The following is a 268,535-nucleotide window of genomic DNA, read 5'->3' as shown; positions in this document are numbered from 1 at the left end:
TCACCCTCTTGCCCTCAGGAGCAGGGACGAGCTGTCCAGCCTGAGCCTGCAAGAGTGAGGCCACACTTGGGTCCTGAGACTGCTGGGATGCGCTACCTGGATAAGGCACCCCGCAGAACAGCTGCCACCCCTGCCTGCAGCCCGCAGCCTGGGCTCGGGCTTCCACTCTCTAACCAGCCGGGACCAACTATTAGCACGTGACGCATGTGAGCCCAGGAAGGGCCAGCGCGCCCTGCTGGCCAGGCTGGGCTGTGTCTCACCGGGTACAGATGACCATGCAGGCGATGCCCAGCAGCTGCAGCCTGTGCCGGGGCACCAGCCTCCTGCGCAGGTACCGGTCCACACACTCCACAGTCAGGTGCAGGCACAGACTTGTGAAGTCCTTCATGGTGGCGACCTCTACCAGCCAGTCAATCAGAATGTACCTGTGGAAAGAGCGCCACCCCTGAACACCAGGGCACGAGCACTCCAGGCGCCCCATCTCCAGCTTCCACCTAGGCGTGTCTGGCTGAGCGAGTGAGCCGGTCACGTGTGGAACCACTGGTTTACCCAGGAACCCAGGCTGGAGACGCCGCTAGTGAGGCCCCAGGGGTCCCCGCTCCTGGCCCCCAGCGAGCCCTGTGTCTCCCCACTTCATTCCTGGGAGGGGGGTGGGCTGCCACACCTCTGCCCCCTCTCCCAGGCCCACACGTTCCTGGTGCTCACAAACAAAAGCACTTCAGGGCCTGGACCTAGTGCAAAGTGAAAGGGCAGCTCTCAGCTTCCAGAATCACCACGTGCAGGTGTGGGGCACAGTGGGTTGTGCCGTGGGGCTGGGCCCCGGGATGAGAAACAAGTCACCCAAAAGCAGCAAGAACTGCAATGGTTCTGCAAACCCAAATTCCCCCGCGGAACAGCTCGCTCACCCGGGTCATTTCTCACAGTCTCCGAGACGCAGAGAGGGGCCAGGAACACAGCTAAAGCAAGAGCCACCAAGGCCACGGGCTGGAGTTCTCAGCCCCACTCACCCAGCCACCCTGCCACACGCCCTAGGGTTGACAGACAAGGTCCCTCTCCACAGGGGCCCAAAGCCAGGGGTCAGGATCTCAAATGGTCACAAGGGAACGCGGAAGGATTCCCGAATATGGTAACCGCCTTTCTGAGCAGAGGAGATGAGACACTCATCCCAAAGCAGAGGGGAGGGACAGCGACAGAGCACGGTGATGACGCTGGAGGCAGACGGGCCGGCACAAGTGTCAGAAGCACCTCCGGTGGGGGAGAAGGGACGGGAAGGCAGGCCAGTCGAGGGGCAGAGGAGCAGCAGACAAGACAAGGCTCTATCTCCCCCAGGACAAAGAGCACAGGAGGGTCAGGCGTCTGAGGTTTAAGCTGGAGGCTCTTGTGAACACGCTGGGGAGCCACCGAGGCAGATGGACTTCACAAGCTTAATGATCCGACCTCTAGAAACAGACCACTGGCCTGTACACTTTAAAATGCTTAAATTTACTTTTAACCCCCAATACACTTAAAATGAATAGCATAAAAAAAAAAAAGCAGCCTAAGAGGGTCAGAAAGTGTTATCAGCACTTTCCTTCCAACAGAGAGAGGGAAGGGCAGGAGTGGGGGCTGCGAAAGCTCCACAGCTTGGAGCCCTTTGGGGGGCGGAGTTTGCTGCATCCCTGAGGCTGAGAGAGGGAGATCGAGCCTCGCTCCTCCAAGGAAGAGGAACTACTAACTGAGCACCTACTGTGTGCGGGAACTGTCTGCTGGAATGGCAGCGTCAGAGGCTACCAAAACCAAACTGTACCTGCGATCTCAGGCCTAGGCCTGAGCACTCATTTGTATTTTCCATTTTACCCTTTAACGTGTTCTGTGATTTACTGTAAAAGTGTTATCTGCAAACCTCAGAGGCACACGGACCCACAGGAAGATGCAGGTCCTGCTGGGGTGTCCTGGCAGCTGCACAAGGGCACAGTGCTTGCCGGCCACCAGGTCTCACACGACGCTGATGCCTGCACCGGGGGTCACAAGGAAAGGTCGTGCTTCTAATTCGGGAGCTGGGGACACGCATCTCGTTGTCTCAGAAAGACGTTTAAAATGGTTTAACATATTCCATGGCTTAAAAAGGAAAACTAGAGAGAGTAGAGTAGGATATTTTCTTCCTCAGAGTCCTGGATAACTTGGGCACCCCAGGTTTTAGAAAACACACATGTGCACGGGGCGCGAGGGTATCTGGCAGGTTGATGACGAAACACCTCGCTGCCGATGACAGTGACTTAGGTTAACAGAAGCAGCTCCAGGGGACGCCTCACCTCATGGTGTCATTGAGTCCCTTCTGCACGGAGAAGACCTGCTGCTTACTGACGGCGCGGGAAGCCTGGAACAGCTGGCAGACCAGCTCGCCGGATGCCTTCGCCTCCAGCCCGAGCTGGCTGCCGTTCGCACAGGCTTTGGCTAGAGACAGCTGAGGGAGGAAAGGCACCAACGTGAGCAGGAAGCAGCGACTGCCACAGGCTATTTCCAGAGCAAAGGGCAGCACAGGTAGAGAACATGGGTGTACACATTCGCCCCACTGAACCCAAACCTCCTCAACCTTCCATGACTGTGCGGCTAAGGTTTTAACTCTCCTTCTGTTTTGAATAAGTAGTATACCACAGGATAAAACTTTTTAAAAGGGACAAAAAGACTCAAGAGGCCAAGGTAGGAGGATCACTTGAGCCCAGGAGTCGAAGGCTGCAGGGAGCTGTGATCCTGCCACTGCACTCTAGCCCGGGAGACAGAGTGAGACCCCATCTTTAAAAATAAATAAATAAATATAAACCAAGAGAAGAGATATAAAGTTAATCAGATTAAAATAAAGAAAAGAAGAACAAAATGTACATAATGAAATGTCAGTTGCTTTCCTACCCTGGTAAAAGTCCTCAGCCAATTTAAATTTTCTATATTATAAAAAAATATATAATTTTGTTTCTGTTCACCCTCCAGGTGAGAACATTTGATGCTCTTGGGGGAGACCTCATAGCAAAGTGGCCAAGAGCTGGCTCGGCTCAGGTGGCTTTGAAACCTGGCCCACGTGTGACCACAGGCAAACTGCAGTACCTCCGTGCACCCCAGTTTCTTCCTCTTTCATGAACGGCGTAACAACAGCATCTGCTTTGGCAGGTGATGAGAGTTCACTAAGATGTGTCAGCACTTAGCATGTGACCCGCCAAGACCCCACCCAGATGGTTATTTTCCACCATTTTTATATATTTCCTTCTGGACTTTTCCATGCATTTGTAACATCACATGTATATGCATCTGTGACCGAAGTATGTACACATTTTTATCTTTTCTTTGCCCACCTAACAATAGTGTGTCTCCTCATGTTATTAAACATCTGCTCGAGTGTTTGACCTATTCTTCCACTTGGGTGATTCCGATTCATCACTTTGTGGAGCAGCATGGTGCAGCCCTGATGCCGTCTGCACCTGATCCCTTCCGTGCTCAGTCCCAGGGGCGGCCGTGTTAAGCCGCGTGTTCTCTGAAAGGCCCCTGCTGACTTTCACATCCATTAATAGGAGCACCTATTTTATCACACCTTTGCCAGCAAAAAATGCTATCATTAAAAAAAACATCTATTTTCAGAAGTCACCAGCTATCTCCTCAAAAACAGAGAGGAAATATATATATATATAATTTGCTAATGTGATTAGCCCAAAAACTCATTTAAAGCTACACTTTGTTTTTGATTTTGTTCTAAAGACACAGAGCCTCACTCTGTTGCCCAGGCTGGAGTGCAGTGGTGCCATCACAGCCCACTGTAACCTTGAACTTCTGGGCTCAAGTGATCCTCCTGCCTCAGCCTTCCGAGTGGCTGGGACTGCGGGCGTGCATGTGCCACCATGCTCAGCTAACTTTATTTTTTGTAGAGATGGGGTCTCGCTGTGTTGTTCAGGCTGGTCTCAAACTCCTAGGGGCTCAAATGATCCTCTCACCTTGGCCTCCCAGAGCACTGGGATCACAGGTATGAGCCACCGCATCCGGCGAAGGCACACTCTTCTGACTAGCAATGAGGCTGAATGTCATTCCACTTTTTAACTGCTTTAATTTATTTCCTCTGTTTTGAGACTCTGCTGAGGCCCTCTGAACTTCTATCAGGGTCTTAATATTCTTATTGATTACGCTGAGCTTCTAATAGAGCTATATTGTTATATTTCTCATAAACTTGTTGCCTGCCTTTCTGGACATGAACATCCCAACTTTCTGTGGCACATCAGGTTGGTCCCTGTATTGACTTGTGACCTCTTCTCCAGTGTTTGAGCACAGATGACTCACTAACACCCACGTGGCGGGGTGACAAGAACAAGCTTCTACCCACTTGCCTTGATTTCTCCTGAAACAAGGCCTTCTTCCTGGCTGCAGGCCGGGAGACCCTGGTGAGCGCCTGCCACACACCCTCGGTTTGCCGGCTCTGATGCCGGATGACCTGGCGAGCAGGTAGCGTGACCAGCGAGGTGCTAACAGGAATGGGAACACGTCCCACGTACCCCTGCACTCTCAAGCAGCCTCCAGTTTTGTGTCAAAAGATAAGCTTTACCTATAGGACATCTTTCAAGAGTGGTATGGATTTTGACAGCAGGTGCAGCCCAGAAGCATTTAAAAATTAAGAGGCTGGCTGGCTTAGAGGCAAGCGGGCAGATGGCGAAGACGGATGAAGCATTTCCGGGCTCTTCTCCCTGTGCACTCCAGAGCTAAATTCCTTTAGGACTCGACTCAGGTCCTGCACCAATTTTATTGCGCCCCCCGGTCCTGACCTCCTGTGTGGGACCCAGGCAACACCGCCCCAAGGCTGTACAGAGAAAGGCCAGCTCCCCACATCACCTGCGCTTCCCAGCAGCCCTTGGCAGCGTAGTCCCTGAGTTTCCGGAAGCTGTGGAGACATCGTCCAGGATCCGACATCTGTCAACAGGAGAAAGTCACTGCTCCTTTATGCGGTTATGTCTTGGGATGAACTAAGAACTGGCCCATGGGGTTCTTAAAATGTTCCCCCCACACCCCCAGAAGGTCCCCGGCTGTGCTGCTTCCCACGTGTCATCCCTCAAAGCACAGCAGTCGTTTCTGGGGTGCCAGCCGCAGCCACTGACCCGGGGCTGCGGGGCGGAGAGGGGCCAGAAGCTCTAAGAGGATCCCCCCTCCTGCTGACAGAATCTCGTCCAAGGCCAGTTTAGAGAATGTGCCTTTGGCCAACGTAATTCCTCCTCTCCCCAGACCTGGGTGCACTCACGTCTGTCTTTCTGTCACTTTCCCAGAGGAGGTACGAGCTGGTCAAACACCCCTGATTAGCAGACTCTTCAAACAGGTCGCGGGCCTGCTGCTGCTTCTCTTCATCCTGCGGGGAGACCCGGCACCGCCAGTCCTCACTCTCTGCCTGATGCCAAGTCGTCGTACTAACTGCCCTCTCCCCGCCCCACAGTCATCACATCGCTGCTCTTGCCTTTCATAAGACGAGCTCACTAAATCAGAGCAAAAATGACTTCTCTAAAGATACACCACTCGACAACCAGCAGGAGTGTGGACTGGGCACGCCGGCCTCAGGGTCTGCTGTCTTCCTGGATGAGGTCTGGGGACCTGGCTTAGCTCTGCCACGCAAGGGCCCTGCCCTTCCCTCGTGCGCCAAAGGAGCTGCCCTGAGCTGCCTGGACAGTGGCGCTGGTGGCTCTCGGGGCTTCTCCCCTCAGCAGCCCTCCCCGACGCTTTTGCCGTATCTGTCTCTACAAGCCACCACCATCCCTACGTTTGTCACAAAGGAGGTCAATGATGACAAAGCCCATGAGGACGTGAAGGACAGATGGGTCCGCCTGAGCAGGAGAGGCCCGCTAGCAGCAGAGCCACTAGGCAAGGAGCCAGCACCACAGGTTCAGGGCCCCCTGTGTCCTAATCTGCAATTCTCACCAGCACCCTGGGGCTAGGTCACGTCACTCGCTCAGGGCCACACAGGCAGTGAGGGTGGAGCCAGCATCCGAGCCTGTGGCCAGTCCACACATGCCACCAGCTCCACGAGCGCCTGTCCACTTGCACTTTGGGCCTTGGTCACCCCTTTGTGCTGCTTTTCAAATACTTCCTCGATCTTGCCAGGGACACATCAAACATGCAAAGCCCGAGTGCAGTGAGCAACTCGACTCACCTCAAAAAGACTTAGCACTCTGCCCAGGCAGTGCAGGATGGATGCTTTGTGAGTCTGGGGAAAAAGGGAGAAAGAAGCGTGACTGTGAGTAGAGAGAACTGCCAGCCCCTCCCGCAGCCTGTGTCCTTGCGGCCCCTGCCCCGCACAGAGGACTAGCCTGACTTCAGTCTCAGGCTGCGTGCAGCCCCTCCGCGTTTCCACCTGTCAACATGTACACCCAGAACCCCGTGGTCCACCCCTGGCTCTGAGGCCTCCTACTCTCCAATGGGCCCCATATCTGCACCCCCTACTTTCTGCACCCTCACTTCGCCGAGGTTCCTGACCTCACGTGGCCCACGGGGTCTGGGCTCACAGTTTTCCTGTGTCCCGGGACTCACTCTCTGCAGCTGGCACTCTGCCCTGAGGCTCTCGTGCACCACAGCCTTGCAGCAGCTTCCGGACACCGACCACGGCGGGCGGATGAAGAGCCAGATGAAGGGTGCTGCGCCCACACTCAGCCGCTCGGCCAGACTGAAGAAGTGAGAGGCCTTCAGGCCATTCACTTCCGCACGGGCCTCATCAGACACGGACACTGCTAGGACAGACAGGACAGAACCCAGGCATGTCTCGGGGAACGGAATGCAGAAAGTCTAAAACCTCAAGCCCAGCACAGTGAGAAGTTGCTGGTGTCTTGGGAGGGAAGAGCCCCCCAGGACGGGGCTCCTCCCTTTCTCCCACTAAGGCCTAGAGCGCTGGGCGTTTGTGACCACATGCCCTGCTGCAGCCCTCCCAGGGCCTGGACTCTGTAGCCCCGGGAGGGAGCCCCACGGAGGCTTTCCATGCCATCCTCCCTCTAGCTGGGAGCCGCTGCCTGAACCCTGCTAATGCGTGCAGGGTTGGGGTGGGGATTCTTCTGGGGACAAATGTTCTAAAATTAGACAGAGAACATGGCTGCACAACTCTGTGAACTGTATACTGTAGATGGGTGAGCTGTATGGTGTGCGCATTACGTGTTTTTTTTTTTTTTTTTTTTTTTTTATTCTTAAAAATAGAGACAGGGTCTCGCTCTTGCTCAGGCTGGTCTCGAACTCCTGAGCTCAAGCAATCCTCCCGCCTGGGCCTCCTAGAGTGCTAGGATTACAGGCATGAGCCACCGTGACCGGCCCGCATTATGTGTTGAACTGCTCTCTGATGGGAGGGCAAGGGCAGGAGCTTGGCCCTCTTCAACATGGAGGAAGGGGAGGTTGGTCAGGGTCTCTGCAGTCACAACAATTCTGGGCAGGGACAAGGGAAGGGACAATCTCTCAGCAAGACTGGATCTTTTAGAAGTAGGAACATGGTGGACTACATCCAAGTTTATTTTTTTTTCTTTTTTTTGAGACAGGGTCCTTACTCTGTCACCCAGGCTTGAGTGCAGTGGCACGATCATAGCTCACTGGAGCCTTGAATTCCTAGGCTCAAGCAATCCTCCTGCCTTAGCCTCCCAAGCAGCAGGACTACAGGTGCACACCACCATGCCTGGCTAATTTTCTTATATTTTGTAGAGATGGGGTCTTGCTATGTTGCCCAGGCTGGTCTCAAAAACGTGGCCTCGGCCTCCCAAATTGCTAGGATTATAGGCATGAGCCATTGCACCCAGCTTACCCCAGTCTTTATGTGTTTTGGAAGGTGGGACAGTACAGACTGTGGGCTCATTCCTTGGGGTGCTGAGCAGAAATTGGTAGAAAAAAAGGCTGTGGCTGGGCGCGGTGGCTCACACCTGTAATCTTAGCACTTTGGGAGGCTGAGGCAGGAGGATCGCTTGAGCCCAGCAGTTTGAGGTTGCAGTGAGCTATGATGACGCCACAGCACTCCAGCCCAGGTGACAGAGCAAGACCCTGTTTAAAAGAAGGGCAGCAAAAAGTTCTTTCAGTAGCACCTGGCCTCTGGGGATGCAGGAATCCAGGCACCAGGCCAGCCCTGACCTGCTTGTACCTGCTTCCGGCTTGGAACCGTGGCTACTGTACTATTGACACCCTGTGGGATTAAACACGCTGACCTCTGCCTCAGAGTCCCACAGAGGATGGCCAAAGAGAGGAGCTGGCATCTACATGTGGGCCTTGGTGTTAGCCAGACAAGGGGCAGGAGCCTAGGGAAAGGCTGGTTTGCTGGGGGAGCCCCTACTGTGGGTCCCTGGCTCAGAGTCATTCTTTGCCAACAAAATTAACAGGCTTGCTAAGACAGGACGTCTCATAACCTACAAAGTCACAGTATCATCTATGGGTCCCTTGGCAAGGTACATCTGGGCATAAGCTCCTGAGGAGGACAGTCAGGCAGACCATGAGACATAGCAAGACAGCAGCGTCAGCAGTCAGTACCCAGGCGGGGATGACTTACGGCCTTCGTTGTAGAGGTAGGCTATGCCCAGCTTCACAGCAGCTTCAAAATTTCCCTTCTCAGCAGCCCTAAAACATCAGGAACACAAACACCACACTGTTTTATGCCACAAAGGTTATGCAGCACCACACAGCACTGGAAGCTGGAATGCTTGTTTTCTGAATAGAATGTTTTTTTACATAATACAGTCAAATATGAATTATCTATCACATACTATGTCATATATGAACCTGGAAAACATCAGGCTCTGTGAAAGAAGCCAGTAGCAAAGTCCACATATTGTATGATTCCACTCACATGAAATGTTCAGAATAGGCAAAGCCACAGAGACAGAAAATTGACTAGAGATCACCTAGGGTTTCAGGGATTGTAAAATGGGGAGTGACTTAATGGGTACAGAGTTTCTTTTTGGGGTAATGAGAATATTCTAAAGTTTTATAGTGGTGACGTTTGCTTAATTGACTATAGCAAAAACTACTGAGTTGCACATTTTTTTTTTTGAGACAGAGTCTCGCTCTGTTGTCCGGGATAGAGTGCCGTGGCGTCAGCCTAGCTCACAGCAACCTCAAACTCCTGGGCTCAAGCAATCCTTCTGCCTCAGCCTCCCAAGTAGCTGGGACTACAGGCATGTGCCACCATACCCAGCTAATTTTTTGTATATATATTTTTAGTTGTCCAGGTAATTTCTTTCTATTTTTAGTAGAGACGGAGTCTTGCTCTTGCTCAGGCTGGTCTCGAACTCCTGACCTTGAGCAATCCTCCCGCCTCGGCCTCCCAGAGGAGGTTGCACACTTTAAATGGGTGAACTGTACGGCGTGTGGATTACATCTCACTAAGAAATATACACATTTTATCCAGAAGCAGCTCAAGTGTGGCCAAGGCAACACAGCCATCCTGCACTTGTTAACTGGATTTCTGGCAACTCAGGTAGATGAGGGCCAGTGTGCACCCTGGTTAGGAAAATCCCCTCCCAAGCTGTGGCTTCTCAGTTTGTTCAAGTTCAAGCTGAGCCTGGTACCACCAGTACACTTGTGCAGTGGGGCTCATTGCTGGCCCGTGGGTTGCAGGCAGTGGGATCAGCCTAGGAGTGAAATGCAATAAAACTGAAATCCCACGGCTTTGACCAAAGGAAAAGAAGGCTGAGTAAAGTGTCCATACGCAAGTGACTCGTGTTTGGGTCACGTGGGAACCCTCTGGAAGGACTGTGGGCCTATGGCAATGTCATGGAGGAGGACCGATGACATGGCGTGTGGCTCGATGGGTAAGGTCGACAGTCCTCAGCAAGTCCCCGAGGATGAGGCAGTGACATGGGAGACACCAACAGGAAAATCATTCCTGAATCAGGCTTTGGGACACCAGCTGGCACTGTGGGAAGCCCAAAGGCAAGGGGAACAGAGCTGTTCTCAGGGTGCAGGGTACCTTTCAAAGAGCTTCAGGTTCTTTGGAGAAGGCCACAGTTCCTGGAAGTTGGCACATGCCCACACACTGGCATGGCTGTCCACCAGGTCCTTGAGGTGGGAGTGTACCTGCAGAACAAGAGAGCCAGGGGTGGATTACTAAGGGGCCACCCAAAACTCACTCCTGGAGGCTCCTGAAGACATACTGTAGACAGACGGTCTCCAGTTGCCATCCCAATCCCAAGTAGTAAAGGACCCTAGTCTCTGTGTATACAAGCAACAGCTGCTCTGGACAGAGAAACAAGCCCAGAAACGAGTTTCTCAGAAATTTTAAAGCAGGGGGAGGGGACAATGGCCGTGAAAAGGGGAACGAGCACCCAGGTATATACCTGCAAGAACTGGGGAAACTGACTCTAAATGGAGGCAGGTAGGACAGAAACCTGTTTTGTGCTCCTCTACCCAAGGTCTTGCTGGTGGGTGTGTGGCCTGGAGCTCAAAGGCAATCCAGGAAAAGACTGACACCTGCAATGCTGGCCTCAGGCAGCACCTGGAGCCTCTGCCCTGGCAGACACAGGTAGCACCCGGCCAGGACTGTGAACACAGGGGACATCTTACGTGTTACAGTGTCCACCACTATTGGAAATTGAGCACCCCGTGAGTTCTATAAAGTGTATCACAGGTAATGGAGGTGCCTTTGGGAGTGAGAAAATGGGTTCTTGTTGGAGTTTTCCCACAAATTCACTGTATACCATCGGTTAAGTCGCTCACAGTGAGGCTATGGTTTCAGTATCTGTAAAAATAACTCCTAGAGTCTACTTCAGTGTTGGATGTTACGTGAGATTGGTCCAAAAAATATATTTTTATTCTGTGTAATATTATCTTATTTCTTAAGGGATGCAAATTTCACTACCATAAAAGGCAATTTTCTCTGTCCAAATAAACACTACAATGAATAGAGGCAAACCTTAGTGTCCTGCTCCTGTAACCAGAACATCTTCAAGCACCTACTAACAACGTCGTCCTTGTTTCCTTTGTCCCCCTTTGTAGCCAAGGTTTTGCTCTGACATTTAAGGACACGAGGCCTTGATGGTATAACCAACAGAGCTAGAGCTGACACTGTTTTCATCTAGCAACTTACAGCTCGGACAGCGAGGATGTCCCCAACAGAAAGCCATTTCAGGATGTGAAAGAGCACATCTTCAGGGAGACTCAAGATGGTTAGGCTTCGGGGCCTCCTTCTTATTCTTCGCTTTGTAGGATAACAGAAACACTTGGCACACCTACAGTGGACCACTTAGGAAACAAACAAACCCAGGAGACTCTCAATAAGATGAAAAGTTATATCTGAAGATGATCCAATAGTTACCATCCCCTGCCCCACAAGAGAAGGAACTAACTATATTTCTAGTCCCAAACAAAGATCAAATAAAGGAGCAGCACTGTACAAATTACAGAAGGCACCATCAGCCGTTCAAATATTCAACAAATATTTATGGAGAAAAGCAGGCATCACGCTACTTGGCTACTGGGAAAGTTTCTGACCCAGAGCCCACATGACAACCAGGAAGGGGAAAGCAGCCAACGCTGAGGACGGTTTTTCTCTCATTTCATTCTCGGGAAGGCCCCTTGGGCCCTTGCTGGGTAGCTCTCCTGCTTTTTGTACATATGACCAAAAGTATAATGTTCAATAAGGATCTACAGACTTGAAGAAGCTAGTTTTTGAGTCCAAATTAGGAGGGTGAGCCTTAGAGAGAAGCAAGAGACTTGGAGGCCAGGCCAGTCCGAGTCTGAGTCTCCGCTCTGCAGAGCTGTCCTCTGTAAAATGGGGAGTTGACACATCTCAACACAAACCTAGACCTACACATGTTCAGTTAGTAAAGGAGAAGTGGCCACCCACCCGGCCGTGCTTCCCTGAAGAGCTCTGTCCCCTGCTCCCCACCACGGTGCTGCCACTCCAGCCATCCCTTCCTCCGTCCAAGCAGATGACCTGCCCCCGTCTCGCAGGAGAGCAGAAGCTCCCAGACAGGAATCACAACAACCTGCCCCTCCCCTACAAACCTACCTTTCTACCCTGCTCTCCCGCCTGCACGGACCCCCCGCCAGGGCTTCTCCAGCGACTGCCCGCCCCCACCTGGGTCTTCCTGTCAGCACTTAGATAGATGTGCTGCAAATGCCAAACGTACTCCCGTGGCGGCTAATTCCTACAAATCATACGGGCTTTACCGTAGACGTTCCTCGTTCTCTTGCTCTAGGACAGACACTTGTAGAGTGTACTAATCACTGCCATAATAACTGACACCGCAGCTCAGGTACACCGGGCCCTCGGCACGTGCCAGGCCCGGTGCGAAGCTCTCACAGGGCGCAGGCCCCGCTGTCGCCCACTGACAGGGACCCGGCAGCGCGGGCGCCCGCGGCCCGTCCCCGAGGCACCCGGCTTGCGGCCCGCAGGTGCGCTGACTGGACGTTAGGCTGCCGAGCCGACTGGGCCGCCGCAGCCCGCCGCCCGCTCGGGAAGCCCTGACCCGAACCGCAGGAGCGGCTGGCCTGAGCCGCTGCCCTCCCCGGAACGGACAGGAGGCGCCTCAAGCGGGCGCGGGCGCCCCGGCCCTTCAAACCCGCACCCCGGACGCGGGCGGCTGTGGCTGGGGGCTCCCCGCGCGCAGGGCGTGCGCGGCGGCGGCGGCGGCTGCGACCCTCGCCCGGGGAAAGGGGCGCGAGCCCGCCGTGCCCGCCCGCCGCATCGGGGCCTCTCTTCCCTCAGGACCCGCCGTCCCCGCGCCGGGCAGGCAGCAGGCGCACGGGGCTGTTCCGCCTCCCGCCCGCCTAGCGCACTCACCGCCGCCGCTCCCCATCGCCGCCGGCTCCGCCGCCGCCCGCGCCTCCCGCAAGCGCGCCCGCGCCCGGCCGGTGCCCCGCCCGCCCCGCCCCAGTTTTCAAACGCGCCGGGCGCTTCCATTGGCCTGCGCGGGGGCCCCGCCCGCCCCGCCCGCCCCGCCGGCTGCGCGCGCCCGCGATTGGCCGCGCCGGGACGCGAATTCGAACACTGGCCGTTGATTGGCGGAGCCCGCGCGGCCTCCCGCCTCCCCGCTGACTGGAAGTTGCGGCGCGGTGGGCCGAGAAAGTCCGTGAGGTGGCGGGGGTGGGGGACGCGGGCCCCCCGACCCGAGCCCGCATGGCCGTTCTTTCTGCTGCGCGCTGCGGTGCAGTCCCCTGGTTTGGGGGCCGAGCCGTGCGGGAAGATGACCCGGCTCCAAGACTTCGTCGGCGCAACCCGCGCGTTTCACCCCTCCTTCCCGGACGGTGGCTGCCCCTGCCCCCTCCCCCACTTTGACCGTGTGCTGTCCCCTGTCCCTCCTCGCCGCCACCTGCGAGCTCTTTCTAAAAAGGAATGTTTTAGGAAGCCGCGGGGAATGTCAAATTCGCCCGCGCGCCCTGTTCATCCTGCGCTGGGCAGGGCCCGTCCGGCCTGTCCAGAAACGGGCGCGCCTCCTGAGACTGCGTCAAGGGAGCACCTGCGCTCTCCTGGAGCGTGTTTGGTGGGGACAGAGTGGCCGTTCCTGGAGGAGCCGGGCGTCTGGGCCAAGGCTTTCCCCTCTCCTCCCTCCCCACACACCCTTATGCTCCCGAAGCCCTTCAGGGTGCTTGGCCAGCACCAGCGCGTGGTGTCAAGGCCCCGTGCCAGTCCCAGTGGTCCCAGAGGCCCTCACGGAAGTTGGGACTGTTCCCTGCCCCAGCCTCGGGAAGGGGGTGGAGGAAGGGCAAGGAGTGGACAGAGCTGGGCACGTTGGGGGCCTGCTCCCCAGGTGCCCCCCACGCCCTCACAAAAGCAAGGGGAGGCTGCTCTCCATACTTGCCAGTAGAAAAACAAAGAACAATATAAGTCTAATAAGAATAAAGAATTATAAAAACACAAGATATAACAAAATAAAACACTAATAAAATAGGCATTTATGCAAATGAAAGAATAAAATTTTTTTAACAAAGCAAGGGGAGTAGTCTGGTGGGACCTCAGATTCCTCATCCCTTTGCCAGACCTTGTCCCCATAGGTTACTGTTTCCCAATTTGTTACTTTGTCCTCCTCCCCTGGGCTATATTACTTTGTTCCCTGTGTCCCCCAGGGCAGAGGTGCACTTTCAGTGTTAGCTTCTACTCGCACCTTGAAGGGATTGATAAACTAAATCCAACAATGAGCAAATCAGCCACATTCCCTGCTCCCACTCTGCTGTGATGCTGTTGTTGTAGAATCAGTGACAGCATCCCTGGTTCCTCAAAGTCCCCAGGTTCTCCCTTAAGTCTCTCTTGTTCTTTGTGTCCTAATCACTTTTACTTATTTAGAGGCACACTTTTCTCATTTTTTAGGAAAAGGTGTTCTCTTAGCTGCAGCTGTAGGTTATGCTGCAGACGTGCCTGCCCCCGCCCCCACCCCCTGCACTGGCAGTTGGAGTGTCTAGGGCCGCACTGGGGTAACCAGCCACTCCTCCAGAGTATGACACCAGCCCATTTCCCATTGGGCTGTAGGATAGTGAGAGAACTCATTGGAAAAGTCTAGATTGTTGGAAGTTCAGGGAAGCTCATGGTGGAAAAACATGTCAGTTGAAGGCCTGGGGTGAATGAGAAAAAAGCTCCAGGGAGGCAGGGTGCAGCATGGAATAAGGAAAAGTGAAGTTGTTGGGGAGCCTGAAGCATCCCACTGTTCAGACAGTGGAAGATGATGGGGGAATGAGATCAGATGTGGCGGGCAGAGGCCAGGGAGCAGGGACCTTGTGAAGTTCGATGTGTGGTGACCAGGGGTGTGTCCTTGCTGTGTTTTGAGTGAGGGGCCATAGGAAGTAAAGTCGGCAATTTCTTCTGTTTCTAATTTGCTAAGAATTTTAAAAATCATGACTGGGTACTGAGTTTTTGTCAAATGCTTTCCCAATATATATTGAGTAAATATTTTTTTCCTTTAGTCTATTGAGGTGATGATTTATATTGGTGGACTTTATACTGCTAGACCTTAATTACATCTCTGGGATAAATGACTTGATCTTACTTTTTATGCATTCAATATACTGGTCATTTGCACTATTAATATCTTATTTAGGATATTGTGTTCCTGTGTGAAGCTGGCCTGGGGCTCATTTGGGTGCTCTCCTTGTCTGCCTTTGCTGCCACTCATCAGTTGGGTGCATCTGCCTTCTCCATGCTTTGGAATGGGTTATACGAGAAGGAAGTGGCCTATTCTATGATGGTTGTGGGCCCACTTATCAGTCCCTTTCAGTCTAGAGCCTTTTAAGAAGTCGTCTTTAACCAACATTTCAATTTTACCTCCAGTTTTGATGTGTGTAACTTTTCTATTTCTTTTTTATTGTATTTATTTATTTTTTATAAACATTTAATTTTTTAAATTTTTATTAAAAAATTTTTTTGATACAGAGTTTTGCTCTTTTGCCCAGGCTAGAGTGCCATGGTGTCAGCCTAGCTCACGGCAACCTCCAACTCCTGGGCTCACACGATCCTCCTGCTTCAGCCTCCCAAAGTGGTGGGATTACAGGCATGAGCCACCATGCCCAGCTCTCTCTCTGATAATTTAAATCTTTTGAGTAGAGTCTTTATTCCATTTATATCTAATGTAATTACTGATATATGAGGGCTGTCTGGAAAGTATCCAGCCATGGATACAATGATACATGCATACAGTGGCTGGATACTTTCTGAACAGCCCTTATATTTGTATGTAAATCTACAATCTTATTCAGGGGTATCTATTTATCCCTTGTGTTCCTTACTCCCAAGTTTAAGGCATTATTTATCCTATATATTCTATGTTCTTTTTTTCCCCTCTCAATTCTCATCTTCTGTCACATTATTTTTTTCATTTTTCTATTTTTTCCTCTATTAGCTTAAAAGGTACATACTCCTTTCCTCGCATTATTTTGGTTGTTTCCTTAGAGACTAAGATGGGCATCCTTGACTCAGCAATGAATAATATTAACTCTTTACTTTATTCATTAACAAGGCAAGGACCTTAAAATATTTAACACTTTAACTTCATTCAGTTGTCTCCTGACTTAAATCCATTGTTTCCAGGTACTTTAATTGTCATGAGACATTATTAAAATATTATTATTACAGCTTTTAGTCAAAACTCACACATTTGCCTTTTTAAAAAAAAAATCACTCTTCATTCCTTTCTGTATCTTTCCATTCGGGATCATTCTCCTTCCTCCCGACACTGAGGCTTTATTATTTCCTTTTGTGTACATCTGCTGATGGTAAGTTCTCTCTGCTTTTGTTTCTCTGAAAAAATTTTTTTCATATCACCTAAGATTCAATATCTGAAAATGTCTTTTAAAAAACATCTTCTGGCTGGGCGTGGTGGCATATAACTCATGCCTATAATCCCAGCATTTTGGGAAGCCGAGCCAGGAGGGTCATTTGAAGGCAGGAGTTCTTGGGTGCAGTGAGCTATCATTGCACTCTAGCCAGGGTGACAGAGACCCTGTCTCTTAAAAAAAAAATTTTTTTTTTGGCTGGGGTAGGGTGTCGACTTTTATCCACATGTACCTGGTTATTTTTTATTGTGTACCAAGCATTGCATTTGCAAAATTATTTGCAGAAATCATTTGAGGCATAGGGTGATATGATATTCCTCCAGAGAAGATTGGCGTTTGTTTCTGCTAGGTGCCTGGGAACACTGGCAATTCAGGGTCACATAAATCTCATTTCGGACACTGGTTTGAGTCCAAGCTATCTTGCAATCATTGTATGAGCTTGTCTAAGTGTAGTTCACCCCTACGTCGACAGTGCAGGCCTTCAGCTTCCCAATTCCCAGAAAAAATGCATTCATCAGGCGTTTCTTTCCCCGTGGGAGCCCTCAACTCCAATCCCTGTCACTTTGGCATCAGGAACACCCAGCCTTGAACTGGTCACCAGGCTGTGCCCATGTTCTCCTTTACCTCCTGGCCCAGTAAGTTTTCACTATCTTGTTGGTTTTCTGAAGCCTTCAAACAGATGTTTGCAACATTTGGTCCAATGTTTCTAGTTATCATGAGCAGGAGGGGGCTGGAACTTCCTAGTTTGCAGACTACCATAAGACCTTGCCCGTGACTCTTTAAATGATAAAAAGCTAAAATTAATAGTAAATGTTTCATAGCCATGAGGGGCTTAGTTCAGCCAAGTCATGTATACCAAAAGACCATACAGATACTTAGGAGCATGGATTCTGGAACTAGACTGTGTACGTTCTCCTACTTTCTCTCTCAACATTACTTAGGTCATGGATATTGAGGCTGGTTTGATAAATGTCTTGGTAATCATATGATTCATACATGTTCTGCGGTGAAGGGTGCAGCTTTGATCATGCCTCTTGCTATCTCCGCGCTGTACCACCTCAGTCGTTACACTCACCTCACTGGGTGGCGAGGGCTTATTCACGGGATCATGTGTACCTGGCAAGTGAGAACCACAGGGCCCAGCAAAACTCATGGTGCATATGAGCATTCAAAAAGCATCTCATTGAATTGGAGCCAAAATTGAGATAGAAACTCCAACAAAGGGGTCAGGTTTGAGGGGTAGAATATAAGTTCAAGTTTCAAACACTTGTGAGACATCCGAGTGAGGCTGCCTAGAAGGCACCTACATGCCACACTGAAGCACAGAACTGGAGTTGGGCTGGGGTGTGGAATGTGGCTACTGGGGAGACTTCCACAAACAGATGGTGATGGGAATCAGAGTCGAATGAGATCTGGCAGCATAATGTGTATTGATGAGAAAGGCAGTGGGCTGGCCATGCACCCCTGAGGAGCACCCATCTAACGGGCCAGGTGAAGAAGGCTGCCAAAGAAGCATGAGAAAGAAGTGCTAGAGACAGAAGAGACAGAATAGCCAGAAGAGAGGGCAGCCACAGAAGTAAACAAAGGCAGGCTGGTGTTTGCAGGAGGAAAGGCCAGCATCAAGAAATGCCGTAGAGAAGTCAAGGGCTGGGCGCGGTGGCTCACGCCTATAATCCTAGCACTCTGGGAGGCCGAGGCAGGTGGATTGCTCGAGGTCAGGAGTTCGAGACCAGCCTCAGCAAGAGTGAGACCCCGTCTCTACTAAAAATAGAAAGAAATTATCTGGCCAACTAAAAAATATATATAGGAAAAAAAAAAATTAGCCGGGCATGGTGGCGCATGCCTGTGGTCCCAGCTACTGGAGAGGCTGAGGCAGTAGGATCGCTTAAGCCCAGGAGTTTGAGGTTGCTGTGAGCTAGGCTGATGCCACAGCACTCACTCTAGCCCAGGCAACACAGTGAGACTCTGTCTCAAAAAAAAAAAATAACAATAATAATAATTCTGATTTAAAGTATGCATTCCAATTATCCTTGTGATGAAAATGTCAACCATGTGACTCTGATCTAAAAAAATTAATGGTTGCCAGGGGTTGGGGGACAGAGGGATGAATGGGCAAAACACAGAGGATTTTTTTTTTAAAGACAGGCCCAGACTATATTATTTTCAATTGTTATATCTTTGCTTCTAACAATATATTGTCGGGAGCCAGGCACGGTGGCTCATGCCTATTATCTTAGCACTCTGAGAGGCCAAGGCAGGAGGATCGCTTGAGGTCAAGAGTTCCAGACCAGCCTGAGCAACATAGCAAGACCCTATCCCTACAAAAAGGAAAAAAAAGTCATCCAGGTGTGATGTCACCAGCCTCAGCAAAAGTGAGACCCTGTTGCTACTGAAAATAGAAAAAATTAGCTGGACAACTAAAAATAGAAAAAGAAATTGGTTTCTAATACTTCCACCCTCATCTTCCATCTAAGGGAAATTCTGAGTTAGCAAGCTCTGTTACTGGATTTTGTTTTGCAGAACCAGGATCAGGTTTAGAAAGGGCTGGAAAAAAATGCAAGGATTGTTGTTTTCGGGTTTTTCTTTTAGAGATAGGGTCTCACTGTCGCCCAGGCTGGAGTCCTGTGGCACAATCATAGTTCACTGCAGCCTCCAACTCCTGGGCTCAAATGATGCTCCCACCTCAGTCTCCTAAGTAGCTGGACTACTGGTTCGTGCCACCACCGCCAGCTGAGGATTTGTTTTCGAAAGAAGAAAGACTGAGTGAGGATGTGGCCAGATGACCAGTTCACATGGGTTTCTGGCAGGGAGTAGAGAATGGGTAGGCCTTTTAGGTTGAGGATGGGCGTGCAATGTGAGAAAAGACAGAGAGAAGGGTTTTTAAGATTTTTGCAGCACATTAATAATCTACTCCCCCACTCATCCTGGAAGTGTTCAATTGTTTTTTCCTGTATGCTCATTATAGAGACTAGGGCCTAGTAGTCTATGTAAATCTCCAGTCCTACTCACAATATAACACTATTCCTTTGACATTTCTGTGCCAGGCCTTGTGATAAGCACTTAAACATGCTTTTTCTCATTTGACCCTCAAAACAAACATAAAACAACAACAAAACAAAATTTTGAGTTTGCTATTACTATCATTTCAATTTCAAGGATAGGAAATTTAGGTTCGGAAAGGTAAAATGATATATCTATACTAGTTAAGCGGTGGGCCAAGATTTGAAGTCAGGCCTTTGAGGCTCCTTCATTGAACAAATAATTAACAAGGGACAAGGGCCTCCTCTGTGCCAGGCCCTCTAGGACCCTGGCTCTACAAAGGAAGCAAAGTCCCTACCCTCATGGAGCCCACCTCCTGGGCTAACAAGAACGCCACCTCAGAGAATTAAAGATGTTGTGAAGACAGTGGGGCAAGGAGCCGCTCCTTAAGGAGTCCTAGGGCCCGGGAGACCTCAGCCCTCCGCTGCGGCATTACGTTACCGTTCGGTTCGGTCTGGTCCGTCCGTCTCGGAGCGGGCGGCGGGCCGGGTCGCAGGTGGCTCCCCCGGTGAGGGCCGCGGGGCTCCAGGCCCAGCCACCACTGCCTGGGACGCCAGCAGAAGGGTGGGCGCTGGGACCACTGGCACTTCTCACCGTGGTCCTGCCGCTGGCGGCTCCGGGGACCCACGGGACCCACTGGACCGACTGGACGCGGCCCGCGGCGACTGCTGGGCCCGCCCCGCGCCGGCACCTCACGCTCCCCGCCGGGGAGACCCTCACTCTGCCTGACCCTGGGGACCCCCACAGGTCACTCAGGCCCGGTGACCCAACCTAGCCCCAACCTAGCCCCAGGAGCGTCCCCCCAGGTGACCCGACCTAGGCCTGGACCCCCTGCCTGAGGTGACCCCGACCCAGCCCCAAGACCCGGACGTCTCCCGCGCTCCCGAAATGAGGCCGTGACTCTGCCACACCCCGGGATACAGGGTCTTCTCCCATAAACTCGACGCCCACCCCATGGCCAAACTCCAGAAGGTCCCTGGCCCTCATCCCGCCTTCCCTTGGACTGGAGCGACGAGCCACCCGCGAGGGGCCCAAGAAAGGAGGGGCTCCGGGGACAGCGCGGAAGGGGAAGTGGGAAAAGGGCAACGAAAAGGGAATTTGCCGGTGTGATTGCTTCGACTGCTGTGACATGCACATGCACGAAGCGATTCTCCTCGGGGTTCGCCGCATCCGCGCTCGGCCGCCCGGGGCCCCGCGCTCTCGGCCTCGCGCCGGGAACCTCCGCCGCGCGCCCCCTGGCGGATGCGGGCGCGGGCGCCGCGCAGGCGCGGGTGGGCAGGCCACCCGGCACAGGCGCGAGCGCGAACCCGCAGCGACGCCGGCTTTGCGCGCGCCGACGTGGGCGGCACGCGCGGGGCACTGCGCAGGCGCGGGTCGGGCCGGCCGGGGAAGCCGAGGCGGCTGGGGGCGAGCCGGGTACCCGCAGGGGCGGCCGACTACGCACGCGCAACCCAGCGCGCCCCCTGCAGGAGCCTGCGCGGCTAAGTGCGTCTGCCAGTCGCCGGTCGCAGGCGCCCCCTCCCCGCGGGGCGGCGTCGCAGCTGTCAGCGCCGGCCGCCGCCGCCCCTGCGAGGCTGGAGCGCAGCCGCGGGGCGAGGGAGGGGACCCCGCGAGAGGCTGCGCGCCGCCGCCGCCCCGGCGCTGAGGGTCGGTGAGTGCCGCCGGGACCCAGGGCTCGATGCTCCGGGGCCGCCTCCGCGCCCCAGCCCGGCCTTCCCACCCCCGCCGGCCGGGGTCCCGGGCCGCCCCAGCCCGCCCTGCTTCCCGGGCGCCCGCCCGGCTCCCGCAGGTGCGGCTCCCGCGGCGCAGGGGGCCCTGCCTCGCATGCCTTGGGTGTGTCCGCGGCACTGCGGGCGGCTCCCGAAGCCGGCTCCACGCGGAGAAACTTCGCCTCACAGGAGCCGGCATCGCTGCGGAATCCTTTGTGCGGAGCCGGGGCGGCCGACCTTTCGCACCCCGCAGCCCTGGTGCGGGCAGATGCGCCGGCTCCGGCCGCGCACCCTCTGGGCGTGGCGACCCGGCGTCCCAGGCTGGCGACGGCGGCAGGGCCGCAGGGATGCTCGGCTGGGCTTCGCAGGTCCCGGCTTGGGTGGGAATGCGTTCCCTGCTCCCAACCCCTCATTCCGGTCGGCCCCTGAGCGGGGGTCCAGCGGTCCACCGTCAGTGGTGGCAGCTTATGACGCCCTCCCCCGTGGGGGGTCGGGGAGGGGACACCGGTCCAGGCGGAGGGGCCCGCAGCAGCCCAAGGGCCGCCCTCGCCCTCCCCAGTGCCCACGGTCGCTGCGTGCGTGCTATGAGTTGGTGCTCCGTAGGTTCTGGCTCCTTCCCAGGCAGGCTCCAAGCTCCACGAGGGCCGGGCCTGTCTTCTGAGCGAGGGCTCAGGGTAGGCAGATGCTTGGTGCCTATTTGTTGCGTGGACGGATGCCCCTCCACACTTCCTTGTACATGGCGGAATGAAAGCGTGTCATTTCTGTTTGTTTGCCTGTTGGCCTCCTGGACTGCAGCTCCTTGAAGGCTCGGGTGGGATCGTGTTGGTATTCGTATTCCTGGCACATAACGTGCTCAGGAAATGCTGGCTGAATGAGTGGCTAAGACCCTCTGACCGCGGAGGCCCCCGGCGAGGTGCAAGTGGAAGAGTTTGACAGTTTTCTCCTGAGCAGCCATGTCATTTTATTCAGAAAGTCTGGGTGCCGCCTTTTGTAAACTTGAAAACACTAAGACAGTTTTCTTTTAGTGTGTGGGTCTTGTGGGAAACGTAAAAGAAAGGAGAAAACAGGTAAAAATGGATGCCATGGGAATCTCCCTATGATTTATCTTAACTCCACAGGGAATGTTTTTAACTGAACCTTTGCTTACCATATCTGACAAACAGGATGACATCTTTCCCTCTCCACGGTGATCTGCCACCATTCTGACCAGACAGCCTTTTGGAACAAGAGGGTAGCTCGAGTTGTTTCTAAAAAGACATTAGCGTTCCACAGTGCATGTGCCAGGCAGTCTCATGGGAACCTATTTTGACTTAGTCTCAACTGGGAAGGCCCAGGTAAGATCCCTAGTGTACAGTTTTTTCTCTAGCCCTGCTTCTCAAAGTGGCACAGATGCCTCAGCTATTGAGCCTGTGCAGGGGAAGCCTTTAAAACTCTGGAGTCTGCCCTGGTGGGGAAGGCTCTGCGCCTGATTGAAAGATTATCTGGACACGGTCCCCACTCTTGGAGGCTTTAGGATGGCGCTAAAGAGGTGATATATTCACAAATAGCTGTGACATAAGATGGAACAAGATGAGTACCACGTGACATGTCCAGAAAAGGTGCCGCAGGTGCCTAGAGGTGGAGGAGGAGTGGCTGGGTCTCCACCGAGGCTGCATGTTACAGTCACCTAGGGAAATGTTCCCATTCCCAGAAGAGCCCAGAATCTCCAGGGGTGGGCCTCAGATATCAGTTTCTGTCTTAAAGTGCCCCAGAAAATTCCACTGTGCAGACAGCCAAGATGAAAAACCACTGAAACAGGCTCATCAGAGACTGCTTCACAGAGGGCATGGTGCTAGAAGCGGGCTGGGAAGTGACAGGTAGGGTTCAGCAGGTAGAGGCAGGTATGTTGGGTGATATCCTAAGCAGACAAAACGCTGAAGGCCCCCCAGTTTGTGGGAGAGAGTAAGGTACATCAGTCCCTGTGCTGGGAGAATCCTGCAGTGCCCGTTCCTTCGAATGGCTCAGAGGGGTTTGGAGGCAACAGACAGACAGGCGCCTTTGGAGGAGCCGAGTAATGAGGTCCTTACTACCTCACTTGTTACAGAGGATCCATGGTTACCTCTCTCTGGGGAGTCTCGATTGCCTCATTACCTCATTTCCTACCCTAGAGAGGCAGAACAGCCAGCCAGACAGGGAAATGAGACTGAGGCCCCAGCAATGGTGAGGGAAGATTTTGTGGCACTCTCTCCCAATAGTATCTTTTAAACCACATCTTTGGCTTAAAATATACCCTACCAACCCCTACCAGGAGCTTCAGAGTAAACTCAAGAGTTGTGTGATCCTAGACAGCCGCTTCCAGCCTTGGACAGAGCCGGGGGTGGGGAGTGTGAGAACCAGTGTGCTGAGACTCCACCTGGGTTGCTGTGCAGGTGACCACAGCCTCAAGCCCAGCCTCGGGGGCTCTTGGACAGTGGCTGTGGCTTGTGCATTTGGTCCTACCTTATACACAAAAAGGCTGCTGTGTAAACAAGTCATCTTCATACTCTTTTCTGTGCACTGCTTTGTGTGCAAGAATTTGAGCATCAACACAATATATATACATTATTTAATTAATTATAAATTAGAGCCATATACTATAGTCCTGACATATTGTGGATATAGAAATATACACAAATATAGGTCTTTTAAAGAGGTGAGGTGAAATAAACATGATTATGTTTCTCCAACATATAAATGGTACAAAAACTATTGCATAAATGTGCTTTCTTAAAATGAAAGCCATGTGATCATGTCCATACCCCATGTGTGCACTCCTGGTGAAACTTAAGTGCAGCATTTGAAGGTCTGGTTCTAAGTTCTGTTTATTTCAGATGCTGCTCCCTGGGGTGTTCACAAGTAAACATGATACACCTGGTGCAGGAGGTACTCATTTTTCCATCCCATTCACCAATCACATGAGGGCCCTAGATGAACTTGGGCTGGTGTATAATCAGGAGCTCTGAAGGAAGGTGGGAATTCTGGTTTTGAAGGCTTTTTAGTATGAAAGTATAAGTGTTTAAGTAGATGATATTCTTGTAGCATCATTGGCAACGCACCCACATCTTCAAATGTCTGTTTTCACAAATGCTCTGTTCTTGGTGCAGATTATTTTGAAAAGCTATAACTCATGGCGTTGTCACCTTTTCCTTGAAGGGACAGATTTAAGGGTGTTTGTTTAGAAGAAAAAAGTAGCCAAACATGGTGGCTTATGTGCGTAATCCCAGCACTTTGGGAAGCTGAGAGGGGAGGATTGCTTGAGACCAGGAGTTCAGGACCAGCCTGGGCAACATAGTGAGACCCACATCTCTACACAAAAAGTAGAAAATATTAACTGGGCATGGTGGCCTCTGCCTGTAGTCCCAGCTACTCAGGAGGGTGAGGCAGGAGGATTGCTTGAGCCCAGGAGTTTGAGGTTGTGGTAGGCTATAATGACACCACTGCACTCTAGTATGGACAACAAAGTGAAACCCCGTCTCAAAAAAAAAAAAAACAAAAAAAGCAAAAAAGGCTAAATGACACACTGCTGCAGTCATTGAGAAAAAAGGTCTCCAGATTTGGAACTTTTCATGAAGTCATGAGATGACTAGTGAACCTCCACATCACGCAAAAGATATTAATGGTCACTTCCCGAATCACTACAAAGTAGTATAAAGCTTTGGCTATTTAAGGGTCTCGTTGTTGCTTTTTAATTGAACACAACCATGATATCCTGAAGCGTGTAAACTCCAGCATGTCAGAGATGCCTAAAGTCAACTTGTGGATGCGGACCCACTGTCACCGCCCCCACCACGTCACAGGGCGTGTCCTCCTCCTCTGTCAGGATGCCGTGGCCCCTGACACACGGGCCCGTGCGAGCACCAGGGTCCATCCATGTATTAGATACCAGTAAAGCCAATTTTTTCCCACATTTTTAAAGAGAAATACTGATACGTAGATTTTCTCACCATTCCTCCACTGCCACGGACTGTCTTGCTCACCCCACTCGGAGACCACTGGCAGGGTTCATGGGCAGGGACCATACTCTGTAAGTGTACCTGCTGTTTTCAGCCTGTTGCTTTTACAATATTTAAGGGTGTTTGGGCATTTAATCCACAAGATCCATTGAATTGAAATTTTCATATTTACTGTGTTCACCTACCGCCCCCCCAAAGATAATATACTGGGTAAAAGATTAAACCAAACCCTACACCCTCAAGCAGTGTCACTGCACATTTGGACACACGCGAGTCCCCTTCTTGGTGCAGCACCCAAGGTCCCGGCAACGTGGAGCCCGTGTCTCCTTCCCTTTCCGGCTCATTCCTACTGCTGCTCCTCCTGTCGCTGTCCTAGCACCCAGCACGACCTTCTGTTCCCCACACATGCTCTTTCTTTCACCTTTCCAGGATCCTGTATTGCCCTCCCCACCCCAGCCAGTGAGCCCCTCCACACCAGTCTCCCTTGTCACCTCCTCCCCATCCCCCGCCTGGGCCATCTCTCTGTCCTACTCGCCCTCCCTCGTACATACGCAATTAATTCCAGTCTTCTCCAAAGTCCCGTGATGTTTTATTCAGCATCAGTTACAGCAAGTACAATGCACACAAGCATTCATAGACTGTGATTAAGAACATTGTCATTCTCATTCCCAAATCCTTATTACCTCATCCAAGTGCCCATCACATAGTAAAAACCTGGCAAATGTTTGTTGAATGAATAAATGCTTCTTGTCTTGTGTATCCTAAGAGGCCTCAGATTCTACCAGCAAACATTAATTAAGTACCTGTCATGCTTGCTTCACCACAGTTACTGGAAAGACCATTTTTAGAGGAATCCTGTGTGCTGTCAAGAGAGTTCTCAGAAGTTAGCAGCCCACAGTATGTGCTCACTGTGCTGCAATTCAGTTGCTCACCTAAAAAACAAACATTGAAACACTCAGTGATTGGTGTAACGTTGAATATCTTAACAGTAAGCACACAAACGTTTTAGTAGAGGGAGAAAAAGGTTTGCCCTCCCCTTCCCGGCTGTGTCCCCGGGTAAGTGAAGTGAGCCCTCCTCGGAGGGAAGTTCTCCACAAGCTCTTGTCGGGCGGAGGTGGCGGCTTTGCAAGTGGCTGCAGTCCTGAGTGTTTGCCTTGGAGTAGCTGAGGGGGCCCAGCCATCACTTCTGGGGACTCTCTGTGCAGCTGCAGGGTCGAGTGTTTTAAGGAACTTTAACTTCCTTCTCTCGGGTACATTTGCTTTCATAACCAGAAAGCTTTCCAGATTTTGTAATTCCGGGATCTCCTCCTTCAAATGCCTTTTACCCAAACAGAACGGATGCAAGTGTAGCATTCAGTGAGGCTTTAGCTAACGCCTCGCACGCACAGCAACAGGCTGGGTGCTGTGGGGCGCAGAAACGAGTACCTGTGAAGGTTGCGGGGCTTACGGGATACTTTTTCCTTTTGGTTTCCGATGTTCTAGGAGAAAGATATTAAAATGTTATAAAGAAGTTCACTGCTTTTAGGATCCACAAGACGTAGTGGTATAGTGGTAAGAACAGACTTGGAAGTTAAAAACAGGCTGAGGTTCCAGTCCTGGCTCTGCGGCTTTCTTGCTCTGTGATTTGGGGCTAGGTACTTCCTCCTGGCTTCTTCACCTAGAAAAGATAATGACACCGGAAGCCAGAGTGGGGTTAGGAGGCTACGGAAGTATAATCCTTCTAAGTATAAAAGTACAGAATATAAAGAGTGTGTTATATTTTGATGTATCAGGAGAGAGCCTTGGGGTAGGTGTTTTCTAAATCCATATTTCTTTGTGAGCAGATTTGCTCTGTTTTAAGTAACATTCTTGCCACCTATTTTGCTCTTTTATTTTGTAACTTGGTAAGAGGTGTTTTATGATTATTTTCCAAATTTTGCCCACACACCTTCCATCTCCCCAAAGGTGCCAGAGAGTCATGCCGGCGAGCCCTGGGTCCCTCCTGATGTCCCACAAGGCCTCAGCGCTCTCAAAACCCAGGGTCAACCTGCTCCGCCCGAGAGGCGCCCCAGCCCCACCCCGGAGCCCTGTGTGCAGGGCTGCGTCCTCCCGGCCAGTTCTCCTGTAGCCGGAGGGAAGACCCACTGCCTGGAGCCTCTCCCAGCGTTCAGGTCAGTTCTCTGCTGTGGCTTCTCTGGCCTGTGTAGGGAGGTGGATGGTCCATCTTTGTGCTTTTTCGCCCAGCCCTGGACCAGGAGAGGATGGGATTAAGCATGGGATGTTTTCTTTCTTGGCCAGACTTTTCCAGAAAAGGAAGTCATCTATTTCTCTGACCAGAAATGTTCTATGAACTGTGACCTTTTTATGTTCCTCTCTTGGTAGAGGGGGAAAGCTGATCTCAGCCAAACTGCTGCCCATCCAGATTGGCTTTCCTAGGACAAGTGGCCCCAACTGGAGGTGCTGGCCTCTCCGTTTTGCCTAAACTGCTTCTAGAAACCTCTCATAAACCACAGGCCTTAGTGTGTATCATTAAGTCACTGCTCTTTTATTAATCGTCTGCAACTGATTTTAAGACAGAATTTTCTACCTTATTAATTTTTAAAGAATTGGGATAATTTATTAAGGTGCCATTTAATAGTACTAAATAGTAATGCTGTTTTAAGCTTTAATTTCTTCACATTTTAACCATGTGGTTAATTGAAAGTCACATTTTAAATTAATTTGTAACTAATTTTTTTGCACTTGTGTTTTGTACAAATATTTGTTGACTACCCCTTTAAAGCATAACTTTTGAGTATTATCAGATAGCTGTTAACAGCCACATCTTTTTTAAAAACGGCAAGAATTTTAATAAAAAAGAGTCTTAATGGAAATAATTTTCAACTGACCGAAGTCAAAAGTAAAATGGGTCATTTTACAAAGCAAACAGCCCCTCACTCCAAGCACTGGCGTCTCCAGGGGGTCATCTTGGTGGTTGTGTTAGTTCATGTTAATTAATGAAAGATCCACTAATTGTGTCTCCATATTCTGCGCTGTCTTAAACCAACTGATGGGTGGTGTTTGATTAGTATTAGCTGCGTGGAGCTGATCAACTGAACTTGAAACTCTTGCACTGTGAGTCACGGAGGCTTTTCTGCACTTGAAGTTCGCTGAGCTAGGAAGGGCTTCTTTCCACTTTGCCTGCAGTTCTCAGCGCGTGGACAGGACCTGAAGCTCTCCGGGGCTCGCCCTGCCCCATCGCCTTCCCTGCCCTCTCCAGTGGAGCAGCGTGTCCGCACAGCTCGGCCCCCGGGCCCTCAGCCTTCAGAGCACGTTCCTTCTGCGTCCTGGGTGCCTCAGGGTCTCCCTGGGCTACTGCAGTCCACCGACTTCTCCGGCAGGTTAGCATCCAGTGAACTTGGGGTTCACTGTCTCTGTTTCGTACATTTGAAATTTAGTACAATAGGTTTACGTAACTTGAGCAATACCTTTATAGAGCTCTTGCTTCTGCTGTCACTTGTGTTTTTCCCAATTTTATGTGCCAGATTTAGATATTATATTTATACGTAATGCAGGATAGGTATTTTTTGGATGCATTTTCTTTGGACAAGTGGTAAAGATGAAAATGGCTAGTCTTATGCACTGGAGGTTTGACACCAATACCTATAGTAGCAACAGAAAAAAAACTGGTTCTTAGATTCAAGGCAGGAGAGCCCAACTGATCAATTCCACCTGTGCCCACCCCATCCTGCTCCTGGGCCCACGAGGCCAGTGAGGGCCCTAATTCCAGGTCTCTCCTTCCCCTTGTCCCTACAGCCCTCTGCAAGTCCTAGGAATCCCCCCAGCCAGGGCACGATGTTGAGTTTTCTTGTACTGGTTGTGTGTTCATTGAGAATAAAGCTGGTCAGGAGGGGAATTCCATAAGCCTGAACATTTTGCTAATACACAGCAAATTCGTATCAACTGCAGAGAACATCTGAGTAGTGTTTCTCTAATGGTAAACACCACTGCACGAGTCACAGCACACGCAAAAGCATGTCAGTCTCACATTCAGTAAGAAACAAGGCAGTCTCCAGAAAGAGTGTGTTCTTGGGACGTACGGGGTAGAGTGTCGGAGATGTCAGGATGGCCCACAGCCTGGTGCCTTTCATGAGTTAAGACGGCATAAAAGAAAGTGAGAAAGATGGAGGAAGAGGGCTTGCAGCTCTTCCCTAAATACCCATAATTTGTGTTTTCATCGCACACCCAAACTTTCTGTCTTTGGTTGGTAGCTGGTGCTGGGCGTGCCTTCCGGCGAGAAGATGGCTGTGCTCAGGCAGCTGGCGCTCCTCCTCTGGAAGAACTACACCCTGCAGGTGGGGCCAGACCCCCGGAGGGAGGCAGGGGCTCCCGGGACACCCTTGAGGCGGGGCCGTGTGTGTGCTCCACACTCCTGCTTCACGACTCCCTCCACGTGGGGTTGTTGTTACTCTTCTAGAAGCGGAAGGTTCTAGTGACAGTCCTGGAGCTCTTCCTGCCGTTACTGTTTTCTGGAATCCTTATCTGGCTCCGCTTGAAGATTCAGTCAGAAAACGTGCCCAACGCCACCATCTACCCTGGCCAGTCCATCCGGGAGCTGCCCCTGTTCTTCACCTTCCCCCCACGCGGGGACACCTGGGAGCTTGCCTTCGTCCCCTCCCACAGCGACGCCGCCAGAACCATCACGCAGACAGTGAGGAGGGAGCTAGTGATCAACATGAGAGGTGAGGCCCCGCAGGCTCTGGACAGCCACCGTCTCCGTGATGATGTCTCCACGGGCCTTGCACTGGGGAGGTTGAACCTGCATCGGGGCAGAGCCACAGCCTGTGTCCAGACCCAGCCTCACCTTGCCCTGGCTGTGTTGCCGGTGAATCCCTGGACTTCTCTGTGTCCACGTCTCATTATAAAATGGGAACTGGGCCTGGCCATCCCCCATCCGGAGCTGTGAGAACTCAAAGAAGTAACAGTCCCGGGTTCTAGAACCTTGTCTGATGATTGACAGTGGGCGTAGGAATTCACAGGGAAAACTGGGTGGACCCGGGCCAAGGGAAGCTCTTCAGTTACAAGAGCAACGCACGGTTTGAGTGTGTGGCACAGAGAACCCTTGGTTTGGGGAGGGCAGCTCAAAAAAGGCCATGAGAAAGCCTGCCGAGGGAAACTCCCAGTAAATGTGCACTGGACATCTCTCTAGTTGCTTTCAGGATAAAAAATATTGTTCCCTTTTTTCCTCTTCATTTTGGTATATCCTCCTGTGCCTTGTTTAAGTCAATGTAGCAAACACTTAGAGGATGTTCCTTGGTCCCTAAGTGATCATCGTAAAACCCTCTGTGTAAAATGGGGTCTAGGTAATAGAGAAATCATTTGAGAAACTATAAGTTAGTGTCCAGTCCGATTCTTAAAACACACCATTATGGTTACAAGACAGAGAAGCTGCCCTGGCCGTAGGCCAGGGTGGGCTGTGGGTCTGTGTGGCTCAGCCTAGGTGCCCGCCCGGCCCAGAACTTCCAGCTCCGGTCAGAAATTGTGGTGAGAGCGCCGGCCGCCCTGGGCCCGGCTCAGACTGAGCCGTTCTGCCCATCCTTCTGGCAGACTGTCTCTCTGGCAAAGACAAAAGCCACCTCGAGTCTTAGGGAAGGTTTACAGAGCCCTAGAGAACCTGGTGAGTCTGCCATCTGATCTTTCAAGTACAAGGGACAGTGGGTGACTCTCAGGCCCCGTGCTCTCTCCACAGTTCGTGGCTTTCCCTCCGAGAAGGACTTTGAGGACTACATTAGGTACGATAACCACTCTTCCAATGTGCTGGCCGCCGTGGTGTTCGAGCACACCTTCAACCACAGCAGGGACCCCCTGCCGCTGGCGGTGAGACTCGCTCTGGGCCCCTGTTGCTGTGCTGAGTGGTCACAGCCCGTCAGCAGGCTCGGCTCCCCCGCGGGACTAACTCAGCCTGTAAAAGCAACCACTTTTCCTTAAAGCTCTGCCTGCCTGGGAGTAAATACCAGGCTCTCCTCTGGGTCCGTTATCACCATCCTGATGCCCACGGGAGGGGCCCTGGTGATGTTTTAACCCATCCGTGCAGAGCAGTTTGGAAAACGCACCCGCCTGCGCACGGTGGCTCCAGGCCTTTTTGCTTACACAGTTTATAAACGGCGTTGCTGGTTTCTAGGCCTCTGTGGATAGTCACATAGCGTAGATAGGAAAGTAGCAGAGATGTGGAAATTAAATATTGTCTGACAGGGAAAAAAGGGGAGAAAAGGAGGAGGTTTTTGGTGGCCTGACAACATTAAGCCTGAGAAGCCATCAAGCCCATCCTGCACTGCGTTGGTGGATCCCGAGCAGCCGGCGCCTCCCACGTGGAGCTCCTGCTGGTGGTTGGCAAGAGAGGAGTAGCCAGGAACCCCCCAAAGCTGCCCCCAGGGAGCTCCCGGCTCCCACTGGGGCAGGACCCTCACTTGGACATCCCGAGGCCCCTTGGAGACTTCGGGGGTGGGGGTGGTGAGTTCTCCGCGGCCGTGGGAGTCCCGAGTGCTCATTCGGCTCCGCCACGGGCCTCCCCGTCTGGATCCCTCCAGACGGCTGGTTTTCTCTGTGTTTCCACAGGTGAAATATCACCTACGGTTCAGTTACACACGGAGAAACTACATGTGGACCCAGACGGGCTCCTTCTTCCTGAAGGAGACAGAAGGCTGGCACACCACGTCCCTTTTCCCACTTTTCCCAAACCCTGGACCGAGGGAACCAACGAACCCTGATGGCGGAGAGCCTGGTGAGAAGCACTTTCAGGCCACGTTGCCAGCCCTGGCTGCCAACTCACGACACGGGGGCACCCACCTTGCTTTTCTCTGCAGAAATAACTTTTTAGGAACATTTAATCTCCTTGTTTGTAGGAAATGGAAGAAAACAGCCGGTAAAACTAGCTTCTGAAAGTCTAAATTAATCCTTGAAAAATAGTAGTGGCCTCTCCCTGTGTCCCAGAAGACACGTGCTCTTGAATGAAGCACTCGTATTTCGGTGTTTAAGAGGCTTCCGTTTGAATCTTCTGGGCTTGGTTTACATTTTCTTCCTGTCCCTGACCTTCTTTATGCACAGTTTTATAAGTTTTTTAAGCTCTGTGGTCCTTACGTACTCCATCCACGGTTTGAATGAACCAGTGTGACTTTCCTGGGATCGGATCTTGGTTACTCTGCGGCCCCGGGCGTGGGCGGGACTTTGGCAGGCAGTTGGTGTCTGTGCCTCCTCTGAAGTGTGGACATGTCTGGGGATCAAGCGAGGGATAGCCCAGAAGTGACTGGGACCCAGGACTGGACTTACTCCTCAGGTCGAGACCCAGCAGCAGGTTCTGGGGGGAAGTCCAGGGTGTCCCGGAGAACACAGCTTTCCGCAGGTCTGGCAGGAGACAGGGCTCTTCAGAGGGTTCGATGAAAGTCACACAGGATCATCCCTCCCAGGAGCACGACTCTGAGACCACGAGGACCAGGCAGGCAGGAGGCCACGTGTGGGCAGCTGGCATTTAGAGATGTTTGTCTGTGGCCGCCAGGCTGCTCTGGAAGAACTGAGATGAGCAAGGCCCAGGGTGTGGTGTGAGAGCCCAGGGTGAGGCCCTGGACAGGTCGCCTGACCCGGGGCTCAGGAGAGGCTGAACCTGGCCGTGGCATGGGCTGCCTGTGGCCAGGGCACAGACCCAGGGCTGGGCTGGAGCCCTCAGCTCCTTCCTGTGTGTTGGTGACAATTTCCTAAGCTTGGAAGCAATAGGAAAAAAACCTCAAAGGAAAGACCAACAGATTTTAGCAGGTACAAACTCAGAATTTGCCAAGAAATGAAAAGGGCTGATACCGATTTTAAAGCAAATAGGAGACTGGAGAGAACCTCTGTGGCAGATGACAAAGGACAAATGTCTTCTGTTATAAAAGGACACATGGAAGTGGGCTAAAAAAACAGGAAAGAGAGACAGGTGGAAAGGGGGAGGGGCTGGCACAGAGCTGGCTCCAGTATGTTCTAGTCCCCTTTTTGTCCCCAGCCACCCCCAGCTGTCCATGCCTTAGACCCACTAACCCTCCGGTGAGAATGAAGCCCCAGAATAGCCTGGAAGAGAAGATCCACATGCGTAAAGACGTCCACCGTAGCTTTATTTATGATCATAAAACCTTCAGCACCTGGGAAATGTTTGATTACATATGATTGGGGGCTTCACGCCTCGGGATGTCGAACAGCCACAAGGTTACGAGGATGAGACTACACAGCAGCGTGGAATGTCTCCCAAGAGAACAGCTCGTGAGCAGTAGCAGAAGGGTCTCTGGGGGTGCCAGGGGGATGTTGTGTAAAGATGCTGACCCTGAAGCCAAAGCACCCGAGGTCCCCAGCTCAGTGCTCCAGCCCTCAGTGTCTTCACCAGGCCAGCAGGGTGTTGCCACCTGCTCTGCAGGCTCGTTGTGAAGCTGTCCTTGGCACACAACATATGGCACTAATTGAGCACCTACTTCTCTTGCAATCATAGGAATACCTAACCAGAGGGAGGTGGTAGAGACGTACGCACAGGAACCCCTGCGCGAGGATGTGGTCGGCATGTTGTGTTTCTCTTTTCTAGGGGCTGGAACCCAGGCAGGGGACGGTTGGGTGTTAGAGGACGTTGGATGTTCTCACTGTCAGTGTGCTTCGTAGGGGAGGGCACCCACGCCACCCACGCCCGCAGCGGTGCTCGCTCTCTGTCCCTGGGGCTCAGCCTCGGGGCCTTGGGCTGCCTTTTTCTCCCCAGAGCTAAGCCCACTCCTTCCCTGGGCTCAGTTTCTCCCAGGCCTCATGCTCCTGGGAACGCTGTGTCCCCTGCTGTCACTCCCCCCAGGGCCTTTTCCCTTTGAGAATTTTATTACAGAACACTTTGGGAGTCAAGAAGAGCAAACAGAGAAATTACAAAGCACACAAAAGTTCTTATCGTGACGGCCCGTGCTGCCAGCTTGCTTTTGAGATGGTGGCTAGTGGACGCAACTGGCTGAGGTTGATGGGATGGCAGCCCCCACCCAGAGTGGTCCACAGCCCAATCCTCGGGACCTGGGAGTGTGTCAGGGGCCGTGGCTGTCGGGAATTAGGGTTGCTAATCAGCTGACCTTAGGATAGCAAAGTGCTTACCCATTATCCCTGGGGGCCCAGTGGCATCACAGGAGTCCTTAAAAGTAGACAAGCGAAGCAGCAGACAGAGGCAGAGAAAGCTGAGACAAGGAGGGTCTGAAGGGTCTGTGTCGCTGGCTTTGAGGGTGGAGGGAGGGGCCGTGAGCCACAGGATGCCGATGGCCTCTACAAACCGAAAATGCCAGGAGGGAGCGTGGCCCTGCTGACACCTTGATTTTAGGTCCGGGAGACCTGTGCTGCCAGGACTGTGGGACAGTGATTTCCATTGTCTGAAGCCACTAAGTTTGTGGTGATTTGTGATTTGCTAAAGCAGCAACAGGAAACACACACGCTCACCAAACCCTTCTCTTCTAACTCCGTCTCTGGCAAAGCGCATCAGCCTTTCTGGTCTCAGCGGCCTCCTTCCTGAAGTCATGTGGGGTGCGTGGACCATTTGCTTCTTCCCCTCTGCGAGCCCAGACTGCGGGCGACTCTCAGACCAGGGCCCGCACGAGATGTGGGGAAACTGCGCTCTTACTCTCAGACCTTCGTTGCCGACCCTGCTTTCCTAACCTAACCCAACCCTTTTGAAATATTCTTCCCTAGCGCATTTTTGGCCTCACTTTTGTTTATTTGCTTAGAGCCCCATCAAACTCACTTGGGGCCTAGGGGGTCTTTCCAGCGAAGTCGACTTTTACAAGAGATTTGTGTGTGTGTGTGTTGTGTTAGTTACAAAGTGGAAGTGACAATAACGTCACTCTTCTCCTTTGCTATGGGCATGTGGTGTGTTTTCTCCCTCCTCCCAGGGGACGGACCACTGAGCAGTATGAGACACTTCGGCGGCTGCAGGGGCATTAGGTGCCGTCACGCCATTGCCCCCTGCGCCCCTCGCTCTGCAGACCTCGGGGACACCCTGGCACAGTCCAGTGCACGCGGCTCTCTGCTTTCAGCAAGCAGCGCCGTGACGTGGCTGGGCTGTCCTCTGCTTCCACACGCAGGGTACATCCGAGAAGGCTTCTTGGCCGTGCAGCACGCCGTGGACAAAGCCATCATGCAGTACCACGCAGACACCGCCACACACCAGCTGTTCCAGAAGCTCACAGTGATCGCGAAGAGGTTCCCGTACCCGCCGTTCATCTCAGACCCCTTCCTGGCCGCCATCCAGTACCAGCTCCCGCTGCTTCTCATGCTCAGCTTCACCTACACCTCGCTCACCATCACGCGGGCCGTCGTGCAGGAGAAAGAGAGGAAACTGAAGGTAACCCGGTTGGCTCTCAGTGATTGCTGGAGCTTTTAAATTGCTGCAGACGAGAGGCTTGGAAAACCAACAGGAGTGTCATGATCTGCTTGGGGGCCTTAACTACCTTTAATAACACAGTGCAACATTGAGGTAGTTAGCAGTGAGCCGTGAAATTGTCTACAGAAAGTGTGTGTGCACACATACTCGTTTACAGACACACAGGTAAAAGAAGTAGGGCAAAATGTGAGATGATTATTGGATCTAAGTGGCGGGAATGTGAGCGATTGTGGCACTTGCCTTTCCCTGTTCTGGACATTGGAACTGGCGCATGAGGAAGGGAATGGTACAAGACGGCAGGATTCCCTGCACCACGAGGCTGAGCGATGTCGAGCCAGGGCCTCTGCCGTCCAGCCTAGTGTGCGTTGTGCCGTCCCAGCCTCTGGTCTACAGCACAGTATCCATCGTGCCCCCTCAGTCCGCAGACGTACAGCACACGCACACACACGGATGTGCACATGCATGCAGACATGCACACAGACGTGCACACACGGACACACGCTGCACAAAGGCCCTGAGGAGAGGCGGGGGAGCACACACCCCCTCAGGCCTGACAGCCCCTCCTCCCCAGGAGTACATGCGCATGATGGGGCTCAGCAGCTGGCTGCACTGGAGCGCTTGGTTCCTCCTCTTCTTCCTCTTCCTCCTGGTCGCTGTCTCCTTCATGACTCTGCTCCTCTGCGTCAAGGTGAGCATGGCCTGACGAGAGGGGCGGGAGAGTCAGGCGGCGCTGGCACCGCCACGGATGCCCAAGACTCATGCTCGGGGGGTGCTTTGGAAAGAATGTCAGGGTCACCAACTGCGGGTGTGTCGGGGGAGGGGCTTCCCCTGGGGGAGGAAGAGCCCCCTCCGCCCTCAGCAGTGCCCCTCCCTCCCAGCCCGCACGCCCCCCGACTCCCGAGCGCGTCTTGTGCAGGTGAAGAAGGACGTGGCGGTGCTGGCGAGCAGCGACCCCTCGCTGGTGCTGGCCTTCCTGGTGTGCTTTGCCGTGGCCTCCATCTCCTTCAGCTTCATGGTCAGCACCTTCTTCAGTAAAGGTGAGTCGTCAGCTGCCCTGGGGCCGGAGGGCCGTGGGGGTGAGCTGCCCTGGGGAGGCCGGGCGGTTGCTGGGATGTGTGAAGTTAAGGCGTCAGTGGCTTCCTAGCTGGTCTCCCTGTATCCGCCCTCGGCCTCCTTTTGTTCTCAGTGTAGCCAAGTGCAGTCCTCTTAAGGTGTAAATCAGACCTTGTCACACTTCTGCTCAGAACCCTCCTGTGACAGTCTGTCTCACATGGAAGGAAAGACGATGCGCCTGCCGTGGCCCGCAAGACCCTACCCAGGCAGGGCTCCCCGCTGCCTGTGTCTGTGGCTGCTCTCCCCATTTGCACCGTCCCTGTCACTTTCCCTCCTGGGGCTTTTGTACCTGACTAAGTTAGAGGTCCCCAAGGCATAGTCTGCAGACTCCTGGGGATCCTCAAGGATTTAGGGGGTTCACAAAATGAAAACAGTTTTATAACAATGCCAAGATGATGTTTGCCTTTTCCACCTTGTTGACATTGGTGGTGTTGGTGTGAAAGCAACAGTGGGCAAAACTGCCAGGCCCCAAATGTCTGTACTGGCCGTTACAGTACCCAAGCGTGCCTCTGTGTGAAGCCCAGTTTTCTTCATATACTTCAACCACAACGACATAATACGACAGAGTAAGTCCAGGGGCAGATACGAGAATCCAGCTGCAACCTATCAAGTCAGGCATCATAGAAGTTTGCAGAAATGTAAAACGTTGCCCCTGATTTCAAGGACAGAGGGCAGATGGGGGATACTATATTTAGTATAAGTGGGAAAAAATGAAAAAAATAACACTGCCACTCTTCTCACTAAATTGTGGAAAATGTGATTTGTCATAAAAATATTTATGTTAACTTGTAGCAGGCTTATTGTTATTCTTAAATTTTTTCGCTACTAATTTCTCATAGAGTAAATAGGGACATACACAACCCACATAAGGAAAAGCCCGTAAGGGCGGAAAAGGGTCTTAAGACCAAAGCGTTTCTGCACCGCCGGCGAGGGCTGCAACCACGGTGTCCCCACTATACCTCCATGACTCGGCCGGTCGCCTCTTTTGGGTCTTCCTCCCCTGTCACCTTTTCCTCCAGGCGCCCCGGCCTCCAGGCGTCTTCCCTGCCCCGCGCGTGTCCCCATCGAGCGAGTGCACTCCACACTCCTTGCTCTGTGCTGTCTCCCCACTAGCCTCTGGGCTCCGGGGGTAGGGGCTTTCTGTTTTGGGCTTGGCAGTCTCCCTAGGGCCTGCAGCAGTACGCAGCTCAGAGTAGGTGTTCAATGAGTACTGAATGAATGAATGAACCAATGAGAGAGATTGGGCAGACCAGGTGAGTCCCAGGGCTTCGGTATTAGTCATGACAGGGAGGCGGCTGGATGGGCTGGAGATGTGGGGGGGGCGGTCCCAGGATGGGGGCAACATGTGTGGCCCCAGGCAGGGGACCATCTCCAGGGAGCCAGCACGCCAGAAAGAGAAGAGGCTACGGGCAAGCCTGGGGGCCTCCCAGTGCCTGTGTGGATAGCAGGTGCAAGAGTGGGATGACTTGGTCCCTGGAGAGGGTCCCTGGTAGGGTGGGCCCTTGACCCCGCTAGCACACCCACAGTGACAGCCCCCCTCTCCTCTCCCCTCAGCCAACATGGCGGCGGCCGTGGGGGGCTTCCTCTACTTCCTCACGTATATCCCCTACTTCTTCGTTGCTCCTCGATACAACTGGATGACTCTAAACCAGAAGCTCTGCTCCTGTCTCCTGTCCAACGTTGCCATGGCAATGGGAGCCCAGCTCATAGGAAAATTTGAAGCAAAAGGTGAGTGTTCTCCCTCTCACTAGCGGCCCTCCGTCTAACCCGGAACACCCTCACAGTTAGACCCCGACAAAGGACAGACCCCCGCGCCAGCTGAGCCAGCGGGTCATCAGCAGACAGGCCCTGGGTGTGCAGTGGGTGCCGGGCACAGCCTGGGGGACAGGAGACATGACAGGACTGACAGGGCACCTGCCACACCTGCATCGGTCCAATGACGAATTTAACTCAGTGACTTCGGAGTGTCATCCAGCTTTGTGGTAAGAATTGTTACCTGAGAGCTCTGCGAGTCCGTGGGGTCTGAGGACTTTTGATGAACCCCCAGCTCTTGGTAAAGGGCAGATTAGTGTCTCCCCTGTCACTCCCCCAATTCCTCCCACAGGGGTCACTGAGGCAGCAGGGAGGCCTGAGAGAGAAACATGATCAACCAGGGAGTTTTTTCCTGATTTCTGTGACTTCTTCGGATTTTTAAAACATCATGGGGGTCAAATAAAACACTTCTTTGGGCTGACTTTGGCCTCGTAGACCCTGAGCGGCTGACCTGAGCACTCCCGTCGGGCCCAGCTCCACCGCTGTCAAGTTGAGATTCAGTCCCCGCACACGCTGTGGGGACACGTTCATGTGACAGCACCGCGGGGCTTCTGGTGCTTGTAGTTTTTAGAGTTACGGGTCTGCGGAAGGGGGTCATGGAGCAGCCACAGGCGGGTTTGGGTTGCTTTACCATGATTGGAACTTCTTCCTTCAGTTGGCAGCTGTCTTCTCACACTTTAGCTTTTACATGCCTGGGTTTCTGTGTTTAGTAGCGTGTTGAAAAAAATGTAGGCTCTGTAAATGAGCATTCCCTTCCAGGGTTCAAAGGCTTTTTAAAAAGCCACGAGCAAGGAGGAATCTGACTGTGTGGCACCGCCATTTTCCCCCCAAAGTTCTATAGTGAATTTTCTTAAAAGAGACGAATCTCTAGTCATTGGAAGTGAAGATTCACCAGGACTGGACAGTGGTTGTTTCCATCAGGGGCCCGTGGGCCAACAGAGACCCCCAGGCATGGCAGGGACTGTGCCATTGACAAACCCAAGAGAAGACACAAAGCCTTGAGCTTCAGTAGAGCTTTCTGAGTGACTGAAACATTTCCCTTTTAAGGAAAGACTTAACATTAAGTGCACATTGGTCCTCATCAGCCTTACCCAAATCACGTGTGTGTGTGTGTGTGTGTGTGTGTGTGTGTATGTGTATGTGTAAGTATGTTGAAAATTCAATGCAAGCCCAGCCAGTCAGTGAGCTTTGCTGGTTCTGTAACTTACTGATTTTGGAGCTTGTTGTTGTCTTAAAGACCTGAAGAAAGTGATCAGATTGTTACAAATCCAGGAGGGCAGAGTCACACTGACCTAGCAGTGACCACGGGGAGTCGGGCTCCCTCGGCCCTCCCAGCCTGCCTGGTCTCAGGCCACTTTGCTGGTGTGTCCCCAGGCACGGGCATCCAGTGGCGAGACCTCCTGAGCCCTGTCAGCGTGGACGATGACTTCTGCTTCGGGCAGGTGCTGGGGATGCTGCTGCTGGACTCTGTGCTCTACGGCGTGGCCACCTGGTACGTGGAGGCCGTCTTCCCAGGGCAGTTCGGCATGCCCCAGCCCTGGTACTTCTGTGTCCTGGTGAGTTGTGACGCCCCTGCTCCTCAGGGTGGCCACTCCATGCTGCCCAGTTGCCCCCCCAGCCCTCACTTCCTCTCTCATAAAAAAATCTTACTGGGTTTTCTGCCTGCAAAATAAACACGGCTTCTTATAAGAATGATTGCAGTGCTGGAACATGCAGCGGGGTCCCACCGCCAGACGAGCACCGCCGACACTCTGGCATGTACTTCAGGTTCTTCTAGGCATTTGCTACCATACAGCACACACACGTGTGTATAGCATATCTACATTTGTTTCATAAACATGAGATCGTGTTGTAAAATATGCTTGAAACTTGCTTTTTTGGGTTGGGTTTTTTTTTTTTTTTTTTTTTTTGGTTTTTTGTTTGTTTATTTGTTTGGAGATGAGCCTCACTCTGTCACCTGGGCTAGAGTGCAGTGGCATGGTCATAGCTCACTGCAACCTCAAATTCCTAGTCTGAAGTGATCCTCCTGCCTCAGCCTCCTGAGCAGCTGGGACTACAGGTGCACACCACCATGCCCGGCTAATTTTTCTATTTTTTGTAGAGACAGGGGTCTCAGTCTTGCTTAGGCTGGTCTCGAACTCCTGAGCTCAAGCGATCCTCCTGCCTCAGCCTCCCAGAGTGCTAGGGTGATGGGTATGAGCCACTGTGCCCAGCTGAAACTTGGTTTTTTTAAAACCTAACAGTACATCTTAGATATCTTAAATACATAAAGGTGTATGTCTATTTATAAATGTAGTTTTAGATTTTTATCTAAACCTATTGACAAATTTTGTTTTATTTATTTATAAATGTATTTGTATCTAAATATTACCTTTTTAAGAATCAACTTCACTTACAATGACTACACAGTATTCTATCACATGGAGGCACCACCATGTACCTAACTAATTTCCTCTTGATGGTTAGTGACACTTTTTTGTTCTTAGATTCAACAAATATTTATTAAGTGTCCCCTGCTGTATTTCACTAAATCCAAGATGACGTTGATTATTAGAGGCAGTAGATTTTGTCTATCACTAAGAAAGAAAATGCCACAGCTACACTGTGGCATCTCATAATGTAAGATGCCTTCTGATTCTAAACCCACTTTAAATATAAGAAATATGTCCTTAAAACCAATGAAATATGGTACGTGCCGGACGCTGTTCCAGGCTCTGGAATACCCTGGGATAGATCTGTGGGCGGAACAAGTGCCCACACGGGGCTTCCCCTGGCGCCGATTCTTGCAGGGCTGTTGTTCCCACCTTCCTGCTGCTCTGCCGACACCACTGTGTTCCTTGTGTGGTCTCGGTGTGCGCCAGGCTGCGGGCTGCGCTGTGTTTTTGCCCCATGCACCCCACAGAGAGGGCGGGAAGAGACTTCCTCATGGAGGGAGGAGGCCCTGTCTTCTCTTGCCCCGTCATAAGCTCCAGTGTGGCTTGAGCAGGGAAACAGGTGACGTAGAGACCAGCCTCCTGTCCATCTTGGCCCCAGTGGCACTCTGGCCTGCAGCGTTCGGTGGCCTCTCTCTGGAAGGCAGCTGTACCACCACCGTACCACCAGTGCGGCAGCCTCTCTCTATTAAAATAATTCCATAATCGACAAACTCCTTTTCCTCGCTGTCATAGCTGAGTTGATGTTGACAGCAGGCCTGAGAGTTACCGTTATGCCCTTTCACCAGATTAGGAAACGGAGGCTTAGACCTTCCCCAGGGGTAAAAGGAGCTGGGAGCTGCGCCGGGGTTCACACTGAGTGGCGTCTTCCCGGCGGCAGCGTGCCTCGGAGCATGCGTGCATCTGGTGCGATGGCTGTTGCTTTGCTTCTCGCAGATAGAATGACTGACACCTGTCTGCCTTCCACCCCAGCCCTCGTATTGGTTCGGGACCCCAAGGACGGTCGTAGGGAAAGAGGAAGAAGACAGTGACCCTGAGAAAGTGCTTGGGACGGAGTACTTTGAAGCTGAGCCAGAGAACCTGGTGGCCGGGATCAAGATCAAACATCTGTCCAAGGTGCCACCTCCCTGTGGGGACGAGTGTCTGAGGTGCCACCTCCCTGCAAGGACAGGGTAGGGCCAGGGCTGGCCTTGCCGCCGGCAGGTGCTCCCTGGAGCCTCCTGAGCATCTGGTGAAGGAGGGCAGGGCACACTTGGCCGTGTGTGGCCAGGGCTCGGTGTCTGTGTCCCCGGTGCCCCGCACGGAGCCAGGGTCGTGTGGAGCTCAGCAGACGTGCTGTCCCGGCTTCGCCTCCTGTAGCTTCTTGAGAAATGTACGTGGCTGTGCTAAGGCCACGCCTCGGCCTCACGGGCCTTGTGATCCTCCAGAGACACTAAGGGTGTCATGGGACATGTCAGGGTGGGGGGAGACTGGAGGGGAGCAGCAGGGAGCTCCCTCTGCCCAAATGTCACTCCTCTCGCGTGTCCATAGGCAGCACTGGGCCGGGTCTCCTGCGATGGCCGGGCAGGCAATCAGGAAGCCCAAGGACATCCAGGGCAGCCCTCTGCCTTTCCTGCAGGTGTTCAGAGTGGGGAATAAGGACAAGGCGGCTGTCCGGGACCTGAACCTGAACCTGTACGAGGGGCAGATAACTGTCCTGCTGGGCCACAACGGTGCTGGGAAGACCACCACCCTGTCCATGCTCACAGGTGAGGGCAGGGCAGCTCCATGCCCACCTGCAGCTGGCAGCCCCCCAGCACCAGTTCAAGGAGTGAGATGCCCTTACCCCCGGCAGGGCCTCAGCCCCAGGGCCCCACGCAGGCAGCCCTTGAGCAACCCCTGCTCTCCTCACTGCCTCGTCCGTGAGTGCCCAAGCTTGGCGGGATCAGTAGAAACAAATGAGGCCGACTCTCCGGCCACACAGGGCAGGTGCGGCAGTGTTGAGTCTGTTGTCCCAACCCTGCACTCCTGGGGCATCACACCGACTCTGGTGTTGTACTTTGTCTCCCCTGAGCACAGGGACATCTGGCAGTAGCACAGGCTGGGACCTGGGGCGGGAGCTTTGGGAGTGCCAGTGACTCATATGTGCAAGCGTGTGCATGTGTTTCTCATCCCTGACGAGCTTGTGCATCCTGGCAGCAGGGCCATCCCGTCCCTCTTCTGTCTCCCGCTGGCCCAACTCAGGCCCAGCACGGCCCACTGTGGTGGGGAGCAGGGATCCTGGGACTTCCTCCCTCATGGGCAGGCTCCTGGGTGAAACAGGAACCGTGGTACTAAGGGGAGGGGGTCATTAACACTTCATGCTGATGAGTAAGATTTTCATCCTGAATTTGGGGGTCTCCTGCTCCGCCCCAGGTCTGTTTCCCCCTACCAGCGGACAGGCGTACATCAGTGGGTATGAAATTTCCCAAGACATGGTCCAGATCCGGAAGAGCTTGGGTCTGTGCCCCCAGCACGACGTCCTGTTTGACAACCTCACGGTCGCAGAACATCTTTACTTCTACGCTCAGGTGCGTCGGGGTGATGGGGACGTGCCAGTGGTGGCTGTTCCACTGACCCACTTGGGTTTCTGAGGCTGCCCAAGCCCCTGAATGCATTCTGAGGAGCCGTTCCTGGGAGCTGGGGGCAGAAACCAAAGCTCCGAGTCCAGCAGCACCATGGGAAGCTTCTCTGGGGCCGGGAGCTCACCGCTTGGGGTCGGCCTCCCGTCAGGAGCCCTGTCCCATCTCCCTGGTCCCCTGTTGTTCCAGCTGAAAGGCTTATCGCGCCAGAAGTGCCCTGAGGAAGTGAAGCAGATGCTGCACATCCTCAGTCTGGAGGACAAGTGGGACTCCCGGAGCCGGTTCCTGAGCGGGGGCATGAAGCGCAGGCTCTCCATCGGCATCGCCCTCATAGCAGGCTCCAAGGTACCCGGCTCAGCGGGGCCCAGAGGCAATGGGCTCTGGCTCCCGCTCGGCCTGGGCCGGCCGCTGGCCCTTTGACCACGGCCCGGGCACCTCAGCCCTGGACACCATGGACAGCCAGTCTGAGGTGGGCCTGGGACGTGGCTCTGCCGTCGTCACGAGGCTGTGCCTCTGCCCTCCAGGTGTTGATGCTGGACGAGCCCACCTCAGGCATGGATGCCGTCTCCAGGAGGGCCATCTGGGACCTTCTTCAGCAGCAGAAAAGTGACCGTACCATCCTGCTGACCACCCACTTCATGGACGAGGCCGACCTGCTGGGGGACCGCATCGCCATCATGGCCAAGGGGGAGCTGCAGTGCTGTGGGTCGTCACTGTTCCTCAAGCAGAAATATGGTGAGCGGAGGGGAGCGGGCGGCAGTCCAGCCTCCATCCCGCGATGGGGTCCGCGTCCCTGGCCCGCTGTGCTGAAGGAACTGCCCACCGTTGCCTTCACGAAGGACCCGAGCTCAGGCAGGGAGAGGCCTCCTCTGGACTCCTGCTCTGCTGCTGTGGGTGGGATGCAGCCCCCAGACGGAGAGGCCTGTGAGGGTGGAGAGGACAGTGTGGAGCAGAAAGTGCTGATTTGGTTAGGATTTGGTTTAGCCACGACCAAAAGAGCAGAGGCCGAGCCCCAGGGCTACCAGGAACGATGGTGCCTTTGCAGAGGCCAGGCACGCTGGCTGAGGTGGCTCCCAAGTGAGAGCAGCTCTGCTCTGTGAGTGCGCCTTCTCAGGGCCACCTGCTGGCCCCACCTGGTGCTGGCGTGCCTGCCCCGCCCACATTCCAGGGGAGGTGGAGCAAAGACACAGGAGTGCTCCTCCCCTTAGAACACCCTGGAGTGCAAGTCCCACTCTCCTGGTGTCCTGGGGCCAGCGTACACGGCCCCCGGGACTGGGTGGTGACCCAACATGGTCAGCAGCAGGCGAGGGAAGCCTGGAGGGGCAGCCTTCACCCTGGGTGGCCATGTGCCCAGCAAAAACACAGGGGCTCAGCACCAAGAAAGAGGGGAGAACAAGTCTTGGGGTGACAAGGTGTGGTCCCTGCCACGGCCTCTGGGTGTCTCACCTGCTGATTCCTGCCTGGCTGCCCAGGTGGCCAAGCCATGGCTCGTCCTGGGCCCAGTGTCCTTGTCTTACAAGTGGACATGGAAATGCCATTTCCCGCAAAGTGACATTGGGAAGGAGGTGAGGCAACGTGCCCGAAAGTGCTTTGCAGTGAAAGTGCTGTGCAGTGTGGCTGTGCCACTTGCACTCCAGTCCCGCAGATGGTCTCCCTCCCTGTGATCGTCACCTGATACCTGTCAGTATCGTCCCACAGTACAGAGACCCTCGAACACTGGGGTTATTATTGCGCTGCCCTCCTCCCCCGGCAGCTGCACAGCTAGGAGAAGACTCTGCCTTCGAGCAGGTGCCGCTGCCTGTGCTCAGCACCCCAAGGCCCCAACATCTCTCCCTAGCTAGGGAGTGACAGGCGAGGCCCTCGGGAGGGCGCTAAGGAGCTCTGAGATTCATCCATTCTGCTTCCCACCCTGGCCTTCCAGACCCTTTCCCGTGAGCCTGCCCAGCCTGAGCCCCAGAGACTCCAGTGTGGGCAGGAGGCGAAGTTGGGGAACAGCCCAAGGGGCTCACGCTCAGCCCCGTGTTCCAGGTGCAGGCTACCACATGACACTGGTGAAGGAGCCACACTGCAACCCCGAAGGCGTCTCCCAGCTGGTCTACCACCACGTGCCCAACGCCACGCTGGAAAGCAGTGCCGGGGCCGAGCTATCCTTTATTCTTCCCAAGGAGAGCACGCACAGGTACGCCTCCCACAGGGAGCACGCACAGGTGCAAATCCAAGAAGGTACCCCCATGGGCTCAATGCTCAGAGTCACCTTCCCTGCCCCTCCCTGGCTGGGTCAGTGGGTATCTCTCAGCCCTGGGCCCGGGGACAGCCACGGTGACTCTGTGTGGTTGGGTGCTGTGGGCCAGGCCTCCTGGCAAAGAAGAGCATAAGGGACCTGAATCAAAGGGGCACCCAGCACCCGCGTGCCATTCCCGCTCTCCCTCCTGACACCCAGTAGTCCTCGTGCAGCTGAGAATCTGTGGGTCTCGGTCAGAGAGCTCGAGTGTGGGCCCTGGCCTCCTCGCTGTCTCGTCCACGGGCAGAACCGTCTTTTGCTCGTTTATGGTTCAGTTTTGTATGTTAATATCAATCATTTTTGTTGTGACTTTCTCCAGTTTGATTCTGTGGGATTGTTTTTCTACACAGATTGTACATTTAATGCATCATATCCTCTCTCTTGTGATTTCTTCCATTACTGATATTCTAAGAAAGTGTTTTCCTATCCTGCAATCAAATAAATACTTGCCAGTTTCTTCCTTTTTTTTTTTTTTTTATTTTAGAGACAGGGTCTTCCTTTGTCACCCAGACTGGAATGCAGTAGCATCATCACAGCTCACTGCAGCCTCAAACTCCTGGGCTCAAGTGGTCCTCCTGCCTCAGCCTCCCGTGTACCTGGGACTACAGGTGCTACCACGCCTGGCTGATTTTCTAAAATTTTTTGTAGAGATGGAGTCTCACTATGTTCTCCAGGCTGGTCTCAAACTGCTGGGCTCAAGTGATCATTTCACCTCAGCCTCCCAAAATGCTGGGATTACAGGCATGAGCCACTGTGCCTGGCCGACTTGCCAGTTTCTTTTGTTTTTTGTTTTTTTTTTTGTAATTTCATGTATGTGTTTGCTCTCAAAGAACATCTAACAGGCCAAAGTGCTCACAAGATGTTCTGTGAGAAAGAAACCAGGTAGGGCAGGCGGTACATGGGAAATCTCAGTCCCCTCCTCTCAATTTTGCTGTGAACCTAAAAACTTCTCTACAAAACCAAAGTCTTTAAAAAAGAAAAGGAAAGGAAAAAACCAGGAAATGAAACCATATGAACCTAGCTTTTATTATTTTTTTAAGTGGCATTTCAAAGAGTTAACCTCCTGTGGCCCCTGTCCCATTCTACAGGGAGGTGATTATTTAGGAACAAATTATCTAGAAAGTCACTGAGAAGCAACTTGTCACTCTGGGTCATTTTTTTCAGGTTTGAAAGTCTTTTTGCGAAGCTGGAGAAGAAGCAGAAGGAGCTGGGCATTGCCAGCTTCGGGGCCTCTGTCACCACCATGGAGGAGGTCTTCCTTCGGTCAGTAGACCTGCGTCTCCGTCGGCCTAGGGCTCGGGCTGCGGAAGACTCTTTTAAAGTGCAGCGATAAAGCGGTCACCTTGGTTCTGAGCTGACGCGCCCGTGTGAAGGTGGAGGAGCAGCCTGGGTGGGCAGGGCAGTGGTGCTGGCAGAGCGCCCGTCAGATGTGACAGTTGCTAACGCTGGTGCACACAGGAAACTGCAGCCCGCACGGGAGCGTGGAACCGCCGCCCAGCACCAGGCGTCAGGGCAGCGTGGAGGCTTGCCCAGCTTTTCTTAGGTTTACGTCATCCTCGGGGGTACCTGTGTCTGTAACCAACATAGGAAATTTAGCAGCGTTTACAATCAGAGCATGACAGGGACGTGCCCCTGAAAGCGCCAACCCTGAGGGTCTCTGAAGCAGATCCGGTGGCTCATGGGCTCCAGCTCAACCCAGCACAGCCCAACACCAGGCACCTGCTGCGAGTCTTGCCAGCCCGCCCCTGCCGTCCCTCCACGCCTGTCCCTGGCCTGCGTATTCCAGGGTTATCCCCGCTGGTGCATGTCATCTGCCTTCCAGCCTCACCCTGCTAGCAAGCACCCCGACCTGCACCTTCCTGCCGTCGGGCTGGCTGTACCCTCCCCAGGGCCACCACTGTGCCCTGCCCACCTTCTGTCCCTCTCAAAAGCCCTGGTCATGAATGCTGACTGTCTGGACAGTTTCCCTGGGCAGGGGCCCCATCAGCTTGTCCCTCTGCCCTGGGCCTTGCTTGGCCGAGGACAGATGCTGCTCCGGAGATAACTGCTGATGAGTGAGTGAATGGATGAACAAGCAGAACAATTGCTGGGGTTGCTCTGCTTCAGCGCCTCTGGTAACAGCCCTCTCCCTGCCTCTCCCCGCGGCTGCTCGGGAGACAGCTTTGCCCCCAGCCCGGGAGCACAGTGTGTGAGTGGTGCCTGTGTCCGCACAGGGTTGGGAAGCTGGTGGACACCAGCATGGACATGCAGGCCATCCAGCTCCCTGCCCTGCAGTACCAGCACGAGAGGCGGGCGAGCGACTGGGCAGTGGACAGCAGCCTGTGCGGGGCCATGGACCCAACCGACGGCATCGGCGCCCTCATGGAGCAGGAGCGCGCCGCCGTCAAGCTCAACACGGGGGTGAGTGCTCCGGGCGGGCGGCATGGGAAGGTCGGTGGTGCCTGAGCCCCTCGTGTTAGCTGACGCAGAGAGCCCATGAGGACAGACACGGGCCTCGGGAGGGTCAGTGCATTGGGCACAGGGCAGGTTACAGCTCGTGGGTTGGCAGGGAGAAGGGAAACAGGAAGTGTTTTAATGGAGTGATAGAAATTTCTCAGCGTTCCAACTCAGGCACAGTACTTTATCAAGAGCTTGCCTTTTATCCAGCTCAGTGCTAACAAGGCTTAGCATACTAGTCCCATTTTACAGATGGGAAACTGAGGCCTGGGCCAAAGTGGAATGGCCAGCATATGACAGAGCGAGGGTCCAGTCCCTGGTCAGCCTGACCCCGAAGCCCAGGTGCTCCCTGCATTTAGCGGGCCGTGAGGGATGATGCTGGGAAATTGGGCCATCAGTCTGGGGAGCAGTGGGGAGGTTTGTCCGTCTGCTCACGCGTGAGCAGGGCCAGGGCCCTCCTGCACGGTGCGTCTCCACAGGGCAGGGGAAGGCAGGGGATCACGACTGGTCCCAAATGTCCTGCGACAGTCAAACAGTGTCTGCCCCACCTCCACGGCTGTGCAGAGCCCCCGTGGTTGGTGTGCAGACCCACGTTGGGACCTGCAGGGATGTGGACAGCCATGCTCTCTGTGTCAGTTACTGAGCTCCTCGCATGGCCCCTGCAAGAAGCCCCAGGAGGCTCTTAGTGTGGTCCCAAGCGATGCCAGCGTCACCTGAGTCCCCTCTGCCGCAGCTTGCCCTGCACTGCCAGCAGTTCTGGGCCATGTTCCTGAAGAAGGCCGCATACAGCTGGCGGGAGTGGAAGATGGTGGCGGCCCAGGTCCTGGTCCCAGTGACCTGTGTCACCCTGGCCCTCCTGGCCATCAACTACTCCTCTGAGATCTTCGACGACCCCATCCTGAAGCTGACCTTGGGCGCATATGGCAGAACCGTCGTGCCCTTCTCAATTTCTGGGACCTCCCGGCTGGATCAGCAGCTGTCGGAGCACTTGAAGGACATGCTGCAGGCGGAGGGGCAGGAGCCACGCGAGGTGCTGGGTAAGGGCGTCCCGGGTCAGGGCCCAGTGGGCAGCCAGAGTCGCCTCGTGCCTGTGGCACCGTTGGCTTCTGGGCTGGGTGGTTCCTGGCTGGGCACTGAAGGATGCTCACCAGCACCCCTGGCGCTGTCCATCGTGACAATCACACATGCACCCTGATGTTGCCAGATGCCCCCCGAGAGGCAGATCGTGCCACCGAGTCAGAGGACTTGCCCCAGGGAGGCTGCAGACTCGGGCACGTCACTAGGGCCACACCGTGTCCTGAAGCTGCCTCTGTCAGGACCATTCGTAAGCGAAGTGCAAGAGTTCAGTGGCCTTTCCTTTGTTTACTAGGCCGGTCACACTGTGCCTCCGTGTGACGTGGTGTTTTCCTCCAGCATCTTGACATGACTATCTCGAGCCTCTGACGGTCATAGCTGGATATTGCCCCAGGCTTAGAACAGGGACTGTGCTCTGGTTAGATGGAACGTGCTGGAAGGTTTTTTCACCTTACTTCTCCCTCCCACTCCCTGACCAGCAGCTTTGAGGCTTGGCACTCTGGACAAACTCTCAACAGAAACTGGGTTCTTCTTAGGAAGAGGCTGGCCGCACGGGCAGCTCGGGGCATGCGGCACGGTGCTGGGTGCCGCTGGACGGGCAGGCCCCCGTGCAGGCCAGAGTCCCTGCTGGGCCGTGCTGAGACAGCGGCGGCACCTCCATCTGCCATCTCCTGTGTCCCCTGACTCTGCCATTGCTCCCCAGGTGACCTGGAGGAGTTCCTGATTTTCAGGGCCTCGGTGGAAGGGGGCGGCTTTAACGAGCGGTGCCTTGTGGCGGTGTCCTTCAGAGATGTGGGAGAACGGACGGTCGTCACCGCCCTGTTCAACAACCAGGCATACCACTCCCCAGCCACCGCCCTGGCCATCGTGGACAACCTTCTCTTCAAGCTGCTGTGTGGCCCTCAGGCCTCCATCGTTGTCTCCAACTACCCACAGCCCCGGAGCGCCCTGCAGGCTGCCAAGGACCAGTTCAATGAGTATGTCGTTCACTGCCCGCCCTGCCCACCAGGCCCTCCCGAGGACCGGCCACCGTGGGCATTGCCGAGGGCTGTGGGCAGATAGAGCATCGTTCCCGCCCTCCCAAAGCTGCTGGGGACCCTGCCCCCTCCTCAGCCATCCCTACTTGCTCTTCCCTGTGACAGGTGCAGAGGCCTGTCCTGAGCCACATGGTCCTCACAGGGATGTCTGAGGGCTCGGAGGGCAGCTTTGCCTTCTCCTCCCAAACCCATGCCCACCCCTGCTGGTCACCATGCTCACCAGGACTGCCCTCTCTGGTGGGGCAGCCAGTGTGGCCGTGCCCCCCACAGCACCTGCTGTGTACGTAAGCCGGAAGAGGGAGGGGGAGGACAGCAGAACTCAGTGAGAATCAGTGTCCCTGTCCCTCAGTGGCCACACATTGGGAGCCTTATCATGCCATCGTGTGGGCAGGGCTGTCCCTCACCCCGGACACAGAGCTCTGGGACTCTGGGACCCACCCAGAGGAAGCCAAAGATTCCATTAATTTCGAAGCAGTCTCTACTGGAAAGCCATTTCATCTCCACCCCTTTCCAGGCTATGCCTGGGCCTTGTGACATCTGTGTCCCCTTCTGCTGGCTCCATCCCTGCCCCAGAGCAGAAAGTCAACGGCCTCATCTCTGGGCCTGTGGCAGACTGCAGGGCATCACATGGGGTGTGGGAGAGGCTTCCCCTTCGAGACCCTTGGGGGACTCACGAAGGAGCCAGAGCCCACAGGGGCCTCCAAACTGGGCAGGTGGTCAGCGGCCTGGTGGGCTCAGGACTGGGAGGTCGGGCTGAGAGGCTCAGGCTTTTTATGGTGACAGTGGACTGGGCAGAGGGATTTTTTGTTTTAACGGATACAATTCCCTCACCACACAATTTACCCGTTTATAGTCCACAATTTAACACCTGCTGATGTATTCACAGAGTTGTGGAACTATCGCCACAACATAATTGTACAGAATGCTTTCATCAGCCCAAAAAGACACCCACACCTGGTAGCAGCCACTCCCCCCATTCTCCCAACTCCCACCCCCAGCAGCTGCTGATCTGCTTTGCCTCTAAGGATCTGCCCGTCCGGGACATTTTACGTCAGTAACACGTGCCCTTCGCACCAGGCCTCTCCTCAAGGTCCACCCGTGTTGTAGTGTTATTCTTCCTTCTTTTTTTTTTTTGTCAGATAATACTCCATTGTCCCAGCACCATTTGTTGAAACTGTCAGGAGGTTTTAAAGCAAAAGAATAATGCTGCCAGAGCCTGTTTCTGGAAGGTGTTGCTGGCAACCAAATGTAGAGTCCAGTGCACTCGGAGGGAGAGTTTAGCTACTGCAGTGATCCAAGCATCTGACTGCGGGGTCTCATCTGGGGCAATGTGAAGAGAGCAAGGCAGAGTGTTCCCCAGGAGAAATGGGAAAGGCACAGGGGAAGTGGTACTGTCCCCCGAGTACATGTGGGGACAGTGGCTCGGAGCAGAGCCACGCTGCCACCAGTCGGGAGAGAAAGTCCTGAGGAGGAGCCGTTCTTGGGGCAGGGGTCTTCCTGGTGCCGAGGCCCCCTGGCTCTAGCCTTCCCCCACAACCCCCTTTAGAGGTCTGGCAGCCATGCCCCACGCTCTGGACAGCAGTGACGGAGGACCTGCTCTTTCCGCCTCCTGGACGTGCTGTGCTCTGCCCTGACCTGCCCTGTCCCCACAGGGGCCGGAAGGGCTTTGACATCGCCCTCAACTTGCTCTTTGCCATGGCCTTCTTGGCCAGCACGTTTTCCATCCTGGCGGTCAGCGAGAGGACCGTGCAGGCCAAGCACGTGCAGCTTGTGAGCGGAGTCCGTGTGGCTACTTTCTGGCTCTCCGCTCTGCTGTGGGACCTCATCTCCTTCCTCGTCCCCAGTCTGCTACTGCTGGTGAGTGCTGGTGTCACTGGGTCCTTCCTGCAGACCACAGTGGGCTTGCCTCAGGGGCCCTGCAGGATCAGAGCCAGCCTGGGTGCCAGGAGGGTAGCTGGAGATGCCCCCAGCCTCTGCCCCTCTTGGGTGTGCAGGGCCGAGCTAATGCCCGGGACGGCTGCAGCAGCACAGGGAGAAGGGGAGCTGCTGGTCAGAGGGATCCCAGGGCTGAAAGCCACCTCGGGGCCAGACATGGCCGTGGGGCCATCGGCCTGGGCTGGCTGATCTGTCAAAAGTGCTCCTGTCTGTCCCTGCCCTGCCCCGGGAAGTGCCTGCTGCTCTGCCTACTCACTGAGCCGCCTTGTCTGTGCTGCCACAGGTGGTGTTCAAAGCCTTTGACGTGCGCGCCTTCACGCGGGACGGCCACATGGCCGACACGCTGCTGCTGCTCCTGCTGTATGGCTGGGCCATCATCCCCCTCATGTACCTGATGAATTTCTTCTTCTCGGGGGCAGCCACTGCCTACACGAGGCTGACCATATTCAACATACTGTCGGGCATTGCCACCTTCCTCATGGTCACCATCATGCGCATCCCAGGTGGGGGCACAGAGTCCCCTACCCCAGTGGCCACCCTGGGGGCTGCACTGGCCACACAGGGGCGGCACTGACCCCGGGCAGAGGTGGGGCTCAGGCACCAGGTACCCAGCCGCTCTGCCCAAGGCAGCCTGCTCAGCCAGCCATGGTGGGTGGGTGTCTGCGGCATCCCTTCCTGGGCAGCTTCGGCAGAGCTGGCAGGGGCGGCCCTGGGAGGTGCCACCTCATTTGGCACAGCAGGGACAGGGCCCTGTCCATGGAGGTGCCTGATCTGTGGGGACACCTGGGGACCTGCCCTTCCCAGACTAGATCTGCCCTGGGGGCAGGTGTGGTGTGCCCTCCAGTGCTAACTGGTCTGTACCTCCTCACTACAGCAGTAAAATTAGAAGAACTTTCCAGAACCCTGGACCATGTGTTCCTGGTGCTGCCCAACCACTGTCTGGGGATGGCGGTCAGCAGCTTCTATGAGAACTATGAGACACGGAGGTACTGCACCTCCTCTGAGGTCGCTGCCCACTACTGCAAGAAGTACAGTGAGTGTCCTGCGTCCTTGGAGGGCCAGTCAGTTAACTGTCACTGCAGAGGGACTCCCACGCTCAGGGGCCTCCCCGTGTTCTGAGCGGCCTGGCGCTCACCCTCCATCCGCATCCACCTCACCACCCCATGCCAGCCGCCCGGCTCCTGCCCTAGACTCAGTCTCCTGCTGCCTTTCTCTTATAAGGACACTATCATTAGCTTTAGAGCCGCCCTAAATCCTGTACCTCACCTCGAGATCCTTACCTGATTACATCTCCAGAGACATTAGTCTCAGCAAGGTCACACTCTCAGGTTTGGGAGATAGCACTTGGACCTGTCCTTTGGGGCCACCCTCAGCCCACCACGCACCCCTTCTGTGCCTGGAACAGTCTCCCTCCCGCATCTGCAGGCAGCGTGGGGCCCCTCTGCAGGGCCCTGCACGCACCTCTTGGGCAGGCCCAGGCTCTCTGCCTGGCTCCTGCCGTGTCGTCACTTGTACGACAGCATTTGTGACTGCTTGTCATGTGCCTGTTGCCTCCCTAAACTGCCCTAAGTCAGTTTTTATATCTCAGCACAGTCCCCAGCTCAGTGAAGCGGGTGTGTGAGGACATGAGGGCGCATGGGGTCACCTTGCCCGGCAAAATCCCCAAGAGGAAGGGGAAGTACTTCAGGCTCCCACATGGGGTGACAGACACAGGGTGCACTTGGGGCAGGAGGAACGTGGCGCCTCACGGAGGGGCTGGGCACAGGCACCTCATGCTGCTGGGAACCGGGCCGGGGAGGCTGTCCCAGGCCGTAGGCTCAGCATGTCTCCTTGGCCTGCACAGACATCGAGTACCAGGAGAACTTCTACGCCTGGAGGGCCCCGGGGGTCGGCAGGTTCGTGGCCTCCATGGCTGCCTCAGGGTGTGCCTACCTCACCCTGCTCTTCCTCATCGAGACCAACCTGCTGTGGAGACTAAGGACCTTCCTCTGTGCCTTCCGGAGGAGGCAGACGCTGGTGAGTGGCTCCTGGGCAGCTCGATACTCCCCACGCCTCCACCTGGGCCCAGCACGAGGGGCTGCGTCCACCTTCCTCACTCCGTCCCCCACAGTGGTCAGGCTTCCTCATGGCCAGCACTTGCGGCCTCAGCGTGGCACGGCGGGGCCCAAGTGCACTGTCCACCCAGGCAGGGGGCATGGCCCTTACCCCTTGCAAGGGCTCTCGAGGCCTGAGCCCCGGTGCCCTCGGGTCAGCCTGGGGCCTGGGGCCATCCTCCTCGTTTTTTCAGATACACTTCAAGTCTCCATGCCCCCCATCCCCTGACAAACAAGTGAAACAAACCTGTTGAGATTGCATTGGATGGACAGCTCAACCTGGTGAATTAGCTTCTTTAAGATACTCAGACTTCTCAGCCTAGTGCAGTGGCTCACCCCTGTAATCCTAGCACTCTGGGAGGCCAAGGCGGGAAGATCGCTTGAGGTCAGGAGTTTGAGACCAGCCTGAGCAAGAGCAAAAAATAGGAACATTTCTTACAAAACTTAGGAAAATTAGCCAGGCATGTTGGTATGCACCTGTGAGTCCCAGCTACTCAGGAGGCTGAGGCAGGAAGATCGCCAGACCCCAGGAGTTCAAGGTTACAGGGAGCTATGATGATGCCACTGCACTCCAGCCTGGGCAACACAGTAAGACCTTGTCTCAAAAAAAAAAAAAAATAATAAGACTTCTCCAAAAAGGAGTTTCTTTCCACATGTGAAAATCTTTTCCTACATGCCCTCAGGAGTTTTGATTTTCTCCGTGAGTCGGTGCAATTCTTGTTCCTTGGGTAGCATATGTTCGCTGGGTGCTAATTTCAGTCTGTAAGGCCCCTCGGCCTTCTAGTGAAAGGTCTGAGTTGCACACGTGGGGCCTGACAGGGTGAAAAGCCTGGAGACCTTAGTCTCGCCAACCTACCTCACAATCTCTGCGCCCACCTCCTCCCTCGGAGGGACTCCTGCGGCTGGGCTTCCCTCACGTGGCCTTTGACTTGAACAATCAGGCAGAACTGTGCATCCGGACGTCGGTGCTTCCTGAGGACCAAGATGTGGCAGACGAGAGGAGCCGGGTCCTGGCCCCCAGCCTGGACTCCCTGCTCGACACGCCTCTGGTCATCAAGGAGCTATCTAAGGCAAGGCTGGGACGTGGGGCCCTTCCCGCCGGCTGTCCCTGGGGTCTGGCCCCGTCCCCGGAAGCTTGCAGGGGCTGAGGCCCAGGGTCACTCTGGTGGGTCTCCAGGCTTCCTCATTCTGGCATTTTCCGTCGGGCACCTGCAGGTGTATGAGCAGCGGGTGCCCCTCCTGGCTGTGGACAAGGTCTCCCTTGCAGTCCAGAAAGGGGAGTGCTTTGGCTTGCTGGGTTTCAACGGAGCTGGGAAAACCACGACTTTCAAAATGCTGACTGGGGAGGACAGCATCACTTCTGGGGATGCCTTCGTCGGGGGCCACAGCATCAGCTCTGACATCGGGAAGGTGGGCACAGCCAGGTGGCCCCATGGGGGGCGATGGGCAGGCATGACGGGGAACCCGGGAGGAAGGGCTGGAGCCGCCCTCTAGCTCCCAGTGGGCACAGCACACGCTTGTGGATGGCAGGACAAGGCAGTGACCGGGCCAGGCCAGGCAGGTGACGGGGAGGAGAGACATGTGCCAAACCTGTGAGCGCTGAGAGGCATGTCGCACACTGACGGAGGCCGTTTGTGTCCAGGCAACTGGGGTGTGGGCTTAGAGGCCTTGCTGAACGAGGTGTGGGCTTAGAGGCCTTGCAGAAGTGAAGGCCCGGGACCCGCCACAGTTTCCCCACATTGGGCTGAACCCCACAGGCTGCCTGCCAGGGTAGGGGTGGACCAGAGGCAGCCATCCTGCCCCTGCCCCTGCCCCTGGAGCCTGTGCAGAAGGTCCCCGTGTGCCAGGCAGAGCTGGGGACACAGGAAGGCAGAGAGCCCGAGAGGTGGCCTTGGGTTCTGCCATAGCTGGCAGCAGGGGCTCTGGACTGTGGCCCCGGGGCCAGAGCACACTAGGTCCTCTCTAGAGAAAGGCTCATCCTGGGACTCAAAGAGTCCCCCAAATAGTGTCCCAAGGCCTACGAGCACTGCACAAAAAACAGACAAAGGTGATGGCACCATGGCTGGAATCCAGACTCCAGGCCCCACCAGAGGGACAAACTCACAGGCCTCAGATCTGCAGGTGTCAGGCCCAGGTTATACAATAACTGCTCACTGTGTTTAAGGAAATACATTATGTGACTGGACATACATGCAAGAGAGAGGGCACTGCATGTGACCTAGACGTGCAGGGGAGGTGGGACGTCCTGAATGCATGTATCAGAGTCCCAGGAGGAAAGGAGAGGGAACGCGGAAGGTAGCAGCCAAAGACATACTGGCTACGAACCCACTAAAAACACACTCTGGAAGCCTGAGGACTCCAAGGAAGGTAAAGAAAGCCGGTCTCTGGAATTCACAGAACCCAGGCACACCTGTCCCCCACCAGCTGCCGAGGGTAGCTGAGCAGGTGGTAGCCGGCAGCCCTGAGAGGCCACATGGTGGTGTCCTGGCTCTGCTGGATGTGGCCACCACTCGGAGAACAGCTGCTGTGCCAGTGACCAAGCGACGCCCACCACGAAGGAGCTCCTTGCAAACATCTCCCGTTAGAGGGGCAGAAAGGCAGGCCTGGCACATGTGAGATGTTTGCTATCTGGGAACAAAGCAGCGGGTGACCAGCCACGAGCTGTACAGTCTTCTGTGTGAGGTTTGCACGGGGATCGTGTCACATGCTCAGTGAACCCACTCACACCACGCTGACCCTGTGGCTGCCCGTGGTGGACCAGGCTCCGGCTACCCCTGCTGGCCTGTGACTTCAGAGTGGGAACCAAGCGATGGGATGTCTTCAAGCAGGTCTGGGAGCCTGGGCCTGGCCAGCCAAGCCCTGCCTGTGTCCCTGCTAAGCACTGCTCAGTGAGGGTCAGCTGTGGGCAGCTGCCACGGCCCAGGCACAGCTCCACGGACCACCCTGGACAGACCCTGGAGGCCAGAGACAGGCTGAGGTGGGCATCAGGGCAGGGGCCCCTGCGAGGCTTCCCTCTGGCCTGCTTTCTCCCGGCCATTTCTAACCCCAGGTGCGGCAGCGCATCGGCTACTGCCCGCAGTTTGACGCCCTGCTGGACCACATGACCGGCCGCGAGATGCTGGTCATGTACGCCCGGCTCCGAGGCATCCCTGAGCGCCACATCGGGGCCTGTGTGGAGAACACTCTTCGGGGCCTGCTCCTGGAGCCACACGCCAACAAGCTGGTCAGGACATACAGGTGCGACCTGCACCCAGCCCGGGCCCTTCCCAGGCAGAGGGCGGGGTCTCCTGAGCATACTGAGCATAGGGCAGAAGCGACCGTGCAGGCCAGTGGCCGAAGCTCCTGCCCACGGGCCCAGGACTGAGCCGGGATTTGGGAGCATGAGTCAGGCAGTGCCGGGCAAGAGGGGCTGCCCTGGCGGTCCCTACAGCCTGGACACCAGGCCAGCTGCTGAGTGACATCAGGGACCTCTCAGGCCCCTCAGGTGCAGGCCAACGGTGCTCCTGCTCTATGTGGGAGCGTGGCCCGAGCCCCAGGCTCAGCTTTCTCTGGAGGCTCCGAATGTGCGGAGCGCTTTCCAGGCACATGCCACCCCCCTTCACCAGGGGTGCTCTGCAGTCACTGCACACGGGCCTCTGCTGGGACCCGGAGCCTGTTCTAACCTGGCACCCCTCTGCCCCCAGTGGTGGTAACAAGCGGAAGCTGAGCACCGGCATCGCCCTGATTGGAGAGCCTGCAGTCATCTTCCTGGACGAGCCGTCCACCGGCATGGACCCCGTGGCCCGGCGCCTGCTCTGGGACACTGTGGCCCGGGCTCGCGAGTCCGGCAAGGCCATCGTCATCACCTCCCACAGGTAGAGCCTGGGTCTCTGTGGGTCGGTGGCAGAATCAGAATCAGGTCCATGGGAGGGCTGGGCTGGCAGGGGCCGAGTCACAGAAGACCTGGCAGCAGCTGGCACAGAGTATGCGAGGAGATCCTCAGGCCCTACACGCGGGCCACAGTCCCAGCACGGGAACCAGGCACGGCCCGATCTGGGTGTGGACACCTTCCTGTCTGCACAAGCCTTTGGCACCCAGGGCAGGCGTCAACGTCCCCCAGCCCCGCCTCAGGCCTCTGCCCCTCTCCCCAGCATGGAGGAGTGTGAAGCCTTGTGCACCCGGCTGGCCATCATGGTGCAGGGCCAGTTCAAGTGCCTGGGCAGCCCCCAGCACCTCAAGAGCAAGTTCGGCAGTGGCTACTCCCTGCGGGCCAAGGTGCGGAGCGAAGGGCAGCAGGAGGCGCTGCAGGAGTTCAAGGCGTTCGTGGACGTGACCTTCCCAGGTGTGTGCCAGCCCTGGCAGCCCCCACCAGGTGGGCCCTGGGCCCCTCCATAGCCCTTTCCCAGCTACTGTGCAGAGGGTGTCTGTGCCTCACTCCTGCCAAGTCCCATCTCCCTGGGCCCATGCACCCAGGCCACCCTCCCCTGGCCCCCAGCCCAGTCCTCACAGGAACACGGTCTCCCTGTCACGCAGGCAGCGTCCTGGAAGATGAACACCAAGGCATGGTCCATTACCACCTGCCGGGCCGTGACCTCAGCTGGGCAAAGGTGAGCGCAGGCCCTGCAGCCCCACTGCTGGGGCTGGGCAGGGTCTCTCCAGGGGCTGCCAGGCTCTCTCCCTGCCCATTTCTCCTCCAATACCCACCCTAACATCTGCCAGATTTGGGGTTTTATACCCAGAAGTTGGGAGGAATTCAGCATAAAACAAGAAACCGGCCCACAGGGGCACAGCTGGCTCTAAGTCATCCTCTCCCTAGAGTGCAGTGGACCTCACATGCAGACTTCTTGCTGGGGCTCTGGGGCAGGGCTGGGCACAGAGGGACCTGGGGGCCCTGCCAGCTGCTCATTGCCAGAGGACTCCCAGGTCCAACTGAGGAGCCCGAACCTAGCCTCTCTTATCAGTGGCTGTTCTGCTTCCCAAAGGTGTTTGGCATTCTGGAGAAAGCCAAGGAGAAGTATGGCGTGGACGACTATTCCGTGAGCCAGATCTCCCTGGAGCAGGTCTTCCTGGGCTTCGCCCACCTGCAGCCGCCTGCCACGGAGGAGAGCCGATGAGGGGCCCGCTGCTGCCTCGCGGGCCCCGTGCAGGGACAGGACGAGCCAGTGCGCAGGGTGCCTCCTCTCCCTCTGGGTTTGTCTTGTCCTTTATTTTTAATCACTGTTTTCTATGATGGATATGAAAAAACCAAGGTGGTGTGCACAGAAGGGACCTCCTGTCGGGATCAGCATGCCGACATCCACTTCCGCAGGCAGACTGGATTCACGTCCCCAGACTACGAGCATGGGCAAGCCCTGGGGTCCTTGGGTGGACAGCTGTCCCAGGAAGGGACCGCGGCTGACCTGGGGGTGCACACACAGAGAGGACCCAGCGACATGTCCGTGTTTACACATGACACAGAACTTCTCCGGGGAGGAAGTGAGAAGTCAGCCGGGATGAGCTGTAGCACAGCTCCAGGCTGCCAAGGACAGACAGAAAAGTCGCAAGTCGCCATCCGTGAAGGGAAGATGTTGGCCATGACGACGTGCTGGGGCCTTCACATCCGGGGCAGCCCAGGAAGCGTCCTTGGCGCACCGTTCCTTAGGGTGTGGGGGCCAGGCACCATCCCAGGAGGATACTCCGGAAGCCTCCGGTGCAGGGAGGGAAGGGGCCAGACAGGAAGCACAGTCCTCTGTTCCCAACACTGCGCCCGTGAGAAATCACTGGCCCCAGGACAGTCAGGGACCACCACAAGCGCTGAACAGCTGTCTCTCAAGGCCACATTGTACACGCTGTGAGTCTATCCAGAAAATAAAGGCTGAGGGGACATGATCACAGTCTGCGTCACACACGAATGGGGGTCGGGGGCTCCATCATTCACCCAAGGTCCAGGCACGAGGCTCTGGTGTCGAGATTCCATCAAACAAAAGCGGGAATTGCTTTTCCCAGTAGGGAGACACCTCAGTGACCTGAGGCGAAGGAACAGGCTCAAAACACGAACAGAAAAGCAGGTCAGATAAACCCCAGGCAGATCCCCAGCCAGCAGCCAAGGAGAGCGTGTGGGCCGGCGGGAGGCACCTGGGTGGGCAGGAGGCCCCGGCTCTGGGATCACCGTGGGCCTCGTGCCCCTCCATCCACGCACTGTTACTTCTCGTGGTTTTCTGCAACCTTGCGATCGGATCCCTGTGCACTATGCATTCCCTTAGATTTCATAATTCTGGAAAAGATTTTTCATCACTTTGACTCATTAGGGACAATTTCAAATTTGTCTTCTTAGCAGTCCCTGGAAGTTTATGAAAGCTGCAAAGTTTCCAGGAGTTTTTTATTCCCTTTAAAATTCTTCAAACTATCACCATTTAGTTCCACATTGGAAAAAGTAAACTTAGGGAGGGGTGGCTGTGGCCTAAACACTGTCCAGGAGAAAAGAGCCAAGAGGCGGGCCCGGCCCAGTCCCTCATTAGCTGCCTCAGCAGCCATGGCCTGGGGTTGGGAGGGCACAGAGCCCAGGGCGTGTGGACAACTGATAGCCCTACTGCAGGGAGTCCTTCGACTTGTTTCTAAGTCCACGTTAGAGATTTAGGAATCTGTCATTTTCCTCCTTTGATACCACAAAGAAGGGTGTGAGGAAGGCGTCCAGGACTGAAGGCACAGCCCACGGGAGGCAGCGCACATGCCCCCAGCTTGTGTGGCCAGGACATGCAGAGGAGCCTGGCCACCCCTCTCCCGGGCGTGGGACACTGCCAACAGAGGTCTTTACGTGAGAAGTTTAAATTTCACAACCAGAAATCCTTCTCAGGGAGACGACCCGTAGCTATGCAGGGGATGACATGGGCACAGCCGAGGCCACTGTGTGGGGACCACGGGACAGGCGCATGCAGAGCTGGGGAAGAGTGGTATCTGTGGGGGAGCCCAAGGCACCCAAGGGGCAATCCCATCAGCGGGGACCCAGGAGCAGGAGGGGTCCACCCGGCGTCCCCAAGGCCACTACTCAGTGCTGGAGCCGAGTCCTCGAGGACGGAAGCCTGATGGTTTGGGCTGTGGCAGTTCCAAGCCATGGGGACGGAGGTTGGGAAAAGGCCATGGACTCAAACAACAGAAGTCTGGCCTGCTTCCCACCACCCTATTCGCAGGGCACCTCCTCTAGACTGCGTGGGCCCAGGGGCTCTCTGGGGACGCCTCTGTGGAGACTTAGCTCCTGCCCCGCGCCCACCCCGCGGCTCAGTGAGACATGGGAGGGAAGGTTTTCCCTCCACTGCTCTGCATGGCCTGGCCTCGAGCTCCCCCAGGGCAGACACCTGATGGGGCCGAGAACCAGACCCACGGAAGAGCTTGTGCTTTTTGTCCCCCAAGTCCTGCCCAGTCCATTGGCACAGCTCAGCTGAAACACTTGGACAGTGGTCATTGCACCAAGAACGAGGGTCAGGGAAGAATGTGCCATGGGCCCGCGCCAACGCTGAGCGCCTCCACTGCCCCCATGGGGCAGGCAGGCCACCAGGCAGCGCCAGTCACAGGTCAGGGAACCCACCCCCAGAAAACCCTGATCACAGAGGTTTAAACAAGTTTATTTCTCAGCTGTGTTCTAAGTCTGGAGAAGGCAGTCCAGGGCTTTGCCACCTCCAGGGTCTTGGGGAGCCAGGCTCCACCTGCCTGCTCCCCACCCTGGTAAGGGTCTCTCTCCTCGAGGTCACCTCTTGGTCTGGAATCAGCAGGAAGCGGGGGATGGGGTGACAGAAGGGTACCTTTGGCTGACCCAGAACCTTCAGAAAATTCCCAGGTGTCACTGGCTTCCACATGCCTAGTTCTGCCCAGAACGTAGGCAGCTACGTCAAGCACAGGGAACCCAGGCAGGACATGACCACAGAGCCACCACAGGCACAGAAGGCAGGATCTGTGTCCCTCTGGAGGTGGCCCCCAACCCCAGCAGTGTCCACCTGAGCTGGTGAGACCCCACTGCACCCAGGACACCCCTCTGGCAGAAGTGGCCATACCCCAGGGCCTCCCCCCATGTCCCCCGGAGTGTCCTGGCCCTTTGGTTGCAGGGACTCAGAAAAGCAAAGCCAACAGGACCACTTCCTGCTGGGCAAATTCCAGTCACAGATGTTTAGTCCAGGATTCCAGGGGGAGCCAAGGTCGCCTGAGTCCTAGGGACTCCCAGCCTGGTCTCCGAGAGCAGCCAAGAAGACGGAGGCCGGAGCCCAGCGAGGAGGAGTGAGCCAAGGCCAGAGACAGGTCCAAGCGCAGCAGCGAGCTGTCTGAGGATGACCACACACACCAGCCGGACACAGGAGCTGGCCTGGCCCCTCAGCCCACCCCAGAACCCCAGCCCAGCCTGTCACTTCCCTGAACACACAGAGGCAACGTCCCAAGGCTGCAGGGCAGTCAGACCTGACACCTGCAGGGCCAGGGCCTGGGGTGACAGAGAGGGGGTTCCGCTAGGCCAGCCCAGGGCTAGAACCCCAGCCAGGGCAGTGTTGCCTCTGCTCCACCTGAATAACATACCGCTCACCTGTGGGGGGCAGCACGATGCTCCCGGTGTCAGCCAGCTGGGCCCTCTGGGACCCCCCGACTCCCAGAGGGTCTATGTGAAGGCCAGTGCTGCGTGTGCTAAAGGCCACAGCCTGCCCTGCACACAGGTGTGAGGGGCTGTCCTGGGTAGGACAGCCTGGGCCCCACCTGAGCCCACTCCAGCATGGAGAAGATGACCCAGCACTGAAGTCAGAGTCAGGCTGCGCACCCCCCCGCCCGGCAGGTACGCCCCTCCCTCCAACATGAGGCCCCATGCCTGATCCCTGGCAAGCTCTTGCAGCCCCACACGAGGCCTCACCACCGTGCCCCCAGGACCCTGCAGCAACCCTGCACCCCCAGGAGGCAGGCGAGGGTCAGGCCGGTGCTGGGCGGGGCCCCCTTCTCACCTGATGGGCCCTCCTGGCCGGGCTTCGGGAAGGCAGGCGTAGGGTGAAGCAGTGGGGCTGGGCCCGGGGAGCGGGGGCCCTGCCTTCCTTCCTCAACACACGGGGCTGCCCAGGCCCCGCTCCTGGGGCCCGGCCCACACCCCACAGACGCCAACATCAGATGCCTCCAGGTCGGAGAAGCTCCACATCAACTGGCTGCAGATGGCACCAGGGCAGCTGGGCCTGGTCAGTACCCCAGCCTAGCCAGAGGCCCAGCCAGCTCCCAGCCTGCCCGAGACCACCTGGGTGGGCAGCTCAGGTGTCTTGACCCTTGACTTCCTCATGGCAGAGATGGACACATGGCTTTCGGTGTGGGAACGAGCACAGGCTCCCAAGTCTACCGCTCCGGAGGGGGCCTGTGGGAGGAGCCTCAGGCCCTGATGGCCCCCTACCCCTGAGGATGCACACCTGGGGCAGGGAGGCCTCTCGCAACTGCAGAGTCTCCCAGCTGGCCAAACTCGCCCCGAACCCACTGCCTGGCCACCCAGAAGGACCCAGCCCCACCCCCTCCTCAGACAGGTGCCAGGCCTTGGTGACTGCCCCCTTGGCAGCTCCTCTTCTACTGCCTCCCCCAAGGTCACCAGTCATAACCTTCTCTTCCACCTGGGTAGGCCACACCTGCCCTCAGCCTACAGCCCGGTTTTAGCAGTGGGTAGAAGTGTTTCCTTGACACGGTTTACGAGGGGATGCATTGCCTGGCCAAAGCTCCTGGCGACACACTGTGACCTTCACCACAGCCCAGGCTATCACTGACCCTCACAGTGTCCTGGGCCACCAGCTCCGACGATGGGCACTGCAGAAGCCATCGGGCACACAGAGGATGAAGGCAGGGAGAACATTCTGCCTTAACAAGCTCTCAAAGTCTGACCAGACTCAAATCGCCCACAGGTGACCCCTCAGCCCTGGGAAGGCAGCTCAGGACACTGGCCAGAGCCCACAGGATGCCTGTGACACAGCATTCCAGGGCTCTAGCCAGCTACCAAATGTCCCATCCAGAGGGCTGAAAACCCCCTGAGGTCCCAAAAGCCCCAGCTCCACAGCTCTCAGCCTCCCACACCCTAGCAGATTTAGGGCAGGGGGTGGGGGAAGCACCAGAACTCCTGGAAGGATGGTGGTGGAGCTAGTAGACTCCAGAATTTAATTTTAATTCTTTTTAGAGACAGGGTCTCACTCTGTCCACCCAGGCTGGGGTGCAGTGGCATCCTCATAGCTCACTGCAGCCTCGAACTCCAGGGCTCAAGTGATTCTCCCGCCACAGCCTCCCAAGCAGCTGGAACTAGAGGTATGCACCACCACAACTGGCTTAATTTGTAGAGACAACGGCCTCAATACATTGCCTAGGCTGGTCTCAAACACCTGGCCACAAGTGACCCTCCTGCCTCAGCCTCCCAAAATGTTGGGATAACAGGTGTCAGCCACTGCACCTGGCCAACTCCAGAATCTTATACTCTCATGTTTCTTCCAAACATGTTTCTGCCGATTCTCAAAGTGGCAAAAGTCAGGATGCTCAATTTTTAAAGCTTGACAGCTGATAGCACTTTTCATAACAAAAATCAGTAACATTTAGAAACAAACTTGATTAAATTCATAAGTGTCTGAATAAATCATGCTTTTGGATTTAATATAAAATGTGTTAAAGCTTATACGCAGCCCACATTAAATTACTTTAGAGCATTAAAAAAAGCAGAACATAATGAGTGCGATGCGCACTGTCTAGGGGATGGACACCTTTGAGCTCTGACTTGGGGGGGTGGCAAGGGCAATATACGTAACCTAAACTTTTGTACCTCCACAATATGCTGAAATAAAAAAAAAAAAAAAAAGCAGAAAGTGGGGCTGTCAGCCCAGCTGGTTCTGTCCCTGACCCTCCTCTCCTCATGGTGGTGTCTCCAGGCTGCCCCCCTAGGGTGTCAGTGCTGCCCTGGGCACAGGCTTTGGGTTAGGGGCCCTTCAAGAGCCTTTCTGAGCACCGGGCTCCACTGCCTCCAACTCCATCTGCTGCCTGCCTTGACCACCAAGGCCCCCCATGCCTCAATGCCAACCCTCCCAGGGCCCTTCCTTACAGCAGGGAGGGGCTGTTCCACTTACCCCTTCATGCTTGGCCACGGCAGATATGACAGTAATGCAGAGAATTAAACTTATTGTAAATGCTCTGCACATCAAACACGGCAGCGGGGATGCCTGGACCAGACTGGGCCTGCCAACCTCCACCCACAGGAATGAGCGGGGGCTCGGTGGAGTGGAGTCAGGCGGTGGCTCCTCCACTCAGCTGTCCTTTGTCCTCAACTCTGTGGACATCCCTCAGCCTAGGACAAAGGGCTAGAAGCACACTTGACACCCCTGGACAGGACCAGAGGGAGTGAGCTTGGGAAAGGAGTCACCACCACACACTGGCTGGAAAAAGCACTGTAGGGAAGAGAGCAGTGACTACAGACCCGGTCTCCTTTGTCCATCCCACGTCACCGAGCGGCACCCTGGACTCTTTCCTGTTTTCCGCATTGACATCTAACATCCCCGAGTCACGTTGGTTCCCTCCTCCAAAAGGTGGGTACGGATCTGTCCCCTTCTCTCTTCCTTGCTGCCACCAAGCTGTTCAGCCAACGTCTGGGGCTGAGTGCGTCTGCCTTCCTTGCACAAATGACCACAGAGCAACGACTGCTTGCCAGGCACAGAGGGGGACGCGGGAGACACAGCAGTGAACAAAGCCCGCCAGGTGCTCACCCTCTCAGTGCCGGGCATTGCTCCCTCAGCCCCTCCACTGTCCTTCCCAGAAAGCCCGACAGTCTCCCCGCCCGGGCCCTCCACCGGCCGCTGGGATGAAGCCTCGGCGCCGTACCCCCGACCTCCTCCACGTCCCCCCACCGCTGAACTAGCCCCGGCCCTCGAGCCAGCGCACTGGCCACCCTCCGCTTCCCCAGACGACCCTCGACGACGCCTCTGCACCTGCTGTTCTCGCCACCAGGCGCGCGCTTCCTCTCGGTCTCAGCCGCAACGTCGCCTCCTCGGAGACGCCTCTCCCTCAGCACCTCACCCACGGCTGCGCCCAAGCTCCTCGTTCCCCACGGCCGCACTGCCCGGCGACCGCGCCCACCCGCCGAATTCCACCTGCGCCGAGGCCGCGTCTACGCGGTCACCCCGCACACCACCCGCGAGTTTTGACCGCACGAATCCACGCCCCGCAGCGGCCCGTCTCTGAGCTGCCTCCGTCCTGAAGGCCCCCAAGGCTGGCCGCGCGAGGCCGCGCCCCCTGCGCGCGCCCCCTCCCGGGCCGCCTGGCCGCCTGAACGCGGAGACGCGGGACCAGCAGCCCGGCACCCGGAGCGTGCGTGGGGGCCGGAATCCGGCCGCGCGCGCCGGCCCACTGCGCACGCGCACGGAGAGGGGGGGGGCCGCGGCAGCGTTAACCCCCTCTGAACTGCAGACGAGCCGCCCACGCGGCGCGGTCCCGCAGCTCCTAGAGCTACCAGTTTGTCCACTCTGGTAGGCGCGCAACCAGCCCGGGACAGCTCCGGAGACTTGTCCAAATGGGAGACACACTAAGAGGCCCGACGCGATTCACCACAAACTGCCTTGGCCCTTTAACGCTCCCCCGCTGGCGCCCATTGGTTGAGACGTTCTGCGTCATCGCCGCGCGCCGGACAGCAGTGTCTTCCCGCTCCTTTGCTCTGACGGCAGAGCTGCGCCGGCCTCAGCGGCTGAGGAGATCAGGAGGTGGCGGTGGGAAGATGTAAGTTGGGGCCAGAATCCGACCGCATCCGAGCTTCAGGGTCCCCCCGCCAAGCTCGGCGGGGCGCATCGTGAATCCGGCCCGCTCCTCAGCACCGCGGTGCGGCAGCAGCCTGGCGGCGCGGCGCGGGATCCAAAAAGAAAGCGTGGCCCGGGGCGGGTGGAGTGGGAGGTGTCGGGGCCGCGGCCCGGAAGTGGTCGGGGCCGCAGCGGACGGAAGGGCGTCCGTGTTTCGTCCGCTCCGCGGCGACGGCCCAGCCAGGCCCCCGGGACTCGGGGCGTCAGGGAGGGCTGTTTCCCCCCTTGGGGCTTTCCCGCCGGGCCAGAGACCCAGGCCCGCAACGCCAGGCCCTGCCCTGGAAGGGGACGGGAAACGGCGAGCTCGGCGTGTCGGGCCGGTGCCGGCGGGCGCAGTTTCTTTGTGAGATGCCGCGGAAGGCCGGCTGATTCTCCCGTCGGAGTTAGTATTCAAACATTGACTCCGCGAACGTTCACTGGCCTCCTGTTGCCGCTCTTGGCGCTAGGCCTTGGGGATACAACCCAGTGTGGACCGAGTACGGTGGCCGAGCTCACTTCGACGGAGAACCCGAGAAGGGTGGATACGGGAAGGTTAAAGTCGATGGAGGAGAAACGTGGAGTAGGCTTTTCTGTCTTTATTTTGCATGAATTATGCCTGGAATGTACTTTTAAATGGGGAAGGTGCTCTGAAGATTTGTGCTGAAACGCCATCTGCTCGAGATTTAACTAATTGTTCTCTCTCTCTCTGTTGGACGCGCACCTTTCCGGAGGATGGGGGAGGTAACCAAGGTCCTGAGCTGTTACCTGAACTTGGGTGAACACAGAACCTCAACCTTTGCTTTCTAGCACTCGACCACACCCAGCAAGGCGTTCACTTTGCGGTTTTTAATTTTTAGAGTGCTTAAGAATAACTGGTGCTTGATACACAAAGTACATTCGGGCAGATCTTTAGGACGGGGGCAGGGGGGATGGTGTGTGTGTGTGGCTGGAATCTGCGTGTGTGACCTCCACTCTGGGTCTGCACTGTCCAGTAAAGTAGCCTTTGGCCACGTGTGGCTATTGGGTATTTGAAATATAGCTAACCCAAACTGAGATGATAAAATGATACATGCCAGATTTAAAAGACTTCATTTACTATGAAAAAAAGTAAACCTTTTTCGGATATAGTTTGTCAAATCTTAAAAACTAATTTCACCTACTTTTGTGATGTGGCTATTAGGAAATTTCAGGTTATGCTTGTGGCTCACACTCTATTTCTATTGGACGGTGCTGCTCTAGGTGATCCTAAGTGGGGGAGGGGAGCCTTGGTCCAGGAACCCCTGTTGAGCATTCAGAAATTGTGTGGCTTTGGAAACAGCACGTATAATATGGGGAAGGAGCCTCCAAATATGGAGAAACAACCCTTTCTTCTAACATTTATTGAGGCTTAACTGGGTGCCATGTCTCTTTTGTGACTTAATTAATGCCCTTGATGACTATAAGGTGGGAACTGTAATTGTCACCATATTGCCAGTGAGAAACCTCAAAAAGAATAAATGATTTGTCTACGATTACACAGCAAAACCTCAAATCAAACCCAGGCATGCTGACTCCAGACTCTTAACCTCTGAATTGTGTTCACTGATTGATTACTCTAGGACCCTGCCCTTGTCAGGTGCTGCCTGCTGGGTGTATCTAGTACCTTACTGTTTTAAGGTCAAACATTTTGAGTAGGTTTTACATCCCTGGAAAAGAGCAGCAAAGGTGATAGTCTGCCCTCTTCCACTCCCATTTGGCCAAAGCCAGGTGCTCTTCTTTCTTGGGTCAGAATGTGTATTCAGCAGCATTTTGAAGCACTCCTGGCAGGTGTACCCTGCTCATGTGAAACCAGGACTCGATTGTGTGCTGTGTCCGCCTTATTTACAGACTGTTGGAGAAGGTGAGACAGAAGTAGTTAAGACCAGCATCCTGAGACCTTTGCTTACAACTCATGAAGATTGTACAAAGCCTCTCTGGAAATACTGAAGGCAGCACTCCCTGGAAAATATGGCATATAATGAATTAGTTGTTTGTTTGTTTATGTTTTGGGTTTTTTTTTTCCTTTTGAGACAGGGTCCAGGCTGGAGTGCAGTGGCACAATCATAGCTCACTGTAACCTCAAGGAGTCCTCCCGCCTCTGCCTCCAAAGTACTGGGATTATAGGTGTGAGTCACCACACCTGGGCAGCATTTTGTTTTTGAGTAGTAATTTATTGCCATTATTTGAGCACATGCTACAATCCAGGCATTTTGCTAAACCCTTACATGACATGCAGTGTCTCACCCAATTTCAGTGTCTGCTTTTTTCCCTAACATCTTATTTCTAAGCACTAAAAGAGTTGTGCAATTAATACCCACATAACCACACCTAGATTCTGCAAGTCACATTTCTGCCATATTTGCTTTATCATGTATCATGTATTGCCACCCATCAATCTTTACTTTTTCTTGCATTTCAAGGTAAATTGCAGATTTGTGTGTACTTTCCCATATGCATTCCATATGCATATCATTAACCAAAGTTTAGTATTTGCTATAATTCTTGTACTTTTTAAATGTTCATATGCGACATTTCACCTATTCGCATTTGAGTGTTAAATGTTTTAGTGCTAGTACCAGTTGCTTTTGAAATGGAAAGCAGACTCCCAGTCATATTATCCAGTGTATCCTAAAAGGAAATTACCACAATAAAACAAGATCTAATCCTGTCTGCAGAGCCATACTCGAGGTAGCTTTTTCTCTGTTCTGCATGCGAATGGTGCTATAGTGTTTTGACAGAACCATAGAGGGCTTGTCCTCAAACTTACGAGTGAAAACTGGTATTGTACAATAACAACGAAATAACAATGATAGGTACCACTGCCACCTCCTTTTTTTTTTTTTTTTTAATATGCTCAGGTGTCAGTTCTACCTATGCCGGTGGGGGTAGACAACCCTCCATGAGGAGATGGTGACTGTTCCCGTGGGTTCCTGGATGTGTGGACACTAGTTGCTTACCGTGTTCCCTTGCTGCCTTCCTGTGTACTCGGCTTTTACTGCAAAGTAGATTTGTTGCCTTGCCAATTCGTTTACTCTTTAAATCCTTTTATCTTGTTATTAGGCTGCTCTTTGGCGTAAATTGCAATCGATTAGGGATCGTTTCTCAGAATCGAGTTAGAAGTGAGAGTTCAGATAAGTGAGGCCGCCATTGCTGCTTTGAACACCTCAGAAGGGGACAATGGATTTATCAGGAGTGAAAAAGAAGAGCTTGCTAGGAGTCAAAGAAAATAATAAAAAGTCCAGCACTAGGTAATCCTCTGTAAGATTTTTCTAGTGCTACTATGGGGGTGCTCACTGCTAGGGACCCTCAGAAAGGGGAAGATTGAAAATGTTTTGTATTCTACAGTGAGTGTCCTAAGCCACAGATCATTTTGCTCTGTGCTCACCTGGGATCTTTGTAGCCCTGCTGGATCCCCTCTTGTGGGTTGTGCTGTTGTTTTAGGGTTTGGTCACAGGGGCATGCAGTCTCACACTCTTCCTCACCATCCAGGGCTCCTTCTCCTACCAAACGCAAAGACCGCTCTGATGAGAAGTCGAAGGATCGCTCCAAAGATAAAGGGGCTGCCAAGGAGTCCAGTGAGAAGGATCGCGGCAGGGATAAAACTCGAAAAAGGCGCAGCGCTTCCAGTGGTAGCAGCAGCACCAGGTGGGGCTGGCTGGCCTGGAGCCTGGAGAGGACCCCGCTGCAGCAGCCACCTCCCTCCTTTCCACAGAGGGCTCAGTTTTCTTGATTATTTCCAAAGAAAACACTTGCTCAGATTGTTAATAGAGACCCTGTTTTATGGCAGAACGGTTTGGGGTTTGCTCTAGTTATATATAAAAGTTGTGTTTGGATTTTTTCCTTTTCTTTAGATATTAGGAGACATGACATTTTGGGGTATATTTTTCTCACATGTGTTTTATTAAGAATTGTGATTGGAGTGCCCTGTTCTAGAGTTTATTTTTCAGTAGTTGAAACCAGCCTGAGTCAGCCAGCAGACACCTTCCCAGCTTAAGTTGGTGGTTCTGGCTTTTGTCAGACTCCTTTTACTTCCCGGTAGGAAAGGCATCAGTGTAGCTAGCGAGCAGCCCATCCCCTTTCCTGTCACCCGCACAGTGTGAAGCCTAGGACCAGAGGGGGAAGTGGGAAGGTGTTCTCCCCACTGGGAGAGGCAATGGGGCTGGAAGGGACAGCAGTTTCCTCCTCTGAGGAGCACAAGACAGACATCTGCTGTACCACCCTGCCTATTGTTGTGACACCACCACCCCCAATCTTGCCCTCAGGTCTCGCTCCAGCTCAACCTCCAGCTCAGGCTCCAGCACCAGCACTGGCTCAAGTAGTGGCTCCAGCTCCTCCTCGGCGTCGAGCCGCTCAGGAAGTTCCAGCACATCGCGCAGCTCCAGCTCGAGCAGTTCCTCTGGCTCTCCAAGTCCTTCTCGACGCAGACACGACAACAGGCGGCGCTCCCGCTCCAAGTAATTGCCCCAAACTTGTGAACTATCTAGGAACTTTACTTTACAAACTGGGGGCTATAAATTTGCTGGAACTACTATAAACGTAGACCAAAAAGGAGTCTTCCAGAGTTAATAGGATTTCTAAGACAGGAATAACATACAGGAGCTGGTGGGAAAGTCTTCTCTATAAAAACTATCATACAAGCAGATGATATCCCATTAAAAAGAAATCAGGGGCTGGGCGCAGTGGCTCACACCTGTAATCCTAGCACTCTGGGAGGCTGAGGTGGGAGGATTCCTGAAGGTCAGGAGTTCGAGACTAGCCTGAGCAACAGCGAGACCCTGTCTCTACTAAAAATAGAAAGAAATTATCTGCACAACTAAAAATATACATAGAAAAAGTTAGCTGGGCATGGTGGCACATGCCTGTAGTCCCAGCTACTCAGGAGGCTGAGGCAGAAGAATCGCTTGAGCCCAGGAGTTTGAGGTTGCTGTGAGCTAGGCTGATGCCACGGCACTGTAGCCCGGGCAGAGCGAGACTGTCTCAAAAAAAAAAAAAAAAAGAAATCAGATACATTTTAACTTGACAGAAGTTGATTTTTTTCTGGTGTTTTGTTTTGATTTTTCAATCAGATCCAAACCACCTAAAAGGGATGAAAAGGAGAGGAAAAGGCGGAGCCCTTCCCCTAAACCCACCAAAGTGCACATCGGGAGGCTCACCAGGAATGTGACCAAGGTAAGGATCACAGATCCCATCTGGTAGCCGTGGGTATGGACTAGCAGGCCTTTGCCAGCAGGTGAACTTAAAATGAAGCCTTTCGATTTGAGTATAGCACTGATTAATTCCTTTTAGCGGACTATTACGTGCCTAGGAGACACTGGTTCTCATCAGAACTGGTTAGGTGGCATTAGAGTGACCATTCTTTCCCTTTTAGGATCACATCATGGAGATATTTTCCACCTATGGGAAAATTAAAATGATTGACATGCCCGTGGAAAGGATGCATCCCCATCTATCCAAAGGCTACGCATATGTGGAGTTTGAGAATCCAGATGAAGCTGAGAAGGCACTGAAGCACATGGACGGAGGTGAGTGACCTGCTGGCACCTCTGTCCTCTCAGAGACCCCTGCTCATAGGGACCTTTCCATCCCAGCTGCGCCTCTGAGTCTCTTTCGAGCTCTCTCAGGATTCTAGTTCTCACTCAGTGGGTGTGTGTGTACCAAAAACATATCTTAGGAACACTATTCTTGGGGGGGGCGGGGAATCAGCAGATATGAATATATTTGTACTTTTTAAAATTTTCAATCTGTTAAAACCATAAGGATCAAGTGAAGATTTCTTATAAAGGACACATTTGACTTTTTAGATGGAAATACTTCCTTTAATCCTTTCTGAGAGTCATCTTCTATTTTCCCAACATTTTAGTATTTTGCTAAATGACAGATTTGCTGAATTTACAAAATGTACTTATTTCCTAAACACTTATCTCTTAACTGTTCATAACATTTTTAGGCCGGGCGTGGTGGCTCACACCTGTAATCCTAGCACTCTGGGAGGCCGAGGCGGGTGGATCACTCGAGGTCAGGAGTTTGAGACCGGCCTGAGCAAGAGTGAAGACCCTGTCTCTACTAAAAATAGAAAAAATTAGCTGGGCATGGTGGCGCATGCCTGTAGTCCCAGCTACTTGGGTGGCTGAGGCAGTAGGATTGTTTAAGCCCAGGAGTTTGAGGTTGCTATGAGCTAGGCTGATGCCATGGCACTCGCTCTAGTCCAGGCAACAAAGCGAGACTCTGTCTTAAAAAAAAAAAAAAAAAAAAATTCTAGTAGGACTTGTTCCGTGCGTCCCCACACTGTGCTGTGTATCATTGATTGCAGCCAGTCTACACTGTCTCCAGGAGAAGATTGGAAGGGGTTGGCCTTTAGTGGCAGCTAGCCAGATAATGGATTTGTCTTCATTATTTGTATAGTCAGTGCCATAAAATTCTTAACTTAAGCTGGTTTTGGCAGTGGGCCAGGGGCCACCTTGGGTTGGGTTGTGTTGCTTAAGCCTCTTAAGTATGTTCTGAACACATGTCTATATGCCTGAGTTAGCCTCCAGGTACCTTTGAAGTTTCTTCGAAGGTGGAAGTAAAGGCAAAGAGATCTTTTTTTTTTTTTTTTTTTTTTTTTTTGAGACAGAGTATCACTCTGTTGCCCAGGCTAGAGTGCAGTGGCGTCAGTCTAGCTCACAGCAACCTCAGACTCCTGGGTTCAAGCAACCCTACTTCCTCAGCCTCCCGAGTAGCTGGGACTACAGGCATGCGCCACCATGTCTGGCTAATAATTTTTTCTATGTATATTTTTTTAGTTGGCCAGATAATTTCTTTCTATTTTTTTAGTAGAGACGAGGTCTTGCTCTTGCTCAGGCTGGTCTCAAACTCCTGAGCTCAAACGATCCACCCACCTCAGCCTCCCAAGTGCCAGGATTACAGGCATGAGCTACTGCGCCCGGCCAGACAAAGAGATCTTGTACCTTTTGGGGGCACAGAAGGGGCTGAGGTTGGACTCTAGGCCCCCCAGCTATGGAGATGATCTCTTGAGGTCAGGGGTACATGCTTCCCTGAGGTTCCTGAGTCTGCACTGGAGTTTCCTTTGCTCTTTCTCTCCCTGGGACCTCCATCCTGCACTGCCTCCCCTCACTCTTGCTGTGGTGCTGGCACGCACGCAGACGTTTAAATACTGTGCACACAGTCACCTCATTCAGGCTCTTGTTCAGACTCCTAAAACAAAGTACCCGACATCTCTTGAAACTTATTTCATGCTGCTATCCACAGAGCCCCACCTCTCGGTAGATGGAAGCCATCAAGGTAATCACTTGCCACCCCCTCCTATCCATTATTTAATTTTATTTTTAGAGACAGGGTCTTGTCGCTCAGGCTGGAGTGGAGTGGCTCCGTAATAGCTCACTGCAGCCTTGAACTTCTAGACTCAAGTGATCCTCCTGCCTCAGCCTCCTGAGTAACTGGACAGGTACAGCCACCATGTCTGGATAATTTTTAAAAATTTTTTTTAGAGACAGGGTCTCAGTAAGTTGCTCAGGCTGGTCTCAAACTCCTGGACTCAAGCGATCCTCACACCTCACCCTCCTGAGTGGCTGGGACTACAGGCACCACCATGTCCGGCTTCTCTCCATTTCATTTGCTGTCACAGAAGCCTCCTAACAGGCCCCCCCTCCTCTTGGTCCCAGTTTCCTGTCCTCCTTGAGAAACTCCAGTGCTGATACCACCTTCATGGCCCTGCCCAGAGGGACCGCCTTCTGCCCCTCAGGCCCCTTGTTCCCCTGTCACTCCCCTGGTTGCTTCCTTGCCTTACTAGTGTTCTGCGTCCTTCCCAGCTCAGGGCCAGGCACAACCCAACCCAACCCTCCCCTCCCCTCCCCTCCCCTCCCCTCCCCTCCCCTCCCCTCCCCTCCCCTCCCGCCTAGTGGAAGCACATTCTTTAGGTCTTGATTTGGTTGGCACTTCCTCAGGATGGCTGCCCCAGCACACCAATGTTTGAAACCCCTGTGAGGTTCCATGGTCCCTTATGGTTTTCCTGGTGAGCCTTCAGTCACGATGTTCTGTGATAATTTAGGTCTGTCATTGTATTCCCCAGGCCTGCCTTGTTCACCGTGGCATACTTTGCCTAGGGTAGGTACTTGGTAGATATTTTATGTCTTGGTCCTTTTTTCAACAGGACAAATCGATGGCCAGGAGATCACTGCCACTGCTGTGCTTGCCCCCTGGCCTAGGCCACCCCCCAGGCGATTCAGCCCTCCCAGGAGAATGCTGCCGCCACCTCCCATGTGGCGCCGGTCTCCCCCACGGATGAGGAGAAGGTAAATCAATTTGGAACCTCACAATGGACTGATGAGGCCACAAGCCTCAGTGACTGGAATGACTTTGGGACCCTTTATTCATTGCTGCCTGCCCTCCGCTGCTGTGTGGGTGCGAGGTGGCCCTTCCGAGTTGGGGAAAGCTGGTAGAAGGACTATTGCTGTGGTGAGTGACGGGCAGAAGAGGCCCAGAGTTGTGCCAGCACTCCTTTCTAAGTCTGAGCAGTGACATGGCATGGCCTTCCCACGAGACTTCTGGATCCTGAGACCAGGTGCAGGCCTGCTCCCCTTCCTAGCTAAGAAAACAGGAAGAGTCAGAGGAGTGGTGGGGGTGGGGGATAATCCCTTTGGCAAAGGCCTCAGTTTGGCCTTCCCTGGCCATGGGTGTTAAGCTGTACTTTATCCAGCCCTGAGAAAGAGGAGAGCCTGGGGCTGTGCCTTTGGTCTCAAGAACACCTCTTTCCCTTCCCAGAGCTCCAGGTCATTCCCATCCGATGGGAGCTGTCCCAGTTTCTTGTGTTGAAAAGTAGAACTATGGAGAACTGTTCCAGAAAGAAGCTAGCTTGCCTCTGTGGCCCATGCTGAGTCTGACATGGTTTCTCCTCTTCCCACAGGTCCCGCTCCCCGAGGCGCAGGTCCCCCGTGCGCCGGCGATCGCGTTCCCCTGGCCGCCGCCGCCACAGGAGCCGCTCCAGCTCCAACTCCTCCCGATAAGCAGGGCCACTGAAGCTCACGCCCCCTGTAACTTATACCCCATCCCGTCCCATCCGGATCAGTTTTGTCACTTTTCTAGCCAAAGGAGGATCAGTAGGAAAGGAAATTCCTCACTCAGGCAGGCTTGGAAGCCAGCTATTGACAGCTCTGCAGGCCGGTTTCTAGCTGCAGAAGTGCTGTTGGTTTGGGGTTGTGCCTGAACCTTAGAGTCAGTTCAGTGGCAAAGCCACCAGGGACAAGCAAGGCTCCAGGTGGCAATGTGGCCCAGCCTGGGAACACACTTTTCCTTTCCACATGTGGCCTGGTCACAGCCTTGCTGGTACTGCGCAGCATCCTTGGGGAAAGGGAGCTGCGCTTTTGCCCCAGCTGTGGCCTGGCCTTTTGCTTTCCTGCTTAGTTGTTTTCTGACCTTGTGGGTCTAACAGCCCAGAAGAGCCTCTCGCCCCAGGGCAGTTGCGGTAAATGGTTGTCTGTTCATGTACTCGTGCACATGTCACACCTCGAATCCCCCATCCTTTGAAATTGGTGAGCAGGTTGAGAGCCAGCATTGCAGGGCTGGCACAGAGTCCCCACTGGGCCTGCCTTTCGTGGTGGTTTTGCAGGTTACCTTGGCAACGTGTACATTGCTTCTTTTTGCTTGTATTGTACAGTCAGTACTATGAAATTTGCTTTGAGTTTTGTAACTTTGTAGCATTTTAGATAACATTGTGTTTGTACTTGTTGTGTAGAGTGAAGGAATTGTGTTAAATAAACCTAGGATTAGAGTGCAGAGTGCTGGTTTCACTGCCTCCTTCCTGTCCCTTGGTCCCCAGCACACTTTGTTATTTGTGACTTCTAGTGCCCCGCTAAGAACTGAATTTTGGTTTCATTTCCAAAGTGACCCCTCCAGAAGCTTTCAGGCAGGAGAGCGTAAGGCCAGTGTCCTGCAAGCTCGAAATGGTGGACAGACAGGAGAGAGGGCTGGTGTCTCAAAACCTTCATTTTTTCAGAAGCTTCAAATTCTGCCAGACCAGAAATATGAATCTTATTTGCTGCTACTATATTAAGTAGCTATAGGGAAAAAAAATTTTTTCCACCTGAAAAATTGGTTTGGGCCACAGGGAAAAATTGGAAATGCTCAGGTGATAGTTGACATCACCCAACACTGCTGAGCCCTTGCTGTGCCCAGTGCTCTGAACAGTCAGGGAAGACCCCACACCAGGGGGGACAGAGGCCCCCTACCTCAGTGCCCTGCCCAGACAGGTGGCCAATTCATGTTCTTTCCATGTTGGTGCAAATAAAAAGTTTGAGGTGCCACTGCTATCCCACAACAGGGAGGGTACCTGCTGGCCCCAGCCTTGCCTTCAAGGATACTGTGTAGCATCCTTGTCTGTACGCTTGGGGTTCTCATGTGCAAGGTGGGTGGTCTGTTCTTAACCGCCTGCAATGCTGCTTCTGTGGCTAACCTGCCAGCTCTGATTCCTGTTCCCCAAGGGGGCAAGAGGACTCACCCTAGGCAGCCCCTGGCCTCCCCCCCCAGGGCCCTTGAGTGGTTTTAGCACCCTGATTTGGTGGCCTTACCTGCTCAGATGCTGTAACAGCTGCCTCTGGCCAGGAGCTCGCCCAGTCCCTTATTGCCACTAGAGCTCACAACGGGCACCCACAGCCTCCTGCCTTAGTGGTTTTGGTCTTTGGTTGGTGGACGGCACCGGAAGCAGGAAGAGGGAACGCGTCTTCTCGGCCTGGCCCTGGGGCTCAGCGGTGGGCGGGGCAGCTGTCCTGCTGCCAGCTGCGGGAAGGGCCTGCCCCCGCCACCACCGTGTTGGTCACGATTGCGTTTTCGAAGGGCCTACGCCCTGGGGCCGGGGGGAGCCAGAGCATTGCCGGGGGCGCCGACTCGCCTTCCCCCGCTAGGTGGCCCTCCTGACCGCGGCCCCAGCGAGCCGAGCGGGCGGGGCGGGGCGGGGCCGCGGGAGAGGACGCCCCCGCGGGTCCTGCCCCCACATCTCGCCCCGGCCCGCCCTGCACGGCCAAGATGGCGCTGGCGGTGGGAGTGCGCGTCCGTGCGCGCGCGCTGCTCCGTGCGGGTGCGGGGCCCGGCGGGGGTCGGGGCTGCGGGCAGGGGGCGCGCCGGGGGTCGGGGTCCCGGGGGGGCCGGGGCGAGCTAACCGGCCTCCTGCGCTGCGTCCGCAGGGGCCCAGTTCCGGGGCCCGGTCCTCGGGCGGCCGGAGCCAGCAGCCGGCGGCGGGGACGGCACGCGGCGCTTCGCGAACCTCCGGGTGCTGGTGGAGCCGGACCCGGCCGCAGGTAAGCGGGCCGGGGGCGGCCTCCCGGTGGGCGAGGGCTGGCCGAGGAGCGCAGAAGTCTGTCGGGGTCCAGACTCTGAAGTGTTAGAAGGCGGTTGAATTTCTAAAGGCAAGGAGGTGAAGCCGGATTTTTAAAATTTTAGAAGTTCTCTTTAGAACTTAAGGGTTATCACACCAGGTGCCTTAAATGGGCTTTGTTCATTATGAAGATATAGATGATTCTGTTTTTAAAGTTTGGAGCCTATGATCTGCGGTCTAAGCTATTAATTGGACGTTGAAACTAATTGGAAGTATTTTGGAATGAAATAATATAATTGACCTTAACACTCCCAAGTGACACAGAACCCAGTGTCACTCTTACCTGCCCCTACCTGAAATCCTGCAGAGGGGATTAGAAGCATTTTTTGAGGGGCCTCTGGTTAACACCAACTATGAGCCCAACAAAAACTTGAGTTTTTGAAGGATCATTTCTGTGACAGATTTGAAAGTAATCTCAAAAAAGGTAAAAACACACATCTTAAAGTACTGGAATGGATAGTGGGGACTGCACAACACTGAATGTATGTAATGCCACTGGGCCTTACACTGCAAAATGGCTAGAATGGTAAATGTTATGTATGTCTTAGCACCATTTCTGTGTGTGTCTGTCTCCAGTAAAAAAAAAAGTACTGGTGAAATAATGTTTTTACCCAAGTGATTCACATTTTTACCATGTAAGAACTTGCTAACTTCTGTGGCTGGGTATGATAGAAGGTAGAGCCTGTGGTCAGAAAGCCAGGCCTGGCCCTGTCCCCGTTACCAGAGAAAGGGCAAATGTTATAAAATGGAAACACCGAGATCTGTTTATCCTTCAGGCCCTGAGGCTTGGATGAAGTAACAGCTCAAACTTGCCTTTTTTTTTTTTTTTGAAACAGAGTGTTGCTTTGTTGCCCTGGCTAGAGTGAGTGCCGTGGCGTCAGCCTAGCTCACAGCAACCTCAAACTCCTGGGCTTAAGCAATCCTACTGCCTCAGCCTCCCGAGTAGCAGGGACTACAGACATGCGCCACCATGCCCGGCTAATTTTTTCTATATATATTTTAGTTAGCCAGATAATTTCTTTCTATTTTTAGTAGAGACGGGGTCTCGCTCTTGCTCAGGCTGGTCTCGAACTCTTAAGCTCAAATGATCCTCCCACCTCGGCCTCCCAGAGTGCTAGGATTACAGGCATGAGAAACTTACCTTTTTAACGGTTTCGTTGGTGCCGGGGTGAAGCTGACCAGAGGGTCCGTTCACCGTTTCATTCTGGAGACATTTATCTAGTGCCGCCCTGTGCCAGGAGTGCGGTCGCTGCCCCATGGTGTCCGAGCTCTTCCAGATTCTGCTTGGTGAGCTCAGACTCACCTTTGGCCCCGTTACCTCCCCTGCCCCTCTCCCGCCCTGTGTCCTGCTCCATCTGCCCAGCTTCAGAGTCCACTTTAGAAACTTCCCTCTGAGCCAGGTTTGGGGAACTTGTTCTGGAAGTTCTGACAGCTCATTTCTCATATGTATGCCTTACACACGCCTGCAGCCAGGTAAGAATTGCCTCTTCCTTGTAAACCAATGGGCCCAAAGAGCCCACTTGCCCTCAAGACTTAGATCTCATTCCCAGAGAATGGCTTGTGTTGACAATCCAGACGCTTCCGAGGTCCTCACCAGGGAAATGCTCCTTACATAAAGGGTGGCGTTTCTGAAGCCCCTGGGATCTGCCCTTGGGGCAGAAGGCGAGAACAGGTGACTTGAGCCAGCCTGGCCAGCAGCTCCAGCGTCCACGAGGGCAGACCCTGTCCCTGCTGTTTTCTCTGCTGCTGGCAGAGTGAAGGGACAGACCACGGAAAGTTTAAGAACATCTGACCCCCAATATTTTCAGCCTTTATCCTGAAACAAGCGTGAGCCAGAGACTCCCCACTGGGGTTTCTCCGTGTATATCTGGTGCTTAGGTTTTTCTCACTCCTCAAGAAACTGAGGCCATTTCCTGCTCCCACGAGGACACAGGACTTGCCACTGCAGCAAGAGAACACGGGCACTGAACACACGGATGAAGCCGGAGATGAAATGGGCGTACGGACGAGCTGGCAGGGAGACGTGAAGGCAGAAGAGAGGTAACCGCTCCATCAGCTGCTCCTGCACAAGACGGAGAATCAATAGCCCAGATCCCAGATTGGCAGAAGCGACCTTTGTTGACTCTCCTAAGGTGTCCTCCAGGCTTGGGACAGAGGATGAAGAGGCAGAGTGGACGTGACAGAACTAGACGGTGTGAAGTCGGGTTACAGGATAGATTCTAATTTTGAAAGAAACTTTTACTTCAACTAAGATAAGGATCCTTGCCAGAGAACTGCACCGGAATGAGAGTAGGGCTGCCCCTAATGTCTGGTGGACATCTGGGAGGGGCTGGGCCTGCAGAGCCAGCGCGTCCAGGGGCAGGGCAGGCGCACGCGGCAGGCAGTGCCCTCAAAGAGGAGACTCGACTGAACTGTGGGGATCTTGGCCCCTGCTTGGTGGTGAAGAGTGGGCAGAAGATGGTAATTGCATTAGTATCCCAGGACTGCCATTACAAAGTAGCACAGGCTGAGGGGCTCAGACGACAGACGTGTGTTCTCCCAGTTCTGGAGTCAGGAAGTCCCATGGACGGTGCTCCCTCCCCAGGCTCTAGGAGAGGATCCCTCCTTGCCTCTTCCAACTTCTGCTGGCTGCCCGCGATCGCTGCGGCTTCCTGCCACGTAAGCGCACTCCTGCACCCCCTGAGGGGCCCCCCTACGTGACCTCATTGTAACTTATATCTTAATGACATCTGCAAAGACCCTATTTCCAAATAAGGTCACATGCATGAGTACCAGGGGACAGGACTTTTAACATCTTTTGGGGATACACAGTTCAGTCCACAGGGGCAGTGAGGCTGAACACCCAGGGCCCTGAAGGTTTCCTCCTTAATTTTCCGCAGTCCTGGGGGCAGGTTGCAAACCTCTGGGGTTCTGGTTGTTGTTCCTTTGTCCTTGGGGGCATTGCTTGCCTCTCCACTTCATAACATGGTTCTTGACATATTTGGGGGAGAAGTACCTTGAGCAGAGCGTACTGGGCAAATAATCTATCCCTTTCTATTCTAAGTTTATTTGTAACTCTCCCTGTCTGAACAAAAAGTTAATGAACTCTGCACACCACGGTGCTGTGTGAGCAGAAGAAAGAAAACCTGCTGGTCTCTTTGCTCTGCTGGAGGCTGCCAGGCCCTGTGTGGGAGATCAGAGTTCCAGCGTTTTCCTTCTCTCAGCACACTGGGTTCAGAGACGGTGCATCTGTGTGAATACGAGCAGTCCGTGTGTACCAACAGGAATCTGTCTCCTTGGAAAAAAGAAAAATTAAAAATGATGTTGTAGAAGACGGGGTCAGCAAATCCAGCCCATCATCCATTTTTATAAATAAAGTTTTATTGGCACACGGCTGAACCCGCTTGTTCTCACTGTCTGTGGCTGCTTTCGTGCTGACTTGTACAGTGGCCCTGTGGCCTCCGAAGCTGAAGACGTTTACTCCCTCACCCTTTACAGAAAGGCCCACCACGGGGCTGGAAGGTCAGCAGGTGTGGTGGGGCGTCCTGGGGAGGGTTTTGGCAATGTGGCTTCGCCTTCAGCCTGCTTAATAGATACTCTTGTGATTTAAGATGACACTTGTTTTATTTATTTGAGCTGGGGTCTTGCTATGTTGCAGACTGATCTTGAACTCCTAGCCTCAAGCGATCCTCCTGCCTCAGCCTCCCAAAGTCCTGGGATTACAGGTGTGAGCCGCCACACCTGGCCCTGAATTGTTCCCTTTAAAATGGTTGATTTATGTGAATCTCACCTCCATTTTAAAAATCCCAAAACCGTGCAGCTACCCATGGCTTGGCTGAGAGTGCAGGCTGGTCAGGGCAATGTCCCAGCACTGAATGTGAGCTTCGTCTTCCTCATTCTGTACTGTAGGGGTCGCTGTGATGAAACTGAAGAGCCCACCAGTGAACAGCCTCAGCCTGGAGTTCATGACGGAGTTCCTCATCAGCCTGGAGAAGCTGGAGAATGACAAGGCCTTCCGCGGCGTGGTCATCACTTCGGTGGGTGCCCGCGTGGCCCCCACGGCCCCAGTTCTTTCATCAAAGTGCAGACCTGTTGCCACACTGGAAAAAGGTTGGCGCCAGCCATCACGTGGTGTAGAATAACCAGATAGCCCCCAACACCCTGGATGCCAAACGCCACCATGAGAGGCTTCCAGGGAGTGTGGCCTGGGTGCGGCCCCTAGGGACCCCAGTTGTGCTGGGGGCCTCGGGCAGATCATTCTCCCGAAGCCAGACTGGTGTCCGAGACGGTCTTCCCAAGCCTGTGCAGTTGTCAGAGTGGACCCTGGGCAGAGCTGTGGTGCTCAGCAGCCTGGGCCAGAGTCGGTGAGGGAGAGTGGTGTGTCTGCAGGGGCAACCTTGAACCCGTGCCACTTCATGAAACTTGGCAGTGGGTTCCTGGGGCACTCCCCTCAGAGCCCCTTGGTGCATCGAGCCAGTCCCATTAACGATGTTTGTCGCAAAAGCCATGCTCTCAGTTTATCTTTGGGCTGGTCTTAAAGGTCAAATTCTGTTTCGGTTTCCTTTTTTTTATTTTTTTCGAGACAGTCTCACTCTGTCAGCCTGGGTAGAGTGCAGTGGTATCATCATAGCTCACTGCAACCTCCAACTCCTGGGCTTCAGTGATCCTCCTGCCTCAGCCTCCCGACTAGCTGGGACCACAGGCATGTGCCACCACGACACATGGCTAATTTTCTATTTCTAATTAGTAGAAATGGGGTCTCACTCTTGCTCAGGCTGGTCTGGAACTCCTGAGCTCAAGCAATCCATCCACCTTAGCCTCCCAGAGTGCTAGGATTACAGGCATGAGCCACCGTGCCCGCCCATAAGGTTAGATTCTCAGAGGGCAAACTTCTTTCACATGAATTTTTGAGAACTCAGCCTTGCCCTCAAGTGCTGGCAAATGCTAGGAGCAGCATCCCTGAACAGTGTCATTGTTAAGGTCAGGGAGGGGCAAAAAGCAGCATCTTTAAGGCCCAGAAGGGTGGGACTGGGTAGGACCCAAGTGGAGGGTGTGCCGTGGCCAAGGGGAAGGGGAGGGAGGTGCTAGGAGGTGGGCGGGAGCCACCGCAGCCGACCAGCCTGTCCTGCAGTCAGTCTTTGTTCCTGTCAACAGCATGGGGTAAACATCTCATGCAGAGTCAGGAGGGGCCAGGTTGAGCTGTGGTAACAGATCACCCCATAGCCTCGGAGCTCCAGCTATGGCAAGAAAACCTGCAGACATTCTGGAAGGTGCCTTTGTCATTTGCCCAGAGGTGCTGTGACTGTGCAGGAACCGGGGGTGGGTTTTTGCACATGGTGTCCCGGTTTGTGTTCCTGGCTGGCAGTCCTTGGGCTGAATGTCCGGAATTTTGTGCTGAGCCCTGATGAATGCCACTGTGCCGATTGACCCTTCACTCCTCTCCCCTCTGTGTTCACTCCTCCTCCTTCCCTGGTAGCTGCGTGGGGCCCGGGTCATCCACAGCGATCACTGTCCTGCCCGGCACTCCAGCCTGCGTGGTGCTCTGTGGCCTGTGTGGCCCTTTGGGGGTGGATCAGAACACGTACCACCTCCATACTCTGTCAGGAAGCTTCGCTGTGCCCCTGAAGTCCTCCGCCAGATAGCTGGGTGTGCAGAGCCGGGGGTGCAGAAGGCAACGCGTGCAGTTGTGCAGAGAGCTGGTGCATTCATGTCCCTGGGGCAGTGCTTGCCCTGCCTGTTCTCTCTTCCGGTTTGACTCTGGAAAGGGAAGAGTGTGCTGGGAAGTAGAGGGGAACGGGGTCTGGGGGAGGTCTGGGCTGAGTCTCTGGAGCCCCCAGTTCTGGGCTCCGCAGGGGCATCATCCTCACTTCGTGAGCATGACGCAGCCCTGGTGGTGTGATGCTGGCTGGGCAGTGGACTCTGATGGGCTCCTGGCCCCGGCTACTCCCCCAGGATTGCCCCGGTGTCTTCTCGGCTGGCCTGGACCTGACAGAGTTGTGCGGGCAGAACCCAGCCCACTACACCGAGTACTGGAAGGCAGTGCAGGAGCTGTGGCTGCGGCTCTTCCTCTCCAACATGGTGCTGGTGGCTGCCATCAATGTGAGTGTGCCCACTCCCACGGGGCCTCGCTGGCTCAGGGGGGGCCAGCCGGGGGGCAGAGGCAGACCCTGGTCCTGCCCTCAGAAGCTCTTAGGAGGAAGGGGGCAGTTGGGGAGACCTGAGACGTGCACAGGTAAGTGCCAGTGCAGACCACGTGACGTGTGGAGAAGGTGGGCTGGTGGGTGTGTGTGGAAATGGCCTGGGCCGGACACACAGAGGAGAGAGAGGTCCAGTGGGTGGGGACCGGGCCTGCGGTCCACACGGACCTGGTGAGAGGCTGTGCCAGGGCAAGTGGGTGGTCGGGTCCCATCTGGGAAACATCACTCAGACCTGGCTTCAGGGAGACCCTGGGAGCCAGTGTTCTCCAAGGGGGTGGCGGTGACAACCCAGGTGAGGTTCACAGAGGGCAGAGCTGGGCAGAGGGGAGGGCTGGTATGAGAGGCCGCGGCAGCAGCAGACCAGAGGTGGGGGTCTGTTTGGGGAAGGGGGTGCATCAGGAGAACACAGGGTGGGTTTGGAGTTCCCAGGACATCCTGGTGGGATTGGCTGCTGGGGTGGTACAGGGCCCCATGGGGCCATGATGTGAAATGACAGCTAGCTAAATGCTGTGCAGCATTTCAGCACTGGACAGAAGCTGTAAGAGGAAAGGCGGCTTCCTGCCCTCACCACACGGTGCAGAAAGGAGTGATTATTCTGGTCCCCAAGAGCGAGAGCTGACGACCCTGTCATCAGGGCCTTGGCTGATGAGCCTCAGACGCTTGCTGAGCCCTGAGGGGCCAGTTCCTTCCCTGTCCTTTTCCCCATCTCGGACACCCAGCCCAGACAGTGTCGGTGCAGAGCCCTGGAGTGCCTGGGGGTGCCCTTCCTCGGGCGTCCTCACACCCAGCCCTCTGGTTACGATTGGGACCGGCAGCACCTGCAGCATCCCCGTGGTCTGGCCTCTCCCTGCAGGGGGTCTGCCCCGCTGGAGGCTGCCTGATGGCCCTCACCTGCGATGTCCGTGTCCTAGCCGACAACCCCAAGTTTGTCATAGGACTGCAGGAAACCCAGCTGGGCATCGTCGCCCCCTTCTGGTAAGGCCAGGGGCTGCCCCCATATGCAGCGGTTGGCTCTGGGGGAACAGACCTACCTGCCTGGGAGCTCCAGAGCCACCAGGTGAGTGGGTGTCTACATCCCAGGTTGAAAGACAACCTCGTGAACACCATCGGGCACCGAGCCTCGGAGCATGCCCTGCAGCTGGGGCTGCTCTTCCCGCCAGCCGAGGCCCTCCAGGTGGGCATAGTGGACCAGGTGGTGCCCGAGGACCAGCTGCAGAGCACGGCGCTCTCAGTGATGGCCCGCTGGATGGCCATTCCAGGTGAGGGCCGCAGGGGCGGGCCTCGGCCTGTGAGCCCGGTGAGACCAGAGCGTTCCCACACCCAGAGGTTCTCCGCGTGCTCGCAGGCTGTGGGAGTCCTGGGCTGCATAGCAAAGCACGGCATGCTGGGTGGCTAAGACCACAGAAATTTGTTCTCAGTTCTGGAGACCAGGGATCCAAAATCAAGGTGTGGGCAGGGCCACATCCCTCCCAAGGCTCTAGGAGAGGATCCATCCTGCCTCTCCCAGCTTCTGGCGGCTCAGGCATTCCTTGGCTTGTGGCCACATCACTCCAGTGTGTGCCACCACCCTTTTGTGGCGTTCTCCCTGTGCGTGTCTGCGTCTCAGATCTCCCTCTCCCTTCCCTTATAAGGACACCTGCCATTGGACTTAGGGCCTACCCAAATCCAGTGATGATCTCAATTACATCTGCAGAGACTTTCCAAATAAGGTCATACTTCACAGGTTCTGGAGTGGTGGTTAGGACTTGGACCTGTCCCTTTGGGGTCCACTTCTCAACCTACTACGAAGACAACTGAAAACCTGCTTGTCTGTGTTGCGGAAGTAGGACTGGTCATATCAATCATGATATAGACCAGGGACCAGCAAACTCCATCTAAAAAGAGCCAGATAGCTCGTCAGCTGTGTAGGTAAGATCTCTGTGGCCAGGGGGCCACTGCAGCATGGATGCCACCACACAGAACACGGAATCAGTGGTGTTCCAGTGGAACACCATACCGTGTTCCAGTAAGACTTTGTAGACTGAAATGTGAGTTTCACATAATTTTCACATGTCACAAAATATTTTTGATATTTTTCAACTATTCAAAAATGTAAAAACCATTCGTAACTCAAGAGCCTTGGGGAGCCGGACTTGCCAACCCCACTACAAATGACTGAATACCCTGCAGCCATTAATTATGCAGTGAAAGCATATTTAGTGACATGGGAAATAGTCTCAATAATATAATTATGTGAAAATAACTTTAAAAAAGCAATTTTGGGCTAGGCATGGTGGCTCACGCCTGTAATACTAGCACTCTGGGAAGCCAGAGGATTACTTGGGGCCAGGAGTTAGAGACCAGCCTAAGCAAGAGCAAGACCCCATCTCTACAAAAGAAATAGAAAAATTAGCCAGGTGTGGTGGCTCACACCTGTAGTCCCAGCTATTCAGGAGGCTGAAGCAGGAGGATGGCTTGAGCCCAGGAGTTTGAGGTTGCTGTGAGCTATCATGACACCACTGCACTCTAGCCCAGGTGACAGTGAGACCCTGTCTCAAAACCAATTTTTATGGTATCATCTAGTATGATTTTCAAAGAAGTCAGTGGGCAGAAACACTGTTTCCTGCCAGAGTCTGAACTTGCATAGAAAGCTTGGGAATGATCCTACTATCTCTAAAACTGGGTTTTCACCAATGGACCCATTTTCTTTAGACCATGCTCGACAGCTGACCAAGGCCATGATGCGAAAGGCCACGGCAGACAGCCTGATCAAACATCGTGATGCCGACATCCAGAATTTTGTCAACTTTATCTCCAGAGACTCCATTCAGAAGACCCTGCAGGCGTACTTACAAAAGCTCAAACAAAAGAAAGGCTAGCGTCTGGCCTGCCACAGGGCTTTTAGCCACGTGTGCCCCTCTGGGGGCCTGTGGTCCCAACAGGGTCTTAAGGTATTTTTCAACTTTAAAGTACTTTTAGCTCTGTTCTGCTAATCTTCTTAGAAAGTCCTGTTCCTTGTAGCCCAGTGTCCCAGGGGCCCACCGCCGCCCACAAGTGCCTTCCCTGCCTGGCTCGCAGCAAGGGGTCAGGAGTGTCCTGACTTGGGAATCATGACCTGGCAGGTGGGGCCATTCTGGACCTCAGCAAGGTCATCACTGAGTGGCCCTTCTCCCAAAGCAGAAGTGTAAATAAATTCCTTGGGTTGTCCCAGCCCTCAGCTGCCTGCTTGCTGGAGGCATAAGGCCTGGTAGTCTCGGCCTGACCCACACAGGACCCCTGAAGAAAAGCCCGCTGAACGTGCTTGTTCATTTGGGTGACAGTGGACAGCGGTTCAGAGCAACCGGGGGAACTTGAGAGGGATGCTGGACGCATGGCTTGTTAAGAAGCATGCTACGCTCCTGGAATCCTAAGTTTTATTTTAGCACACTTGGCCAAACCCTTGAAGCGAAGGTGTTGCCTCCCATGACTCAAGCCAGTTCCCAAATTCTGCCAAAGATGAGATGTTTCAAAAACCAGAAACCCCATCAGTGACATGGTGTGCCCACAGGACTGCTTGGCCCTGACCGTAATGGCCTGGCCTCAGCACAGAGCCCCTCTGATGAGTCCTTGTCCAGCCCAGGGCTCCTGAGGAGGACACTACACAGGAAGGTACCCTTGAAGGGCTGTGCCATGGCATGGCGTGCAGTTCTCTGAGAAGGACACAGTCCCCAACCACCTGCCCCTCCACTGCTGAGGGGCTCCCCAAAAGTTCCAGGGGAGCTGACCAGCTGGGACATGGGGCCAGCCTCCCTGACCTCCATGCAGTGATGAGTGAGACAGGGCCCAAGGTATAGACAAGTACCCAAGGGTCCCTGCAGGACCCAGGAATAGGGGCTGCAGGGTGGGCATGGGGAGACTTGCTCTGAAATCCACCAAGGCCCAGGAAGCTGGCGGGAGCATTGGCACGGTAACTTTCCCAGCTGTACTCGTAGTACAGGTTCTTTGAGGCAGTTACAGTTCACACAAAGAACAGAAACTTCCCAGAGGTGGCCAATTCCCACCAGGCCATGAAAGGGCAGGTTAGGCTATCCCTGTCCCCTAACAGACCTTGGACCATGTACCAGGCCTCATGCCCCAGAAGGGCTGAGTCCTGAGAAAGACATGGAGGCCTTGGAGCCAAGCTGCGTGTGGTCCTGGCTCAGAGCAGCTCATTTATTGAGCACAGATGTGTGCCCAGCACTGTAGCCAGTGCCCTCCATGGGGACTCTTCCCAGCAACCCTGAGGTGGGTGGTGTAGCCTGCCTCACAGATGGGGAAACTGAGGCTCTGAGTGGTCCCATAATGTGTCCATGGCCACTTGTCCATGCCCAGCAGACCCTGCCCTGTGGCTTCACTGGGGGTAGCTGCCACCCTGACAGAGCCACTGTGGGGGCATTCCAGAGTGTGGGTGGCATGCCCTGACTGGGCCTCAGGGCTGTCAGTGGGACTTGAGGGTCACCTCCACAGGAAAGTGGTCGCTGATGGTGAGAGCCTGGAGGGAGAAGGGACAGAGCCTCAGGGGTCTTGCTGGGCAGCCGTCCTTCCTCTGGCTCCACCTTGGAAAGCTGCCTCCACCCCCGGTTGGGCCAGATGGGTGTCTACAACCACTGCCCTTGTGGGGAGGCGCCCAGTAATGTCCACCCCTGCTGCTGCCAGTGTGGGGGCAGAGGCCACGAGGGGCCCCTGTGGGAGAAGGCAAAGGGACACCGCCCTGCCTTCCCAGAATTGTTCCGCTGGTGGCGGGATGGAAGCCCCGGTGCAGGGAGGGGAGCACCAGGTGTAAACCGTGCAGGGGGAGCTGAGGTGGGGCCCGGCCCTCGGTAGCGGTTTGCTGGCCCCTCCCACCTGCGTGCACCGGGAAGGCCTGGGAACCCCAGAGCTGCGGGCCGCCCTGCACTCGCCTGCGTCTGGTCCAGGCCGAATTCCTCCTGGAAGTCGCGCACCGCGGCGGACTGGGGCTTCAGGCTCCTGCGCAGGTGGGCGCCGCACACCACGATGCGGTCGTAGGCGCAGTCCGAGTTGCCCACCGTGGTGTCAGCGCTGTCGGGGATCAGCCACTTGAAGACCTCGCTGCTGCGCAGGCGGATGGCGGCCCAGTCCTGCGCCCGCACGTAGCTGCAGTCGGCGTTGAAGTCGCCCAGGAACAGCATGTCCTGCGGGCGCCGCGGAGCCGGGTCAGAGCCCTCGCGGAGGGGCTGCCCCAGCCCCACCCTCGATGGCCCAGACCCCCAGGGCGCGCCTACGGGGACCCTGGGACCAAGGCGGACGCGGGGCTTACGTCGGTGCCCCACTTGTCGATCACGTCCAGGTACACGTCGTAGAGCGCGTCGATCTCCGCCACGGCGTGGCGCGGCGCCGCGTGCAGCGGGATCAACACCAGCTCCCCGGCGGCTGCGGGCGGGGGCGGGGCGTCAGGGCGGGGCCGGCGGGAGGGGTGGGGCGAACGGGAGGGGCGGGGCCGGCCTCACCTGAGCCCGGGGCTGAGAACTTGACCACGAAAGGTTCGCGGCTGAAGGCGTCCTCGGGGTCCGGGTACTGGTACGTATCCACGACCGACACTGTGTCTTTCCTGGGAGCAGAGAACAGGTGGTCGCGCTGAGCCGCCACCTCCGGCCCGGCGCGCCCCCTCTCTTCGGCCCGCCCCTCACCTGTAGACGAACAGGTACATTTCTTTGTACTGGTCCCGACCCAGGGGCTCGCTGCTCACAAAGCTGTACTGGTGCTCGGACACGCTGCGGAGATACGGGCCAGGCCCCGGGTCAAGGCGCTGCGCAGAGGCCTGGCATCCCGGCCGGGGATTACGACGCGGAGCCCGGCCCGCCACACCTGTTGATCTGCTCCATGAGCGCGGATACGGCGCTCAGGTCTGGGTCTCGCACCTCCTGCACCAGCGTGACATCATAGCCAGCCAGGATCTGGGGAGGAGCCGGCAGGTGCGGAGTGATGCGCGGCCGGTCACCCCGAGACAGCTGCGGCCCCGCCCCGAAGCTCCGTCCCCGCCCCCTGGCCTCACCTGTGCGATGACGCTGCCGCAGGCCGAGTCCGACACTTTGTTGTCGCCGAAGCTCTGAATGTTGAAGGCTCCGATGCGCAGCGCGGCGGCCCCGGCGGCCCCCAGCGCCCAGAGCGCGGCCAGCAGGACCCGTGTCCCACCCATGGCGCCGAGGGGGCGCGCTGGGAGGGACAGACGGCGGCCGGCGTGAGCGTGGACCTAGAGTCAGGCACACGGACCCTTCCCCCCGCCCGCCCCCCCCCCCCCGCCTGCCCAGTAGGGCTGGCGGGTGTCAAGGCGCATCCTCCTCCCGCCTGCGCTCTCCAGGTCTCCCCAGGGTAGCACGCCGGGCTCTCGGCCTCTAGGGTTCTGCCACTGCCTGGGGAAACTGAAGCCCCAACAGAGGAATCCCGGTCCCGTCCAGTCCCCAGCCCCCAGCTCAACCCAGCCCCGAGACTCACCTGGGATGTGGCTGAGGCAGTAGCACAGGCTCAGAGGGCCTGGTCCAGTGGGGATCCTCGGTCCAGGCTGGGGGTGCGTCCAGGCGCAGGACCAACTGCCCGGACTTGGTCGGGAAGCAGCTCTGGCGCCAGGGCACGGGTATTTGTGGCCCTGGTCCAGGGAGGGGCTGGCTGTGCTGGGTCCCGCCCCCTCCATGGAGCTGGATGCTGGGATTCCTGGCTCCCCTTCCCATGGAGACCCCGAGGGCAATGGGCAGGTGATCTGGGCAAGGCCTGGTCCCAGGACCACCCCAGAAGCCCCTGCCAGACCCCCAAGAGCAGCCTCAGGGCTGATAGAGGATCAGCCAGAAGCCAGGCAACCAGAATCTGCCTGCTTGAGTGGCATCACCCTAGGGAAACTAAGGCAGGGCACTCAGGAAAGACCAGCCCGGGTCCAGCCCAACATCACTGATGCTCCTACACATCCTCACCTTGGGGTAAAAAACCAAGGCTGTTCAGCCCATCCATCCCCATGGCAGCCCCAGGGCTGGAGGCTGGGCAGCAGCGCCCTCCGCCCACCGTCCGACAGGCCTGAGGAAACCGGGGTCATGAGTCCAGCTGGGCGGGGCAGCAGCAGGCTGCCTGTCGACATGCCAGCGACACCCACGCGCCACCAAGGCGCCGCCAGGGCTGGCAGGAGCCCCTGGGCGGGGTGGACAGGCACCGGAGTCTAGGGGTGGCCAGGCAGGCAGGTGCTGCTGCCAGAAGAAGCTGCAAAGGTGGTGGGCAGCCCCAGGCTGTCACTGCCGCAACATCACAAGCTGCAGGTTTTCATGTTTTATTGTAAAGCAACAAAAACTGTAATTACACTCCCCTTCTCCTCTGCACCTCTGAATTCTGTGCCATCTTCTCTACCAGGCCAGGCAGGCACAGGCAGGGCACTCAGAAACCTTGGCCCAGCTCCAGCCAGCAGGGACCTGCAGGCCTCCATGCTAGACAACAACGGTCCGCACCTCAAGCTGACCCTCCGGCGAGGCAATGACCAGCTCGCCCGCATGCTCCAGGATCTCAATGTCCTCTGATGACACCATGGTCACTGTGGCCTGTTCAGTGCCATTTGCACCTGCTCGGGCCGTGAGCACAGTGCCCTCACTGATGGCTGAGGCCAGTGTCATGGCCACCTGCTCCGTCAGGCTCTCAGGGGTGGCGATGGTGATGGTGTCGGCAGCAGCCGCTTCTGGGACCGGCCCCGCCTCCTGGTCCACGGTGACGTTCTGCACGATGATCTGATGCCCGGCGCTGGCCTGGTGCACGATCTGTTGCACCACCTTCATGATGTGGCTGTCCACCTGCGGGGGCCCACGGCTCAGCCCAAGGGGCTGCGAAAGGGAGCCAGGCCACCCCACCCCTCACGCCACCCCTCACCTCTGTCTGGGTGCCCTCGATGATCTCCGTGGCTTCGCTGGTCTCAGCATCGTCTGCAGTGGCCTGCGCGGACAGTCAGGGGTCAGCCTTGGCTGCCCCGGGCCCTGTCCCCGCCCACCGGCCCTACACACACCTCAATGATGTACTCCTGGGTGTCCGCCACCACGGACGAGAACTCCACTAACACCGTGTGGGGGTCCTCTGCGAGGACGGTGGTGGCCGCCGCGGGGCTCTCCTCAGACACCAGCAACTCCTCCACCTCCAGCAGGCAGCCCCCTGCCGGTTGGGGGAGCTCCGTCAAGACTTGGTGAGTCCCGGCCCCTCGCCCCCTCCCGCTGTCTGCCACCCGGTGTCCCAGACCTTTGGTGCGCAGGTGCCGGTTGAGCGTGCCGTGCTCGGCAAAGCCACGGCCGCACTTGTAGCACTTGAAGGGCTTCTCGCCCGTGTGGTGCCGCACGTGCCGCACCAGCGAGCCCTTCTCCCGGAAGCCGCGGCTACAGAACTGGCACACGTGAGGCTTCTCCTCCAGGTGTGTCCGGAAGTGCACCTGCTGGGCATTCTGTAGAGACCCCCTGTCAGTACCAGCCTGCCCTCAGCCACCAGACTGTGCTCTCCCCACCCACCTCCAGGTTCAAGTGAGGGCCTAAGCCCGAGACTGCGCAGGCTGGGGGTGACAGGGGACAAGGACGGACAGTGTAGGCAGGGAACAGGGCACATCTGGCCCCAAGGCTGGGGAGCTAGAGGATGGAGGGGGGCCGGCACCAGGGTCCTGGGGCCAGAGGCCCACCTTGGTCTTGTAGCGCTTGCCGCACTCCGGACAAGGGTAGGGTCGCTCATCTGAGTGGACGCGCCGGTGGCCACGCACGTGGGCGATGGTCTTGTAAAGCTTCCCACAGTCCCCACAGCGGAAGCGGCGCTCGTGCACATGCACCTCCTGGTGCTTCTTGAGCAGGTAGGCCTTGGGGAAAGCCTTGCCACACTGCATGCAGGTGAACGGCCTCGGCCCTGCAGCCACACGCTGCATCAGGCCCGGTCCACCACCCTCGGGCCCACTCGGCCACCTGCTGCCTGCCCACAGGCCACCCTGGACACCCACTGCCCACAGGCCATCCACTGCCCACGGGCACACACCCTCCTGCCACCCACCTGCATGGCCCCTCTTGTGGGCCTCCAGGGTGGCTGCTGTCGGGAAGGTCTCACTGCACTGAGGGCACGGGTGTGTCCTGGGCACAGCTGAGGGCTCGCTGGCCACCTGCTGGGGGACCACAGGCAGGCCTCCAGCACCCACTGCAGGCTGCGCCCCGGAAGTAACAAGGACATGACCACTGGCCCCACCCTGGTAGGCTCCCTCGTGGCCCCAGGGAAGACAGGCAACAGATCAGTGGACAAAGTCACAGCAGAAAGAGACACCACTCTCTGCCACAGAGTGTGAGGAGCATGGTGACCAAGCCCCCAGGGTGACCAGGCCTCCGGGGTCTGGCCCCTGAGGGAGTGAGCCGGCAGCGCAGGCACCTACTGTCTCCAGCGGCTGCACCTCCAGCAGCGGCAGTTGCGGGGCGCCATCTCCCAAGGGCTGGGGACTGGACCCGGCGGGAGGGGCTGGATCCAGGGCCCCCTCCTCCCCAGCAACCCGCTCGAGGACGATGCCAGAGTTCTGCATGGCCTGGTGCAGCAGGTTCTCACGGCTGCCCTCGCCGGAACAGGGAAGCTCTTCAGGGACTGGGGGCTGTGGGGCAAGTGGAGGGAGGGAGGCTGGCCAGGCAGCCAGGCACACTGTAGCCCACCTCACTCTCCTCCCTCACCCCTGCGCTGCGCTCTGGTGTGCTGTCTACTGACAAGCTTTCCCTGCCACCACCTCCTACCTGCCCTGCACCCAGACTGAGCACCAGGAGGCAGTCCAGAGGGCAGGGTAGGGGTTCCTGCTGGAGACACAGCCCAGAACAAAGCCTGGTACTGAGCGGGCAGAGGACAGAGCAGCCCTACGGGGGTCCCCCAGTCTGCTCGCACCTCTGGGGCCAGGGCTTTCATGCCCAGCGGCAGCTCCTGCATCTGGACATGGACTTCGTGGATGACAGTGCCCTTGGCATCTGTCACCAGATGAATCACGGGCGAAGTCTCCATAGGCTCACTTGTCACCGATGATGATGTAACTGTCCCCACAGCAGAGGCTCCAGACCCTTTAAGGCAGAGCCAAGAAAGTCCTTAAACAACCTTCACACACACACACCAGTGGGGTCTGGGCCAGCAGCCCTGACTGGGAACGGTAGCCCCGGCTCCCCGGGCCCACCCCGACCCTGCTGACCTGCAGGCATGTCCTCTTGGCCGACAACCACATCCTTGCTCATGCTGAAGCGAATTTTTTCCGTGCATGGGGTAAGAGACTTGAGATGCCGGGTCAGTGCACCTGACTCCCGGAAGCTCTTTCCACATTTGGCGCACTTGTAGGGGCGCTCATCTGCGGAGAGCACCGAGTCAGCCCCAGGCAGACACCCGGAGCCAGGGCACCCCAGCCAGCCAGCAGGGCGCTGTGTGGCTCTGGCCCTCAGGCCCCAGCCAGGCTCACCCGTGTGCCGCCGGTGGTGCCGGATGAGTGAGCCCTTGGTGCGGAAGGAGGCCCCGCAGAGCTTGCACTCGTGGTCCTTGCGGCTGCTGTGGGTGACCATGTGGGCCTTGAGGATGCTGCCCTGTGGGGGAGGGGCAGCGAGGCTCAGGCACCTCCCTGGGGGCGCAGGCAGGAGGCCTGGCCCGCCCGGCCCCCGCGACTCACCGTCTTGAAGGTCTTGCGGCACAGCATGCACACGTAGCGGCCGTCCTTGTTCACCAGCAGCTTGACCTGGGCCTGCTCACCCTCCCCAGCAAGCCCCAGCGCCTGCCGGTGGGGGCTGCCTGGGGCCTCCGCCATCTCACTGTCCCCTGGCTCTGCTTCAGCACCCACAATGACCTCTTTGATGTGCCCACCACCTGAGGAGAGGCAGGTCAGCCTAAGCTTTGGGACCCACCAGACTCTGCCATGGGATCCCTGCCCGGGGAGACTGCTGGGGCCCCAGCCCCAGGACATGGGCTGTGCTGCTCTGGGAGGCAGCCAGGGAACTGCTCAGCCGCTCCGCAGTCAGCCTGAAAGAGCAGGAGACAACCCCGTGCCCGACTCCCCTGAAACGTGTCCAGCAGGGAGACCCACCAGGAGCTCAGATGCCCCATCCCCTAAGCCAAGAAGACACACAAGTCCTGGTGACAAGGTGCCTGGTACACAGACAGTGGTCGGGCCAGCCTGGCTCACTGACATCTGTCCTGCTCCAGTGTAGAGGGAATGTGTCCGGGGGTTACACTGCTAGGCTGCTGGCAGGCCCAGCCAGAGCCCCGTCCCCCCGCAAACTAGACACACTCAGCCTGGGAGAGTGAACGCTCTCCAGACACCTGGGACAGTCTGAGGAAAGGAAGTGGGGCCTTCGCACTTCTCACAGGGTGCTGAGCAAGTCTGACAATGTGCAAAGCTGGGCTGTAAACACGCTTCATGTTTTCTGCCCATAAAAATGACAAGTGGGAAACAGCTGTGAAACCACTTCTTAGACACCGTCTGGGTCGGCTTGGCGTCTTGTTTTGACAAGCCATTCTCTTGAAACAGAGTGAAAGCGCCGTGACTCAGAAAGAATTAAGGGCCTCTCTTGCCCGTGCCTTGGCTGATGTGCTCAATGTCCCAGAAACAATCTTCCGAAAGGACAGAGACCTCTGGCCAGCGAGGACGCGAGGAGGATGCGGCTGCCCCAGATGCAGAGAGGAGACACGATCTGTCTCCAAGGGAGAGGCAGGAGGGCCGGGGCTGGGGGTATGTCCAGCCCTGGCCCCGCCCTGGCAGCTGGTCTCCACACAAGGCCAGCAGGAGTCCTGGCCAGCCCTTGGCCCTGCCCCTCTGAGCCCAAGCACTGAGGCCAAGGGGCACACTTAGGGCACCCAGGTGCCTGCCAAGGGAAATCCCAAGGGTGCAAGAGAGGCACAGGTGAGCAGTGCCCGGAGGGACTGCCATGCCGAGCCAAGACCTGGAACTGCTGGAGGTCGGGGTGGGAGGAAAGGGGCCTGGAGCAGCTGCCGGAGCCCAGGGAATGTGGGCTCCCAAATGATGCCACCCCAGAAACCAAATGCCCTGCCAGGGCTGGAGCACGCCTCACCTCCCACGTGCACGTTCCTATCCCTCCTATCCTAACCAAGACGAGTGTCCTTGTCCTAAGAATGCCAGGGGAAAAGCAGCACAGAGACCAAGACTGGTGTTCCTGCTGCCTCCCAGAGAGCAGCCTGTGCCCAGCCTCCCTTCCCAGCCCAAGGCTAGCCTCCACCGCAGCTCCTCCAGCCTCTTCCCGCCACAGCCGCTCCCCAGGGCTTCCCAAGGCCAAGTTCGACCTGTTGCCCAGACCTGGTTCCTGTCCAGCTGCCCACTCACCCGCCTCAGCCCCTGCCCAGCAGGCAGCCCCAGCAACAGCCATGCCCTTCCCAACTTCCCACCACATCAGGCCCAACCCAGCTTCCGTCCCCGGCACGTGCACACCCAGCCACTCATCCCCACCCCTGGGACAGCCCCTGGCTCCCATCTGCCCAGGCCCTGGGCTGCCCTTTGAATGTACCCCCTGCATGCTCATCTGTCCCCGATTAGGGAGAGCTTGACCCAATCCAGACCTCACAACACCCCCTCTCCCCTGCACATCAGTGAGGCACTTTAACTTAAAACACAGCCATCAAAGAGGCTTGGCTTGTATGCTCATAAAAGCTGTGCGAAAACCAGGGCACCAACCACCACCCCCGCACCAGAGTAAGGAGGTTCTGGGGAGGTGCAGGCTAAGGTCAGGCAATGAGTCACGGCCCTGCAAGAGCAGCAGGTGCTACCCGGTCTGCCCACGCCCACCCGCCAGAGCCACTGCTGGGGCAAGTGGGCCATCCTAGAGTGTCCCCGGTGGGTGCTTCCTGGAGGAAGGAGGGGAAGATTCTGGGAGGACCAGGGCAGGGACAGCTTGGGCAAACACACAGGAGAGAGCAACCAGCTCATGATTAAGCACAAATCCAAGATTCCCGATGCCAGGGTGTGCCCCAGAGCTGCCCAGACCACCGTGGACACACTGAGGAAGGCCCTGGTTCCCCGTTCCTGGCAAGGCCTCGTGCCCAGTGCTCCCTCCTGCAGGCTGTGCCCTGGGGAAGGCTCACAAGAGCCCTCAGCCCCCTCCTGGCCAGGCCTTGCTTTTGGTAGAGAGGAGGGTACAGGCAGCAGAGGGCCCCCATTCCCTGGCCCTGACCACAGCTGGCTATCAAGTCAGCGATGCGTGGACAGCTGACTCACCAACCGTGGCCATGCCTGGCTTACCAACGAGGTCCGGTGCGTGGCCAATGTCCGTTGCCAGAGAGGCTGCCTCCACCACGATGTGGGCCACGGTGATGGGCTCCTCTGGGCCGGCTGCCGCCGGCACCACCTACCAAGGGGAGCAGGGGACAGAGGGGACTTGTCTGTAGGCTCCAGAGTTCCTAGAGAAGCGGCCTGGGCTCCCTGGGCATGGAGCTGTGGAGGAGAGGGCCCACGGCACGCAGAACTGGGGACGGGGCTCTCTGCCCCCAGAGGACCACCGCTTGGAGCCTGACTCCCAGCCTGGTCCCTCCTACCCAGGGCAGGGGTCAACCCCATCACCCCAATGTCTCTGGCCACCAGGGGCTGACCCGGAACTCTGAACATCTGCGGGGAGGGACCAACAACTCTGGAATGGAGCCGGGCTAGTTTGCGGGAATGAAGGTGAAGCAGGCAACCCACCAGCCCCGGCCAAGGGGTCCCAGGCCCCTTGGGCCTTCCTGGGGGAGAGAGCCCCTCTAGGAGGGGCAAGTACAGGGTCAGAATGAGATGACCTGGGTTCCAATGTCATCTGGGCCACTCCTTGCTGGTAGCCTAAGATCCTGACTTCTCTCTGAGCCTCCTCTCCTATTCTCTACGATGAGGATACAAGAGCTCCCACCACGCAGGGTGCTGCGGAATTTATAAGACTGTGCAGCCCCAGGCATGTCAACGAGGTTGGCCATTTCTATCAAAAGTGGGGGGACCCACAGGGTCGTGCTTTGTTTGTGGGACTATGTGCCAAAAACACAAAAGCCACCATGATACCCCCAAGAGAGACCGCCACACTCCAAGAAAGAAGGGACACCAATCCCCTAACTGTACAGGCTTCAGCCAGAGGCTGCTGAGAAGGCTGGGCCACCCCAGGCAATCCAGGACACTCCAGAGCAACATCGGGCCCTTAGGGACACAGCCCAGACCTTCCATCACCTACAGCCAGATGCCTGCCCTCTGCCCGCCCACGTATCCCCAGGAACCAGCCTCACAGGTCTGTCCTGACACACTGCCTCCTCCTCCTCCTGTCAGGTGAGCCCAGGGAGGGGCTTGTGCATGTGGCGGCAGTGGGGTGGGGGCTCACCTCCTGGCCCAGCAGTGTGGTGGTGGCAGGGGTGGCGGGCAGGGCCTCCGGAGGGGCCCGCTGGCAGGCCTTCTGAATCTTGTGCTGAACGAAGTCTTCCAAAGCAGTGAACTCCGCCTGGCAGCGGCCACATCTGTGCACATCGTCCTCATCTGCAATGAGCCTGCTGTCAGCAGGGCCTGGGCTTCCCCTCCAGCCTCAGACCAAACTCACCCAAGTCTGGCATCAGAACCAGAGTTCCTTCCCCAGCCCTCCCAGAGGATAACACACGTGGGGGCCCAGGACCAGGGAACCCTAGGGTGGAGCCCCCATCCTCTGGAGTTCTGCAGGAGCAAGACCCACCCAGGGAGTGCAGCATCCAGCAGGGCTTGGCCCTGGCCACATGCTGAGTTGCCAGGATCCCCGGAGGCTGTCAGGCCCAAACCCTCTGTTTTAGCAGTGAGGGAGAGAGGACCTGGAGAGAGACTGGGAGGCAGAGGGATTCCCCGGGCAGGTTTGGGGACAGTAGAGGACTGGGATTTAAGACTGTTGGGGTGTGGATGTGCCCTTAGGCACCTCAGTGGCCTCTCTAGGTCCATTTCATCATCTGCAAAATGGGCTGACCCAGTGCGTGTAGAGGGTACAGTGGGGGCTCGGAGGCTGATGCCCACAGCAGGGCCCTGAGCTGTGACCATGCTTCTCACTGATTTGGGGCTTCACTGGTTCCCCAATGGGCAGCACCCCTGCTCAGACATAGACGCCAATGGTGGAGCTTTCCAGAGGGGTTCCATGCCCCAGGGCCACTGCACCTGAGCCCCTCATCATCACCGTGCTGGCTCCACGTCCTGCAGGAGAGACTTCATGCTGAGTCCCCACTGTGGGCCAAGCACTTCACTGGGGACATCACCAAATCCTGCCAGCACCCTAGGGAAATGGAGATGACTATTCCCATCCTAGAAAAATGATTTGAGTTTCAAGGTCACCCAACCGCTGAGTGCTGAGGCCGGCACCTGAACCTGAGGGTCTACTCCAGACGCCCTGCTGTTTGCACCAAGGGGTGGGGAGCTGTCCCTTCTGCTTCCACAAAAGTCTGCCAATTCCCACCACCTCACATTCAGTCCCACATCAAGGTCAAACCCAAGCCTGGTGCAGGGAAGCCTAGTCAATTTTTTTTTAAGTAATGAGCAAATAAAAGGCCAAACCACAGCTCTGACTTGCCCACAGGCCACCTGACAAAGCGTGCTCCCCTCCCGATGGCTCACAGTCACAAACCAAGCACTGAGGCGCCCAACACCCTCTTAACCTTCCCGCCCCGCTTGCCAAATCTGACTCGGCACCAGGGTATTGCCATCAAAGGAGCCCCTACCCCATTAGAAGACACACCCAGCCCACGTCACTGAAAACAAGGGTATGGGCAAGCCCAGCAACCTCCAGAGGGACCCCTCTCCGTGTTGGCACTGCCCCCCTCCAAGCTGGAATAGGAAGGGACAAGAAAAAAATGCACAGACTATGAATCCTGTGGGCACAAAGACAAGACCACCCTAACTCCAGTACCACTAGCCAACCTTTCCCTTCCTGTCTGACCCCTTCTACAGCCTCATGGGACAAGCTCAGAGAGTAGAGATCCAAGCTATCTTGATATCTCCAAGATATCAAGATATCTCCAAAAGCTATCAGTGCCCCCAAGAATGAGTCCTTAGTGTGTGTCCGACACCATTCTCGGGGCTTTACACGCACACTCTATTTTAATTCTCACGATCCTCCTACGAGATACAGAGCCCAGACAGCAGAGAGGCTGAGCTGTGGAGCTTCACAGTCCTGGGATCCAGTCCAGTCCTTGCTACTTACTAGCTGAGTGACTCGGTCACGTTCACATCTCTGAACCTCAATTTTCCTCATCCCCCCAAAGGGGAATAATGATAATAATAGCACCCACCTCTCAGGATTGATTTGAGAATGAAAAACGCTGATGCAGAGTAAGTGCTGGGCATATTATGGGCTGCAGCCGCCACCTCATTTTGTAAGGGGAAATGGAGGCTCAGAGAGATGTAGTCACCCTCCCAGGATCAAAGAGCTAGAAAGTGGCAGGTCTGCGACGGAGCCCACAGGCCGGCTGCAGTGGCACCAGCTCTCTTCCACTGGGCTCTGCTGCCTCCCCACGGACAGACTCGAGCCCCGCCTTCCCGGAGCCTCCAGCCCCACCCGGGCCAGAGCCCTAGCGGCCGGTCAGATGCAGTGGGAGGGGGCCCGAGGAGGGAAGGGCCCCGCACGGCACAGGAGGCAGAGGGGGGCCGGGCCGAGGGCCTGAAGGGGCAGCGCTGGCGGTGGTGGCGTCTGCGAAGGCCTACACGGAGAGCCCGGAGGCTTGGGCACCTGTGAGTACTCGTGAACACGCACCCGGGCGCGCGCGGGGGATGGGCGCCCCGCAGGCGAGGCCGTGAGGGTCAGAGAAAACCTGGGGGGCTCGTGGCGGGCTGTGCAGTGCCCCGTGCGGTCCGCGCGGAACCTGGGTCTGGGAGGGTCTGTCGCGCTCGCAGCTGGGGCCATTGAGGCCTCCGCCAGCCCAGGCTGAACCGCCCCCACCCCGGCCGCGCCCAGCCCGGTCTGGCCCCGTTACCTTCCTCGCTGAAGGGCGCTGGGAAGCCGAGGAAGCCGCCGGGGGCCAAGGCCGCCGCCGCCGCCGCTCCCGCCGCGACCCCGCCCTCGCCCGCTCCCCGCCCGGCTTCGGCCCGGGCTTCTGCCGTATGAGCGGCCGTCACCCGCACTGCCATCGCGCCCTCCATGTCGCAACGCGCCGCAGGAAGATGGCGGATTTACGACCGTGTCGTCATAACAACGGGCCGCGCCGAGGCCGGAGCTAGGGAACGACGGGAGGAGGGCGGGGCGGGGCCAGAGTGGAGTTGACAGACAGGCGGAGAGGCGGGGCCTGGGGAGGGGTGTGGCCTGGGACCCACTCAGAGAGCGGGGCAGGGGAGGGGCGTGGTTACGGCGGAGCCGATCGCGGGGCGGGGCGGGCGCGGCTCCCGGGCCCCGGAGCCAGCGCAGGTGCGGCGGGCCCCGGAGCGGACGGGGCGGGAGGTCGCCCCAAGGAGCCGGGGTACGGCCCCAGTGATGCGGTGCCCGCTGCTCCCCTCACCCCCTCTCCAGATGGTTACCGGGTCTCGGGAGGACCCGAGCCGCTCATGGGCGGCTTTGCGAAGCCTTTTATTCTTTTATGTATTTTTAAAATTGAGGTAAAAAATTTACCATTAGTGACGTTACCATTAGTGGCGTCCACAGTGTCGTGCAACCACCACCTCTGTGTAGTTCCAGAGTGTTTTCATCATCCCAAAATGAAACCTGTCCCTGTTAAGCAGTCGTTTCCCATTCTCCCCCTGCTCCCCGCGACCACCAGCCCGTCCGTATGAATTTACCTATTGCGAACGTGTCGTATAAATGGAATTATTGACATTTTGTGTCTGGTTTCTCTCACTCAGCCTAATGTTTTCGAGGTTCATCCATACAGTATGTGTCAGTACTTGGCTTGACTTCAGTATTATTATAACTGAATAATATTCCATTGTAGGGATAAACCACATTTTATTTATTCATTCATCACATTTGAGTCGTTTCCACCTTTCTGGCCATTGTGAATGGTGCTGCTGTGAACATTCATGTGCAAGTTCCATTTCTTTTCTATAAGGTAATACTTAATTAGCTGTTTGAAACTAAGTCCTTCACAGGGTAGCTCATTTAAGATAGTCATCCACATTTTGAAGATGAAAAAGCTGAGGCCCAGACTGATAGCACACTTCCCAGGGGCGAGACGGGCACAGGTCTGTCCAGAGCTGTGGGCTGGGAACCCACATGGCTTGCCCTCCCTCCACACTTATTCTCTGTGGGCCGGCCAGATGCTGGGTGCCAGGGACTCGGGGCCATCAGACCCACTCCCCTCCAGCAAGGCCAGTCTCTAGGGAAGATGGACCACAGACACAAGGAGGGCCCAGGAGAGAAGCGTGCCCCCCAGCAGGGAGAGGGAAGAGCACCTGGACAGAGGTGGCCTCCAGGCTGGAGCTGCCCAGCTGGGAAACGGGACCTCTGCCTTGGCAGGAGCTGGGATGTGCGAGAACAGGTACAGCCATGGGCAGTCAGGCCAGGGTCACGATGGGGCTGCTCTCTGCAGGTAGGTTCCGAGCCACTGCAGGGGATTAAGCAGAGGGAACCATGGTTGGTGTTTCAGGGGGATCCCTCTGACTGCTGAGCAGAAAAAAGACCTTGGGGCCCCAGCAGAGGCAGGAGAGGGGCTCAGGAAGCCACTGGATCCAGGGTGGATGGTCTCTGAGAGGGGCAAGCAGGAGGAAGAGCAGGTTGGGCTCGGAGCACAGGGATCTGGGGGGCTCCCAGTGGGAGGGGGACCGGAGACAGCTGGGTGAAGTGAAGCCAGCGAGGAGGTGAGCCCAGAGGCCAGGTCACTGCCCTTGAGCCTGTGCTGGAGGGTAAGAGTAGCCGGCATCCAGAGGAATAGAGGGTGCTACGGATGTTCCTCCCCTCCGAAACTCCTGAGGAAACTGAATCCCCAATGTAATGGTATTAAGAGGTGGGCCTCTTAAGAGGTGATTGGGTCATGAAGGTTCCACCCTCGTGAATGGATCAATCCATTAATGGGTGAAGGGTTATCTCAGGAATGGGTCAGTTATCTTCACAGTGGGTCTCTTATGAAGGCCAGGTTGCCCCTCTCTCATGCCCATGGGATGCCCTGCGTGCCTGGGGACTCTGCAGAGTCCTCACCAGCAAGAGTGTGGCCTCCCCAGATGCAGCCCCTCTACCTTGGACTTCCCAGCCTGAAGAACTGTAAGAAATAAATTTCTTGTTTTTTAGAAATTACCTAGTCTCACATATTCGATGACTACGATTGGGGGGAAGGATTCTGAAGGCAGAGGATGGCCTGGGTGTGGATGGACATGAGGAGAGGCTGGCCCAGGGTGGACCTGCAGGATAGAGGGTCAGGGCCGGGCCAGGGCTTCTGTTTGGTTACTCTCCAGGGGTCAGAAAAGGGCATCCTGCCAGGTGAGTTCTGGGCCCTGCCTTGGACAGGGCAGTGGAAGGCAGAGTGGCCAGGAGCAGGCAGCAGGACTGGAGTCTCCCTTCCCCCAAATGGCCCCTCTCCTACCCTGCCCTCAGCCTGGGCTCTAGCTGAACCATGTGTTGACTTTCTGTGGCCATACCTAGACAGGAACTCTAAAACCCTTTACAATATCTGCTCAATCTCCATTGGTTGGATGTACTTTGTTTAGCCAATCCCATGTGGAACATTTAGGCTGCATCCACTTTTTTTTACCAATTGAGTCCTTTTTCAATGACCCTCTTTTTCACTTAGTTCATTGTAACATCTGTGTAAACACGGATTAAATGGCTACTTGTATTTTCTAATACAATGTAAATCCATGCAACACTATTAAGATAAATACTATCTGTCCTTGTACCACTTAAAACCATCCCCCATTCCGCAGATGGTACGAGTTCCTCACTTGGGGAGATACTAGTGCCATCCAGTCACAGGTGTATGTGTGCCTCCTGTGTGTCAGGATCACATCGTGGCAGGTTCCTCTCCCATCCAGATGAAGGGCCACCTCATCCTGTTCCCACCCATGGTCAGACCTCCCCCATAAAGGGCACTGTCCCTTCCAGCCTCCTCCATGACCTTGTCCACAATCATCTTCTCTCTTACTCCTGGCCATCCCACCTCTCCCACTATGCCAGCTCAGGCCCTACCACCTACTGGCATGCAGCACACTCAGAGGATGTAAAACCAACCAGATGCAGCAGAGCTTGGCTTCCGGGTTGACAGAGTTTAATCCCAACTCAGCATTGTCCAGTTGGTGACTCTCTGTGGCTCAGTTTCCTCATCTATAAATGGGGATACTAATAATCCCTGCCTCTCAGGGCTATCCTGCGGTTCTGACACGCTAACGCAGGCGAGGGGCAGTGGTTGCTGTCCGGATGCTTCCTGAGTACCCAGCAAACCAAGGCAATCGGACAAGTATTGCAGGAGCTGAGTCACCCCCGGACCTCATCAGGGTTTCCTACTCTGGTCGTTGTATCTAATCAACTGGATGGTAAACGCAGGGTTTGTGATTCTTGTCAAATCCAGTTCTTCCCAGGGCCAGCCCGACCACCAAAACGAAGCATGAAGACTCGAGGAAGGTGCACTCCTGCAGTAACACTTTGTAGGCCCTGCCCTTGTAGCGAGTGATCCCTGTCCTCCCGGGGTTCCCAGGCCAGCAGAGACCAAAAGAAATGAGAGAACTTTCTGGGGTGTTGGAAATATTTCATATCTTGATCCGGGTTATGTTTACGCAGGGCTATACATATCCACATGTAAAAACTCCATCCGGCTCCACACTTAAGACTTTCGCCCTTCACTGTGTGTTATACCTCAATAAAAGTTAATACCTAATAATTGACGGTGACTCCAGGGACCAACTGAGTGCTACATGATAGGCAGTGTCCTTTTAGACCCTAATGCCACTGCCCAGTAATTATCGGCCCACGTGACAGGGAGAGCCTTATTGCAAGGGACTGGGGGCGAGACCGCGCGGCCCGCTACGGAGGGCGGCCTCGGCTGGCTCCAGAACTGGAGGGCAAACCGCCCCCGCGCCGACGTCGGGCCCTGACCGTGCCCAGGACGCAGGCACCGGCCCGGGTGCGGCCCAGCCGAGGTGCGGACGTGACTCCGACCCCCGCGGCCCCGCGGCCCCTCCCGCGCTCCTGCGGAGAGCCCCGCCCGCGAGAGGAGCCAGCCAATGAGCAGCCGGCCCGGCCCACGGTCACTTAATCAAGGGCCTCCGTCACCTAAGCTGACCACTCGCCTCCAATGGGCGCGCTGCCCTGCCGCCTCCGAGAGGCCGCGACCTTACGTCCCGCGCCGGCTCTCCAGCGCCCTGCAGCGTTTCCGCAGTGGGCGCTCCACTCCGAATGCCGGTTGGCGCCCCACCAACCAATCGCCGGCGCACCCCGAGCCCGGCAGCCAATGGCCGCCCGCATCCCCGCCCCGGGCCGCGACGGTTGGCGCTGAGTTCCAGCGGCCCGCAGGAGGCGGGGGCGGATTGGCGCAGGCAGCGGCCAATGGGAGACGCGCGCGAGGCGCGGGGCCAATGAGTGCGCCGGAGGCGGGGCGGGCGCCGCGGCGGGCGGCTGTGAGGAGCGGCCGGCGGCGGCGGCCGGTGGCGGCGGCGGGCGGCTGGCGGCCATGGCGGAGGCGGAGGCCGGCGGCGACGACGCCCGCTGCGTGCGGCTGAGCGCCGAGCGGGCCCAGGCGCTGCTGGCCGACGTGGACACGCTGCTGTTCGACTGCGACGGCGTGCTGTGGCGCGGCGAGACGGCCGTGCCCGGCGCGCCCGAAGTCCTGAGGGCGCTGCGGGCCCGCGGCAAGCGCCTCGGCTTCATCACCAACAACAGCAGCAAGACCCGCGAGGCCTACGCCGAGAAGCTGCGGCGCCTGGGCTTCGGCGGCCCGGCGGGGCCCGGCGCCGGCCTCGAGGTCTTCGGCACGGCCTACTGCACGGCGCTCTACCTGCGCCAGCGCCTGGCCGGCGCGCCGGCGCCCAAGGCCTACGTGCTGGGCAGCCCGGCCCTGGCCGCGGAGCTGGAGGCCGTGGGCGTCGCCAGCGTGGGCGTGGGGCCCGAGCCGCTGCAAGGCGACGGCCCGGGCGACTGGCTGCACGCGCCGCTCGAGCCGGACGTGCGCGCGGTGGTGGTGGGCTTCGACCCGCACTTCAGCTATATGAAGCTCACGAAGGCGCTGCGCTACCTGCAGCAGCCCGGCTGCCTGCTCGTGGGCACCAACATGGACAACCGGCTCCCGCTTGAGAATGGCCGCTTCATCGCGGGTCCGTGCGCCCTGGGGGCGGGCGGCTGGGGGCCACACGGCGGGCCCCCTGCCCCCTCTGACGCCGGGCGCTCCCTTCCCCTTCCTCTCTGCCCCGCAGGTACCGGCTGTCTGGTCCGAGCCGTGGAGATGGCGGCCCAGCGCCAGGCGGATATCATAGGGAAGCCCAGCCGCTTCATCTTCGACTGCGTGTCCCAGGAGTACGGGATCAACCCGGAGCGCACCGTCATGGTGGGAGACCGCCTGGACACAGACATCCTCTTGGGTGTCACCTGTGGCCTGAAGACCATCCTGACCCTCACTGGAGTCTCCACTCTAGGGGATGTGAAGAGTAATCAGGAAAGTGACTGCATGTCTAAGAAGAAAATGATCCCTGACTTCTATGTTGACAGCATAGCCGACCTTTTGCCCGCCCTTCAAGGTTAAAGATTCAGTGTCTTTAATCTCCAGAATAAAAAAAAAAATTGAAAATCAGTTACCCAAATTTATAGGTGGGGCTTGAGCGTCTGCTCAGCTAGGTGGCTTCACAGAGTGTAATTGGAGTTAAGCAAAGGGATTGGTTGTTAACCTTGTAAGTAAACGTTTTGGGGGCGATTTTGTTTAGAGATGCTTGTATTTTAAGATGCACTTTTAAGCTTGGAGGGCATTGAGGGAGCAGGTTCTGGGCCTTGAGTGTTGTTGGCAAGGGCAGCCTCAGCATCTGCCTAGGAGTTAGGTCACCTGGGGGCCTGCTAACGGGGCTGAGGCGGGTCTAGAATGGTTTGTTGTTTATTTTGCTGGAAAATTCACTCAGGGATCAACTGCCTTGAAGGGCAGAGAGGAGAGGCTGATTATTGTGACTGTTGTGAGAAGCTTGCAGAGACGGAACCAAGGCCCCATCAGTGTGACTGTCCAGTAGCAGAGCCTTCTGCATCCCCACCCCTCACTGCAGGGTGGGAATGGAGGAGGGGGCTGCTCCCAGGTGTTGTCTTCCTGCCCTTGGGGTGTGGGCTTCAGGGTGCTGCACTCGCGACCTTTCCCCTCCCCTACTTCTTTGAAAACCGCTCTGATGTCACACTTGAGTGTCTGTTCCGTTTTAGATATCCAGGGCTGCTGCTGCTCATGCACAGTTGCCCAGTTCTGTAAACTCAGCCAGCTAAACCTCAGCGCTCTCAAGTTTAAACCCAGGTGACTTGGACTGAGTGTGGTGTTGGCTAAGTGGCCAAGAGGGCATGGATGCCTTCAGTGAACTCTGGGCTGCTGTGCAGGGAGCTCCAAGCAGTGTTGGTACCAAAAATTGCTTTTTTAACTTTTGAACAATTTTGTCAAGTGGTGGAATTGAATTTTAAGTGTGTTGATTAATAGCTGTGCTCTGTCTCATAGGGAAAATCCCACTGAAGAAGCCTCCGTGGCCTGCAGCCAGCAGCAGGGCTAAAAGCACTTGTTGGCCAAGGAATGCCTGTTGCCCAGGGCTCTGGGTGGGGGAGGAATGAGATGTCCCAAGAACAGGAAGTCCTTTTATGAACCAGTCTCTTCCTGTCCTCCCGTACCCTGGGTTGGGGCAAGGCGAAGATTAGATGCCGGGGATTAGATGCCGAGTGGCCCTTGGGGCCACCCACCTTGGCCCTAAATTCCTGTGTAGGTGGCCCGCAGGAGTACTGGCCGGGGCCATCAGGTAGCCCAGGGTTCTTGGCAGGGGCTCTGCCCTTTTCTGCCTGTTCCCTGAGTCCGCAGACCTTTAACAGGCCTGACAGGCAGACTCAGCAGCACTTGCAGAGCAGAGCCTGGGAAGCTGTTCCTTTTGGCTGACTCCTTCCCGGCGCCTTGCCCTGCACCCAGTGGCTTCTCCCAGCCCCATGGTCACAGCACTCCTTCACTTGTTCACGGAGGGTTCCCAGAGCAATAAAGGGTGTCCTGAGCCTTCAGTTCCTCCCAGGCCTGGGGGACCGGCTGTTTGGACTGTGCCACAGGGCAACATGAGGGCAGCCGCGCCTGTGAGGTTGGTGGTGCTGACGTTGGCTCTGCGAGGTCGGCTCAAGGTAGGTCTGGATATTGAGCAGGCCTGTCAGGGCGTTGTCACCCACACCAGGAGCACGTGGCAGGTGCGGCAGGCAGCGACACTTCCCTCTTCAGCCCACCACCCAGGAGTTTGTGTGTCCCCTGTCTCCGGCCCACAAGGGCCATTGCACTATGTGACCCTGAATGCACATTAAACTCTTAAACCTACAATGACTCGGGCATTCCTTGCTCTTGTCTTGCACTAGCGCTGCACTGAAGTGGCAGCTGTCTAGCTGCAGGTGGGAGCAGGGAGGGATAAACGTGGAAGGCTGGACTGGGATTCCAGTTTCAGAGTTGGAATGCTGTCCACCCCATTTCACACCCATTACAGAGGAACAGGTTCCAAAGAATCAGGAAAAGCAAGATAAAACGGAAAGCGGAGAGGGAAAGGGCCCCAGGGTGAAGCTGGTGGAGGCAGGCATGCCCACGGTGGGCTGCCATGCAGCAGCTGGATGGCCAGAGGCGCAGGGCAGTGAGCGGAGCTGAATTAGAAACTGCCCTGGGGAGGACACCGAGGCTGTCCTAATGGTCCTGGTGCGTGGTCCAGCCTCTCGGAGCCTGCTGTCAGCACGAGCTCTGCATGGCGCCCGTCCTGTGTTGGTGAGGGCAGGGGAGTGGCTAGGGGTGCACAGACCCACACCGCTTGTTCACTGAACAGGCATTTATTGACAGCTTGCTGTGTGCCAGGGCCTGTGTGTGGCCCTGGTAGTCTAGAGGTAACCTGAGAGACTTAGACACCTCTTCAGGGAAAACTAAATCTGTCCCAACCAGACTTATCAAGTTGCCCTGCCCAGGCCTGGGCTGCCCTCCAGTCAGCAGGCTGGACTTGATTTCCACGTGGCTGTGCCCTATACCCTCCCAAACCCCGTGCTCTGCAGTCTGCACAGGCCAGGTGTCTGGAGAGCCAGGCCTGGTGACAGGCACCCCCAGGTGGGAGGAGGGGACTGTCCTGGCTCTGACCTGGACATCAGATCCGGAGCTGGGCAAGAGGTGGTGGGTCAGGAGGGGAGGGGTCCAGTTGTTTGGCTCATCAGAGGCGTCCTGAGGTTTCCTGGGCGAGGCGGCAGGCAAGGGGCTGCAGACAATCGGCGCATTGTCAGCAGGGGCTGCAGCATGGAGCACGGGAGCTGCCGCACCGAGAGCCCCGGGCCCAGGCCCGCAGCAGTGAGTGCCTCCCACGCTTCTGGGGCAAGGACCCAGGGGATGCCCCAGGCAGGGCAGGGGACAGAAATGCCCACCCTACCTCTGCCCCTTCCTTCCCTGAGCAAGCCTGCTCCCTGGTGTCTAACCCCAGTGACCCACTGACCCCAACGTGCCCCCAGGTGAAGATCAAGCCCTGCCACAGAGGCTGGAGAGCCGCTGGCCTGCTGCTGCTGCTGCTGGCACTGGCCACTGTGGGGGCCGTGGCTGGGGGGCTCCTTGGCTTCGCTCAGGGCACTCCTAAGGTGAGCCCCTCCTCGGGACTAGGGGAAGCGGCAAGGGAGGCCAGCACATCCCAGCCCTCCAGAGAGCCAGGGCTGGGGGCAGAGGGCCCGTTCGAGGGATGTCGGAAACCCCACAGCCCAGCGCTGAGGGGTATGTTGGGGCTGCCCAGCTGAACTCCAACTTCCCACTCCCAGCCATTGCTGCAGATGCTGCGACTGACCCTCGCAAGCCCCCAGGTACCCCGGTCCAACCAAACCATCCTGGTGGACATGGCCCTGAACGCAGCAACCATTACAGTGACTCCACCTCAGAGCAACCGCAGCTGGGTGGTGCTGTTCGACGGGCAGAGCGTGAGTGGGCAGGGAGGGGTCACCACCACAGGTGTCTGGGGTGGCCCTGCCTCACGCCCCTGCCTCCCCAGGGCTGCATCTGTTACCGCCCCGAGGAGCACCAGGCCTGCTTCCTCCGCCTGATGGAGGACCGGGATCGGGAGACCCTGCAGCTGCTGGTGAACACCTCGAGGGTGAGCAGCCCCCGCTGGGCTCAGCCCAGGGCCAGGGGCCAGACAAAGGGTCCTGTGTGCAGGCTGGGCCAGGGCAGGCTGGGGCTCTGGTTTCAGGGGAACAGAAAGCTCTATCTTCCCTTAGCTGGGGCTGTTGACAACAGCTGAGGGAGGGACCGTCAAGGTGGGGGCAGGGATGCATGGGCCCCATCAGCCAGAGGCAGGGGAGGTGCCCCCATCCCCAGCCCACCAGACCCTTCTCTGCAGGCCCAAGGGTCTCGCACCCCCAGCCAGGACACCCACTATGCCCAGGAGCTGCTGGCCGTGCAAGGGAGCCATGAGGTGGACCCTGCCCGGGTGGGGGCTTTGGTGCAGCACCTTTGTGCAAAGACCCCCATCTACTGGGCCCGTCGAGCAGAGGGTGAGTCAGGGCAGCTGTGTGGGGAGGCTCCTCCGGACAGTCTGGGGGGCTTGGGGGAGAAGCCCTTCGGGAATTCATGGAGCCCCCTCCCCCCAGGGCCCCAGAGGCAGCGGTTGATCTATCTCTGCATCGACATCTGCTTCCCAAGCAACATCTGCGTGTCAGTCTGCTTTTATTACCTCCCAGACTAAGCCCTCTGGCCTGGGCCAGCCCAGCCCCTGTCCCCAGTCTAGTGGGCCGGCTGGGTCACCAGCACCATGGAGGACGAGGACAGCTGCTGCAGGGACTAATAAACCCTTCCACCTGGCTGTGGTGGTGTTCTCTGTGGCCTCCGGACCTGACATGGGTGGGGAGGGGAAGGGAGGGGAAAGCACTGGCTTGGGGGGGCACCAGCCTCAGAACCCACTAGGCAGCTCCAGCCCGGGGGGTCCAGACTTTCTGAGAGGAGTGCAGGCCATCGCAGCCCAGTCTCGTGCAGCCTGGCTCAGGCCACCTCCTGGACCCTGTCACATCCAGATAAGCAACTGGGGGCTGAGAGAGCCCAGGGCAGAGCAGCCTGCAAGTCTGGGCTGGCCCAGGGGAGCCAGTCAGGCCTGGTTAGCCTGGGCGGGCCGAGGCTAGCCCATGGGGTTTCACTCTGACCTGGTGCTATACAGGTACATCCAGCCGGTGCCACCTGCACCAGGCAGTGCCAGCGGTCCGCTGCCTGCAGTCCTGAGGGGCACAGGCTAGCCCAGCACGCTGTCGTTGAAGGCCAAGCAGACGACAGCCTTCTGGTGGCCTCCATACTCCCTCTTGATCTCGCCAGTCTCCACGCACCAGAGCCGGGCCAGGTTGTCCGAGGAGGCTGAAGGGAGGGCCGGACAGCAGCTCAGGGCGCAGGCCAGGCTGGGCTGGGCCGCCTGAGGCGGAGGAGGAGCAGCAGCCGTGGCAGGCTGGCCCCGGAGGCCTGAGCAGGGTGGGCAGGGGTGGGGGAGGTAGGAGGGCTGGGCTTACCAGTGACGATATACTGGGAGTCCCCCGAGAAGGCACAGCCCCACATCCAGCCCCGGGACGACTCCCCAGGGTTACCGCTCCTGATGCTCAGCTCTGTCATCAGGGAGAAGTTGGATGTCCTCCAAATCTTGCACGTCTGGTCGGCTGAGCAGGTGGCAAGGAGCCTGGGGGCAAGTGTGGGGTGTCGAGCAATAGCCTCCCACCCTGCACCCCCATGCCATGCACCAGGTAGGCCCCGACCCATCAAGCCCCCAGCCCCAGGCAGGACCTCTCCTAGGCCACCAAGCCCTGACGCACGTGGAGTCGGGGCTGAAGCGGCACTGCAGAGCGTAGCGTGTGTGGGCAGGGATCTTGGTCTTGGGGATAAGCTGAGTCACCTCGTCACCAATGCCCCCAGTCAGATTCCAGACATAGCAGTTTCCCTACAGGGTAGGAGGCAGTCACAGGGAGCCTGGCCTTGGCCTGAGACTCAGGGAAGGATGCCCTGGGGACTCCAACACTGGGGGCTGGCTGTGCTCAGGGGCACACAGGCGGGCACCTCTGGTCCCACCTGTAGGAGGCACCTGGGAGGCCTGGCCCCAGGCTAGGGCCACATCAGCCAGCTAAGTGCAGGAGGCCACATCTGGCCAAGAACTTGCATATGTCCTCCTGGAGGATGTTGCTGGCCAACAAGAATGTGAAGAAGGATGGGGCAAAGGCACCCGACAGAGGGGACAGCACAGATGGAGACTGAAGGGGGGAAGTGTGGGGACATGGGGGGTGGTGATGCACTGGGATGGCAACAAAGTTAATGGGAGAAGATGAGGCTGGAGAGGGGAGCAGGGGCCGAGCCACAGCATCCCACAGCTGTGGTCAGGAGCCGGGCATCTCGGGTCCCCCAGGAGAAGCAGTCTAGCCAGTGTTGCTGAAGGACACTCCGGTGGCCAAGGGAGAATGGATCAGGGGCCAGGAGAGATCAAAGAGGAGGAAGGGAGGCCACAGAGAGAGTGTGTCTACTGTCAGGGGGAGATAAGGGTGACCTGGACCAGGAGGCAACAGGGAGAGAAGAGGGAAGTGGACAGACTTGAGAGGGGCTCTGGAGACTGAAGTGACCGCCGCCTGCTGTATGAGCTAAGGCAGGGTGCAGAGTGGCATCAGTAGCGACACCGAGGCTCTCTGGTGGCTGTGTGGGTGTTGGAGCCCAGGAGGGGGAAAAGCAAGCTTATGGGGGGAGGGAGGGGCCCAAGGGAATAAGCCCATCTGCAGGAGCTAAGGGGCTGCGTGCTGACCTGCACCCACCACAGGGACTCACGGTGCTATTGACCGCTGCCATGTAGCTGGCATCGGGGTCGATGTGGGCAGACGTGATGGAGACCTCAGGCTCAGGGATCAGCTGCTCATTGTGGTCTGTTTTCAAGTCCCAGATGTGGATAGCTCCACTTTGGTCACCCACGATGAGCTCTGCCTGGGGTGCAGGGGAGGTGAGGCAGGCAGGACCCCTGCCCTCCAGAGGCCCAGGGTGCTGGCCTCGAAAGTACCGCTCACCTGGTTGGGGTGCAGGCACACACAGTTAATGGGCGCGTTCACCTGGAAGATCCGCTGACACTGCAGGTTCCGGGACCTGCAGGGTGGGGGTGGGGGTGGGACCACACACCATCTGTGGCGGGTGCTGTTGCTGCCCCACCTGGATGACCTCTCCCTGGTGGATTATCCTTGTCCCTCTGCTGATGAGACATGCCTTGTAGGAAGCTCCTGGGAGCTTCCGCCCTCCCCTCCAGGGGCCAGCCTGAAGCCAGTGACTGACTGAAGGGGAGGAACAGGCTGGTCCCTGGCCTGGAGGCAGGACTAGCTCTTTGAAGCAAGTCACTCTGTCCTGCTTTCCTCACTTCCTGCAATAAATCAGCCACACAAAGCTTCCTGTCTCAGCCTCTGCTTGGAGACAACCTGACTAGACACAGTCTCCCGGCCTGGCCCACCCCCACCGCCAGGCAGCAGGCCCCTCCTGCCCAGCACCCCACACCTGAGGTCCCAGATCCTGGCCGTGCAGTCCTCCCCACCCGTGTACATCCAGCGGCCGTCCTCGTGGAAGCCCACAGACGCAATGTTCTTGTTGACGCCGTCGTAGCTGATGATAGGGTTGGGATTATTGGAGTTGAGATCATACATGCGGATATGCTGGTAACCTAGGGGGACAGGCTGAACTGAAGCTTGGCTGTGCCCAGCTCGGCCCACCAGAGGTCGGGGTCAGAGGTCAAGGGTCACGGGTACCTGCAGCAGCAATCATGCTGCGGTCTGGCGTGATTTCCAATGCATTCACCTGCTGGGTCTGTTAAGGAGGATGGCGGGGGAAAGGAGGCCCTCAGGGCCTCCGAGATCTGGCCCAAGCGGCTGCACCCTTCCCACGCTGTTTTACCTCCACCCGGCGTCCTGCCAGCACCACCCTGCCCGCCCGCTGGGTGGAGGATACGGAGTCCTGGTGCTGCACGGTGCGGGTGCAGATCCCGCTGTGAGCCTGCCAGAAACGCACGGTGTGGTCATAGCCCGCAGTGGCCAAAATGACCGGGTCACTGCCCACGGTGCCTGGCGAGGTGTTCATGGTGTGGCTGTTAGGGAGACTGAGGCTGCACAGGGCCCGTGATCGGACCGGCAGGGGTCACAGGTCAGAGCGACTAGAGAGGAGAGAGGGGAAGCAGAGGCACCTTCTAGGTACTAAGTGGATTACAGATCCACTAGGTGCTGACAGATGGCTATTATTGTGCATTTAGAGACGCGGAAACAGCGCTGATAGGTTCAGGGACACGCGTGACAACCCGTGAGGGGCAGCTCCGGGCTCCGGCGCGTGCTCGGTTCCCCGCCCCCCCCCACGGCCGGCAGGGGGCGGTCGCGCCCGGGCCCACTCTGCCGCAGGGGCGGGCCGCGCGTGCGCAGGGCGGCGGGCGGGCCCGGGGACGGCCGCGCGCTGCGGCTGCGCATGCGTAGCAGGCCGGCGGCGGGCCCTGGTTGGGGGCGCTGTCTGGCCGGACCCCCGAGCTCTCCTGTGCTCCGCCGACCGCCCTGGCTCCGTCCTGCCGGCCAGCCTGTCCCGGCCGCGCTCCCCCCGCCGCCCAGCAGCTGCTTCCCGACCCTCGCCCCGCGGCCTCCATACCTTACGGGCGGCTCCGCGCTGTGCCGTGGCCCAGGACGGCGAGGGGAGCCGGAGCGAGTCGATAGAAGCCGAGGCCGAGCATAGAGTTATCGATGGGCCTCTAGGGCGAGACCATGTGCGGGCGGGGGTGAGTGGGACGAGACCAAAGTTCTGGAACTGGGGGCTCCTGGACCTGGAGGCCGCTGCGGGGTGGGCGAAGGCAGCGGTTTTGTCCCCAGCCTTCTCCCCACTCGGCACCACCCCTTCTGACACGGCTGCCCATTTTCCAGGCTTGGACCCCCAGGCGGGGTGGCGCGGTCCTCACACCCTACCTACCTCCTACTCCACCGGCTAGGGTTGACAGGTCAAGCACAGGACTGGAATTTCAGATAAGCAATGAATAATTCTTTTAGTGTGAGTATCTCCCAAACATTGCGTGGGACATACTTATACTAAAAAAGTTACTTGCTTATCATGTAGTTTTATTTGCTGTATCTGTCACCCCAAGGCCAGGGCCTGTCTAGCCCCAGTCAGACCCTGGGGACACCCCCCTCAGCCCAGGAACCCCTCGGAACCACAGACACTCATCGTGCACTTCCATAGGCGGTCTTACCCCTGAGATGGGCTCTCCCACGGTGTCTTCCCACCGCGCTTATAATCAGGCCTGCACCCCCTCCTTTCCTCCCGCCACACCAAGTCCCTTGCCACCCACCCGGGCCCTGGGTCCCAGGAACCCTCCTTCCTCTTTCCTGCCTCGTAGCCTTTAAACACCACAAAACAATCCCAAACTCTCTCCTTGGAAGAGCCGTCCTCACTGCCTTGCTAGCTCCCTTCCTCACTGCCCACTCATTCCTCAACCCCTTCGATCTGCCTCTTACCCCGAGCTCTCCAATGAAAACCCTTCAAGGTCACTGGCAATCTCACTTTGCTAAACCCAGTGGATACTTCTCCTCCCACATCTTGACACGTCTGTGCAGTGGTTGACAGCACCACGCCTTAAAATCTCCCATCTCCTACCCTCTTGCCTGGCACTGGATCTCTTTTCCTGCCAGCCCTCCAGAGACCTCTCTCTGTACCCCATGCTAGACCTGGAGGCTGAGGGCCACCAGCTCCATGGCTTCCAATAGCCTCCCTGCTCTGGGGTCTTTCCACCCTGTCTCCAGCTCAGGTGGTTTCCAGAGCCTTCGCTTTTGAAGTACATCCAGCTCCTTATTACTGTTCCTTGAATGCCCCACCAACACCACCACCTTCCACGGCCAAGACATGTCATCACTGACTGCTTCCCCTTCTGTGTGCTGTGTCCCCTCTTGTGTTACAGCTGGGCCAGATGTGGACGCACCCTTCCCTCACCCTTCCTTTCCCATCAGCCAGGATTCTACCTCTGGCTTGCCTGCCTGCCTGTCCTTTTCTTTCCACCGCCCTGGCTCTGGGCTCCCACTCCCAAAACAGTCTCCTCACTTGCCCCACCCACTTACTTTTGCCCCCTCCAGGCTGTCCTCTGAATTACAGAATGGTCTTTTAGGAAAACCTAGGTCTGGGCTGCATGCAATGTCTCATGCCTATAATCCCAGCACTTTGGGTGGCCAAGGCGGGAGGATCACTTGAGCCCAGGAGTTCAAGGCTGCAGTGAGCTGCGATCACGCCACCACACTCTAGCGCAGGCAACAGAACAAAAACCTAAGTCTGATCTTACCACCCCATTAGAAGCCTTCAAGGGTCTCCATCACCCTCCAGACTCCTGGGTCTGGCCCCTGCTGGAGCTGTGGCTTCCTCTGTCTCTCCTTGAGTCATGTGTTCCAGCCAGAGGAGACACATCCTCCTCTTTGAGTCCTTGCCTGTTCCTGAGATGCTTTTCCCTCTACTCCTTTCCCTGCCAAACTCTTGGTTTTCAGCACCTTTAATAGCTTTTTTTTTCTTTCTTTCTTTTTTTTTTTTTTTTGGTAGAAACATCTTACTGTGTTGCTCAGGCTGGTCTCAAACTCCTGGGCTCAAGCAAACCTCCCACTTCAGCCTCCCAAGTAGCTGGAACTACAAGTAATAGCATTTTGAGGTCTTATTCTGTGTGGGATTTTGTGCTGGGTGTTTTTGTTTTCATTGAGATGAAATTCACATAACATAAAATTAACCGTTTAAAGTGAACAATTCAGGGGCACTTAGTAAACTCACAGTGTGTGCACCCATCTGTGCAACCAGACCTCTATCTGGTTCCAGAACATTTTCATCGACCCAAAAGGCACTCCCATCCTCCGTTCCCCAGCCCAGCCCCTGGCAACCACTAATCTGCTTTCTGTCTCTACACATTTGCCTATTCTGGGCAGTTTGTATAAATTAAATCATACAATATATGGTCTTTTTCATCTGGCTTGTTTCACTCAGCATAATGTTTTTGAGTGTTTCATTCCTTTTTGTAGCTAAATAATATTCTTCTGTGCGGGCAAACCACATTTGATTCATCCATTCATCCTTCCATGGATATTTCTTTTTTCTTCCTTTTTGGCTATTGTGACTAATGCTGCCAAGAACACTCAGTGCCAGCATCTGAGCGTGTGTTTTCATTTCTCTTGGGCATATACTAGGAGTGGAATTGCTGGGTCACATGGCAACTCCGTGTTCAACTTTCACAGGAACCGCCAAACTGGGATGAGCATTTTACCTGCATTATGCATCGAGGCCTTACAACGACTCTGCTGAGGAAGAACCACCCTATTTTAGAGACGAGGAAATGGAGGCTCAAAGACGTAGAACCATGTATCCAAGAGCATACGACTGGAAGATGGTAGGACCCAGGTTTCGCCCAGCTCTAGGCCAGGCCCCATCGTGTGGGCTCAACTCTCTCCTGATCTTTCCCCCTCTGGCCAGGGGGATTCCTCCCTGGGCAGCCCTGGAAACTCACATGTCCTCTTCATCTTCCTCTCAAAGTGGACAGGAGGTCCCTGAGGCTGGCCCCACGCCTGGCTCAGAGGCAGCTTGGGGAATAGCAGATGGATACATGGGGTTGCAAGGCTGGGAGAGGAGCCCCGAGAACACCAGCCTTTGCAGGCTGGAGACCACTAAACCCGTGAGGGAACCTAAGGGCAGGAGAGAAGGGTGGGCTGAGGCAGGCTTGGCCAGGTGTATAGGCTCCTGCCTGTCCCCAGCACCCTGAGCTGCTTGCCTTTTCTGTGGGGCCTCTGGATGGAGGCTGAGGGCAGGGGAACAGCTCTTGGGAGGCTGCAGGTGTCCCAGGCCTCAGGGTGCTGATGCACTGGGCAAGGCCCCCATCCTCCTAAGTAGCTCCAGCATCTCTGCTGGGCAGGAGTGTGTGGTTTCTGATCCTCTGCAATGTACCAGACACTAGCTAAGTGCTGTACAGAGGTGGCACCCACAGGAATGATAGAAACCATGGCAGCTAACATATGATTCGTGCTTCCAGCACCCCACGGGGAGGGCATGTTCATCATCTCCATTTTACACATAAAGGGCCAGGCACCAGGGCCTTAGGGGGGTTGGGAGGGACACCCAAGAGCACCTGAGCAGCCACACAGCTGGTGGGCAGAGGAAGGGGCTGCGGCTGGCCAGCCAACGCCGTGCATCTGGGAAGGAGGCCAGCCCGGGCTGCGGTGAAGCTGCCGCCAGCTCCACTCCAGGCTGAGCCTAGGCAATTCTGCTGGCTCAGCGGCACCCCCCACCCCCCACCCCCAGCCTGACTTCCTGGAGGGTTGCCCGAGTCCCACGCCTCTGCATCTTCATCCCCTAGCCAGAGCAGCTGCCTACTGGGCCGCCCTAGTCCCCAGCCTGGGGGGTCCTCCCCAGGCAGATGCACATCTCTGTTTTCATGCAGACTTTCCTATCAGCCCTGGGCTGCAGGCAGACCTGCTGGCCCATTTAACAGATAAGACAGTTGAGAGTTAGGAACTTGTCCAAGGTCACTGGTTGGCAGTATTGGATCTGGGGCTTCCTGACTTTTCCTGGGCATTAGTTTAACCTAGAAGGGGAAGGCTCTGGCCTCCTTATGCCACACTCCACCCCGAGGGCCAGGAACCTCTGGGGCCATGACCAGGAGCCCACTTGAAGCCTAGGTGCTTCTAGACCACACTCTGAGTACATGCCTGGGACCCCAGAATTCCCTGCCCAAAGGGCCCTAGGCCCACCCCCAGAATCTGTGCAGCCCTCTTCCCAGGTCTGTCCTCCTGAAGGTGGGCCACACAGTGGGGTGCACACCCCTAGGTCTGAGAACTAAGGGGGGCCGGTTGTGGGCTGTGGATGGTGCTGGAGCTAGGCAGAGAAGACGTGGGCAGCCGCAGGCAAGGGTCAGTTTTTTATCTAAAGGAATCCAAGAATTCTAAATTTGAACTTGGACTTTCAGGTCAAGATGGAGGTATATTTGTCATGGTAGGAGGATAGGACATGTTTTATTTTACAGGTTATTGGCATGATTTATAACATTTAAGTATTCAGGCTGGGTGCAGTGGTTCATGTCTGTAATGCCAGCACTTTAGGAGGCACAGGCAGGAGAATTGGATTTTCGGGACCAGCCTGGGCAACGTGGGAAGACCCATCCCAAAGAAAAAGGAAAACACCACCAAAGTAATTAGCCAGGTGTGGCGGTGCGCACCTGTAACCCAAACTACTCGGGAGGCTGAGGCAGGAGGATCGCTTGAGCCCAGGAGTTGGAGACTGCACTGAGCTGTGATCCCACCACTGTGCTCCAGCCTGGATGACAGAGAGGAAGAGACCCTGTCTCTTAAAAAAAAAAAAAAAAATTCAAACATTCAGTGTGGCCGGGCGCTGATTGCTCGCGCCTGTAATCCTAGCACTCTGGGAGGCCGAGGCGGGCGGATCATTCGAGCTCAAGAGTTCGAAACCAGCTTGAGCAAGAGCGAGACCCCATCTCTACTAAAAATAGAAGGAAATAATCTGGACAGCTAAAAATATATAGAAAAAAATTAGCGGGGCATGGTGGCACATGCCTGTAGTCCCAGCTACTCAGGAGGCTGAGGCAGGAGGATCGCTTGAGCCCAGGAGTTTGAGGTTGCTGTGAGCTAGGCTGACGCCACAGCACTCTAGCCTGGGCAACAGAGTGAGATTCTGTCTCAAAAAAAAAAAACAAACAAACATTCAGCGTGCGGGCCTCTGTATTCTTGCTCCAGGCCCTGCAAATGTTAGGCACAAGTCAGCATGGTTTACCTTGACAAGCCCAAAACGTAAATAAGAGTAATGATGGTAGCTGTCTTCTTATTTTTATTTTTTTGTAGTTCCTCCTGTATGCTAGTCACACTGCCAGACTCTGTGGATACAAAGATGCCAAGCACCCAGGCAGAGAAACCTGAGAATATCACAGTATCTACAGCAGCCATTTATTGAGCACGTACTAAATCCTGCTGCGAAGTGCTTTGGGGATACCATCACGGTGAATCCTCCAGGAACCTAATGCTTACTCTCATCTTCCTGTGGGGGACACAGACTTGGAAAGACAAAGTGACCAGCTCATGATCACAAAACTGATAAGAGGATGAACTGAGAGAAGCCCAGAGGCCAACATGGGTTCAAAGTCCAAACTCATGACCTCGAGACTCTGGGACATCAGATGATCCACTTCGCTTCTCTGAGCTTCAGTTTCATCTTTAAAATGAGGACAGTAAGTCCAACCTCATCTATAAAGTGACCAGCACAGTGCCTGGCCTGAGCAGGTGCCCAGGAATCAGTCACTGTAAGGGTTGGGAGGGCCCTTGCATTTAGGGACCCCCCCTGGGAGCCCAGCACATGCCAGAAGACCTAGGCTTGCTCCCTAACCTCATGGGAGACCCCACAAAGGGAATGGCCAGCTGCCCTTGTGATCCCAGGACCCCTGTGGCTACGCTTCCCCTTCCGCACCTCCTGGACCTGCTTGATGGTTGGTGCCACAGGGAGCAGGGGTCAGGCCACCCATCATCTGTGCCACCCTCACCAAATTCTCTCAACAGCCTTGACCCTCTCTGCAAATGAGGAAACAGAGCCTGGGCCAGGACTCAGACCCCAACTGGTCTGTCTCTAGAATGCTACAGGCCTGGAGTGTCCCAGTCCTTCTTTAGGCAGGAGGTCAGAGGGTGACACTTCTGTAGGGGGTGGGGCAGAGTCAGCATCTGTTAGCCAAAACTGTCCTGCCTGGGGCCCCAGAACCCCCCGGTGGAGGCTGGAGAGAACCAGGGTGGGCGCTGGCTTGGGGTGGGTAGTGCTGGGGTCGGGGGAGCTGAGGCCCCTCCGGTGGTGGATGTGGGAGCTGCCCTGGGGCTGGGTCCAGACAGGGTGGGGGAAGCTGTCCCCGCATTATTTGTGGAGAGGAGCCAGGGGCTGCAGGGAAGGAGGTGAAGTGGGGGGAGGGAGTGCGGGTTCCCTGACACCGAATTCATTACTGGGAGATTCCTCTTCACGGCCCCTCCACACCTCCCACGGGAACCACGGCCACTGGCGCCCGGGTCTCTCGGTGCCGGCCCCCGCCCGCCCCCTGCCCGGGCAATCCGTCCCCGCTCGGGTCCGCAGCCCCCGGAAGGCTCTTCCTCTCAGCCCCGCGCTGCCGCCGCGTCCGGGCCCCAGGCGGGCGCCGGGCCGCCGTGTCCGCAGAGGCCGAGCCGGGCCGCGCGGCCCGCACGTGGGGAGGGGGCGTCTCCGGGGAGGGCCGGCGCGGGGCGGAGCCACGGAGCCGGGCGCGCGGCCGGCGCGGGCCGACGGAGGTCAGCGGCCGCGGGGACCCAGGCGTCCGGGAGGCGGCGCCAGGTGCCGCGCCCCCGCCCCGCGCCCGCCGCCGCCGGCCCCCGCCCCCGGGCCGCCCCCCGCCCGTGACGCGCTCCCCGCCCCCTCCGCGCCGGGAGCCGGAGCCCGAGCCGGAGCCCGAGGAGGGCGAAGGGGCGGCAGGCGGCGGGACGGGGAGGGGATGCGGCCGGGGCCGCGGGGCCGCCGCGTCTGAGCCGCGCGAGCGAGCGCACGGAGCGCAGCCGCGTCGCTGCGGCCCGGCCGCGCCATGGGGAAGGAGCAGGAGCTGGTGCAGGCGGTGAAGGCGGAGGACGTGGGGACCGCGCAGAGGCTGCTGCAGAGGCCGCGGCCCGGGAAGGCCAGTGAGTCCGGGGGGCGCGCTCGGGGCCCACCTCTCGCGCCGAGCCCCCCACCCCTCCGGGCGCAGGGCAGGGAAGGATGCTGCCGGGTCCCCGGGGGCGGGGCGGGGCCAGCGGCGCCGAGACCCTCGGTCAGCGCCCCCCCTGCCCCCAGCACGGGAGGAGGGGCTGCCCCGAGCCCCCGGCCGTCACCCCAGCCCCCGGCGGGGTCCTGACTGCACCCGCCTCCCCGGCCGCGGGCGTTCGCATCCCTCCTTCCCTGCCTCCGTCCCCTCCCTTCCCAGGCTGCGGGCTGACAGCTGGAGGTCTCTGATGGGCCTTTAAAGGGCGAGGAGGATGCCCCCCACACGCACACCGTGGAGAGAGGGAGGGGGCCGTGGCGGCAAGCGGTGACCAGGGCCCTGACAGTGCCTGCTCCCCCCACCCCGCCCCATGTTTAATAACAGGCTTCGCAGGGAAGGGGGGACAGGACCACGCTGGGGGTGTGGCTGCGCCCCCACCCCCCGCATGGCTGATGGGGGGCCATTTACTCCTGGAGCAGAGGCCCAAGGTCGCCCAGGCAGGGGCAGCCCTGGGCAAGGCTGTGGGCCCACTTCTCTGGCAGGCTCCACCAGACCCTGGTCCCCTTGGGCTTTCCTGCTGGTAAAGGGGGCTGTGAGGGAGGGGCCCACTGGCCATCCCAAGCTTGCGCTGTGGGGGCCCCAGGGAAGGGCTAGGAGCTTGGAGCCCTGATCCCAGCACTCATCCCAGCTCAGCCAGAACCTCCCTGGGGGCCGCGGGAGATGGATGGATGGGCGTGTGGACCAGCCGTGTGTGCGGCTGCGCACGTATGACCGTGTCAGTGTGTCACGGCACCTGTGCGGGCATGGGCAGGGCTCTGCAGGTCAGCACGTGGGGTCTGGGCACCCTCACTCCCCACCCCACCCCCATAGACTGTAGCTGGAAGGCCCCTCCCCTTTCTCCACTACGCTGCTGGGCACTGGGACCAGCTCCTGGGGGAGGGCAGGAGGACCCCCACCCCTAGCACCCTGCCTAGCCAGCCCCTGTCCACTCTGTGCAGCAAGAGAGAGGGACACTGGTGCCTTGCAGGCGGGCAGGCTGGCCCTGGGCTGGCTCAGACCCTTAGGGTTCAGAAAGGGAGGGCTTCCAGGAAGAGGCGCCTCATCAGAGAGAGACAGAGGCATGGCAAAGGCTTCCACCTAGTGGTCCTGTGACCTTGGGTACAGACAGCTTGGCTCTCTGGGCCTCAGTCTCCCCATCTGTAGGATGGGACGTTTGCCTCGCAGCAGTGTTGTGAGGACAGCGAGAGGGTGCACGTGAGGCTCTGGTACTTAGTAAGTTCTCAGTAAGTGCCAACTACGACTGCTCCCCTAGATGGCCCAGGCCCGGAACTAGGCAAGTAGAGACCTCAGATTTGGGGGTCCCTCCTCCCTTCTATTCAGGCCATTTGAGGGGCATGGGGGCCTTTACCTCTGCTGGGGTCTCTGCCTCTGCCTGTCTGGCCTCTGGGGCAGGGGAGACACCTGCCCTGGCCCCAGTGTCTGTACTCTCTGACTCACAGGGGCGGGTGCAATAAATCAGATGGAGAAATCCCTCCATGAATTAGCTTCGTTGTCATGGCAACGCTGGCCTGCTTTGGAGTAAGATGTATTTTGATTCAGCAAAGTACAGCTGGAGTTTGGGCCACGAGGTGGGGGGTGTCCAGCAGTGTTCTCCAGGCCTCTGAGCCCAGAGGTGTTCCTGTGACCCTTGCTTTCATGGTCCCCTCCTGGTGCCTGGCCTCTTCCCTCCTCCCACCACTCTAGTGTCACCCCAGGCTCTGTCACCCCAGGCTCTGTCATCCCGCCTTGAAGGGAGCCTCCCCTGTGTGCACATGCACGCTTAGCAGTTGTCCTTGAGGGAAGAAGAGACTGTGCTCTGGAGGGAGAATGCTGGGGCAGGGGTGGCCTCCTGCTGGCGGGGAGGGCCCGGTGTCCCCTTCCAGGAAGCCTGAGGATGCCCTGGAGGAATTCCTTGCACACTGAGGGCTGGTGCCTGCCATCCTCTCACCTTAGCCCACTAAGTTCCTTGCAGCCTGGAGTTTGGACCTGACCCCAAAGGTGGGGCTGGTGTCAGGGAGCAGTGAAGGGCTGGGTAATAGGCAGGGGGCGCTCAGCTCTGTGTGCTCCGACTCACATGGCACCCCTGGGGCTTAGTGACCTCGCAGGGAGGGAAAGGTGGCTTCTGGGAGAGGCTCCTAGACCTCCAGCCCGGTCCCCATCTGCCCCCTCCAGCCGGCTCTGCCCTTGCTCATCCAGAGAACCTGCCTCAGAGGGGGCAGCCTCTCCAGCCCCAGGCCCGCTTCAGTTCCGGGACCTTCCTGGCCACCCAGTGTCCCTCACAGGAATTGGGGGAGGGTGTCCCAAGACTTCAAGCTGCCCCCATCCAATTTCAGCTACTTGGTTCTTTGACAAGAGACCCAGGGCAGAAAGAGGGATGAGGTGACTTGGTGAGGTGCTGCCCCTCCTCATGGGGGTGGTCCCCTTCCTGATGGAGACTCCCCATCCCCCACAGGTGTCACTTTCTGTTCCTTGACCCCTGCCCCCCTGAAATCTCAGCCCCTGTAGGTGTGGCTGAGTGAGCAGGTGGGCCTGGCTGTGGGGCCCACTGTGTGGGGAGGAGAGGGCCTGGGCTGGCCTGTCTTAGTGGAGATGCCAGGGTTGGCTGCACTGGAGCTGGGAAGGGTGGGGTGCAGTGTTCCTGGGGGAACATCCTGGGGGAGAGGCAGTGATGTCTGTGCTCCCTTTAGCCAATGGCAAGGGACAGGGACCGTGCAGGCCCAGCTACGTAATTCGTAGGGTTCCGTGCAGAATGAAAATGCTGGGCTACTTGTCCCAAAATTAAGAATTTCAAGATGGTGACAACACAGCAACCGAGCAGTTGTGGGGCCTTCTGGGCAGCTGCACAGTCGCACTCCCGTGAGGCCGGCCCTGGCAGGTGGACAGAGTGGGGGACGAAGCTGCCGGTTCAGTCTCTGGTTTACTGAGCGCCTCCCATGCACACCAGGCACTGCTTTAGCCAGCGAGGACTCCGCAACGAGCACTGTAGATTCGAGCCCGTGTCCTCTTGGCGCTTACAGTTTAGTGGTGGAGGCGGGTGAGGAACGAAATCAGTGAGGTGTGATGTGGTCGGTGGTCGTGAAGGACACAGCAACATGGCAGACATGGGATGGGGGGCCATCTTGGATGGGGAGGCCTTGCCGATGGGTAACAGCGGACGTGAGGGAGGGAGTTGTGGGGATCCGTAGGGGAAGAGCAGCCCCCCCCCAGCACATGCAAAGGCCCTGCGGCAGGGGCAGCCTGTATGTTGGAGAAGCGTCAAGGAGGCCTGTGTGGCTGGAGCAGGGGTGATGAGAGAGTGGGCAAAGAGGTCAGGGCGAGGGCAGGAGGGCCCCGTTGTGCAGTGTCATTGTCCTCCCTCGGCCTCCCCCCTGCCCCCTTCAGCGAGACTGGCTACTGGAGGGTCTTCGGGAGAGGAGTGGCAGGATCCGACACATGTTCTGATAGGGCCCCCCCTAAGACTGCTGGGCACCGAGGTTAGACCTAGGGGTGAGGGAGGACATAGGGATGCTGTGGGGAGGTGGTGGCAGTGATCTGGTGAGCGATGCTGGCCCGGCCCGGCCTGGTGGCGGTGGCAGTGGTGAGAGGCGGTGAAAAGGGTTCCGAGCGTGCTGAGAGCATCTCGAAGGCAGAGCCAGGGGGGATCACGGAGGGACGAGATACAGACGTGCAGGAGAGCATGCTGGATCCACAGCTTCGGCCTGGGCCGCAGAGGGGAAGGGTGGCATTGCCACACGTGGAAATGGACGTGTCTGAGCTGCTGGCGCGGTGGAGCCGCCTTGGCTCTGCGCAAGAGAAACCCCTCGCTGCAGGAGGTGGGGGTGGGATTCCGCATAGCTGATATGAGCAATCGCCGCTCACTGAGCCCTGGCGGTGCCCGGCCCCACGGGCTTCGTGTCTGGAAATGCTGTCTGCCTCTGCTGCCCGTTAGCACGGCCTTCTCAGCTTGGGAGGAGGCCAGTGGCCAAGGCCATGGGGCTGGTGAGTGGCAGAGCGGAGACTTGAACTCAGGCCCGTCTGACCTTGTGGGCCTCATGGGTCATTAGAGGACCCACACCCTGCGTCTGGAGGCTGAGACCAGGGTTGCTGTGGGTCACCAGGCAAGCCCTGCAGCCTCTGTGCCTTGACTCCCGCCCTCGGGCTCCCACCCCCACCCCCACCCCTGTCCTGGGCCTGGACAAAGGGGCTTCTGTCCTGTGCGCCCCCCCTCACCGAGTGACTGACCCACAAACGGGTTATGTAACCAGGGCCCAGACAGGCAGGGGGTTGGCCCAAGTCCACGTGGACTTGCGCCCACTGGGAGGGCATTGGTGGGCTTCTGTCCTCTGGCAGCCGGCCGGTGGGGGCCGGAAGGGGGATGGCCCGAGGGGAGATGGAGGCCCCTCTGGCAGGCTTGGGCCCCTTGAGCTCAGGTGGCCTGAGCCCTGTGGCCAAGATGGCTGTGTGCAGGAGGTCACACAGGGTCACTGGCTTCTCACCTACCTCCCCCCTGCCCTGGCTATATGGGTAGCCCACACTGGCTGTGGCCCAGAGCTGGCAGTGGGGTGGCCGTGTGGTGGAGATGCAGCTCTTCCCCCAGAGATACCCCCATTTCCGGGTGTTCCAGCCTCCCTGGCCACCCCCGGCCCCATCTGGGTCTTCTGAGAGACAGATTGGGCCGGCTCTCTCCCTCCCACCATTGGCAGGTGCTCAGTCAGCGTCCCCAGGGAGGGAGTGTGTGTGCACACGTGTGTGTGTGTGTGTGTGTGTGGGTGCACAGCCTCGTCTCCTGTCCCCAGGCGGGGACAGACCGGAGTCCTTGGTTGGTCCTGTGAATCGCCCCCATCTCAGTGCAGTGGGAAACCAAGGCCCAGGCAGTTGGCACTCGGGGCCGAGTGCAGGGCAGAGCTGAGTGAATGAGTCCCCTTCTCTCAGGCTGCCTGGAAAGGCTGGGCAGAGCCTCCCCTTACCGTGTTCCTCTCCACTCCCAGAGCTCCTGGGCTCCACCAAGAAGATCAATGTCAACTTCCAGGACCCAGATGGGTGAGTTCTCAGCCAGGGTGGTGCCAGCCTAGAAGGGGGTGGTGGCTCCTGGGGGGCCAGGGTGCTGGGTCCTCCCCAACATTTGCCCTCTGCCTGTGTCAGCTTCTCTGCCCTGCACCACGCGGCCCTGAATGGCAACACGGAGCTGATCACGCTGCTGTTGGAAGCCCAGGCCGCTGTGGACATCAAGGACAACAAAGGCAAGCCTGGCCCAGGCCTGGAGCCCAGGGTGGGGCAGTCAGGGGCTGCCCCTGCAGGCCCTGGTGGTCCCTCACCCGAGGGCTCAGCCCAGGGTCTGGGTCTGGGTGGAGGAGGGTCCTTGTGTAATCCGTGTTCTGGAGATCAGCATTGGGTTCAGGGTCAGGGGTTAGCTCCCAACAGCCCCCACCTGCCCCCAGGCATGCGGCCATTGCACTATGCGGCCTGGCAGGGCCGGAAGGAGCCCATGAAGCTGGTGCTGAAGGCAGGCTCTGCCGTGAACATCCCGTCTGACGAGGGCCACATTCCCCTGCATCTGGCGGCCCAGCACGGTCACTACGACGTGGTGAGACCCGCGTGGGGGTGGGGGTGGGGGGAAGCTCGGGCCTGGGGCTGCCTGTGGGCCTGACTGTGCCCTCGGCCCCCACAGTCGGAGATGCTGCTGCAGCACCAGTCCAACCCGTGCATGGTGGACAACTCGGGGAAGACGCCCTTGGACCTGGCCTGCGAGTTCGGCCGCGTTGGGGTGAGTCTCCCTGTGGAGCCGAGTGGGGCTCAGTCTGCCTGCCCCCTCGCCTGGGTGGGGGTGGCCCAGACCAAGGCTCCCCTACCCTGCCCCCTCCTTCAAGGTAGTCCAGCTGCTCCTAAGCAGCAACATGTGTGCGGCGCTGTTGGAGCCCCGGCCAGGGGACACCACTGACCCCAACGGCACCAGCCCCCTGCACCTGGCAGCCAAGAATGGTCACATCGACATTATCAGGTACAGCCCTGGTGGGGAGGGGACTCGGCCTCACGATTCCTAGGGTTTAGTGGCACCCTGGGCTCAGGGATAACATCCAGGGAGCCATAGGGACATGGTCAGCCCTCTGGTGTGGCCTCCAGACACCCGTGTATAGAATGAGCTGGAGGGGCTGGGCAGGGGGCTGCTACAGCCCACGAGCCTAGCTGTGTCCCGGCCCTGCCACTGCTGGGTGACCTCGCGGAGGCACCAAATTCTCTGAGCTTCAGTTTCTCCACCCATAAGGTGGGGGTCCCAGCAGTGCAAACACTAGGGTTACAGGAGATACCAGCTGTGAAGGGTTAGCACAGGGTAAGTCAGACACCGTGGCAGTCAGGGACACAGGGCAGGGTCGGCCGGCCCTCATCCCCAAGCAGGCAGTTGGGGTACCCAGGAATTGAGGCCTGGTATGGGGTGCGGGGGAACTCCTGTCGGAAGGCCTGCCATTCGCTCCACCTTCACCCCCACCAGGCTCCTCCTCCAAGCCGGCATTGACATTAACCGCCAGACCAAGTCGGGCACCGCCCTGCACGAGGCCGCGCTCTGCGGGAAGACAGAAGTGGTCCGGCTGCTGCTGGACGTGAGTCGGGGCTGCAGGAGCTGGGCCAGGTGGGCGGCGCAGGCTCCTGACAGCCTCGCCCTGTCGCACACACAGAGCGGGATCAACGCCCACGTGAGGAACACCTACAGCCAGACGGCCCTGGACATCGTGCACCAGTTTACCACGTCCCAGGCCAGCAAGGAGATCAAGCAGCTGTTGCGAGGTGGGCCCGGGTGGGGTGGGGGCTGGGCCCGGCCTGGAGAGGTCAGCTCTCGGGACAAGGGTCCACCTCCTCTGTCCCCAGAGGCCTCGGCAGCCCTGCAGGTCCGGGCGACCAAGGATTACTGCAACAATTACGACCTGACCAGCCTCAATGTGAAGGCCGGCGACATCATCACAGTAAGGGCGGCCCTGGGGCCACTGGAGCGGGGCCAGGCGAGGCCTGGGCAGGCTCACCCAGAACACCCTCTCGCAGCAGCTGGGGGCGCCGGGCGGGCAGGAGGCTCAGAAAGGTGGCCCAGACGGCTCCCGGTGGAGCAGCATCCCTGAGCACGGCCCCACCTTTCTGACCAGGTCCTTGAGCAGCATCCGGATGGCCGGTGGAAGGGCTGTATCCATGACAACCGGACGGGCAATGACCGGGTGGGCTACTTCCCGTCCTCACTGGGCGAGGCCATTGTTAAGCGAGCAGGCAAGTCCCACCGCAACCTGGGGGCCAGCAGGGAGGAGCCAGTCAGCCTCGGCTTGGGGGCCAGAAAGGGGTCCAGCATTGTGGCCCACTGGCCATCTCCTCGCCAGCGGCCAGGCACACCCATTCCTCCATTCATCCCACAAACACACGTGCCCTCCACGTTCTGGTTCTGAGCTGACCACTGGGGACAGACAGGGACCTAGACGCTGCTCCTGCTCTCAGGGAGCTTGCCCTGGGGTGGGAGGGAGTGGGGACAGTGACACAGAGGGAACTGTACCAACCAGTGACACAGGGCGAGTGGATAGAGGCCTGCTTTAGATACGGTGGTCAGAGGTCAGAGAGGGCCCTGGCGGGGGGCGGGGGAACTGGCCATGGGCAGAGCAGTCCAGGCTCCAGGCACTGAGGCCAGAGGGGGCTCGGCGCAGTGAGGAGGGGAGGCTGTGAGCTGGGGCAGAGTGAGTGCCAGGAACAGGGGCATGTGGCCAGCCCCCAGGGCCCAGGCTGTGGAGCCCACGCACGGGTGGTTTCCGGGGCCAAAAAACATGGCAGGTGACGGTGTGCAAGAGGGAAGAGGCGGCTGGTTAGGAGGCAGGGCCTGCACCCATGGCCATCCAGGTGGATGGGGCCTTCCAAGGGCCTCTCCGCTCCCTGCAGACAGCTGGGGCAGGAGGCGGCCACGGTGTGGCCCCCAGAGGTGCGGACGGGCTGGCCTCTCCTCTGCCCACCCCTCCCCTCTGCCCACGGCTCAGGAGACTCTGCTTGGCCTACAGGTTCTCGAGCAGGCACCGAACAAAGCCCACCCCAGGGAGGCGGCTCTTTGGGGCCCTCTGCGCCCCCAGAGGAGATCTGGGTGCTAAGGAAGCCTTTTGCAGGTGGGCTGGGGGCCCTGAGGGCTGGGGCGGCAGGACTCTGCAGGGCACCACTGCGGGGCCGGTGCCTCATCCTACTCCCTCCTGCTGGCAGGTGGGGACCGAAGCGGCAGTGTGAGCAGTGTGGCCAGCGGCCGGGGCAGCGGGGTCCATGCCCTGCATGCAGGCTCCGAGGGAGTCAAGGTGGGTGGGGTGGCGGCCAGTGTGGGTGGCCAGGGTGGCCAGGGCCTGGAGCAGGCCAGTGAGTGAGTGTTTCTGGGTTATAGCTCTTGGCAACGGTGCTTTCCCAGAAGTCCGTGTCCGAGTCCAGCCCCGGGGACAGCCCAGTCAAGCCTCCAGAGGGCTCCACAGGTAAGTGAAGGCTGCAGCTGCTTCTGCCCGGTGGGGAAGAGGCCCCTGAACAGCCCCTGCCCCCCACCCCTCTCGTCCCCAGGTGCAGCCCGGTCCCAGCCCCCAGTGGCCCACACGGGGCAGGTCCACGGAGATCAGCCAACAAAGAAGCTGGAGCCGGCGTCAGAGGGCAAGGTACAGGGCCGGGCTGGGTCCAGGGCCAGGCATCGGGGAGGGTGGCGGGGCTGACAGTCTGATGGGCACCCAGGCAGCCTGGCCTGGCCCCGGGCACAGCAGGGCCAGGGGCCTTGCCAGGCCAGAGCCCGTTCTTCTGTCTGTCAGTCTGTGTGTGTGTTGTGTGCACACTCCTGTGTGTACAGGTGACGTCTATCATGTAAGCAGTACGTGTGAGCTGGTGTGTGCCTAGGTGTGTGCACGCTGTGGAGGGCACGTGCAGTGAGTGGGGTGCGTGTGCAGCGGTGAGACTGTCAGCTGGGCACAGGTGTGAGACAGCACAGTGCGTGCGTGGGCAAGTGGGCCGCGTGTGCGTGCACCCGGGTGCTGGGGAGGCGTGAGCTGCTGGCTGAGTCCTCCTGCGGGGCGGAGGAAGCAAGGTGCCCACCTGTGGGCACAGAGGCCACCTTCCAGGCAGCTGGGGACAGCCCTGAGCAGCCCAGCCAGAGGCCCCTTTCCCCAGAGCCCCCTCACACGGGGCACACTGCCTGCCTCCCCGAGATGGTGTGGGGGGGTCTCTGGTGCAGGAACGGGGGGTAGGGGAAAGTCAGGGAGGCCGTGACATGACAGCACTGGACCCTCCTGGTGGAGATCCCAGAAGGCAGAAGGGCTGGAGGACACTCGAGGAAGGCCCACCCAGGACCGCGATGGAGGAGCACGGGGCCAGGCATGCCAGGCCTGGCTGCAGAAGGACCTGCGGACGGCGTGCCCGGTGGCTACATGGCCTGCCAGCCAAGCAGAGAAGGAGGCGTGAGGTGGCTGGGGTGCAGGCCTGGGGCGGGCGAGCCTGCAGTGGGTACCTCGTGTCTTCCAGAGCGCTGAGGCCGTCAGCCAGTGGCTTGCCACGTTCCAGCTGCAGCTCTACACCCCCAACTTCGTCAGCGCCGGCTACGACCTGCCCACCATCAGCCGCATGACCCCCGAGGTGAGCTTCCTGCACGCTGCCTGCCAGCTGCGTCCCACAGACAGGCCCGGCCTCCTGCTGATGGGCTCCCCTCTGCCTAGGACCTCACGGCCATCGGCGTCACCAAGCCGGGCCACCGGAAGAAGATCACGGCAGAGATCAGTGGCCTGAATGTGCCCGACTGGCTGCCTGAGCACAAGCCCGTAAGGCCCCCTGCACCCCAGAGGCTGGGCCCAGGACGGGCAGACAGACAGACAGACAGACTGGCTCCCCACCCCTCTGGGGCTCCAGGGACAGGACAGTGGAGGATGAGCCGCCAGCAGTGAGCCACCTGGACAGCCTCTGTTTGTCCGTCCTGGGCACTGGCGCCAGACTCCCTGGGGCAGGGGCAGGGGCCAGAGGAGCCTGCAGCCAAGAGAGTCCCCCTCTCCACCTCCCTGATGCCCAAAAAGACCCCCATTGCACACAGGCTGCCATACAGGGACCCCCAGCCATCTAGCCCCTGAGCACTGCCTCTCACACATGCATGCAGAGATGGCAGGGACCTGCGTCCACCGCATCCAGCACGTGTGTGCACTGAATGCCCTCCAGGTACCCGCTGACAACTGCATGAGCATGCACATGCTCCACCACACGTGTGGCCCGTGCTGACGGGTGACACTTCCATTTCCAGCCATACCTATACACGCTGGCCTGTGCTGTCACTACAGGCAGGTGGATAGGGTCTGGGCCTGGAAGAGGTGGGCCCAGGGCCTGGCCCAACCTGAACTCCGGGGTCCTGTCCACTGACGGGAAAGGTGCTCGGTGGCCACCAAAGGGTCCTCAGGGTCCTGGATCTGTTGCCGGGCAGGTCTGCACTCACAGTTGGTGCACACGCACCCCGCCCTGCCCCACTCAGTCAGCGGCTCGGGGGACCTCCTGGGAGCACGTCTGGGTCCTGTGGGCCTCGCCTTGCCCTGTGCACCTGGGGTGACTGAGTGTGCCAAGTGTGGGTGCATGAGTGACGTCCAGCTGGGAGTGTGGACACCTCGGTGCCGCTCAGGGAGCGATTGGTGGCTCTCGGTGGACTGCTGTGGATATTTGCACGAGTGTGTGGTGTGGCTGAGTGTCTGATGCAGGTGGGGAAACAGTGAGAAGGTGTGAGCGTGACGCGGGACAGGATGTCAGTGCCCGTGCGTGGCTGGGTGCGCAGTGTGCAGCGTGTGCATGTATACACGTAGTTGGTGTGGTGCCGTATGTCTGTGTCCACGACATGTGGGGTGAATCTCCTCAGGGTGCTGTGCCCACAGCCGCCTGGCCGGGCAAGGAAGCGCTTGCTTCCACCCTCTCAAAGGGCGTCCTGAGGAGGGGCCGTCCCCGTGTGTGTGTTTGAGTGTGGGGCCATGCTGAGGCGCTGGCCTTGGGCTCCTGCCGAGGCTTGCCTGTGAGGTTTCCAATGATGACAACTCAGCCTGTCCGTTTGTCCTTCTGTCTGTCTGTATCCTGCTGGCCCAGCACCCCTCCTCCAACAGCCCCAAGTGGGCGGGCAGGGTGTGGGCAGCCAGCTTGGGCTGCCCCTCTGTGTCCCCTGCTCCGTAGGCTAACCTGGCCGTGTGGCTGTCCATGATCGGCCTGGCCCAGTACTACAAAGTGCTGGTGGAAAACGGCTACGAGAACATCGACTTCATCACCGACATCACCTGGGAGGACCTGCAGGAGATCGGCATCACCAAGCTGGGTGAGGGCCCCGGCCCCCAGGCCACCCCCAGCCCCTGCGGCTCCTGGTCCACCTGACCTGCTCCTGTGCCCGCTCAGGACACCAGAAGAAGCTGATGCTGGCAGTGAGGAAACTGGCGGAGCTGCAGAAGGCAGAATATGCCAAGTATGAAGGGGGACCCCTGCGCCGGAAGGCACCCCAGTCACTGGAAGTGATGGCCATTGAGTCACCACCCCCGCCTGAGCCTGCACCGGCCGACTGCCAGTCCCCTAAGATGACCACCTTCCAGGACAGTGAGCTTAGCGGTGAGCTGCAGGCTGCCATGACTGGCCCAGCCGAGGGGGCCACTGCTGCTGCTGCCGAAAAACCCCCCAACCACCTGCCACCCACCCCCAGGGCCACTGTGCGGCAGGAGCCCAGCCTGGGTGGGCGGGCACGGCACATGAGTAGTTCCCAGGAGCTGCTGGGCGATGGGCCCCCTGGGCCGGGCAGCCCCATGTCTCGAAGCCAGGAGTACCTGCTGGATGAGGGGCCAGCCCCCGGCACCACCCCCAAGGAGGCCCGGCCCGGCCGCCATGGTCACAGTGTCAAGAGGGCCAGTGTGCCCCCAGTGCCTGGCAAGCCACGGCAGGTCCTCCTGCCGGGCGCCAGCCACTTTACACCCCCGCAGACGCCCACCAAAGCCCGGCCAGGCTCTCCCCAGGCCCTTGGGGGACCTCATGGTCCAGCCCCAGCCACGGCCAAGGTGAAGCCCACCCCACAGCTGCTGCCACCCACGGAGCGACCCATGTCACCTCGCTCCCTGCCACAGTCACCCACACACCGTGGCTTTGCCTATGTGCTGCCCCAGCCTGTGGAGGGCGAGGTGGGGCCAGCTGCCCCAGGGCTTGCACCTCCGCCTGTGCCGGCAGCTGTGCCAACACTATGCCTGCCCCCCGAGGCTGACACCGAGCCAGGGCGGCCCAAGAAGCGCGCCCACAGCCTGAATCGCTACGCGGCATCTGACAGTGAGCCCGAGCGGGACGAGCTGCTGGTGCCTGCTGCCGCAGGGCCATACGCCACAGTCCAGCGGCGTGTGGGCCGCAGCCACTCGGTGAGGGCACCTGCTGGCACCGACAAGAATGTCAACCGCAGCCAGTCGTTCGCTGTGCGGCCACGCAAGAAGGGGCCCCCACCGCCCCCACCCAAGCGCTCCAGCTCAGCCATGGCCAGTGCCAACCTGGCCGATGAACAGGTGCCGGACGCCGAGGCTGAAGATGGCCTGCTGGGGGTCCGGGCACAGCGCCGGCGGGCTAGCGACCTAGCTGGCAGCGTGGACACGGGCAGTGCCGGCAGCGTGAAGAGCATCGCGGCCATGCTTGAGCTGTCCTCCATTGGGGGTGGGGGCCGGGCTGCCCGCAGGCCTCCCGAGGGCCACCCCATGCCGCAGCCTGCCAGTCCAGAGCCAGGCCGGGTGGCCACGGTGCTGGCCTCCGTGAAGCATAAAGAGGCCATTGGGCCTGATGGGGAGGTGGTGAACCGGCGCCGCACGCTCAGTGGGCCGGTCACTGGACTTCTGGCCACTGCTCGTCGGGGGCCAGGGGAGTCGGCAGATCAAGGCCACTTTGTGGAGGATGGTGCTGGCCGGCAGCGGCCTCGAGGTCCAGTCAAGGGTGAGGCAAGTGTTGAGGGCCCACCCCTGACCAGGGTGGAGGCCAGTGCCACGCTCAAGAGGCGCATCCGGGCCAAGCAGAGCCAGCAGGAGAATGTCAAGTTCATCCTGACTGAGTCTGACACAGTCAAGCGCAGGCCCAAGGCCAAGGAGCGGGAGGCCGGGCCTGAGCCGCCCCCCCCACTGTCTGTGTACCAGAATGGCACGGGTACTGCACGTCGCCTGCCAGCCTCGGAGCAGGCTGGCCCCCCGGAGCTGCCCCCACCGCCCCCGCCTGCCGAGCCACCGCCCACGGACCTGGTGCACCTGCCCCCACTGCCCCAACCGGAGAGTGATGCCCGGAAGCCGGCCAAGCCGCCTGTGTCTCCCAAGCCTATCCTGGCTCAGCCGGTGCCCAAGATCCAGGGCTCGCCCACACCCACCTCCAAGAAGGTGCCACTGCCAGGCCCTGGCAGCCCAGGTAGGTCCATGGAGCCAGCAAGTGCAGGCCAAGAAGGGGAGGCAGGACCCCCGTCCAATCTCTCTACTCTGAGGGCTTTTCCTCTTTTTGGATTTGATGGAAGTCCAGGTGGGGTAGGGTGGGAAAGTGTCCCCAGACCCTCTCATCCACTCACTTTTGGACAACCCTGCCAGCCTAGGGCTAGAGCAAGGTGGATGGCCCTCCCCTGACCCAGGCGCATAAGGGAGAGGACAGGTTTCCAGACAGAAGGATCAGAGGTGCAAAGGCCCTGAGGCATGCAGGCAACCCAGCGGTGTGGCTGCAGCAGGCCACCTCTGGAGGGGGATTCCGAAGCAGCGAAGCGAGCTTTGCAGCTGGGGGCGCGGCCCCTGGCGGCCACGGGAGGCTGGGGCCGAGGGGCCGCGGGGCCTCGGCCGGGTGCGGGAGCTGGCGCGGTCCGTGCCCGCCGCGGTGCCAGCGCAGTCCTTCCCGCAGAGGTGAAGCGCGCCCACGGCACGCCGCCGCCTGTGTCTCCCAAACCGCCGCCACCGCCCACGGCGCCCAAGCCGGCCAAGGCAGTGGCGGGGCTGCCGGCAGGCAGCGCCAGCCCGTCGCCCGCGCCTTCTCCGGCACGCCAGCCGCCCGCCGCCGCCGCCAAGCCGGCCGGCACGCCGCCCTCGCTGAGCGCCAGCCCCGCCAAGCCCCCGTCCCCCAGCGCGCCCGCGCTGCACGTGCCCGCTAAGCCCCCGCGCGCCGCCGCCGCCGCTGCCGCCGCCGCCGCCGCCGGGGCCCCCGCCGCGCCCGACGGCACCTCGCCGGGGGACAGCGCCCGGCAGAAGCTGGAGGAGACGAGCGCGTGCCTGGCCGCGGCGCTGCAGGCGGTGGAGGAGAAGATCCGGCAGGAGGACGGACGGGGCTCGCGGTAGGCGCGGGGCGGGGCGCAGGGCGGGACCCAGTCGCGGTGGGCGGGGATGGGGCGGGGCCGCGTGCCAGCCGACTCCTCCCACGATCGGGGCGGGGCCTCGGCCGGTCAGGAACCCGGGAGTGGGGCGGGACGGCCTGGCACGTGGGGGGCGGGACTCGGTCTAGTGGGCGGGGGCCTGCATGTGGGGGGCGGAGTTGAGGGCGGGCCTCGGCCCTTTAGGATCCCGGGAGCGGGGCGTGGCCTGTACGTGGTGGGCGGGGTTGAGGTTGGGTGCCGCCCCGTTAGGATGGGGCGGGGCGGGGCGGGACTTGGCCGGTGGGCGGGGCCAGGCGTGGTCGCCGCCGCCCTTCCCGCTCACGCGGCGCCCGCCCGCAGCCCCTCCGCCGCGGAGAAGAGCACGGGCAGCATCCTGGATGACATTGGCAGCATGTTCGACGACCTGGCCGACCAGCTGGACGCCATGCTGGAGTGACGCGGCCACGTCGGGCCGCCTGCGCCGCCAGGGCCGCCGCCCCTCACACTGACCTTTACCTCAGGATGCCAGGTCTGGGCGCGGGCGGGCGGGCGGCCGGCGCCGGCACAAGCACAACTCCTGCCCCTGGGCCTGGGCCGGGGGCCCCAAGGGCTCTGGGCGGACGCCGCTGCCCCGTGCCCGCCCCGCCTGCCGCTCCTGTGCAATAACTGCTGGGCCCCCGCGCCAGGCTCTGCCCGCTGCGGGCGCCCTGGAGAGGAGGGAGGGGGCGCCGCGGCCGCTCCCCGGCCGGGCAGAGCACAGGCCTGTGCCCAGCACAGAACTGCCCGTTGGGGAGCCGCTGCCAGCTGCTCCGGCGCAGCACAAGGGACGGGGACCAAGGTCAGGACCCCCTGCCCCACTGCACCCCCCAGAATATAAGCTATCAAGAGTATTAATTTATTGGGAATGAGCTGACGCAGATTTCCCCAGAGAAACTAAAAGGTATAACTTTAACAAATATATATTTAAAGAAAGAAATATTATTGATTCTATAGAAAACCATTTACCAACAGAAAGGACACTGGAGTCTAGCTTGAGACAAAAGCTGTTAGAGGCCCAGGCCATCTGTCTGTCCGCGCTTCCCTCCCTGCGCCCGAGTGGCCAGGCCCCCGGCCCACTAGCACAAACAGGAGGCTGGGGTCCAGGGAGGGTGGGTCCTCCACCCAGGGTCTCTCCTCTGCTCTTCTCTCTCGTAATTTCTCCTCGTCCGAAGAACTCAAAGGATGTGCCTTGCTCGCTGATGGGCTGTGTCCTCCTGGGTGTGGCTGCGTCCTGGGGGTGCTGGTGCGAGGTGCGCTGTGCGTGCAATGTGGTGAACGTGGGCGTGTCGACCAAGTGACGGCAGCGTGGGTGCAGGGGCATGCGTGCCAGGCTCCATGTGGCTCGAGGCTCGTGTGCGAGGGTGTGCCCAACCCTCCCCCTGGGCCCCGCGCTGGACCCACATGGGCAGCGAGCCCACCCCACCCAAGTTGTAAGGACACTTCTACTCATGGTCCAAGGCTGTGTCGTGTGGTTGTTCCCGCCTTCTCTTCCCCTCCTGTCTCTTTTTCTCCCTCTCCAAGAAGTACTGACTGGTCTCCTCTCTCGTGTTTGCTGATCCACAAGTGTTGGGCACTACTTTGACATTTCTTTAAAAAAAGAATTAAAAAAAACGCCGAAAACCAGCGATTGTGGTGCGGGGCGGGTGGAGGGAGCTGGCTGAGGGGGCATCTGGGCGTGCGGGGCCCCTTCCAGGTGTCACACCCAGCACTTCCCTGACAGTGGATGTGCCCGGATGCCCAGCCGGCCTCTCTTCAGTGGGTGGCCCAGCTGGGGCTCCAGCAGGTGGGGAGGGGGGTCGGGGCAGGGAGCTGCTGTCGGCTGTCAATAAACAGCAGAAAACAGAGCTGCCTGGCTCACTTTTTGGGAGTGCGTGTGTTGGGGAAATGGGGAGCAGGGCTGGAAGCCAGGGCCACAGTGTGCAGAACCTCCTCCAGGCGTGGAGGTCCCCAGAGGGGCCGCAGTCCTGGGCTCAACCAAAGCAACTGCTCTGTGGTCTGTCCCCAGCGTCCCTCATCCTCACTGCTGGTGCCAGTGCACACCAATCTTCTCAAGGCCACACACAGCCCCCTTACCCCAAGGACCTGACCTCACTCACCGCCACAGTCTGTGCAGCTTTTATTTCAATCGGAAAGTAATCAAATCTATATACAGTCTAAAAACAGTAGAAAAGGTGAGTAAAAAGGCCCGCACAGTCCATCTGGGGTGGGGACAGACGGTGGGCCGGGCGAGCGTCGTACCTGGCACCCAGAGAGAGGGGCCTGGGCATTGTCCTGGCAGCAGCAAGGACAAGGCTGAGCACAGGGCAGGGAGGGCACTGGCTGGCTGCCTGAGCCTGTCCACCTGTCCCCACAGGGCAAGCAGAGACCCCCGAGACCAGCCCATGTGGCCAGCCTGGCTCAGACAGGTCCAGGGCAGGCCCAGAAGCAGCCAAGGCCTGGCCTGGATCCTGTTAGCAAGTCCAAACCTGCAAAGAAAGGGATGTTTCATTCAGGTGCCCTGTGGCCATCCTACCCCAACGACACCTGAGGTCCACACCTGCTCTCCACTGCCACTTGCCTGGGCCTGCTAGCTCCTCACCACCCTTCCCCCTCCCCTGCTGTTCTGTACGACCCCTTTGGGTGGCCCAAGCCACAGACACTGACCTTCACGGTGCTATCCACAGCCCCTGAGAAGAGCCGGCCCCTTGACACGGCCAGCGCGGTGACACTACCCTGGTGGCGCAGCAAGGTCTGCGTGCAGATCATGTTGTCCATACTCCAGACCTGGGGGGACACGAGTGATGTGAGGACCCACTTGAGCCTGGGCACCCACCCTCTGAGCCTCCCACCACCTGGGCCAGCGCGCACCCTGAGGGACCGGTCGTAGGATGCACTGAAGACTTTGGTCTGATCTGGTGTGGAGATGACTGCCAGGGCATACACCGTGCCCACGTGGCCAGTCAGGGTCCGAACCTGCTCCTTGGACTCAATGTCCCACACCTGGGAGGGTGGGCACAGGCAGGTCAGAGACACAACAGCGTGGGGGAGACGGGCCCAGAGTCTGGCCCTGCCCCCAGGTGGCCAACTCTTACATGGATGAGGTTCTCGTAGGTGCCACAGACAATGTGGTGATTTGTCACAGCGATAGAGTAGACGCTGCCGCCAGACGTTTGCAGGACGTGGATGCAGTCGAGGGTTCGGATGTCCCAGATCTATGGGTAAGTGGGGGCCACTTGGTCCCAGGCCAGGTGCCTCACCTCCAGGGCCTCTGGGGCTAAAATAGCACAGGGCAGCCCACCTGCCCACCCAGGGTGTGTACCAGGGAGGGCAGGGAGGGCAGAGCCCCAGCGGGCAGGGTGTGGTTCGGGCGCACCTTGATTGTCTGGTAGGAGCCACTATACAGGTAGCTCTGGGCGGCCACCAGGGCTCGCACCCAGTGGTTGAGGCCTGTGAGCTCCTTCTTCAGCTTCAGCTCAGTGCCCACGATGTCCCAGACCTGCACGATGGCCGTGAGTGTGGGCTGAGCGGGCATCGGACGCCTCGGCAGCTGCACCCACAGGCACCCCTCGCCATACCTTGATGGCCTTCAGGGAGCCACTGAAGAGCATGTTGTGGGAAGAGACCAGGGTGCACACTGGGTTGTCATGGGCCCGGATGGTGTTCACCTTCTGCAGGTTCTGGACGTCCCACACCTGGCAGGGGAGGACGGGAAGCCTCAGAGCCCAGAGCCCGGGGCAGGGAGAAGTGCGTGCCCGGGGTGCCCCCTCCGGCTCGCCTGCCCACGGCCCCACTCACAATGATGGTGCAGTCCGCAGAGCCGCTATAGAGTTTGCACCTGGGGAACAAGACCAACGTGTCAAGGCAGGAGAAGCTGCCGTCCTTGCTGACACTGCCCTAGCCAAGGACGAGGTCCTCCTGGGCATCAGGAACCCGCAGCTTGGCCCAGTGCAGTTTCCCGGAGCCCCAACCTGTTTTCCTGTCTCCACACTGGAACCTTGGAAGGGGCAGCCCAGCCTCTGGTCCCTGCCTGGAGAGCATTTGACAGGAGCTGGGAGGTAATTACCCGACTGTTAGCGCTGAATAAATCCCAAGGTCGGCTGCTGGCAGTCAAGCTGCTGCTTCCTGTAAGCAAGCATCTCTCTCCCTCCCTCCCACACACACGCACACGCATGTACACACACACTCTGACTCCCACATAGCCAGGGTGGCTACTCCATGGCTCCATGCCCAGAGCTGTGCCAGGGCTCTGGCTGCAGACAAGTGACAGCTGAGTACCTGCCTCTGCCCCTAATGTCGTACACCTCTGTTCTCTGGGCACCTGAGGGCCAGGGCCAGGGCCAGGCTCTGCTGGGAGGCTGGCTGCTCCAGGCTTTAGAGAAGACCCACACAGGAGCCCACCTCCTGCTACCTACCCAGCGAGCCAGTGCTGCTCAGGGTAGAGGGTGCCCCACAGGTTGGCCGGACACATGGCCATGCAGGCTTGAGCTCACAGCCCACGGGCTGCAGCAGCATGGTGGCTCCTGTCCCTGTGAGGAGTGGCCATACATGCACCTGGACTCACCCCTGGATGCAGAGAGCCAGCACGATGCCATCATGGCCCTCCAGTGTCTTCTGGCACTTGTAGGTGGTACATGTGTCCCACACCTGTAGAGACCAGGACCAAAACAGGCCCCAGCAGGGTCAGCCCAGTGCCAAGGGGCAGCATGGTAAGAAAGGAAGAAAGCCATTGGAGAGAAGGCTCGCCTGGGGGCAGGCTGCAGCTGGCAGAAGCTGGCATGCAGTGCCCACCCAGCACGGCCAGGCCGCAGGACTCCACCCACCTTGATGGTCTTGTCAGAGGAGCCGCTGAAAAGCAGGTCACCCATGGAGTAGACGCAGAGACACCAAACGGGGCCCTGGTGGCCCACGAAGGTTCCTTTGCACTTGAAGATCTGCTGAGGGTCGTAGGCTGCAGAGAGATAGGAGAAGCTGCTGAGGGACCCAGTGGGGGCCTCAGGGGTGGCCGGTGGAGCCGAGGGGCCCGTACTCACATCCTAGGATGCCCATGTTCAGCCGCGCATTGATGTGGGACAGCTCGTCCTGCAAAACCAAGAACAGAGTGAAGGGCAGGTGGGTGGAGCTGCCGCAGCTTCCAGTGCAGCCTCTTCAGGGCCCACTGCCCCTGGGCCTGGGGCAGGGCAGCGCAACCCTCCCCTAATCCTGACTAGGAGGGGCAAAGGACGGGGGAGGCTCCCTGCTGGGGCCCAAGCTGAGGGCCGTTCCCTGCCTGCAGACTGCCTCCTAGGTCTCCCCTCCCCAGCCCCACCCACAGCCCCTGCCCACTCACGTTCAACATGGACGCGTCCCTCCGGAACTCCATGAGGTCCTCGCTGAGCTTGCTCTGGTTTTCATCCAGGACATCTGAGTGGCAGAAGACAGGGTGTCACTGGGGCCGGGAGGAGGTGCCGTGTCCCCACACCTCTGGGCCAGCCCTCACCAAACTTGAGCTCGAGGCTCTTCTCCAGTTGATCGATCTTCTCCGAGAGCTTGCCCAGCATGGAGCGCAGGAAGGCGATCTCTTGGTCCTTCTGGGCCAGCGCCACATGCATCTCATGGAAGCGGTCGTCTGTCTGCTGCAGGAACTCCTTCAGACCCTCGAAGCGGCACGTCTCCAGGTGTGTCTCATAAGTGTCCTGGTTTCCGATGAACGTGCACCTGCAGTGACAGGACGGCTGCCCACCTGCCTGCCTGGCAGGACCCCTACCTGTGCCTCCCTGACCCCAGTGATTCCCCCCTAGAATGTTCCACTCTTGTGCCCACTGCACCCCAGGCCCAGCTTCCCTCACCCACACCTGCCTGTCTGTCTTTCCCACCTAGCAACCAGCGGGCCACTTAACAAGTGAAAGGCAACCATGTCACCCTGCGCAAACCTCTTCAAGGGCTACTTCCTCCCTGGGGGTAACAGCTGAAGGACCAGTTCCTGCCTCCTCTCCTCCCTCAACCTGCCCATTTGCTGGACTCCACCCCGGGCCCACCGTGGGAATGCCCTTGCTCTTGCCTTCCCTGACGCCCCCAGCTCCCCAATCTGCATTTCCTGGAGGCTCAGGGCTCTCTGGTGAGGATTACAGGTGTGGCTCCCAGCTAAGACCCAGCTCCCTGGGGACCAGCACCCAGGCGGCTCCAGGAGGGACTGGGCCACCCAGCCGCCCGCCCACTCACCCGTACTTGGAGTGGGGACACTTGATGTGCTCGCACTCCTTGAGGTGAGCCTCCAGGTTCATCTTGAGTAGGGGGGGACAGCTGGGGTTGTTGGGGCACCGCACGGGCCTGTAGTCACAGCTGCCCTCGTGGTCCCTGTGAGAGGGCGAGACACGGCAGGGACTGAGCTGGGGCCCCACAATGGGGCTCCCAGAGAGGCAAAGCTGCCCAGCAACCCCCAGGGGCTGGGGTCGGGAGGGGCACTTACTTCCGGGCGCTGAGCTTGATGGTGAAGGGGCACCCTCGGGGGTCCACCTCGAAGACGGTGGGCTTCCCACCGCCTGCCGCACGGCAGCCGTGCCGGCAGTGGATGAAGAGCTCCCCGATCTGCTCGGCCACGGCGATGTTGTTCACCACCACTGTCAGCTTGGCGTTGTCCACGGGACACTTCTCTGGGAAAGGAGGACATGCTGACCCCCCACAGCCTGCCTGGCCACGCCGTCCCCTGGCAGCTTTGCCTAGTGGGGACAGCTCTGCCCAGTGGGAAACTGAGTCCCGGTGGGGGAGCAGCAGCAGGCCTGGAACACAGTCCCCCACCTGGGTAGACACGAGCTGCTATCAGGTGCCCGATCTACCCTCTGTCTGCCCCTCTGAGGCGCCCGGCATGGAACAGGGGCACAGCTGGGCCACCAAGAAGGAAGAGCAGGTGCTGACGGAGCTTCTCAGCTGAGCCCGGAAAAGCCTGGGCGGGGCCGGGAGGACCGGAGGGCAGAGTGCGCGGCAGCCTGCCTGGGGCGCGGCACCCGTGGGAACAGGTGCTGGTGCAGGAGGACGTGGCCTCACAGTGAGGACGGCCTCCGCAGAGAGTGGCACTGACCCCAGAGTGCGGGGTCCCCTGTGCTGCTCAAGGAGGTTAACCTCAGCCAAGTGCCCCCAGTAGCCCCCAGCACCCCCACCCAGAAGAAGCCGGACTAGCCCAGACACTGGCCTCTGCTAGGCAGCCCAGGGGACAGTGCCAGGACCTCCCTGCCCAGCTGGGGAAAACGGTGGCCAGGCCTGCACTGGGGGCAGCACCTACCTGACTTCAAGGCGCATCTTCTACAGAATGTGTGCTGTGGGGACAAAGGGCGGACTTGGGGGATGGCTGCAGAGTCTTCCTCAGCCCAAGTCGACAGCCAGCGGCAGCCCAGGGCCTCAGCCCTGCCCCGAGCCCACTGCCGGAGACACCAGCTGGGCAGCCAGAGCAGGCCTGTGACCAAGGCCACAGGGCCACATGCGAGGGGCCCGCAGCCCTCCGGGCCTCTGAGGGCTCCAGGGTGCGCTGTGGGGGCTGCTTCCCGCAGCCTTGGGCTGGGCGGGTGGCGGGAGGGGTCGGCGGGTCGGACGGCAGGCTCACCCCACACGTGGTGATCACGGGGTCCTTGAACACGCTGCAGCAGAGCTGGCAGCACAGCTTCACCGAGGGCTGCTCGGCAAACACCAGCGGCTCCTGAGAACGGCAGGGCAGGGCAGGGGAGTGTGGGCCTGGGGTGCTAGCACGGCAGCAAGGCCCCCCTGGGCCATGCCACCACCAGGCGCCTGGCCCCTGCCCCTGCAGGCCCAGGGCTGGCCTCCAGGGACAGGGGCCTGTCCTGAGAGGGGCCTGCTGAAGCCGAGGGGTCCTTGAGAGCCAAGTAGGGAGGACTGCATCTAGCTGCCCAGTCCTGGCCCACCCCCACTGCCCTCCTCCCACGAGGAAGACTGGAGAGGCCGACCTGAGCCCCGCTGACTCCCACGGCTTGTCCCTGGGGTGGGGGGTGGGGGGACGTGCCTGGGGGACCCGCCTGGCCCCTCAGTCCTGACCCAGCCCGATCTGCCTCTTGCTGCCAGCAAGGCCGCAGCACAGCGACGGGCCCCAAAGGCCGTCCGCACCGAGCCCCCATACCTACCGGCTCCTCCTCTTCCTCAGGCAGGGAGAACGTGGAGCGCAGGGACATGCTGGACTCGGAGTGCAGGGAGCGGACGGAGATGGCCGAGTCGGAGCGGCGGGGGGTGCTGATGGGGGGCTGCGCAGAGAGAGGTGGTCCTTCAGGGTCTCAGCGTGGGGTCTGGGCGGGGTGCGGGGAGGACGGGGACCAAGGCTTGTGGAACCTGGAGGGCAGCGGTGCCCCCAGGGCCACCCCCGTCCTAGCAGGCTCTCTGGCTGCCCACAGGGCCACGGGTGTGTGTGGGCGCCCGCCTGCCTGCCGGGGCTGGCCGCGGCCCCTGGCGTTGGGCTGCCCGCTCACGTCTGCCAACTTTCTTTGTGTAAACGGAGAGACTTCCTGCTATTCAATTCTACGAGGACACGCTCAGGCTGCTTCCTGCTTCCCGTGAGGGAATGTGGGCCACAGAGGGGCACCTCCACCAGCCAATCCTGGGGCAGCCGAAGGCCCCGGACCATTGCATGGAAGGGAACGGAGGCTGGCAGGGAGCGGAGGCTGGCAGGGAGCAGAGGCTGGCAGGGAGCGGAGGCTGGCAGGGAGCGGCTGCCTGGCCTCCCTGGCCAGGGGACACCAGACCCAGCCAGGGAGGCTCAGGGTGAAGGCAGAGCGGGGCCCCCACCAAACCCCGGCTGGGCCTCTTGAGAGCAGGTGAGGGCCACAGATGCCGGCCTGGGCCTGGGGCCACCAACTGGGGAGTCCTGGGGGAGGAGCAGGCACTGTCCCTTCCTCTCCTCTAGGCCTGGAAGCTTCCAGAAGTTTCCAAGAGCTCTTGCTCCCCATAGCCCCTCCCCTGCTGCTCTGACAGCAGCCCTAGGAAGAAGCCACACTATAGGTCCCCCACCAGCCGGCAGCAGAGGTGGGAATGACCCATCCTCCCCAGCAGCACAGGTGTGAAACCCGCGGGGCACAGAGGCACAGCCAGTCCCAGGGTCGGGTGTCCCCAGGCTGGCAGAGGAGGGCACTGTGTCCCACGTGCCTCACCAGGGCGGTGCCCACCACCCTTCAGCGTCCTGGGTGGCCCACCTGCATGGAAACTCCACGTGAGGACAGCAGGGAAAGTCAGAGGAAGTGAGTCAAACATGCCCGCAGCGACGGAGCCAGAGGGCAAGAGTGGGACCTGGCAGGGGCTGGCACGGGGCCCCCTCCTGAGCGCAGGGGCCAACGGGGGCCAGGCCTGGGGGGTGGAGGAGGCAGGCAGGGGGCCACCTGTGACCCATACTGCTGAGGCCTCAGGGAACAGGGTGGTCAACTTGTCCTCAGGGCCTCGTGCAGAGTGTGTTTGTTTAAGAACGTTTTTCCTTTTTATTGAAAAAGAAAAGAGACAAGGCCTGGCGACTCGGCATGAGGAGAAGCCTCGGTCCCAGAAAGACTAGGAGCACTGGACAGCGAGCCGGGTCAGTTAGAGGGACCACCACACCCGAGAGGAAGCCCGGCCGCGGTGTGGTGACGTGGAAGTGAGCTGTGCCCCTGCCCCGAGGCTGGGCTGGTCCTCCACGCCCAGGAGCCCAGTCTGGCCGAGGTTGGCCCATTCCTTGGTCAGGCCCAGCGCCCAGCAGTGAGCACCAATGACGAGACTGGCAGGAATGGCCACCATGACCCCGAGACCCTTCCTCACTCTGCAGAGCAGCACCAGGGAGTCCTCCAGCTGCCCCCAGCACTTGGTACAGGCCTCACAAGGTCCCTGTTGCCCCCGCTGACCCCATGGCTTGGGACCACTCACCTTTCCCCACCTGCCATGGCCTGTCTCCCTCGTCAAGACCTCCCTGGACTCCTGCCTCTACCCTGCAACCCCACTCACTCTCCACTCAGCAGCAGAGGAAGCTTTTATTACCCTCCTGATTGAACCTTCTGTGGCTCCCACCCCTCTTAAGATGGGGCCAAACACGCCTCATCCTGGCCTTCAGGCACCACGTCCCCCAGCCCAGCCACCTTCACTGGCTGTCCCTTGCCACCCACGGTCCAGCCACAGGGGCCTTGTTTTAGTCTCGTGGACTCACCACGTGTGCTCAGGCCTCAGGGTGCCCACACGTGCTGTCCCCTCTGCCTCACCAGCTCACTGTCAGCTCCTCCGGGGACCTGAGGCTCATCAGAGGTGACTGCTCCTGGGGGTGGGGACCTACCATGCTGTCCTCCTCGTCCCGTGGGGAGTAGGCGAGGGTGCTGGAGGAGGAGGGCGTCCTGCGGTGCTGCTTGTACGTGCTGGTCCCATCAGCTGCCAAGACAAGGGGGGCAGGGCACCATGAGCGAGGGCTACTGCAGGGGCCTGACTGCGCCGGGTGGGCGGGGGTCTCCCCAGGGGAATGTGCAGTGAGGCGGGGCAGGGCCTGGCTGCACATCAGGCCCCGGGGGCCACCTATGGCTCTCAACCCTTCCCAGGGCCCCGGCAGGGTGGAGAGGGTGCGGAGGCACAGGCAGGAAGCTGGGTTGCCGCCCCAGGTCAAACCGGTGCCTTGAGGGCAGCTGTAGGGCCTGGGCCCCCCTGGGCACTCCCAGGGCTGAGCCGGGAGCTCCTGGCGCCCAGCGCCACCTAATCCCCAGAGGGGTCTTTTTCCAGAGCTTCTACAAGGTTCCTGTCACCCTAGCCTGGCCCCGGGCTGCTCCGCCCAGCCGGGGCACACGGCCAACTCTGCATAATTACACCTAAGGTCACTTGGCAGGAGCTGAGGACACTTTTGTTTGACCCTCAAGGTAACTCTGCTAGGTGAGTTCTCTCTCTCTTTTTTTTTTTTTTTTTTGAGACAGAGTCTGGCTCTGTTGCCCGGGCTAGAGTGCCCTGGCGTCAGCCTAGCTCACAGCAACCTCAGACTCCTGGGCTCAAGCGATCCTCCTGCCTCAGCCTCCCGAGTAGCTGGGACTACAGGCATGTGCCACCATGCCCGGCTAATTTTTTCTATATATTTTTAGTTGTCCAGCTAATTTCTTTCTATTTTTTTAGTAGAAATGGGGTCTTGCTCTTGCTCAGGCTGGTCTGGAACTCCTGAGCTCAAACCATCCACCCGCCTCGGCCTCCCAGAGTGCTAGGATTACAGGCGTGAGCCACCATGCCCGGCCCAGGTGAGTTCTCTGAAAGCCTCGGTTCACAGAGAGAGCTGCTGCCACAGCCGTAACAAGGACCTGGCCACAGCCTTCTGGCCTCCTCTAGGGAAGGTGCTGAGGTGCCACCTGGGGCTGGTGGTCAGCTGTCCTCGTGGGAGCCAGGGAGGGCCACCTCCTCAGTCTTGTAGGCAGCAGCAGCAGGCCAGGAGGCTCACCGCGCCCCCCCCCCCCCAGCCCAACCAGAAGCCCTGGGGTGGCTGTCACCGGCCTCAGGTTCAGATGTCACAACGACCAGCCCCAAAGGCCTGGGTTCAAGATCCAGACTTTAACTAGCTGCCCTGGGACTGGGCTTCAGTTTCCCCATCTTGATGGGAGGGGCCAGGAGAGGCCATGTCAGTGCCTCAGCACCTGGTTCTGGCCCGTCCCTGGCACCTGGTTGGGGGTGCCGCGGGCCCACGTCCTTCTCTGTGCGGGGCACTCTCAACTGTTGTGACACGTGCTCTGTGGTCTCTAAAAGGACCGGGGAAGTCAGGGAACCATTTCTTGGGGGTTTGGATGGGGGTGTCATACTTTATCTTCAAAAAAAAAAAAAAACCATGAGAAAAACGGGGGGCACTTTGAGAGCCCCTGAGGGGCCGCCAGCAGCGAAGCGGTGCTGCTGTGAGCAGGTGCACTCGGAGGCCTCAACCCCACGGCCAGGTGCAGCCGGCGGAAACCAGGGGAAATAATTAAAAACTAATTAGCAGCTGGTGTCCCTCTACAAGGGGCAGAGTGCCAAAAAGGCAAAGGACAAACTCTGCCCTAGAACCCCCAGCCCTGAGGGCCCTGAGAGGGGCCACGCACCCTCGTTCCTCTGGGAAGGGGGCTGTGCGTCTCCTTAGAGAGGACCTGCGACCCTTTGGGAGCTGGCCAGGAGGCTGGGGCGGGGCCGGGCGTGTGTGGTGGTGCTGGGAAGTCAGGGCAGCCTCCCTGGAGAGGGGACAGGCAAGGTGGGACAGAGAGGCAGGGAAGTGCCAAGGCGGAGGGACATGCGCGCAGTGAGGCTGAGCGCGGGAGTCCTGGGCAGCTGAGTCCCGCCCAGAGGGGGAGGGGTGCGGGGTGGGGGGCAGCAAGGACAGCGGCTGGGAGGCTGACACCAGTGCCCAGAGCCCAGCACCAGCGGCTGCCCCACCAGGAACTGGCCTTCAGGCCTTGGCAGGCCGGGGGTAGGGGTGCCCCGATTCCTCGCAGCCAGGACTGGCCTCGGTTCATAGGCTCACCTTTAGTGATGGTGGTGACGGCCGAAAAGGCGGGTCCAAAGGTCGTTTCCATTCTGGTCTGGAGAGAGAATGGAGGATACTTGACCTTGTCCCGGGAGAGAATAAAGACACGCAAGTGTGGGCACGCGTCCACATGCGCACACACTGACAGGCCCAGGTGTGTGCTCATGCACGGACACACCAGCAACACAGACTCGGAACAGCTCCCCCCCGCGGGACGCCCTGGGTAGGACGGGGTCTGCTCTGGAAGCTCTGCAGTTGGCATCGAGTTACTGGAGCGTGCTGGGGGCCCCGGCTATGTGGGCTGTGTAGAGGGCAGACCCTTACCCTTGGGGTACCCCCTTACCCCGGTGGTGATGTCTGGAGTGGGAAGGTTGGTAGGCCCCCCGGAGAAGCGGTTGTAGCGGGCACTCTTGCCCGAGCTCATGCTCTAGAGAGGCATCTAGGGTCCTTGGGCAGCATCCCCTGTGGGTGGAGCACAAGTGAGGGGCTTTAAAGATGGCGGCCCAGGTCCCCATCTGTCACCAGGCTGCTGCATGCGGCAGGCCTGCCCTGTCCAGTCCCACAGGGCACACTGCAGCCTCTTTCCACCGCCAGGACCAACTTGGACAGGTCCACCGTGGGCACAGTCCCCTCCACCTCTCCACCCCAGCTGTGCGCAGGCCCCGGGCGCAGGCAGGCCAGCCTACAGGGGCAGCTACCCGCGGTGCTACCATCGCTCAGGGCTCTGCCCTTCTGAAGAGCCCGGCCAACCTGCCCCAGAGGTGGGGAGACCCCCACCTGGCTCTGGCTGCTGCTCTGGGTCCTGAGTCACAGCCAGTCACTTCCGGGCCCACCCCTCCACAGGCCACATGTCCCTGGGGCCAAGGCTGGGCCCTGGGGAGTGTCTCTGCCAGCCCATTGGGTTAGCCCAGGGCGCGGCACACACAGCGGAACCGTCACATGGGGACCAGCCCAGGCGAGAGAAGTGAGTTCCTGCCACAGCAGGTGCTGTCAGGGCCCAGCCGGCCAGTGGCGCCCTGGCCACACCCCAGAGAGAGCCAGGGGGTGAAGTAGGAGCCTCATGACAAGCAGACCACGGGGGAGAGCTGCGCCCACTCGGGAGCCTGTCGCGCCACCACACCCCAGGTGTGCCCAGCGGGGCTCTGGGCCGGGGTGGCAGGGGAGGCAGGTGGGGATCACCCTCCCCAGCGGAAGGGCTAGGTGGGCCCCGGGAATGCTGGCCAGGCCCAGGGGCGCCTGTGGGACAAGTAGAAGATTAGAGAAGAAAGGACCAAGCAGCAGGTCACATTCGGGAAAGATCTTGGGGATGGAGCTGTCCACTGCAGGAACAACACCTGCCCTAGCAGCCCAGCGCACACCCGTGGGGGCACTGGGCTCTGTCAGCAGGTGCCCCCAGCAGTCTGCAAGCCAGGCCCCCATGAAGCTGAGCTCCCTGCAGGCAGTCCTCCCGGCCAGGACTCTGGCCCCAGGGTGGGGCCTTCAGAACAAGCTTGCTCCCTGGGGCAGTGCAGCAGCAGGGAGCCCACCCTGGTGGCTCTGGTCTCACCTCGGGGTGGCCTGGCTGTGGGCCAAGGCCCCAAGGGACAGGAGAGAAAATAAGCTGCTAGAAGGTCGGTGGGACACCTGCCGAGTCTGGCGCATGCCAAGAAGGTGGCAGAGATGGTCTCTGCTCCAACCCACAAGGAGTCCAGCTGGTTCCTGCACCTTCCCTGGCAGGCCCTCCTGACCTGGCCCCTCTGGTGGCGTCTGTCCTGCACGCACACCTTCAGGATGGCACTTGTCACCTACACCATGGCCGTGCAGTGTGATCTGGGCCCTGCAGTGGCTCCCCAGCCTGGTCTATGTGTCGGCAGGGAGCCCTGGCATCCCCTGCAAGGGCTCCTGGGCTGTCCAGGCTCTGCCTTCCCCTTGCAATGCCACCTGCCCGGCCGTGGATCCACTCAGCCTTTGGGCCTCAGTCCTCAGCCCGACATCTCACAGATCGGGGGTGACTCGGCACTGCCCTGAGACAGCCAGCCTCACTCTGAGTGCCCTCTAGGTCAGAGTAGACGGCGGGCAGGGGTCCCAAGAGCTTGGCCAAAGCCCCTCTCCTCCTGCGCCCCAGTCCCCGGTTGGCTTGCCAGTGCACAGCCAGGCTCCACGGCTCCCACCTCCTGCCTCCCACAGCCCCAGCCTCAGCTAGGAGCTGGGACAGGGTCCAAACACAGGCCGCCCCATCCGATACCCACAGACCCGGTGTAACTCGAGGGGCTTGGCTGTGTGTCCCAGACTGGGCTCTCCGGGGATCTGTCCTCCTGGGGGAGAGGCAGTGCCACCACCTGCAGCCGGGCTGACAGGCAGCCTCGGGGCAGAGGTGTGAACGTGGCTTGGCCGGAAGCCCTGCTCCAACCCCCCACCTGTCTGCTCCCCAACTTCCCAGCAGCGCCGCAGGTCTCCTCGGTAAGCAGAAGGTCTGAGAGCAGCCAGGGGCTCGGCTTGTATCCTGCTTGGGGTGAGGACACCCCAACCAGGAGAGGCCCAGACAGCCTGAACCTGAGGACTCCAGGACTCACCGTCAGCACAAAAGGTACAGCCCTGGTGGGGAAGCCGAGGCGGCTCCGCCACTGCGACACGGGGAGGGGTGGGGGCTCGCAGGCAGGCTGCTGGGAGACACTGACCTGGATTTTACAAACCCATCTGTTCCCTCCACTGCAAGCTTCCAGGGCTGCAAGGCCAGCTGAGAGCCCCAGTGAGTGACACCAGGGGCCCAGGCGGCTGGGATCCCAGCAGGCACTTCCCCGGGGACCAGGGCCAGCCTGCCAGCCCCGAGCGCCTGCTGCTCACAGTCTGGGAGAGCAAGCGTCTGGCTTCCCCCTCACTCTGAAGTGAGGTAAACAGAAAGGCACGCAGGGCAACATGCAAATCAGCTGGAAAGTCCCGGCTGGCCAATAGCGGCCAGGCCCGCAGTGACAGACAGACAGACAGACACACACACACACACACACACACACACACACACACACACACACACACGCACACACGCGCGCCACCAGGTTGGGGGACGTACAAGACCGAGAATGTCCCCCTCCCTCCTTCCCTGCTTGGCCTGGGGTTCAGTGTTCAGCCCCAGCCTGGGACCCAGGGGTGGGCAGGATCCCGGGCTGGAGTCCAGCACCCATCTGTGCCCAGCCTGGGACACGGAGATCCATCCTTAGCACCTCGGAATTGAGCAAGATGCCCGAAGCCTCCCCTCAGCCCAGTCCCACGGGGGCTGACTTTTGCAATAACAGTCTGCTTCCCCAAGTCCTCTAGACCAGGCCCGCACGGGGAGAGTGGCCTGTAGGCCAAACCCAAGCACCCCCGCCACTGGGAGGCAGAGGGGCTGGGCGGGGGTGTTACGCCCCAGCCCCCAGAGTGGGAGCGCCTCGTCCACACCCTGCCGTCTACCGAGGCCCCTGGGCAGGACCACAGCAAGAATTCCCGGCGGTTCCCTGCGCCCCAGAAGCCTGGCCTCTCCTGCCCTCCCGTTCTCGGTGCTGGGAGCAAGCCACCTTCCACAGGATGAGTGCCCTTGTCCCAAACTGGGAAAAGCCGCGAGGGGCCGGCTGTGGGGGGGGGGGCGGGGACTGAGAAAGGGTTTTCCCCATCACCTCTCTGTCCCTCCCTTCCAAGTCCCCACCGCCTGCCTGTCCCCAGAGCCAGGGGTAGGTGCTCCGGGGACCAGGGGATTCTATCTTTTAAAGAGTAAAGGTTAGGAGGAAAGCGGTTTGTGCACCTGGTGTGAGGCCAGTCCTCATGGGGGACCGCGGGACACACAGGGCCCTGCGGGGCGAGGAGGGCTGGCTGAGCTGTGAGCAAGCAGGGCTGGCCTTCCTCTGTGGTTCCCTATGTGGCCCCCACCCACCTCACCTGAGGATGGGGTTGAGGCCCAGGGGTCTTTGTCCCCCCACATCCAAGGGGTTCCCGGGGCCCTGGGGTTGCTCACGGTCCAGTGAGGCACTGGACCTCGTGATCCCCGCCTTTGGGGGTGCCTCAGTCCCTCTGCTCCAACACAGCCCCTCCTGTGAACACCTCAGGAGCCCTCCCCACCCCTCGTAGGAGGGAGCCGGAGGCCCAGATGGAGCACGGGATCTGCTGGGACATAGGCCCCCACCCTGCTTCCCCCTTGACACGCCCAGAGGGGGTCTGGGCCAGTGGAGTGAGCCGCCAGGTGGGCCCTGTTGCAGTTGGGGCAAAGAGGGTCTCCAGGAGCAGCTCCCTGCTGGGACGTTTCAGCCTCAGGCAGCTCCTCCAGCAACCCCAGGCAGCCAGGTTGGGGTGTCCCCTGAACTGCGGTGCTGAGCCAGCAAGGGGGCGGTGCACCCATCAGCCTGCCACTGCCCTGGGAGGAGCCTGGTGCCGCTGAGACGCCTCAGCCCCGCCTGCCACAGAGCTGTGTGTGGCCGACTGGCTGGACTGCAGCCAGAGCTCCAGGCACGGCCCCTGGGATCACAGAGCTGGCCCCAGGCACCCAAGACCACCCGGACCCTGGGTCAGCCCCTGCCTCAGCCCCCTGGCTCAGGCCCAAGCAGCCAAATCCTATAGAAACAGGCCTGGTTGCCATAGCAAAGCCACACGCACTTCCTCTGACGTCCCCTTAGCTCGTCTTTTCCATCCCAAACAGCCAGGGTGTGACGGTGGGGGCCCCTGGGGCTCCCCCTTGGAACCTCAGCAGGCCCCAGCCAGAGGCCTGCTCAGCCTCCCTTCCCTCCCAGCACCCAGCCCGGGCCTCCGCCCTCACCTCACCTCTCCCTGCTCTCTGCGCCCACAGCCCCAACTTCTCAGAGGCCTCCTAACTGGCTTCCTCTCCCCAGGATTCTGCCTCCTTGCACCCCCACCCAGCTCTGGCCTCTCCAGCCTGGCCACGCTGCTCCAGTACCCACAGCTCCCTCTGCTGGAGGGAGGGCCGGGCTCTAACCCCACTTCACGCTGCCCCATTGCCCCTTAGGGGCCACCATCAAGTCACCTCTCATGGCTGTCTATGGTATGGGGACCTGGCCCAGTGTGGGGGAAGTCTAGAGGGCTTCCTGGAGGAAAAGGCTGGCCAGATACAGAAAAGGGAGAGCATTCTGGGGCACAGGAAGAAATGGCATCTATCCTGTCTCAGCACCCAGCTACAGGGACACGACCGGGAAGCTTGCTCCTGTGCCCACCTTCCTCCTTCATCTGCCCCACCTGGCTGCACCCTCCTCCAGGGAGCATCCACACCTCTCCTGCTCTGGGACCAGCACAATGGGGACCCTGGGAACACCTTTCAAAAGCCAAGGGGTTGGTGGGTCCCTTTCCAAGGGTCCCTCCTGCGTGAGCCAGTCAGAGGGCCTGGTGAAGTCCTGGGTGCCCACCCACTGGTAAGGCCAGGCTGGTGGGGACCCAGATTCAGAGCCAGCAGCTCTCGGGGCTGGGCATATGCTGGCACTTCACACAGGTGTCTGTCATGGAGACAGTATGGCATAGTGGCCAAGGCCACAGGCACCAGACAGACCTGGTTCAAATCCCACTGCCGCCCTTTAACAGCCGTGTGACTCTGGGCCTTGGGTTTCTCATAACACGGAGTAGAGACAGACTCACATCTGGAAGGGACCAGGAAGACGACACACGGGTCGAGTGGGAGAGCTCCACCAACAGCAGCTCCTCCGTGAGAGCCAAAGCTGGAGGCTGAGAAAGGCCAGGAAGCCCACCCAGGGACACGCCACCAGCAAGAGGTCATACCGACTGGCCAAGCCCCATTCTTTCTACGTCCTCCACTGCTGCCACAAACCCAGGAGCCCCACCGTGCACTGCGTGGCCCCACATCAAGCCCGGGAGCAGCCGCATGCAGCGTGCGCACTGCCGGTACCCCCAGGCCAGCAGACCCCGCGGCTGCATCTTCTTCCCACTCCCCAGCCCATTCACTCCTTCATCCAGCCAGGTGGCCAAGGGTCATGCCACTGGGGGCCAGGCCTTGTGCTGGAGAGTGGGGCACACTGACAGCTAAACACAAATCTGACCCTGGAGGAGCTAGGAGCCTGGGGGGGAAGCAGGCAGACAGAGGGTCGACACCCCACCAATCTCCATTCACTCTCCCTGAGGGACTTTTCAGTGGGTGCTGAAGACCCTGATCTTTTCCACCCAGTCCCAGAAATATCTTGACACTTACACACAGTGGAAGTTAAGTCACAGGAACCTCTCAGGTTGGGGCACCTACTCCAGGCCCCTCCTTCCTGGCCAGTCACCTCTCTCAGCTAGGCTGCCCATGTCCCTGCTCCCCTCAGAGGGAGAGTCTGGCTTCCCGGAGACTGTAGCTATAGGGTGCAGGAACCTTGGGACACGGGGACCAGGGCTTCTGCGGAGAAACATGAATGCGCAGAGCAGTGCAAGTAGGCATTCACCTCAGAGAGGCAGTGCCTGCCACACAGGCCCTCAGGGAAGGGGTCTGGGAAGGGGGAGGCTGCAACCCTGGGGAAGGCTGGGGGCAGGCAGCCCACAGAGAGAGGGCTTGTGTGTCCCCTGGGAGGGGTCTGAGGGGTGGTGAGAAAGGTGAGCAGATAGGCCAGGCAGCATGGCGCTCCTACAGAAGTGAGGCAACAACCAGGGTGCAATCCCACCCCGCTCCCTAAGAGCAGCATGGGACCCAAAAGGACCCACACCTGGACCCCAGCCCCCACTGACCACCCTGGCCTGGCTCAGGACAACGTGCCTGGACAGCCGGACCCCAATGGGGGCTAAGAAGTTGGCCCAGCCTTCTCATCCTCTCCTGCTTCCCCACTGAACCCCCAAGTCGATCTCCACGCGAGACAAGGCTGTCTACTAGACCTAGATCTGCTCCCGCCTCTCCTGTGCTTCAAGTCCTCCAACAGCCTGCTTGTCAGCACCATGAAATCCCCACCCTGCACCCCGTGAAGCTGCCCTGGCCTCATCGACTTCCTCTCTCAACTGCACCACTTCGCGATACTCGCTGGGGTATGCTAAGGCCTTTCTCACCCAGGCCTTTGTATGTCTCGCTCCCTCTGCCTGGAATACTCTTCCCGCAACATCCCAGGATTGGCTGCTTCTCCATCGGGTCTTTGGCTAACAGTAGCGCTGCCACCCCCTCGCTTTCTCAGCACCCTGTTTCTGTCATAGCACCTCTCACTGCTCCTTGGGATTTCGTCTGGCCATTGTCAGTCCCTCCACGCCATTTCTCTAGACCAGGAGACATCTGCCAATGTCTGCAGGCATTTTTGTTGTCACAACGGCAGGGGGGTGTGTTGACTGGTATCCAGTGGGTAGAGCCACGGATGGGGCTCAACATCCTACAATGCACGCACAGACCCTCGCAGCAAAGAATGACCCGGCAGGATCTGTCAAGAGCGCGGAGGGTGAGCAACCCTGCATCAGACGATGAGCTTACGAGACCTGGGATCGTGTTCTCCGCAGTCTCCCGGCGCCTGGAACCGTGCCTGGCACCCAGGCGGCGCTCAGTAAATGCAGGAAGAAAGAACGAACAAAGAATGAGAGAAAGAGGGAAGGAGCGAGCGACGGACGAGCCGACAGACTGACCGACACAGAGACCCCGGACGTCCAGCCCCGCCCCCCAGGCAAGCCTCCCTCCCCGCCCCGGCAGGGCCCCGACGCGCCCGCTGAACCCCATCGCGCGGCCTCGAGGCGCGATCCCCGATCCGGGCGCGCCGCACGGACACTCACCCGCCCGCGGCCGCCCCGGAGCGGCAGCGCCACCCTCCCGCTTCATGGTGCCCCCTAGACAGCCGGCCGGGAAAGGGACAGACGCGCGAGCCGGAAGCGCTCGGGCGCTGCGCCCGCCGGGACTTGTAGTTCTATGGCTCGCGAGGCCCGGGCGGCTGCCTCACGCGCGGCGCTTCAGAAACTACGACTTCCGGCGGCCCTGTCGCCGCGGGGCGGGATTGGCGGCTTCAGAATCACTCTATGTTGCAGTTCGGAGTCTGATTGGCTGTGTCTATCCGTCGTTCATAGTTAGGCTCAAAGAGCTCTGCAAAAGGGAGGAGCTTCGGGTCGCCGTCTGAGAGACCGCCTCCCAAAAGAAATGCCACAGCACGATTGGTGGAAACAACGCTGTAGAGAGCGGAGCGTATCCGCGGCAAGGGAAGGCGGGCACTTCCGCCAGGATTGCCCAATCACAGGGGTGAGATTCTTTCTATAAAGGCTTGAGACTCGCGCGCGCTCGTTCTTTCGAGATTCAGGTCGCGGGCGTGTGCTGTCAGTTTTTGTCCTCGTTTTCCACACTTCAAGGAGCAGCGGGACTCCCAGAGGGGTTTCGAGGGAAGCCCGTACCCTGCAAGGCTGCTGGACAAGAGCCCTGGGCTGAGCTCGCCTTGGCCCTGAGAGTTCCAACGTCTCTTCCCGAGTTTCAGACCTTCAGCGCCCTGCAGGTAAGACTGGGCCAGGCCTGGTTTCCCCGCTGTAGCTCCGAGCCTGTGATGAATTGCTTTAATTTCTGACACCTCGTATGAAAACTGCACGTGCAGTCTGATTATTTTGCAAGACTGAGGCTTGTGGTGCGCACCTTTGATGGGGAGGGTCTGGGAGTGAAAACGGGTCTTACCTGAAATGGGGAAGAGAAGGCTTCTGTCTACATTTCGGTGCTGTTTGACTTTCAGGGCCGTCGTGAGCCGGCAGCAGATCTTGAATCTAAATCAACCTCAATCCAGAGGCCCAGCAGGCAGGAGGGCCTGGTGGTAAGGCAAGCGCTGTGTCTGTCTGAACTGCTTAGAAATAAAGCAGCGGTGGTGAGTTTGTTAGGTAGGACTAGGGGCATCCAGGCGGCAGGGGAGGCGACAATGGGAGGGGCCAAGGGGTCAGAACCAGTAAAATAGGAGAGAAACCATAACAGCAGGAACTTGAGGATAGGGACCTTTCCCGACAGGGGACATGCACAGATGCCAGGAATTTATGATAAAAAGTAAACTTTGTCTCATTAGCATAGTAAAAATCACAGTTCCTGGTGATAGGCAGAGCAGTAGTTACTGAGCCCGGCCACTCCCGCCATGATTGCCCTACATTAACTGCACGTGGCGGAAAGTCACCTGCCCAACCGGGAACATATCTGGCTAAACCACAGCGGTGATGTGGATCAGGAACTTTACGTCAGCCACCACCTGGCCTGGCCACAACAACTATGGGTCAAGAGTTTGGTGTTCTACCCAGAAATAACAGAGAACTGAACAGGGAAGGTGGGAGGGGGGTCAGCTCTCCCCCGCTTATAAAAATCCTCACAAAACCGCTTTCTGGGCTGACTCTCTTCGGATTCAGCCCAGTCGCACTTGAGTGAATAAACCAGCCCTGTTGCTGCCACGTAGCCTGTGTGTGAGATCTGTCCTTTGGGTCATTCCTCTTTCATTTGGTGCCAAAACCTGGGATGGCAGCCCCTTCTCCGGAAGGTCAGCTCCTGTCCTGACCCTTCAAGGACGCTTCTCACCGACATCTGCCTCAGACCCATCAGCCGGTGCGGCAGCATCTCACCTCCTCGGAATCTGGTCTCGGCTTTGCGTTAAGGTCAATTCCTTTCACTTCCTCTTTTCCTTTCCTCACTGGGCCACCCCTTTTACCGTGTGTCTCAGACTCCGGTGTTTTTCATGGCTTCCTCAAGGGAAGACGGTCTTCCCCTTTCTGTTTGACCAGTGGCGGGGCCGCGTCCCCACGCCTAACAGCGGTTTTTCAGCCCAGGATCACAGGTGGGGATGCCGCCTGTGTTTCCTCAGGGCTGCGCTGTGTGTGGTCCTTCTTTTCTTCTCATCTTTTTCCTTCCCCCAATAATCGGAAATTTACTGCTCTCTGTCCCCTTTTCTTGTTCTCTGGCCTGTGTTCTCTCCACTCTGAAGCCCCTCCGACTTTATCCTGACCTTAAGCCCAAACATCTCGTCTTTTGTAACATAGCCTGGTCTTAACATAAATTAGATAATGTGTCACAGTGGGCCGAAATTGGGACCTTTGGCCTCTATTCTCCAAGATCTTGATAACTTTTGCCAACATTCAGGCAAGTGATCCTGATCCAAGGTTCCGATGTCCAGGCTTTCTTTGCTGTCCACTCACTGCCCTCCCTCTCTCACTGCCACCCTTCTCCGATCTTCCTTTCTTCTGCCTGTCCTCCCTCAATCAGACCCAGACCTGCTCAACCCTCAGATCACGTAGCCCCCTCCACACGCTCCTCAACCTCCTCATCCCCCTGCACCGACTCACTCCTCACACTCAGGTGCCTGATTTGGTCCTAGTCATCAACTCCCCCTTCACAGGGTTGCTGGGGCAGAAGGAATCGTTTGCGTCCACGTTCCCTTTTCTCTCACGGACCTCTCCCAGGTTCGGCGCTTAGTTGTTCTCTCGGCAGATTCCACTAAATTTATTCAAGAATTTCAAGACCTTTGCCAATCATGATCTCACGTGGCATGATCTTTCCATCATCCTCTCCTCTCAGTTCTGATGAACGTGACTGAGTGTGGGCTAATGCCCAGTCACACGCTGACGATCTTGCCCTCCCTGAGGCCCCCCCACCCCATGCCCTGCTGTTCCAGGAGGACCCCCATTGGGAGTGTCAGCACAGTTCCCCAGATCTCAGGCGCCGAGATCACCATTGCCTTTCTGATAGAAGGACTAAAAAAGGCGGTGGCACATAAAGCCATCAGTTATAACAAATTAAGAGAAACAACCCAAACCCGAGATGAGAATCCTGCCCAATTCTGGGAGCGATTAGTTCTGGCCGTGCAGAAATTCTCTGTGGACCCGGAGGGTCCCGGTGGCCAACTAATTCTCAGAATGCATTTCATTTCCCAGTCTGCTCCTGACATTAAAAAGAAACCCCAAAAGCTAGACCTTGGCCCCCAGACCCCACAGTGGGATCTTACAGAGGTGGCCTTTAAGGTCTTTTAACAACAGGGAGGAAGTGGCCTGTAAACAGATTAACTGGACTCCAAATGCTTCCCTTCGCCATCAGACAACCCAAAACCAGGGGTGCCAAAAAGACTATTAAGCCTCGTCCAGGATTCCAGAGTCTGCCAGGCCCATGTTTCAAATGTGGCCAAAGTGGCCACTGCGCTAGGAAGTGTCCCCAGCCCGGAGCTCCGCCCTGGCCGTGCCCAGCCTGGGGAGGCCCTCACTGGAAGTCTGACTGCCCTGGACGCCCGAGTCACACAGAGGCAGCCCACATCGAGGCTGAACTTAAGGGCCCGCAGCAGCTGTGTCCGGATTTCCGCAGACTGGCGCCTGAAGACTGATGGTGCCACGAAGCCCAGCAGGCCTGTGGACCATCTCGGATGCTGAGCCCCGGGTAAGTGACAGTGGAGGGTAAGTCCGTTCCATTTTTAATTGATACAGGGCCACGCACTCCCCTGCCTTCTTATGATAAGCCTCTAACTAGATCTAAAATTACCATGTGGGCATTGATGGCCGACTTTCTCAACCCCTCCAAACCCCGGTCCTTTGGTGTCACCTGGGTCCTCACTCCTTTTCACCCACATTTCTGGTTATCGCCGTGTGCCCTGTTCATCATTACGGAGGGATATTTTAACAAAACCGTCCACTACGCTTTACACCCCAGCTGTCTCCCCACCCCTGCCCGCCTTTCTAACTTCACCTTCCATTCCTGGTCCCACGGCCCCAGTGCCAGATGTCCCTGCTGTTAACCTCCAGATATGGGAGGTTTCCAATCCTCTGCTGCACACCATCTTCCCATGAAAATCTGCTTAAAACCTAATCACCTATACCCTGCTCAACGTCAATGTCCAATCCCCTCCCCTCTCTATTGGGCCTAAAACCCACCATAACCAAACTTCTCTGCCACGGCCTCCTCTGACCCATTTCATCTTCTTACAGCACTCCTGTCCTGCCTGTCAGGAAGCCAAACGGATTGTGCAGACTTGCCCAGGACCTCCATCTCATCATCTCTGTAGTACAGCCCATTCATCAGTGGTTCCTGCCCTTACGCTGTTCTCTCGACCATCCCACCCGAAACCGCTCACTACACAGTCCTCGATGTCAAGGATGCATTTTTCTCCATCCCTCTACACCGTGAGTCCCAGCCTCTCTTTGCTTTTACGTGGACTGACCCCACCACCACTTTTTCCCAGCCACTTCCTGCACGGTGCTTCCCTGGGGTTTCAGAGAGAGCCCTTGTTATTTTAGCCAAGCACTGTCTTCAGATCTGACCTCGGACAAGCCCTGCTCGTCAGCACTCTTCCGGTACCCTGACGATCTCTCGCGCAGTCCCTCCCTCTCTTTCACAGGCAGACACTGTCTTGCTCCTCCAACATCTTTTCTCTAAAGGCTACAGTTTCTCCTTCCAAAGCACAAATATCCCAGCCCACAGTTTCCTATCTAGGCGTCATCCTCCAAGGAAACCAAAAATTGCTCCCTTTGGCAAAACTCCAGGAAATGCAATGCCTGCCCCCTCCCTCCACAAAACAGGATCTCCCCTCGTTCCTTGGACTAGTCAACTGTTTCAGACTTTGGATACCTGGTTTTTCACTGCTCTTCAGGCCTTTATATAAATTAACAAAAGGAAATCTCTGCAAACCCATTGACCCAAACTCCTTTCCCTACAATCCTTCCAACACCTACGCAGCACCCTCTTTAACCCTGCCTGACCCCTCTCAGCCCTTTTATTCTGAAAGACGGCGGTGTGCCCTGGGTGTCTTTACTCAGGACCCGCCCGGGGTCCTCGCTCCGTGCCTTCCTCTCAGATCAGCTAGATCTTACCGTCCAGGGATGGCCAGCTTGCCTGCGGGCTGCAGCAGCATCTGCTACCCTGATACTAGAAGCCTTTAAAATTACTCTCCATGCCCCCTAACCATGTACTCCTCCTGTAGTCCTCTGAACTTAATAACTTCCTCTTTTCTCTCCTCCTTCCTTACTGCCCCTGGACTCCTACAACTCTTTGCTCTGTTTTGTGAAACCCCCGTCTTAACCCTGAAGCCTGGCCCTGATTTCAACCCAGCAATGTGTCTCCCAACCCTCACGATTCCCTGATACACACGATGGCTCTGAACTTTCTAGCTCGCTCTGTCACCCTTTCCTCGTGTTTCTGTTTTCCCTCTTCACTCCCTGACTCACCTGGTCCTATGCATGGTAGCTCCTTTAAAGGAACCCACCTATCCCCTTCCCAAGCCAGCTACGCTGTTGTCTCAAAACTCTGTCATCGAAGCTGCCGCTCTGTCACCCACCACCACTCACAACAAGCTGAACTCATCTCCTTAACCCATGCCCTAACCTTAGCCCGTGGCAAGAGAATCAGCACATAGGCTGATGCTAAATATGCTTATCACATCCTCACCGCCATGCCGCTGTCTGGGCTGAACGTGGTTTCCGTACCACACGGGGAAGTCCTATTATCAATGGCCCTTACATCCCCAAACTCCTTCACGCTGCCACTCTTCCTAAAGAAGCAGGAATCCGCACATTGCAAAGGACACCAGAAATCCTCAGATCCTGTAAGCCGGGCAACCAGTTTGCTGGTCTCACAGCACCCCCGGCTGCCCGGATGCTTCAGGGCCATTTCCTCTCCCTGCCTGTCTCCCCCATCCTATTCCAGCTCTGAAAATAAAAAATACCAACACCTCCCCGCCCGTGACAGCTGGTTTCTCAACCACGGCTGCCTCATACTTCCTGCTTCATAAGCAAACACCATCCTGTCAAACCTCCATGACTCCTTTCACATTGGTTACAAATCTCTTAGCTGCCTACTGCAACCTCTCATTTCTTTCCCAGCCTGGAAAACACACTTAACAATCACTTCCCAGTGCCTGATCTGTCAGTCCTCCTCTGCCCCGGGAGCTCTTTGCCCTCCGCCTTTTCCTACCCACCAAGCCCGTGGTGGTTTTGTTTGTTTGTTTGTTTGTTTTGAGACAGTCTCACTCTGTTGCCTGGGCTAGAGTGCCATGGTGTCAGCCTAGTTCACAGCAACCTCAAACTCCTGGGCTCAAGCGATCCTCCTGCCTCAGCCTCCCGAGTAGCTGGGACTACAGGCGTGCGCCACTATGCCCGGCCAATTTTTTTCTGTAAATTTTTAGTTGTCCATATAATTTCTTTCTATTTTTAGTAGAGACAGGGTCTCGCTCTTGCTCAGGCTGGTCTCGAACTCCTGAGCTCAAACGATCCTCCCACCTTGGCCTCCCAGAGTGCTAGGATTACAGGCGTGAGCCACCACACCCGGCAGAGCCTGTGGTTTTTCACCCGGCCAGGACTGGCAAATCGACTTCACTCATATGCCCCCATCCACAAACTTAAATATCTCCGAGTCAGGACAGACACTCTAACCAGGTGGGTTGAAGCATTCCCCACCAGCACTGGGAAGGCAGTAGACAGCATCAGCACCCTTCTCCAGGATGTTGTCCCCCGTTTTGGACTCCGTCCTCAATCCAGTCAGACAATGGGCCTACCTTTATCAGTCAGATCACTCGGGATGTCACATTCCGAAGAGCTGCCAATCTCATCCCATCATCCCGACGTGAAGGGCGACCTGGCCGGAAAACTAGTTCTAGTAAAAGACCTCACTCCGCGTCCTCTCAGGCTGAGGTGGGACAGCCCCTTTCGGGTCCTTTTCAACGCTCCCACTGCAGCCCACCTGGGAAAACCGGACCGCTGGGTCCACCGATCTCAGCTGAATCTCTGGCCCGGCCAAGCCTCAGCCCAACCATCCCGGGTGGAAATCACAAGTACTCTCTCTCCCCAACCTCCCTAAAACTCAAAAACCCTAGAATAACCTTCATGAGCTCTCCTTTCCTGTCGCCAAGATTCCAAGCCTTCCTGATTGACATTTGCCGGAATCTAATGTGGTTTGAGCCCAAGCACTAGACATCGATGGCCTTGACTGGATCAGGGGCCTGTGCTGGCGGGGAACTTGCAGGACTGTTGCTCAGAGGAAGTCTCGTTCTTTCCTTTCACTGGTTCCTGTGCTCACGCTGCCTCCTCTCTAACCTCTGTCTGTGCCCGCTCTCTGCTGCCAAACCCCAGACTGCTTCAGCAGCCGCTCTTCAGTCCACGGCCCATCTCCTTAATTTGTCCACCTGCTACTTGTGCACAGATGGCTACAAGACCCTCCAGGCCACACCTCTCCCCTTCCAATTCTGGATGACCTTAAACTTCACCTTCCTCCCTCACACAGCCCTAAATGAATCTTACCCTGCATGCCCCTCCCCACAAAAACTGCTCAACAGATTAAAGACAATCTGTCCCCGTCAGCCAGAGCTGGCGTCGAGAGCTCGCCTGGCATTGTCACGCGGCCCAACTCTCCGGCCCTGCGCTAATTTGCTTTGAAAGTTACTCAACCCATTCTGGACCTTTTTCAGGCAATTTATCATCCCCCGTGTGCAGCCATGCCATCATTATAAAACCGATCTGACCAAGAGGTCCCCCTCCACCTCCCATCCTCACCTGTAGCTCTCCATATAAAACCGCAAAACCCCCTTTTAACCTACAAAATACAACCTCCTAGGTGGGACACCCCCTATGGCTACAGCGGCCTTTTGCCAAGTCCACCCCACCACCCTCTCATTTCTCCCTTATCTCTCAAAATCCTCCTCACTGTGCTCCTTCCTGGAGTTCGTAGACCACCCAACCAAGGTCAGCCTCAGGCTTCACCTTAGCCCCCTTCGTGTGATCTGCTCCCTGAACCCCCCCCCCAATGATGAAGATCCATCGTATTCCCGCCGGCACAATGTGGCAACCCAAGACTTTCTGTTAAAGTCAAACTCAGCAGCCAGCTACCCCTACACAGCAGTGACATAACTGCCGGGCTCTCGCCACCCACATTGACTTCATGCAACACCTCAGTCGCCACTCCTGGGGAAACGGCGCTGCACCCTGATATTCCTTGCCAACCCCCCTGTTTCTTCCTCTCCTGCGCCAAAAACGAGCCGTGGGGGTCATTGCCAGTACGGGGCTCCCTCTCCTGGCAGCCTCTGGCCTTGTGGGGACGCCGCGTTGTACCTTCAGCAGCAAACATCACAGCACACCCCAGAGGCCCTGACAGCTCTCACCAACCAGGTCGAGTCCTTGGTCTCCTGACTGACCAGTGGGGGGACTTGTACCTTCCTAGGGGAAGAGTGTTGCTACTGTATCAATAACACAGGACACATCCAAAATAATCTAGACAAAGTGCAAAACTCCGTGAAAGCTTGAGATAATTATGCTCCAATTGGATGTCCTCCCTGTGGTCTCAACTGGAAACCTGGTTATGGCCCCTTCTCATCCCGCTAATAATACTTTGGATCGAGTAGCCGTTGCTCCCCTCCTTGTACAACTCGTCATGCGCTTGATTCACAAAACTGTCCTCACCATCATCACTGATAAAGCTTATGCTCAGTGCTTTCTCCTCCCTGGCCGTCTCCTCTTCCTGTGCCAGCGGACCCCGTCTCCCCAGCGCCCGCCTCTCTGGCGCCCACGCTGCCCCAACACACAGTCTTGGAGAAACCCCGCGCCATGCCATAAAGTAATAAAAATAAAAGGCAGGAATGATAGGCAGAGCAGCGGGTACTGAGCCCGGCCACTCCCGCCGTGATTGCTACATTAACGGCACGTGGCGGAAAGTCACCCACCCAACCCGGACGCCCCCGCACGTATCCGGCTAGACCACAGCGGGGATGTGGATCAGGAACTTTACAGCAGCCACCACCTGGCCTGGCCACAGCGGCGATACGGATCAAGAGCTTGGCGTTCTACCCAGAAACAAAGAACTGAACGCGGCAGGTGGGAGGGGTCGGCTCTCCCCCGCTGGTAAAAACCCTCACAAAACCCCTTTCTGGGCTGACTTTTCGGATTCAGCCCACTCACACCTGAGTGAATAAACCAGCCCTGTTGCTGCCACGTAGCCTGTGTGTGAGATCTGTCCCCTTTCACCTGCCACCACGACAGTTCTGGAGCCAGCCATACAAGGACAAAAAGTGGGAAGGTAGCAATTCCTAGAACTCTCCACCCTTTCTCAGAAAATGAATGTCCCACTCCCAGCTTAGCATAAAATTGGGGAAGCAACGTAAAAAGGAGAAACTGCGTTACGTTCAGGGTCTCTGCACGGAGCAGACCTGCTCCTCTCTGGAACGTACTTTCACTTTGTAAAGCTGCTTGTGTGAGTTGCTTGTGTGCGGATGTGACTGACCCGGCATCGACGTGGTGATGGTACCCATTCTTTGGCCCTGGGGACCAGGGAACACCGAGACAGACTCCACAAGTTGGTTCTTTTACTGCTCTATCATTTTTGCATTCTGGCGCGGCAGAGGGCTGGCGCCTGTCTGGAGCAGTCACGGAAAAAGGACAGAGGTGTGAAAACGCAAGTTCCCAGGGACTGTGCCCTCCATGGCTGCTTACGAAGCCAAAAGATCATTTTTATGCCTTTGCTCCACAGTGTCTCGAGCTCTTCAGTAACGGACCTTTGAATGCTGCTTTCCCTGGTGTGGGATTTGTGGAGGGAAGTGGACACTAACCACCGAGGGTCCCGTGTGCCCCCCATGGACCGCCGGGGTTTGAAGCTGCCACGGATGACAGGGGAATGGCATTCCCTTCAACGGATGAGACAGATGCTTCAGAAAACACACCTTTATTCACAAGGACTGGAAACAGGCTTGCAACGGAAAGCCCAGCTCGACAGCTGCAGCGCAAGGTGGGCGTGCGTGGCGATCGCAGACCTGGGGCGGCTGGGCCTGCTGCCGTGGCCTGCAGAGCTGGAGCCCCGGTCGGCAGGCGGGGTTGGCAGTCCTACTTTCCTGACATTTCAGTGATTTCTCACATGCTGTTCCCAGTATCACAAAGCTACACGTGTCTTCCAAGGTCACATGAGAAGACCCTGTTGATGTTTGGTGAACCGGAGCCTCCTATTGGGTGGGCTGGGAGCAAGTGGCTCCCAGGGCACACAAATGCACAACGTGATCAGCGGTGAAGGCCTCTGTCCCAGGCGTGGGCCAAAGTCCTTCCTCTGCCTGAGCTGCTGAGCGCAGGTGAAGACATGGCTTTTCTGAGGGGTTAGGCTTTGAACACGTGGCGCCAGCCCGGGGCCCAGCCACATCGCTGGGTGTGCCCAGGAGGGAGCAGCAGAGTGCCGTGGCCAGGTCTGCACTTGGTGCCACGCCCCCTCCCATGCAGAAGACCTTTTTAACGTGACGGCCTTGAGGGCAAGCCATTAAGGCCACGCCAGTGGAGGGAGGCTGTGGAGCCACACTGCCCCTCGGAAGCCTGGAGACAGACTGCTGCTGGGAGGAGAAGGGGCAAGGTTTGGCCTGGGGTCCTAGAAATGGATGCCATGGGATTGGCCACTGGGTGACAAGGTCAGAAGGCCTGTAGACCTGTCCAGCCTTCTGAGGCTGGGACTGAGCTCAGCCAGGTTCAGAGGCGGCAGCAGGAGTCCCCTCGGCCCTCCCTCTTCACGTAATCATGCAGCCGGAAGTGGGGCTCTCCGGGAGCCTTCATGGAGCGCTGCTTCAACTCCCTACGGAGCAAGGGTGACAAAACAGCGTGGGCTCCTGTACCCCAACGAGAGGGTTCCGACCCTGGGCTTGGCCTTTCTGGTGACTCCTGGGACTTACTTTGCTATGCCCGTGAAGGCCAAGTCCACGTTGAGGCCTGTCTTGGCACTGGTCTCCATGAACGGCAGCCCATACTCCTGCAAGCAGCCGCTGCCAGCCGGGTGATGGCCTGGCGTGGTGGGGACATCCCGGGCTCCACAGCCTCAGGGGCACCCTCCTCGCCACCCACCCTCCCCTGACTCACCTTGGCCAACTTCTCCCCGTCTTCCCTCTTCACCACATGCTCGTGGGCAGAGTCCACCTGGCCCGGGCACAGAGGTCTTGATGATAGCCGGCCCGTGGCTTGCCACCTGCCCCCCCACCTTTGCTCGGTGGGGCTGGGGTGGGGAGGACAGGGCAGGCCTCCCACCTTGTTCCCCAGCAGCATGAGCACCACGTTGTGCTGGGCATACTCCTGGATCTCGGTCAGCCAGGCCTGTAGGGGGAGAGGCTGGTGCCCCTGCACGCCCTGCCCGTGCCCCACAGCCTCTGCCTGTCTCCAGAAGGGCCCCCCGTGTGTCAGGCAGAGGCACCCCCCTTACCGACACCTTACCCAAGGAGACACTTCAAAAAGTTGGATTGTCACCCGGGACCACCTTGGCCCATACTCAACCTGAGCCACCTCCATCCCAGAAGGGACCCTCACGCCCTGTGCCTGGAGGAGGTTGGGGGTGGGTCAGGCCCTACCAGGAAGGAGGCCACTGACCTGGATGTTGTCAAAGGAGGCCTTGCTGGTGACATCATAGAGCAGCAGCAGTGCTGGGAGCAGAGGGGCAGTGAGGACATCCCCTGTTGCCCACCCCCTCGTGCTCAGATACCCCCTCCAAGCAGGGCACCCACAGACCACCGTCCCAACTCCCTGGGGGTCAGGCCATGCATCCGCGGGCTCACCATGAGCGTCCCGATAGTAGGCGTGCGTGACGCTGCGGAACCGCTCCTGGCCAGCTGTGTCCCAGATCTGCAGCAACAGGCACCTGTCAGGCCGCCCAGCCTCTCCCTGATGTCCCCTGCCCCCAGCTTGCCCTCCCAGACACCTCACCTGCAGCTTCACCTTCACGCCATCCACGTCCAGAACTTTGTTCTGAAACAGAACCAGCCAGCTCCAGCGAGGGCCTAGCGCCAGCCTCTGGCCCGGCTCCCAAGGGTGGGGCGGGGAGAGTGGTGTGGAGCCAGCTCTGAGCTCAGGTCCGTTGATAGGAGTCTGAGGGTCGGGGGCCCTGCCCCTGGCTAAGTCCCCAAAGTCATTCTTGAGCTATTGCTTGCCCACCCCCCCACACCACCTGCTTCTGTTCTGACCACCTTCCGTCCTGCCTGAAGGTCACACACCGCCTAAAACCCAAGTGCTCTTTGGGCCACCCAGCCCTCCTGGTGGCCCCATGCACAGAGGGTGCCCAGGGCCCCTCCCTCTCAGATGGCCACCCTGGTGATGGACCATGGCCAGTTATCTCCAGTTCTGGGCCAGCATGTTCCTCTGCCCACCTGGAGGCTCTCCTTCTCCTCCCTGTGCCCCAGGACCTCTGGAGCCCAGCCCCTTCCCCTGTCTCCCAGCCCAGCCCAGCCCTGGCTGCCCTCCTCGTCCCCGCCCCAGCCGGCTCCCCGGTGCCCACTTTCCAACCCCAGCACGCCCCTCCCCTGCGCCGAGTGCAGCCTCTGCCCACCCCCACGTCCTCGCTTGCTCTATATGTGCTGCTCCTGCTTGGAGCCACCCGCACAGATTTGAAGTCACCCATAGTATGACCCCAGGCCTTTTGCTAACACTGCCTCAGTTTCCCCATCTGCAAATGGGGATGACCAGGGTGCCAATCACATTGGCTGCTCCAGTAACTTAATGAACTATTATATGCAAAGCATTGAGAACCATCTGGCTAAAAGTGTATGTTCTAATTTAACAGACTCTCCCCACTAGGATGTCAGCTCCGCAAGGGCTGGGCCTGTGCCCGGTGGGTCTGCTTGTTCGTGCGTGCTTGCTGGCAGTATTCCCCAGCCGGGCCCTCTTGGCTGAGGACTCATGGGAGACAGGAAGTGGCCCAACCCCAGTCCCATCTGCTGGGGTGGGGGTGGGGGCTTCAAACCACAGCCTGAGACCCTGGGTGGCTGGAGGGCACCCCACCTCCCTCTCTGCAAGCTCCTGCTGTCAGAGTGCTTCTGGGTCTCCGGGGAACCAGGCACAGCCATCTGCCGGGCTGGGGAGGCGGCTGGAGACGACATCTCGCCTTCCCTGGCACCCTGAGCAGGGTGCAAACCACACGGCCTCACCTCCTGCCCAAGAGCTAAGAGGGAGGTGGGAAAGGGGGCACCAAAACAAAGGACCACCACCCTCTGGCCCACCCTGACCCCTTCTGGCACCTCAACTCTGACTCATCCTAGAGGACTTGAGGGAGGCTGGACCCTCACAACAGGATAGAGAATGGCTCCCCAGACTGGAGGGATTCCCCCCCCTTCCTGTCCCTGGAATGGGCCTCCCTCCCAGCCGCCTGCTAACTGGGTCTAATTAAAGGGTGAGAAAATGCAAATCCAAGATTTGCTGAGAACACACCAGCACCTCAGCACGTGGCATTCAGACGGGTGGGCAGAGGTGGGGGGCCCTGGTGCCAGAGCCCCGCAGGCCCCTGCTTAGGATGGGGGGCATCTCCTCACCCGAGGGCAGGGACCTCTCCCCCAAGCAAGCCCTGGAAGCCCTCCTCCCCAGGTCCTGGATGGTGTATCTGCTCCAGCACCAGAGCCACCTGTTTTGTAGGACATGGGCAGGCCACCTGGCACCTCCGACAGCCTCAGGACCTCCCCTGTACAGCAGGGCCACAGTACTGGCCTCCTGAGTGGACATGGGTGTTGAGTTACCAGTGTCACCACCCTGGGGGCACCAGCACAGGACACAGTCCCCTAGGTAGAGCCAGCCACCGACACGGGAACTATCTCTGCTGGTCAGGTGCAGCCACTCAGCTTGGGGGCTAAGGTTTCCCACCTCAACTGCCCTCGCCCCGGGATCTGAGTGGCCCAGCTACGAGCCCATCGGTACCACCAGCTTCCCAGCAGTACTGGGGGGATGCAGTGAGTTGACGTGGGGCCCAGGGCCTGGTTGGGCCTGGCCAAGGCTCGCGACATCAGCCTGCACTCTCACCCGGAAGTCGATGCCCACAGTGGAGATGAAGGTCCCCGCCAGGAAAGCACCATCCTTGAAGCGCACAAGCAGGCAGGTCTTCCCCACGCCCGAGTCCCCAACCAGCATGACCTGGGGCAGGCAGGACAGTCAGAGGTGTCAGGCTGAGCTGGCCTGGCCAGAGAGGGACTGTGGCTCAGGGGCAGGACTGGAGGGCAGTATCCCAGGCCTGCAAGGTCAGCAGGGCCTGGGGGAGATGGCAGCCACAGTCCCCACTGGCCTGGATGCCCAGCTTATGCCTCTGGAAGGCTTGGTCCCCTCTCTTCCGAGCAGTGGTCCATCTCCATTGCTGGGGGGTGAGGTCGGCTGCCTCCGCCCAGGACTCTGCCTACCCTCCCTGCCACGGACACCACGCTTGATCTGGGAGGGGAGCATCTGGGGACCAATGGGGAGCAGAGCTGATGGGGGTGGCAGCTGGGGACCTTCTAAGACTTCTGATGGCCTCTGTGCCAGGGGGCTTCTCCAAATCCCAGCAGGGACACAAATCCCAGCAAGGCTTGGGAGGAATTTGCCAAACCAGGGTCAGATCTTGACCTGAGGAGGGGCCTGGGCTGAGTCTGTGGGCAGGGACAGCAGGCAGGCCTCCCCTCCCCCGACCTGCTGCCAAATGAGCCCAAACTCAAAGATGGTCCTACTGAACCCCCATTCGCGCACCTCTGCCTCGGTCTGGGGAGGCTCCAAGCGCTGCCCACCCAACTGGCAAACCCCTTCCTAGCCTCTTCCCCCCTCCAATAAAAGGGAAGAGCCACAGACCGTGGGGGTGAGCGAAGGCGGCATATGGGAATGGGACTGGGGCGCAGGTCCGGGCTAGGGCATTAGGGCGCAGGGAGGGGGCGCTGCCAGGCACTGATGTCTGCGGGACCTCTTGTGTGGCCCTGCCAGCTGGGGGTAGGGGACAGGCCCTGCCAGCTGTTGAATCCCCCCAAACCTGGGCTTGGCAGCTGTGTGTGCGCGTGCGATGCCCGCGCCAGCACTTCTAGCTGCGGGGTGCCGCCCGGACCGGCTCCGCGCCGAGGGTCCGCGGGCCCTGCACCCCCTCCCGGAACCCCTCCTCTCTTGGCTCGGACCCGGCGCCACCTGCTGCTCTCGCCTGGGGGGTGCCCGGCTCACCTTGAAGGCGACGTCGTAGAAGTCGCCGCCGCCGCCAAGGGAGGGCCGGCTGGGCTGCAAGGGCCCGTTGGGCGGCGCGTCGGGGCCGGGGCGCGCAGTCCTGGGGCGCGCCGGCCGGGGCCCGTTGGCGGCGGGCAGCGCGGAGGCGGCGGGCGCACCGGCCCCCTTGCTCCTGGGGGTCTTCTTCCTGGACATGGCGGGTGGCGCTCAGTGCGCTGCCGCCGCGGCCGCCGCGCCCCGGGCCGTCCCGCTTCCCGCGCAGCCGAGCGCGACCCAGACCCGAACCCTCTCCCTGGCGGCCGCGGCGACATCCCCAGCCCGGCGCCCCGCCTCCCGCCGCCGCCACCGCCACCGCCACCGCCGCGGGGCGGGGCCATGCAAATGCGCCGCTCGCGCCCCGCCCAGGCCCAGCGACCCTCCCTGGCCGCGGGGGGCACGCACCGCACGTGGGTCCGCGGGCCTGGCGGAGAAGCGCCCCGGGGTCTTGTGGCCCCTCTGCCCGCCCTGCTCCAGCCCAGCGCCCCCCGGACCGCCGCCGGGCCTGGGACGCGGGAGCTGTCCTGACATGAGGGCGCTGGGACACAGGGCCCGCAGGGGTTGGCAGCCTGCAGCTGTCCCTGCTCGCTCAGAGAGGCCTGCCCCTGGGCCTGCTGCTGCTCCCTGCTCGGTCCCCTCCAGGGCGGGAGGGTCCAGGAAGCCCCAGCACTCGGGCGCTCCGGGCTCCGGGACAGCTGGTCACCAGAGGCAGGACAGAGGGCACAGAGCACTCTGCCCGCAGCTTCTGCGCCTACGCGGAAGCCTTGGGATCCAAGGGGAAAAGGTAGCAGGTGCCACAGCCAGCGGCACACCGTCTGAGGGTCGCCTCCGGTGGGCCTCTGCCCCCAGGGGTCTGCAAGGTGGGAGGCCCCTCCCCTGGGCTGTAGCTGGCCGCTAAGCCTGCGCATTCCAGGTTCTGGCCCCAAGGTGGCCAGCGCTGATTCTCCAAAGCCTGAGCTGGTCCCTGGCACACTCATCTCCAGGCCGTGACCCACCCTCCCCGCGGGGGCTGACTGGAGCGCTCGGTTTGAGAATGAGCCTGAGGTGGCCAGAGCTGGGGGGCAGGGGGTGCAGGGGGCGGTCCCCTGGGGTGGGGTGCTTCCTGGTGCTCCTCTGGGAGCCAGAGGGATGGCCTGGCTGTCCCCCAAGACGTGACAGCTGCCACCAGGACCCTGGGCCCTTCAGAAGCCTAAGTCCTCCCAGCTGCCAGGGCCCAGAGCCCAAATAATGAGCTGGCCCTGGGGCTCAGAGGCCTGAGAAAACACAGATGGCGGGACGCGCCCAGCGGGCGCTCACTCGAGAGGGCCCGGCAGCTGCCCACACAGAACAGGCCACGGAGAGCTGCCCTGCATGCCAGACACTTGTCATTGTCAACCCTACCCTGTGGGATGGCTGCTGCTGTGGTTCCCAGTGTACAGGTAGGGACACTGAGGCCCAGAAAGGTGAGGGGAGCTGTCCAAGGTCACCGGGCTAGGAAGGAGCAGAGCCAGGATTTGCCCCTGGGAACTCTAGCTCCCAGAACGGAAACTGTCCCATGGCAGAGTTGGTCCCGAGCTCCCCTGGAGCTTCCTCAGGGACCTCTCAGAGCTGGGGGACAAAACTGGGAAAGCCCCTTCAGAGCCCCCAGGCTGCCTTTCCTTTGCTCGCCCCCCACCTCTTCCAGGCCAGTCCCCAGATGTGTGCGCAGTGGGTCTGGGGCAGGGGATTGGGCTCCAGGTGTGCACCCCCGCAAGGCCAACTTCAGGACACTGGGCCCCTGGTCTCAGCTAGGGCATCAGCAGCCACCACCCACTGGCTCCAGGGTCCTGGGCAGTGGACTCCCCACACCTCCTGCCAGTTGCTGCCCAGGGCACACCCAGGCCATGGAAACCAGGAGGAGCTGGGTGCTTTGGGGCGGGGCAGGAGTGCTGATGCGTGACCAGAGAAAGCGGGAGGCCTGGCAGGGAGGGGAGCTTTGAGCAATGGAGGAGACGGGCTTGCCCTTGTAACCTTTAAAATTGGGAGAGTTTACATAAAAACCCAGGTCTCTGGTTCCTCTTGAAAACACGGTGGGGGGGGGCCCTGGGTGCCTGCATCATGGCCCCCACTCCCTTGGCTTCCCGAGGCCTCCTAATCTGGATCATTATGTCTCTTGGTTCCTCTGTCTGCCATCTGCTTCACCTTCTGGAATGTAAACTCTCTGGGCACAGGAAGCAGCTTGTCTTGGTCACTGCTGTGTCCCTAGCACCTGGCCTTGAGCCTCAGTCAACAGTTATTACATTGGTGAAAGAAACACGAGTTAGAAACACGGGCCTCACTTCAGGAGGACACGTTGTTGCTAACAAGGATCTAAGGCAGAGTGTGCGTCAGTCTGCAATGGGAGCAAGGCTGGAGCGATCAAGCAGTGAGAGCAAGGCTTTGTGGAGGAGGGAGGATTCGCACTGGGCTTTGAAGGTTGCGCTGGAGTCTGACAGAAGACGAGACCGGGAAACTCACAGGGTGGAGGGAGTGAATGTGCACAGGCCAAAGTGCCAGGGGGTGGGCACTCGAAACTGAACAGGCCGAGTGTGGTCTGGGTGCTTGGAGGAAATGGTAAGGCAGGAGGGGCCAGATCGTAAGGAAATCGCAATGTTATGCCTGGGAGCTTGGACATCGTTCAGCAGGAAGCAGAGAGTCATGCCTGGTTTCTGAGCAAAGGACACGCTGCTACAGGAATACTGGGGTGTGGCAGGCCGAGACGAATGGTGGAGCCTGTGGGCAGGGGGATGAGTCCGTGGGGGAGGGATTGCAGTAACCCAGGGCAGAGGTTATAGGGACAGAGAGGTCTTCCCGGAGGGACAACATCTGCAGCCCTGGAGGCAAGGAAGGAAGAGTGAGAGTCCACGGGACAGAGACAGTGGCTGTCGTGGTGCATTAAACGTGGATTAAAGTCTTCGCTATTCCTCCCAGTGAGGGGGAGGGTCTCTGTGCCCTGTCCTTGAATCTGGGCAATAGCTATGGCAGAAGTGACTTTGTATCCATTTCTGGACCCAGACCTTCCTGTGCCCTGGAATAGTCTTTTCTCCCATGCTGGGAGGAAGCCCAAGCAGCACTGTGGGGAAACCCACGTGGAGAGACGCTGATTTGCCAACCCTGACAGTAAAGAAGCCATCTCGGTGGTAGATGTCCCGGCCCCAGCTGGTGCCGTGCAGAGCAGAATGAGCTGTCCCCACGGAGCCCTTCCAAGTTTCAGATTCATAAGCATCTGGGGGGTGTTTGTTACGTAGCAATAAATAACTAGAACAGGCTGCCAACAAGGGCAAGGAAGGGAGCCAGTATGGTGGGAGAGGCCCGGAGGGTGTCCCTGGCTGGGTCTGGGGATGTCCGGAGGCTCGGGACCCACAGGCCTGGACAGGAGAAGAGGCCAGGGCAGGTCCCTGAGGCAGGGTCTGGAGTCTACATGAGCTCGTGCTGTGGCCTCCAGCTCCTGCAGTGTGCCTCCTGACTTGTCCTGCTGGGTGTCTGACCTTGCTCTGGAGTGACATGTGGCTTGTGTTCCCAGCCATGATGACCCAGGGGGCCCATGGCCCAGGATGGTCTCACTCTGGGCTCCCATGTTCCAAACCCTCCAGCTTCACCCCCACACTCTGCTCACCCACAGAGCTCGGCCCTCAGGCTGGCCTTTGCGTGCTGCAGAGGGGACACAGGCAGGAGGGCATCCTCCTCAACCTTCCAGGCCCTTCCTGGAGCCTTCCCTGGCTCCTCCTGCCCTTGTTTCTTGCTCCCTGCGTGCTCTCCAGTGGTTTCCGGGGGGCTGTGCTGCCTCTGCCAGCCTGTGAGCTCTCTGAGGACAGGTCCCCCCTCGCCTGCTCCCGCTCCCGCTCCCAGCCGGCACATAGGGAGAGCTGTGTGGCTGAGCAGGAGAGAGCGAGGCTGGACTTCAAGGGTCCTTTAGCAAGTGGGGGAATGCAAAGCCCCCAAAGCTTGCGCCCCTGGAGCACCTCTGCAGAAGTCAGTCCTACAGAACTCAGCTGGCTGTGCTCTCAGGGTGGGGATGGTGCCAGAAGGGCAGAGAGCCAGCAGGGTCCCTGGCTTGCTGTGTGACCCTGGGCAAGTAGCATCCCCTCTCTGGGCCCCCTCCCTTGCATGAGACAAGGGGGTGGGAGGAGCTGATCTCCGAGGTCCCTTCCAGCTCAAACACCTTATGTTCTGTGAAATCTGCGTGAACGTTGCCATGGAGACACCAGAGGAACCGCAGCAGCAATGAGTGTGACTTCCACCGGAGAGAGAAGAACTGAGTCACCCAAAAAAGTGGGTGACGTCAGAGGTGTGTTTCCCCCGATGCCCAGGTGTGCAGGGGCCACATGAGTGACGAGTGTCCTGCCCCTGAGAGGACACTCCCCTGCACCCCGCTCACCTTTGTGTCCCTGAGTAGTGACAGGTGGGTGTCCCTCCTTGGCTGAAGGGGGACCCTTTGTGTGGGGCCAAAGCAGAGAGCTGTTCCCTCGCAGGTGTGACCACAGCAACTGAGAGGTGCTCCGCTGCGAGGAAGATGAGCTAATGCAGGGGTCATGTCCGGCTCTTACTGCTCGTCACAGCAGGGTCCTCCTCCACGGGCCCAGGGGTCTGCTCACAGCAGCGCCGGCTCCAGTCCCTGAGCGGGCCGCCGTGGCCACGGGAGGGGGCAGAGCCCGGGCTTGTGGCTCCAGGCTCTCCAGACAGCCCTGGAGTGACATGCGTGTGGCTTCACGGCAGGTGCCGGCATCAACGCAAAGTAATGCAACAGACCCCTGTGGAAAGGTGACAATGACTAAGGCCCCCAAACAATCTTTGCCCCAGGCCTGGGTTAAGTGCTTGTCTCGCATTGTTTCTTTTTCGTTAATTATAACAATAACATGATTTTTGTGGCATGTCAACACCACGAAGGATAAAGGTGAGAACAAACATTGCCCTTCTCACGCAGAGCCCACCACCCTTCAGTGGTAACCGCTGTCAGGTGCGGTAACGGTGGCTGCGTGGCTATTGTGGCTGGAACAAATTACCACGAACAGCGGTATAACGCCGTGGTCCCCGAGGCCTGGGCCGCAGACAGGCACTGGCCCCTGGCGGGTAGGACCCTTGCAGCCGCCCCTGTTGCTGCATCACCGCTGAGCTCTGCCTCCTGTCCTGAGATTCTGCGCCACGGCGAGTCGCACACCGATCTCATTACGTATCGCAATGGAATAATAATAGAAGTGAAGTGTAAAGTAAATGTAACGCGCTCGAATCATCCCGAAACCGCCCCGTCTCCGGTCCGTGGAAAAATTGTCTTCCATGAAACTGGTCCCTGGTGCCAAAAAGTTTGGGCACCACTGGTATAAAACAACCCAAATTTATTATCACACGGTGAGGAGCCAGAGGTGCAGAATGAGCCTTACGGGGCCAAAGTCAAGGTGTCGGCAGGGCTGGTTCCTTCTGGAGCCGCCAAGGGAGACTCTGTCCCTCACCTCTGCGAGCTCCTGCTAGCTGCCAGCCCTCCTTGGCTCGTGGCCGCGTCACTGCAGCCGCTGTCCCCAAATCTCCTGCTGCCTTCCTTCTGTAGGGATACTTCTGATTACATTCAGGGCCCAGCTGAATAATCCAGAATAACCCCCCACCTCAAGATCCCTAATTTCATCCCATCTGCACGTACTTGCCAGGTGGAGCATGGCCAGGTTTTGAGGATCAGGACCTGGATATCCTCGGGGCCCGTCACTCAGCCGACGCGACATCACTCAGGTTTTCCGTTTTGTGATTTTATTGTAAGCAAGGGTTTTGTGACTGAGACAGACATAAAATTCACTACCGTAGGGATTTCTTTTTTCTGTGCTTTGTCTAGTTTGTTTAGGTCTCAAAATTATGCTAATAAATGCATTGGAGATTTACACATAAAATACACTTGAGGCCAGGTGTGGTGGCTCAAGCCTGTAATCCTAGCACTCTGGGAGGCCAAGGCGGGCGGATTGTTTGAGCTCAGGAGTTCGAGTTCGAGACCAGCCTGAGCAAGAGCGAGACCCTGTCTCTACTAAAAATAGAAAGAAATTAGCTGCACAACTAAAAAATACATAGAAAAAATTAGCTGGGCACGGTGGTGCATGCCTGTAGTCCCAGCTACTCGGGAGGCTGAGGCAGTAGGATCGCTTGAGCCCAGGAGTTTGAGGTTGCTGTGAACTAGGCTGACGCCACGGCACTCTAGCCTGGGCAACAGAGTGAGACTCTGTCTCAAAAAATAAAATAAAATGTAACGTGGAAATGAATGCTTAGTTTATATATTGGTTTGATTCTTCATGCTTACTAATAAAAACAAGTGATGTTATCAGTTTCTCTCCATGTATAACTTTATCTGCAACCCACAGAATTGCTGTGATGTATACTCATTATTATTCATTTCTATATAATCTGATTTTAATTTTGATTTTTTTCCAAGACTGTGTATTTCCATTTCCACATGGTTATATTTTTAAAAATCAGCTTTATTGAGGCATAATTTACATACAATAACATTTACCTTTTTTTTTTTTAGAGATGAGGTCTTGCTATGTTGTCCAGGCTGGCCTTGAACTCCTGGGCTCAAGTGATCCTTCTGTCTCTGCCTCCCAAAGTATTAAGATTACAGATGTAAGCTACCATTCCTGGCCAACATATACCAATTTTAATTATGTAATTTGGTGAGTTTTGACAAATATATAGTTATTTAACCATCAAAATGGTATAAAACATTTTTATCACCCCAAAATACCCTCATGTACCTTTTTGGTAAGTCCCTTCCCTCCCCTCCAGCCCCTGGCTACCACTCACATGCTTTTTGTCATTATATATGGTTTGGTTTTTAAAAAACAGCTTTTACTGAAATCTAATTGGTATGCAATAACCGATCATATTTAAAGTGCACAATTTGATAAGTTTTTTTTCCAATTTTTAGTTTTTAATGAACTTGTAAAAAAAGGTTCCTATTTCAAAATAAAAAAATCCCAGATCATACAGATGTTTACAGTGATGGATTACATTTATCTAAGCAATTGTAAGATGGTAACTAAATTTGTGACAAATATGGTTTTTTTTTTCTCTAATTTTTTTTTTTTTTTTTTTTTTTTTTTACAGAGATGAGGTCTCATTATGTTGCTCAGGCTGGTCCTGAACATCTGACCTCAAGCCATCCTCCCGCCTTGGCCTCCCAAAGTACTGGGATTACAGGTGTGAGCCACCACACCTGGCCCATTTTACAAATGTTTTAAGTGAACAACTTGCAAACCCCAGGAATGGAAAAACTCTAAGAATGCACAATTATGAGCATTTATAACCATCACAACTGTGGCTGAAGACTGGTCATACCTGTCTTCTGAAATGAGGTCTCAAAGCACTCTAAAAATAAAAGGTTTTAGGCTGGGAGCAGTGGCTGCAAGCAATGACTGTCCACACCACTGGCTAGTGTACACATGAACTGAAATTTCTAGATCTGGGGAGAAGCAAATGCTGCTCCTCTCACCTGCTCTGCTTCTGTTCCTCAGTATGTGCAGGGGCTGGGCCCGCTGCCCCTGCCTGCTGGAGAAGGCTTGCTGCAGGGGGCTTTCTGTTTTGACATCGTCCGTCAAACTCGCAGTCATATTGCTGGTTAGGGTTTCTGAAAAGTGTGTGGAATAGCTGCCTCGCATAGACGTAATCTGGGGCTTCCTTGAAGCACAGCCCACAGCAGTAGTTTAAGTACATGGCAAATTCTGCAGGAAACCTCTTATGTAAAGTTTCAGTAAGAATGGACATCTTCTTTTCACTGATCTTTTCATATTTTTGTTTCTTTGTTGCAGTCTTTAGTTCTTGCTGGGATTTTTGTTTTTATTTTTTGGATTTTTTTTTTTTTTAAGAGATGGGGTCTTGCTCCGTTTCCCAGGCTGGGGTGCAGTGGTGTGCTCAATCACAGCTCACTGTAACCTTGAACTCCTGGGCTCAAGTGATCCTTCTGCTTTAGCCTCCGGAGTAGCTGGAAGTGCAGGCATGCACCACAATTTCGACATATGTATACACCCATGAAACCATCGTGGGTGTCTATCAATCATGATAAGGAACGTATCGATCACTTCCACATTTACCTTTCAATCATCTGGGTTGTCAGGGTGTTCAGCCAGGATCCTCTGCAGACAGTTCTTCAGGGCTGTCCCCTCAGGCAGGGGTTCCTGGGGTAGGTTGGGGTTGGGGGAGCCTCTGGACCATACTCAAGGTCTGGTGCAGAGAACAAGTGAAAGGACCCAGGGGAACCTCTAGGGGGTGGTGTTGCCCAGGCTTTTGCTTTGACCTTGCCAGTATCTGCGCTTCCAAAATACTCCGCTGCGTAAATAAGGCTTGTTGCCCGTGCGGTTCAAACTCCATCTTCACTGACTTAAAAAAAATCGTCTATTTGATCGGTATAATTCAGAGGAAGGTAATTAAGTCTCCCACAATGACTTTGTTTTTCAAAGTGTTTGTGTATTTCACCCAGTTTAGCTTTGTGGGTTGACATTTTATTTTTGAGAACACAAATGGTTCATAGTACGTTCTCCACAGATTGTACCTGTTATTCGTGTAAGAAACACGGACTCTTTTCCCACTTAACACCTTTTGCCTTGGGTTCTATTTTTCTGTCATTAATATGGCCACTCTTACCTTCTTTGTGTTTGGATTTTCCTTATTCTCAGCCTTTTTGGCTTGCTTGTTTTAGCTGTGCCCTTGTAAGCAGCATTTACCTGGATTTAACATTTTTTGTCAGTGAGAATCCTTGTGCTTTAACATGAGAATTTAACTCGTTTACATTATTGTGATCACCCATGTGCTTGGCTGTGTTCCTATCATCATATTTCATGTGTTTTGATGAACACACTGATCCACTGTTCTTCTTTTAATCCTTTCCTGAACTGATCAGGTGTCTTTTTTTTTTTTTTTTTTTGAGACAGAGTCTCACTCTGTTGCCCTGGCTAGAGTGCCGTGGCGTCAGCCTAGCTCACAGCAACCTCAAACTCTTGGGCTCAAGCGATCCTCCTGCCTCAGCCTCCTGAGTAGCGGGGACTATAGGCATGCGCCACCATACCCAGCTAATTTTTTCTATTTTTAGTTGTTTGGCTAATTTCTTTCTATTTATAGTAGTGACGGGGGGTGTTGTGTTGTCACTCTTGCTCAGCCTGGTCTCAAAGCTATCCTCTCGCCTCGGCCTCCCGGAGTGGTAGGATTACAGGCATGAGCCTCCGCACCCGGCCAGATTGGTGTTCTTACTTCTTTCCCCCTCTTCTAGCTTTTGCATTTCTTTTACACTAATAGTACCATTAACTGTTAAGAAAAACCATTGAGTTTATATTTTATCAAGAAACATTTCTCCAGCGTCTCCTTCCCTGGACCAAATACATTTCATTTTCTCTCTCTCACCATGTAGTTTTGGAAGTAGTTTAAAATTTCATTTCCAGATCATTAATTTGCTTCTTTACGCACACGTCTTTTCTATTTCAGAAATCCTTTCTCGACAATTGCGTTTTACCCCACAGCCACCTTCCAGCATTTGGACTTGATTCATCTGCCCTGCTCATCTTGCACCCCTGCGTCTGTGGGTGCATCTTCCCTCATCCGGAGTTCTGGAACCGACGTCGGTCACTCAACTGCCATTAAAGCTCGAGTGTGGAGTACAATCCCAGCTCTACAGCTTAGCTGCTGGGCGACCCGGCACATTTCTTAACCTCTCTGTGCCTCAGTGACCTCATTTAATAAAGGGAATAATGACAGCACCCTCTGGTAGAGCCGTGAGGACTCACTGGAACAAGGCACTAAGGGAGTGGACGGGCAGTGCGCGACGTGGGTTTCCGCCCTCCTGTCTCCGGGAGCCCCCACGCCAAACCTCCCCCGAGCTGCGCGCGCCACTCCTTTCCCCCGCCCTGCCGCACGCGGGCCTGGGAGACTGCGGCTGGGGAACTGAGGCGGGCGGGCGCAGTAGGAAGCCGCTCCCGCCTGGGAACGCGCGCGGAGGCAGGACGGCGGCGCAGGCGGGGACGGCGGGCGGACACCGTCTCGGGCCGGGGCAGGAGGAGGAACGCACGGCCGCGCCGGCGCCGCGGGGAGGAGGGTGGAGCCCCGGACGCCCCGCCCACCGCCCCCCCAGCTCGCAGGGGCGGGGCTTTAAAATACCCCGCCCACCGCGCCGGCCAACTCTGCGCTGCGGGGGCGGAGCCTCCCGACGCCCCGCCTCTCGCCGCGGCCGACTCCGCGGCGCAGGGGGCGGAGCCTGCGCCCGCCCCGCGACGCGCCCGGAGGAGGAGGAGGAGGCGGAGGAGGAGGCGGAGGAGGAGGCGGAGGAGGAGGCGGAGGAGGAGGCGGAGGCGCGCGGCGGGGCCCGCAGTGCGGCGCGAGTGCGCGAGCGGGCGGCCGAGCTCCGGAGCGCGGCCTGGCCCCGAGCGCCGAGCGGGCGCCGCGCAGCGAGAGACGCCGCGGCCGCAGCCCGGATCCCGCCCCCGCCCCGCCATGCAGTCCGCGGGAGCCGCCTGAGGCGAGGCCGCCGGCGCGGGGCGGGCCGCGGGGCCGGCGGGGCCATGCGCGCGCTGCCCTGACGATGCCGCCCGCCGCGCCCGCCCGCCTGGCGCTGGCCCTGGGCCTGGGCCTGTGGCTCGCGGCGCTGGCGGGGGGCCCCGGGCGCGGCTGCGGGCCGTGCGCGGCTCCCTGCCTGTGCGGCCCGGCGCCCGGCGCCGCCTGCCGCGTCAACTGCTCGGGCCTCGGGCTGCGGGCGCTCGGGCCCGCGCTGCGCATCCCCGCCGACGCCACCGCGCTGTGAGTACCCGGGCCGCGGGCGGGCGGTTGCCATGGCGCCGGGCGGCCCGGCCCCAGCATCGCGGCCAGGCCGCGCGGGGGCTGCGGGGCGCGGGCAGCCCCGGGGCGCCGGGACCCTGGCGGGGAGGCCGCGCTGCGCGGGCGGCGGCCGGCGGGTTCGCGGGGCGTGGGCGCGCTCCCCGGCCTCGGGAAGCGGAGACGGAGCGCGGGCCAGGCCGCTCCCAGGGCGAGGCTCCAACGCGGGGACGTCGGCCCGACTAAATAAGGAAAACCTGGAACGGCGGCTGGCGCGGCCCAGAGGGAAGCGGAAAAATCCCGGTTTTTGTGAAAACAAACATGCCACACGGTGGGGCTCCGTGGGCGTGCGACAGCGTGCGGGGGCGGGGTGGGGAGGTCGCGGTCAGTCGCGAAGGCAAACACACACTAATTAGAGGCTAATTAGTACGCGGCCTGCGGCTGGGGCATTCCCTCGGAGGTGGAGATCGCTGTCGGGGCGGCAGGCAGGGAAGGCTCCCTGGAGGAGGTGTCTGGAGGAGAATTTGATGGATGTGTAAGGATTGGGCCGAGAGTTAAGAAGGGACAAGGAGGTAGGTCCGGAGGAAGAGACCAGGGAAAGGTGTGAGCAAAGGGCTGGAAGCTGGACACGGCACGTGTGGCAGGGGTTAGGGCAGGATGGGAGGTGGGCTCTCAGGGGGGTTGGGGTCATGAGGGACCTCAGAGGCCGTGTTCTTGGGTTCCAAAGCTGTCCTGAGGACAAGGTGGGGGGATTGCCTTGGAGGGGTTTTAAACGTTGTCAGGTTTGCATTCTGGGAATGCAAACAACAGGTGGCCTTTATTGAGAGGTTGCCTTGAGCCAGGCCTGTGCCAGGCTCTTGCTGCAGATTGTCGTGCTTAACCCTTACCCTAATTCTCTGAGGCATAGGTAGAGTCACCGATGAGGTACCTGAGTCTTGGAGCGGTGACACGACTCGTCCAAGCTGTCACAGCCAGGATGTGGCAGAGCAAGGGTTTGCACCTGTGAAGTGCCCTGGTCTCAGGGTTGGCTTGACAGGGGCACAGGGGACTAAGATTTGCAGACAGTCGTCCCCAGGGCTGGGGGGCATCTCAGGGCATGCTGATACAGCCCCTTGGATTTCTAGGCATGTCCAGGTTCCCGAGCCAGGACCCTGTCTCTCGCTGGCTATGTGCTGGTGCCCAGGGGCGCTGTTAGCATCCCTGGGTGTGGGCCCCACTGTGTGGTTTTGTAATGTTCCTTGGTGACTCTCTCACGTAGCCACCTTTAATTAGGGGAGCCCTGTGTCCTTGGGGCTTTGCTCGGTGGTCTTGAGGGTGGGGGAAGAATGCTGTCTCTGGGACCAGCTGGGAATGGTGGGTGCTGTGGGTGCCACACTGGTCGTGTTATCGTGCTCCCTGGCCACTGAAGCCAAAGCATTTGTGGCGCAGCTGTCTCTGTGGAGGTCCCCCCACCCCGCCTGCCAGTAGTGCCCACAGAACTGCATCAGACCCGCCCGCCCGGTGCTCCTCTATGCTGTGGGTGCGGGCGCCTCTCTGCTGCGGTGGATGCTCTGGGGGTCAGGCCCAGCTCCCGCTGCTTGTTCCTGCTTCCCGGTTCCTGGTGCCATCCTGTCGATCACCCTGGCTCTCAGGAGCTGTCCAGGAAATGAAGGATCCTGGTGGGTCAGCTGAGGGGCCTGCGGCGAGGCTCTGGCTGTCTGCAGTGCTCAGACCTGTTGCCTGGCGTGTACCCTGCTCAAGCTCTGGTCCTGGGTTTTGGAGGAGGGTGTTCCTAGGAGCTGGTAGCCTGTCCCAGCCGGAGCTGGCAGGATTCTTAGATTCTTAGCTGGCCCTTCTAAGTGCGCAGTGGGACATCAGGGAGACTTCATGTGGGTGGGCTAGTGAGCAACATGCTCTTCTGTACATCCCCAGAGCCATCTCTGGGAGATTTCCAGAGGGTTGGGGAGAAACCATGGGAAACTGGGGCCTCAGGGGCTGGTGTTAAGGTCCCTGCTGGTCTCCCAGGCCACTATCTGTGCTCTGGGCTGCCTGGCCATTCTGCTGTCAACTCTGCAAACTCCTCAGGGAGACAGGTGGGTGTTCTCCAACGGAGAGAGGCGGAAGACACAAACCACAGCCTCCCAGACGAGTGTCTAGGGCACAGGTGCATTGCCTTCTGGGTGTCACCAGCAGCCTCTTTGGGGGGACTCAGGCCCATGCCCCTCCACGTGTGGCTCCTCAGCCAGCCTGAGGTGTGGCAGTATAGCTGTGTCCGGTCCCAGGTGGGAGACCGTGGCCTTCCAGCCTTTCTTGGGTTAAATGATGCTGCTGGGAGGTGCTGGTTTGAAAAAGATGATGCACTGGCGAATTGTGCTGCTCTGCTGTGTCAAGGCTTATGGAGAATAGCAGGCAGGACAGTGTGAAGACTCTCATGGTTCCCCCCAACTAACCTCCCTACCTGTGTTTTGAACTAAATCCAGCCATCGTCTTCTATGTGCAAGCATCCTGGAGTGTGTCACAGTACCACAGACACACCTAGAACAGCAAATAACTCCTTAACCCCATGAGATGTCTGGTGTGTTTAAGTTTTCGGTTGTCAGTTTGTTCACTGGTTTGAATTAGGTGCAGTTAGTTGAGGTCCTTTAAATCTGTGTTGGCGCGGGTGGGCCCCCTCCGTCACTTCTGTCCCTTGCGCAGTTTGTTGAGGAAGTTGATTCCTGCAGCCCTGGACTTCTTTCTGTGTGTCTGGTGTCCCTGCTTGGTGCTGTTGAGTGTGTCCTCGGTCCTCTGTATTTCCTGGTAGTTGGATCCAGAGCTGTGTTGTGTGGAGAACCAGATTTCAGGAGCTTCAGGGCCACTGTGGCTAGTGGCTGCAAGAGAGCATTCCATCATCACAGAATGTTCTGGACAGCGCTGCTCCAGGTGCGAGCTGCTGGTTGGTTCAGGACTGGTTGCTTCGGAAGACCGCTTGGTGAGGTGCGCCACTAACCTTGGCCCGCGGGTTGGCTGGGCCTGCTGTTGGCTCGTGAATGTTTGGGGCCCAGGGCTGGACCAGACCAGGGACCTGGTAGTGGTTGGTTCACTGCCTTAAACTATTGGAACCTTAGAATCTTCTGTGTGCTGGGAGCCCCTGGGGCCTTGCCCTTTCCTGCCTGTAGCCCTAAATGACAGGGGGGCGGCGAGGAAGCTCAGCCCCGTGTCTGCGCCCAGGGTAGGCACTGGAGGGAAGACAGGCATCTGGGAGCAGACCCCAGGCTTGGCGTGGGTCTAGTGCATTAGACTGCAGCTGCCAGATGCATTGCTGCCTTAGGGGCTGGGGCAGCAGAGGGTCCTCATGCTCCTGTTTCCAACCCCTGGGTCTTGAGAGCCAGGACTAGGAATTGTCACTGAGGCCAGAGGCACGATCCTGCTCCAGTGGTGAGTCTGTGAGCCCTTACCAGACAAGGCCGCTGGGCACTGGCCCTGTGCCACCGGTCAGCGAGGCCCAGCTGGGCGCGGTCCTGGCCCCTCTGGGGCTCAGTTGTCATGGGGGAGCCTGTGTCAAACTGACAGGCGAATGGCCCCCACAAGGACAAAGACACGGGTACTGAGGAGGGGGCTGCTTTGATGGAGCTGGCCAGGAAGAACCGCCCCTGTGCAGGCAACCGTGAGGCCAAGACGCAGCGCCTGTGGTGCCAGGAGTTGCTCAGGGAGTGTTCCGGACACAGGGAGCAGCCCTGCAGAGTCCCTGAGGTGTGAGGTGACGGAGGACAGAGGCAGGGCCTTCATCAGGAGAGCAGGTGGAGGCAGCATTAAAAGGTCTAGGAGGGAAGCAGCGCAGCCGGCATCTTCTAGAGAGAACCCTGGCTGTCGTGCAGAGATGGGGGGGGCTCGGCATCCCGCTTGCTGGGCTGGGCTGGCCTGGCTCTCACACAGCGCTGGCACTTGGGGATTCAGAATGGGCATGTGTGGGTAACATCAGTTTCTTTCTTTCTCTCTGTCTTTTTTTTTTTTTTTTTGAGACAGGGTCTTGCTCTGTCACCCAGGCTGGAGTGCAGTGGCATCATCATAGCCCACTGCAGCCTCCAACTCCTGGGCTCAAGTGATCCTCCCGCCTGAACCTCCCAAGTAGATGGGACTATAGGTGTGTGCCACCACGCCTGGCTAATTTTTCTATTTTTTTGTAGAGATGGTGGTCTCACTATGTTGCCCAGGCTGGTTTCGAACTCTTGGCCTCAGGTGATCATCTTGCCTTACCTTCCCAATGTTAGTTTCTTAATTAGATGCAGAATGCAAATTTGCCGAATCTGCGGACGAGAAGGCACACACCCACTTCTGTGTGTGATCACCTGCCCAGGGGCTGGGGTAGGGAGGAGGTGGGGGGCTTCAGTTCCGTCTGCAGCCCTCAGGGTGTGCACAGACCCCTGGGCCTGGTGCTGGGGAAACGCCTGGGCGTGGCGCACACTTGCAAATCACCTATCTGACTATCCAGCATGTCTCAGAGAACTCCTGCGACTCAATAATAAAAAGACAGATGACCCAGTGAAAAACTGGGCAAGGGTTCTGAACAGACCTTTCTCCAAAGATACACAAATGGCCAACGGCACTTGAAAAGCTGTCACTGGTCAATAGACAGGGGGATGCAAGTCAGAGCCACGGTGAGATACCCGCTGGCATGACCGCAGTCAAGGAGACGGGGAGCAACAAGTGCTGGTGGGGATGGGGAGAAACCGGATCCCACACACGCTGCTGGCGGGAACCCCGCCTGGCGGTGGCTCACACGGTCCAACAGAGTTACCGTGGGACCCCGCAACTCCACTCCTAGGTGTGGACCCAAGAGAAACGAAAATATGTGTCGCACAGAGACCTGTGCACAGCGTTGGTTGCAGCGTTGTCACGGTGGGCAAGGGGTGGAAACGGGCCCGAGGGCAGTGTTCCCGTTCATCCCGACAGTGGGCTTTACTCACCCGCGGGAGGGGTCGAAGCACTGACACGCGCTACAACACGGATGAACCTGGAAAACGTGCTCAGTGGAAGAAAAAAGGCCACACATTGTATTATTCTGTCAGTGTGAAATGTCCAGATTAGGCAAATCCGTAGGGGCAGAAAGCGGATCAGTGGCTGCCAATGGGTGGGGAGGAATGGGGGGTTACGAGAGTGGGTTTCTTTTTGGGGTGATGAAAGTGTTCTAGAACTAGGGGTGATGGTTGCACAACCTTGTGAGTATACTGAAAATTACTGAATTGTGTACTTTAAAAAGGTGAACTGTATAGTATGTGAATTATGTCTGAATTTAAGAAAGTCTCTGCAGAAAATAACCACGGGGACATGCCTCCCACCTCCCCTTCCCCTGCAGTGACCATGTACTTGGCCCTTTGTGACCTGTATCTCGCAGCTACTTCACTGTGGGGCTGTGGGGTTGGAACCACTCTTGGTCCCATTTTACAGATTAGCAGACTGAGGCTCCTGGAGGTTGAGTCCTGTCCCAGGGTCACACAGCTGCAGAGTTGTGGCAGAGAGGTGATTTTGTCAGCACGCTCTGGGGCAGAGCCCTGGAACACAGTCGGGGGCCTGGAGCACAGCACCAGCGTCCTGCTTCAGAAATGGACAGAGAGCGGTGGCAGTGGGGGTCCCTGAGTGGGGCTGGGATGCGTGTGAAGGACGCTGAGAGGCCCAGGTGGGCTCAGGGCTCGGGCCCCGCCCCTGCTGCCAGGGCGCTTCCATTCTTCCCGCCAGCTCACTCCTGGGCCCTGCACCGCCCCTGCCCTCTCATTTCCTGTTCGGTTTCAGGAGGGAGGTGGGAACCCAGGAGTAGGGAATCTGGGCCCTGGGGTTGGACTTGGGTTCACATCCCAGGTCCTCTGCCTCCTGTGTGGCCTTGGCTGAGTCCCTCAGCCTCTTTGAGTCTCAGTTTCCCTGCCTGCAAAATGACTAGGTGCACCTCATGGGGTTGTGGTACAGCGGTGGGGCTCAGTCACTGGGAGCCACAGTAATCGCGGCTGTGGTTAAAGTGGCCCCTCAGTCCCCTCATGGTCTCGGGGGCCCATCCCTTTGTTCTCGGGCACCGGCCACCAGGAGACCCACCCGTAAGGCCTGCCCTGCTGCAGAGCAGACGGGACGCGAGAGGCGCCCAGGTGCCTTGGCGGGCGCAGAAGTGCAGGTCAGCCCGGGCAGGTGACTCTGACCCCCCTTAGCACCCAGCCTTCCTGCTGTCCTTAGTCTGGCCCCAGAGGTGACTTCAGCGCAGGGCCACGTGGCTGTGGGGCCCATGAGGCCTGGCACATTCTCTCAGTTTTTATCTCAGTCTTTGCACGGGTGTGTTTTTTGGTGTGCACACGTGTGCGTGCGTGTGCGTGTGCGTGTGTGTGAGACAGTGAAGTTACGACACAAAAACTGCTTCGTTTCACCTTGTTCTTTGGACCTAAGGTGATGGGTGGCGCCGTCTGAATGGCGTGTTGGCCCTGCTGCCAGCCTCGGCCGGCGCATACTCGCGCGGCTGCCCTCGGTGGGCATTGCTGGGCCTCTGGGGGCTTCCTGGGAGGGTTGTGCGAGTGTCTGTGAGACTCGGCTCCACCCCTCCCAGCTCTCTGTGGACCCTCCCGTGGCCGGAGACTGGGCTGGCTCCTCGTTGGTTTTTTGTGGGAACCTTCTCCGTCGGCTCTGCCTGGCCCATGAACCGGGCAATTCGTCGGCCACCATCTTGTGACAGCTCGCTGGGGGCACTGCCAGATGTGGCCTGCCTCTGCCGGCCCCTCCCTGGGCTCCCCGGGGCGGGGGTGGTTCTGACACTGCCCTCAGCCTCCACCCTGGGGTGCCTCTGCCTAGCGGGCGGGCGGTGTGGAGACCCTGGCTCCTGAGGGAGACCCGGCTAGGCTTTGGTTTCAACTGAGGAAGCCATTTTGGATGGAGACACACATTTTCCTTTCCGGAACACTCTGCGGTGGCCAGCGCCAGCAGCGGGAGCCCAGACGGCCCGGCCCGCCTAGCGCCTTTGGAATGAAAACATCCTGCTGCTGCTGCTGTCTGGGGTGTCGGCCGTCTGGGCTCGGGGGTGCTCGGGGCCCGGCCTGTGCTCCGCCGTGCGGCTCCAGCTGGCCGAGGCCTGGGCACGTCTGCAGGCGGCCAGTGTGGCGGGGGTGCCGGCGGAGTGTGTGCCGCAGTCTCCCTGCAGAACAAGACACAGCTGGAAAATGCAGCTCATGTCCTTTCCTGGAACACCTCGTTCTTTATGGCTTGGCAGCTGTCTTCGCCAAGGGGCCCAGCGGTGCCCAGGCGCTGATGCCAGGAGAGGGGCTGCAGCGGGGGCCAAGGTGGGCGGGGCTCACTCTTCCATTGAGGCTCCTTGGGCCCAGCCCTGGCAGAGCGCGGTGTCCTGCCTCTAGCACCACGATGCTCTGAAGGCGGCTGTGTCCTGGGAGGCTGCCTTGGGAAGGGCTTTGTCCCCAGGCAGAGGCAGAAGCCAGTTTTCTTTCTGGTCCAGGTTCAGGCAGGGCTCCCGGCCCAGGGACCGTTGCAGCCCAGGGAGCAGAGGGGGCTCAAGGGTCCTGAGTGTCGTTGTGCCGGCCTCGGGCTGCTGTGCCATTGGTCCTGCCCAGCAGCCACAGGGCTGATGGGATTGCTGCTGCTGGGCTGGACCAGGGCTTCTGTATCCCCCCAGGGCACCTCTGCCCCAGCTGGGGCCACGTGGCCAGTCTCCCCCCACACCTGCTCCGGCCCTGCCTTTCTCCTTGAACAACTTGGGCCCTGCGGGCCACCCCTGGAGGTGTCTGGGGGGTGTGAGGGGGGCAGGTGGGCCCTCCAGCCTCAGTGCTCCCATCGGGAGGGGCTGGTGCAGCTCCTGCCCTCGCTGGGTGTGGATGGACGGCAGTGCTGGGCGTGGCACCTGGCCGAGTTGGCTGCGTGCCTGGCCCCACTGTGATTCTGGAGGGGGCTGGGTGCTCGGGGCTGGGTGCTCCGGCCTGGGCCCTTTTGCCCCCTTGCCCTGGAAGGGTGGCCCCAGGTCCCCAGCTGCAGGGGGAAGGGTCACTGGGCTCCTGTTCATCTTGGATCGGCCTTCAGGGCTGGGCTCTTTCTGCTGGAGTGTGGAGGAGGCCATCCCTGGACACCCCACTTTTCCATCTCCTTCCCCCAGGCTCTGAGGCCCCATCCCTGTCCCTGCCTCTGGGCCCCATGAGGTCCTGTGTCACCCCCAGGTGATGACAGCTCAGTTGTGGGAGGATCTGGTACCTGTGAGGCTGGCTCCATGAGGAGAGACTGCCCCCCAAAGGCCCCGTAAGGTGTGGGGCTCTCCTAGTCCCAACACGCTGGGCTACGATCCTCACACACCAGGCTGTTGGCCAAGGGGCTCACGCCTGCTGCCTGGGCCCTGGGGGCCTTTCCTTCTGTCTCAGAGCCACCCCCACCCCCTCGAGGGGCCCTGGTGAGGGGCTAGGGGCTGGGTCTGCTGGGCTTCCCACCCCTCCCCTGGGGAAGTGGGGTGGGTGTCACCAAGAGCTTCCCCCCCAACTTGAATTCATTAATTTAAACATCGTCATTTCCGGTCCTGGAAGCCAGCCTCACTCGCCATAAATAGAAGAGCAAAGGGGATGAGAACAGAATGAGGTCACAGGGCTCGGCTCCCGAAAGGAAGGAGCCTTTAGTGAGCCCCTGGGGTCCCGGCCCTGTCCCCCACCCAGGCCAAGGGGCTTGACATCCACTCTCTTTTCTTCTGCCCTGGGCCTGGCTCTAGGAAGGGACGTGTCTGGGCTCCCTCATGCTGGCTGAGGGGGACCTGTCTCCTCTGGGAGAGGACAGGGCTGGCCGGCAACTGGGCCTTGCGGGGGGCGCGTGGGTGCCCCCGGCTGCTGCACTGTCCTGTCCTGCCAGAGGGAGGAGGCAGCTGGCTGGGAGGCCCGGGTTACATAATGTCCACAGGCGGCCCCTGCGGAGCCCGTCCCCCCAAGCCCTGTTTCCAGTGAGGCATCCAGCGCCGGGTGGGGGTGCCGGGCCTGGCGCTCGCCCGCGCCGCTGACCACACACGTCTGGAATGTGCAGATGTTTCCTTGGGGGCTCCGGCCAGCCCCCAGACCCCGCCCGGCATCTGGACTGGGGAGCGGGCACATGGGCTACTCCCCTCCTCGTCTCGGGAGGAAACTGAGGCTGCTGAGCTGTGGGTCAGGGTCCCTGCTTGTCTGGGGCCCCGTCCCTTCAGCTCCCAGGTAGGGATGGCCCTTGGAGGTGCCCCACGGAACAAAGCTCCAGACGTTTGTGGGGACCCTCTCCTTGGCCTCCAGGTGGGGCAGAAAGCCACCCCGAGACTGCCCTGCCCTCTGTGCCTCAGGGAATCACCCGACCTTCCTCTTGGACCGGGCAGAGCCCTGCCAGCAAGGGGTGGGGGAGCCCCCAGTTCCTGCTTTCAGCCAGGAAGATGGGAGCCAGGTGCCCAGGGTTGGCTGTGAGGTGCCTGTGGACATACTCCCGGGGGGCCATGGCCCCCCACCCCACAGGTGGGAGGATGGTGCCCTCCGAGAACATCTGATCTGGAAGATGGGGGAGTCAGGACCACCCCAGTGCAGGGGCTCAGTGGGCTCCCAGTGACTCCTGGGGCACAGTGGGGGTCTTCACTCCTCCCTAGCCCACTTGCACCGCTTGGAGCAGGAGAGGGAGCAGCAGAGGGGCCGGGCCAGGCCTGGGAGTCCCTCCACACCTGTCTGGACTGTGAGATATCATCCCAGCACCGCGGGCGCCGTGGGTCTCGTGCTGCCCGCGCCTGCCTCTTCCCTGGTCTGTGATCCTCAGGTCAGCCCATTGCCCCAGAGGTCAGGCCTTACCCGGCTGGACCCCTTGGGGTGCTCCAGCCAGGTGCTGGCTCCTCTCCCAATGGGGGGTGAGGGGGGGGTGGGACAGCTGCCACCAGGCCAGCTTTGCTGCCTGTGCTCCTGCCAGCGTGTGGCCCTGGTGGCAGCTTCCTGGCCTGTTGTGCTGCCCCATCCTTGCAGGGAACCTGGGGAGTGGGGCAGAGCATCTGATGGTGATGGTGTCACCTGGGGATGCAGATGGAGCCCAAGGGGTGGGACGAGGCCACCCGGCCGGGCCTGGCATCCCCCCAGAACAGCCATGGCAGAAGGTGGCAGTGTGGGAAACTCAGGCTTCGGGCAGTGGGCCAGGTGAGGGTTCCACGGTGGCCCCACTGGAAGCTTGGCTGAGTGGGGTCCCCACGGCCATCTGCTGCTTTCCCTGCCTGTGGGCCAAGGGCCCAGGTGACACCGGGGAGGAGTCCTGGGCCGAGACTGGTGTGCAGGGAGCATGTGGCCAGCACCTGCTGCAGGGGGGGACGGCTGGCAGGCGCGGAAGGCTCCTCAAAGGCATTGCCGAGGGTGGGGTTCTCTGGGACCCTAAGGACCACCTGCGCCATACCCTGGTCTGGCGTCTCAGGTTCCTGTGGATTTTCCAGAAAGTGGGGTGTGAATGAACATCTCAGGGTGTTTCCTCTTTTCCTTCCTCCCTGTGCCCGGTGCCCACGGGGGGCAGGTGTGGGAGTGTCGCTGTGTCCGTGTCGGGGGCCTGCACTCACCCTCGGTCTCTGCTTCACCTCCCCGTGCTGTTGCTCCTCAAAGCACAGGGTCTTCAGCTGTCACTGCAGCCATGGGGGACCCCTACTTTGTCCACCTGAAGTGTCTCGTGGCACAGCTGTTGCCTCTCGGGCGTTGTGCCTAGCCAGTGGGTGGGAGTCTGGCTGCCTCTTCCCGTCCAGGGCAGTGGCTTCTCCCTGGTCTCCTAGCAGCCAGCCTGTCCCTCCACTCACAGGAACGTGGTGGACACATTGCCTGGCTTTGCCCCGAGTGTCCTCACACGATGAGGCCTCGGGCCTTATCTTGGTGTGTAGGAGGGGACAAGGGAGAAGCTGTGCTCAGTTGGGGTGACAGGCGGCTCTTCCAGAGGGTACCTTCCCCATGGCCCCCGGCCCCCCGGGACCTCTTCCCCTTCCTGGAGTCCTGAGCCCCATGCTCTGGGCATAGGCTTTCCGGTTGTCCCACGGCCCTTGGGGATGAAACCGGCGCACCCGCATGTCCAGACGGAGCCCGGTGTCTTGTCTGGCATCTCACTTGAGTCCGCTGTCTGGGTCTGGGGCTGCTGCTTGGCCACCCTTGCCTCAGCTGGGGTGGCTCCTGGTCCCCTCTTCGTCACTTCCCCTCTGAAGTCCCTCACTGTATGTGGGCAGGCTGCTTGCGGGAGCAGATGGGAGGGGCAACACCCGACAGGGACTGGTCTGAAGGGCAGGGGACAGGAGAGGAGGCTGGGAAGGGGGGCCGAGGGCCCCCAGCCTCTGAGCCCCCAGCCTCTGGCTCGGCTGGCTGGGTGGTCTTGCTGGGAAGGGCAGAGTTGGGGAGTGGCACTGGGAGAGCAGAGGGGCCCAGGTGTCGTGGGTGGGGAGCACAGGTAGTACACAGACCCTTGGGAGCTGGGTGGGGACTGAGGTGTCCATGGGTCCCTGTGCAGGGGCGGGAAGGGCGTGGGAGGGCCAGGGGGGTTGCTGGGCGAAGAGGGCCACTCAGGCCGCGTGTCCCACCTCTGTCCCAGCACCAGCGCTGCATTCCTGATGCTGGTGGACCAAAAGTGCCACTGTGTTGCTGTGTCCAGTTGGTTTTTCTCCAGTTACTACTAAAATTGAGTGTTTTTCCCCCGTCTGTGACTGACCAGTTGTACTTCTTTTGTTAACTGCCTGCGTTTGCTTTAGCCCTTTGTTCTTTGCAATTGGAGCAGTTGCCTTTCCTTTGTGGTTTTTACCAGCTGAGGGCAAGGGGGTCATTGGCCTTTAATCTGTCCCGTAAGTTGCTGGTGCTTTTCCCAGTCTGTAGTCTGTTTCTCGGTGTCTGTGTTTCTGGATGGGGCTGGGACTGTTGCTCTTTGATGTTTTATCTCTGCTGCTAGGTTTGTGCTTTGAGCCGTTGCATTCTGCCGGACCGTCTGGTCCTAGCACGGCGGTATAGGCCCTGCGTTGCCCGGCGCCGTCCGCCCAGGGTCAGGGTGTAGCCGCGGCTCCTTCCCGCCCACCCGAGGCACAGTGTGGAGCAGCAGATCGGTGTCTGCGTGTTTCCTGCTGGCTCCTGCTCACTGGTGTGGGTGCCTCAGGATGAACCTTCACGTCTTGTTGATAGTGGGGTTGTTATCAGGGTCATGTTAAACTTGAGGGTTTTTTTTTTTTTTTTTTTTTTTTTTGAGAAGAGTCTCGCTCTGTTGCCCAGCCTAGAGCACAGTGATGTTGTCATAGCTCATGGCAAACTCAAACTCCTGGGTTCAAGCCATCCTCCTGCCCTCAGCCTCCCGAGTAGTTGGGACTACAGGCACGCACCACTGCGCCTGGCAGGTTTTTCTATTTTTAGTAGAGATGGGGTCTCACTCCTGCTCAGGCTGGTCTCCGAACTCCTGGCCTCGAGTGATCCTCCCGCCTCAGCCTCCCAAAGTGCTGGGAATACAGGCATGAGCCACCATGCCCGGCTAAACTTGGGGTTTAATGGGGCCATCTCCATCACTAGGATTTGGGGTCATCCAGGGCCCCTTCCCCATTTCTTTGTGCCCCCTCTGCATCTGGGGACATTCTGAGGTGGGAGCCCCAGTGCAGTCTGAACCCTGTGTGGAGGGTGGGTGAGGTCAGCCCTTGGTGGTGTGGGACCCTGTTGGGTTTGGGGCGGGACATGGGGGCCTTGGCTCTTGGGGGTGGGGCTGGGGGCAGGGGGTGGCTGGGGGGCCTGTCCAGGTGTCCAAGGTCAGCAGGTCTTTGTGGTCTTGCTGTGCAGCACCCAGCCCAGGGCTGAGGTGTGCTGTGGGGTGCTGAGGGGCCCCTTCTCTCTCCTGCCCTGTGTCCCCAGATGAGTGTTTATTCGGATCCTCCATCAGAAGGGTCCCCCTTCTGCCTCCTGGGAATGGGGAGTTTGGAGGGTGAGAGGCCACAGCTTGAGGATGCTGGGAATCTCCTGGGGGTGGCCGAGGGACGGCCTTGTGTTCCTCGGGGACGCCGGCCCTGACTTGTGGCCGCTTGCTTCTCAGGGACGTCTCCCACAACCTGCTGCAGGCTCTGGACGTCGGGCTTCTGGCCAACCTCTCGGCGCTGGCGCGGCTGTGAGTGTCCCCGCTGTGCTGCGCCCAGGGATTACTGCGGGCGGACAGGTGGTGGCTGCCTGCCACTGCAGCACTGGGGGGGTTTCTGCCAGACCTCGCCTAATGGCCTTCTTTCTTCCAGGGACATAAGCAACAACGAGATTTCTACATTAGAGGAAGGAATATTTGCTAATTTATTTAATTTAAGTGAAATGTAAGTTTCACTGTTTTGGTGGGTGTCAGTGGCTGTACCCTTGGTTCTCCAGTATTCCTTCTGCCCTTGTAGCTGGCCCCGTACCCACTCCCAGATTGGAGACCAGACCTGGGGGTGGTTGGCCTCCCTGCTTGGAGCCCCTCTGGGGTGGGCAGCCCCACAGGGGCAGTGGGAGGCTGGACTTTCAGGGAGGCCCCAGGCCCTGGCTGCCCCCGGGATAGGCCGGTTACAGACCCTTCCCCAGGCCAGGCCTAGGGCCTCACGCCCGCCCCTCCCTTGCAGAAACCTGAGTGGGAACCCGTTTGAGTGTGACTGTGGTTTGGCCTGGCTGCCGCGCTGGGTGGAGCAGCAGCGGGTTCGCGTGGTGCAGCCCGAGGCGGCCACGTGTGCTGGGCCTGGCCCTCTGGCCGGCCAGCCCCTCCTCGGCACCCCCTTGGTGGACAGCAGCTGTGGTGAGTGCAGGCAGGTGGGGCATGACCTGGGCCGGGCAGAGCTCTGCAGATGCGCGGGGCCCCCAGCCCAGTTGGGGCAGCAGATGGGGCCCAAGCAGCAGACGCATGTGGGGTGGGACAGTGCCGGGCTGTGGGTGCCACGCAGCTGCTGGGGTTCTGGTCTGGGACCTTGGGGTTGGGAAGATGTTGGGGCCAGGAGGAGCTGGGAGTCCGGGGGACCAGCCTTTCTGCCTCTTCTAGGTGAGGAGTATGTCGCCTGCCTCCCTGACAACAGCTCGGGCACGGTGGTAACAGCGGCCTTTTCGGCGGCCCACGAGGGCCTGCTGGAGCCCGAGGCCTGTGGCGCCTTCTGCTTCTCGGCTGGCCAGGGCCTAGCAGCCCTTTCAGAGCAGGGCCAGTGCCTGTGTGGGGCAGCCCAGCCCCCCAACACCTCCTCGGCCTGCCTGTCCCTCTGCTCCAGCCCCCTGCCACCTCCGGCCCCTGCCTGCGGGGGCCCCACCCTGCTCCAGCATGTCTTCCGCGCCTCCCCGGGGGCCGCCCTGGTGGGGCCCCACGGACCCCTGGCCTCTGGCCGGCCAGCAGCCTTCCACATTGCGGCCCCGCTCCCCGTCAGCTCTGCACGCTGGGACTTTGGCGATGGCTCCCCCAGGGTGGATGTTGCTGGTCCCGCCGCCACGCACCGCTACGTGCTGCCCGGGCGCTATCACGTGACGGCTGTGCTGGCCCTGGGGGCTGGCTTGGTCCCGCTGGAGACAGAGGTGCAGGTGGAGGCAGCGCCCGCTGCTGTGGAGCTTGTGTGCCCGTCCTTGGTGAAAAGTGATGAGAGCCTTGAACTCGGAGTCCTGAATCGTGGTGGCTCAGGCCTCAAGGCCACCTACAGCATTGTGGCCCTGGACGAGGAGCCAGCCCAAGGTGCACACTCCCCACGGGGCCTCCCCCTCTTCCCCAGGGCAGGGCCTGGCACCCCAGTCTCGGGCACACACTGACCTGTTCTCCCTGCCTGCCGGGCTCCAGTGGTGCACCCGCTCTGCCCCGCGGACACCGAGATCTTCCCTGGCAACGGGCACTGCTACCGCCTGGTGGTGGAGAAGGCGGCCTGGCTGCAGGCGCAGGAGCAGTGCCGGGCCTGGGCTGGGGCCGCCCTGGCCATGGTGGACAGTCCTGCCGTCCAGCGCTTCCTGGTCTCCCAGGTCACCAGGTGCCTGTTCCTATTCCTCGCCAGGGGCTTTGAGGTGGGGGGTCTCCAGTACATTGCGGGGGGGGTCAGAACCCGAGGAGGCTCAGAAGGACCATGGGGGTGGCTCGAGGGGCCGCGTCCAGCTGTCTGGCCTGACTGATGAGGAGCCGTGTGCTGGCGGCCCTTCCTGTCAGCTCTGCACACGTGGAGGTAGACGTGGGCGGAGTGGCCGCTAAACACTTCTAGGATGCACCACTTGTGGGAGGTGGGCCTGGACCTTGTCCTTTGCCCCTGTTCTGTCCCTGTCCCTTTGGGGAGGTTCCCGGACCCTCCCGAAAGCTGGACTCCCACTTCCCTTCCTGGGGCGGGCAGGGTAGCGGTGAGCTGCCCACACTGTGGAGACCTTGGGCTCTCGTCCCCTCCCTGTGCTTCCAGGCAGTGGGTCAGGCCTTGTCTTGCTGCCCCAGAGCTGGATAGGAATGGAGGCTGGACCCCTGTGCCTCTCCTGGGGGTCTGTGGGGGGGCAGGGCTGGGGGCTACCCTCACGTCAGCAGCTGACCACACCCTGACTGTCCCCAGTGGCTGGAAGGTGAAATCGGGGCCCCAAGGTCATGGTTAATGGGCCCAAGCACAGCCCCTCTCCCAGTGTGTGCCCTCTGCCCCCAGGAGGGGCTTCCTACCCTGGCAGAGCTGTCGGGGCAGCCTGTTTGGGGCTGACGTGAGGTTGTCTTGATCCCCAAATGCTGCCCCAGGAGCCTCCCTGCAGGGCAAGTATGGGTGGCCCACGGCCTTTGGTCCTGTCTGACACGAAGTCCCACGAGTCACCCCTGGCTGCGTGCACTGGCCCCTGGGCACAGGTGGCTGTGTGGATGCTGCTGCAGGCCTGGTGTGTGGGCCTTGCTCCCCTGGTCTCTGAAACTCAGTCTCCCCATCTGGAAAACAGGGACCGTGATAGGGCCCACCTGACAGGCTGCTGGGAGGAGCGTGTCCCCCGAGGGTGGGAGGACCGAGGAGCCCCCTGAGTGCCCTGCCCTCTGATTGCAGGAGCCTGGACGTGTGGATCGGCTTTTCGGCTGTGCAGGGGGCGGAGGCGGGCACGGCCCCCCAGGGCGAGGCCTTCAGCCTGGAGAGCTGCCAGAACTGGCTGCCCGGGGAGCCGCACCCTGCCACGGCCGAGCACTGCGTGCGGCTCGGGCCTGCTGGGCGGTGTAACACGGACCTGTGCTCGGCACCGCACAGCTACGTCTGCGAGTTGCGGCCCGGAGGTGTGTGTGTAGATGGGGGGGGCAGGGCTGCCCCTGTCCCACGTGCATTTCTTAGATGTTCACTGTTGGTGAGATGTTTGCTGAGCACCCACTACTGTGCCTGGGCTGAGGCTGCCCTGGAAGAAGCAAAGAGGGAGCTGGGGGTACAGCCGCCGGGTGGCTCAGTCCCAGGTCTGCCCCACCTGGATGTCCCCAGCTGTCCTCCTTGGCCTGGGGCCAGCACCTCATTGCCCGCTTGCCACGCAGGCCCAGTGTGGGATGCTGAGAACTTCTTTGTGGGAGTGCCCAGCGGGGACCTGCAGGGACCTCTGAGTCCGCTGGCACAGCAGGGAGTCCTGTCCGCCCCCCGGGAGCCCGTGGAGGTAGGCCAGCTCCTCCACGTCCTAGAACCTTCTTCCCCGCCTCCGGGAGGCCTTGCCTTATCCCAGCGACTGTGTGTCTCTTTAAAACACAAGTTGGGTCTTTTGGGCCTTATTAAGGGACCAGCATGGACAGTTTGGAAAATCTGGGGTGCAGAGGGCAAAAGCATTTAACTCCAAGACCTAGAAGGATGCTGAAAATCACCCTGAGCCTTTTCTTTTTTGTTGTTGGTTTTTTTTTTTTTTTGAGACAGGGTCTCGCTCTGTTGCCCAGGCTGGAGTGGAGTGCTGTCATCGTAGCTCACTGCAGCCGCCAACTCCTGGGCTCCATTGATCCTCCTGCCTTAGCCTGCGGAGTGGCTGGGACTACAGACGCATGCCACCACACCCGGCTAATTTTCCTTTTTCTTTCTTTCTTTTTTTTTTTTTTTTTGTAGAGATTCCAGGGTCTCCCTCTTGGTCAGGCTAGTGTCAAACTCGTGGCCTCAAGTGATCCTCCGGCCTCAGCCTCCTGAGCCTTTTCTATGAGTGTTTGTGAATTTTTTTTAAAAACCAAGATAGGCTTTTCATAGACAGCTTTGACATTTTTCCTCCCGAGTGACGTGAAATGAGGCCTGTGGTTGCCACGGGGAGGCCTTCTGATGGCTTCCTTCCCCTCGGTCGAGTGTTTGGGCTTGGGGAGTCCAGGTCCCCAGGTGGGGTGGGGTCTGCGAAGCTGAGGTGGCCCGCCTACCCCACCAGGTCATGGTGTTTCCTGGCCTGAGCCTGAGCCAAGAAGCCTTCCTCACCGTAGCCGAATTTGGGACCCAGGAGCTCAGGCAGCCCGCCCAGCTGCGGCTGCAGGTGCACCGGCTCTCGGGAGGAACAGGTGCGACTGTGCGGAGGCAGTGGGAGTGGAGGGGTCAGGATGCCTCTGTGAGCTCTCACATCTGCTGATCCTTGGCCACCAGGCTAGTTCCCAGCCTCGAGGTGGACGGAGAACAGGGTCTGCAGACGCTGTATGCTGGGCGTCCCAAGGAGGGATGGGGGGCTGCCCTGAGCCGGTCAGCTGGCCAGGGGCAGGGGCGTCAAGGGTGGGGTGGGTAGGCATGCTGCCTGGCGAGCCCTGGCATTGTGGCCGGGGTCAGGTTCATCAGGGCACAAGCCTGCATCCTGTTGCCAAATCAGGGCCCCTGACACTCCTCTCTGCTCTCAGGGGTCCCAGAAAACAGCAGTGAGCCTGAGAGTGGGTCCCTGGACAACAAGACTGAGTTGGCCCCTGAGTGCGTGCCGGAGGGACGCTGGTGCCCTGGAGCCAATGCCTGCGTGCCACTGGATGCCTCCTGTCACTCTCGGGCCTGTGCCAGTCGGTTCACGTCAGGGCCCGGGCTCCACGGGGCCACCTATACGCTATGGAGGGAGTTCCTCTTCTCCATTCCTGCAGGGCCCCCCGCACAGTACTCGGTGTGTGTCCCCAGCCTAGGTCTGTCTGTCTCCAACCAGCTCCCCAGACCACCTTCCCCTCAGCCACCCGAGGTCCAGGTCTCCCTGCCAAAGCGACAGGATGCGGGTTCTCCTGCCCCCTCCGCCCCAGCAGGCCCTCCTGGCCCTGCCCCCTCCACTCCAGCAGGCCCTGGCTCATCTCCCAGCAAGAGCAGCTCCAGCCCCAGGGCCTTTGCACCTGCTGTGCCTGATCTGCCTGTCAGCACGCTGGTTCCCTCCCATCCTTGAGGTCCGGGCCCCAGCGTCCGTCAAGGGCCCTGCCCATCTAGGCAGCCCACTCTGCTTGCACCTTCTCCCTGTGGTGTCCCTTGTGTGCAGCTGTCTTGTCTGTCCCTACTATGAGCACCTGGGGGGCCGGGAATCCACAAAGCAGGGTCTGTGGTGCTGAGACCCCCAGCTGGGAGCCCCATCCTCCCAGTGGTCCCTGCAGACCCTGACCGTGAGGACCTGGTGCAGCTCTGCCTCCCTCTCCTGCAGGTCACCCTCCTCGGGCAGGATGTCCCCGTGTTCCCTGGTGACCTCATTGGACTGCAGCACGACGCTGGCCCAGGCGCCCTCCTGCGCTGCCCGCTGGCCCCCGGCCACTCTGGCCTCCAAGCCCCGTACCTCTTCACTAATGCCTCGGCCTGGCTGGCCCGCCTGCCCGCCCAGCTGGAGGGAGCGCGGGCCGGCCCCGCCTGTGCCCTGCGCTTGCTTGCAGCCACAGAGCGCCTCACCCCGCTGCTGGGCCTGGGGCCCAACCCTGGGCTGCAGCGTCCAGGCCGCTACGCGGTCCGGGCCGTGGTGGGAAACAGTGTGTCCAGGCACAACCTGTCCTGCATCTTCAGTGTGGTCTCCCCAGTGACCGGGCTGCGGGTCATCCACCCTGCCCCACAGGACGGCCACCTCTTTGTGCCAACCAACGGCTCGGCCTTGGTGCTCCAGGTGGACGCTGGTGCCAATGCCACGGCCACGGCTCGCTGGCCCGGGGGCAACGTCAGTGCGCCCTTTGAGGCTGCCTGCCCTGCCACGGTGGCCACCCTTGTGCCCGGCTGCCACCAGGAGACCAACGACACCCTGTTCTCAGTGCTGGCACTGCCCGGTCTCAGTGAGGGGGAGCACGCAGTGGAGGTTGTGGCAGAGAACAGCGCCAGCCGGGCCAACCTCAGCCTGCGGGTGACAGCGGAGGAACCCATCTGTGGCCTCCGCGCCATGCCCAGCCCTGAGGCCCGTGTGCTGCAGGGAGTCCTGGTGGTGAGTGTGGCCTGTAGCCCCGCCCTGAGCAGGTGTCCCCACAGGATGGGGGCCCGTCTTCCCGGGTCTTGTCAGGTCACTGCTCAGGCCACTCACTAACTTCTAGATTACTAAAAAGTCATAGCTGAAACAGCCACTCTGCAAGCGCTTCTTTCTGCTCACATTTCGTGAAACAAATCGCCTGAGTCTTTGCCCACCTGACCTCGTACGAGGCCCTGTGCGCCCAGGTGCGTTTTCCAGGCCTCTGTCGTGCTCCCGCCTGGCCAGCGTGAGTGGCTTTTGAGGGGGTCTGAACCTCTGACGGGAGAGTCTGTCGGCCCCCATGGGGGCCGTGCTGGGGCCATGCAGGAATGGGGGCTGTCCTCTTCCTGGGGTTGCCCATCCCCTGCACCAGAGGTCACTGGAAGGGCCTCACATGGCTTGTGAAGTTGTGCCGGGAGCTGGATCCCAGCTGCCCTGGTGATGCCTGTTCTGTCGGTTGATCAGACCTTCCCCAAGGCCCCAAGCTGTCCAGCTAAGAGCTGGGGCAGGAGCCTGGGTAGGGGGTTGTGAGAACTCAGATAGGTTGACTCTTTGTAGCTGGTACTAGGTCCACTATACAGATGGGGAAACTGAGGTAGAGAGGCCAAGGCATAACCAAGACCATGCAGCTGGAGGTTGGAGAGCCAAGTTTTGACCTGAAATCAGTGCTTACGTGGCCCCCGTACCACGCAGCCTCTTGAGTCCAGGCTGGGCCCGGGCCACATCCCTCCCCTCCCCTACGTGAGGGTCTGCCAGTTGTGGCTCAGCTGCAAGCCCACCAGCCTCCTGGGCGCCATGCTGGCATTCTCCAGCACCCCCAGCAGGGTGAGTCCAGGCGGGTGGACAGGACCCAAGGGCAGAATTGAGCCTCCACAAGACTCTTGGCTGGGGCAGGGTTTTGACCTTGGCTGATGCCGCCCCCTCCCCCAGAGGTATAGCCCCGTGGTGGAGGCTGGCTCAGACGTGGTCTTCCGGTGGACCATTGACGACAAGCAGTCCCTGACCTTCCACAACGTGGTCTTCAACGTCATCTACCAGAGTGCTGCCGTCTTCAAGCTCTCAGTAGGTGGGCAGGTGGGCGGGGCGGGGTCCTGGGCACCCAGGCGCTCACTTTTGCCTTCTGCTCTGCCCTGCCCATGGGTCTGCTGTGGCCGTGGCCGAATGCAGGAGGAGGCCCGAGTGGGGCTGCGGCCTCCCCGTCCACTGTCCTCATGGCCGGCCGTGGCCCATGCCCACTGATGCCTGTCTCCGCAGCTGACAGCCTCCAACCACGTGAGCAACGTGACGGTGAACTACAATGTCTCCGTGGAGCGGATGAACAGGATGCGGGGCCTGCAGGTGTCTGCGGTGCCGGCGGTGCTGCCCCCCAATGCCGCGCTGGCACTCACGGCCAGCGTGCTGGTGGACTCGGCTGTGGAGGTGGCCTTCCTGTGAGCACCTGGGGCCTGGCAGTGGGAGAGGGTGGCCAGCCAGGTTCTTGTCCCAGCCCCCAGCCTCATCTGTGGGACCCCAGGCCAGAGCATTGCTTTTCTGAGCTTTAGTTTCCTCCTCTGTCAGGGGGTACCAGGTGTACAGGACCCTGGGAGGGCTGCGTGGGAGGGGGTGGGAGGACCTGGCACCGCAGAGCTGGGGTGCCCGGATGGAGGAGCTGGGAGTGAGCCCATGTGGTCTGCTCACTGCCTGCCCACCGCCCTGGCAGGTGGACCTTCGGGGATGGGGAGCAGACACTGGGTCAGTTCAAGCCTCCGTACAATGAGTCCTTCCAGGTCCCTGACCCGGCAGTGGCCCAGGTGCTGGTGGAGCACAACGCCACGCACAGCTACGCCGCCCCAGGTGAGAGCAGGGCAGCTGCTCTGGGGGCTCTTAGCTTGGGCAGCCCCTCCCCTGGGGCAGTTTCCCCCAGGGACAATCCCCCTGGGGGGCAGCCCTCATCCCGTCCACCGTGACCTGCTGGGGTTAAAGGCTCTGGGCCCTTCCTGGGGTGAAGGTGAGTGCCTGGGTGTGAGCGGTGGGGGTGGACAGGGCCCCTGAACCCTGCGAATCGAATCTGCTGGCCAGAAACTGGCCCTTCCCATCCCCTGCTCTCAGCCTTTTAATTTTTAAAATTCCAGAATCCACCCCCCACACCAATGCCTCCTCAGTAGCAGGGCGGGCCGAGCTGTGTCCTGGTCTCGCGCTTGCTGCGTTGTAACCTGAGTGTGGCAGAGAGGTGGTCCCACCCCACCTCAGCCGGCTGCAGCGGGTGCTGTCCCACACGCCCGCAGCCCGGTCGAGGGTGTAGCTGCTAATGCTTCGATGTGGGGCCTGCTCCTCGCCCAGGAGGGGGGTCCCATGTGCTCACCAGGTGTCAGGCAGCTGTCCCACTCCGGGCCTGTCCCCACAGGTGAGTACAGCCTGACTGTGCTCGCGTCCAACGCCTTCGAGAACCTGACGCAGCAGGTGCCTGTCAGTGTGCGTGCCACCCTGCCTGCCGTGGCCGTGGGCATGAGCAGCAGCATCCTAGTGACTGGCCAGCCTGTCACCTTCTACCCACACCCACTGCCCTCGCCTGGTGGCATCCTGTACACGTGGGACTTCGGGGACGGCTCCCCGATCCTGAAGCAGAACCAGCCAGTGGTCAACCACACCTACACCTCGAGGGGCGTGTACCTCGTCCGCCTGGAGCTCAACAACACAGTGAGCAGCGCGGCGGCACAGGCGGGTGTCCGGGTCTTCGAGGAGCTCCGAGGCCTGAGCGTGCACGTGAGCCCAGCTGTGGAGCAGGGTGCGCCTGTTGTGGTCAGTGCCGCCGTGGAGACGGGCGACAACGTCACGTGGACCTTTGACATGGGGGATGGCACTGTGCTCACGGGCCCCGAGGCCACGGTGGAGCATGTGTACCTGCGGGCACAGAACTGCACGGTGACCGTGGGTGCGGCCAGCCCTGCTGGCCACCTAGCTCAGAGCCTGCAGGTGCAGGTCTTTGTCCTGGAGGTGCTACGCATTGAGCCTGCCACCTGCATCCCCGCACAGCCCAACGCCCGGCTGACGGCCCACGTCACTGGGGACCCTGCCCGCTACCAGTTCGACTGGACCTTTGGGGACGGCTCCTCTAACATGACCATCCAAGGGTCCCCAACAGTAACACACAACTTCACACGGAGTGGCACGTTCCCCTTGGTGTTGGTCCTGTCGAGCCATGTGAACAAGGCACATTACTTCACCAGCGTGTGTGTGGAGCCCGAGGTGGGCAACGTCACCGTGCAGCCAGAGCGGCAGTTCGTGCGGCTTGGGGATGAGGCCCAGTTGGTGGCGTACGCCTGGCCGCTGTTCCCCTACCGCTACGCCTGGGACTTGGGCACCAAGGATGCCGCCTCCGCCTGCACCTGGGGCCCTGAGGTGACGTTCACCTACCGTGAACCGGGCTCCTACTTGGTGACGGTCACCGTGTCCAACAACGTGTCCGCCGCCAATGACTCGGCTCTGGTGGAGGTGCAGGAGCCTGTGGCGCTCTTGGGCGTCAGGGTCAACGGCTCCCACGTGCTGGAGCTGCGGCAGCCCTACCTCTTCTCCGCCCTGGGCCGTGGGCACCCCGCCACCTACCTGTGGGAGCTGGGGGATGGCAGCTGGCTTGAGGGCCCGGAGGTCACCCATGCCTACAACAGCACGGGTGACTTCACTGTCCGGGTGGCCGGCTGGAACGGGGTCAGCCGCAGCGAGGCCTGGCTCAACGTCACAGTGAAGCGGCGCGTGCAGGGGCTCCGCCTCAACGCCAGCCGCACAGCAGTGCCCCTGAATGGCAGCGTGAGCTTCAGCACCTCGCTGGAGGCGGGCAGTGACGTGCACTACTCCTGGGTGCTCTGCGACCGCTGCACGCCCATTCCTGGGGGCCCCACCATCTCCTACACCTTCCGCTCGGTGGGCACCTTCAACATCATCGTCACGGCTGAGAACGAGGTGGGCTCTGCCCAGGACAGCATCTTCATCTACGTCCTGCAGTTCATCGAGGGGCTGCAGGTGGTGGGGGGTGGTGGCAACTGTTGCTTCCCCACCAACCACACGCTGCAGCTGCAGGCCGTGGTCAAGGACGGCACCAACATCTCCTACAGCTGGACCGCCCAGCGGGAGGGTGGCCCGGCCCTGGGCGGCAGTGGCAAGGGCTTCTCGCTCAGCGCCCTCGAGGCCAGCACCTACCACATCCAGCTGCGGGCCACCAACATGCTGGGCAGCGCCTGGGCCAACCGCACTGTGGACTTCGTGGAGCCCGTGGGGTGGCTGAGGGTGGCTGCCTCTCCCAACCCGGCTGCTGTCAACACGAGCGTCACCCTCTGTGCTGCCCTGACTGGTGGCAGCAGCATTGTTTACACTTGGTCCTTGGAGGAAGGGCTGAGCTGGGAGACCCCCGAGCCATCCACCACCCACACCTTTGTCACAGCTGGCCTGCACCCGCTCACGGTCACAGCCAGGAACCAGCTGGGCTCAGCCAATGCCACCACTGAAGTGGCTGTGCAGGTGCCTGTGAGCGGCGTTAGCATCAGGGCTGGGGAGCCGGATGGCAGCTTTGTGGCCGCTGGCGCCACAGTGCCGTTCTGGGGGCAGCTGACCACAGGCACCAACGTGAGCTGGTGCTGGGCTGTGCCAGGTGGCAGCAAGCATGGCCAGCATGTCGCTGTGGTCTTCCCCGACGCTGGCACCTTCTCTGTCCAGCTCAACGCCTCCAACGCGGTCAGCTGGGTCACAGCCACGCACGGCCTCACAGCGGAGGAACCCGTCGTGGGCCTGGTGCTGTGGGCCAGCAGCAAGGTGGTGGCACCTGGGCAGTTTGTCCACTTCCAGATCCTGCTGGCTGCCGGCTCAGCTGTCACCTTCCGCCTGCAGGTTGGCGGGGCTGGCCCCGAAGTGCTCCCCAGCCCCCGTTTCTCCCGCAGCTTCCCCCGGGTGGGCGACCACGTGGTGAGCGTGCAGGCCGAGAACCGCGTCAGCCGGGCCCAGGCGCAGGTGCGCGTCGTGGTGCTGGAGGCCGTGAGTGGGCTGCAGGTGCCCAACTGCTGCGAGCCGGGCATCGCCACGGGCTCCGAGAGGAACTTCACGGCCCGTGTGCAGCGCGGCTCTCGCGTCGACTACGCCTGGTACTTCTCCTTGCAGAAGGTTCAGGGCGACTCGCTGGTCATCCTGTCAGGCCGTGACGTCACCTACACACCTGTGGCTGCGGGGCTGCTGGAGATCCACGTGCGCGCTTTCAACGCGCTGGGCAGCGAGAACCGGACGCTCGTGGTGGAGGTCCAGGACGTCGTCCGGTACGTCGCGCTGCAGAGCGGCCGCTGCTTCACCAACCGCTCGGCCCGGTTTGAGGCTGCCACAAGCCCTAGCCCCCGTCGCGTGGCCTACCGCTGGGACTTCGGAGACGGGGCCCCAGTGCAGGACACGGATGAGCCCTGGGCTGAGCACTCGTACCTGCAGCCCGGAGACTACCGTGTGCAGGTGAACGCCTCCAACCTGGTGAGCTTCTTTGTGGCAGAGGCCACAGTGACCGTCCAGGTGCTGGCCTGCAGGGAGCCGCAAGTGGACGTGGCCCTGCCCCTGCAGGTGCTGATGCGGCGCTCCCAGCGCAACTACCTGGAGGCCCATGTTGACCTGCGTGACTGTGTCACCTATCAGACCGAGTACCGCTGGGAGGTGTACCGTGCCATCAGCTGCCAGCGGCCGGCGCACATGGCCCGAGTGGCCCTGCCTGGTGTGGATGTGAGCCGGCCTCAGCTGGTTGTACCTCGGCTGGCACTGCCCGTGGGCCACTATTGCTTTGTGTTCGTGGTGTCATTTGGGGACACACCATTGGCACGTAGCATTCAGGCCAACGTGACAATGGCTGCTGAGCGCCTGGTGCCCATCATCGATGGTGGCTCATACCGTGTGTGGTCAGACACACAGGACCTGGTGCTGGATGGGAGCAAGTCCTATGACCCCAACCTGGAGGACGGCGACCAGACGCTGCTCAGCTTCCACTGGGCCTGTGTGACCTCGACACAGGTCAGCCACGTGGCCAGGCCATCCTCCCGGCCCTTGGTCGTGCTCTCTACTGGGTCCAGTGAATGCCCAGCACTCTGCACGGGCCTGGGCTTAGCCCGTTCTCAGCGTTTGGTGGGCCTGATCCCGGCATGGGGAGGGGTCTCCTCAGCTGTGCCCGGGCTGGGCCTCGTTTTGAGGCAGGTCGTGGGTCTCATGGCACCTCGCCCCCCCCTTGTCTGTGGGCTGCAGAGCGAGGCTGGCGGGTGTACGCTGAACTTCGGGCCCCGCGGGAGCAGTGTGGTCACCATCCCCCGGGAGCGTCTGCAAGCCGGTGTGGAGTACACCTTCAGCCTCACCGTGTGGAAGGTGGGCCGGAAGGAGGAGGCCGCCAACCAGACGGTAGGTGCGCCCCGTGCACGGGACCATGCCCTGCTTCTTCATAGGTTTTCTGTATTTTCGTGCTGCTAGAGGCTGCAGATTACCTTCTAACTTCTTGTTGGTGTTGATGCAGATTTTATCTAACGAAATATTGCACTTCAGCATTGTTTCTTTCCAAGCCAGCAGACGGTTTCACATACAATCTTAAAGGAGCCTTACAGGCTGCAGTGATTTATAAAAAGTGAACAGTATGTGGACAGTGCAAAGGGCAGTGAGAAGCAGCCCCTTCCCTCCCCAGAGCCTGTGTGGTTTCCGGATGGGGTGGGCCAGTTCTCACCCTCCTCTGCCCTGGACTGGCCAGGAAGCTCAGGACCACCGTGCAGGTGACCTGGCCCCGTGGTGGCCTTGCTGGTGCCCCAGGGTGCAGGTGTCTGTTTCTGTCCTGAAGGCCAGACTTCTCTCAGCTGGCCTCACTGGGAGGGGGCCTACTCACAGCTGTACTCACCTGGGCACTTCAAATGCGCAGGTGCGTGTGGGCCTGTGTCCGGGACCACGTGCCGGGGATGCTGGGGGAGAGGTTTCTGGGAGCAAGGTGCAGCCCAGCTCAGCCGTCTGAAGCGGGCCCCAGCCCAGGGCAGCAGGGCCTGTGACACAGAGCTGTGACGAGGACTGTGGTGTCCCTCCCCATGCTGCATTCATTCATTCACACGCACACGCCTGCCTTCCCTGGGCCCATCTGTCAGCGAGCCGCCTGCTGCCTCCCTGCCGGGCTCAAGCCGGGCCCTCGTGTGCAGAAGAAGCTTCACGTGGCCTCAGCCGCTTCAGATGATCAGCCCGTTTCCGGGTTGGGGGATGGAAAACAGGATGGGTTGTGCGGGGCCAGGCAGAGCTCACCGGGTGGGGGGCTGGGCCCCTCGGAAACCTGGGGCTCAGGTTGACTGGTAGCAGGTCTGCCCAGAGGCACCTTCCCAGCTCGGGGGCAGCCCGGCTGGACAGACTGGGCTTCCTGGGAACACGACCCGTCCCCAGGTGCTGATCCGGATTGGCCGGGTGCCCATCGTGTCCTTGGAGTGTGTGTCCTGCAAGGCACAGGCAGTGTATGAAGTGAGCCGCAGCTCCCACGTGTACCTGGAGGGCCGCTGCCACAACTGCAGCGGGGGCTCCAAGCGAGGGGTGAGCCATGGGGTGGGGCGGGGCTGGGGCCCAAGGGGCGGGGTCTGCACCGCCTCCTCACCACGGTGCCCCGCCCACAGCGTTGGGCCGCGCGTACCTTCAGCAACAAGACGCTGGTGCTGGACGAGACGACCACGTCCACGGGCAGCGCGGGCATGCGGCTGGTGGTGCGGCGGGGCGTGCTACGGGATGGCGAGGGCTACACGTTCACGCTCACCGTGCTGGGCAGCTCGGGCGAGGAAGAGGGCTGCGCCTCCATCCGTCTGTCCCCTAACCGCCCACCCCTTGGCGGCTCCTGCCGCCTCTTCCCGCTGGACGCTGTGTGGGCCCTCACCACCAAGGTGCACTTCGAATGTACAGGTGAGTGCAGGCCTGCACCGGGGACCGTGCGCCGGGCTGCTGGGGCCGCCCTGACGCTGTGGGGCCCTGCAGGCTGGCGGGACGCGGAGGACGCGGGTGCCCCCCTGGTGTATGCCCTCCTGCTGCGGCGCTGTCGCCAGGGCCTCTGCGAGGAGTTCTGCATCTACAAGGGCAGCCTCTCCACCTACGGGGCCGTGCTGCCCCCTGGCTTCAGGCCGCGCTTTGAGGTGGACCTGGCTGTGGTTGTGCAGGACCAGCTGGGTGCTGCCGTGGTCGCCCTCAACAGGTGAGCTGGGCCTATGGGGAGGGAGCCTTGGTGACCACTGTCTGCTCACAGCCCCCTTCCGCCCTGTAGGTCTCTGGCCATTGCCCTTCCGGAGCCCAACGGCAGCACCCCGGGGCTCACCGCCTGGCTGCACGGCCTCACTGCCAGCGTGCTCCCTGGGCTGCTGAGACAGGCTGACCCCCAGCATGTCATAGAGTACTCACTGGCCCTCGTCACTGTGCTCAATGAGGTCAGTGTGGGCGGGGAGGGGATGCCCCAGCATCTGGTCCACTTGGGGTGGGGGGCTTAGGCTAGTACTCCCGCGTGTCTCCTGGCCCCCAACAGAATCCCTAATGTTCCCGAAGCAAGCCTTTTGCCCTCAGCAGCCACCACATGCCAGGCCCTCCCCTGTGCCCGCCCACACGCCCTCTGGTGCCCCTTGGCCCCAGGACAGCAGCTGGGCTTGTCCCGTTTTGCCATTGAAGAAACAGCTCAGGCCACACAGCATAAGCACAGGTAGCTGAGTACCGGGCGCCGTGGGGGCTGCGTTGCTGGGCGGGTCTGCAGTCCTGCCGACAGCTCCCTGTGCCCACCGCCCACCCCAGTACGAGCAGGCCCCCGCTGTGGCAGCAGAGTCGAGCCAGGAGCAGCAGCTGCGAGCCCAGATACGCAAGAACATCACGGAGACCCTGGTGTCCCTGCGGGTCAACACCGTGGATGACATCCGCCAGATCGCCGCTGCGCTGGCCCAGTGCATGGTGCGACCGCCCCGCGTGCCCGTCCTACGGCAGCCCCGGGCACCGTGGCCCACGGCCCCAGAGCCCCCTCCTGGCCCCGTGGCCCCTGAGGCAGTCTCAGCTGTCCCTCTCCTGCTGCTACCTGCCAGGAACCCACGGGTACCCTCCAAGTCGGCCACACCAGGTGGCCCAGGGCACAAAGAATGGCTCAGGTGTGGGGAGAGGTGGACACAAGGACACTGCTCCCCTCAGGCCACTTACCTGGCACACCTGACATGGGCTCTCCACCCTGTGGGGCACCCAGTGGCTGAGGTCCAGACCCGTGAGTGGGGTGGGGCACAGCTGGTTGAGGGATTGCTCCAGAGCAGGGCCCCGCCCTTAGGGGAGGAGAAAGAGCCTTCTGGGTAGAGGTCACCCTGTTGCCATGTGGCTTCTGTGGCCGTGCACGGGGCTGGTGTGGACTCGATCCACAGCTTTGGTGTCTGCCTGGCTTTTAGTGGCGTGAAGGGGGACATCCAGGGGTGGCTGGCAGGTCCGTGTCACAGGGGCCCCGGGAGGAGTTTGGGTGTGCCGTGGGCTGGGAGGAGCCACTGGGGGGCTTTCAGCAGGGGGCTGTGCGTGGCTGTGTCTGGGCAGGGTCTCCAACTGCAGGGTGCAGTGCCCGGGGCAGGGGCGCTGCCCAGCCTCCCGGCCCGCGTGAGAGTGCAGAGCTGGGCCAAGTTGGGGGAGGAGGGGCTCAGGCCACCCAAGCGGTTGTTGGGGAGCTGCCACCATGCCTGGGCCCCTGGCCGTGACGTTGGCGTGGCAGGGTGGGGCTGGACATGGTGCCGGGCTCCGCACAGGTGTCCAGCCGGGAGCTCGTGTGCCGCTCCTGCCTGAAGCAGACGCTGCACAAGCTGGAGGGCATGATGCGCATCCTGCGGGCTGAGACCACCGAGGGCACCGTGACGCCCACTGCCATCGCCGACAGCATCCTCAACATCACAGGTGTGGCCTGTGGGGCTCCCCTCCCCCGGCCTCCCCCCCGGACCTCCCCTTACCCTCTGTCCCGCCTGCAGGTGACCTCATCTACTTGGCCAGCCTGGACGTGCAGGGCCCACAGCCCTCAGAGCTGGGGGCTGGGCCACCCTCGCTGATGGTAGCGTCCGAGGCCTACAACCTCTCGTCAGCCCTCCTGTGCATCCTCATGCGCTCCCGCGTGCTCAACGAGGAGCCCCTGACCCTGGCAGGCGAGGAGATCGTAGCGCAGGGCAAGCGCTCGGACCCCCTGAGCCTGCTGTGCTATGGCAGCGCCTCAGGCCCCGGCTGCCACTTCTCCATCCCCGAGGCCTTCAGCGGGGCGCTGTCCAACCTCAGTGACGTGGTGCAGCTCATCTTCCTGGTCGACTCTAACCCTTTCCCCTTCGGCTACATCAGCAATTACACCGTCTCCACCAAGGTGGCGTCCATGGCCTTCCAGACGCAGGCCGGTGCCCAGATCCCCATCGAGCGGCTGGCCTCAGAGCGTGCCATCACAGTGAAGGTGCCCAACAACTCGGACCAGGCTGCCTGGAGCCACCGCAGCCCCGCTGGCTCCGCTGTCGTCCAGCCCCGGGCCTCCGTCAGTGCCGTGGTCACCCCAGGCAACAGCAACCCCGAGGCCGGGCTGCACCTGCAGCTCACCTACACGCTGCTGAACGGTGGGTGTGTGAGTGGGCACGTGGGCGTGGTCTCCGGGAACGTCTGCCTTCCGCTTCGTGGGGGCCTGGCCGGAGGGGAGTCGAGAGGCATGGGGAATGCTGGCTCCAGGGTGGGCTTCCCGGGCAGGCGTCCGACCCTGCGCCTGCCACCCCAGAGCGCTACCTGTCTGAGGAGCCCGAGCCCTACCTGGCCGTCTACCTGCACACGGCGCCCCGGCCCAACGAGCACAACTGCTCGGCCAGCAGGAGGATCCGCCCGGAGGTGCTGGAGGGTGACGACCACAGGCCCTACACCTTCTTCATCGCCCCGGGGTGAGTGGCATGGCGCAAGTGTGCGTGCGTGCCTGCAGCAGGGGCAGGGTACGTCTGCATTTGCCCCGGTCTCAGACTGGGGTGCGGGCCAGGACACCCAACCTGGCTCAGTCCCAGGGCTGGCTGTGACTCTCCCGTGTCCCTCTCCAGGACTGGAGACCCGGGTGGGAGCTACCACCTGAACTTCACCAGCCACTTCCACTGGTCGGCGCTGGAGGTGTCCGTGGGCCTGTACACGTCCCTGTGCCAGTATTTCAACGAGGAGGAGATGGCGTGGAAGACGGAGGGGCTGGTGCCCCTGGAGGAGACTTCGCCCAGCCAGGCCGTCTGCCTCACCCGCCACCTCACCGCCTTCGGGGCCAGCCTCTTTGTGCCCCCCAGTCACGTCCACTTCTTCTTTCCTGTGAGTGGTGCCGTGTTCTTGAGCTTCTTGGCAGGGTTGAGTAGGGCCTGGGTGGGCCCCGGCCCTGCCCTGAGACAGTGGAGTCTGCGTGTGACCTCCTGGGCCTGGCGGCTCTGTCCTTCCAGGAGCCGGGCGCGGGCGTGAACTACGTTGTCCTGCTGACGTGTGCCGTGAGCCTGGTGACCTACGTGGTCATGGCCGTGATCCTGCGCAAGCTGGACCAGCTGGACGTCAGCCGGGTCCGCAACATCCCTTTCTGTGGGAAGAGGGGCCGCTTCAAGTACGAGATCCTGGTCAAGACCGGCTGGGGCCGGGGCTCAGGTGAGAGGAGGGGTACCGGCAGGGAAGCAGGCCCACCCCAAGTGGCCCCATTGCTCTGCATGGCCGTGCTCCCGGGAGGGATTCTCACAGCAGTTGTCGTGAGACGGGCTCAGTTACCAGGTGCTGCGTCAAGCCTTAGCTCGTTAATCCTTGGAGTGAGCTCATGACAGTCGCTGTTCCTGAGACGAGAACAGCCCTGAGCCGAGGCGGCGGCCGCCCCATTGCCGTCTCAGCTCGGTGATCCGCAGGGACATCACGGTGGTTCTGTGACTTTTTTAGGTTTATTTCCAAACATTAAAAACTCTCTTACCATTGGTTGTAAGTGTATCGGGAGACGTCCTGATACTTAGTCCTGCGGGATCTAAGACATTAGCTACTTGGGAAACAGAGTTTTGTTTCTCTGTGAGAAGCTTCTCGGGAGTAGTGTGAGCAGCGCCGCTGCCTTCTGGCCGCACGTCGGCTGTGCTGTGCCGAGTTCCTGTCCTCGGTCTGTCCTGACGCCCACGTTTGTCCTTTACGTTTCCAACACCACAAAGTATCTCCAAGAAGTCTGAACGTGAGGTTCTGCTGGCGCCTCTGCTGCCACCCCTTCCCCCTCTTGCCACGGTCGCTTTCCTCGTTTGTGTGTCCTCGCCGAGCAGACCCCGGCTGCCTCTCCAGTCTCCCGGGCCAGGCAGTGCCGGCGTCCCCACGGTTGTTTCTTCCATAACTCCGGTTGCCAGTGTCACCATTTCTCGTCTGTTTGCTGTGCTGTCATCTTTGTCCGCCGACCCTCTTTTGATTATTTGTTTTTAAAAACTGTCACCTGGGTCTGTCCCTGGGGGAGGAGGAGGCAACACAGTCCATGCTTGTGTTCTGTGTGTGACTGGGGTGACGGGTGTGCAGCGCCAGGTCGCCAATGGTGGCGTGCCTGTCCGCTCACATGGTGATCGGTGGAGTCTGCGTCTGCGTACCACGGTAACTGCATGTGAGTCACGTTGCAGGGCTGGTGTTTGTTGAGCGACCTGAGGTGACTGAAACCCTTCTGTGTATCGAAACTGGGCGGCACAAAAGCTGCTCGCGCCGACTCGTTGCATGAACGAAGGCTGGCAGACGGAGTGACTTGCCCGGGGCCCCGCGTGTGGTGGGCAGCAAACCCAGGGCTCTGCCACCTCACATTCCACCTTCCAGGTACCACGGCCCACGTGGGCATCATGCTGTATGGGGTGGACAGCTGTAGTGGCCACCGGCACCTGGATGGGGACAGAGCCTTCCACCGGAACAGCCTGGACATCTTCCAGATCGCCACCCCGCACAGCCTGGGCAGTGTGTGGAAGATCCGAGTGTGGCACGACAACAAAGGTCTGGGGTGGGGACCCGCCGCCGCCCTCCTGCCCTGCCAGCACCCTGCGGCCCTAATCTGCATCCCACCCTCCACAGGGCTCAGCCCCGCCTGGTTCTTGCAACACGTGGTCGTCAGGGACCTGCAGAGTGCCCGCAGCACCTTCTTCCTGGTCAACGACTGGCTGTCGGTGGACACGGAGGCCAATGGGGGCCTGGTGGAGAAGGAGGTGCTGGCGGCAAGTAAGGCCCAGTCCCCAGGCCCGGGAGACTGCGGGTGGCTCTGCCGCGGCCCTCTGCAGCCCCTCCTGTGCCCTTGCCCAGGTGACGCAGCCCTGTGGCGGTTCCGGCGCCTCCTGGTGGCAGAGCTGCAGCGTGGCTTCTTTGACAAGCACATCTGGCTCTCCATATGGGACCGGCCGCCTCGCAGCCGCTTCACCCGCGTCCAGAGGGCCACCTGCTGTGTCCTCCTCGTCTGCCTCTTCTTGGGTGCCAATGCCGTGTGGTACGGGGTTGTGGGAGACACTGCCTACAGGTGGGTGCCCATGGGGTCGGGATGGCCGCCTCCTGCCCGACTGCCCTGTCGCCAGCTGACCTGGCCTCTCCTTCTGACACCCAGCCCAGGGCCCGTGTCTGGCCTGATCCCCCTGAATGTCGACACAGTGGCCATCGGCCTGGTGTCCAGCGTGATTGTCTACCCTGTCTACCTGGCCATCTTGTTTCTCTTCCGGATGTCGCGGAGCAAGGTGGGCTGGGGCTGGGGACCTCAGAACTCTGGGGGGGGGACAGTGTGGGCCTCAGGGCCGTGCCAGGGACTGTGCTGTCCAGGATAGCAGTAGGAGGGAAAATCAGTGAACCCAAAGCTGATTCTTTGGAAAGAGCAGCAAAATGAACAGGCCTTTAGCCAGGCTGGTCAAGAAACAAGGCGAAATCTCGAGTAGCCAAAACCCCGAATGAAGAGGAAACACGAGCACCAACCTCACAGGGGCCACGGGACCAGGAAGTGATGCCGCAGCGACCGCGGCCCACACGTCAGGGAACTAGGAGCAACTAACATGCTTGCAGAAAGACAACAGATTACCAAAACTGACTCAAGGAGAAATAAGAAAATCCGAATAGATCCCTAGCAAATAAAGAGGTTAATTAGTAATTTAAAAACCTCCCACAAAGAAAAGCTCCAGCCCAGATGTCCTCACTGGTGGATTCTGCCAAACAGTTAAAAGAAGAATCGGCTCTGATCCTGCTCACGCTCTTTCCAAAAAGTACAAGGGGAGGGAACACTTCTGTGCTCGTCTGTGAGGCCGTCTGGACCCTGGCACCAAACCACAAAGCTGTCGCAAGAAAAGGCAACTGTGGACCAGTGTGTCCACGCGGGGAAGCCCTCACTGTGCGGCAGCAAGCCACGCCCAGCGGCGCGACAGGGCTGCACCCACCGCCAGGAGCGACGCCTCCCAGGAGTCCAGTACAGAAACCAGGAGCCACACGACGCTGTTTATATTTAAATTAATTAAAATTGAATAAAATTGAAAGTTGAGGCTGGACACAGTGGCTCATGCCTGTAATCCCAGCACTCTGAGATGTCGAGGAGGGAGGATCACTTGAGGCTAGGAGTTCAAGACCAGCCTGAGCAAGAGCAAGACCTTGTTTCTACTAAAAATAGAAAAAATTAGCCGGGCATGGTGGTGCATGCCTGTAGTTCCAGATACTCGGGAGGCTGAGGCAGGAGGATTGCTCGAGCCCAGGAGTCTGAGGTTGCTGTGAGCTAGGCTGACGCCATGGCACTCTAGCCTGGGTGACAGAGCAAGACCCTGTCTCAAAAAAAAAAAAAAAAAAGTCCCTTAGTTACACTGACCACATTTCAAGTGCTTGATGGCAACATGGAGCTGGGGCTCCTGCAGTGGACAGCAGGGATATAGAACATATCCCTCATTCTAGAACATTCTCTCAGCACTGGTCTATACGCTGTCTGCTTAGGAGGTAGCTTCTACCCCCTGCTGACCACCTGCTCTCTCTGTGCAGGTGGCTGGGGCCCCAGGTGCCATCCCTGCAGGGCAGCAGGTGCTGGATGTGGACAGCTGCCTGGACTCATCTGTGCTGGACAGCTCGTTCTTCGCCTTCCCCGGGCTCCACGCGGAGGTGAGCGCTCTGCTGGGTCGGGAGCAGCCTCGGGACCCCCGGGCTGGTGGCTCCTCCGCCTGGGGCAGCCCAGACTCTCAGGTTCTGCCTGCACTCCCAACAGGCCCTCGCTGGACAGATGCAAAATGACTTATTTCTGGATGACACTAAAAGGTGGGTTCCCTAGAAAAAGTGCGTGTCTTGGCATAGGTCCCTGTGCCTTAAGTGTGTGGGTGTCCAGGCCACGTGTTTGCCAGCTCTCTGTGTTGTCACACGCCAACCGAGAGCGGGTGTCCTGAAGCCCAGTGTGTCCACGTGTGACCAGCCTTGGGGGGGGCTCTCCCTGCTGACCTGTCCACCTATAGCCTGGTGTTGTGGCCATCCAGTGAAGGCACGCTCAGTTGGCCGGACCTGCTCAGCGACCCGTCCATCGTGGGCAGCAACCTGCAGCGGCTGGCGCAGGGCCGGGCAGGCTGCGTGCTGGGCCCAGAGGAGGACAGTCTCTCCCTGGTCAGCCCTTCTTCACCTGCCAAATACTTCTCAGCATCAGGTGAGCTTGGGGTGGCAAGGAGGGAAGATTCCAAAGCCCAGCTCTGAGGGCTGACCCACCGTGACACATTCTGGTCCCTCTAGATGAAGACCTGATCCGGCAGGTCCTGGCCGAAGGAGCCAGCAGCCTGGCCCCCACCCAGGACACACAGATGGAGACGGACCTGCTCCCTGGCTTGTGAGTGCCCAGCTCCTGGGGAGGGCGCGGCAGGCGGCAGGCGGCGTGGCCCGGGGCGCCCGGGCCGGGGAGCCCCGCTCCCCACCTGGGGGTGCTCCGCGCTGCCCCTCGCTCCTCCCGTGCTGGGCTCACTGTGCCCCTGGTTCCTCATGTGTGGAAAGGGCCTCGTGGGGTCGCCCAGGGTCCCAGGAGCCTTCCCCTTGGGGAGGCAGCAGGAGCGCAGGGCGCTGGAGGGGGGACAGGCAGCCGGCCTGCGACCGGGGCGGGGCTGGCCATGGGGATGAATTTGGATTTTGGTCTCAAAGCAGTGAAAAATCAGGGACAGGTTTTTAAATACCCCACATTTTCTTTTTGAGACCATTTTGATTATTTGTGTTTTAAAGAATTTCCATATTACTTGTTTTCCAACTTAATAACTAATTACACATAGGATACGTGGCAATACGCAGTCACGTGCGGCGTAGTGACGTTGCAGCCGATGGCAGACCGTGTGGGCTGTGATGGCCCCATGAGATGATGACACCACATTTCTGCTGTGCCTCTCTCCGTGTGGATATTTTTAGATACACAAATACTTGCCATCGTGTCGCGGTTGCCTGCGGTGCTCAGTTGTCGCCTGCAGTGCTCAGTTGTTGCCTGCGGTGCAGGTTTGTGGCCAGGAGCCACAGGCTGCACCCTCTAGCGTGGGTGCCACCGTCCAGTGTGCGCAGGTGCCCTCTGTGACGGTCACAGGACAGAATCGCCTAACGCGTTCTTCAGCAAGTGTCCCCATCATTAAGCCCCACGCGACTGCATTTCTGTCCTTGTCCATATCTATTTCAGTGTCTGCGTTTTCATTCCTTCAAGCGCTTCCAGTTCTTAACCAGAAGTTACTGAGATGTGAGCTGTCCCAGAGCACAGACAGGGAACGCGCTTCCCAGATTGCTTGGGGAAGGCAGATAACCATGACATGACATGACATCTTTATGAAGAAATTACCCATTGATTTAAAAAATCATATAATATGGGGGAACACTGGGTCAGCTGTCGTACCCTGACCACCCGCAGATGTCTCCAAGTCCGCACACCTGGTGCCCACGCAGGGGCGACTGTGCGCACGTCTCCCGCGGCTCAGCCTTTACGGCAGTCAGAGCGCTGATGTCCCCAGCCGCGTGGACATTCTCCCCCCGGTTGTCCCTAGCTCAGAAAATGGCCAGTGCTCTCTTCCAGGGAACCAAGACAGACATCTTGGATTCATTCGTGACCCCTCTGTGCTGTCCCTCCTGTGAGCCCTCGGCACAGCCTGTGCCCGCTCCTTTCCCACCGCCGTCCGCCTTCTCTCTGCCTGCGCCTCCCTCCTGACACCCCCTCTGCCCGGACCATTCCTGAGGCTGGCCGCCGGGCCGTCTCCTCTGCAGTTCATCCTGTCTACACTGGCGAGAGCTGCTCCCCGAGTCAGACCCTGTCTCTGCCTGGTGCGCCAGCTCTCTCCCGCTGCATGACAGGTTACCCAGAAGTTGGTGCCTAGGACGACTGGATGGCAGGCACGCTGGGGCTGGTGCGGTGAGGGCCTCGGCTCCCCACGCACACCCGCCACAGAGCTGCTTGAGCGTCCTCCCAGCATGGCGGCCCGTGTCCCCCCAGAGCAAGTGATCCTCAGGATCAGTGTTGCGTGTGGCCCAGCTCTGTTAATGGCACACTGTCATTCCCACAGTGTCCTCTTGGTTGATCTCTGGGAAGGGACTGCACAGAGGCAGCCTGCCACAAGTGGGAGCAGTCCTGGTTCCACTGAGAGTTAAAACTTGAGTCCCCACGGCCTGGGCCTGCCCCCTCCCCGTGTCTTGCTCCCCTTCAGCCTCTCCACTTCCCTCGCTGCCTGCGTCCTGGGGCTCTGCTGCTCCCTCTGCCCGAGCGTCTTCTCCAGATGACAGCCTCACGCCCGCCTCCCCTCCGGTCTTCGCTCCAGCGCCACCTGGTCAAAGTCCTTCCTGCTGTGCACACACTTGTGCACACACGCACGCGGGCCATGCTCTCCGCATCTCCCCTGCTCCCACAGCTCGTCTGTGCTGACAGGGTGACGTGCATGCTGCGAGTGCAGGGACTGCGTGCTTTCACTTGTGTGTCCCCAGGGCCTGCAGCAGTGCCGGCCCTCAGTAGGGATCAGTAGGTCTTCCCGTGACTGAGGAGTCAGTCAGTGTTGTCATAGAGCCGCAGTCTTTGCTCTCATGCAGTTTTTTTAATTTAATTTAATTAAATTTTAATTTAATTTTTTTTAATTATTTATGCATTTAATTTTTTGTTGTTGTTTTGAAAGAGTCTTGCTCTGTTGCCCGGGCTAGAGTGCCGTGGCATGAGGCCAGCCCACTGCAACCTCAAACTCCTGGGCTCAAGCGATCCTCCTGCTTCAGCCTCCCAAGTAGCTGGGACTACAGGTGCTACCACTTCCAGCTGATTTTTCTATTTTTTTTAATAGAGACTGGGTCTCGCTTTTGCTCAGGCTGATCTCGAAGTCCTGGGCTCCAGCGATCCTCCTGCTGCAGCCTCCGGAGTAGCTGGGACTACAGGCATGCGCCACCATGCCTGGCTAATTTTTCTATATATATTTTAGTTGTCCATATAATTTTTTTCTATATTTTTTTAGTAGAGACGGGGTCTCGCTCTTGCTCAGGCTGATCTCGAACTCCTGAGCTCAAGTGATCGTCCCGCCTCGGCCTCCCAGAGTGTTAGGATTACAGGCGTGAGCCACCGCCCAGGCCCCTCATGCAGGTTAGAGTCTCGTGTTCGATTCCAGGTCCTCCCTGCTGTGTACATCGTGTGATCCTCATGTGATGTGTTCACAGCCACGCATACAGCACACACGTGCACATGCAGAAGGACTAGAAGTAACCATTGGCGCTGCTGTTCCTTATGTAAGGGAAATGCTGATATTAAATAGTCTCTACTTTTACCTTATTTTTACAAATACTTTACACCACTTTTTTAAAATCAGAAAAGTCAATTTCAAGAAAAAAATTGTCGCCTCCATTCACTTGTGACTGAGAGTGCCTTGGGCTCGTCTGGGCTCTGCACAACAGGCTCCCGGTGCGGCTCAGCGCAGGCGCGTGCTGGGTCTGGGCTGTCGTGGTGACGACGGGCTTGGGTGCAGGCGCACGGAGGGCGCCGTGGGGCGTGTGGACTCCCCTCCGCACGGCATGTTTGGCTTTTCCGCTCTTCCTTCTCACCCTCGTGCTTCCTCTCACCCCTGTGGCTCCTCTCGTAGCAGCTCTGGGATTGGAAGTCAGGGTGGCATGCTGACTCAGTGACGTGCGGGTCTGTGGTCTGCTGGTTCCTTTGGGAACAAGATCGCTGGGTCCTACGGAGCCCTGTGCACTGTTGCAGTCAGAAAGCCGTACCTACGTTTCCTCGTACACACGGCGGCCCTGGGCCTTCCTCCTCCAGAAGTTCATTTTAGGCCACAGAACTGCACGGCGGCACGCTGGCCTGTGTGTGGCTGGTGCTCTCGGAAGGCTGGGAACCTCCTGGTTTGCTGGCTTGAGGGGGGGCCCTGGAAGGCCGTACTCTGCAGCTAGAATGGTGATAAGCGATTCGGGACAAGGATGAGGACTTGGGGCCTTGGGCGATGACATGTAAGCAGGAAGTGAGAGGAAAGGGCCAGAGAGGCCCAAGCAGCTGGGTGGGTGTGGCCCCACCAGGGTGACGGCGTCCTGAATTCCCAGGAGCGCAGCCACTCTGGTTGAGGCTCTTCGGTGCAGGATGGGGGTGGTCCTAAGGGCCCAGAGAGGTGTGGGCAGGACAGCAGCCCCATCCTGGGAGCGTGGGAAGAACTCGCGGCCCCCACCCTGTCCCTCAGGTCCAGTGCTCTCGGGGAGAAGAGGGAGACGCTGATGCTGCAGAGGCTGGGGGACAAGGGGCTGCCCAGCCCAGGCCTGACCTGGGAGCAGCCCCCGGCGGCAGGGCTCTCCAGGACAGGTGCGCCTGCATGTGCCCAGGACACTCCCCCCCCGGCCCGTTCTTCCCTTTGGGCCACTGGTCACATGTCTGTTTGTGTCCCCAGGACTGGTCGAGGGTCTGCAGAAGCGACTGCTGCCGGCGTGGTGTGCCTCCCTGGCCCACGGGCTCAGCCTGCTCTTGGTGGCTGTGGCCGTGGGGGTCTCGGGGTGGGTTGGCGCCAGTTTCCCCCCCAGCGTGAGTGTCATGTGGCTGCTCTCGAGCAGCTCCAGCTTTCTGGCCTCCTTCCTCGGCTGGGAGCCGCTTAAGGTGAGTGGGCTGCCAGAGCAGGGCTGCCAGTCTCTGGCACTTGCTGGCCCCTCTGATGCCACCCGCGCCCCAGGTCCTGCTGGAAGCCCTCTACTTCTCACTGGTGGCCAAGAGGCTACACCCAGATGAGGACGACACTCTGGTGGAGAGCCCGGCCGTGACACCCGTGAGCGAACGTGTGCCCCGCGTGCGGCCCCCCCACGGCTTTGCACTCTTCCTAGCTAAGGAGGAGGCCCGCAAGGTCAAGAGGCTACACAGCCTGCTGAGGGTGAGCCCAGCGCCCACTTTCCCTCTCCCCCGTCCCAGCCAGTGCATTCGTAATGTCCCCTTTCCTGACCACATGGGGTCCTCTCGCTGTCAGGGCTCTGGAATCCTGCCCAGACCTCCCCTCCCCCCTTACTGTGCTGGTGCCCCCCAGAGAGGCCCGCTGCTGCCTGGCCTTGGCCTTCACCGGACTGCGTGTGTGTGCCTAGGCGGGGGTGCCGGTGGGGTCGGTGCTGCCCTGGCTGGGCAGGCTGCTGCCCGGCATTCCCAGAGCCCAGTCCTGTCACTGTGTGCTGGGACCAGCTGACCACGGTGCCGTCCCTGTCCTCCAGAGCCTGCTGGTGTACATGCTTTTCCTGCTGGTGACGCTGCTGGCCAACTACGGGGATGCCTCGTGCCAAGGCCACGCCTACCGTCTGCAGAGCTCCATCAAGCAGGAGCTGGGCAGCCGGGCCTTCCTGGCCATCACCCGGTACGGACAGCCCCGTGAGCGCACACACACACCTGCGGGGCCCAGGTGGTCTTGCCCCTAGTCCAGCCCAGCCCCTAGGGGACATTTGGAAATGTCCAGATACGTTTTTGGTTGTCAGGATGGAGTAGGTGTTTCTGGCATCTGTGGGTAGAGACCAGGACACTGCTCAACACCACAGTGCGTGGGACAGCCCAGGACAGACTTCTCTGCCCCCAAACAGCAGGCTGAGGTTGAGAAACCCAGGTCTAGCCTTGTCCCCGGGGGCTGCAGTAGCCGTGCTCCCTGGGCCTCTGAGGGCATCTCACCCTCAGACTTGACTCCGTCTGGCGCAGATCTGATGAGTTCTGGGCGTGGATGTCCCACGTGCTGCTCCCCTATGCCCACGGGAACCAGTCCAGCCCAGAGCTGGGGCCCCCCCGGCTGCGGCAGGTGCGGCTGCAGGACGGTAAGCCGGCGAGGGTGCCCCAACTCCTGTCCTGCTGTCTTCTAGAGACTGGCCGTTAGCCGAGTTCTGCTTTCAGCTCTGCTACCCAGCCATGTGCTGTACCCTCTTCGAGCTTCAGTTTCCTTTGTGTAAATGGAGATAATGACGATGTCTGCTTTATGGTTGCTGGGAGGATTCTGTGTGATCTTACAGACCAGGCGCTCAGCCAAGCTGGGCTGTCCCCGGCCCCGTGTATATTTCAGCTGTCCGCCCAGACCCTCCCGGCTCCGGAGTGCGCATGTGCTCAGCCTCCGGAGGCTTCAGCACCAGTGACTATGGCGTCGGCTGGGAGAGTGCAGCCCACAACGGCTCGGAGATGTGGTCCTACTCTGCGCCGGACCTGCTGGGGTGAGCAGGGAGGGCCCCAGGCTTCCGTGCGAACAGGAGGGAAGAGTCCTCCGGAGGAGCCCTGGCTCCCAGGTCTGCCCTCCAGCTCTGACTGCTGTCGCCCGCAGCGCCTGGTACTGGGGCTACTGCGCCGTGTACGACAGCGGGGGCTACATCCAGGAGCTGGGCCTGAGCCTGGAGGAGAGCCGCGCCCAGCTGGGCTTCCTGCAGCTGCACAACTGGCTGGACAACAGGTGGGTGTGACACCAGGTGCGTGTCCCCCTGGGCTGGAGGCAGCTGCCTCAGCCGTCGGCCCTGGGCGCTTCCCAATTCTGCTGCCCTCTGGGTGCCTTCAGTCGCTGAAAAGCCCAGCCACGTGCCCCACTCGCGCCGCAAGCCCCCCGCCGCCTCCCTGGCCCAGATGACCTCCACCTGCTGCCCACCGGCGTCACCACCCCTCCACCCGGCCCTCCCGCTGACCCGCGCCCTCTGCGCAGGAGCCGGGCCGTGTTCGTGGAGCTCACGCGCTACAGCCCGGCCGTCGGGCTGCACGCCGCCGTCACGCTGCGCCTCGAGTTCCCCGCGGCGGGCCGCGCCGTGGCCGCCCTCAGCGTCCGCCCCTTCGCGATGCGGCGCCTCAGTGCGGGCCTGTCCCTGCCGCTGCTGTCCTCGGTACGCCCGCCCCCTCGGGCCCCGGGCCCCGCCCCCCGCAGGCCCCGCCCTCCCTGGACCTGACCCCGCCCCGCCGGCCCTGGTCCCCGCCCCTCCGGCCCCGCCCTCCCTGGACCTGGTCCCCGCCCCCGCCGGCCCCGCCCTCCCTGGACCTCGTCCCCGCCCCCTCAGGCCCCGCCCTCCCTGGACCTGGTCCCCGCCCCCGCAGGCCCCGCCCTCCCTGGACCTGGTCGCAGGCCCCGCCCTCCCCGGACCTGACCCCGCTCCTCCGGCCTTGGCCCCGCCCCCTCCGCAGGTGTGCCTGCTGCTGTTCGCGCTGTACTTCACGGTGGCGGAGGCGCGGGCCTGGCGCAGGGAGGGGCGCGCGAGAGCGCGGCGGCCGGGGGTCTGGGCGCGGTGGCTGCTGGTGGCACTGACCGCGGCCGCCGCGCTGGTGCGCCTGGCCCAGCTTGGCACTGCCGACCGCCAATGGACCCGCTTTGTGCGCGGCCGCCCGCGCCGCTTCACCAGCTTCGATCAGGTGGCGCAGCTGAGCTCCGCGGCCCGGGGCCTGGCGGCCTCCGTGCTCTTCCTGCTCTTGGTCAAGGTGAGGGCTGGGGCGGGGGCTGGGGGCGGGGGCTGGGCCACCCATGGGGGCTGCAGGCTGACGCCCTCCCTGCCCACAGGCCGCCCAGCAGCTGCGCTTCGTGCGCCAGTGGTCTGTTTTCGGCAAGACGCTGTGCCGGGCCCTGCCGGAGCTAGCAGGGGCCACCTTGGGTCTGATCGTGCTGTGCGTGGCCTACGCCCAGCTCGCTGTTCTGGTAGGTGACTGCGTGGGCCTCCTGGGAGGGCACCTTGGCTTGGCGCACCTCTCACCATTGCACCTTCCCCACAGCTCGCGTCCTGCATGGATTCCCTTCGGAGCGCGGCCCGGGCCCTCTTGGTGCTGTGCCCGGGAGCTGGGGTCCCCGCTCAGTGCCAGGCTGAGTCCTGGTGCTTGTCCCCTCTGCTGTGTGTGGGGCTCTGGGCTCTGCGGCTGTGGGGTGCCCTGCGGCTGGGGGCAGTCCTCCTGCGGTGGCGCTACCACACCCTGCGGGGCGAGCTCTACCGCCCAGCCTGGGAGCCGCAGGACTACGAGATGGTCGAGCTGTTCTTGCGCAGGCTGCGCCTCTGGATGGGCTTCAGCAAGGTCAAGGAGGTGGGTACGGCCCAGTGGGGGGGAGAGGGACGCACCCTGGGCTCACCCAGGGTGCAGCCGGACTGACCGAGCCCCTGTGCCGCCCCCAGTTCCGCCACAAAGTCCGCTTCGAAGGGATGGAGCCACTGCCCTCCCGCTCCTCCAGGGGTTCCAGGTCAGCCCTGGAGGCGCCCCCACCCAGCGCTGGCTCCGATGCCTCCCACCCTTCCACCTCCTCCAGCCAGTTGGACGGGCCGGGTGTGGGCCTGGGCCGGCAGGGGCTGAAGGGGGAGCCCGAGCCTGAGCCCTCCCGACTCCAAGCTGTGTTCGAGGCCTTGCTCACCCAGTTCGACCGACTCAACCAGGCCACGGAAGACGTCTACCAGCTGGAGCAGCGACTACAGAGCCTGCGAGGCCACAGGAGCAGCGGGGCCCCTGCCACAGCTCCCCATGGCCCCTCCCCAGGCCTGCAGCCAGCCCTGCCCAGCCACCATGCCCGGGCCAGTCGAGGTATGGACCTGGCTACCGGCCCCAGCAGGGCATCCCTGCGGGCCAAGAACAAGGTCCACCCCAGCAGCACTTAGCCCCAGGGGACCTGGGCTCACACCCCTCTCCTGGGGCAGGGCCTGTGGCTTTGCTTCTGGCCCCCTGAAGCCAGAGTGGACACGCTCAGTATTACCTTCTGCCACCCTCCAGGTCTCAGGCCAGGCAGAAAGGCTGCACCCCGGTCCCCAGAGAGCAGGCAGGGTCTGTCTGTCTGTGGGCTTCAGCACTTTAAAGAGGCTGTGTGGCCAGCCAGGACCCAGGGTCCCCTCCCCGGCTCCCAGTGGGAGGACACAGCAGTATTGGACTGAGTGCCCAGTTCTGAGACGCTAATTTATTTCCCGAGTTCTCAGGTACAGCGGGCTGTGCCCGGCCCCACCCCCTGGGCAGACGTCTCCCGGCGCCAAGGATCCCGGCTGCAGGGGGGGTGACGCTGCACCTCCTGCTGCCCTCCCCTAAGTTATTACCTCTTCTGTCCCTGCAGTGTACGCCCCTCCTGCTGCCGTCTCACTGTGTCTCTCGTAATTTATATGGGGTTAAAATGTATATATTTTTGTATGTTACTATTTTTCACTCGTGCTGAAGGGCCTGGTGGCTGAAGCTGGGCCCTGCGCCCCACGAGGCAGAGCTGGCCTCACTCCCCACACGCCTGCCGGTGCCAGGACCCGGCTCGGCAGCCGTCTGGCGTGGGGCAGAGCTGTCCCGAAGGCCTGCTTTTCCTGCCCTGCCCAGGGCCCTGCAGCAAGATGGCGTGGCCTGCTGGTGCCGGGGGTGGGCCAGGAGCAGGACTTGCGTGTGTCGGAGGACACAGGTGGTTAGAGGGGAAGACCCCCCCCTGGGGCTGGCTCCCAGGGCAGGGGAGGGTGTGTGTGTGACAGTGTGTGTAGGATGTGTGAGGCCAGACTGCCTCTGTGGGCATGGCCACTGCTAGGGCCTTGATCCCACCCCCCAGACAAAGTCAAATAAAGGAGCTGACTGCTACCTGTGCCTCCGAGTGTGTGCAGCAGTTTATTTCACGTGCAGGGGCTGCCCTCCTGTGCCACGTCGGGGGCAGGCAGGGGCCGGCCCCGGCTGGGAGGACAGCCACAGGGAGCCTCACACAAACTCTGTGAAGTCGTCCACGGAGGAGATGAGGCGCTTCCGCTGGCCTGTCTCGTAGGTGGGCGTGGGCTCAACCGGGGCCTGGGCCGGAGCCTTGGGGTGGGCTGGCGGGTGAGTCAGGGGCAGGCTGGGGTTGGAGTAGGGGGCTTCCTCACGGATCTGAGGGAAACAGAAGGCATGGTCCGCCCAAGCCAGCACTACCCCACCCCGTCAGCCCCACCCCTGCCGTGCAGCCCCGGGCTCCCTACCCGCTGGCGCAGCCGCTTGATGTGACGCAGCCGGGCGATCCACTTGGAGGGGTAGATGTCGGTGGGGTTGGAGCGGCTATGGTGCACCTGCGAGGCCATCTGGGAGGGGAGCAGGGCAGTGAGCCCCCCCCATGGTGGAGCCTGGGGCCCACCCCCTCAGCCCCACCTCCACTCACGTTTGCGTGCAGGGCCATCTGGCGGGCCACGAAGGGCAAGTTGCGGTCGGACACGATCTTGGCCACACTGGTGTCCACGAGGCCCTCCATGTCTGGGGAGACTCGGTGCTCACACCTGGCCCGGGCCCTGCGTGCTGCCCCACCCCACCTGCCCCACCTGCCCAGCCTCACCTTTCCTGCACTGCAGCGACACCAGGTTGCACTCGTAGTCCAGTGGGGTGATGATCACATGGACAAAGTTGAACTGGCCCTGCCCAGACAAGAGGATGGGTCAGCCTGGCACGGGTGTGTCCCCAGGGCCGCTTTCTGCCACTGCCTCACTTAGCTCCGAAGGCACCAGGCTCCCTGCTGTGTCCAAGGCTGTGACCTCCACTGGCCGTTTCAACCGCCCTTTGAGCCTCAACTTCCTCCTCACCAGCCTGAGCTGCGACAGTCTGTCCTCACTGGCTAATCCCAGCACCAGAATGTGCTGGAGCCCACGGCCTAGACGCTGCCACCTGCTGGCAGCAGCCAAAGGTCCCTCCAGCCCACACCCCCAAGTCCCTGTTCGCCCAGCCCCCGCGCAGCTCGGCACCACCACAGGGCCCTGTGAGTGCGGCACCCCAGCCCACGTACCCTGCCCACGGCCACCCTGGCGCCCAGGGATGCACACTGTGACAAGTCTGCTGACAGCCCACATCTGGTGTGCAAGGACAGCCAGCAAGGGCTCAGAAGGCGCGACAGGAGGGCTGTGAGGGCCCGGCCCCCCCAGGGCCGCCCAGGCAGATTCTGAGTGCCCACCGCAGCAGCCCCGCCGAGCGCACACATTCTGACTGGGTGCTCCTGACCCAAACCACAAGGTGCCACAGGCTCCACACGTGGGGAAACTGAGGCTCAGAGAAACCTAAGATTTGTGACCAGCTGCCCTGCTTCGCTGACAGCCTCTCCCAGGTGACCCACTGCCCTCCTCACTGCTTCCCCGCAGAGCGGGGACCTGCCAGCTCAGCAGTGCTTGCTGCCACCACTTGGGATACACCGGTGGACACCTCCCCACATGGACGCGGCCTCCGACCAGCCCAGGCAGAGGTGCCTGAGCCCTGAGCTCGGGGTCCCGGCCCACCTGGGAGTCCCTGCTCACCTTGATGGTGCCCAGTTTGAAGTCCTCGCCGGAGTCATTATAGACGATGGAGACGAAGTCGTTGCCCAGGTGGCGCTTCTTGTCACAGCGGTGCTTGTCCACGTCCTTGGTGGGCATCAGCGTGGCGATGTGGAACACGGCTGCAGGGCGGGGCGAGGCCAGGCTGAGCGGGGCAGGCCCTGACCTAGGGCCCAGGTTGAGGCCCTGTGTGCTCCTGCCAGGGCACCTCCCGGTCCCTCCCGAGGCCTGAGGGCCTGCAGGGGCTGCATCCTCCTGCTCCCAACCAGTGGCCCCAGCTCCTGTCCCCAGGGGCAGAGCTTCTGGAAGCACAGCCGCCAGCCCCCCACGGCCTCAATGGCTGCGCTTATGAACCCCGGGGCTTGGGACACCTGGGTCGCCTCAGACCACCACGCAGAGGGCACCTCCCGGGGAGGCCCCACGCGCACCCTGCATGATGTCGTCGTGCCAGCAGTAGGTGAACTGGCCGTCCTCGCCGCACACGTCCAGCCCGCCCAGGTACACCTTGTCTGGTTGGCAGTCCTTGAGCTCGATGAGCTTGCCCAGGCCCGTCAGGAACTCCGTGTAGCGGTAGGAGCCGTGCTCGTTGGACAGGATGGCCAGCTCGCTGTTGCTCTGTGGAGACGGGGGCGGAGGTGCTGCTCCCAGGCCCAGCCCAACTCACCCGCCAGGACCCCATCAGCTCCTGCCCAGTGCCCGGCTTCGGCCCCCAGCAGCTGTGAAGGGTCTGCAAGGCCTGTCGCTGCTGAGGTGGGGGGGTTCTGCCAAGGTCCCCAACTTGTTGCAGGAAAGTGCATCCTAGCAGCTGCCCAGGCCAGACGCCGTGGTGTCACCGTCCACGCCCTCCTTTCTCTCACCCCCTATACTTGACAGGCCAACAAAGTCAGCTCTGTCCTCAAGGCTGCCAGAACCCTGTCCCTGCTCAGCAGCCCGTGCCCCGTGGGCCTCGCCCACCTGGACGGCCACTCGCGTCCTCCAGGCCTCCTCGCAGCGGCCCACGCATGGGTGCTCCTAGGATTGGCCAGGGTCATGTCGAGGCCTTTGCTCAGAGCCACTCAGGACTGTGCCACCCACAAAGGGCTCTGAGGCTGCCTATGACCTGCCCCTCCCGTGACGTCTCTGCCTCCACATCCTGTCACCGCCCCCCAAGCTCACTCAGTGCCGGCCCTCAAGCACACGGGGGCCCCAGGGCCTGGGAAGCCCCCGCCCTACTTCCTCCACGCCTCTGCTCCCACTCGGGTCGCCCAGCACACAGCACCCTGCCCCACCGCACGCCGCTCTCTGGCATGCCCCGTGCTCACACGCTGTCCTTCCTACACCCGTGCTCCTGGCTCTCGGGGCAGCGCCTGGGCTGGAGCGGCAGGAGCCCTTGATGCTCGGGGGCTCATGGGGCGTGGTGCTCCCAGGGAGGGAGAGGGCTCGACTCCCAGCCCCCGCGGACAGGCAGCAGCCTCACCTGGCCCTCCCCCACGTACAGGACGGCGAGCTTGTGCGTGTCGTAGGACGGGATCTGGTCCAGGAGTTGCACCGACCGCTCGAAGGACTGGAGCACACGGAGCCTCGCCTGAGCCCAGGGCAGTGGCCGCCTCCCGGGGGCTGTCCCACCCGGGGAGGCGGTGGCAGGCCATGGCAGCAGGCTGGAGGCTCCCGCCCCGCCCCCACAGGCTGGGGCTCTGCAGAGTAGGGGCACCCACCTCGTTGGGCAGCAGGATGGGCTTGTTGGACTCGTCACCAAAGAAAGGGGAGTGGTAGAGCTGCAGGAACACGAAGCTGCAGAGACGGCGAGGACTGGGTTTGGGGCACAGCCACAGCCCACGTGGAGAGCAGCGCTCCCCCTCCCCGGGGCAGTGCCATCCCCCGGGGCTCCGGCCAGGCACGGGCGGAGGATGCGAGCACCGGCCCCAGCTCGCTCTGCCCAGGGCTGCGTAGGCGCCACCGGGCAGGAGGGAAGAGGCCCACCTGGGGTTGATGCCTGGCACCTTCTCAGCGTTGGAGGCCGCCGCTCTGCTCTTGAAGGTGTCCCTCTCCACCGTCTTGCCCCTGCGCGACGGGGCCGAGTCAGAGATGGTGTAGCCTCGGGGCCGCAGGCCACTGGGCGAGCGGGGGGCACCGGGATGCAGGGGACCCTCAGGCTGGGCGGGGCCCAGGCACCGACTCTCTTCGCCCGGCGCCACCCAGGCAGCAGCTTCCCTGTCCAGGGTCCCCGACTGTGAGCGGGCCTTGGCCTCAGGGCTCAGCCGGCCCACATCAGCCTTGTCCCCAGGGTCCCCGAGGACGTCCTGCAGGGTCTGCAGCTCAGGCGAGGAGCTAGACTTGCTCAGGGGCTGCGAGGGCTGGAAGGACAGGTCCACGGAGGGTCGGCCGCCCTCGGCGGAGACGGCACGCCCAATGGGGATGGCCCCGGCAGCCAGCTCCTCCCCACGGAACGCCTTCTCCTCCTGGCTGGAGGCTGACGATGACTAGAAAGGACCATCGCAAGGAGAACCTTCATCAGGAGGCACCTGGGGCCACTGGCGGTTTGCCCTGAGGAAGCCCCACCTGTCCCCCTGCCCAGGGCCGCAGGACAACCCAGCCACCATGCGCCGGTCCCCACCCCACTGCGGCAGCACCTGCCTGCGCCCCATGCTGAGCAGAGGTGCTGAGAACCCCACAGACCAAAAGGGCTCCCCATAATGAGGGGGGAGCCCAGATGGCCGCTGGGAATCCAGACTGTCCCTCAGGAGGGTGTGGAGGAACACCGCCGTTTTTCAGATGAGAAAAAGGGCAAGACTGGCCCAGGCTCCACAGCCAGTCAGGAGGATGCCAGGAGGCCGCCCCTGCCTCGCCCGCCCGCAGCCGCGGGGCACGGCCGCACTCACCCTGCTGTAAGCGCTGGCACGCCCGCAGGACCTGTCCGGGCCCAGCGCAGCCTCCAAGTCCTCCAACTCGGGGGGCTCCACCGGCACGTGGGCCTCTCCGGGACCTCCCTCCTCCATGACCACAGCGGAGTCTGGGAGGACACAGACATGGCTGCTGGGTGCCGGGCCAGGCCTGGCACTCACATGGCCTCCGAGTACCAGCCTGGTCCCCAACAGAGGGGACAGAGGCCCTGCAGAGCCTCCCCAGGGCTCTGCCTGCTGTGCCACCCTCGAGCAGGCTGGGAAGAGGATGCCCAGAGGGGCTGGTGTGAGCTCTGACAGGTGTCTCCCGCATGGGCTCCCAGGGGCCAGGTGGGCAGCCGGCCCTGCCCACCTAGGGCCACCTCTGCACCTCCAGCAAGGCGGGTGGGCAACGGCGAGACTCCCGCCCCCAGGAGGGGCCCCCACCTGGGAGCAGCCCTCAGTAGCCGCGGACAGGGCTGCTTCCCACGAGCTGCACCCGCAGCACAGGCTGCCGAGGGCCACGTGCAGACCCAGGCAGGAGCCCACGCCTTCCACGGCCAGCCAGAGCCGCAGCCAGGCTCGCTACGGGGGCGGGTGTGAGGTCCCAAAGCAGCATTTCCTGTGCCATCGTCGGGGCAGGGGCACAGGGGAGAAGCAGCCCAGGGTTATTGCGGCCCCAGATGCCCCCCACACGGCCCACTATGCACACACGGCGGGTAGCTGCCCGCCAGAGCCCAGCACACAGCCCTTCCGAACTGGCCCCTGCCCACATGGGGGGACCTGGCGGGGCGGGCCGCTGGGCAGGTGGAACCACGCTCTGCCAGGGCCTGGGGGCAGTGGGCAGAGGCTGTCTGCAGGACCCTGGTCAGCCCATGGTCAGTGGCAGATGCCATCTACTCTGGGGCTTCACAAGGCCCGTCACCCTGCCTGAGACCAGGGCGAGGTCAGCTGGGTGGAACCCAGGGCCAGGCAAACCCCGAACAGCCACCACCCACCGCCATCTGCAACTCAGCTGATGTCACCAAGGGGCCTTGGGGCCATCCCCACCTCCTGGGGCCTGAGGGGGCCGGGAGGGCGCCCAGTTCAGGAACAGAGCTCTGCCGCAAGGGCCAGATCCAAGGGGCCCCGTGGGCAAAGCACAGGCACCTGCAGATGTCCTCATGCGTATCAGCGGCTCCCGAGGGTGATGCGAGGCTCAGATGGACGGGGAGGTGGGGGGTGGGGACGATGGGAGCAGCATCTACGGGCACATTGGCACTCAGCAGCAAACACTGCCCTCCTTAGAGGGACGCACGAATACCTGCCCAGGAAATGCTCCTGTGCAGCTTTCCTTGGCAACTGGACTGGTACAGGGAGGAGAAAGAGGCCACTGCAAGGGAAACCACGTGAGCGGCCACGTCAGCAGAAGGAGAGACTACACACAGTCGAGCAGAGAGGGCAGGCCCCGAGCCTGGAGAGGAGAGAGGGCAGGGCCAGCGGCCGGGGTGGCGGGGCACGGGCCTAGCGCTACAAGCTGCTGGGGCGACCTCTGGAGAGGGAAGTGCCTCCCTCGTCCTCAGGAATGACGTCCAACCTGCAAGCGCCATCTGCAGCCACAGGGAAGGGCCAGAGGGTGCAGCCTGGAAGGACAGCACCAAGCCAGGCCCGCGGGGCACCAGAGCAGGCAGCAGGCTCGGGCACCCAGACCAGACCAAGCAGGACGTGAGGCTGCCTGCGGCGCCACCGGGCTCCCTGCCGAGGGTGCCGAGCAGAGGCCTCCCAAGGCTCTGCCTGTTCCGACGCTGTGCCCCACAGCAGCCCAGGTACGAGTGGGCAGGTGCCGAGGCTCCAGAGAGGAGGGTCTTTCGGCAGCCCCCACAGGCCAGCCTCCTCCCAAATGCCCCTGAAGAGGACAGTGCCAGAATCAGGGACCCCCAGCGGTGTGGGAGAGCCCAGCGGAACAGAACCACACTGCCCCAGATGGGAGCGCCAGACCTGTGGGGCAGGGAACAGTGCTGCGCCAGCCACTGCCACAGGCCCCCGAGCGCTCACCTGTGTTAGAGCGCGGGAGGAGCGGGGGCTTGGCCGTGCCGGCTGCCGGCACCGACAGTGACTTGTACAGCGCCGTGTCCCGGTGCTCCTTGAAGCGCTCGGCCGCCATGAGGGCGTTGGACAGCTCCTGCAGGGGCATGTTGTTGATGTCCGAGGAGAAGGGGCTGAGCGGGTTCTCCAGGCTCATCAGCCAGCTGGTGTTCCCTGGCAGGGCAGCAGCACCCCTCAGGCCCCGCGCCGCCAGCCAGCTGTCCCCTTGGGGCCCTCCCAGGGCAACCCCCAGTACACCATCCTCAACAGCACACCCAGGCTGGGAGGGCCAGCGGGGCCGGGCCCTGATGCTCCCAACCAAACCACTCGGAACCACGAAGTCAGAGCCAGCACTGCCCCGTCACCTACCCGTGCTGGTGCTGGGCACTCTGTGGCCCAGATCAGCTCCTGCACCGAGGCCAGGCTTGAGGAGGCCATCTCAGGGCAGCAACCTCTGTCACAGCCTCCCAGCCAGGGTCCCCGACCCTCTCAAGCTCGGCCCTTCCTAGGTTCTGGCCCTCAGCCAAGTCCTCCCTTTGCCTGAGATGCCCCTGCCACGGGCTGGGTCGTACCCCCACAAATTTGTACGTTGGAGTGTTAACCCCCAGGGGCTTATGTGGAGATTGGGTTTTAAAAAGGTAAGTAAGGTTAAATGAGGTCACTGTGGTGGGCTCTAACCCAGTAAGACTGGTGTCCCCGTAAAAAGAGGAGAGATGACGACAGACACAGAAGGATGACCCTATGAGGGCACTGGGAAGACACGGCGTCTACAAGCCAAGGAACAGGCCTCAGGAGGAACCAGCCCTGCGACACCGTGACCGTGGGCTCTAGCCTGCAGGGCGGGAGGATGGAGCCGTGCAGCGTGAGTCTGGGCGGCGGCCGGGACACACTGGCTCGGGGCCCCACCTCACACCCTCCGCAGACTCGGCCAAAAGGCACCTCCCCAACTGCCCCGCGGGCCGAGTCTGTGGCTTGCTCCTTCGAGTCCACAGCCCTGAGGGGGCGTGTCCTACGCTGGCTGCTCAGGGACGGGGCCCAGGCGGGGTGCAGGGCTACCCAGTACCTGTGGGCCTCCGGACCAGGATCTCGGCCCAGCCCTGGGTCAGCAGGGGCACACAGGCCGCCAGGGGCGCTTTCTCCTGTGCTGGAATCTGGGCCGTCGCTGAGGCCTTCTCAGGCTTCGAGGCCGGTGCCGTCTGTGGTCCTGGAGAAGTAGGGCCACCCGGGGAGGGGGCAGCCGGCACGTCTAGAGCACCAACGCGAAGACCGTGGCCCCCTGAGGAGAGGAGAGGGGCTGGTGACCACCATGCGCCCAGTGCAAAGCCGCCAGCCTGGAGCTGCCCGCTCCACCCGGGCCTGGCAGGCCGGGAAGCACCCAGTTGGTCCAGAGGGAGCCAGAGCGGGTGGCAGCCCCTCCCTGGGCCCTCCAACAGTGCTGGCCTCAGTGGGCCCGGGACCTGTCCCAGGGTCACCATGGCTCATGTGAGCTGGAGCAGAGAAAACCCCAGGGCTGAGCTGGACTGAGGGTCCCCAGGAAACACGTGCACGGAGGACAGGCCCTCAGCAGCTCGGGGGCCGTGCTGCAGCCCCAGAGACCTCTCCCTGGCATCACGAGGAAGCTGGCCGGGGGCCTCCTGAACTCGGACCAATGCAGAAGCAGCCAGGCGGGGGGCGGCGGGGGGGCCCTGGGTGCCCGTGAGGGAGGAAGGCTGGGGCCGAAGCTCACCCGACATGGAGCGGACCCGGTCCCGGGCCCCACGGGACACCTGCTGCCCAGCCTGGGACTCCAGCTTGGCCGGCGCCTCCTTCGTCTGTGTCATGTGCACACTGGGGTCAGCGCTGAGAACAGAAGTGCCAGCGAGTTGGGTAAACAAGGCCCCTGTGGCTCCAGGCCGGCACGGCAGGGTCCACGTGGCCCGTGCTCAGCACAGCCAGTGTTGAGGGAGGGCAGGTGTAGTCACCTTGACTCTGGGCCAGCCTGCAGCTCCCCTGAGTCCAGGCCTAGCAACGACCGGGTCCCAGTTCCCACGCTTGTTGTCACGGTGACAAGCTTATTGCCAACCAGCCAGGTCTTGGTCCTGCCGCCTGCCAGGAGGAACTCCCCCACTGGAGACCTGAAAGCACAGGAGGGTCCACTTCCAGCTCCCCTCGCGGCAGCGCCCAGACGGGCATCCTGACGCCCAGAGGCCCCCCAAGCACCCAGCCCCAGCCCGCCGCGGGAAGGAGGCCCTGCCTGGCCCACTTGCCACCACGTGGACAGGGCGCAGCCACGGAAGGAAAGTGGGACAGCTGTCCCTCCTGCCTCACCCTGCTCCAGCTCTGGAGCACAGGCGCGCACCTCTTGGGGACTGCCGTGAAGTTGGAGAACACGTATCGGGCCATCATGTCCAGGCAGGTTTCTGTGAGCTCCAGGTGGAGATTTTTCAGGTTGTCATCAGCCTGGGCCATGGAGTTCTCATCTGCGGACCCCAGGCTGGCGCTAGTGAGGGACGTCTGTATCCTGCTGGAGGGAAAAGCCGTGACCAGTTAGGGCACCAGGCAGAGCCAGGCCGGCCACCTACCACCAAGGGCCAAAGCTCAACACATGCACGGCTGACAGGACCTCGCTCGGAAAGACCCCACCAGGGCACCGCGGCTGGTCCAGCCGCAACTCTGCACGTCACGTGGACCACGTCATCCCAGAGAGCGGGGGAGGCACCTCATGGGAAAGACCTGGGCCACTGGTCGAAGCCGAGATTTAGGAGGCTGAAAGGACAGGACGTCCCTCTCACCGAAGCACACGGGAGAGCCAGGCCGTGGCCTCGTGGCAGAGCAATGGAGTCATGCAGACACGGTGACCACAGCAGACAGACCCAGATTGCATTCTGCCCCAGGGTGCCCCCAGCGGGGACACGGAAGGTCTGGACTTCGTGTGTGGCTCTCACGCTCACACCTGGGCAGGTGAGACGGGGCCATACGGAGCTCCACACCCACCCCAGTGAGCAGGGGAAGGGCTATCCAGGGTTCATTCTGACGGAAGTGTCACAGCCCCTCTGCCCCCTTTGCTCACAGTGAGGAAGCTGCTAGCAAAGGGCTGAGAGGGGAGCCTCACTGGACACCTCCACCCTCCCCAGCCGGGCCAGACCCCATGTGACAGACACCAAGGTGAGGAAAGGACCCTGGCACTGCAGGACCCCAGGCCTGGAAGGGCCTCCATAGGAGGAGACAGGGCTCCCCTCTGCTGAGCGCCACCCGGGCTGGCAGGCACAACCCACAGGCAGGCAATGGGTAGGACACTGGTGCCTGAGAAGCCACACCTGCCCCCAGACACAGCCAGGAGAAGTGAGCAAAGCTCTGGCCTGGGGCCCAGGCCCACCCCTTTGAGGGTCCTGGCTCATGCTCCAGCGCCCTGCACAAAAGCCCCTCTTCTCTTTCTGCCACAGCAGAAAACAGACCTTTCTAGAAGGAAGCCCAAGAAAATCCCTTCCAGAGACTATGGGAAGGCCAAGCCCAGAAGAGTTTGTCTCCTCCCTGAGCTGCCTGAATCTGCAGAAGCCCCTGCCCCCCGGGACGGACTGCAGGGGCTGCCTGATGCCCAGCTTTCTTGGGCAGCACCCTGGTGGGGCGCCCAGACCGGCCTCTGAGGACTCCGTGCAGCCAATCCCTGCTCCCACGGGGCCCGGGGACAGAATGCAACATTTCCACCCCTCGTTGCCCACCAGGCTCCCGAGCCAGGGACCAGGCTGTCCTCTGCCCTGGCCAGGGAGGGCACGGCCGGCAACGAGGTCATGCAAGCAGCCCCATGCACCGCCACCCGGTGCTCACGGGGCCAATCTCCGGGTCCGTGCCCCCTCCCGCCGCAGCCCCGCTACCTGTGCACCGCATGGTCAGACACACTGATGCTGCGGCACCGGAAGGCCTCGGATGCGCAGCTCTCCTTGGATTCTTTCACGGGTGGAGAGTTATTCAAGCCTTGTTTGGGGGGTCTGGCTATCCTCAAACTACCAGGTGAGGAAGGAAGCCCCGAGCCCCAGAGAGCCCAGCTCCCGGGAAGGGGAGAACAAGCCATTGGAGGGGTGAGGAGGAAAGGTCCCAGGCCACAGGGTCAGGATGGAGAGGTCCCGCGGGTGAGGTGAGCAAAAGAGCCATGCCAAAGGACAGTTAGCAGGGGAAGAGACAGAAAACAAAACGCATAATAATACATCTGGTAAACACGGCTGAGAAAAAGGCTTCACGCATGATACCAAAACAAAGAACATTAGTGCAAATCAAACGCGTGTGGATCTCCCCGCACGGCAGCTTCCAGGCTGTGCTGACCCAGCTCCTGGCCCCGCCCCGCAGAAGGCTGGCACCACCCAGCCCCGGGACCCGGGAGGTGCTCAGGCCTCAGTGGCCAGGCCCTGAGGGTCGCTGGAAAAGAGGCCGGATCTGAGGTCAAGGCCCAAGAATGCCAGAAACGAGTCTCTGGCCACTGAGGGCCAAGCTCAGCCCGCAAACGCCTGAGAACAGCTTCTAAGTTTAGGTCACGCTAGAAGACGCCGTCTCCCCATCTGGGGAGAGCCAGAACAGCGTGGCAGGAGGGGACAGCACAGGGAAGCTGTTTGAATGACACGCAAACAACAACACAGAAGCTGGGCTCAGCTCCTCCCTCAGGGGTGGCAGAAGCAGCTGTGATGGTGAAGCGGGGTGTGTCCCTGGTTAGCGACAGCTGAGGAGGGCTCCGGAGGAAGAGGGGCAGCCCCGGGCGAGGCTGGGTCCACCACAGGGGCCACAGGACCCAGGCTGGGAGTCCCAGCGGCCCTGGTGTGACCCACGCTCAGATGCCCACAGCTCACACCCCGACCCCCAACTGCACCAGTCTGCACTTAAGGCCCCAGGGGGCCGGCTCGGCCAGTGAGCGTGGGGTGCTGGCAGCCCTCGAAGGCCCGGCCCTGCCTCACAGATCCTAGGACACCTGGGCCCAGGCAGAGCCTGCGTGGGGACACGCCCTCACCCACGGGACCCATCTGCACTCGCTGGCCTGGAGCAGCTGGTCAGCCCAGGCCCTGCACGTGCCACACTGTCCCAGGTCACAGCCCTGGGTCCTGCCCTACCCTGTGCTGACACTAGGCACGCCCCAACCAGGCCCCGTACCTTTTGGGCCTCTCGTTGAGACTGGTGCTCCGTGCTCTGAAGCTGTCCTTCTCAGGGGTGTCATCGAAAGACAGGAGGACATTGGAGCGCAGGCCCTGGCAGCGTGGGCAGACCTGAGCCGGAGGGCTGTGGGGGCAGCTGTCCGGCAGCGGCAGGTCCAGCACAAGGCTGCAGCTCCGTGCCCACCCCCGCTTCCAGCCAGGCCCAGCAGAGCCTCCGGGTGCCACCAGCCCAGCACCAAACAACGCCCACCTCTCTCTGCCTGCTGTCACCCCGCCCCAGCCTACACAGCCGCAGGCAAAGCAGGCCCCAGCCCTAACTAGGGACATGGCCCCACTGGCCCCCAGGCCTACCTTCGTGATGAAAGGGACGAAGTCTTTCCGGAAGGGCAGGCGGCACCGGATGAACCACATGGCTATGACGTGGTGGGCCAGGCACACGATGTACTGATTGAACCTGAGACCAAAGGGGCTGGCTCCAGCCTGGCACCAGCAGAGGCGCCCGCACCGCAGGTGACTCTGGGCACAGAGGCCCGGCCTGGGCCGTGGCGGGAGGGGCAGGGCCTCCAGGGTGCCAGCACTCACTTGGAGGGGTTGGTGTACGGCAGCGAGATGGCGAACACGCTCGCGTACTGCTCCGCAGCGAAGTTCCTGTACAGATGCGGCAGCCTGGCCAGAGCTGCAGCCACGGAGATGGCCAGTCAGTGGGACCCGGGACGGCCAAGCAAGGACAGGCTGTGGCTGCGGCAGGGCTGGCATGGCCAGGGTCCTGTGCTGTGTGTCTAAAAGCCAGCACTGCCTCTCCGGGGAGGGGCTATTGCGAAGGAGGGAGGGCCGTGGCCCCCCAAATGTGACCTCGACATCTGGCTGAGGCTCCCCGTTTCAGGGGCCAAAACCCAGCCGTAGCCGGCATCTGTGAGACCCACGAGCTTCAAATGGTTTTTGCATTTTTGAAGGGTTGTAAACAAAATACAAAGATAAGGGGACAGAGCCCGTGTGTGGCCCACAGAAAAATAAATGCTCTCTTGCCCTTTACACAACAGCGCTGACCCAGCCCTCTGCTCTGCCTCTGGACATCCGCGGCCTCCTCCCGGCCAGACGCAGTGGGGCATGGGGAGAAGGGGGCAGGCGGACTCCTGAGCCCCCGAAGTCATGACCCAAGAGGGGCACAGGCAAACACAGGACCGCCAGGGCCCCGTGTTGCACGTGCTCTGAGGGATGGGAGGAGCCAGGACGAAGGCCAGGAGGCACCAAGGCCCCAGTTCCCAAGGAGGCCCAAGAAGCGGCAAGATGTCAGAGAGGTCAGCAGAGGCCATCGCAGGCAGGGCACAGCCCCCGGCTCTAGGGTCTACCACGCACGCCCACGCACGCAGGCCGGGCCACGGACTCACTGGACAGGAACTCCAGCAACGGGACGGCCATGCTGGCCGTGGCCGAGATGTGCGTGAGCTTCACCACCAGCACGGGCAGCGCTTTGATGATGATGTCAGGCATCTCCACACTGCAGACGGACAGGGCCACCACACACTGGCCGGCACAGCGGAAGATGAGGCCTTGCTCCAGGCAGTACACCATCTCACGCTGCAGGACACAGGGCATCTCAGGCCCCGGGCGCCGCCTGCAGGCACAGCCACTCTGGTGCGCCAGGCGCCTCCCCAGGCCCTCGCCTGCCCTCGTGTGCCCCTGGGGGTGGGGATCCATGGGACGCAAGGCCAGCGTTAGCTCCCAGCAGTGCCACCATCGGGAGCTGGGTTTCAGGGCAAAGACAGGCTCAACTCTCCTGGCTGGCTGTGACCTCGAGTGGGCACCTAACCTAAGACTTCAGTTTCCCCATTGATGAGGGGGCGGCCAGAGGTGTTGAAACGCGACACCAAGAGCGACAGCGGCCGCTGGGGGTAAGGGGAAGAGCTCTCTGTGCGCTTCCTGCACCTGGTGGGGGGAGAGGAGCGCCAGGGACCAGGGGCCCAACACCCGCCCTGTGTCTCAAAACCAGCCCAGCTCTGCCAACCAGCCTGGCCACCTGCCCCACAGCTGCAGGGGTGGTGAGGACAGGGGCACAGCCAAGGGCTGCGCTAAAGCCCAGATGTCCGAGGAGAACTCAGATGCGCGGGGTGCAGACGGCCCCGGTTCCAGGCCGGGCTGACCAGCAGGGGCTCAGCGGCCACGTGGGGGAGCAAAGTCAGGTCACCCCCAGAGGCCCATCAGCCGGTTTACGGAAAACACGGGGCATCCTATGGCTCAGGGGACAGGATTCAAGCCCCAGGCACAGCTCCCCTGTCCTTCCACCACCTCATACCTGTTTGGTTTTGTCCAGGTAGTTATGGTACGAGATTAACGCTGTCAGCACCGGAACCACCGCCAAATGCAGGTCAGTTCTGGAGAACCCTTCTGGGGTACCTCGCAGCCGCTCAAGGGTCTTTGGGCCTGAAAGCTAAAGACGAAGACCCAGACGTGGTCGCCCGGCGGCCAGAGGGTGCTGCGGAGGCCCAGGAAAGGAGGGTCCGGAGACCCAGGGGCCTTTCCAGGGAAAGGGACGGTGCCCACCTAGTGACGCTCTGGGGAGAGGCAGACAGGGGACTCCATGTGAACGTCCTGAGAGCCCATCAGGACGAGGGCAGACAGGGGTGGCCACACTCAGTGACGTGCCCCAATTTCTGTCCCACATGCTGGGAGTGGGAGGGGAGGGGTCCCTGGTGCATGTGTGACCCACCCCAGCAGCCTCTGCTGGGCATTACCATGGCACAGAGGGCGGAAGACAGCTGGTCGACGCTGCAGGGAGAGGTGAAGATGAGGACCTTGTAGTGCAGGGACTCGGGCAGCTTGCTGAGGACCAGCTTCAGCACCTTCCAGTCGGTCTCCTGGAAGCAGAGAGGAGGTCAGAGGGAGGACAGGGCCTTCTGGACCCTGGGGGCAGAGGAGGGAAGTTATGCGTTTGTGGCCACAAGGCCTCTGGATCCTTGTGGGATCAGCGCAGGGGACTGCACAGCCCTGGCCTCTGTCCCTGCAGCTGCAGGAGCGGACGCTGCCCAAAGCTCACCCTGGACGCTGGCGGCTGCCCTCCAAGGCCCGGCCAGGCGGAGGCCCAGCAGGCAGCCGATGCCACCTCCCTCCTCTTACCCCAACTTGGGGCTGCCACGTGCAGCCCACCCTGCCCGCACTGCCCTGTGGTGACCTAGTGACCACCTGCCACCTGCACCACACCGGAGGGTTCCCTACAGATGCCCACCCAGGGCACCAGCTTAACTTCTGTTGAAGCCAAGATGTAGCTGGGAAAAGCTATCATTAATATAACACCTGGAAAGAAAACAGCAGCAAGTACTTCTTCAACAATGCACAAACCCAGACACCAGCTATAGAACCAAGGTCGACTCAAGGCTACGGCAACGGGACAGATACAGGCCATGGCCTCTAGAGCTGATCTCCACCCAGGTGTGTCCCTGGTAGGGAGCAGCCCCTGCCCGGAACCAAGCCAACGAACGGCTTGAGTCCTAAGAGCTCTCCACGGACTCCACCTACCACACAGAGGCTGAGACTCGGAGACTCCTGGGAGGTCTGCCTGCCCCTTCCATGCCAACGCCATGTGCGCCCAGAGACCCTGGTCCCGCCTCCCGCCCGAGGCCTGACCCTCGCCTACTGCCGACCCCGACGGTGCCAGCCTGGGCCCCACCTGCCTCCTGCTGCCCTGCCCCGCACCCACCCTGCTCCTGGGCTTTGCTCACGCCTGCCCTGGAACCTTCCCCACCTTTCAAGACTAACCTCACTTGTCCCAGCAAGTGGCCCAACCAGACATAACAGCACCCCTTCCAGGCCACACAGCCCATGTGCACCCTGCGTAGGAGGCACATCCTGGCCTGCGGTTACACGTATCTGTCCACACCTTTGAGTCTTGCTGCCAAAACCATCTTGCAGGGGCAGGAATGCCTTCTCAGCTCCGCCCAAGGGGCTGCACACAGCAGGTGCTTAGTGCACAGTTACAGAGCTGCTGTGGGGCCTCAGGGCAAACCACCTGGTGATGAGCAGGTGGTCACACAGCGCCCCAGGTCACCAGTGTTAAGGCAGAAACCGTGTTTGTTCCAAAAAGCTGATGCCCTCGGAGTGTGACCTAACGGAGCTTGAGGCCTGGGCCTACCTCACCTGCTTCAAACACTGCAGCAGGACGCGGAAGAGCAGGGAGTAGGGCAGGTAGCCCAGCCGCACGGCGGGGCCTGCAGGAGCAGGGCCAGGCGGCCCCGTGGGAGGTGACAGGGGGCCACTGGCCTTCTTCTCAGAGCCTCTCTCAGGCTCCCTGCAGAAGTAAGTGACAGAAGCAGCTGAGGTGGAGCCTCCCCAGCGGCCCTGCAGGGCTAGAACAGACACGGTCACGGCCGGCCCCAGCCCCGCTGGAGACCCCCCTCTCAGACACACAACCACCCCCGGGAACGGTGGAGAGCACCCAGCTCTGCCACTGGCCCCAGGGAACCTAACACCCCTCGAGCCTCACAGGACCGGGCGGAGCCACCACCCCACGCACATGTAGTCACAGAGGCAGTAGGGGCTGAATCTCACGACCCCGTCCTTGTTGGGCAGGCCAAGGCGGTGCAGCGAGTCGGCCCGCAGCAGCAGCAGGAAGTCGAAGGCCTGTAGGGAAGAGAACTCGGAAATCCCACAGAGCCAGAAACGCGCCTGGCCCGGGGCAGGCGGTGACACCATGGCTCAGACCCACGTGCCCAACACCACGCAGGGCTCGGAAAGGCCGCCTGCCAACGTGAGCAGGCCCCAACCTCCCCACATAGACCCTGGCTCTGTCCTGGCCACACCAGGGGTCGGACTCCCAGGTGGGCAACCACAGCCTCCTCCCTCCAAGCCCACGGAGCCCGGCTATCCCCACAGCAGCTGGGCCTGCACCAGGACGGACAGCACAGCACCTTGCTCCTCTGGCAGCAATGCACAAACCCAAGGGCCAGAAAGCAGAGCTCTGCTCAGGGCCCGTCACATCCTCCAACTATGGATGGACGGGCTCTGCAAACAACAGGGGCCACTGCACAGAGCAGAAGCCCTGGAGGGGCCAGGGCTTCCACCCAGGGAACTGTTCAGCCTGGCGCCGCACCCACCAGAGCAGCGCGCCCCCCTGTGCCCCCGGCCCTCGGCTGTGGGTCTCTGGTAGCTTCCGCAGACCAGGAGCAGAGGGGCATGTGCCACCTCGGAAGTCCATGAGCTTCCTTTTCTCTTCCCCCAACCCAGGCCACTATGTGCCTCAGTCACAAGCCACGGTGGCACATGAGCTGCAGGCAGAGGAAAGGGCAGCAGGTCCCCAGAAGGCCCCTCCCTGGGTCACTTGCGGCCTATCCAGCCTCCCAGCACCACATCCACCAAGACTGAGGCAGCTCGCTGGGCCCCCAGGGAAGCGACTGCCCGCCCGGCCAGCACACCTGTAGCCGGATGCTGCTGGCGATGGGCAGAGTGTAGCTGTGCTTGTAGTGCAGCTGGACATGGCTGACGAGCGTCTCGTACACACGCACGGCGTGGCTGGCGGGCAGGGTGTACAGCTTGGTCTGCAGGAAGGGACCTGATCACCACAGGGCGGGCAGCAGAGGCCAGCAGGGGAGACGGCACCAGGTGCCTGGGGAGGACAGGGCCTAGGACGGCCTCTCCAGAAGGCAAGCGGCAGCATCTTCCAAGCTCAAGGCACCACCCTCTCACCCACCAATCCCACCCTGAGAGCTCCCAGGTATGGGCTGCCATCCGCACTGGAAACCCTCACACTCCGTCCTGGCAAGGCCAAGGGCACCTCCCCGACAGGTGAGGACACAGTGAGAGCCCTCAGTGCTGCCAGCAACCTTGCGGGGGGCTGGCGGGGGAACTGGGGGCTGCAGGGCCAGGCCAGGGAGAGGCAAGAGGGACCCAGCTGCAGCCCCGGGGACCCCTGTGGTACTCTGCACCTTGGAGATAAGTAATGATGCTTAAAAAACTTATTGCTGTTATTATTTTTAAAGAAAAAAGCTATTTTTCCTTGTGTCTAAAACCACGATATGCAAGCATTATCCCTGCCTTGGGCGAGGAAAAGGTGGGATGGGGGTTTGACACAGTGCGTGGGAGCACACAGGCCCTTCCAGGAAGGGCACACGGGACTCGAGCAGCTGCTGCTCTGCGGGGCCTCTGGGTGGGAAGCAGGGAGGGAGCCGAGCTTTCCACTGCGTTCACGCTGCTAACTCTTCACTGTGACGCGTCGTTAGCCAAACACACACACAGCTGACCCCTGAACGCAGGTCTGAACTCCGTGGGTCCACCTGTCCGTGGCTTTTCTCCAGCCTCTGCCCCCCGAGGCAGCACGACCAACCCCTCCTCCTCTTCCTCAACCTACTCAACATGAAGATGACCAGGAGGAAGGCCTTGATGACGCTCCACTTCCACTTTATGAATAGCACACGTACTTTCTCTTCCTTCTGATTCTCTTAACGTTTTCTCTTCCCTGCCTCACTTTATCGGAAGAGCACAGTATGTGACACACACCACACAGGATGTTGGTGGACTGTCTGTGTTATCGGTGAGGCTTCCAGTCAACAGGAAGCTGTTAGTCAAGTTTTGGGGGAGTCAAAAGTTAGATGCAGATTTTCAACTGCATAAGAAGTTGACACCCCTAACCTATGTTGTTCGAGGGTCAAATGCACCACTTTTTAATTATAAACAAAGAAATGCAAAGAGCCAGGCCCAGGACTTTGCCTCAACTAGGAAACAGTTCAGTTCTGCGGCCCCGTCCCCCGGCCTGCAGGGCTGCATTTCGAAGCAAGGGCGACGGAACACCTTTCCCCACCTCCGCGAGCACAGAAGGCTCCCAGCTCTTGCCACAGGCCGCCCAGCCCAGCACGACCCTTCCTGACAAGTCAGGGCAGCAAAGAGCACAGGGCTCTGGTGGGTGAGACACCAAGGATGTACTGTCTGGCTTTTACCAAGTGTCACTTTGAACTTCCGTGACAGGAAATAAAAATCCATCACATATAAACATCATAGGAAATTGTCCCACCATCCCGACATTTTACAAACTACAAGTTTTTCGGCAGAGTGATTCAAATATTATAGTTTACAAAATACTGACAATGGCAAACACATGCAAGTGACACTGTGAGGCTTTGAGAATCAGTGAACAGGGCGCATTGGCCAACAGAAGAGGCCGACGGCCGCCCGAGGCACAGGCAATGGGGGACGTGAGGGGATGTGGCACCAGAGACCCCCAGAGCCAGCTGGCAGTGCCCGGGAGCGCCCGAGCACAACGCTAGACCACGGCTGGAGACAGACAGCACCTGCCAGTCACCCACCTGACTCGGGACTCGTATCCAGAATGTACAGAGAACTCTTGCAACTTAATGATAAAAAGACAAATGACCCAATTAAAAACTGGCCAAGAGATCTGAACAGTCATTTCTCCAAAGACTCACAAATGGCCAACAGCACAAAAAAAGATGCTCAACATCAGGGAAATCGAATCAAAACCACAGTGAGATAGGAGGAGTACAGTCAAAGAAACAGAAAATAGGCTGGGGCCAGGCACGGTGGCTCACACCTATGATCCCAGCACCCTGGGAGGCCGAGGCGGGAACATCGCTTGAGGTGAGGCATTCGAGACCAGCCTGAGCAAAAGCAAGATCCTGTCTCTACTAAAAACAGAAAAATTAGCCGGGCATGGTGGCGCATGCTACTTGGGAGGCTGAGGCAGCAGGATCGCTTGAGCCAGGAGTTTGAGGTTGCTGTGAGCTACGGTGATGCTACTACACTCCAGCCCAGGTGACAGAGTAAGACTCTGTCTCAAAAAAGAAAAAAAAATAAATGGCACTGAGGACAATTTCTCTCTGGTGGCGAAACCAGAGCCCCACACACGGCCAGTGAGGGTGGCAGACAATGGCGCCGCCCTGCAGGGAACAGCCTAGCAGCTCCTCACCACGTGTGTCTCTCTCTCTCTCTCTCACACACACACACACACACACACACACGAACGAGAGGCACGCCTGCTGCAGACCCACACAAACGCTGAACGGACGTCACAACAGCCAAAAGGCAGCAACGGCCCACAAGTCCATCAGCAGACGGATGCGCCAACACAGCGTGGGCCCTGCTTGCCAGGGAGTGTCACCCAACACAGGAGAGAAGCACTGACACCTGCTACAGCATGGGTGACGCTGGAAAACGCTGTTCTGGGTGAAATAACAGACACAAAAGGTCACATACGACATGATTCCATTTGTAGGAAACGTCCAGAACAGGCAAATCCACAGACCGAAGAGGACTGGGGCTGCCTGGGCGGGGAGCGATGGGGTGTGGGGAGCGACTGCTGCAGGTGCGGCCTCTCCGCAAGGCGTACAGAGCTCCGCGCACACACGGACAACCACCGGGCCGCTCACCGCACACAGGTGAGCTGCATGGCATCTGCGTGACATCACAATACAAGTACCAAACAGCTGTGGGGCGGGACGGATGCCACCTTTCCCACCTTGGCTGCGTGGACAGAGCCAGGTGAAGCCTGCACTGAGGACGGGAGGTGGCCCTGGCCCTGGTTCAGGAACGTCTCTGCAGAGACCAGCTCTGGTCAGGAGACGCTGACCCACCGCATCCCTGCCGTCACCACGACACCCTCTGCAACCCCAGGGAGAAGCCCTGAGGAGCAGACTGCAAGACACAGCAGGAGGTCGAGCGCCAGCCACGCCCTCCCAGGACGCCCACCCTCACGGGCACCCACCTGGAGGATGACCAGGAGCCCCAGAACGGCGGTCTTCACGTCCTCCAAGGAAGCCGAGTACGCGGCCACGTCCCTCTCCTCCAGCTCCGGGGGTGGAGACAGCGAGCGGGCCATGACCTTTACAGAGAAGACGGGGCTGAAATCCCGTTCCCTGCTCTCTGCGGCAGCCACTGTCACACCTGACACACTCTCCCACAAACACCTCCTCTCTTAGGTCTCAAAAGGAGATGCACGCCACACCCTGCGTGACTGTGCGGAAACCAAAATGCACGTCACAGGCAAGTGGAAAAGCTGCAGGCTGTGCCGCGTGGACAACAGGCCAGAGCCGCACCCAGCTCCCGGCTACCACGGCAGCAACACGACACCTGCTCCAGGTGGAGGCCCCGCAGGCACCTCCCGACACCACCCACCCTTGCTGGGAGGGAAGCGCTGGCTGCAGAGACAGCCACCCAGTCACTCCGACAATAGGGACAGAGGGCCTAGAGGCCGTTTCCGCCCACAGGGGTCTGCCACAAAGAAGAGTCCCCTCTGGCACCCCAGCCCTGGGCCCGGGTGGCCCTCACCTTCTCGACGATGTCCAGCAGACTGTTGAAGTGGTGAGTGTGGCAGCCTTCGGCCAGGTCCACCAGCAGCTGGGTGGCCAGCTTCCGGACCTGGGGGTCTCTGTCCTCAGGGATGTGGGACAGCTGTGAGATGACCACTGAGCTGATCAGCTCCTCCTGTGCCGGCACAGGCAAGAACCAGGTGAGCCACCAGCCTGGCAAGCGGCACGTTTCACTGACACCTGAATTCCTCCAGCACCAACCAGAAAAGAGCCGCGGTGCTACGGAGACCAGAGGGACGCCGGGCAGGGGCGTATCAGGCCCTTCCCCAGGGCAGCCCGTCCAACTCCTCGGTTCAGAAGGACAGCGATGGCTACATGGTGGCCTCGCACAGGCACGGCCACGGGCTCTGACGTGGCGCAGCCAGGCAATGTTCCTGGCTTTCCGCTGTTCCACATCACGATTACGGACACCTGCTGTGTGGGGGCTGCGTGTGTGCTGAGGAGGGGAGACCCTGACATCGTGAAACCTGTGTTGGGGACGCTGTGATGACAGCCCTCACAGAGGCAGGTGAAAATGCCACAGCAGCAAACAGCGGGACAAAACCAGCCCTGACGAGGACCAGGGGACCCAGAGGGACTTCCCGGAAGAAGCGCTGAGCTCAGCTTCGCAGGACTGGGGGACGGATGGGCAGAACAGGCAGAGGCCACCCGGGAAAGGGCCAGCTGAAGGCTGGGTGTGTGGACGAGGGGGCTCAGAGCCACATCTCCTGGCAGCAAAGGCACCGCCGCGGGCACACCCTGCTGTCTCCAAGCTGTGGCCACAAACCCGAGGGTGGAGAGCACACTCGCAGTGGAGAGCCCCGGGTGACCCCCAGCAGCTGGTGAGGGGCAGGCTGTGGAGGGTGAACGCGATTACGAAAACAAAAAGAAACGTCCCCAAGTGAGACTGGCCTAAACTTGGGACAGAATTCTCTGGAGGCTCCTGCGTTCCGAATAACCACCCTGAGGGCAGGAATCCTGCCGTCCCGGCTGCTTGGTGGCACTTCTAGGCCCAGTGCAGGCCCGGCAAGGGCACCCCAGGATGAATAAACAAACCAACAGGAGAGGAAACACACAGAGCTGGCTGCAAGCTGCCGCGGAGGGGCGCTGGCGGGACCGCAAGTCCCAGGCAGACTCCAGGCTGCTGGAGCCAGCACAGCAAGGCAGAGCTGGGCAGCTCCCGGAGCCCCCTCGCCCTCTGCCCCGACACAGACACGGCAGCCGTGGACACACACCTCGTAGAACTGCCTGTTGATGAGCAGCACAAAGGACAGCACGTCCAGCGCCTTGATGCGCACAGCGCCACGAGACTCACTCCTGCGGGGGAGCAGCGGCTGAGGCGGGCTGTAGCGTCCGCCACACCCCCACCGGGCCCACCCGCAAGCAAGCCTGACCCCAGGGCAAAGGAGCAGAGAGCTCTGCCGTTCGGGATGCCATCTTTCCAGACAAGCAGCACGCAGGAAGGAGCGAGACCCTATCCTGCTGGAAAACCACTTTTCCCTGCTGAGAGCTGCTACTTTCGGGAATCAGAAAGGACCGCCCGGACTCACTGGGGTCCTGAGACCAGGTGCAGGCAGTCCCAGAGAGCAGACACAGGCTCAGGCCCCAGACCCCGCTACCTGAAGAATCTCTCCATCAGCAGCTGCAGGTTCTGAATCCAGCCGTCCTTTGCCGGGTGAATTGACTGAGCTCTGTAGGATATTAAGTTTAAGAGGGAGGACTCCTGCCAAAAGAAGAAAAAGCTGGCGTCAATACGCCGCTCTGCCCTCTTGGAGGTTTTCCTGTCAACATAGGCCACCAGGCTGGGCGCGGTGGCTCACGCCTGTAATCCTAACACTCTGGGAGGCCGAGGCAGGAGGACCGCTCGAGGTCAGGAGCTCAAGACGAGCCTGAGCAAGAGTGAGACCTCGTCTCTACTAAAAATACAAACAAATTATATTGACAGCTAAAAATATATATACAAAAAAATTAGCCGGGCATGGTGGTGCATGCCTGTAGTGCCAGCTACTTGGGAGGCTGAGGTAGGAGGATCACTTGAGCCCAGAAGTTTGAGGTTGCTGTGAGCTGGGCTGACGTCACGGCACTCTAGTCCGGGCAACAGAGCGAGACTCTGTCTCCAAAAAAGAAACACAGGCCACCGGGCTGCGACCCGGGAGGGGTCTGCTCAGGGAGAGCAGCCACCTGAGGCCCAGGTGGGGAGCCCGTGTGCACCAGGTGTGCCTGGCAGTGGGGAAACTGGTAAAAACCCCAGCAAACGCCTTGCCTCAAGCGGAGTGTTCCTGGCAAAGCCACTGCTGCCTTCTGTGAGCAAGGCGGCTCCCTGGAGCCGGCCTGGAACCCTCCCCCGCGCAGGTGGGAGACAGCTGATGGTTCGGCTCGCGCTGAGCAGATCAACAGACCCACACGCGTCCAGCCTGCTGCCACCCTGGCAGCTGTCCCTGCTGGAGCCCAGAACCGCAAGAGCAGGAGCCTGCCCAGCCCTTCCCTTCAAACGCTCGGGAAACGGGGCTCACTCCTGCAGCCAAGGCCCCTGGCCCCCAGTGTCCCGGCCCCTGCCCGCAGCCTGACAGAAACCACCCCACTGGCCTGGGCAGCACAGGCCCCACCGGGGGAGGCATCTTACAGGCCTCTGGTCTGCACAGCTCTCCACCAGCTCGAAGTATCTCTCCTGGGAGCCGTGGAACTCGTTCTGATCACACAGCTCCTCCACCGTGGTCAGCAGGTCGTGGACGATGGTCCTGAGCTCTGGGCTGTCCAGGCACTGCAGCACCGAGGTACGTGACGCACGTTGAGCCCCCTCCTCGAGCACGGCTCCAGACACGCAGCGTCCCCACACCCCTTCAGGTGGGCCGCGTTGGGCCGTGTGGGCAGCCGCCTACTCCCGCCTGTCCCCATCCCCAGGGAGTCCTGGCTGCGCCCATGTGGCCAGGCCCAGGGGGAGGCGTGGACAGGAGGCTGAGAGTGGCTGCAGCTACGAGCCCTTTCACACCTCTCCCAGGCTCCAGCATCTCCCAGGGGCCCAGGCACATGGCCGCTGCCCCGCCGCTCCAGGCTGAAGCACTGCCTGGCCAGCGCTCAGTGGCAATGGTCTGGCCCAGCACCCAGCCCTGAGACAGTGCGACTTCAGTCCCTGCTGAGTCCCAGCCCATCCTTCCCAGCTTGGCAGCCTGAATGTCACCCACCCCAGGCCTCTGGGAGAAGGCCCAAGCCTGAGCCTATGCTGGTGGCTGGCCTCGTCCCTCCACAGCCCCTGCATCGATGGGCATGTGCATGTGGCCGTGGCACCCTCCTTAGTGCTGTGGTTCACACACTCGACTATGCTGTCCTCCTCCAACGTCATGCCAAAGCGGCAGCAGCATCCCAGGTCCTCTGGGAACTGCGCTCAGGGTCCACTCGGGCCGTGGAGGTGGCCTGCAGTGTCACTCTGTGGACCGTGGGCAACACGGGCCCAGTCCCTGCACACCTCTGCACATCCCCCCGACAGCAGAGCACGTCTGGAACCCAGGCCTGTCCTCAGCAGAAGACGAGCTGGCGACACCGAGAGCCGGGAAGACACAGCTCCAAAGTCTCTGCGGGACCCAGGACAGGCCAAGACACAGAGCGCGTCACCTTCCAGGTGGGACGAGCCTGCCTACCTGGAGCTGCTGAAGCAGCCGTTCCATGATGTTCAGCAGAATGTCCCACGTCACGGCCTGGAGCTCCTTCCTGTACTTCTTGATGAGCCTGGTGATGGACAGGACGATCTCGTAGGACACCACCTCGTTCGGGCAGGTCATGGCCTGGAACACGAGCCGGGCACAGTCAGCAGCTGCCCCTCGCGCAGGAAGCCCCTCCATGTGCTCTCAGACCCGAGTGCAAGACGCCTGAGCGGCACCCAGCACACGCACACCATGGCCACAGGAGAGCCGACAAGGAGCCCGCCCTGCCCCATCACGGCCGGGACCCAGACAGGGCCCCAGAGCCTCCAAAGGGCCTGACTGGGACAGACCAGAAACTGAATTCCGGGCCCCTAGCATATCGGCCCCACAGGGCCTGAAGCTACCACCCAAGTTCTGATACAAGCAACGCAGAGACCACGCCGTCCACGGCCCCTCCTGAGGAGCAGGGGCGCAGCAGAAAGAGCAGCGGGTTGGAAGGTTCCATGTGACCCGGAACAAGATACAGCTATCGAGCTGCTGTTCACTGTAAAATGAGGACGTTACAACCGCCCCCACCCACGAGGAAGCCCCGAGAACCAAATGAGAACACGCAGACAAAGTGCTCTGGACACCGCGGGGCACCATGGAAACCGCAGCTAAGCTGCTGGCATTGTTCCAGAGAGAGCAAGATCACCACTTGACAGGCTAGAACTGTCAACAGCAAGAGACTCGCTACCCCAGAGGGAACATTGAGCGGTTTCAGTGCTAACTTGCAGGAGATGAAATTCATAAAACACAAGGTTTGCCTGAGAATAAAGCCTTTGAATAGCCCTAAATCTCGTCGCCAGCTGAGAAGCAACTGACTGGAGATGCCACCGCAGAGCCCCTGGCTCGGCAGGCAGGCGGGCAGCCCGAGGGGAGCTCTCCCACCCTGGCCAGGTCCCTGTGGCACAGACACTGCGTTACCTGATAAAACGAGGGCAGCACAGAAGTCGGGGAGTTCTTGAGCGAGTACAGCCGGTGGGCTCCCCAGAGAGCCATGCCCACAAAGAACACAGCTCCTCTCAGCAGCGGGGCGTCTTCCATGTAGGCTCTGAAAGCATTTCCCACAAGGACACACGTGAGCAGAGCCGCGGCCGTGTGAAGCTGCAGGGCTGGAGGCTGGGCTTCAACTCCTGCAGCGACCCCCAGCCCTGGCGCCCACGGAGAAGCAGAGCTGGGAAAGGGCAGGAACAGAGGCCGCAGCAACCACCTGATTCGTTTGTGTACAATTAGTCAGCGTTGACCACGCCGTGTGCCATGGGTCATGCTAGATGCCAGGGACTCGAAGAGGGGCAAGAGAGACGTTCCTCAGCCACACGTGCTCACACTCAAGGGATGCAGACGCCTAAGACCCTCATGAGTAAGTACAGAATCTCTACCTCAAATCCCAGCTAAGAAGGAGACCATGGGATAGGAGAGCAAGTCCCCTCAGGGAAGCCAGAGAATCACCGAGTGTGCTAAGATCTCAGGGAACACTCAAAGCTACTTGGCAAAGGCAGAAGAACCTTCTAGCAAAAGGCAACGGTATGTGCAAAAGCCCTCAGTGGGTGGGAGAAGAGCAAGACAGAGGGAACGACAGGCCCAGGGGGCTGAGGCAGCTGGGCCCCCCAGGGCCATGCTCCACAGGAAGGAGCAGTGTCTGAGGGTGCTGGGAGCCATGGTGGCTTTAGGCAAAGGGTGACACAGTCAGATCTGTGTCAGAACAAGGCCACTAGGCTGCAGGAGAGAAGGTAAGGGCAGAGGGCACAGCCTGGGAGACTGGCACGTGCAGATCTGAGCCATCTGCCAGGCAGCAGCAACAGGGCTTGCGGTTTGGCTGTGGCTGGAGACCAGGGTGGCGTCGAGACTGACACCTTGCGCCTGGGGCCCACACTGGAGAACACGCAGACGTGGCGAGGAGGGCTCCGTGTTCGTTTTGGACATTCTGATTTGATTGACACAAAGAGAGGACAAGAGATCCCATGTGTGAGATAAATGCCCAGCCTTAGTGACAGCTTCTGGAAGAGCCACCAGAAAGGAGCAGATCTCCGAGTGAGTCCATGCTAGGCAAGCGCCAACACCACGAGGGCTTTCTGGTGGGGGACTCAGGCTGGCGCCCCGTGCCCACCACCCAGCCTGTGCACTTGCCTGTCCTCCATGACTCGACACATGTTGTAGATGGCGCTGTGGCCAAGGTGGGTACCCAGGAGGTTACGCATCAGCTGGGAGACAAAAAGCACATCGTCAGAGATCGGCAAATACAAGCCCCCGCCCCAAAGTCCAGCCCCTCCACCAGCCCTGCCCGGTCCGGCCAGTGCTCTGTGGCCGCCCTAGGTCCAGCCAGCTGCCGCTGTCTCTTCCCAAACACAGAGGCAGCAGAGTTCTCACAACACACCAAAACCCTGACCCTGGCTCAACTGCCTGGGAAAATGCCACTGGACTTTCCTCAACAGGCCATTGTCTGGCCACCCCAAGAATCAGAGAGCCATTCATGCAGACAGGCTGGCCCTTGTCTCGTCCCTGTGCCTGGCTTAGGACCTCATGCTGGGGAAGAACTGTCCAGGACAGCAGTTTCAGAGACGCCCACCTTCCAGCAAGGCTCACAGAGCTCCTTGACGTTGATGGTGCGGCACAGGGTGACGATGAACAGCGGGAGGCTCTCGGCTGGCAGGCAGTTGTAGCAGACCACGGCATCCAGCACCTGCAGGGAGACCTGGTGGGAGAAACGGAGGGGTCATGCCGGCCCTCCCCGTGCTCCGCACCGGTCCTGCAGAGGTGACGCCCCAGGCCTCCTTCCCTCCTCATTTGGTCACTGACATGGCCCCTCCCCACTCCCAAAGCAGCCACCCTAGGAACCACAGAGCGAGTGAGCAAGTGTCTGGGAGGCACTCCAACGTCCTCGTCACCAAGGTGGATGTTACGTTGTCCCATCCTGAGCTACAACTCTAGAGCAGGGGCCATCGAACTGTCTGTACTTCCAGGGGAGATACCCGAGGCTCCGAGATGCCAAGTGCCATGCCCAGGGCCATGCAGCCAACAAGGGGCTCACAGGGCTGGACCCCCAAGTGCCAGCTTCCCAGAAACGAGGGGAGTCACTGACCTCTATGTCCATGGAGGACACAGTCCGGATGCACAGCAGACAGACCATGCTGCGGAGGAAGGACCAGCGTTAGCTCGGAGACATTTCCCAGAAGGCCAAGCAACTGCCTTTCGGTCCTTAGTCACTCTGTGCAGTCAGCCACAGGAGTGGCTCATCCCTCCTTAGGGTTCCACTTGCCCAGCAAATGCTGGGGTGCATGTTCTGTGCCACCCGCTGTCCTCAGTGTGGGGTGCTCAGCACCAGGCAGACAAAGCCCCTGCCCTCCGGATTTTATGGAATGTTTTGAAAAAATAATAACAAAAAAATAATGACTAAAACATCAGGTAATGTGACAAGCAAAGGGTGGCTATGTCCACTTCCAACTTCCCCATTTATTTGGGGGTTTCAACTCAACCTGCAGAGCAGAGCTTAAGGCCGGAGACAGTGGGACTGTCGTGAGATTAGCACAATTTAAACCCTCTTCTTACTGAACCATTGATGCGATGTATTCATCAAGGTAACAACTGTTGAATTTGACCAAGTTCACCAGCACCAGAAGGAACTCTGAGGACAAGCCGACATCCATCCACTGCAGGACAAACTCAGCTGCGGAGAGGAGGACAGGAATTTGTGTAGAAGTTGAATGTACACTTGCGACACACCTCTTCCCTTAGGAAAATGTGTCCAAACCCAATTACTGCCAGAAACCATGTCATCGTTCCCCTTGAAACGACAGGCAGGCCGGACGAGGCTCGGCGGAAGCCCAGGCACAGACACTAGACTCTCCCACTCTGGGCTACGCAGAGCGGTCTGAGCTGGGGGGGCGGGGGGCAGAGCCCCGCCCGTAACGCTGGGGGCAAACACCGTCGGGGCGTGTGCAGGAAGGAGAGCCACGCACATGCTTGGCTGCCAGCACGTAACCTTAGACAGAAAACCGGACCACAGGTCCCCTGTCGGCACCTGTCCTGGAGACCCTTTTCTGGGCAACAGAAAAGCAAAGCCCAAGTCAGATTTCTTTCTTCCTCCTCCTTTCTCTTCTCCCCACAATAATGACACAAAGTCTCAAGACCCACGGAAGCCTCACACTGTCGGGACGGCAGGAGGAAGGTCAGGGGGTGTGACAAGGACTTAGGCAGGCACGGAGGGCGAGGAGAGCAGGACCAGGGAAGCGGCACCACCTCCCAACGCCAGGCCTTGCCCACCTCCTGCCCGCTCCAGGGGCACGTTCTGAGGCCCAGACACTCTGGGTCAGCAGGTCTGGAATGCCAGGACTCTGCATTTTTAACAAACTCCCCAAGAGATGGGGGCAGATCCAGGTGAGCCCAGGTGCGCAGAGCTGAGTGGTGCACGCCCCCTGCAGGCCATCGCTATGAACTGCAGCACCCCCGGCCGGCCCCAGCCCTTCTGCATCCCAGATGAAATTTGATCACCACGGCCAGAGACAGCGCACACTGGATGTGGCACCCACCCAGTTCTTCCTCCAAGTAGGTGATGTGTCTCCCATTGTCCGTGAGGGCCTTGAAAACTTCCAGCCTTTCGTGGAGGTCTTCGTTGGAAGGGTAATCCTTGATGACCTTAAAAAAGAGGGCTCGAAGGACCCCCAGGCGGTCACCCTAAAGACAAGAACAAGGGTCGGCAGAGCCCTGCTGCAGTCTCCCACGTGGCTCCCAAGAAGTCCAGAGGTACAGTGGGCGCCGAGACTCCAGCCCCTTCTCCTTCCCACAGGCGCACCCTGTGAGGAGCAGGCGGCAATGCTGGCAGGGTTGGGGGCCGGGACCAGACGCAGGGCAGGGCCAGCAGCTGACGGTGCATGTGGGGCACCTGCTGCAGATCAGTCTCTGGGCACGGTGTGGGAACAAGAGGGGACAACACAGCTCCTGCCCTGCCCCAGCGCTCAGCCCAGGTAGCTACACTTATGCTCACAGAACAAAAGGTCTAAGCTGGGGAAGCCCCAGGAGAGGCGCAGTGAGAGTAGATGGGCCTCTCCGGGCAGCTGGGACACAAACGGGTGGAAGAAAGTGGCCAGCGGGGGGAGGGAGCCTTCAGGAAGGAACAAGAGGGGATGGGTGTTCCAGGATCAGCTGGGAACAGCTGGAACGTGAGAGAAGGGCAGGTGCCCGGCTGCTGGGAAAGGGCAGGGGGCAAGGTGAGGACACCTGAGCCAGGTACGCTCTTTATGCCCCACGGATTGCTTCACTTAACCCCCAAAACACCCCAGGGGAGGAAGGAACAGCGACCATCCTCGTTCACCAGGGAGGAGGAGATGGAGGCTCTGGCTCCAGTCACCTGCCAGGGCCACAGACACAGGGGTGAGGCCAGGAGCCCCTCCGGCAGTCTGGCTCCAGAGCCCGTCAGGCACCAGACCCCGTACCTAGCAACGGTGGCCAGCGAGAGGACAGCCAGTGGGCTGCTTGGCGTCACCCTACCCCAGGGCACAGGCCCGCCCACCCCTTACCTGCCCCTGCACGATGGCCTTCAGCAGAGCCAGCACCGCGTGCCGGGCCTCTGGCGGCCGCTCTGGCTGCAGCAAATCCGCAACGGCCTTCCAGAGCGCTTCCACTGCATGCTGGCACCAGGGAAGGGGGACAGTCATCAGGGTGCGGTCTCCAAGAACCGGCCCCTCAACTCAAGAACAGCATCATTAACAACACAGGACGGAGCAGACAATGGGGTCTTCTGGCTTAGAGCCCCTCTAACCTCACACATCATGTCCCTGCTGCAGCCTGTGATGACCACAGGCCTTACGGGAATGGCTCAAGGTGACTTCAAACCTGAGCAGGTCCCTTTCAGCCACCCCAGGCCACAGGCGGGAACAGGCGAGGGGAGAACAGCAGGCAGGCCGGGAAGCAGCCTGGCTTCCCCAAGGCCCACAGGAGTCTCCGTCAGAGCTGCTTAGACTCTAGCGGGGAAAGTCACCAGAGGGGTCCCAGAACCAGAAGCGCACGGCGCACCGAGCCTATGCCAGACGTGCAGCTCCGTGGCTTTTCTCCGTGAACATGCCAGCCGTGGGCCCTGGCCCTGCACCCGCCTGGCCTCTGCCACCCTCGGGCCTGTGGAGGAAGAACTCGCTGCTCCTTCTGAAATCTGCCTCCTCTGACTCCCACTCAGCCCGTGGGGAACTTGTCCCCGCACCCCCTTGAACTGCCACAATCAGTGTCACTCAGCAAGCATCTGAGATGGCTCCCATCACCTTCCCTTCTCCACCTTAACCTCCAACCAGTGCTTTCGCACTACCCCCCCCTCCCCTGGGCTCCCTCCTGGCAGAAGAGGACCTAAAATGGCCGTGGTCTCGTAGGTGTCGTCTGACCAACATCCCAACCCACTCAGGATGCACTGGGATTCTCACCTCCTTTGTCCCACTGACAATACTCCCACTGTTGCAGCCTGAGCTGCAGTAACACACAGACACTGAGCCTGTGGACCACCCCGGCCTCCAAGGCCGCTCATCTATTCGCGCCATGTTTTGTGCCCATACAAACAACCTTCCAAACAAGGATGCCTATTTTTTACATTTTGCCTTGGTGATGTGCAGCTTGTATGTTTGGGACGTACTGCTGAAGATGTAGTCATTCTCCCCTTAGGAGCCCTGAGTCTGCGAGGTGTGAGGCGTTCGTTCACCTGCAAACACTGGGCAAGGTTAGGGCAGGGCCCTAGGGTGCTCTACCAGCAGCCTTGCGCTCCCAGAATGACAACCTTCCATTCTGTCCCCAGTCGTCGACAGAGTTAGAAAACATCTGCCCAAGATAAATGTGTCCGGGCCGGGCTCAGTGGCTCACACCTGTAATCCTAGCACTCTGGGAGGCCGAGGCGGGTGGATTGTTTGAGCTCAGGAGTTCTGAGCCTGAGCAAGAGTGAGACCCCCATCTCTACTAAAAATAGAATCAAATTATCTGGCCAACTAAAATATATATATAGAAAAAATTAGCCGGGCATGGTGGCGCATGCCTGTAGTCCCAGGTACTTGGGAGGCTGAGGCAGAAGGATCATTTAACCCCAGGAGTTTGAGGTTGCTGTGAGCTAGGCTGACGCCACGGCACTCACTCTAGCTGGGGCAACAAAGCGAGACTCTGTCTCAAAAAAAAAAAAAAAAAAAAAAAAAAACATAAATGTGTCCGTGTCTGTGAGATTGCCTGATACCACCAGGCAGTCACCTCCCCCAAAATGGCACCAAGACTGGTACACCCTGAATTGCTCTCTGTGAAACCAAAGCCTTTCCTGACATTCCTTTATTTTCCCTTTCCCTGAATTTGTAATAAGGGAAGACAAGAAAGCACGCATTTATATAAGCCACTACAAAACCTTTCTGGGATCTGCTAGAAAAACCTAATCCCTCTGCTCCCCAACCCAACACGATTGGTCCCTCAGGGTTGTACTCAGGGCATTTCCAGAAACTTCCCATCACTAAGATGAAAGTTACCCTAAAATAGTGCAAATCAGATCATTAGCAAAGTTAGCTATCAATCATGCTCCTAGAAAGAGCAAACTCAGGCTTTTACACGACCTACATGCATCTTTTTAGCAGCCCAACTACGACAAACCTACCTCTTCAAATTTCTTAGTTTTTGCGACTTCACAAATCTGCCCTATCACCCGTATGCGATTGTTGAGGCCACATTCAACACTCAGTTCCTAGAGAGAGGAAAGAAGAAAAGGGGCCAGCGCTCAGGACACAGGTCTCCTTAACCGCTACTCACAAACTGCCCTAAGAACTAGACACTTAAAGCAGGTCTTTCTGAAATCAGGATTCACCCAAGAACTTACTGCTCCATCTCAGTGGACTCAAAAAATGAAACTTTTTCTTCATGACTGAAAACGTTTTATCGAGCTTAAACCCACATAACCTAAAATACACCATTGTAACAATTTTGAACCATATAATTCAGTCTTTTGTATATCTGCAATTCTCTTACAGCCATCTCCACTAATTCTAGAACATTTTCATCACCCCCAAAGAAAACCCCATACCAATCCCACCCTCCCCCGGCCCCCGGCAAACATTGATCTACTTTCTATCTCTGTGGATTTGCCTATTTGGACGTTTCATGTACGTGGCCTCTTGTGATCGGTTTTACCTAGCATGTTTTCAAGGTTGACCTACGTTGCAGTATGTGTCAGTTTTTCATTCCTTTTTATTGCTCAGTCACATCCCACTGTATGAACATACTGTTAGGTTTGTTCCAGGTGGGAACCCGAAATGTATAGGACAGAATGTGGTTAATGCAAAACTTAGGCTTGTAAAACAATAGCCGCAGGAGTCTGGAGAGTCCCCGGACTTTGTAGATCTAACAGACAGCTGCAGCCAGCATTCCTTCCCCCTTCCTCCCTGATAGAGACGAAGTCTACCCCTTTCCAGCTCTCCTGATAAGGACAACCCCAGAGCAGAAGGTGGATGTGGCTGGGGCAGGGGTCTCAGGAGTTGGTTATTTGCAAAAGAATTAACTACAAGCAGCTGTTCTGGCCCACTTGCCGTGGAAAAACCCTCGCTAAAACCCAAAGCTCTCCCCCTTTCTCCCGTAGACTCTTTTGCCTCCACTCATCTGCACCCAGATGCTCAAAATAAACAGCAATTTGTTACACATGAGGCTTCATGCCTGCCTCTCTCTCTCTCTCTCTCTCTCTCTCTCTCTCTCTCTCTCTCTGGGACCCAGACCTAACATGTACCACGTTGTATCTATCCATTCATCAGCTGATAAATGTTTCGGTTGTTTCTAAGTGAGAAACCCTGCAAGTGCAAAAATTCAACATTTACTTATGGGCAAAACATGATGCCAAGCATGTGTCAGGAGGATACAAACACACATGAAGGATAAGGACCTACTTCTTCCAGAACTCACAAATTACCAGGTGACACCTGGCCATATCCTTAACCACCTGTGGAGATGATGTCATTCAGGCCATACCTAGTAAAATGGGCTTTTTTACATCAATACCTGAGTACAAACTCAAGTGTGCTCGAGCAGGTCACCAAGATCCTGACTTTCTGAGGTTCCCAAAGGAAAGGAGGGTGTGCCCACCTGCACAGTACTGGAGACACCGTCCCTGTGCAAATGCACACCAGCAACTCATCTTCCACAGAACCTAGTGCGCGACTGAACCCAGCCTTCCTTGCACTTCCCCCTAGGCTAGTAAAGACAGGCAGCTCACTCACTCTCAGGGTTTCTGCCGTGATGATGAACTCCGTCTGTTTCCCCTCTGCAGACCTGGGATTTGGCCTTGATGTTCCCAGTCCCAACAGAATCTTGAACTTCTCCTTCAAGCCTGAATCTTTGCTTGTTGGCTTGGCCATGGTGGGCAGGGACACACCAGAGGACTCCTCTGTGCAAAACAAACAGGCATGGAGACTTCTGAGGAACAGCTCCACCCACCCGCCCCGAGGACGACCGCCAGCCGCCAGGACCTCAGGTCAAGGATGGGCATAGGCTCTTCCACAGCCCGCAGGCAGAACAGCCAGGCTGACCCGCCCACAAGTAAGCCTGGGAGTTGCCAGGCCTGGTCTAGCAAGCTGCCTGCTCAGACGCGGCCGCTCGCCCCGCCCGACTCCATGCACGGGGTGCGCGGCCGCCGCGGGGTCTAGGGAACCCTGACGTTTGCCCTCTCTTCTCCCATATGGAGGAGGAGCTGTCACGCAAATGCCTGAAGCAGAGAGCCGCTCGCACCCGCCATGACTTAAAACCCAGGAGCGCTTGCAGCTCCGGGGTCCGGCTGAGGTGGGCGCGGCCGAGGCCTGGGACCCGGACGCTGCGGGGCCCGCCGCCCCAGGAGCCCCTGCGGCTGCCCCGTCGGGGCCGGGCCACATCACGGTCCAGGCCGGCGCCAGCGGTCGGGGCGTCGCGAGCCACTCACCCCGCGCCGCGCCTCCGCGCGCCGGGCAGCCCGGACGCCGAGAAGGGCGCACACCCCCGTCCCGGAGCCGCCGCCGGAAGCGCGACCTGCACTTCCGGCAGCGCGACCACACTGAGGGCCGGCGCAGGGCTTGCTGGGAGCCGTAGTTCTGGGTCGCCCTGTGGCGGAAAGACTGGAAGCGCTCTGAGTCACGTGACGAAGCCGCGGGGGCTGCCGGGACGCGTAGTCCGCAGGAGTCCAGCATGAACGCTTTGAGCACCAGGATGGTGACCAGAAGCCGGACCCGGGGACCCGGGACCGGGTCGCGGGCGGGCGGGGAGGAGTCTGCGCCGCTCGGGAGGGGAGAGGCGGCTGCAGGTAGCGCCGCGCCCCTGCCGGAACACGGGAGGACGGGCGGAGGAAGGGGCCTGCAGGCAGGGTCCCTGGCTGCCTCCCAGGGCTCCGAGCTGCGCGGCCCCACCGGGGTGCAGGACGCGGCAGACCGGCAGCCGCTAACGAGTTCTGTGGCGCCACCCCTGCGTGCCCACCCTGCATCCTTTCCCCGGAGGCTGGGGTCTGCTGGGGTCTACCGGGGCCTGGGCCTGCCCACCCACTCTGGTCCTGAGCAAGATAGTTCTTCCCGTCCCATCAGCTGTCCCGGGATGCTGCACTTGCCCAGGCTGTGGAGCAGACCAGCCCTGTTCTCATACAGTGAACCTGCTTCCTTCTCAAGGGGCTGGGTGCCAAGGACACACCCAGCTGTAAGTCTCCCCGGGCTAGAGGGTGCCTCTGAGAGAAAAAACATGGCATTCGTTATATTTATCTTGTTGCCGGAAAGGACCTACTCTGTGCCAAGCATGGGAGTCAGCAGTGAGCGACACTAACAGGACTCCTGCACTTGTCCCCCAGAACTTAGACAGACTTGGCTAGAGGGGGAGTCCCATAGGACCCAAGGACCCCAGGGGTAGTCCAGACGAGCAGAGAGGCATGGTAGGAGGAGCTGGTGTGCAGTGGGGAACAGGCAGGTGATAATGCCAGCCAGAATGGCAGGAACTTTGATGCCAGGGTAAAGTTTGGAGTTCATTCTAGCTGCAAAGGGAAGTTGATGAAGAGTTTTAAAAAGGGAACTGGCGGGATCTGATCTGGGTGTTAGCTGTCTCTGATGCAGTGCAGAGGATGCAGAGGATGTATCGGCCGCATCATGGTAGACACTGTTACCAGACTTCTCACGTGCTGATGTGGACCCTGTCAGGGGGGCAGTGGCGTAAGGAAGGATAACATGTTCCCGAGGGCAGAGCACCCCGAGTTTAATAGATGACGAGCAGTTTTTGCATGAATGAGTGAGGGGTGTGCTACCAGGTAGGGCAGCATCCATATCCCACCCTCACCTGTGCCCTCACTAAGGGGACTGAGTGGCACTTTTTGCAGAAGGAGGGAAACGCCACAGCCCTGTGAAACGTCAACGGAAACCACACAGACTGCACGTGGCCTATGAGGCCTCAGATGGTGAGAAAGGTGAGGGGACTGAGCCCCTCAAGGTGCCCGTCTGGGAGCCCCAGGACTGGCAGCAGCAGCTGGTCAACATTCGCACCATGAGGAGCAAGAAGGACGCACCTGTAGACCAGCTCGGGGCTGAGCACTGCTATGACCCTGGCGCCCCCGCAAAGGTAGGCAGGGGCCCCATCTGCCTGGGTGACCCCCTTCCCAGCAAGATGCTTGTTTCCTCTCAGGCCTCTGACAGCCTGACACTTGGTGGCTCTTGGCTGGCACCCTCCCCTTCCGGCAGCACCTTGAGGGGACAGTGTCCCAGAGCACTGGGCAGCATCACCAGCTTCATTGTAGCCACCCAGGTACACAGGTACCTGCAGCTTAGGGCCCCATGCTCTGCTTTCTGCTGCTCTGGGTGGGCAGGACGCTGGTGTGCCATGTGTTGCTCAGGGCAACAGGTGGAGGTGGGTAGATGGCGTGGGTGGGGCCTGGCCCAGGGCGAGCACCAGGACCGACCGCCACGCTGTCCCTGTCACTGCACCAGCAGGTGCGGAGGTACCAGGTGCTGCTGTCGCTGATGCTCTCCAGCCAGACCAAAGACCAGGTGACGGCAGGTGCCATGCAGCGGCTGCGGGCCCGGGGCCTAACGGTAGACAGCATCCTGCAGACTGACGACAGCACGCTGGGCAAGCTCATCTACCCCGTAGGCTTCTGGAGGGTGAGCCCCAGCCCGTGGCCACCGAGGCTGGGGTAGCACTGGCCTGGGAGCGACCTCAGGAGGTTGAGGGGCGTGGGGGTGCCAGAGACGAGGGTCGGGCCTCTGTGGCATGGGGGGCCTAGGTGCGAGTCCTGCTAGAGCCCCCCCATTCCTCTGCACAGCCTGTGGGGGCTGGCGCCCAGTCCCTAGAGCTCCCAGGCCTTTCCTGTTTGTGTCCTCCCCTTCCTTCCTCTGCTCCCGCCTGCCCCGCCCTTCCTCTCCCGCCTTTCCCTGTGTTTACTCCAAGCCTCCCTGGAGTGCCCCCCCAGCCCGTCACCCTCCAGGAGCCCTCCCAAGGCTGCTCTCCCCTCAGCGGAGCACTGGGCAGTGGGCGGGTGGATCTATTGAAAGCAGCGTGGAGGGTGGGGCTGCTTCCCGTGGCACCAGCAGTTTGTCAGGCGGGTTTTAAATAGCCCTCTCGCTCCCGCACAGGATGGGAACCACCCGGCTGGCCTGTGGCTGGCGGGGGAACCCGGGCTCCAGCCTTCCTTCCTGAAGGCCCAGGTGCTGCTGAATCCAGCTCCCGGGAGTGGCCTGCTCAGCCTGGCCTCTCGGGGGAATGACAGGGCAGGGGACCCAAACCGCACCCTACATACATCATGGGCCCGTGCAGGTGGAAGGCAGGGGTCCAGGCCTGCCGTGGGGCCCTGCCAGGGGCTCCCCTGAGCCTCTCTGCTGCCCTCGGTTTGTCCCAACCTCTGGGGGGTCGGGGTGAGCAGCTGCCTCTGCCTGGGTCCTGGGCAGCGAACAGGCAGCTCTGGGCATCTGTGGGCCTCCCGGGGCCTCGTCCTCCCGGCCGGGCTGTACCTGCAGGGCTGACTCCCCCCGTCCCTCAGAACAAGGTGAAGTACATCAAGCAGACCAGTGCCATCCTGCAGCAGCGCTATGGCGGGGACATCCCGGCCTCCGTGGCAGAGCTGGTGGCGCTGCCAGGTGTCGGGCCCAAGATGGCGCACTTGGCTATGGCTGTGGCCTGGGGCACCGTGTCAGGCATTGGTGAGTGGCACAAACCCGTGAGCAGGGAGGGGCTGGCTCTGGGCTCTCTGGCCACTGTTGGGGTTCCCCACTCATTGTTACCTGAGACCCCAACTCTAGCGTCCTCATCCCCAACTCAGCCCACAGGGTCAGGAAGGTGTTCCCAGTGCCAAGCAGGCCAGCCCCACGCGGATGGGACTGATGCAGGGTTCGTGCCTGCTGAGCACCTGCCACGTGCTGGGCTCTGAGAGGCCACAGCTGTCTGTGCTGTGTGCAGGAGGGACATGGTCCCCCGGGGGGTGGAAATGGTGGGCTGGGGGCATCTGGAAAGACTTCCTGAGGTCACATTTTGGCCGGGAGGCAGGGTTGGCCAGGCCAGGAGGAGGAAGTGCATTCCAGGTAGAGAAATAGTATCTGCTAAGGCGGGAGGAGGAGAGAGGCCGGGAGTAGGAAGTGACGGAATGAGAGTGGCAGAGTGGGGAGGTGTGGGGAAGGCGGGGGCCGAGGAGGGAGGAGGAAGGGTGGTCTCTTGGGCAGGGGGTGGGGGGACAGTGGAGGGAGAGGCCTCCCTGGACTCCTTTGCTCAGGTCCAGGGTGTCACTTCCTGGTATCAGAGGCTTCTCTGTGGTTGGGTGAAGACAGTCCCCTGGGTGGGGTGTGGAGCTGCGTCCTCCTCAGAGCTTTGTCCAGAGGAGCTGGGGCTCCTGAGGCCACACAGCGGCAAGGCCCAGCTAGCCCAGAAACCAGGGTTTCACCCCCACCTCTGTGCACACCCCCCAGCTCCTCTGGGACCCCTATGCCTTCCAGCTGTGCCTGGTGGGCACGAGGGCCGAGGGCTCCGTTCTGAGCCCTGGGGAGCTGCAGCCCCCAAGAGCCAGAGCAGGGCTGGGCAGGAGCGGGCACTGTCTCCTCCCCTTCTCGACGCCCCGCGCCACCCGCCTGCCAGCCTCTCAGCAGACACTTGAGCTTATCTGGGCGGCTGTCCTCAGCTGCCCGTGTCCCAGAGTGCTGCGGGGGAAGGGCCCCCTGCACACAACCAGGCAGGGACACAACAGACAGGAGTGTTGGAATGTCACCCTCTCTGGTTGTCTGTGGGCCCGACCACCCACAGGCAGAGCCCAGGGATGCCTCCTAGGGGGTTCCCAGAGAGAGAAGCCCCTCCCTTAAGAAGCCAAGGCCAACTTTGGGAGACTGAGGCAGGAGGATTACTTGAGGCTAAGAGTTCCAGACCAGCCTGGGCAAAAAAAAAAAGAAGAAGAAAAATTAACCAGGCATGGTGGTGCTCGAATGTAGTCCCAGCTACTCGGGAGGCTGAGGCAGGAAGATCACTTCAGCCCGGAAGTCTGAGACTGCAGTGAGCTGTGATTGTGCCACTGTATTCCAGCCTGGGTGACAGAGTAAGACCCTGTCTCAAACAAAACGAAACAAAACAAAAGCTAGAGCCAGAGGGTACAAGAGCCCCTCCCAGCTAGGTGACCTTGGGCAAAGCACTGGCCTGTCTGAGCCTCTGGCCGGCCACACAGCAGGGTGAAGTAGTTGCCCTCCTTAACTGCACAGGTGTGCGGGAAGCCCTCCTGGCCAGCACAGGGGGCTCACGCAAGGTGACATGCCCAGCCTCGGCCCCAGGGCAGCCTAAGGAGCGTGGCCACCTCCGTGTTAAGGAGAAAGGAACTGAGGCTCAAGGCCCCAAGGATGCGACCCTCAGCCTTTGTGGTCTGCACACCCCCCAGAGTACCTTTTTCCAGGCAGGTAGCAACAGGGCAAAGGAGCTGGCGCGGGGATTGGCTTTCTCTCTGGCAAACGCTGGCGGAGGAGGCAGGCTGGGACTGCAGCTGGCCAGGACAGCTGGGCTGCAGAAGGAGGCCTTGGTGAGCAGGCGCCCGGGCTGAGCCCCCGGGGTGGTCAGTAGGAGCAGGGGCCAGCGCCCAGGTGTGCAACAGCGGCAGCTGGCCAGGCCGCACTCCCTGCCCGCCGTGGTGGCAGGTGACCTCCTGCTGGCCTGCGGGGCCAAGCTGCTGCCCCCCCGCCCAGGGCCCACAGCCAGCGCCTGGACCAGGAGGGGCCTGGGGCCACAGGGGGTCGAGCGGAGGGAAGCAGGGCCAGGCCCCTCCTGGCCCCACCACACTCCTGGGGAGCCTGAGGACTGGGAACACGCACTTCCCAGAGTCCTGGGCCAGGTGTGGCGGCTCCTGCCTGTATCCCAGAGCTGTGGGAGGATCTCTTGAGCCCAGGAGTTCGAGGCTGCAGTGGGCTGTGACCATGCCACTGCACTCCAACCTAGGTGACAGAGCAAGACCCTGTCTCTAAGAGGATAAAGAACCTTCTTGGGCCTCAGTTCCGGCCTCTGTGGGTGCCTTACTGAGTCTAGGCTGGTGATCTCCCCACGCGGGGTCTGGCCCCCAGCAAGCGCTTGACACAAGGTAGCTGTCACTGTACTTGGGGACATAGAGCTCAAAGCAGAGATACCAACCCCCACCACTGCCCAGAGCAGAGCCCCCGCACCCACACACCCAGCTGGCACCAGGATGGCTGGGAGTGGGTCATCCTGAAGCAGACGCCCCCAGTTCCCCAGGATGACGGAGGGAGGCCTGAAAGAGGTTGCTCGCAGCCCAAATATGGGCTCCAGCCCTGCCCAGCAGCCAAGAGGCCGTGTTCCCGGGGTGGTGAGGCAGCCACTCTCAGGCCTGGGGCCAGGCTTATGCAGTTCCCATCCCTGCTCAGAGTTCTGCGGGTAGGGGGGTGGCAGTGCTGGCTCCGGGAAGGGACGGGGCAGGGTTTGGCTGGTGCAGTGCGCCTCCCGTTCACCCTGCCCTGTCTCCATCCAAGCAGCAGTGGACACACACGTGCACAGAATCGCCAACCGACTTCGGTGGACCAAGAAGGCAACCAAGTCCCCAGAGGAGACCCGAGCTGCCCTGGAGGAGTGGCTGCCCAGGTGTGTGTGGGGGTGGGTCCCTGGGGGGCAGGATGGGGCAGGCCCCTCCCTCCCACAGCACTGAGCCAGCCTCACCCCACAGGGAGCTGTGGAGCGAGATCAACGGCCTGCTGGTGGGCTTCGGCCAGCAGACCTGTCTGCCCGTGCACCCTCGCTGCCAGGCCTGCCTCAACCAGTCCCTGTGCCCGGCCGCCCAGGGCCTCTGAGGGCCTGAGTGCTGCTCTGGCTGCCGTCTGTGAAATGCCTTTGTTGGGAGCCACAGCCTGTTTAGTAAAGCTTTGGGGGCATTTGCAGCTGGGGTCTGGCTGACTTCTGTCCCTGAGGGGCAGGGGCAGGCGGGGAACCGCGTGCCTGCGTGCAAAGGTGTGTGCACCCGCGCTCTTGTGCGTCTGGCCCAGGGCTGCCTGGGAGGCCAGGATGGGGACGTGACAATCTGGGCTGTGCACTCGGGAGGGAGGGGGAAGTGGTGGAGCCAGCTGTGGCCAGCTGCCGGAGCACCTCCTTGGGAGCTGGCTGGGGACGCCAGCCCCCTGCCCTGCCCAGCACAAGCTGCCCTCTCAGAAGCTCCCCTGCTCGGACACCAGCGCCTCCTCCCCTGTGCACCCTGCAATACCCGCCTCTGCCGGGGCCCCACTGAGCTCTCTGGTCTCAAAAGGGACACTAGGAACCCAGGCAGGGTGCCACAGGGCACAAGGCTTGATCTGTGTGTACCTGCTAGAGGTGGTGGGGGCCACGCTGGGCAAAGGGCAGCCCATGGTGTCAGGGCCCAGGTGGCTCTGTGGGGGTGGTGAAAGTGGGAGGCTGGGCCTCACCAAGCAGAGGGGGCAGGGGCCCTAGGATGCGCCCCAGAGGGAGAAAGAGGTGTGAGGGTCCCAGGTGGGCTGGGGGGAAGAGGGAGCAGGCTGAGAGCAGATCTATGGGGGGCGGGGGCTTTGGATGAGGTCGTTTCCAGCAGCTGAGGTGGGGAGGGGGCTCCCCCAGAACGGGCCTCCTTCCTCCATTCCCCCCACCCCCGCTGAGGGCTCAGAAAAGACAGAGGCAGCGGTCTCGGCAAGGCCTGTTTATTCTGAGGGCGCGCATGCGCTATGGCTTTCAGGCAGACAGCAGTGCCGGTCGTGGGTTCAGGGCAGGGGAGGAAAGGACAGAGTCGAC

At 59.5% G+C, this 268,535-nt stretch overlaps 15 protein-coding genes, 2 long non-coding RNA genes and 1 other non-coding gene across 57 annotated transcripts in view; 11 read left to right on the top strand and 7 right to left on the bottom strand.

The window, feature by feature from the left end:
- Positions 1–3,383, top strand: part of LOC123631498 — a 5,533-nt gene extending 2,150 nt beyond the window's left edge. Inside the window, exon 2 of the long non-coding RNA XR_006733173.1 lies at positions 2,965–3,383. This is a non-coding gene — a long non-coding RNA (uncharacterized LOC123631498). The remainder of the gene's footprint in view (positions 1–2,964) is intronic.
- Positions 1–12,804, bottom strand: part of CCNF (cyclin F) — a 21,015-nt gene extending 8,211 nt beyond the window's left edge. The window contains exons 1-10 of one of the 3 annotated variants that reach the window (XM_045541208.1): positions 12,734–12,804; positions 11,036–11,190; positions 9,920–10,026; positions 8,501–8,568; positions 6,523–6,716; positions 6,146–6,199; positions 5,246–5,350; positions 4,843–4,920; positions 2,292–2,443; positions 261–425 (exon numbers count right to left, since the gene is read on the bottom strand). In XM_045541208.1, the coding sequence (XP_045397164.1) occupies positions 261–425; positions 2,292–2,443; positions 4,843–4,920; positions 5,246–5,350; positions 6,146–6,199; positions 6,523–6,716; positions 8,501–8,568; positions 9,920–10,026; positions 11,036–11,190; positions 12,734–12,749 (1,094 nt within the window). In that variant the 5' untranslated portion in view covers positions 12,750–12,804. Of the gene's footprint in view, positions 1–260; positions 426–2,291; positions 2,444–4,842; positions 4,921–5,245; positions 5,351–6,145; positions 6,200–6,522; positions 6,720–8,500; positions 8,569–9,919; positions 10,027–11,035; positions 11,191–12,733 lie in introns of all 3 variants that reach the window. The other 2 variants (XM_045541206.1, XM_045541209.1) reach the window with 2 other exon arrangements.
- An 8,008-nt stretch (positions 12,805–20,812) lies between these two features.
- On the top strand, positions 20,813–59,963 carry ABCA3 (ATP binding cassette subfamily A member 3). Of its 4 annotated transcripts, XM_045541203.1 has the most exons (34): positions 20,815–20,902; positions 22,124–22,294; positions 26,876–27,081; positions 28,097–28,290; positions 29,161–29,244; positions 29,367–29,631; positions 30,639–30,766; positions 31,505–31,670; positions 35,005–35,264; positions 35,875–35,991; positions 36,220–36,340; positions 37,971–38,144; positions 39,603–39,784; positions 41,633–41,776; positions 42,279–42,408; positions 43,055–43,209; positions 43,450–43,605; positions 43,785–43,995; positions 45,289–45,439; positions 46,706–46,804; positions 47,755–47,941; positions 48,711–49,014; positions 49,755–50,028; positions 51,741–51,945; positions 52,307–52,526; positions 52,898–53,056; positions 53,867–54,039; positions 55,058–55,186; positions 55,332–55,526; positions 57,166–57,353; positions 57,800–57,970; positions 58,247–58,437; positions 58,629–58,702; positions 59,078–59,963. In XM_045541203.1, exons 5-34 carry the CDS (start codon positions 29,191–29,193, stop codon positions 59,207–59,209), a joined length of 5,115 nt encoding a protein of 1,704 aa, XP_045397159.1. In that variant the 5' UTR covers positions 20,815–20,902; positions 22,124–22,294; positions 26,876–27,081; positions 28,097–28,290; positions 29,161–29,190; the 3' UTR covers positions 59,210–59,963. The 4 variants fall into 4 exon arrangements, with proteins under 4 accessions (XP_045397160.1, XP_045397159.1, XP_045397161.1 ...); XM_045541204.1 differs by lacking the exon at positions 22,124–22,294 and having other exon boundaries at positions 20,813–20,902; XM_045541202.1 differs by lacking the exons at positions 20,815–20,902; positions 22,124–22,294 and adding an exon at positions 26,247–26,482.
- A 6,767-nt stretch (positions 59,964–66,730) lies between these two features.
- Positions 66,731–76,654, top strand: RNPS1 (RNA binding protein with serine rich domain 1). 2 transcript variants are annotated; one of them, XM_045541199.1, is made up of 7 exons: positions 66,731–66,809; positions 70,373–70,528; positions 71,146–71,337; positions 71,950–72,052; positions 72,252–72,405; positions 75,033–75,174; positions 75,786–76,654. In XM_045541199.1, coding segments are annotated over exons 1-7 (849 nt in total). In that variant the 5' UTR covers positions 66,731–66,807; the 3' UTR covers positions 75,886–76,654. The 2 variants fall into 2 exon arrangements, with proteins under 2 accessions (XP_045397155.1, XP_045397153.1); XM_045541197.1 differs by lacking the exon at positions 66,731–66,809 and adding an exon at positions 68,994–70,131.
- A 1,205-nt stretch (positions 76,655–77,859) lies between these two features.
- Positions 77,860–87,396, top strand: ECI1 (enoyl-CoA delta isomerase 1). The gene is made up of 7 exons (XM_045541200.1): positions 77,860–77,951; positions 78,058–78,171; positions 82,137–82,264; positions 84,180–84,326; positions 85,278–85,399; positions 85,505–85,683; positions 87,116–87,396. Exons 1-7 carry the CDS (start codon positions 77,900–77,902, stop codon positions 87,280–87,282), a joined length of 909 nt encoding a protein of 302 aa, XP_045397156.1. The 5' UTR covers positions 77,860–77,899; the 3' UTR covers positions 87,283–87,396.
- Positions 87,397–87,809: 413 nt separating this feature from the next.
- DNASE1L2 (deoxyribonuclease 1 like 2) lies at positions 87,810–90,581 on the bottom strand. Its single transcript, XM_045541201.1, is given in 7 exon segments — positions 87,810–88,913; positions 89,323–89,574; positions 89,700–89,873; positions 89,876–89,990; positions 90,070–90,153; positions 90,248–90,336; positions 90,435–90,581. Coding segments are annotated over 7 exon segments (912 nt in total). The 5' UTR covers positions 90,579–90,581; the 3' UTR covers positions 87,810–88,859.
- Positions 90,582–91,675: 1,094 nt separating this feature from the next.
- Positions 91,676–101,604, bottom strand: E4F1 (E4F transcription factor 1). 5 transcript variants are annotated; one of them, XM_045541192.1, is made up of 14 exons: positions 101,312–101,604; positions 98,716–98,867; positions 97,623–97,728; positions 95,046–95,239; positions 94,842–94,962; positions 94,581–94,733; positions 94,286–94,455; positions 93,795–94,004; positions 93,425–93,533; positions 93,066–93,283; positions 92,639–92,837; positions 92,412–92,554; positions 92,279–92,341; positions 91,676–92,202 (listed from the first exon to the last, which is right to left on the bottom strand). In XM_045541192.1, exons 1-14 carry the CDS (start codon positions 101,475–101,477, stop codon positions 91,846–91,848), a joined length of 2,361 nt encoding a protein of 786 aa, XP_045397148.1. In that variant the 5' UTR covers positions 101,478–101,604; the 3' UTR covers positions 91,676–91,845. The 5 variants fall into 5 exon arrangements, with proteins under 5 accessions (XP_045397148.1, XP_045397149.1, XP_045397150.1 ...); XM_045541193.1 differs by having other exon boundaries at positions 93,425–93,530; positions 101,312–101,593; XM_045541194.1 differs by lacking the exon at positions 101,312–101,604 and adding an exon at positions 99,504–99,829.
- A 4,247-nt stretch (positions 101,605–105,851) lies between these two features.
- On the top strand, positions 105,852–107,035 carry LOC123631489 (phosphoglycolate phosphatase). Its single transcript, XM_045541182.1, has 2 exons — positions 105,852–106,562; positions 106,662–107,035. Exons 1-2 carry the CDS (start codon positions 105,923–105,925, stop codon positions 106,985–106,987), a joined length of 966 nt encoding a protein of 321 aa, XP_045397138.1. The 5' UTR covers positions 105,852–105,922; the 3' UTR covers positions 106,988–107,035.
- A 143-nt stretch (positions 107,036–107,178) lies between these two features.
- Positions 107,179–111,254, top strand: BRICD5 (BRICHOS domain containing 5). 2 transcript variants are annotated; one of them, XM_045541191.1, is made up of 6 exons: positions 107,179–109,762; positions 109,921–110,043; positions 110,218–110,373; positions 110,445–110,546; positions 110,793–110,946; positions 111,043–111,254. In XM_045541191.1, the coding sequence occupies exons 1-6, from the start codon at positions 109,712–109,714 to the stop codon at positions 111,135–111,137; spliced, it is 681 nt and encodes a 226-aa protein (XP_045397147.1). In that variant the 5' UTR covers positions 107,179–109,711; the 3' UTR covers positions 111,138–111,254. The 2 variants fall into 2 exon arrangements, with proteins under 2 accessions (XP_045397147.1, XP_045397146.1); XM_045541190.1 differs by having other exon boundaries at positions 110,793–111,254.
- MLST8 (MTOR associated protein, LST8 homolog) lies at positions 109,257–115,239 on the bottom strand. Of its 7 annotated transcripts, XR_006733172.1 has the most exons (10): positions 115,067–115,239; positions 114,389–114,590; positions 114,190–114,241; positions 113,942–114,104; positions 113,467–113,542; positions 113,234–113,386; positions 112,240–112,364; positions 111,943–112,106; positions 111,589–111,793; positions 109,257–109,673 (listed from the first exon to the last, which is right to left on the bottom strand). XR_006733172.1 is itself a non-coding variant. In XM_045541183.1 (9 exons), exons 2-9 carry the CDS (start codon positions 114,515–114,517, stop codon positions 111,675–111,677), a joined length of 981 nt encoding a protein of 326 aa, XP_045397139.1. In that variant the 5' UTR covers positions 114,518–114,590; positions 115,067–115,239; the 3' UTR covers positions 111,102–111,674. The 7 variants fall into 7 exon arrangements, 6 of the variants coding, with proteins under 6 accessions (XP_045397139.1, XP_045397142.1, XP_045397141.1 ...); XM_045541183.1 differs by lacking the exon at positions 109,257–109,673 and having other exon boundaries at positions 111,102–111,793; XM_045541186.1 differs by lacking the exon at positions 109,257–109,673 and having other exon boundaries at positions 111,102–111,793; positions 114,190–114,238.
- Positions 115,240–125,754: 10,515 nt separating this feature from the next.
- On the top strand, positions 125,755–138,594 carry CASKIN1 (CASK interacting protein 1). Its single transcript, XM_045540939.1, has 22 exons — positions 125,755–126,025; positions 126,142–126,191; positions 126,721–126,895; positions 127,181–127,232; positions 127,335–127,432; positions 127,631–127,776; positions 127,861–127,956; positions 128,060–128,190; positions 128,680–128,788; positions 128,864–128,972; positions 129,054–129,148; positions 129,323–129,440; positions 130,211–130,312; positions 130,404–130,492; positions 130,576–130,660; positions 130,743–130,834; positions 131,688–131,798; positions 131,879–131,980; positions 133,356–133,494; positions 133,572–135,584; positions 136,059–136,485; positions 136,864–138,594. Exons 1-22 carry the CDS (start codon positions 125,755–125,757, stop codon positions 136,958–136,960), a joined length of 4,707 nt encoding a protein of 1,568 aa, XP_045396895.1. The 3' UTR covers positions 136,961–138,594.
- Positions 138,595–138,641: 47 nt separating this feature from the next.
- On the bottom strand, positions 138,642–156,736 carry TRAF7 (TNF receptor associated factor 7). Of its 5 annotated transcripts, none has more exons than XM_045541176.1 (21): positions 156,641–156,736; positions 149,304–149,422; positions 148,958–149,015; positions 146,783–146,874; positions 144,627–144,743; positions 144,095–144,187; positions 143,777–143,810; positions 142,967–143,150; positions 142,720–142,854; positions 141,998–142,215; positions 141,848–141,921; positions 141,552–141,600; positions 141,342–141,469; positions 141,083–141,165; positions 140,317–140,356; positions 140,097–140,213; positions 139,895–140,017; positions 139,614–139,733; positions 139,390–139,521; positions 139,186–139,305; positions 138,642–139,007 (listed from the first exon to the last, which is right to left on the bottom strand). In XM_045541176.1, exons 2-21 carry the CDS (start codon positions 149,382–149,384, stop codon positions 138,993–138,995), a joined length of 2,013 nt encoding a protein of 670 aa, XP_045397132.1. In that variant the 5' UTR covers positions 149,385–149,422; positions 156,641–156,736; the 3' UTR covers positions 138,642–138,992. The 5 variants fall into 5 exon arrangements, with proteins under 5 accessions (XP_045397132.1, XP_045397133.1, XP_045397134.1 ...); XM_045541177.1 differs by lacking the exon at positions 156,641–156,736 and adding an exon at positions 153,725–153,774; XM_045541178.1 differs by lacking the exon at positions 156,641–156,736 and adding an exon at positions 151,618–151,762.
- A 384-nt stretch (positions 156,737–157,120) lies between these two features.
- Positions 157,121–181,460, top strand: LOC123631487. 3 transcript variants are annotated; one of them, XR_006733171.1, is made up of 4 exons: positions 157,121–157,344; positions 157,573–160,232; positions 160,778–160,972; positions 181,199–181,460. It is a non-coding gene; the product is annotated as an uncharacterized LOC123631487 (long non-coding RNA). The 3 variants fall into 3 exon arrangements; XR_006733170.1 differs by lacking the exon at positions 181,199–181,460 and adding an exon at positions 166,299–169,308; XR_006733169.1 differs by lacking the exon at positions 181,199–181,460 and having other exon boundaries at positions 160,778–162,351.
- LOC123633750 lies at positions 157,385–157,467 on the top strand. The gene has a single exon (XR_006733757.1). It is a non-coding gene; the product is annotated as a small nucleolar RNA SNORD60 (small nucleolar RNA).
- Positions 166,497–171,951, bottom strand: RAB26 (RAB26, member RAS oncogene family). Its single transcript, XM_045541175.1, has 9 exons — positions 171,719–171,951; positions 170,570–170,680; positions 168,491–168,532; positions 168,343–168,409; positions 168,158–168,210; positions 167,822–167,887; positions 167,657–167,713; positions 167,473–167,549; positions 166,497–167,375 (listed from the first exon to the last, which is right to left on the bottom strand). Exons 1-9 carry the CDS (start codon positions 171,911–171,913, stop codon positions 167,273–167,275), a joined length of 771 nt encoding a protein of 256 aa, XP_045397131.1. The 5' UTR covers positions 171,914–171,951; the 3' UTR covers positions 166,497–167,272.
- Positions 181,461–182,288: 828 nt separating the features above from the next.
- PKD1 (polycystin 1, transient receptor potential channel interacting) lies at positions 182,289–226,672 on the top strand. Of its 4 annotated transcripts, none has more exons than XM_045541155.1 (46): positions 182,289–182,503; positions 195,503–195,574; positions 195,696–195,767; positions 196,050–196,219; positions 196,460–197,131; positions 197,234–197,417; positions 198,441–198,661; positions 198,908–199,023; positions 199,762–199,888; positions 200,216–200,463; positions 200,980–201,735; positions 202,687–202,818; positions 203,011–203,186; positions 203,456–203,589; positions 204,140–207,762; positions 207,991–208,140; positions 209,149–209,292; positions 209,373–209,652; positions 209,725–209,938; positions 210,008–210,167; positions 210,523–210,675; positions 211,497–211,641; positions 211,713–212,333; positions 212,489–212,645; positions 212,796–213,048; positions 213,174–213,369; positions 214,540–214,710; positions 214,789–214,932; positions 215,014–215,224; positions 215,309–215,435; positions 216,709–216,825; positions 216,929–216,978; positions 217,191–217,354; positions 217,438–217,531; positions 221,361–221,479; positions 221,565–221,767; positions 221,841–222,035; positions 222,364–222,503; positions 222,836–222,948; positions 223,191–223,335; positions 223,443–223,568; positions 223,812–223,986; positions 224,282–224,572; positions 224,652–224,786; positions 224,861–225,163; positions 225,253–226,672. In XM_045541155.1, exons 1-46 carry the CDS (start codon positions 182,289–182,291, stop codon positions 225,724–225,726), a joined length of 12,888 nt encoding a protein of 4,295 aa, XP_045397111.1. In that variant the 3' UTR covers positions 225,727–226,672. The 4 variants fall into 4 exon arrangements, with proteins under 4 accessions (XP_045397111.1, XP_045397110.1, XP_045397112.1 ...); XM_045541154.1 differs by having other exon boundaries at positions 217,170–217,354; XM_045541156.1 differs by lacking the exons at positions 182,289–182,503; positions 195,503–195,574; positions 195,696–195,767; ... (2 more) ...; positions 197,234–197,417; positions 198,908–199,023 and having other exon boundaries at positions 198,625–198,661; positions 217,170–217,354.
- A 2-nt stretch (positions 226,673–226,674) lies between these two features.
- TSC2 (TSC complex subunit 2) lies at positions 226,675–261,413 on the bottom strand. 6 transcript variants are annotated; one of them, XM_045541164.1, is made up of 42 exons: positions 261,250–261,340; positions 260,555–260,721; positions 258,949–259,035; positions 256,862–256,972; positions 255,875–256,019; positions 254,895–255,012; positions 254,428–254,476; positions 253,915–254,040; positions 253,476–253,549; positions 252,273–252,399; positions 251,304–251,447; positions 250,292–250,429; positions 249,288–249,391; positions 248,904–248,985; positions 247,649–247,804; positions 247,086–247,202; positions 243,787–243,909; positions 242,889–242,995; positions 242,513–242,663; positions 241,114–241,236; positions 240,675–240,809; positions 239,770–239,959; positions 238,964–239,057; positions 238,733–238,835; positions 238,380–238,474; positions 237,119–237,247; positions 235,606–235,770; positions 235,229–235,381; positions 234,994–235,106; positions 234,331–234,543; positions 233,238–233,441; positions 232,507–232,575; positions 231,204–231,334; positions 230,305–230,804; positions 230,040–230,115; positions 229,802–229,888; positions 228,774–228,960; positions 228,328–228,467; positions 227,382–227,460; positions 227,211–227,302; positions 227,035–227,133; positions 226,675–226,945 (listed from the first exon to the last, which is right to left on the bottom strand). In XM_045541164.1, exons 2-42 carry the CDS (start codon positions 260,690–260,692, stop codon positions 226,781–226,783), a joined length of 5,439 nt encoding a protein of 1,812 aa, XP_045397120.1. In that variant the 5' UTR covers positions 260,693–260,721; positions 261,250–261,340; the 3' UTR covers positions 226,675–226,780. The 6 variants fall into 6 exon arrangements, with proteins under 6 accessions (XP_045397120.1, XP_045397114.1, XP_045397115.1 ...); XM_045541158.1 differs by lacking the exon at positions 232,507–232,575 and having other exon boundaries at positions 261,250–261,413; XM_045541159.1 differs by lacking the exon at positions 232,507–232,575 and having other exon boundaries at positions 235,606–235,767.
- A 25-nt stretch (positions 261,414–261,438) lies between these two features.
- On the top strand, positions 261,439–267,676 carry NTHL1 (nth like DNA glycosylase 1). 9 transcript variants are annotated; one of them, XM_045541168.1, is made up of 6 exons: positions 261,443–261,606; positions 262,657–262,895; positions 263,261–263,419; positions 264,310–264,469; positions 267,278–267,383; positions 267,466–267,676. In XM_045541168.1, the coding sequence occupies exons 1-6, from the start codon at positions 261,492–261,494 to the stop codon at positions 267,587–267,589; spliced, it is 903 nt and encodes a 300-aa protein (XP_045397124.1). In that variant the 5' UTR covers positions 261,443–261,491; the 3' UTR covers positions 267,590–267,676. The 9 variants fall into 9 exon arrangements, with proteins under 9 accessions (XP_045397125.1, XP_045397124.1, XP_045397123.1 ...); XM_045541167.1 differs by having other exon boundaries at positions 261,444–261,606; positions 262,660–262,895; positions 263,261–263,434; XM_045541165.1 differs by having other exon boundaries at positions 261,444–261,606; positions 263,261–263,434.
- The last annotated feature ends 859 nt before the right edge of the window (positions 267,677–268,535 follow it).

Source organism: Lemur catta, chromosome 2, assembly GCF_020740605.2.
Source record: "Lemur catta isolate mLemCat1 chromosome 2, mLemCat1.pri, whole genome shotgun sequence".
Classification (NCBI taxonomy): Eukaryota; Metazoa; Chordata; class Mammalia; order Primates; family Lemuridae; genus Lemur; species Lemur catta.
The sequence above is the reverse complement of the archived record's forward strand: the minus strand, read 5'-3'. Positions and strand labels throughout refer to the sequence as shown.

Coding starts and splice junctions, on each gene's coding strand:
- ABCA3 (XM_045541204.1), top strand. CDS start 29,191: ATGGCTGTGCTCAGGCAGCTGGCGCTCCTCCTCTGGAAGAACTACACC. Junction 38,145..39,602: donor AGGAAAATTTGAAGCAAAAG/GTGAGTGTTCTC, acceptor GTGTGTCCCCAG/GCACGGGCATCCAGTGGCGA. Junction 39,785..41,632: donor CCTGGTACTTCTGTGTCCTG/GTGAGTTGTGAC, acceptor CTTCCACCCCAG/CCCTCGTATTGGTTCGGGAC.
- RNPS1 (XM_045541197.1), top strand. CDS start 70,061: ATGGATTTATCAGGAGTGAAAAAGAAGAGCTTGCTAGGAGTCAAAGAA. Junction 70,529..71,145: donor AGTGGTAGCAGCAGCACCAG/GTGGGGCTGGCT, acceptor TCTTGCCCTCAG/GTCTCGCTCCAGCTCAACCT. Junction 72,053..72,251: donor TCACCAGGAATGTGACCAAG/GTAAGGATCACA, acceptor TTTCCCTTTTAG/GATCACATCATGGAGATATT.
- ECI1 (XM_045541200.1), top strand. CDS start 77,900: ATGGCGCTGGCGGTGGGAGTGCGCGTCCGTGCGCGCGCGCTGCTCCGT. Junction 82,265..84,179: donor GCGGCGTGGTCATCACTTCG/GTGGGTGCCCGC, acceptor CTACTCCCCCAG/GATTGCCCCGGTGTCTTCTC. Junction 85,400..85,504: donor GGCATCGTCGCCCCCTTCTG/GTAAGGCCAGGG, acceptor TCTACATCCCAG/GTTGAAAGACAACCTCGTGA.
- E4F1 (XM_045541192.1), bottom strand. CDS start 101,477: ATGGAGGGCGCGATGGCAGTGCGGGTGACGGCCGCTCATACGGCAGAA. Junction 95,240..97,622: donor CCACGCACCGGACCTCGTTG/GTAAGCCAGGCA, acceptor GCCTCTCCTCAG/GTGGTGGGCACATCAAAGAG. Junction 94,963..95,045: donor GCCGCAAGACCTTCAAGACG/GTGAGTCGCGGG, acceptor CCTCCCCCACAG/GGCAGCATCCTCAAGGCCCA.
- LOC123631489 (XM_045541182.1), top strand. CDS start 105,923: ATGGCGGAGGCGGAGGCCGGCGGCGACGACGCCCGCTGCGTGCGGCTG. Junction 106,563..106,661: donor GAATGGCCGCTTCATCGCGG/GTCCGTGCGCCC, acceptor TCTGCCCCGCAG/GTACCGGCTGTCTGGTCCGA.
- BRICD5 (XM_045541190.1), top strand. CDS start 109,712: ATGGAGCACGGGAGCTGCCGCACCGAGAGCCCCGGGCCCAGGCCCGCA. Junction 109,763..109,920: donor CCGGGCCCAGGCCCGCAGCA/GTGAGTGCCTCC, acceptor ACGTGCCCCCAG/GTGAAGATCAAGCCCTGCCA. Junction 110,547..110,792: donor TGCTGGTGAACACCTCGAGG/GTGAGCAGCCCC, acceptor CCTTCTCTGCAG/GCCCAAGGGTCTCGCACCCC.
- MLST8 (XM_045541183.1), bottom strand. CDS start 114,517: ATGAACACCTCGCCAGGCACCGTGGGCAGTGACCCGGTCATTTTGGCC. Junction 114,105..114,189: donor CAGCATGATTGCTGCTGCAG/GTACCCGTGACC, acceptor CTGTCCCCCTAG/GTTACCAGCATATCCGCATG. Junction 112,107..112,239: donor CGCTTCAGCCCCGACTCCAC/GTGCGTCAGGGC, acceptor ACTTGCCCCCAG/GCTCCTTGCCACCTGCTCAG.
- CASKIN1 (XM_045540939.1), top strand. CDS start 125,755: ATGCTGGCCCGGCCCGGCCTGGTGGCGGTGGCAGTGGTGAGAGGCGGT. Junction 131,799..131,878: donor TCAGCCGCATGACCCCCGAG/GTGAGCTTCCTG, acceptor CCCTCTGCCTAG/GACCTCACGGCCATCGGCGT. Junction 133,495..133,571: donor GATCGGCATCACCAAGCTGG/GTGAGGGCCCCG, acceptor GTGCCCGCTCAG/GACACCAGAAGAAGCTGATG.
- TRAF7 (XM_045541176.1), bottom strand. CDS start 149,384: ATGAGCTCGGGCAAGAGTGCCCGCTACAACCGCTTCTCCGGGGGGCCT. Junction 144,744..146,782: donor GGGACGAGGAGGACAGCATG/GTAGGTCCCCAC, acceptor CTCTCTGCGCAG/CCCCCCATCAGCACCCCCCG. Junction 140,018..140,096: donor GCTCCCTGAAGGCCATCAAG/GTATGGCGAGGG, acceptor GCCATCGTGCAG/GTCTGGGACATCGTGGGCAC.
- RAB26 (XM_045541175.1), bottom strand. CDS start 171,913: ATGTCCAGGAAGAAGACCCCCAGGAGCAAGGGGGCCGGTGCGCCCGCC. Junction 170,681..171,718: donor TCTACGACGTCGCCTTCAAG/GTGAGCCGGGCA, acceptor TGCCTGCCCCAG/GTCATGCTGGTTGGGGACTC. Junction 168,211..168,342: donor CTACTATCGGGACGCTCATG/GTGAGCCCGCGG, acceptor CTCTGCTCCCAG/CACTGCTGCTGCTCTATGAT.
- PKD1 (XM_045541154.1), top strand. CDS start 182,289: ATGCCGCCCGCCGCGCCCGCCCGCCTGGCGCTGGCCCTGGGCCTGGGC. Junction 202,819..203,010: donor CTGCCGTCTTCAAGCTCTCA/GTAGGTGGGCAG, acceptor CTGTCTCCGCAG/CTGACAGCCTCCAACCACGT. Junction 213,049..213,173: donor ACGTCCACTTCTTCTTTCCT/GTGAGTGGTGCC, acceptor CTGTCCTTCCAG/GAGCCGGGCGCGGGCGTGAA.
- TSC2 (XM_045541164.1), bottom strand. CDS start 260,692: ATGGCCAAGCCAACAAGCAAAGATTCAGGCTTGAAGGAGAAGTTCAAG. Junction 259,036..260,554: donor TCACGGCAGAAACCCTGAGA/GTGAGTGAGCTG, acceptor TCCTCTCTCTAG/GAACTGAGTGTTGAATGTGG. Junction 231,335..232,506: donor CAGGAGCATTTCCTGGGCAG/GTATTCGTGCGT, acceptor GTGTCCTCCCAG/ACTCCGCTGTGGTCATGGAG.
- NTHL1 (XM_045541165.1), top strand. CDS start 261,492: ATGAACGCTTTGAGCACCAGGATGGTGACCAGAAGCCGGACCCGGGGA. Junction 261,607..262,656: donor GAGGGGAGAGGCGGCTGCAG/GTAGCGCCGCGC, acceptor CACTTTTTGCAG/AAGGAGGGAAACGCCACAGC. Junction 263,435..264,309: donor ACCCCGTAGGCTTCTGGAGG/GTGAGCCCCAGC, acceptor CCCGTCCCTCAG/AACAAGGTGAAGTACATCAA.